Source organism: Zalophus californianus, chromosome 8, assembly GCF_009762305.2.
Source record: "Zalophus californianus isolate mZalCal1 chromosome 8, mZalCal1.pri.v2, whole genome shotgun sequence".
Taxonomy (NCBI): Eukaryota; Metazoa; Chordata; class Mammalia; order Carnivora; family Otariidae; genus Zalophus; species Zalophus californianus.
In genome coordinates, this window is record NC_045602.1 from 118,378,483 (window position 1) to 118,626,232 (window position 247,750).

At 45.9% G+C, this 247,750-nt stretch overlaps 2 protein-coding genes, 1 long non-coding RNA gene and 2 pseudogenes across 4 annotated transcripts; 2 read left to right on the forward strand and 3 right to left on the reverse strand.

Moving 5' to 3' along the window:
- Window positions 1-8,581: 8,581 nt before the first annotated feature.
- LOC113938219 lies at window positions 8,582-9,055 on the reverse strand (annotated as a pseudogene). The gene has a single exon (XR_003524853.2). The product of XR_003524853.2 is annotated as a 60S ribosomal protein L23-like (transcript).
- An 885-nt stretch (window positions 9,056-9,940) lies between these two features.
- CTNNBL1 (catenin beta like 1) lies at window positions 9,941-171,638 on the forward strand. Its single transcript, XM_027623383.1, has 16 exons — window positions 9,941-10,106; window positions 42,660-42,848; window positions 46,630-46,736; window positions 56,047-56,186; window positions 65,824-65,921; window positions 73,408-73,501; window positions 76,203-76,294; window positions 84,660-84,732; window positions 84,969-85,027; window positions 86,714-86,862; window positions 108,261-108,442; window positions 142,089-142,186; window positions 144,209-144,289; window positions 160,400-160,537; window positions 160,771-160,843; window positions 171,443-171,638. The coding sequence occupies exons 1-16, from the start codon at window positions 10,077-10,079 to the stop codon at window positions 171,529-171,531; spliced, it is 1,692 nt and encodes a 563-aa protein (XP_027479184.1). The 5' UTR covers window positions 9,941-10,076; the 3' UTR covers window positions 171,532-171,638.
- Window positions 39,051-39,203, reverse strand: LOC113938868 (annotated as a pseudogene).
- Window positions 171,639-188,405: 16,767 nt separating the features above from the next.
- Window positions 188,406-193,745, reverse strand: LOC113938698. Its single transcript, XR_003524945.1, has 3 exons — window positions 193,682-193,745; window positions 188,866-188,958; window positions 188,406-188,786 (listed from the first exon to the last, which is right to left on the reverse strand). It is a non-coding gene; the product is annotated as an uncharacterized LOC113938698 (long non-coding RNA).
- A 2,941-nt stretch (window positions 193,746-196,686) lies between these two features.
- Window positions 196,687-232,811, forward strand: VSTM2L (V-set and transmembrane domain containing 2 like). Its single transcript, XM_027622460.2, has 4 exons — window positions 196,687-197,037; window positions 221,092-221,261; window positions 222,750-222,800; window positions 231,416-232,811. Exons 1-4 carry the CDS (start codon window positions 196,917-196,919, stop codon window positions 231,686-231,688), a joined length of 615 nt encoding a protein of 204 aa, XP_027478261.1. The 5' UTR covers window positions 196,687-196,916; the 3' UTR covers window positions 231,689-232,811.
- The last annotated feature ends 14,939 nt before the right edge of the window (window positions 232,812-247,750 follow it).

A 247,750-nucleotide genomic window follows, 5' to 3' on the forward strand; every position in this document is an offset into this window, starting at 1 on the left:
AGATTTTAGTTAATTAATTAATTAAGAGGGAGTGGGAGTGGGGAAGGGGCAGAGGGAGAAGGAGAGAGAGAATCTGAAGCAGACTCCATGCTGAGCGCAGAGCCCAACATGGGGCTTGATCTCAAGACCTTGAGATCACGACCCGAGCCAAAATCAAGAGTCACACACTTAATCAACTAAGCTACCCAGGTGCCCCTTTATTGTACTCATTTTGAAATATTTCCCAGCCCCTGTCACAGTGCTTGGTACGTTGTGGGCGCTCAAACATGGCTGCTCAATTGTACTCGCACAAATAGCACAACCTGGGTATTCCCCCAACTTTTTCAGATGGTGGAGAAATACCTTGAAATCATGGTCCTTCTTGCAGAATACCATGAAATGGTGACAAACTAATTTTAAAATGAGTAAATGTATAATTTTGTGCAAAAATCATATACCATCTTGTACTCTACCATAAAAAGTGGAAGCAGGTACTAAAGTTTGGGGAAATGTACTGGAGAATAATTTCAAATAAAGGCAAGTCTTCCCATTAACCCTTCCCTCAATGAATTAGCCTACAACTACCAGTCCTCCACGACTGAATTTTAGAAGAGGTGGGTCCAGTTTGTGGAAGTGTTCTATGGGAGCATGATTTGGAAACCACTAGATGAGTTGGTTGGAATAGGAGGGGCCCATTTATTAATGGACAAAATTTCTGTTTTCATACTTGCTAGTTAGCTGTTTAATACCAACTAGTGGCCTCCCCAGAGCAAGACAACAGGACTGTGTGTGAGCATTTTTGTATTAGCTTCATTTCTACATCCGCTTTATGCTCTTCTCCTTGGTTTTCTTTTTCTTAGATCTTTTAATTTATGCTACCTTGCCGTGTTTTATGTGTCTTTGTACCACCTTAAATCCTTTCTGGAAGAAGGTGGTAGTATAAATAAAAACATATAACCTAAATATAAAATGTAACAAGCTCTATAAAAACCCATTCCTAAAATACCAACAGTGGTTTTAAGTTTATCATACAGAGAAATAAGATAATTAGAGGTATGTTGTGGCGGGGGGGAGAGGAGTTGTGTATCCAAAGGGGGCAGATCTATGAAGCCCAAGGTGTGGCATTACAAATGACTTTAATAAATAGTGTGAAGATTAAAAATTAGTTTTATTTTATTGCTTTTATAGATATTTCTATACTTTATACATTTATTATTTACTTCTGTAATAGTTCTTCAGGACAGAAATTGAGAAAATAGGGCACCTGGGTGGCTCAGATGGTTAAGCGTCTGCCTTCGGCTCAGGTCATGATCCCAGGTTCCTGGGATCGAGTCCCGCATCGGGCTCCCTGCTCCTTGGGAGCCTGCTTCTCCCTCTGCTTCTCTCTCTCTCTCTCTCATGAATAAATAAATAAAATCTTTTAAAAAAAAAAGAAATTGAGAAAATACAAATAAACAGCAAGAACATTAAAGCCACTGATAGCCCACTACCCAGAGATCATCACCACCTCGCATCTTCTTCAAGTAAGATTCAGAGACGAGGTCCCAGCAGATCTAATAGGGCTTAGAGCCTGATGGACTAATGCTCCCCAGCCAGGTGATGGGGGTGAGGAGGACAGGGGGGAGAAGGAGGGAAAAGAAGAGGAGGGAAAGAAGGGAAGAGCAATGGGAACAGAAAGAAACTTGTGTGTGGGCATCCAAGGGTAGATGTGGAATTGGGAGGACAGGGTAGTGTCTACTTTAGTCTGACTCAGGGATGAAGTCTGACCCTCGTTGGGAGAGATGCTGTGGACAGAAGTGAGATGTGGGGGTATAAGCTGAACGGCTTTGGGGCCCAGATAAGGGCCATCCAGTACCGAAGAGAGAGGCCTAGAACCCGTACCTCTGTAGGACGTTGTCTGATTCTGCTGCTTTGAGGACTCAGTCGGGACGTCATGGCACCTCCAGGGCCCTGCAGTTTCTAGAGTTCCAGAGAGCAATGCCCTGGGCAGGGCAGCAGTGGCAGCATGGAGGCTCTCCTTCCGGTGACGGGGAAGGGGGGGGACAGGTGCCAATGAAGAGGCTGGAGCAGAGGATCCCTTGAGAGGATCGTCCAGGAGGACACATGGGCATATGCATGCCCAGAAGGAACTCAAGTCATTTATGAGAGCTGGGCTGAGGGGCTAATACTGGTGGACATGGAAGCTCTGAGTCAGAGATGTTACTTAATGTCGATGGGACTTCATTTATATGCTCAGGATGTCAACCTTGGGGAAATTTAGGCCTTTTAAATATATACATGGATGTATACAGATTTTTTTCTAAACGAAAATTTGAAACTGATGAGATTGATCAATTTTTTCTTAATGTGTGTTTCTCATAACACTATTTCCATAGGACACTAATAGGCGTTACTATGAAAAATGGCTTCTGTGGTCACATGGGCTTGGAAAACATTGTGTGGAACAAGGTGAAACAGGTTTCTCCCTGCAAGACTGCTCAGAGCTTTCAATATATTAAGGTGCCTTGTGATCCTCTATGAGAAGGTGTAAACTCAGGAGCTGCCCTTCTAGCCGATCTGGGGTACATGGCCATTCTCTGCCTTCATTGATAACTGCCAGCAATGGTTTACAGAGTCTAATGGGTACTAATCGAATGCTCAGTTTATCAATAAGTCACGGCGGCTGCCAATGATGGGAATGTCACTCTTTGGTACCTAAGCTGCTTTGACTTTGTGGCAGTGAAGATGTCATCTGGGGTTGCAGGCATCAGAAAGCTTAACCAGAATCAGAGGCTCCACTTCCAGGATGGACCCAATGAATCTCACCTCCTGGCATTCATGCTCTGTGTGGTCCCTTCCCACGATGAAAGGCCTGGCGTGTGCCACCTATGGAATATTGCAGAAATGATGGACTGCGACCTCTGAGACTAGGTCATAAAAGACATTGTGGTTTCCACCTGGTCTTGGTCTTTCTTGGATGACTTGTTCTTGGGGAAACCAGCCACCATGTTATGAGAACAGTCAGGCAACCAGATAGAGAGATCTATGTGGCAAGGAATTGAGGTCTCTGGCCAAGAACCAGCGTCAACCTTTGTGTAAGCCATCTTGGAAGTGACTGGCATCTTGACCACAATCTCAGGAGAGACCTTTATCCAGAAATAGCCTGCTAAGCTGCTTCCAAATTCCTGATCCACAAAAACTGTGTGAAATAATAAATGCTCATTGTTCTTTTAAGCCATTATGTTTTGGGATAACTTGTTACCCAGCAAATGATAACTAATATACACCCTTACTGCTAAGGCTGGGTATTAAACAGCTGCTTCAGCTCACTGGTTAAGGAGACTGCTTACTTCCCAAGCCAGAAGTGGTCTTGACCAATGTCCTTTCACTGACCCCGAATAGCAATTGCATAAATAGTTCTCTCCATCTCTTATTAGGAAAGCATCTCTGGAAAGTCTGACTCATGAGGATCATTGGTGTGGGGCATTGATGAGGGGAGCCCCTCAGAATTAAGGGTTTATGAAACTCATTACACTTTTTTTTTTTTTAGAGAGAGTGGGCAAGGTGGAGGGGCAGAGGGAGAGAGAGAGAGAATCCTAGAGAAGGCTCCATGCTGTGCAGAGCCTGCCGAGGGGCTCTATCCCATGACCCCAAGATCATGACCTGAACGGAAATCAAGAGTTGGACACCTAACCAACTGAGTCACCCAGGCGCCCCGAAACTCATTACATTCTTATGAGCCATTGTGAGTACTGGTTTTCATAGCTTTTCCAGTCATACAAATTTGACTGCAGACTCCTTTCTTTGTGCAGTGGACATAGTTGGTCCCTACCCTCATCCTTGCTTCCCTCATCCCTTATTCCTAAGACAAAGGCTCAGAAAAAGATGATCTCTCTTATTCTTCTTGATGTTGTTGTGCCTGGGACTGCTGCTGCCATCCTGTTGGCAGGAGAATAATAAAATGAGCTCCAATGTATCCTTCATCCAGCTTCTACAGTTATCAACCCACCAATAACGCTTTCATCTCTACTTCCATCCACACCCACACCAGCCCCCACCTTGGATTATTTTGAAGCAAATTCTAGTTATCATATTATTTCATATATAGAGTTTAGTATGGATCTTTAACAGATTAGGACTCTTTCAACAACATGATCCAATTCTATCATCACATGTCAACAAAACCTGAAATAATTCCTTTTCTTTGCATATCCATGACATGACTATTGAGTTCTTACTTGGCTCACAGTATATCTAAGAATATAAATTCTTTTTTTTTTAAAGATCTTTTAAATTTACTTTTTAACAGAGGGAGAGACAGCGAGAGAGGGAACACAAGCAGGGAGAGTGGGAGAGGGAGAAGCAGGCCTCCTGCCGAGCAGGGAGCCCGATGTGGGACTCGATCCCAGGACCCTGGGATCACTACCCGAGCTGAAGGCAGACGCTTAACGACTGAGCCACCCAGGCACCCTAGGAATATAAATTCTTGTGTCTAATCGAGACCAAGATCTTCTGGGAGAGATTATTACTCTTTAACATTCAACAATTATCTGTGCCTGGATCATAAGTATCAGTACCATTTGAAAGGTTAACTGAGCCCAAATCCCTACTGTGAAATGCATAGTCAGACAGGCTTGGTTTGGGGTATTTCCAGTTACTAACTCTATGACTGTGGGCAAGTAACTAAACGTTCTACATTTCAGTTTTTACAACTATTTAAAAATTTTAGAGTGGAAAGGATCCAGGGATCTGGATTTGGGTGATGAGAGGCAGAGAGAATAGGGACTTCTCCTGAGCCCTAGCCATTGCATTCTGCTCCCCAGAAAACGTATCCCCCTTTCCACTGCACTCTTCCCCACTCCTTCAGTGCCTAAATAGAGGAGTCAGGCACTGTTACATGTTTTCAATCAGCCCACAATTGCAGGGTAGGAACTCAATATTGGTGATAAATATCCTTTATGAGTGTTTTTTGAGGATATTTTCTTAAAGGCTGTTCCAATAAATAATTTACTGAGGCAATGAAAGATGAAGGAAGCTACTCTGATTACATCTTGGAGTAGCTAAAGCTTGAAGTTTAAGGAAGCTAGGCAGCCCACAGCTATTTAAAAACTTTCCGGAAGGGATCATTCTTCCAAGTTACATTTTTTAAAAAGATTATAGCTCAGCAGTTGGTCTCTTGGGTGGTGCCCTTCTCCCATCTCTGTGGATGCCACTCTGAAATCATCAACATCACCACGTTTTTGGACGGCTTGGTGCATAGACCATAGCCCCCCCTTCCCCCTTGTTAGTTTTTTTGAGGTGTAATTGACATAACATTATATTAATTTCAGGTATACTATGTAATGGTTTGATATTTGTATATATTGGAAAATGACCACCACAATAAGTACAGTTGACATCCATCATTATACATAGTTACAAAAAACTTCTTTTCTTGTAATGAAAACTTTCAAGACCCACTCTCCTAGTTATTTGCAAATATTTAACTATTAACTACAGTCACCATGCTATTCATTACATCCCCATGACATTCATTTTATAACCAGAAATTTGTAACTTTGATCCCCTTCTCGCATTTCTCTGAACCTCCCGCCCCCACCTCAGGCAGCCACCAATCTGTTCTCTATATCCACAAATTTATTTTGTTTTTTAGATTCCACATATAAGTGAGATCATATGGTATTTATCTTTTTCTGTTTGACTTATTTCACTTAGCGTACACTGTAGCTCTTCTGAACTTCCATTTCACATCTTTAAAATTGGAATAGCACAGCATTAGGATTTGGGGTAGGGGTTTGAAGGTATTAGTATTATTGCCTGGAATGAGTCAATCAATCTGTGGGTTGATTGGCTCATCCACTAAACCAACCACTAGCTAATGAGTGCGAATTAAATGCTAGGTATTGTGTTAGATTCTGAGGTTATTGTGGTGAACAATCCAGCAATCTCTGGCTTTTTGGAGCTGAGAATATGGAGGGGAAAACAGACTTCAAATGAATGAAAAGCAAATAAATATAGAAACACCAATTACAAATGTTCTGAAGATAATGGTTAGGAATGCTGATAGAGAATCTTGTGGGAAGGAGAGGGACTGTCTTAGATTTTGTAAGTCAGAGGAGATCTCTCTGATACAGTGACATTAAGCTGAGACCTGAAGGACAAGCCTCTCAAGCCTTATTTCCTGGAGATACCCAAGAAAGTATTAATGGACCCTCTCATCAAGATAAAATCGAAGTGCCCTAATATGATATTCAAGATCCTCCATGATTAGGATTGCCATAAGATACAGGATGCCCAGTTAAATTTGAATTTCAGATGAGCAACAAAAAGGTTTTGGTATGTTATTAAATATTGCATGGAACATAGTCATACTAAAAAATTTCATTGTTTAACTCAAATTCAAATTCAACTGAATGTCTTATGTTTTTATGCACTAAATTTGGCAACCTTATTCAAGATCTTCCCCAGCCACCTCTCCTGCCTTACTTCCCATTTTTTCCTCTGTATATCCCATGCCTTGCCTATAAGAAGTGTTCCAACCTCTATGTCTTTGCTCATGCTGCTTCCTCTGCCTGGGTCACCAGTTTCCCACCATGTCTTCTTGGCAAACTCTTCTCATCCTTTAAACCCCAGTCCAAACAGCACCTTCTGTGGGAAACCTTCCTTGGCAGAGCACTTTATCCTCATTGCAGGGTGCTCACCAAATCTGGTTCTCATAGGGTTTTGCCTTATGATTCCATGTTTTACGCCTGGTCTCTAAAAACACACAGACAAGATTGAATGCAAAAGAAAGAGTATAGGATGATCTCATTTTTCCTGCTTCTCTGCCCCTTCAATTCCCACTTAACTCCACCTAACATTAACACCAAACAGTGTTGGAGTACTTTTCTGTGCCAGGCACCTGCTAAGTGCTTTGCATGCAGCATCTTATGTAAATTCCCCATAATCTTATGAGGTAAATGCAATTGAATCTCCACTTTGCAGGCAAGGGTCGATGAGGCACATAGAGATGAAGTCAGCTGATGACGTTTTCACATCTGTAAAATGAGGATCATAACGCTATATTCCTCATTAGGCTTTCTCTAACTAGAATGTGGGTTCCAAGAGGGCAGGAACTTGTTTTCATACAAAATTCTATATTGTCAGAGCCTACAATTGTGTCGGTCATTGAGGAAGCGCTCAGTAAATGCTTCTTGAATGAATGAATGAATGAGTCACCTTACAGATGAAGAGACCACAATTTAGAGAGAGAAGATAACTTGCCAGAGAGCATAGGGGTAGATGTGGAACTCTGAGAATTAGAATCAGTGGTGTATTGGTAAATGTGTAACAATCAGCTCTCTGAAACACCAAAACCCCTGGAGCATTTGTTTGATTTCCATGGTATAAATACTCCCACTGTGGCCAATTTCAAGCAACCAAACTGATATCAACTTGAAAATTTCCTGAAAATTTAACCATAGGCTCTTGCTAGCTTGTTTATACAAGCTGGCTCCAGCTCACCAAATACTGGGACATAATTCTAAAGGGTACACAGTTCCAAAGGGTACCTTCCCACCATTACTCATCCTGCCTCCTTGAATTAGGCACAGTCCATACAGCTAATGGGGGGGGGGGAAGGATACCCAAATAATTCAGTTCAAATCGAATTGCATAGGTGATTCTTTAAAAACATAAACCCAATCACAAAACTTTCCTGCTTAAAATTTTTCAATTTATTTCCAATGCTCTTAGCATAAACCCAGTCTCCTTACCATGGCTCATAAAGCCCATCATGAAACCTCCTCCTGTGCCAGGCATGGTACTAGGCTTTTTGTACCAGGATATAATGGTGAACATGACAGACACAGTTCCTGCTCTCATGGAGCCTGTGTCCAGTAAATAAGGCAATAAACAAGTGATCAACCATTAAGTAGAAAATTGCAGATGGAGAGATGTATGCCATAGAGGAGGTGCTGGGAAAGAGAATTATGAGGAATGAGAAGGGGCTGCTTACTTGGACAGAAGATGAGTTGAGGACAACTACTCTAAGAAAGTGACCTTTGAGATCTGAAGGATGAGAAGGAGTTGGATGAGGTATGGGACTGGTGGCCAGGGAAGAGGAGACGCTTTGGCCTTTGAGAAGTTCTATAAAAATAACTTCTGTATAATTGGAGACATGTGGAGATGGGATGGGGAGGATGGCTCAAAATACTGCTGTGGTCTGAATGTTTGTAAACCACCAAAATCCATAAACTGAAATCCTAACCTTTAAGGTGATGGTATTAGGAAGTGGGGCCTTCAGGAGGTGATTAGGTCATAAGGGCGGAACCCTCATGAATGGGATTAGTGCTTTTCTAAGAGGCTGGAGAAAAATCCCTCACCCCTTCCTACCTTGGAAGACATAGTGAGAAAATCTGTGAACCACAATACAGCCACACCAGACAACGAATCTGCTGGTGTCTTGGTCTTGGACTTCCCAGCCTCAGAACTGTGAGAAATAAATTTCTGTGGCTTGCAGGACACCCAGTGTATGATTATTTTTCTCATAGCAGCCTGACGGACTAAAACAAGTATGATGAATGTGAAGGTCAGGGGTCTAAATGGCTAAGAAGATTAAGGGAGAGGTTTGTTTTGTTTTGTTTTTCACTGAGAGCAAATAATTTTTAATTAACAAATACACCAAAGAATCATGCAATGCTGCCAGCATTGGATGCAATTCTGGGCCACAAGTCTGCACACTCTTTTGCGACTGGTCCTGTGATAGCAGAACCTTTCATTTCAACTTTGTTGTTTACTATGACCCCCGTATTATCTTCAAAATAGAGAAACACACCATCTTTTCTCTGGTATGACTTTCGTTGTCAAATTACCACTGCTGGATGGACCTTCTTTCTGAGTTCTGGTTTGCCTTTCTTCACTGTGGCCATCACCATGTCTCCCACACCAGCAGCAAGAAGTCTGTTCAATCGTCCCTTGATCCCCTTCACAGAGATGATATACAGGTTTTTGGCTCCTGTGTTGTCAGCACAGTTGATCACGGCACCTACCGGAAGACCCAGAGAAATCCGGAATTTCGCACCGATGGACCCACCACGTCCTCGCTTCGACATCTTGAGCGCCGGAAAGGTAAGGGAGAGGTTTAACACCCTTTGAAGATAGAGCCTTATTTAAATCTCAGGAGCTCAGATGCACCCTTTGAATGATTCTCTTCCAATCATGGCCAACTTCCTCCTACAGAAAACCTTTTTATATCTCTGACGTAGAAACAAGATCATCTGTTCCCATCGGGCCTTGCATAGATGAATAAGGGGAAGCCCAGAGAGGGAGATGTGATCACCAGCAGTTTCTCAGTCAGTAATAGTTGTAGGCCTTGCATAATATACCGAGTCAGCACTATCCAAAAAACCCAAAAAACCCCACAAAAAAGCAAAACCAACAAAACCCACAAAGGGAGGCACAAAGAGAGCCACATATGTAATTTACACTTTCTCCTGGCCACATTTAAACAGTAAAAAGAAACGGGAGAATTAATTTTATATTTTATTTGACCCAATATATTCAAAATGTAATTTCAACATGAAATCAGTAGAACTCTTAGAAATCCAGTGTGTATTTTATTTACATTTATGGCACATTTCAATTCAGACTAGCTGTATTTCAAGCCCTCAGTAGCCACATGTGGTTAGTGGGTATAGACCTGGACAGTGCAGTCCTATGCCTCAATTTCCTTATTTGTGAAATGAGGATAAAATTGGCTAGATCATGGAAGGATTAGGAGAGCGCAAGTAAAACACTAAGCATTCCGCCCTGCACGGAGGGGGCACCCAATAAATCTTAGCTTCTTTGGGTTTTTTTCTCTCCCCGTACCGCCCTCCTTCTTGTCTCCGTCCCTCTTTCCCCGCCCCCTCAGGCTCCGGGCGGAAGCAGTACCGTCGTAAATGCAGCGCGCTTTACGGTGGCGTTGCCTTTTACCGCAGTGTGGCCGGCTTACGTGTCACTCGCACTTTTACCTCATTGGCTCTGCGACCCGCTCACAGCGCTTTCCGGCAGTGTGGCTGGACCTGCAGCGGAGGGGGCCGCGGTTTGGGCGTAAGTGGAGGGAACTCGAGTAGCAGGTGTTGGCTGGGCCTGGAACCATGGATGTGGGCGAACTTCTGAGCTACCAGGTATGAGGGACGAGGAGGGCCGGGGTACCGTCCCCTCACCGGGGTAGGGGTCTCCGGTCGCGGGACCAGAGGCCCTTCATCTCACCTCCTCTCACCTCCGTCCCCGCGTCCCTCACTTCTCATGTTCGAGCTCCTCATTTCACTTCACTCTCCTGAGACTCTCCTGGGCCCTTTCAGCCCATGCCTTCTCAGAACCCAAGCCGCTTCCTTTCAACTCCAGTCTGGGCCTCTTCTTACCCTACCCTGGACTGGGGCCTGGTGCCCTTCAACTCTTCTGAAGGCCTCAGACCATCTTCACAACCATCTCGTCCCCCAGTCGTTGAGTTGGTGGTGGTGGTGGTGGTGGTGGGAGGGCACTGGTCTTTCCTGCATTTGAGCCCCGGCTTCTCCACTAACTGGCCATGTGGCTTTTGGACAAGTCATTTTCCCCTCTTTGAGCGTCAGTTTTTGTATGTATAAGACGGAGACAGTGATAACTACCTAGTAGGGTTGTTTGAGGACTCTATATAAACTATTGGATATGAAAGCTGATTTTAAAGTGTAAAAGCTGTTCCCATGTTAACTGCCATTGTTGGGAGATGTTTGGAATTCTAGCATGGGATGGGACCCTAGGAATCTTCTTGTCTTCCCTGTGCAGGCGACTTGGTGGGAATGGGTGGTGCAGAGGGCAGAAAGGACTTCTCCAAAGTCACTCAACAAGTAAGAGCTGGGATTAGAGCTGAGGTCTCCTGCCTTCCAGTTCAAAGGTTACCCCCTCTTTGACTTCCTAAAGAGGCTCCTTGTGAGAGGCAGTAGAACCCTGCTGTCAAATATGGTAGCTGTCCATGTGGCTGTTAGACAGTTGATATAGGGCTAGTAGGAGTTGAAAAGTACTCTAAGTGTAAAATCATGCTGAATTCTGAAGATTCAATATGAAAAATAGTTTTTATACTGATTTTATGATCATATTGATCAAATCAATTACCTTGATTTTTGATGATACTGATTAATCATATTATGGATAATGGGTGAAATAAAATTTAAAATAAATTTTACCTGTTTCTGTTGACTTTTTAATGTAGCTACTAGCTTTTTAGTGTGGCTATTAAAATTACATATATAAGTGGTCTTATATTTCTATTGGACAGCTCTGCAGTAGAGAATGGTGATTAAGAGTTATGGGTCAGGGGCGCCTGGGTGGCTCAGATGGTTGGGCGTCTGCCTTCGGCTCGGGTCATGATCCTGGAGTCCTGGGATTGAGTCCCGCGTCGGGCTCCCTGCTCCTTGGGGGCCTGTTTCTCCCTCTGCCTCTCTCTCTCTCTCTCTCTCTTTCATGAATAAATAAGTAAAATCTAAAAAAAAAAAAGAGTTATGGGTCAGGGGCCACATGTTCCTTGGAATCTCTATTTTGCTATTAACTGGCTGCTGTAACCTTGAACAAAATACTTAACCTCTCTATGCCTTGGTTTCCTCATATGTAAATAGGGGCAAAGATGGCACCTACCACATAAATCTTGTGAAATGTAAAGTGCTTGGACCAATGCTTGTCAAAGAGTAGAAGTTCAGTACATGTTAGCTATTATATTCATGCCACTCCCTCTGCCAATATACAAAGAACAGACCTTGGAGACTCTAGACATTGTAGAAAAGAACTTTTAAACAATGGTTGATATATAGCCAAGAGAGTTCTCTTTTTAAGACAGTTACTGAACATGAAAGAAGAAAGGAAATAGGATTGTTGAATGAGTGGTTGTATGTCTGTTTGGGAGTTGTAGAATGGCTAGTCCATTGACTCAATATTAAAGCTAAAAGAGCTTCATTCATTTGCTCGAAAAACATTTATTGAATGCCTACTGTGCAAGGCATCAAATCCTCTGAGTATACAACATTGAACAAAACAGACAAGGTTCTTGCTTTTGTGGAGCTTGTAGTCTGGTGGGAAAGTAACAAGATAAGTGTGTAAACAAACAAGAAACTCAGATTGTGATAGGTGCTTTGAAGGGTAAGCAGAGTTTGCTGTAGGACTGTGCTGTTTGGTGTGGTAGCCACTGGGTACCTGTGACTACTGAACACTTGAAATGTGGCTAGTTGGAATTGAGAGCGATATGTGTAAAATACACATTGGATTTCCAGGATTTAGTATGACAAAAATTAATGTAACATATGTTAATAATCTTTGTATTGATTCCATGTTGAAATGATGATACGTGGGATATATTGGCTTAAAGAAAATATATTATTAAAATTAATGTTCCTTTCTTTAAAACTTTTTAAATGTGGCTACTAGAAAATTTAAAGTTACATATGTGGCTCATTTGTAACTTTCAGTATATGTTTATTAGACAGTGCTGTGAAAGAAAATAACCCCTGGCAGTAGGAGACAGGACCTATTACTTCTGGTAATGTGGTCTGGGAAGGACTCTGAGGAATTGTTGTTAAAGGACTGAAGGTTGAGAGGGAGACAATCATGTAAAAGGGCAGAAGGATCAAGGCAGAGGGAAAAGCAAGTATGTAGGCTATGAGGTAGAAGCTGGCGTAGCCTGGTAGAAGATCAGGGAGAGGATTGATGGAGCTGGAACATGGTGAGTAAGCAGGAGAATGGTAGGTGATAAATAGGAGATGTAGGCCTTCCTATAGGCCATGATGAGTTTGAATTTTATTTGGAGAGATGTTATAGATAACCTCATGCAAACCACTTATTTACAGATGAAAAGTGAATCCCATTCTGGTAAAGCACTTCCCTGAGGTTGTGGGCTAAGGTAGTGGCACAGTTAAACCAGAATGCTGATCTCCTTATTTTCAGTCCTGTTCATTTCCCACATGCACTATTCGTGCAGTTTCCTTTCTGTAAGATTGATGTCCACTCCTCCTGTTCCTAAAAGATGGTACAGTCTGGAACCTAGTCCATAATCAATCAAATGCACCCATCCTTTTGTGGAAATGGGGAAGATCATTTGAATTAATGGATGCAAAAGCTCTTCAAAAATAGTAACATTTTATAGATATGAAAGATGCATTATTTACCTGCACCATCTCTCAAAATCTTTATAACAACCCTATGAAGAAGGTACTGTCTTTAATCCCTGTTGTACAGATGAGGGAACTGAGGTGCAGAAAAGCACCTACCTCATAGCTGAAGCTCCTAATAACCGTGCTGTACTGCCTGCCTGCTCTGTGCCAGATGCTGAACTAAAGTGCTTTTGAATGTGTTCTTACGGTTAATTCTCAACATGCCCTTTGAGGTGGGTGGCATGCCTATTTTATAGAGAAGGAAACTTGAGCTAGAGAGCTCGGTTACCTGCCCAAGGACAAATAGCCAGTAAGGAGCAGAGCCAGAGCTGGAACCAAATGAATACCCAAATCTGGTTTTCCATTTTGTTTTCATACTTTACTTAAACTTTCATAATACTTTTAAAAGCTTTAAAAAATGAAGAATGGTACATCTATAGAAGAATGCATAAATTTTAGTGCTGTTGATTATAGTTGTGATTTTCAAAGTAGACTCAACATGACCACTGAATTTCATTTCTCAGGGGCATGTTTGATTTGAACATACCCACCCCCATAGTTTGATTCGAACATCCCCACCCCCATAGTTTGATTCATTAAGTCTCCCGTGGGACCTTAGAATTTGCGTTTCTAACAAGATCCTAGGTGATGCTGAAGCTCTGGTCCAGGAATTACATTTTGAAAGTGCCCCTGGTCTAGAATGTACATTCCTTTTAAAATTTTACCCAGCTGAGATTCTCCTCCCTTCTCATAGCTGCTAGTTTTAGTTTTTTGAGCTTAAGTTATACTTTTTCCCTCCCATTCAAGATATTGAGAGCAAATCACTTAATCTTTCTGGGCCTCAGTTTCCTCATATGCCTAATGAGGGGATTAAGTAAGTCTCTCTGAGGTCTCTTCTAACTTTAAGTTCTGTGATACTAATTATTTAGGCCAAGAGCTCTAGAGATTTCAAGGGATAAAAAAGCTTGATGTAGGAGAATGAATCGGGGCTGAAAATCTGGGAGATTTGAGTTTTAATCCTCCCTTTATCATTACTTATCTGGGTGACTCAGGACAAGTCACTTCCCCTCTCTGTATATCTTTTTACCACCTGTAAAATGAGAGATTGAGCTATAAGAGTTGTGGTTGTTTCCTTTCCTGGAATTCAGAGATTAAGGTAAGCAAGGAAAATATGTAATGTCAAGAAATGTTTATTATAAGTATTTAATATTTTTTGGGTGCTTCTTAATTTCATTTTTGGGGCAGTGTGGTGGGAAGATAGATTCCAATTTCCCGCTGAGATTGGTTCTTCTGGTAATAGAGTTAGGCAGCAAGTGCCTCAGTATATGCCTTATAGCCTTGACATATGTTAACTATTCATTTGAGAAGACAGGAGAATTACAATGTGGACAGGAGGTGGTGGAAAAAGTCTTAAAGAGGAAGCCAGTTATGTTCCCAATATGGAAATGTACTTTTTTGATGCCTTCAGGCTTAGACATCTCATCAAGAAGTGTGCCCAGCAGTTCCTAGGCTGAGAAGTTTCTGCTGCATAGATGTGCATATGAACTTCAGGGCATTCTCATTAATACTAATTCCACAGATGTCTGGAAAAAGTTCTTACTTTCGAAGTTTTGCAATAAAGAATTCACATTTAGTGTGGCTTGGCTCAGTGGGAATGACTTGCTTTGTGACATGAGAAGTATTCTCTTTGAGGCAGATTGGGGTCAGGGACCCTTGGTTTTAGCAATACTGCAGACACCCACTCCTCTTGTGACCTATCAGTAATATCATAGCATTTCCTTGGATTGCAGGGGCTTGTAGGAATTTATAATCTTGCTCCTTTCCCCTTATTTCTTTCCTTTGAAATAAAAAAATTTTAATGACAATAAACTGACAGGAATGGTATTAAAAGGAAGTATTTGAGAAAAGGAAAAGGACCCTAGTCGAACAAGTAGTTTTATATTCCCACAGTTATTATATTATTATATATTGCAGGGCAGTAATCATTGTGTCTATACTGTTTTGTGTTCCACATTTTTAATTTAACACTGCCAGAAATATTTCATGGGTTTCTACATGGTCCTCATGTTCTTTTTAATGTGTTCATACTTTTTGCACAAGTGATAGACCAACCATTTTTCCCTAAAATGTTCCTCCATAATTATTTAGAGGAATTATTTATTATTATTTGGTCTTAGGTTTTGGTTCTTGGAGATACTATTGCAGCGAACCTCTTCATTTGTATGGCATTTTCCCCGTCCCACCTGCCGTTATATATTACCACATGCCATCTCCTGTGCTTAGTATTGCATGTACAAAAATTATTAAAGACATGGTCCTGGACCTTAAAGAATTCATAACTTGAGGAATGAGACAGACATTTCAACAACGAACTGTGTGAATAAAGTATTATGGGAGCACAGTATAAGGAATGATTGGATATGCCTGAAGAAGGGATGTATTAGTGGGGGTGGATTTGAATGCAGTCATTGAAGAAAAGGGAGATGATGTTGGAATCTCAGCTATGATGAATGAATAGGAATTCTGTGGGTAATGAAGGAGGCCGAGGAAAGTCATTCTTGACTAGGATTAGTGAGAGCAGAAGCATGGGAGTGAAATGTCAGAGCATTGAGTAAATGGAGGGGAGTGGTAGATGATGGGGTCATCTCAGCTGCAGATACATTAAGGAACACGTTGTGCTCATATGGAGTGAATCCTTCATCAGTTTACAGTGCTAACAGCAGTGGTTGTTCCAGTTTCACCACAGTCTTGATACTACTAGTTGTCACAATTTAATTTTGTCTCATTGATCTAGTAGGTATGTAAAGTGTTAGTTCAAGTTTGCTAATGGGCATTTTTCCCCTTGTGTGTGTTATCATTTGTATTTCTTATCATCTGCCTTTCTCCCTAAAGTAGTGTTGTAGTTTGTAATTGAGCCTTTTTTTTTTTTTTAAAGATTTTATTTATTTATTTGACAGAGAGAAACACAACGAGAGAGGGAACACAAGCAGGGGGAGCAGGAGAGGGAGAAGCAGGCTTCCTGCTGAGCAGGGAGCCCGAAGCAGGGCTCAATCCCAGGACCCTAGGATCATGATCTGAGCCGAAGGCAGACGCTTAACGACTGAGCCACCCAGGCGCCCCTGTAATTGAGCCTTTCTGTTGTGTTTTTTTTTGTTGATGGGGTGTATGTAAGAAACATTTTAGAAGCCTGAACACATGTGCTCATTCTGTAGTGGCCCCGTTTCACCTATAACCCTGAGAATATTAGCCTCATCACAATGTTGTTTTATAGCATCGTGCTATAGGCTCTTTTTGCATGACAGTTTAGACTAGTGCTTTTCAAAGTTACTGTTGTTAATGATGGGACTATAAACAACATAAAGAACTATTTTCATTGATATTCCCATTTCAGGGTGTTTTCTGTTTCATCTTCTGAGTGGTTTCTTTCTTAAGTTCATTTCCTCTCTTTGCAACTTTTTCATCCTCTTTCTTCCGGGCGCATTCTCTTCATACTCACAGAACACATAATTATGTGCCTTCTCATACACCGCACAGTTAACTTAGAGGCAGGGACCAGCTCCTAGCAAAGTGTCTCACCCATAACTGATATCTCATGAATGGTCGTTTGAGGATTGAGTGAGTGAACCAGTATATACCTTCAAATATGTTCTGGTTATTTCCCCTTTTGGAAAGCTTTTGTTCTGATAATCTTGTTTGCTTGCTGCCTTGTATGTCTTTGTTTCCATGTTAGACATCAAGAATGTTTCATGTTAGACATTCAAATATGTTACTTCCGTTTCTGAATTGTCTTCCTCTTCCATATCATCTCTTGCTACCCTTGCTGCAAAACCTACATTTTTTTAATCTTTTATTTTGAATTAATGTTAAATTTACAGAAATTTGCAAAAATAGTAGAGCATTTCTGAGTTTTCATATACTTCTCACCCCGCTTCCCCTAAAGTTAACATCTTCTATAACCATAGTATGATGATCAAAACCAGGAATTCATAATTCTAGTAACTAAACCACAGACTTAATTCGGATGTCACCAGTTTTTCCACTAACGTCCTTTTCCTGTTTTAGGATCCTATCCAGGGTCCCACATTGCAGTTACTTGTCATTGTCATTTTCATTGTCTTTTATGATCTCGACCTTTTTGAAGAGTACTGGTCAGTTGTTTTGTAGGATGTCCAAAACCTGCATTCTTGGAGGTGCCAATACCCTCTGCCAAAGATTTTCTTGAGCCTCATTCTCTCTCTCTTTTTTAAAGATTTTATTTATTTATTTGACAGAGAGAGACACAGCGAGAGCAGGAACACAAGCAGGGGGAGTGGGAGAGGGAGAAGCAGGCTTCCCTTGGAGTGGGGAGCCTGATGCGGGGCTCGATCCCAGGACCCTGGGATCATGACCTGAGCCGAAGGCAGACGCTTAACGACTGAGCCACCCAGGCGCCCCTTGCTGAGCCTCATTACTCTGGACTCTTCCTTAGAGTGATTCCATAATCTTGTCCTTCATCATAGATGAACTCATCCATTCTTCCATCTTTCAGCACCTCAATATAGACAACTGTTAGCTCTCTGGCCATGATCTAGATTTCATGTATCTAACTACTGAACATTCTGGCCAGATGTTCTGGGGTCACGTAATTCTCTATCTCTCCACCTGCTCCACCACCTACCCCCAATTCTGCATTTTAGTCAGGGGTGCCTCTGTTTTGCAGACTTTAAAGAAGCCTTGGAGCTATTTCTCAAAGATGAGAGACAAGGTTTTTTTCCTCATGGATCATAAGATCCTGTGAACAAAGAGGTCCAACTCCTTTCTCAGGGGTCAAGATGGTGTCAGGATCTGAAAATGTTTAAGCCACAGTTCTTGCTCTCATGGAGCTTGCAGTCTAAGGGTGGCATCACACAGATTTGAAAACTGATACTCCAGTACACAGCATCATTGCTGTTACAGAAGAATGAACAAAATTTAGTGGCACAGGCAGGAGCAGCTCTGTCATCAGGAAAGCTTTGCAGCGTTACTTCTTCAGGTTATTCCTTCCTATTTCAGCTGCCATCATCATAGTTTAGACTCTTGGAACTTTGTCAAATACGTAGCTTTCTGGTTGGTCTTTTTATTTTTGTGGATCACGTATTGGCATGGTGAACATGGGTTTATTTCTTCTATAGGCCAACAGAACAGTTTTCACCGGTCATAGACTTCAGTCCTACCTATTTCAGCTTCCTTGGAGGTAGGTTTTTATTGAGATGCCTAACTTTGGAGGTGAACTTGAGGAAGACAGCCATACCTTTCTGCAGTCCCTCACTAGGTGTCGTTTAAATTGGGGGATGGAGGGACTCCTGGCTGGCTCAGTCAGTGGACCATTCTCAACTCTTGATCTCAGGGTCGTGAGTTCAAGCTCCACGTTGGGCATAGAGCTTACTTAAAAAAAAAAAATAAATTGGGGGATTGAATTTATAAAATTTACACCAATAGAGAAATTTTCAGATGTAAAAATAACTACATTGGAGAATGTGGATGGCTCAGAAAAGCCTGTCAGCTCTATTGGAGAGAATAATTCAAGGCACGTGCCCTCTGAGTGTGTCCATTAGGTGTCTTTTAATGTTAGTGTAGTGAATGAACACTAACTTGGGGTCAGACTGCCTGTGTTTAAATCCCACCTCTGCTATTTGCTAGCCATGTGTCCTTGGGTCAATTAACCTCTATAAGCCTCAGGTCTTCATCTTTATTTTTTTATTATTTTTTTTAAATTTAATTTAATTTAATTTAATTTTAATTTTTTATTGTTATGTTAATCACCATATATTACATCATTAGTTTTTGATGCAGTGTTCCATGATTCATTGTTTGTTCATAACACCCAGTGCTCCACGCAGAACGTGCCCTCCTCAATACCCATCACCAGGCTAACCCATCCCCCCACCCCCCTCCCCTCTAGAACCCTCAGTTTGTTTGTCAGAGTCCATCATCTCTCATGGTTCGTCTCCCCCTCTGACATACTCCCCTTTTCTTCCTCTCCTGTTATCTTCTTCTTTTTCTTTTTTCTTAAAATATGTTGCGTTATTTGTTTCAGAGGTACAGGTCTGTGATTCAACAGTCTTGCACAATTCACAGCGCTCACCGTAACACATACCCTCCCCAATGTCTATCACCCAACCACCCCAGGTCTTCATCTTTAAAATGGAGATTTTATAACAGTGTATCTCTGCCCACCATTTAAAAAAAAATCTCCATTTTACCATCTGTTTTTAAATACAGGATTAAATAAGACAGGGTGGGTAGTGCTAAGTAGTATATAGTAAGCGCCCAGTAAATGTTAGCCGTTAATTTTTAAGTATTGATATAATTACAATCAACACACATGCTGTAGCAAAAGAAAAAAATGTTTTTTTTTTTTTAATTCTACAAAGCTGCCTCAGTATTCCCAAGGTCATTGGTCCCTTGGAGATTAAGGTTTAGAATGCTATAAAAGGAAATGAGAACAGTTTGTCACCCACACATGCCACAGTATAGGGCTGTTCTCAATAGATTAAAGCACAACCCCATTCCACCACAGTTAGCAGTCATTGATATCAAGAATTATATCATCAACACAGTAATTCTTTTCCCCAGGTCTCTTTGATATTGCTGAGATATCTCAGTGTTCCCCTTTTCTGGTGCCTGAAATCTCATTTACAAATTACTCTTTTCTTTTTCTTTCTTTCTTTTTTTTCCCCTAAGGTTCCCAAAGGAAGTGGTTAGTTTTGGTTTGAGTCTTGTATGGCTATAGAGACACTGGAGTTAGGAAAAGGTATAGCAGAGATCCTCTTATTATTCCAAAGTCAGCCATTTGATTCTAGTATTTCAGCTGAATAGTTCAAAGCCGTTTTCTTTTCTGTAGTGTTCTAGGACTGACTGATCTGAAAGTGTGTTGGCCTAAATTTTAAAACCCCATCTCCATTGTGGGTTGGTAAATAGAAACTAGATTATCTTTGTCCTGAGTTCAGTGAAACATCTAGTGAGACTACCACAGTATATTTTCATCTGTTAACTCATTATAGATTATCAGTTGCCTGTGAGCAGATTATCTGCTTGGGCTCCTTAGACTTCCCTTCAACTACCCAGCAATGTCCAAAGCCATTGACCGAATTGAGAAGGATTTGACATCAAGCACAGAGTATTATGATGCTTCCCTCTGAATGTGTCTAACTATATTCTAAAGGCAGGTATGCTTGTTTATTGAAAGATTGTTTGGCGTTCTTTTTTTTTTTTTTTAAAGGTTTTATTTATTTATTTATTTATTTAAAGATTTTATTTATTTTTTGACAGAGAGAGACACAGTGAGAGAGGGAACACAAGCAAGGGGAGTGGGAGAGGGAGAAGCAGGCTTCCCGTGGAGCAAGGAGCCCAACTCGGGGCTCGATCCCAGGACCCTGGGATCACGACCCAAGCCGAAGGCAGACGCTTAACGACTGAGCCACCCAGGCGCCCCAGATTTTATTTATTTATTTGACAGAGAGAGAGCAAGCGTACATATAGGCATAGTGGCCAGGAGAAGGAGAAGCAGGCTCTCTGCTGAGCAGGGAGCCCGATGCAGGGCTCGATCCCAGGACCCTGGGATCATGACCTGAACTGAAGGTAGCCGTTAACCGACTGAGCCACCCAGGCGCCCCTGTTTGGTGTTCTTTTTTTTTAAATTTAAATTCAATTAATTAACATATAATGTATTATTGGTTTCAGGGGTACAGGTCTGTGATTGATCAGTCTTATGTAATACCCAGTGCTCGTTACAACATATACCCTCTCCAGTGTCCATCACTCAGTTACTCTATCCCTCCAACCCCTCCCCTCCAGCAACCCTCAGTTTGTTTCCTATGATTAAGAGTCTCTTATGGTTTGTCTCCCTCTCTGGTTTTGTCTTGTTTCATTTTTCCCTCTATTCCCCTATGATCTTCTGCCTTGTTTCTTAAATTCCATATATCAGTGAGATCATATGATAATTGTCATTCTTTGATTGACTTACTTCGCTTAGCATGCTACCCTCTAGTTCCATCCACATTGTTGCAAATGGCAAGATTTCATTTTTTGATGGCTGCGTAATATTCCATTGTGTGTGTGTGTGTGTGTGTGTGTGTGTGTGTGTGTGTGTGTGGCGTTCTTTTTTTTTTTTTTAAAGATTTATTTATTTGAGAGAGAATGAGAGTTAGAGAGCACGAGAGGGAAGAGGGTCAGAGGGAGAAGCAGACTCCCTGCTGAGCAGGGAGCCCGACGTGGGACTCGATCCCGGGACTCCAGGATCATGACCTGAGCCGAAGGCAGTTGCTTAACCAACTGAGCCACCCAGGCACCCGCGTTCTTTTTTTTTTTTTAATATATGTATACACACACACACCTTCTTTATCCATTCATCTGTCAATGGACATCTGGGCTCTTTCCATAGTTCGGCTCTTGTGGACATTGCTGCTATAAACATCAGGGTGCAGGTGCCCCTTTGGATCACTACATTTGTATTTTTGGGGTAAATACCCAGTAGTGCAATGGCTGGCTTGTAGGGTAGCTCTATTTTCAGCTTTTTGAGGAAACTCCATACTGTTTTCCAGAGTGGCTGCACCAGCTTGCATTCCCACCAACAGTGTAGGAGGGTGCCCCTTTCTCCGCACCCTCGCCAACATCTGTCGTTTCCTGACTAGTTAATTTTAGTGTTTGGCATTATTTATGTGTTTGTTTTGTTAACACATAAAATTGAGGATTACATTTTTTATTTGACCCCCTCCCAAGTTAAGAGCAACTGAGTTTAAAATTACTTTTGGAATTTTTAATAAACGTAAGCATTAACAGTACATCAGTCTCCAGCTGGTGTATCATGTTGGAATTCTGTTTTCTTCACAGCTTTGGATAAAATAAAAGAATTGTGCTTAGAGTTTGTCTTGTTATTTTTTACTGGCCTCTTCAAACATTAATACTTCATGGGAACAGCTAATAGCTTATCATTAATGATAAGGGAAATTTGAGCATTTTAAGGGTACATAATTTTTGACAGAGAAGCTGAAATATGGAGTGGGGGCTCTGGCCAGGAGCAACTGTTGCACAGAGGAAGGTAAAGATGCCAAAGAATCAACAGAATGCTAAAATGCAGCAATAAAGAAATAAGAAAAAGACATTATCATTGATGAATTGGGGGTTGTCGTGGAAAGAAACCCCCATTGAGGTTCCTTATTTATTTATTTATTTATTTATTTATTATTTTCAAAGATTTTATTGATTTATTTATTTGACAGAGGGAGAGGGAGAAGCAGGCTCCCTGCTGAGCAGGGAGCCACGTGTGGCGCTTGATCCCAGGACTCCGGGATCATGACTTGAGCAAAGGCAGATCCTTAACCAACTGAACCACCCAAGTGCCCCTGAGGTTCCTTTCTAAAAAAGGTGATATGGGTTGTATTGAATTGCACTAATTCCTCTTTTATCTGGTGTCTTTGGAAAATGTGGCACTCCTCATGAACAGATTTTCCACATAGCAGAAACTTACAAGTGGAGCAAGAGTACCAGAACAAGAACTTCCTCTTTTTACAAATGGGGAAGGCATGGCACAGGGATGGAAAGTGACTTGCCTCCGGTGATAAAATGGGGTTCAGAACAGAACAGTGCTTTTTTCCATATTCAAAACTTGAATTTTTCATCATTTTGTTTGGAATTGGAGTTCTTTCTAAAACAAACATTCTTGCCTTTCTCAATAGGTCAGACTGTTGTCTTAGGGTCATTATTATGAATGCATGTTAATTGTGCCCAGATTCTCTCATGATCCTTTGAAGTGTGGGAAGTTTTTACTCCTGTATTAAAACATTGGGAATGTTACAGAGAAATTTTGAGTTCTTTGTTTACAGTTTTTTGTTTACAGTTTTTCTTGCTTTTCTTTGGTGTAGCTGTCACTTCTTAGTGGTGTTATTTGTTTAATAGGATAAAATAGGATAAAATCTAACCTCTGAAGCCCCTTTTGCTTTCTTTTCACAGTGTCCTGAAAAGTTGTGGATGATGAATGAAGCATTAGTATTCTTGGTCATCTTTGGATGAACTGTAAAATTTTAGGGCTCTTCTATTAGTTACTGAAGACTAAGATACTAGAGATCAAATTAGCGTAACCTGTCTTCATTTTTCATCGTGCATGTCTTCTAGATCTCTTTGCCCACCGCTACCATCTTCTTGGGGACTGAAGAATATCTGAGCAATTACTAGTGCTCACTAATCGTGAGTCTTTCAAGAAAAACTAGTACTCACAAACAGAAGCTTAACCTGGCCTTCTGTGGAGTGCCCCTTTCTTTCATGGCTGCTTATCTTTCTGGAGGGGAGCCATTTACCTGTCTGATGGCCTTGACACTATATCTTTAAGCTAGTCTTATATCCAAATTCACACACCCACTGGCCCACGAAATCTAAATCGTAGCAGTCACCTGACACCCCATGTGTTTGTTCCTGACCTTTTCATACCTCTGCCCCATTTCTGTCTTGTGTTTTGCTCTTGGCTCTCTCATTTTCTCTCTCTTTTTTCCTCCTCCCGAGTATGTATATCTGTTCTCTGGCTCCCAACTGCTGCCTCATCCAGAAGGACTCTGGCCAACCGGGCTGGGGCTGCCTCATATGGTAAAGCCTGCCTTTGCTGGACCTATAAGACCCAACCTTTGGGTCTTGGCCTCAGCCATTGGAAATCACTGTTGCTAACTCATCTGATCCTCCTGTGAAAGGACAATTTGGGCAACACTGTATCCAAGAGGCTTGCAAATTTTCAAATTCTGCAACTTTGAGAATCTACAAGTTCATCTTGGTCTTGTCTTTGCCATTGTTCCTCATCATTCACCAGGGGTTGGCAAAGAACTAACCAGTGTTTCTATGGCATTGTGAAACATGCTGACAGCCTGTGAGCCAGTCTTGATTTTGGAGGGTTAGTAAATTTCATTTAGATTAGTGATCCATATTGAACCCTCCCTTCTTTAATTATTCAACAGATACTTATTAAATGCCTACTAAATGCAAGTTGTTATACTAGACACTGAGACTAGATATGCACAAGACATTTGCAGTACCTTGTGTTTATGAAACTTATATCCAGGGAGGCAAGGCAGACAATAAACAAGAAAAACAAATACAAATAAGTAAGAACTCCCATGCAAGCAAACAAATACTACATACACAAAACCAAGATAATTTCAAATGGGGATATGAAGGGGAAAAAATGGGCTGATGTAATAGAGTGATGGTAGAGCATCAGAAGGTTCTAAAAGGCCTTTTTGGGGGGGTAGCATTTGAATTGAGCACTGAATGATGAGAAAGATCCAGCTCTATGAAGAGCTGTGGGAATAGCAGCATAGGCCTAGGAAATATGCGGTACAAAAGCCCTAAGGTGGGAACAAGCTTGTCATGTTTGAGGCAGATGGCTAGAGCATGGTGAGTGAGAAGGAGACAATTAAGGACAGAGGTTGGCTGTGGGGAGGGGAGGTAACCTTAAACTGTTTAGATTTTGTTGTCAGTACTGTGGGAAGCCATTAGGGGTTTGAAGCTGTGGAGTGCCACAGTTTGGTTTATGTTTGAAAAGAGCACTGCATCTGCAGAATGTAGAATAGATTATAGGGGAGCAGTCTGGCCAGCTTAGGTGTTCAAAGTGGGTAGAATTCACCTTTATGCTTCAGGGGGCTGCAGCTGAAGCTCTGCTCTCCCTAGGATAATTGCTTTCCCACCTAGGTTGTTTTCAGAATCTCCCAGTTCTAAACATTTAATCTATGTTTTGGCTTAATCAAGAAGCAACACTCTCCTTGTGCCAGGCTTGGCACAGAAAACATGGGCATGGTGCCTTTTGTTGAGCACCCTGGCCTGAAGAGAATGAAGAAAGCAGCCCCAGTGGACCCGAGGACAGTGCAGCTGACCTTCAGCACCTGGTAACTTGTAAGAAGCTTTGGAATCCATAAACTTTGTGTGCTTCTGCAAAACAGTTGCAGATGGTCTGGACTGATGATTAAATAAATATCACTGCAGTCTCGCCCAGATCTGCTGTGGCCGTCCTCTCTGCGTCTGGTTTTACATTACAGTGAGTAATTACAGGGGCATAGCTCTTTCTAGTTGGCTTAGGGGGAAATTAAAGTTTCTGCCAGTTGTGTCAGTGACTGCAGTGAGCAGTAGTTGTGAATGGCTACTTTTTGTTTTCAAAAAAAAAACCCAACCAAACTTAAGAAGAACTCTCTTTAATGAAAGGGAATGATTGCCTGCCTTTGCTGTCTCTGCTGATTCTCCAGTGGGAGTTCTGCCATCAGACTTGTCAGACTTGGTTGGCAGGGACTTCTCCTGAGTTAGCACAGAGATCTGAATGGGCAGAGATAACACAAATAGGTACTGGTACAAGCATATCTGCAGAGGAACAGATTTCCCTCTGACCAAAGGTGCCATTGGTGGGCACCACCCTAATTCTCAATGCATCTCTTAGCACTGATGACAGGACTTTCAGCAAATAAAAAGAATTGCTTAAGCACCACCTGAGCTGGGCAGTTTTTACAAGACTTTTGAGTTTCAAAGGCCCTCAGGCTGCTCAATCTGCCAGTGTAAAGTCACTGAATATTATCTCCCTGGCTTCTTACTGGGTATCCTTATACCTCATTCAGCATAATGAACGTGGGGAGACAAATTGTGATTCTTCTACTTTTTTTTTTTTGCCCAAGATTTCTTCTTTCATTCCCACAGAACTTACAAGGACACAGAAAACTCAGTGGGGGAAGAAGAGGTGGTGTCTGCCTTCTGGCCGACATGACTTATGCCAGTGGTTGCATGCGGGTTCCAGAATGAAGATTGCAAATCACTCTCCATCTTTTTGGAGCCTGTCCCATAATTAGAAGATTAAACATTTTGTTTAAATTAGGAATTTTCCCCCTACCTCCTCTGTGTGCTTAAAATCACCATTAGAGCAAGATGGAGACTTGTTGTTTGATATTGGGCTCCATGTGCTAGTTGTGATTGTCAGCAAGAGGTTCAGGAAGTCTTACTTTAATTAAAAAAGCAATTTTGGCCATGGTTCACCTTGTGTGAGGCAGAGGCACTTCTGATCATGTGAACTTCTCGATGTTTGAGTACAGTGAGTAGAGCTTTTTTCAGGAGCGTGACACCAAGCCTAAAAGGATAATATCAGGAGGCAGTGTGCAGCTGGCCTTGAAGTATTGCCTCTGCATTAATGGCAGATTTGCCTTCAATTGACAGATTGTGTTTGTGGGAAAAGAGGGTTACTTACAGGGATAGTATGGTCCTAATTTGAAGTGAATGAAAAGCAACTCATAGAGGAGCTTGTAGAAATTGTCATACGTTTAATGAAGTAAAACAGAATTTGTGTTTTCTACTTACTCCCTGTGCCACCCCACCAAAAGAACAAAACAAAAGGCTGGGAAGTACCAGCTCACTAAGAGCCAGGTATTGTGCTGTTTGATTTATAGGTGTTAGTGCATTTCATCCTAAAAGCAACCCTGGGAAAGTCAGTATTCTTATTCCCATTTTATAGATGAGGAAAGGAAGGTCACAGAGGTTTAGTAACTTGCCCAAAGACACGAGGAAGTAGATGGCAGAATCTTTTCCCTAATTGAGGGCTCTGGTGGATGAAGGGAGCTTAAAAACAGAAATGCTTTAGGAAATAGAATGCAGCAGAATGCTACCATCACCCAGTCTTGTACTTGCCTCGAGTCTACCATGTGTATCATTCTTGTCTAGCAGAACACTCTTGTCAGTTACCAGTCCCCGGGGGAGGACGCTTCTGCCCATTGCATCTCGGTATTGGAGTTGCCAGTGAAAACACCACGTGGTCAAATACTGGATGGAATGATGCTTTTTACTCACACAGAGAAGAGACAAAGCAAGACCAGCTCCTGGGATATATGTCAGTTCCTTGTGGCTAGTGGGGCCCTCGCCCTTCCTCTGAAGCTGGTGCAGGGCAGTGGCCTACATGCAGCCCTCTCTCTTGGCAGCAGAAGGACCCTGACCTAAAAGCTAGTGGTGTGCCTGAGGGGCACTGATGTACATGCTTAAGCAGAGCAAAGGAATACTCACTGAGCATGAAACAGAGACAGACATTGTCACACAAGGTGAGAAGCCTGGCACAAGCTGTATGGGCTCCTTACCTCTTGGTAAGGAAGTGTTCCGGGCCTGAGCCCCATTCCTATGCAGCCAAGTGGGGTTGGAAATACCGCATGCGTGGACTGCCTTTCCTAACAGTTCTGTATTGAAATTACTTGGTTATGTGGCTTTCTTCCCATTAGACTTTGAATTCCTCAAGGACGGTGACCAGATCAGTGCATGCTATGTAGTAAATGCTCAATAAATGTCTGTTGACTGAAGAAAGGAAAGAATAAGGGTAATAAGGAAGAAGGAATAAGGAAATGAATGAAGCAGTGAATCAATGATTAGTGGCTAAATTTGGTTCTCTTCCAGGTTTCTTTTTATGTTGAGACTTAGCGCCTCCACAGTTGCCTTCTCTTTCTTGCCTCTTCTTTCTCAATGGAGAGTAGATTAAGCTATGTTTGTGAGGGGCAGTGACCTGATCATTGCCTTAGATGATCTTCATAAAAGCTTGATTCTAATACTGTAGTAATCTGAGAGTTGATGGGCTTTTCTTTTTTTTTTTTTTAAACTGGAGTGTCTGACTCCAAAGCAACAGATTGATTGATCCATTTATTTGCCCAAGATTTGCTGCAAGTTTACTGTGGGCCATAATTTCTGTTTTCTCTTTACCCAGCCTTGGAAGCAAAATGTAAGAGATAATACAAACAACAAGATTAGTTTTTATTTCATGTTGTTGTATCCGGCATACCCATTTCCATTCGATTTTTTTTTTTCTTATTTAACATGTATTAAGTACTTTTTCTGGGTTAGGTGCTTCCTCGCTAGGAGGGGCTTTTTCCGGGGATGAGATGATGATTTACCCAGGGTCACACTCTAGTAACAGACTTGGATGTCTGATTACTGAAGTCCATTTTCTTCTCACTGCACCAATCTCCCACTCTCCCCTTTTTTAAAGATTTTATTTATTTATTTGACAGAGAGTTAGCGAGAGCAGGAACACAAGCAGGGGGAGTGGGAGAGAGAGAAGCAGGCTTCCCGCTGAGCAGGTAGCCCGATGTGGGCCTCGATCCCAGGACCCTGGGATCATGATCTGAGCCAAAGGCAGAGCTTAACGACTGAGCCACCCAGGCGCACACCAATCTCCCCTTTTAATGGGACTAGTTTAGCATCAATTTCCTATGTGCTTTATGTTTTGTACAGGCCTGGGACACACATTGGTTTCTAAAGCAGAAAGTAGTAGAGCTGCTAAAAGTTCACGTAAGTTTAAGTAGCCTTGGGAAACAGATCTGTAGTAAGCACAGAAACTGAGCGTTTCAATCCCAGCCCCTCTATTTTCTAGCTGTTTGACCTTAGGCAATTCGCTAAGCAAGCCACCGGAGCCTTGGTTTCTTCACTTGAAAAAACAGGGAATGGGTGTTCCCTACCTAGCAGAGCTGTGCGAGGAGTAAAAAGATAACATAATAAGCACACAGTTAATGGTAACTATTACATAGCTTGGATAATCACTTGGTGAGGAAGCGGTGGAGGAATTCTTTATGGTTTCTTTAAACCCTAAGATTCTCTGACCTCAGTGCCTCCTAAGAAGCCCTTTGTGAGATTTATATCTGACTTTGCCTGTGGAGGCCCATCCTGGCTTACTTACGCAGCTTTGTTTAAAAGAGGTGGCCAAATTCCCTTGTGTGCAGGGTTTTTCAGCCAGTGTCTGTGTTTTTTGGTACGTTTGCCAGGATTCTCAAGTTTCTGAGTAATTTGAATTTGAGATGAGTTGGATTGATGGCAGGCTGCTTTAATACAGGTGTTACAAATAAGATTAAGAGGTTGTTGGCGAAGGTACCAGTGGAGCTCTGGGACTGGTTTTCTGGAGTCCTTCTAAATTGACAGCTAATGGGTAGTTTGCCTTGATGGCTCTCTCTGAGCTTGTTTCAACTGACTAGAGATTCATCCACAGAGGTAACTTGCTTATAAAAATTCACTTTCCTTTCCTTTCTCAGAAAGTAAAGCTACCATAACGTGTAGTAATGTCTTTGCGTTGTGCAAAAAAAACCAGTTGCCTTTGCACTGTTTTCAGATACCTTTTTCTAAGGCAGCCAATTCTTTTTTTAAATTTAATTTTATTATGTTATGTTAGTCACCATACAATACATCATTAGTTTTTGATGTGGTGATCCATGATCCATTGTTTTCGTATAACACCCAGTGCGCCATGCAGTACGTGCCCTCCTCAATACCCATCACCGGGCTAACCCATCCTCCCTTCCCCTCCCCTCTAAAACCCTGTTTGTTTCTCAGAGTCCACAGTCTCTCATGGTTCATCTCTCCCTCCAATTCCCTCCCTTCATTTTTCCCTTCCTTCTCCTAATGTCCTCCACGCTATTCCTTATGTTCCACAAGTAAGTGAAACCATATGATAATTGACTTTCTGTGCTTGACTTATTTCACTTAGCATCATCTCCTCCAGTTCCATCCATGTTGATGTAGAAGCTGGGTATTCATCCTTTCTGATGGCTGAGTAATGTTCCATTGTATGTATGGGCCACATCTTCTTTATCCATTCATCTGTTGAAGGGCATCTCGGCTCTTTCCCCAGTTTGGCTATTGCGGACATTGCTGCTGTGAACAGTGGGGTGCATATGGCCCTTCTTTTCACTACATCTGTGTCTTTGGGGTAAATACCCAGTAGTGCAGTTGCTGGGTCATAGGGTAGCTCTATTTTTAATTTTTTGAGGCACTTCCACACTGTTTTCCAAAGTGGCTGCACCAACTTGCATTCCCACCAACAGTGTAAGAGGGTTCCCCTTTCTCCACAACCTCTCCAACATTTGTTGTTTCTTGCAAGGCAGCCAGTTCTTAAGGTTTTTTTGTTTTTTTTTTTATACCGTAAGCCTGCCAAGCTCCAAAGAAAACTTTAAAAAGGGGAGAGATGATTCACATTATTTTATTCTTTATTTATATTTCTGTATAAGACAGTTATTTGATTATCTTAATCCTTGGTAGAATCCCTTCCTGCCCACCAAAATATGCATTTTGCCTTAACTGGTCTACTAGATGCTACTGTTAGGAAATTGAGTGTCCTAAAATGTTCTTGAAGTGAACAGTTCTTAGTTTAAAATCACTTTAAAGTCAATTTTATAGCCTTCTTGCAAGAGAATTGTGGTGGGGATAGAGCTTGCAGGGGGAGTTTGTAGGGCAAGAGGCATTCACCCAGGCTCCTAGAGAATTCCTTTTGATCATATTCCATGTGGCCAGGTGGCAGTGTTCTTTCTTTGTTCTAGGTGGAGGAAATATTTCTTTGTGTGTGTGTGTGTGTGTGTGTGTGTGTGTGTGTGTGGACATATGCTTTTATTTCTCTTGGATAAACAGGCAGGCGTGAAAGGCCTGGGTCATATGGTGGGTGTACGTTTAAACTTTCTAAAAACTGCCCAACTTTCTTCCAAAATGGTTATGCCATTTTGTACTTGTACCATTTGTACTTGATTCCTCTCTCCCTGTAATTGAGATTTCAATTTTTAAAAAATTGAGGTGAAATTCATGTAACATATAATTGTCTTAAAGTGTACAACTTGGTGTTTAGTGTATTCACAATATTGTGCGACCACCACCTTTCTCTCTCTAGTTTCAAAACTTTTTCATCACCCCCATATATCCCATACCCATTAAAAAATCACTTCCAATTGGAGGAAATATTTCTGACTCTAAGAATAACTCATTCCCCATACTTGTCTTTATTGGGAATGGAGGTGTTTTGCTAACTTCAGTGGTTTGTAGAGCTTCTAGAAATAGTAAAACCTTCGAGTTGAGGAAAATAAAGTGCATCTTAGACAAAGGTAGACATGAAAGCATCTCTTTTCATTGTTTTTGATGGGCTCATCAACAGGCATGTAGTGAGGCCGTAACACCAGATACTTTGTTCAAGCTGAAAGAGGTAATTCGGCGCTAGAAAGAAAGTATATTATATAATCATGCTATGTTTTCAGACTTTAAAGTATTACCCATAATATTGAAAAATATTCTATTTAACAGGATACTCAAAGTAAAGTTTGATATGAGTTCTGTCTTCCCTGAAATAAATGTGTCAGCTATTGTGTAACAGACTTATGTGGATAAGTTTTAACTTTTAAAGTAATGGTAGTAGCTAATGTCCCAGGTTCCTGGGATCAAAACCGTGTCAGAACTGTTAAGGAATTAATGAGCAACTGTGAAAGACCTTGATTATGTAAATAAATAAAATTATTTATTTCTTACTTATGATTTCGTTCTCACTAATTCAGTCCCCAGTTATTCACCCCCTCTCCTTCGCATTTTCTCAACACATCTTCACTTTTTTCTTTCCTATCTGTCTTCCTGCAAGTATACATCCTTTCTCCCCAACCACTCTTTCTGTTTGAAAGAGGAATGAAGTTTTAATTCTTGGCAATGACCTCAGAGGCAACTTATAGAAAAGGTAATTAAAGATTACCTTGCCCCACTTTAGTCTTAATGAAATTGTCCATTGCTAGAGGCAGTATTCCACTGGCTGGAATCTTCTCTGTCAGCATAATTACATGTAACAGGTGTGCTATATTATGTGCAAAACCACTCTCTGGGGCTGCTGGTTGCTGAATGACTACTCCACCTCTCCCCAACCTCTGTGACAAGCGCTTATAGAGTATTTAACCTTTGTGTCACCCGAAATAATAAAGTGAACTTATTGTATCTGAGCTTTGGCTTAACACTATAAATAATTTAAAATAGCATTGCCATATTAATTTGTTACTTAATGTTTAAAGATTCAGAGTGGACTGGGTGGGTTCCCCAAATGGTCTGGGGGAGGAAGTTCTTACTGCAGTCTCCATATAGAGAGATGGCACTAAGCTTTTACCAATGGGCAAGGAGCAATGACAGAAAAGAGCTTTCCTGGTTAAAGCCATAGACAGAAAAGTAGCAGAAGAGACTTTAATGTTAATTGAAAGACAATGGCAACAGAGAGAGATGATGAAAATTATGCTTTTAAGATGATAGTTTCTGGGGTTGTGACTAAGAAAGGGATCCGAAGGTTGTGTGTACTGCTCCTGCAAAAGTGAGAGATTTCAGACCTAGTTCTGTCTATGACTTCAGGCTCAAGTGCTGTCACTTCCTTGAGTCTTGGTTTATTCGTCGGTAAGTTACGAGGTTGTACTGATACTCTTTGTCTGAATCTGAGTTTTACTATTCTTATCCTTTATATTGGTGCCACCATTAGAGAATTAACTAAGTGATACATAAAATATAACCCAGGATGGCATAAAATGATCAAATATGTAGGTGCAAATAAATCCTGCCTGGCTGTGGGCACACTAACGATGCAAGGACCTCTGAGAATATGTATACCTTATATACATTTGCTAATAATAATAGGTGATGATTCCTGGATTTAGCTGGTTCAGTGGTTTAGCTGTCCTCTTCCCCGTCTCTCGCTGATTTAGCAGTGTGGGTTGAGTGCCTGCACTGATGTTGGGCACTGCTGGGTGCTGAGGTGTTAGCAGCAAGGGTCAGATCCCACGGTTCCTGCTCTTGAGGACCCAGTTTGTGAATTAGTAGAGGAGATGGAGATTAATTAATGCATGCATTATGTGCCGATAGATGTATAATATGATGATACACTGCTGAGGAAGCTCAGAGGTCTTACTGGAGTTTTTGGAAGACTCTTAGAGAAGGTGACCTTAGAGCTGGAGCTTAAGGCTGAGTAGGATTTCTCTAGAATGAAGGAGGAAAGGAAAGTGATCTGCTATTCATGGTAGCACAGTATGTATTTACCCCATTCCAGGGCATTGTTTAAATAGCCCAAGGTGACTCCTGGGTCCTTCCCTGAATCTTCTCTAATTCCCGTATTGGTTTTTTCTGTAGCTGGTTTTCCAGACCCTGTACTATCCTTCTCATGCATTATCTAGATTTAATGCCTCCTTTTCAAGTGTGGTGGCTAATTCGGTGCTGCAAGACTGTAGCCAAATTGGATATTACACTTCTAATAGTGTGACCTTAATATGCATTAGCTTTAAAAATACTTAGAGTTGGTCATCCTGTTGATTCATTGAATTGGAGATCTACTGAAGCCATCAGCTCTTTTCTGACTGAATTGTTTTTAAGTCACATTTCCCCTGGTGGGGACTTTATATATTTGCTATTTTGAATTTAAACAAAGGACTCCACAGTGCTTATACTTGTTTGGTTCAACTAATTATGGTTCTACCTATCTGTGCTGCCATTTATCCACATTTCTCTTTCTGCCTGCTTGAGTAACTTTGTGAAGATCGTGTTGAGGTAAAGGTGTTGTAAACCCTTAACCTTAGTGAGCTGCAACAACATCAAGGAACTGCAACCAGTGGGGCGTCATTTGTTCTGCATGATTCCCTGCTAGCTTCTGGTGGTCCCCCTTTTCTCCAAGTGTGTGCATAACTGTACCATTTGGCAAATTTACTTCAGATCTTTAAGAAATAAAATTTTATAAATACAGTTGAAGTCTCTTGTATACCCTCCCCTAATCCCATTTTACTGTGTGCCCCTCCCTAATCCAGTTTATTACCCTTTTTAGAAGCAATCACTATCTTGAATTTGGTGATTATTATTCCCACCATTTTTTTATTATTATGTGTGCAACCAGTGATGATTGAAATTTTCTTTTCTTTTTTCTTATTACAAATATGTTCCAGTGAACATTCTTTAAGTATCTCTTTGTGCATATGTCTGAGAATTTCTGTAATGTATATATACCTGGGAGTAGAATTGCTGGGGCCTCAGAATATATGCATTTACATTGTTATTAGCTATCACCAATTAGTCCTATACTCATTTACACTCCTATCAGCAAGTTTTAACAGCTCCCCTTTCTCCACATCTTCACCAACACATTGCTAGATTTTAATTTTTCCATTTTTGTCCAGTCTGATATCTTATGGTTTTTGTGTGCATTTTTTGGATTTCTAGTAACATTGGGTCCCTTTTTGTATGCCTATGGGCTGCTCAGTGTTTTTTCTTTTGTGATCATAATTGTTGATAACATTCCTTGTCAAAAGCTGATTTTAAGTAATTATAAAAGTGTATATATAGGACTTGCATTAGCAATCATTAAGAGAAATTTAAGCTTTGGTTCTAGCACCTTTTCAAAGTGCTGTATCTTTATCTTATTTAATCTTACTCTCCCTTATTTTACTAAAGACAATCCTGTGAGATAGAGCAAGGGCAGAGCATTTTTATAAATGCTGCACTGATAAATCAAATGACTTATCTAAGGTCATGTGACTCTTAAGTGATTCATAAGAACCTAGATTTTTTTCAGATTATTGGTTTGCTGCTCTTTGCATTGTACTATGCTACTTCTTTTAGATCAGTGCAATTCTGTTGTTATTGTTGTTTGGATTGATGTCTAATATTCCCTCTAGCACCTAATGGAGTGATGTTCAGGTTCTATTAGCTTAGTAAACACTTCTTGAGTGAATGAATGAATGATGATGGTTCTGTAACTGACAAAACATTCATAATAAGTCTGCTAAAATGGAGGTAGTTTACCTTCCAGTGATTTTACAAGTATCTGCCTCTGTTAGCCTTGATAAATAAAGAAACTGAATCAACATCCAGCTTTCTGATGCAGCTGCAGAATTAATCAGAGAAGATGTCAAAGTAAATCATGGACGCTAAAGTATAGTTTGTACTTTTAAAAAAAGAAATCTACACACCCTTTGGAGGTGAGATGAATATATATTCAGGCTTTAACAAGAAGTAAGAATTTTTTTGGTGGGAAAAATTGATTAATTGATGACCAGTGATTTAAATCATAAATCACATCCACATTACTTGTCAGCCAATCAGATTGTAGATCTTAAGTGAGAGTCTTGGTGATTTTAATTTTTGATACATTGATTTTTTTTCCCCCCTCGTGGGCAGTTGAAACCCATGTTCTCCAATAATTATTGCGTTCTCAGTACCTGTTTTTTTTTTTTTTTAATTGGGAATTAAGTAAATGAGAGTTCTGTTTTATATTTGCGATAACTTTGCTTTGAGATTTTGCGTTTCTGGTACTTGGTTTTTCTTCCAGAAAAAAAAGGTAGTAAATTGCCATGATTCGTTGATTTTTTTTTTTTTAAGCTTTAAGTCTTGTAAAGACATAATATGTAATTGTATATGAATACCTGGGATATTTCTCAGATATTTCTTAAAATATGTGTGATAATCCCTTGTTGATATAGCACTTTATAGTTTACATAGGGCCTCTTTGTAAGGTGTTTTAGTCATCACAACAGTCTTTTGTGTTGAGGTAGGTAGCATTTTCTGTCTCTGATGGCTTTGATCCTGGATTATGAACTTTGGTTGATGGTAGTTGCAGCATTAGAGATTGTGAGCTTTTTCAGTTCTTGTGCCTTAAGCAAATTTGCAAGGGAGCCCTGATGTTAACTTTGGCAGGTTTCATGCCTGCAAATATTGATTGAGCCAGAAGTCCTAGTTGTAAAATGTCACCAGTGAATGTGCAGCCAGCAAAGGCAAGGGAAAACTCATTACTACAGCTCATCTGTAACTTCTGGGTCAGGCCACTCACTACCATCTGGTAAAAATGAATGTTTGAAAACTCCCTTTTATTCTGACAAAATGTAATCAGGCGAGGTTAACAGCAGATGATTTCTGACCATTTCACATTGGTTCTACCAATCCGTCCACAGCCTGGGTTTGTGACATTCCATATGTCTAATTACCTTTAGAGGTATCAGAAAGCTTTAAAATTATGAAACCTGATGGCAGGAAGGAATTTATTTATGTGTATATCTACCTTTCCCCCTGTGTTGTATGCAACCCCCATAGTGAAAGTATTTATTCTGAAAAAGAAAAGGTAATGATAGAGGAAGAAAGAAATAGGATTACTGTCTTGAAATAATCCAAAGATTTTTTTTTTTTAATGTGAGAGTGGGACTAATCATGTTTATACTGCCTTAAAGAGAAAGATTAAGGACCAAGGAAGAAAGTTGTAAGTTGTAAGGTTTCTCCTCAAATTAACAAACTCTCTGAGTGATCCAAAGATGGAAGGGGCACAATTTTGGGGGGGGGGTTAAGTTTCTGGTCACTGGAAGTGTTAGGAAAGCCCCAGCCTATACCCAGTGAAGATGTTTTAAAGGGGATTCAAACCTCAGATAGACGATTGGGTTAGACTCAAGGCTTCCTAAAGTCTGGATGTCTCTAGTGTTTCAGAATTACCGCAGGAGGTTGTGAATCCAGACAGATGTACAGAGGCATTTTCTGTAGAATGAATCTCTGTCTCTCAAAATTAGTCCTTCTCTCTCTCTCCCTCTCATAAGTGTAGGAGTTAAAAACACAAATGGAATGAAAAGTATTGCCAGATAGATAGTAATATATTTGTCACCGTGTTCTTTCTCAGTCATTGGCTATTAAAAGGTACAGTAGGGGGTAGGGTCTGTCATATTTTGACATTAAAAAAAGATTTTCCTTTTAAAATCTATTAGTGGTCAACACCCTTTCCAGCCTTGAGGTTCTTTGATTTTTGAACCAAATGTGTGCAAGAGAGGTGGGAAGCTACTTGTATTATCTTCTGTGAGCCAAACTCTGCTGGGCATTTTAGAAACACTGGCCTTACAATGAATCATAGAACACTACATCAAAAACTAATGATGTAATGTATGGTGATTAACATAACATAATAAAATTAAAAAAATTAAAAAAAAGAAACATTGGCCTTTGTGTGCTTAAAATATACATATATACATAAATATCTGAAAGTGGTTATTGTTTCTAGCTTATAGATTGAGAAAACTCAAGCTTAGAGGGGGTAAGTTATTTTCCAGGACTGCTAACTAAGTAGAGGGGCTAGCATTTGAATTTAAGAAAATTTGACTACTAAACTCATTCTCCATATAGGGTATCACCACTTGCAAATAGGTTAGCGAGTTAGTATTGCAAAGTAGGAAAAGCACTATATTGGGACTTAGAAGCTTTGTATTATTGCCCATCACAATCAAATTGCTTAAAGCCACTGGGCTCAGATTTCCTTATTTCTATAAAGAGAGGGATAAACTAGATTACCCTTTGAGCTCAAATTTCTGAGTCTTTCCCATTGTTTGATATTTAGGAAATAGTACTTCATGACCCTAGTTGAAAGGCCCTTTTCTGAAGTTCTGAAGCTTCCTGGTGCTAGGTGAAAAATTCCTGGCTTATTATGATGTTATAGAAGATTTTCTTTGACTTTTTCCATTTTTTAATAGAATAGAATGTATTTTTTCTTCCATTAACATGAAAGTACATTTTATGGAAATCACCCCCTCCTAACCCAGGTAACTTGGAATATTGAACTTACTTAGACACCGACTCCCCCCGCCCCCCCCCCCGGCAATACACATCTCCACTGTTAAAATCCTGGTAGAGATGTGCTCTTCACATTAATAATTACACTGGGTGTTTTCATAATTTATCATAATGACGCCATTATTGCTTATTACAGAAGGCCCCTTTCTCCCACCCCCACCCCCAAGTCTAATTGAGGTCGAGACAAGACCATAAACGCGATAATATAGATTGCATGCTCAGAGGAAATGGAGTTGGTTTCATAGTGGAGTTTTAATTTAGGATTCGTTCTGGTGATGTAGCCTCTTCCTATGGTACATTACTTTGAGCCCAATATAACTGCATTTTCCCACAGCTCCTCATTATAGCTACAGCTTCTCACTGCTTTTTAATTAAGAAAAAAAAAATAGGGAGAGAGGGAAAAATGAAACCTGCAGCTTAGGTTGGATATTGTCTGGGTACGCAGGGAGTATCGTAGGCAGATTACTTATTTGATTTTTTAACTCTTTCCAAGCTTTCATGGAGATGTCTTGATTTCTGTTTCCAGGGAGGATGGATATATATATCATCCATCACACATACACACACAGAGGCTTCAAGATCTTTGGAAAGTGAAAGCTTCTCATATATATAATCTTGAAGCTTACTATAAGCTTTGAACAAGTGGAAATCCTTTACGTAACCTAGAAAGGCAACCGGCTGTGTGGTTGCATGGTGGCAAATGCTTAGTGAGCATTTATACCGCTCACCACCTATCGGGAGAGCAAGGCAGGGAATGTAGAAGATTTTTTAAATCGTTAAAGGCTGATGATGTTCTGGTACATCAGAAGTTAAGAGTTAATCATTTTTTCTCTGATCTTGTGGGCAGCAGAAACAAAGAAATGACTTTATGAGGAACAGTTTTCTTTTGTCATACCTTCATCTTGAGGGATTCCAAACACCTTTCCGATACCAAAACAAATTAATCTCCAAAGGTGACTGGTAAGAATGGCTTAATCCTTTTGGGATTGGTTTTGTAAGACACAAGGGAGCTCATGCCTGAGCTGTTGACCTCTGACAGGCTGCGAGTGTTACATTCCCTTCTTGAATCCAGAGCCGTTTGGCTCTTCTATAGTGGAATCGGTTTGACAGCTCTGAGATTCTTCCCCACTTACGTATTTTTGCTTTGTTTTGTGTAACTGATCACTCTCTCAGTAGCGGATATTGGTAAATATAATGTAGAGGTTTATTTCCAGGTCAGGGTATTGTTAGCTTTATAACTTTTTGTGGGGACCTTTCACAAGTAGGACTTCAGCTTTCTATGAGTCCATATTTTATGTAGTGTTGCTGGAAAGATGGTTCCATTTTGGCTTTATCAGGGAACAGAAAGCTCTTGGATGAAAATCTTCTAGACCTGTGGAGACCTGTGGTAGCCAGTATGGTAGCCGTGAGCTGTGTATGGCAGTTGGGCACATGAAATGGGGCTGGGGCTGGGTTGAGACACACTCTGAATGTAAAGTAATATGCCAAACTCCAGAGACTTACTTAGTACGAAAAAAAAGTAAAATATCACATTAGTAATTTTTAAAATACTGATTACATGTTACAGTGATAATATTTTAAATATATGGGATTAAAAACATTAAAATTAATTTCACCTGCTTCTTTTTACTTTTTAAAATGTGGCCCCTAAAAAATTTAAGATTACATCTATGGTTTGCATTTCATTTTAATTAGCAATAATCGCGCCTTGGATAAACCTCATTGGCTACGATACTGCCACTGCGCCAAGCTTTGCATTTCATTTTAATTGGGCAGCTATGTCCTAGACTGTTAAGCCCCTTGATAGCAAAGCAGCATTTGTCTTACATTTATGTCCCCAGTTGTCAGCACAGGCCTTATACATAGTTGGCATTTAATAAATATTTGTTAAAGAAATGAATCCCAACCTTTATTCTTCAAAGTGGTCAAATTTCAGAAATGTGTAGAAACTTCTCTTTTTGGAGTGTTAGTATCTGAAAAAGAGACAACCCTTGTTGGGAAGAACAAAAGTTTTTAAAATTTTGCCTTGGGAGAAAAAAAATGGCAGAAATAAAATATCTCCGGGCCTTTGAACAGCTTACCTATCTGTTGGAGGTGGGAGCTGATAATGCTGGTGAAGGAATCATGGCCGAGCACCCTAATGGGTTCTGCTCTGCTCTCCTGGAGAGTTGTCAAGAGAGGAGCTCAAGCTGAATGTCTGGCGGAGAAGGGAGTTGTAGAAACAGTTAGTGAACCTGGAATTTGCCCTCTTAGGGATGTTCTGCTTAGACTCTTCCTTATGATTAACAGAGCTGTCCTTGTCTCAAGAATCCATCCTGGCCCTTTCTGTCTCCATTTCCCCATTTAGACATGACCCAAATGGAAGCCTGGAACTGCCGCTGGGCCACCTTATTACTTGAAGACCCTTTAAGCTCTGCAGTTCTTTAATACATTATTTGTTTAATGAATGGTTTACCAAATATTATTTTAATTTGGCCAGGGTCTTACATGACTTATATTTATGGCTATATGTTCTTGACTGAAAGTCCCTTGGACCTATCTCAGTTAGGGTCCTGGAATCATGGTAGATTAGCACACTTCCCAGAGATCAGGTTCAACTTTGAGACCAGGTTGTCTTTGCAAGAGTTTATTAAACGATCTCAGGTCTCCCCTCTCCCTGCTTAGAAAATAGAACTGTTAACCTACTTCTCTTGCCCAGAGATGTGGTGAAGATTAAGAGAAGTGCTTTAAGTTCTGCAGGAGGGAAGTGCTCTTTCAGGGGAAATTATTAGAGGTCAAAGTGAAACTCTTCCCCTACCTTTGAGATGTTTGTTTTAAAAAAGTAGAAAGGAAGATGTATTCCAAAGATGACACTGCCAGTATTCTTTCAGGTTTGCATTTCTTAACTGTGGCAGTATTTAGCTTTTTCCTTTTAATTGTGGTCCACTGCCTTTTCTCTCTGCCCTCAGAGATAAACAATCCAGAAATCTCCTTTCTGTGGAGAATTGTGGAGCCCGTGCTTTGGTTTGACTGCTGCAGCAGCCTCACGCTAATCAGAATCGCAGCAGGCCTCGTTTTATGAGCCTGAAAGAATTAGTGCTCCCAGGGGGCTGAAGTTCCTTACCTGCTGGGGAGCTACAGATTTCTGGTTTGAAGCCTGCCCTCCTTTAGGATCAAGCTACCTTTCCTTCCTTTCTCACATGAAAACCACCACGTCCTTTTGCTTGTGGTCCGTGGTACCTGGCATGTTGATTTTCTTCTTTTTCTCTTTTTCTAAGTGCCAGTAATGACAATAGATTTTTATAATTTTTGTGTTTATAAAAGTAGAGTGTTATCATTTGAAATGATAATCTATCTCATGGAGGCTAGGAACAGAGTGAAAAATAGCAGGTGGTAACCTACAAACCAAATATTCTAATGTGAGTTTTCTAAGCAGTGTCATATGCTTAGACTTACTGGCACACCTGGTATGTGGAACCAGCGGGGTATGTGAATATAGAGGGAAATGACTTTGCACACTGGGATAGTGGAGTTCAGTAGCAGTGTAGGTTATAAGTCACAAGGTGAGATGTGTACTGTGTATAGTAGAAATTTGTCTCTTATCACCACCAAACAACTTAGCAGGTTGGCAGCAAATGTGGCATTCTCTTCTGTTGCTCATAATAAACCATGTCTCACCTAGCACACTATTAGTGTGTGTAGTTATTATAACATAAAAAGAAAAGCTCGTTGAGCCTAACACAAATGTCTTCTGTTGAGGAAGACAGAATCATGTGGATTACCTTATAGTCATAATCTTTTATTTTTGTTTAGTACTGTTGTTTAGGGCTTTTTTTTTTTTAAGACTTTATTTATTTGAGAGACAGCATGCGTGAGCCCGGGGTGGGGGTGGGGGCTGAGGGAGAGAGAGAAGCAGACTCCTCGCTGAGCGGGGAGCCTGATGCGGGGCTCGATCCCAGGACCCTGGGATCATGACCTGAGCTGAAGGCAGACGCTTGACGGGCGGAGCCACTCAGGCGCCCCTCATTTAGCATTCTTTCACTAAAGTTTGCAAACTTTTGGTACAAACTTCCAGTTGTGAATAAGTTCTGGGAATCCAATGTATAGCAGAGTGACTTTAGTTAGCAATACTGTATTGTATACTTGAAAGTTGCTAAGAGAGTAGATCTTAAATGTTCTCACCACCAAAAAAAAATCGGTAATTTTGTGAGGTGATGGAGGTGTTAACTAACTTATGTGGTAATCATTTTGCAATATATATATGAATCAACTAATCACATTGTACACAATGTTATATGTCAATTATATCTCAGTGAAACTGGAGAAAAAATGGTAAACATATACACAGAAGCATCGTTTGAAGTTCACAGGGAAAAGGTTATAATTTCCGTTTGCCATTTGTAGATGAAGAAACGAAGGTTTACAGAGGTTAATGACGTGCCAGAGCTGCACCAGTAGTAACCTGAGCTGCTTGGAGACCTTGGGCTGTTTGATTCCTGGTGTAGTGCTGTTTCTCCTCAGCTCTGAAGCCCATTTCAGTAGTGCTTCATTTTATTCCAATTTAATGGAAGGCCACTGTTAAGAACTCCTCTGTGTACTGCAGCGTCAAAGGCAAAACGAAGACCTAACAGTGTGGTGGCCAGAGCCCTGGACCAGGAAGTGCCAATTGTGTTTTCAGTGCAGCTGCTGGCTTTGGGACTCTGGGTAATACTACCTCTGGGCCTTACTCTACCATACTCTTCCATAAAGTAGGACTTCGGAGTCCAGTAGACCCTTGGGTGTTACATAGGTAATCTTCTCTGCTTGAACTACTTGTGAGTGACTGTAGTCTTTCATAGACATGAATTAAAACCATGTGAAGGGATTGGTGTCGGGAATTGTATTGTAACTAGTAAATTGAGCCTAACCCAGCTCAACGTGGCTGTGTTCCCTGTGATTTCTATATACACAGCAACTTTTGTGAAGTGATAAAACTTTGCATATTAAAAAAGTTCTGTAAAAAAAAAAAAAGCCAACTACCTTGTAGGTGACTTTAGTCATGTATTTATAGAATCACTCCGGGTCCGAAAAAATGACCACTTGGAGCTTTACTTCATTTTGTGGGAGAAATCATATTGTATGGAGCCTTTCATTGGTGAATCCTTGAAAGCTTTTAGAATGTCTGCTACGTGTGCTCTTCTAGGTCTTTTCCAGCTCTGGAATCCTGTGTTTCTTTTTTTTCTTTCTCAGCCCAACAGGGGCACAAAACGTCCCCGGGATGATGAAGAGGAAGAGCTGAAAATGCGTCGGAGGCAGGCTGGTCCCCGAGACCGTGGCCGCTATCGGGAAGAGGAAATGGCAGTGGTAGAAGAAACAGACGATGACAAAAAGAGACTGCTGCAGATTATTGACAGAGAGGGCGAGGAGGAAGAGGAAGAGGTAAGGTGGCAGGCGAGGCTGGCCCTGATACGCGGTGTCTGTAGAGTGTCATTTTAGGTCAAATACTTCATTTTCTCTGAGCTTTTCAGCTTCATCTGTTAAACAGGGCGAAGAATACTTACTGCACAGTATTGACGTGAAGGTGAAGTGCGCTGATGGAGTTGGGAAGCATTTTCAAAGTGTAAAGATCATTATAGATAGAGTTTTTAAAGTCTTCTGGATTATGTGTCCTAATTGAGGCCCGAGCACTGGACTGTGGGGCTGTTGCTGTTGACTGAGGAGGGTCAGGGAGGCTTCCTAGACCGGGCACACTGAAGGCACTTCCATTTTTTAATGTAGTCAGTAGTCTTTGAAAGAGGAGTGGCATTTTATCAAACTCGTGGAAGGAGGCTTTTCAGTTGAGATGGCATTAGCAAAGCAGCAAAGGTGGAGAAGTTCAAGGTGGAGCTAAGAGGTTAGATATTTACGTGTAATTGAGAAAGTACAGTTTAGGAAAAGAGGTGCTATTTGCTGTTCCTCAAGATGCCTTAAGGCATACTCATTCCTACCTCTGGACCTTTTGACTTCTGTGCCCTTTGTGGAATGCTCTTCCCCTAAGGCTTTGCATGGCGGGTTTCTTTCTTCTCATGTGGGTCTCAGTTCAGAGAAGCCTTTCCTATCTCTCAGGTAGTCTGTAAGTCATTCTCTTATCACTTTGGTCAGTATATTGTCTTCATAGCCCTTACTGTGATCTGAAATTCTGGTTTGTTTATTTTACTCATTTGCTTTCCTCCCCCCCAACCTCTTCCGAAAACAGGGACTGGCTTTGTTTTGTTCACAGCTGTATCTCTAGCACTCAGTGCAGTGCCTAGCTCTTGGTAGGCCCTTGATAAATATTTATTGAATGAATAAATGAAGCTAAAAAGAGTAGAGGTAAAATACCAGTGATTAAAAATAAAATGACCTTACCTAAGTGTCTTTTTATATCCATAAGTGTTAACTTGCATGTTATTTCACCCTGGCATTTTGTTCAAAATGAATTATGGAAATGGATTCTTAAGAGCCAGCTGTTTTTTGGTTCCCTGAAAGACATGATGCTAAGTTTGGATTTAAAAAATGAAGCTGGAGTGTGAATCTGAGAAGGAAAAAAAAATGGATTCATATTCCAAAAAGGTCTTTACTGTGTTGTGACAATAACTCTCTCATTAGGATTTGTACAAGTGCTAATTTGGGGGTCTGCCCCTAAAAGATGGTGACACTTTGGAAATCTGTGGTGGGAGACGGTCCTGAATTTCCTCTCTGGGGGCAGCAGCCCTGCTAGGCTTAGACAAACCGTGTGTGTAGCACATCTTCTCTCCTTCCTTCCCTCTTGGCTCCCCCTCCCTCCCTTCTCCCTCCCTTCCTCCTCACTAGCTTCGGCTCAGTCTGTTAGCCCTGCAGCAGCAGTTAATTGGCAGGTATAATTCCCATGTAGGGCAAGGCTGGTACTGGAGGATTAGGGTAGTAGCTGTCATGGGTAAGTGGTTTCTAGCCTGGGAGACAGAAATGTAGTGTGGGACCAGGCCTTCTGTTAAGGGACAAGGGAAAAAGAGATCGCTTTGTAAAAATGACACATGGAAGACTACAAGTCCAGGACTTATTTTCTCTCACTGCCACCAAAGTCCCATTTGATGAAAAACAAGTGATGTTTGCCCCTGTAAAGTCACGTGGACTTGTAAAATATTATTGTCCTTTTTGTGCTATATCACCAGCATTCATCTTTCTGAAATCTCCCTCTGGTTTCTGACGTTGAGCTATTGGAGATACTGCTGTGGTCCATGACTAAGACTGATAATTCAGTTTTCCCCCAGTGTTGGAGGGAAATTAAAAGAGGGAAGGCCAAACTCTGGAGAGGCTAGGATTTGGGGGATCCTGTGAGAGCTGTATTAACACTATTACATTTTTTTTCCTGCAGGGTGGGCAAGATGTTAGCTAAGGGAAAGAAAAGAAGTGGAGATTGAGGTTGCTTGAAAGTGATTTAACCCTTCCTAAAAATTTAGATTACTTAGTGAAATCCTCGTGATACATTGGGTGCATCGTGCTTGTTGCTAGTAGTAACAATAAGGGTTTATGTTAATGTAGTGTCCTATAGTTTGTAAAACAGTTTTATGCACCTCATCTCTTTAGGTCATCTCCATGACCTTGAAAGAGAAAGGTAATATTTTTGCCCTCCCTCTCTCCCTGCCTGCCTGCCTGCCTTCCTTCAACACATCTTCCCTGGGTGCTTGCTGTGTGCCGGGCACTGTGATGGGCACTGGAGAGTCAGCAGTGAACAAGTAGACATGGGCCACCGAAAGGGGTGTTTACTCTGGTTTGGGGTTGGAGAGATTGTCTGGGCTAGATCCTGCCATACCTTCTTTATATGGGTCATGTGAAGGATTTAGAATTTTATTCTGAATGCCAAGTGGATGAATTCAAGAAAGACTTGTGAGGTAGAGTCTGTTGGACTTGGTGAGGGTTTGAGGATTATATTCAGCAAAGTGACATCGCCACGTGGCTAGTAAGTAGTGAAGCTTGACTCTGAGTCTTGACTGAGCCGGGGCACTGAGTTCGGTTTGTGAAGTTTCTCTTTAAGCTACAGATACTGGGCATGGGGTGGGAGTCCAACAGAGGTCCTCAGGAGCCAGGAGTCATTGATAGAATCTAAGAAATCTGTCATGCCACAAACGAATTTATAGATAACTCCTACTTAAAACCTAATATATGTTGGCTAACTGAATATAAAAAAACAAAACAAAACAACATATGAACATTGAAATTTAATAAAATAATAGCTAACACTTTTGAGTACTTACACAATTATGAGATGATTCAGTGCTTTCCAGAAGGATCAGTTTCTGGTTCTCTTAATAGCAGTCTTTGTATTGCTTTTAGGGGTGAGTTGTGGTCAGTGGCCACAAAAGCTGTGAAGCCAGGAGTTGGATGTCAAGAGAGGCAGAGTGCACTGTAGCGTGTGACTCTAACCTTGAAAAGAAACTGAGGAGAAAACATTCTTGAAATTTTAGTGTAGATTTTTTTGGGGAAAATGATTCCGTTTACAAAAATTCATTTTATTTACGTTTGTAGTTATTATCCCAGTGTTTGAAATAAGAAAACTGTATGGTCTACTAGTTTTTTATGTCTCCCCTGAGTGAGGTTACTAAATTCTTGATGCTATATTGGGCCTCTCTGATTTCCTTCCCAGCAGCTAGTAAGAACCTGAAACAGTAATGTGTAAGAAATGCAACGCAGTGACTGTTGCTGATGAACAAGCATTCTTATGGTATGGGCTGTACAGAAATAGGCTGTGAGTTGGATTTGGCCTGTGGACTGGAGTTTGTCCACCCCTGGCGTGGGGATTCCCAAAGATTGAGGTCCACTGTCATCGACTCAGGGTTTGACCTTGAACGAGTTCTTTTAAACCTGAGTGTTATCTTACCTGTAAAACAAGGAGAAGGATGGGTAAATATTAAATTAAACTATCTAATATTGTTGCTTATTCCATGCCATGCAGTATGCTCAAGAAATATTTGTTGAATGAGCTAGTCTTTAAAACCTTAAACCGAGCTTCCTGAACTAGTTGTGAGACAGAGTGATACGACATAGCATGTGATCTAGACCCTTAACCTTCTTTCCAGCGGGGGAGATAAAATATGTACTGTATATTTAACCCGGAAAGGTGAGTGGCAGAATGGCCTGAAAGAGCCATAGAAAAGAAGTAGTGATTAGTGAATAAGAAATCCCTTTGGACTGAAATTGTTGCTGTTTGTTTCCTTTACACCAGGAGGAACCACTAGATGAGAGCTCAGTGAAAAAAATGATCCTTACATTTGAAAAAAGATCATACAAAAACCAAGAGTTACGGATCAAGTTTCCAGACAATCCAGAGAAGTAAGGCTCTGTTTCGGTGAAACCCTCTTTCCTCCTACATGTTATGTTTGTTATTTTTGTTTTGTTTTTCATTTGTTTTGCCTGCTTTGGTTTTTGTGATTTGTGTCAGGAGTCCCAGGACAACCCACATGTTTGGGAAATCACTGGAAAGACTCACAGGGCTCAGAGTCAGTGGTACTCAAGGGCACACAACAGGATCAGCAAAAGGGAAAGACAGATAAGGCTGGACTCTGGAGAAATTCATGTATAGGCTCCTTGTCTTTTTTCTGCCTGGGTTACAGGCAGACATGTTCCTTTCTCCAACAGTGAAGTACATCAACACGTGTGTAGTGTTTCTGTCCAGGGAAGCGCATTTGAGTGAGACTTAAGAGTCCAAGATATTTATTGAAAACAAGTTATGTAGGCCTTCTCTGTCAGTAATGACTATCAAAATTCCACACTCCCAGAGGGAAAGCAGAAGTTAAGTGCTTCAGGTGGGCGGAACACCCTTATCACTTAGGGAACCTTTCAAAAGCCAAGTTCCCAGATACCAGCCTAGGACTAGATACTTGTAAAGATCAGGTCTACTCTGTTAACTCTTTTCTGCATTGTTCTTCTCAAGGCGCAAAGAAAACTGACCATGCCTGTCATTAGTGATAGCTTTACTGGTGAGAAAATTTCAAAGGCTTTGTGGTTAGACACATATGGGTGTGACTCTTAAATGACCTTGAATAAGTCACTTCTCCTTTCTTAGCCTCAGGTGTCTCATCTGTATAAACCTCCTTCACAGGGTTGTTGTGAAGATTGAGTGAGAATGATGGCAGGTGTTTAGCTCAGTGCCTGGCATACAGTTAAGTGCTCACGGGATGACAGTTCATGTGATTGTCACTGCACCAGCACCTCTGTGTACTGTGAGGTGCTATCATGAGGAATCTGGTGTCTTTCAGTCCATCTTGACAAGTACTAACATGGAAAGATCACCGGTTATGTGACCAAAAAAATCAAGGTGTGGAATATGTACAGTATGTTTAGGTAGGGAAAAAAAATGAATTCTAACTAAAGGAATTGCATATTTATACAGATTTTAATGGTCTAAATCTCTCTTCGCTCCCTGTCTTTCTGCCTCTCAAGACATACACTTTTAATAAATCTTAATAGGCCCAAGGCCCCTGGGCAATTAAGAGTTGAATAGTACAGTCTTTGTACTCCAGTTTATAGGTTACTAGGGAGACTGACTCTAAATGCAGGGTAGAAGGAAATATACTTTAAAAGAGATAGAAGCAGAGTGCTGTTAGAGCATGGGGAAAGAAGCCATGAATACCAAGTTGGGGGCTGTTGAGGGCTTCACAGAAGAGGTGGTATTTGAGCTGGGCCTTGAAGAATGATTTTTATTTTAATAGGCAGAAGAGAACATGGAAAGGCCTTCCAGGTAATGTGATTAGCGTGAACAAAGGCACAGAGGTATCAGAGGGCATAGAGTCCTCATGGCAACCTAGTGAGGCTAGTGTGATTCAGTACGTCCTCTCTGTCCTGTAGATGAGGAGGTACAGAGAGAGGAGAACCTCGTTACTGGACCCAGGCCGCAACCCTCTTTGATCAGAGCTCAGCCTTCCTAACACCAGAGTCCTGTCAGTTTTGTGCTGACCTCTACCATATCGTAGCACTTGTCATACTGCATTGTGTCTGTGTATGTATGTGTTTGATTATACAAGTGATACATGAACAGACAGTCATTATAAAAAACACCAACAGTGCATAAGTAAAGTAAAAAATGAAAGTTCTTCACTTCACAGACCCCCTTTCCATTCCGCTACCCGGAGATAGTCTCTGTGAGTATTCCTTTAGATTGTTTTCTGTACATATATTTACATATGTAATTTTTCCCCTTCCTAAATCATACTGTACATATTCTGAACCTTGATGGTTTTACTTACATAACAGGAGATCTTTCCATGCATGTTTACCTTTTGTTTTGTGACTGGTACGGCGTGTTTTGTGACCGGTGTGGCGTGTTTCATGGTGTGGAGATACCGTGATTTATTTACTATTTTTCTTTGGATGGATATTTGGTTATTTTAAATATTGACTTTTGTGAACAATGCTGCAGTGAATGTCTTAGTGTGCATTATTTCTGTGGGATAGATACCTAAGTGTTGAATTCTCCAATTGAAGGGAATGTATTTTAAACTTTGATAGCTCCTGCCAAATTCCATACCCTGGCCTTTTATTCTACCAGCAGGTCTCTTTCCCTAAATTTTTGCCCATGGTGAATGTGATCTTTGTCGTTTGTTCTATTGTTATTTCCTTCCTCAGTGGTTTTCCTGCATTAGACTCTGTGCCTCTCAGGAGGTAGACTGTGTCTTGTTCGTTTCTGTTTGTAGTACCTAGCACAGTTCTGGCCATACTGTAAGTGCTCAGTAAACAGGAGAGATCTTACATGGTTGAGGTTATCCATACTACATTCCCATTGCTTGGAACCTGAGGATACATTATGAGAAAGCTATGCTATAGGTTGATAACACTAGAAATTTAAGAACCACAGTACTTTTTGGAATGCCAATATTGCCTTTCTCCGCTTGTAAGTATACTTCTGTCGGTGTAGAGCAGTGAGTTTCTGCAGGTTATATTCACCATCTACATCTTAGGTACCACAGATGCTCCAGTGTTACAATTCATAAAGTGGTTTTAAGAAAATGTTATTGCATTAAAAAACAACAACAACAACGTTTTCCATCCAAATTTATACACTGTTTTAGTTTTTAAGTCACAACATTAGAAAATTGAAATTATGCATAAAGAACATTTTTTTTCATATCTAAAAGCAGGAAACTACATTGTGTTTTAACCTTGAGTTCTTGAATTCTTACGGGTGCAGTGTCTTTTATAATTCTCTAGACCAGCGAGGTGCAATTAAGATGAAAATTGCTAGAGCATATTTGAATGAAACTTTCCGGTTGAGATCAGAAATGTTCAAATTTATTTTCCCATATATGCAATTGTCATTTTGATTGCATACCCAAAAATGCCTCTCTTCATTTGGCTGCATTTCAGATTCAATTGACAATTCTTATGCAGCGTCTACTTGGCACTGTGTGATCATTCTCCCAAACATCACATGAGTAGAGTGTGCTCCTTTTCTCCTTCTCTTCATTTTTGTAGGGCTGGAATTACTTAGTTTATTGGTTCTCAAACTTTTTAGTCTCAAGACCCCTTTGCACTCTTAAATTATTGAGTACCCCAAAGTGCTTATCTTAGGAAATTTTAGAATATACAAGCACACATTTCATTAGCCCTCAGGGCAATGATAGCACCACGTGTTGTGTAGCCCTCTGGAAAATTCCACTATACACTCCTGAGAGAATGAGAGTGAAAAGGCAAATAATGTTTTGGATTTACCATAAAAATAGTTTTGATCATATAGGCTCCTGAAGGATCTCTGGCCAGCTCCTACCCCACCCTGGGGTCCTAGGACCACACTTTGAGAATTGCTGATTCATTTGGGTGGAAGAAACCTCATGCTTCCTATGTATTGATAGCTGGTTTTATGATTGCAGGAGAACTCATTGGTTTCTGTTGCTTTTCTGGTATTTTTGACTTCACTGATCATTTGCTAATATTCACTCTTGTGGTTGAAGGAGAACATCATGCTGGTCTGAAGCAAATGTACATGGGCAGATGAGGAGAATATTCTCTGTCATACCAGATGGAATTGATGACCCTGCCTCAGCCTGGGTTACTGTTTTAATATGTTGCTCTATTGCTTTCCCATTGACCTCTAACTTGATCCTTTCTTCCAGTTGTGCATCAGCTGTTGCTAAGGGTATGCCTAATCCCTAGATAGTCAGTCCTTTATAAATGTTGTAGTGTGTGCTTTAAATGAGTAGGCTTATTCTTGGTCAGCCAAAAGAGAAGAAAATTTTCCTTGTTATAGCAGAGCAGACTTGAGGGTACCTAGATGTATTGAGCACCTGCTATGTGCCACCTGTTGTTAGGCACATTATATTTATTATCTCTTTTAATCCTCACTATAATTCAGCTAGGAAGCTTAAGGAAGTTGAAGTTTAGAGGTAGGTTAGTTAATATTTTCCATCTCCCTTGTCCAGACTGGGGCCCTGTTCCAGTAACAGTTTTCTTGGGCAGCACTAGACATCCTTACAATTAATTGCATTGAATAGATTGTTTCGATTTGTGCCTTGCTAGAAGCTCCATGAGGACAGCAGCTGGGATTGTGTTGTTATTTGTTATTTCCTCAGTACCTAGCACAGTGACTGGCACCTAGTATGTGTCCCATGAATGCTTGTTAACACACTGCTCTTGGTGACACAGCCTATAAATGTTGTGGCTGGGGGTGTAACCCAAGTCAGTCTCATTCCCACGTCCAGGGGTTTCCTACTCTAGTTCATTATTAATGTAACATTGGACCCCAGTGGTATTTTTGTGATGTTTCCCTGCTCACAGTTGACTTTTTGCTTGTTTTGTTGGTTTTGTTTTGATAATTTTATGACTTTCTAAACTTAAAAACATTGGGTTAAAACTGCGTAGTTGGAAGAAGAATTTCCAGGTTGGAAGGGACTGAAAGGTGCAGTCCATTCTCCCTCTCCTTCTTGATTTTTTTTTTCCATGTCACCCTTTATTAATTACCCCCAGTGACAAGGATCTAACTTTACAAAGAAACCTGTTTCATCTTTGGCAGCTCTGACTCATAAGATTTCAACTCGGAATGAAAAAGAATTTTGACACATTCTTTTATGAGAGGATGTCTAGACTCCTTATAATCTCAGTTGCTTCCCCAAATTAGTTTCCATAGCCCTCCTAAATAAAGTATGGTTCCTGTAACAGATGTCGTATACCTTAAGGGTCATCTGATCTGCGTGATAACTTATATTTTCTTCTAAGCAGGCTAAAACCACAGCAGCTTTTGTGGCAGCTGCTTTCCTCTGCTCCTTCCTTTAACAGGTATCTGCTAAATTTCTTTGGTGGACTAGGGAGTGTGCCCAGTGCTGGGTGTCCGGAGATGAAGGAGTAGTAGTCTCCGTCCTGGCAGAACTATCTCATGGTCTGATTTGTATTGCAGTTACAATTGACTAACACCATCAAGTCCTTTCTACGCACGTGCTCTTACTCAACCGTATCTTTCTCACCCGTACATTTGTACCTGACTTTATGGTTCAGTGCAGTGCTCGGTGTGGATCCTAGGTAATTGTCTTCCTGTTAGATTTGGCCCATCATTATTGCTTGTCAGGAACTTTTTGAAATGATTTTGTCAGCTGCTGTGTTCACTGTCTCTACATAAACTTTGTGTTATATGACGTTTGTTAAGTTTGCTGTTTATATATCTTCACCCAAGTTGTTCATCAAAAACAAGCCTAAGGGGCACCTGGCCTGACTCAGTCAGAAGAGCATGCGACTCTTGATCTCGGGATCATGAGTTTGAGCCCCACATTGGGTATAGAGATTCCTTGGAGTCCCGGGATCAAGTCCTGCATCGGGCTCCCTGCTCAGCGGGGAGTCTGTTTCTCCCTCTGACCCTCCCCCTTTCATGTGCTTTCTCTCTCTCTCTCTCAAATAAATAAATAAAATCTTTAAAAAAAAAATAAAATCTTTAAAAAACAAAAAACAGGCCTAAGGATGGAGCCCTGTGGGATACTACCAGAGGCTTCTCTTCAGGCTGACATTCATTCATTGATTATACCCCAGGTCCCCACACCTTTTCCTTGTGCTCAACGTGACTTTGCTAAGTACTATTTAGTGCCCTTGTCAGTTCTTCCCAATGAACTGTAAAAGGCTTTTATCAAGTTACTCCCTAGTACTACTCATGTAAGGCAAATAAGCCTTAGGGATTTGCTGAGCCTTTTAGGTTCAAAGATTATACAGATTTACTGCCCCAATATCTGAATTCTATGCCAGCCCTTCCAAGTCATGATTCTGATTTGACTTCCATGCTTTAGGTGATAAGGAACTTACTGATCTAAAGGGTAATCTATTTGTAAGCATAGTGAAGGAGCCTTAAAAAAACTGTGGAATCTTGAGAAAAATAATTTTGAAATTAGAATAATAAGCAGGTGAGAATAGACAAGGAAGCATTGGAAAAGAAGAACAACAGAATGTTTTGTGGTAACGGGTAAAATATGCCACAATAATGTGGAAGCGTGGTCCTGGCTCAGGAATTTGCAGACAAATCTGTGAAATGGAGTGGAAAACCCATAAAAAGATTAGAGTACACATTAAAATTTAGTGTATGATAGAGGTGGTATTTCTTCAGATCTGTGGAAAAAGGATAGGTTATGGTATTGGGACAATTGGCCAAACATTTGCAGAAAATAAAGTTACATCTTTGCCCCATTATCATATGCTAAAATATACCTCAGATTTACTTACTCCTAAACATATAAATATGTATAAACATAGAGATAGTATATCATAAAATATATTTGGTCTTAGTGTAGGAAAAACCTTACTCAGGGTGCATGTAAGATAGAGTTCATAAAGGCAAAGATTTAACTCCTTAGGCTTTTAAAAACTTTTATGTTAAAAAGCACAATGTACAAATTAGAGGGCAAATATTTTTCGTTGCTTTATTTTTTTTGTAACATATGGCAGAGATTAATTTTCTTAATGTATAGAGTGCGTATAAATCAGTAAATAAGATGAGCACCCTGATATAAAAATGGTCAAAGGAGAAACAACTAGTAAACATTAACAGAATTTTAACTTAATATCAGAAGTGCAAAATAAAAAATAAGTTATATTTCTCATCTCAAATTAGAGGAGATTTTAAATAGATAATACTGGTTTTGAGGAGGCTGTGGGAGAAATAGGCACTTCATAGACTGCTGGTACCTTTCTGGCAGGCTAGAGCAAAATCTGTTAAGTTATGTGTACTTTCTGACTGGGCACCTTCCTGGGAATTTATCCTAACAATAATTATGAATACATACATTGTAATGTCATTTGTTATAAGGGAAAAGTTTGGAAACCATCTAAATGACAAAGGGGGATTGGTAAAATAAATGATAGATCCACACAAGGAAATATGATGTAGCTTTTTAAAATGTATTATTTAGAATAAACATTTCAGATAGGCTTAATCTCCTACACCCACTCTGGGATTGATTGGTGGTTTCTTCTTGGAACACTGTATTGAGAAGGATTCTGAAGTGATGTCTGGGCTCAGCAGGGAAGCGCACTGGGTTCAGTGAGGGATTTTGCCATGGAAGGAGAAGGAGTGACAAGTGTTCGATACTGGCTTTTCCTGTTGTAGAAGAATGCTTAATGATAAGGGAAGTTGTTCAGCCTATGTTAACAACAATGGCAAAAATTGAATATAGAACTGTATACTATGTAGGCTACTTTTGCGGGGGCGGGGGGGGGGTAGGCTATGAGTTGAGAAAAACTCCTTAAACCTACCAGAATATTATCAGTGGTTATTTCTGGTCACCGAGATAATGGATGGATGATTTCTGTTTATTTTTTGAAAGCTTGTCTTTTCCCAGTTTTCTATAGAAAGTAGTATTTTATAATTAGAAAAAATATATATAAATGTTATGATTAAAAATAGTAATGGGGAAAAACAGTGGTAAGGATATTGTCTGAAATACAGGCATGTTTTTAAAGAACTATAGTCTCCAGAGTTTTTTCCTTGCAGAATCCAGATTTCTGGAGAGGTGGTTTTTGCCCAGCCCCTCAGCATCTGAATGAGGCATATGTAACTTCAAGAGTCACTGCTTATGTTCCTTTTCTTTTTTTAAATTAAAGCATACTGATATAAAATTAAATTGAGGCCATTTGATTAAGCAGGCATCTGTGGATATATAGAGACAAAAGATATAATTTCTATCTTTAAGAAGCGTACATTCTAGAAGGGAAGATCGACATAATAGTAACAGCAGTGGCAGGAGAAGAAATGAGAGCAAACGTGTAGTGCTTTTTATAGGCCAGGCATTTTTCTTAAGTGCTTTATTTATTCATTTACTCTTTACAGTAGACCTGTGAGATAGGAACTTTATGATCTTATTTACAGATGAGAAATTGAGGCATGGAGAAGTGAAGTAAGTGACTAAATCAGGTTCAAACCCAGGCAGTCTGACTCCAGAGTCTGTTAAACCACTGCTGGGGTGCCTGGGTGGCTCAGCTGGTTGTGTCTGACTCTTGGTCTCAGCTCAGGTCTTTTTTTTTTTTAAGATTTTATTTATTTAAGAGAGGGAGAGGGAGAGAGAGAGCGCACGTGTGAGCAGGGGGAGGGACGGGGTAAGGGAGAGGGAAAGAATCTCAGGGAAACTCCACACTGAATGCAGAGCGTGACACAGGGCCTGATCTCACAACCCTGAGATCATAACCTGAGCCAAAACCGAGAGTCAGATGCTCAACTGGCTGAGCCACCCAGGTGCCCCTCAGCCCAGGTCTTGATCTCAGGGTCATGAGTTCGAGTTCAAGCATGGAGCCTACTTCAAAAAAGGCAACAACAACAACAACATGTGCAGTCTCTCCTTGGGTTACTTGGACATGATAATACAGATATCCTTTCAGATCTGTCCTCAGTTACTCTTCGGTCAGGTTTTGTTCAGTTGCTTTACATGGATTGGCTCACTTCCTCCTCAGAGCAAACCTTCCTGTCTTGTTCATCAAAGGCTTACTGGGCATCTCTGATATGTCAAACACCGGGGGAGGGCTGGGAGAGGTGAATGCAGAGCAGTTTTGTTCTTAGTGCGTGGGCATAGGTTTGTTGAAAGGTTTGGGTGTGGAAATGTGAGTGCAGTATCATGCTCTGTAAGGTGTGGTGGTGATTACAGGATGCTGGAGACCAGCGCTGCTTTACTTTGGGATCTGCCCCCTAATCAGCTTACTGAAGGGAGAGGGTTTGGAGGAAAGCAGGGTATTTTTGGATGGCAGGAAAATCTCAGTATCTTCCTTTGGGTGAGGGGAAAAATTGGCCCTCGATCTGAAGTGGCAGGTAAGAGAAACCCTTTTTGGGTTAGTAGGATAACTGTGTCAGGGCAACACAGTGGTCATGGTAGCTAATCCACAGGACTGGTGGGCAGATCATTTAATGCTAAAAATGTTTCAGGAGCCTCTAAAAGGCAACTTGTGACTGCAAGAGTAAGGGGAACTCTGTAATGAGATCTGAATCCAAGATTGATTTTTGTAATGAGGAAATCGATTTCTCAAGGAAATTGTGTGACAGTATGATGTTTGGATGAGTGTACTTCCTGGTTGGTCTGTTGCAGACACTTTGACAGATTGTTTCTCTGTCTGGATTATGTTGCTGTTTGCTCCTCAGTGCTGATAAGTACCCCTTTCCTTTCACTGATGCTGTCTTGTTTTCCCCTCCTAGGTTTATGGAATCCGAGCTGGACCTAAATGACATCATTCAGGAGATGCACGTGGTGGCCACCATGCCAGACCTGTACCACCTCCTGGTGGAGCTGAATGCTGTGCAGTCTCTCCTTGGGTTACTTGGACACGATAATACAGATATCCTTTCAGATCTGTCCTCAGTAGGAAGGCTGACAGGGTGAGGGAATACTGTTTACTCTCTTCTCCTGTCTTGTCTCTGCTGATGTCTGCTGTCACGTGTGGTGTTCTATTTTCATTCTAATTATCTCCCGTCTGGAAACACACGCTGCTCTTTACTCATTTGAAAATCTGTTTTTATCTATGACTAAATCTTGGGCAATCCTTAATTGTCCTATTTTCTCTTATTAGTGCTGGAATTCATTGTGATGTATCTGTTCATACCTTAATAGCATTAATTTCTCAGGATCTTGATTTTCCAGGTCCATTATAGCGGCAAGGCCAGATAGGATTTGAATCTGTTGATCTAGACATCATTCTGCTAACAGACGGCCCAGTGGAGTTGAGGAAAGAGGAGGCAGTGAACCATGGTAGAAAGCACACTGGAATGTCCAGGAAGAGAGGGATTTTAATTTTATTTTGTCCAGTACTACGTTCCCTATTCCTTAAAAAAGGCTTGGGCACAGAAACACGTAATATTTGTCGAATGAGCATTAGAACTAAACAGATGATCTAGCTTTGGCTCCCAGCTTCATTTCTTGTATGAAATTTGATGCCCCTCCAGCCCTCAGTATTGTCCTCTGCAGGAGTGGAGTTAATAACTTTTGCCTTTCATTGTTATGGAGGATTAAAGGAGACCATGTGAGGACTAAGCAGTTTCTGATACACAGTAGGCACTTAGTGGATGTTACTTTTACCTGAATCTGAACCGTGACTTCCAAAACCATTTAATACGTTGTCTTTGCTCTCAGATGTGCAGCAGCTTTCTGCAAACGGCTTTTGATGTGCCGTTGGTCGGGAATATGTTCATTAAAGCAAATTCTCTTCCAATACTTTTTCTGTTTGAATCCAGATTTCCGAAGGTAGGAGACAAATTTAGTTAGTCTGCCTGAGTGATATTCATGGGGAATCTGCTGCTGCTTCATGTTATTTTCATCTTCCTGGTAATCTCTCTCCTGAGAGCATGTCTGACTAGGTTCTTTCCTGCTTGATAATTCTCATAGAAATAAATCAGTGAATAATTTTAATGCAGGTTTCTTTAACGGTGCTCTTAAGCCATTTCTGAGACTTACAAGGTTAGATAGTACTAAGAATCACTCTTGTCAGTCCCCAGGTTGCTGAGTGTGTTCCTCAGGGTTTACTTCTGGGTTCTGGGTTGTACGAGAACCCTGGTTGATTACCTTGTTTCTGGATCAGCTTAGTATAGGGTCTCATGAATTCATGCAGTAGACATGCCTTGAGTGCTTATTATGTACCAGGCACTGTACTAGACCCTGAGGAACCATGGACTAGACTGGATGTCAAGCAGCATCAGTCAATAAGCATATATTTGGGTGTCTACCATATGATCAGCCCTATTCAAGGTACTAACCAGTCCTCACAGAGTTAGTAAGGTAGAAGGAGTTCTAGTTGTGACTTTACATTTTAATTCACCTACAGAATGGTAGATTTTCAGGATCTAAACAGACCTGAGAGATGACTTAGCCCGGTGCCTTATTTATTTATTTAGTGACAAATCAGAGGTCCAGATGTTGGACAGCTAACTGTTGAAGTTGAGGCTGGCCCTCTGGGCCCCCCCAGTTTCCAGCCCAGTGTTGTTTCAAGTGCATCTTGAGCCCTCCCCCTATAGGATTTATTACATCCCTGACAGAGTTGCATAGTGTCATCTGCTACCTTGTGTATTCACACAGGAATCACCAAGTTGTTTCTGGAAACACAGCTCTCGTTCTTTTTTCTGTTCCTGCTAACTCAAAGTAATAGTAGCAGCTTTCGGAAGATCCTGACATTTTGCTGATTCACCAGCCTGGTTCCTGCTGGGGAGAAGAATGACACAAGGAGTGCTGTTCGACATCGGCATACTTGGGAAAGGCAAGGGCACAGATGTTCCAAGTTGTTAAGTTCTGGTCTTTAAAAAGGAGAAGAACAAGTCCCCCTATAATAACTTTGACAGACTGCCATTTCCCTCCTGTTTTCTGAGAGCTAAACTGCGTTTTTGTTTTTGTTTTTTTTTCCCCTCTAGTGTGCCAACCTTCACCCTCCTGCCCTAATGATATTTTTTAAAGTCTGATTTTTAATTATGCCGTACATCAAATTTAAAGTGCATTTGAAATTTTTTTAATTACCTAATTTTAATTAGCTGCAGCAGTTAGGGTGAATGTCATCGTCCTCAAAGTACAGTTTTTCTTGAAAGTGGTTTCAGGAAAGGGTAGGCCCTCTTGACTTGTGTCTGACACATCCTCTACTATTTCGGGACATTGATCTCCCAGTAGCAATGCATTCTGCTTCCTGTCTTACCTGTGATCTATAATGGAGATTTTTCTTCAGAAGACGCTTGTTAACAATTTACTGTTGTACAGCTGTAACTGCCCGAAACACCTTACCATGAATAAACAATTTCATGGCAGTCATGACTTAAATTTTTCATCTTCTTTAGCTCTTCATTTATCAACCAAGACCATACGTGGCTGGTTGTGCTCCCAGCAAGCCCAGGTCATCTTTGCTTTGTCCTTCTCTGAGAAAAATAAACTATAGGGATTTTAATTGGATCAGAGGCTGGTTTGTTGTAACCTTAAGAAGCAGAGTTGCGAGAAAACAGCTTGTGCCTCATCCTTTCAACCGTGAGAAGCAGCTTCAGAGTTTATTCTGGCGCTCTGCATCACTGCTGCTCGTGAGGACCTGTCAGCGCTTCTGTGCCTCGTCTCCCCCCTTGAGAGGCTGGAGCCCACCGTCGGTTGCTGCAGAGTGGAATTCTGGTCTGTGAAGAGCATCTCTGGGGGTGAGGGACAGAGAGGGAGGGGCACACCCCTCACACAGTACTGAAGAGTCACTCTGAATGTGCTAGAAGGGAACACAAGGTAGGATCCAACAGCTGCTGCCTTTTAGAAATACTGCTTTTTAGAACCATTTTTCCTTTGAAGTAGGTCATTTAAATATGTTTAGAGCCCTTTTTTGTGAACCTTTTGGAGTGTTTCTACAGAAACATAAAATCAAAGGTACATTTAAAGATATTTTCTTAAGGTACTGCTAAACAAACAGTTTTGTTTGTTATTGTTTGTTTGTTACGCTTAAGCCGTATTTCCTCATTTTGCCTAAAGGAACAAGGAGGAATAAAACAAGGGGAAGATAAAACCCCAGATGGTGGCTCATCACCCCTTTTACCACCAACAAAAAAAATAAATCACAGCACCAAATCCATAAGCATCCTATTTTTGTATGTCATTAGCTGTATTCTCAATTTGAGTGACAAGTCAGTGGAATCCTTTCTAAAGTCTTTGTGGTAGATCATGGCATTTACGGGCTTCCTCCTTTTTGTGATAAGCCCCGTTGGGTCCTATTGGGAAAACAAGAAATAATAACTCCAGTTGAGCAAAAACACTTACTTACTTACAAGTTACTATGTGTGGTAAGTGCCCTTGGAGTATTAGGCTCATGAAATGCCATTGGAGTTTTGAGGTGTGAGTCATTTCTGGCTTGGGGGTGAATAGGGAATTGGGCATTGGAGATGGGTAAGCTTTTGACAGATGTGGAGATCAGAGTGTATTTCGAGTTTATTTTCATGGTCTGTACCTTGCCAATGCAAATTGCCATTCCTTACATGCTAGAAGCTGATGTGCTCATGTAATCACTACAAACCAACCAGGATATCAGGCTCATGACTTTACTTAAAAAACAAAAAACATCAAGACCACTGCTTCCCAGGTCAGTGCTCTATTCTTTAAAAAAAAAAAAAAAAAATATATATATATATATATATATTGAGTAAACCCAGTTTGTTCAAAGTCTGCTTTGTCTCCACCTGTTTGTGACTCAGAAAAACTAGGTCTCATTGTAATAATGTCAACCTAAGGCATTATTACAGTGGGTTGCATACTAATATGTGGGAAGGGAGAAATTTGTTAGTTACAGAGGAGATCATTGGTGCTGATAGGACAGCTTTTTTTGGGGGGAGGTCTGGGATAATTTTAGGAAGTAATTGTTAGCGCTATTCCTTTCTAAACAACTGCCTAATTTTCTTAGACTCTAGAAAGCCAGGAGGACCTGCAAAGTTGTCCTGTTGGATTTTGTGAAGGATTACTGTGGGAATTGGAAAATAAAGAGCAGACAGACTTTTTTTTAGACCAGCAGGGATCAATTGAATTTGAGCAGTTGGGTCTGAGAAAGCTAAAGTGGAACAAACTGACTGCAACACACCATATTGTCCCAGAGGGTGTGTACAATAGTCAGGGGTGCCATGTGTTAGAGCCCCAGTGTTAATGAGCAGGAATAGGGCTGGGAAGGGTTTGGGCCTCTTAAGGGCTTTCTTCTAATTGGACTGGGACAGAGTTGGCTATTGCTCTAGTGCTTTCCTGCAAACACTGTCTAACAAGACTAGTGTATCTTGAACCGTTGCTTTGCTGGGAGCTGTTCTCATCTCGATATTTCCAGAATCAAAACTACATTGAAGAGAAGATACTTTTTTTTCTCATCAGTAGTCTGACATGTCTGATAATCTGTGCAGATAAGTCACCCATTTTTCTGGAGCCTTTTAAGTATGCTCTGAAGAAAGGTCAGGTAAAAAGTGCCAAAGTGGCAATCTAGGAAAAGGACCTCTTAATATAACTTTTGATCTTGTTTATGAGTTTTAGGTGAATTCCATGCCCCTGGAAGATTAGGGTGGTTATAGCCCGCTTTGGACATCTCCCCTGTGGCAATATAGTGCCCCTTAGCCATTAGTAGGTACTTACTGAATCTTGAACGAGTGCATTTTCTCCTTCATATTAGTTTGATCTAGGTTTGGGAGAAAATTAAGAGTCCAGGTTTATTCTAGGTAGCTCTGTGCCAACTGTTTTAAAAGGAGAAAAAGACCATTGTGTCTGTGTTTTGAAATTCGTCTGCATTAGATGAGCCGTATCTAATCACTGTCCTAATCTAGAAGTAAAAGAAAGAAGTTTTTGGTTTTTTTTTTTTAAACCCAGATTTGTTCCAATAAATCAGTTATATTCCCTGAATCTAGACTGGTTCATTTTTCTTAAGGAATCCTTTTTGAAATGACTTTTTTTTTTTTTTAAAGCTTTTATTTATTTATTTGACAGAGAGACAGCGTGAGAGGGAACGCAAGCAGGGGGAGTGGGAGAGGGAGAAGCAGGCTTCCCGCCTAGCAGAGAGCCCGATGCAGGGCTTGATCCCAGGACCCTGGGATCATGACCTGAGCTGAAGGCAGACACTTAATGACTGAGCCACCCAGGTGCCCCTGAAATGACTTTTTTAAAAAAGCTATCTGCTTACTACATCTTGTTCTTATCTTTTTCTTGTTTTATTTTTTTTAATAACTTTGTTCTTTATGGACACATCTCATTGGAGATTAATGAGATTAACGTTCAGTTTCTGTACCAAAACTCTACACGGATCATACCCAAAAGCAAATATCTAAAGACAGAAAGTGGAAGTAAATACTCTTTTTCTAAGAGCCTTTGTATTATGGACCATTTTGTGCCCAGCTGGTCTTTTTTGCTTCACCTCTTATTATACTAGCTTATTGCCCCTGTAGTGGACAGGTACAGAGGGAGTGTGCAAGGTGGCCTTTCTACTCGACATGACAAAATAGGCTATCAAAAACTGTGTTTTAGTAATTCACAGAGAGACAGGCTCTCTGTTTTCCTATTATACTTGGACGGGAGAACCTTTTACCTTGTGAAATGAAATTGTAACTACAGTGGAAAAACCTATCACCCATGCCCAGAGTCTGCTTGTGAAGAAATGCTGGATGGGTGGCAGACCATGCTGAATTTTCTCATCAAGATTGAGAGTCTGCCAGTCTATCTTTAGTTTTGGTTCTCATTCCCTTTTCTGGTCTTCAAATGACCTCTATCTTCTGGGTCATATTACATTACCCAGGAGTTGGTGATTACAATTATGGACTCGTTACTGCCTTGCTGAAACGTTAATTTGGTGAAAGTTAGGAATTTATGTAAAATCACGTAGCGGTAGAATTGATGAAATATTTACCAGACCTAGTAACTGGTAACTGGTTCATATTTGACTTCTCACCTGAGGCAGGAGGGTAGGCAAGGAGATAACCACTGGAACATTTTTAGAAATGACTTTCCTTGGTAAAATTTAGACACTCATCCTGTCCTATATAAAACCACCACCATTGTCAAATTCTTTTCCATTTTAAAAGAAGTTCCCAGGTTTAAGGTGACACATCTGTGAGCATGGTATAAGACTGATCAAAGAAAAATATGTTACCTGGCCCATAGACCTGAGAGGACTTGATCAATCTGAATGTCTGTAGCATCGCCAAAATATAAAATTAGATCTTCCAACTCATTGTGACCCAGAAAGGAAGACCACGCTGTTGTTAGCTTACATTTTAGATTTTAGAGGCTTCAGGAAAAAGTGAAGGCAACAGTGAAGGCCTTGGCCATTCTGTGGGAAGACTTGACTAACAATCTTTTTAGAAGACACTTTCATACTGTCTTTTACTTTGATTTGCCTGGCCTTCGACATAGGTGACCTTATTTATTCCTTTTAGCTACTCAGCGAGATGGGCTGGGGAGAGACCATTGCCACCACTGTACAGGCGAGGAAACTGAGCTATAAGGAAATAAAGGGGCTTGGACAGGATTACACAGCTAGTGATAGTTTTGGGATAGTTCAGTTCACTGAACTACTGAAGATAGGAAGCAAAGATGAATACAACATGACTCCTGTCCAGCATGACTCCTATCCTCATGTTTGCTCTGACTCTTCATCTGGTGTTCTTTCATATATACCCCACTTGTCTCTTGAGGCTGTTGTTTAATGAATAGCCATCACGTATGAGTTAATAAGTACTTAGTTCTGCATGGCATTGTTCAAGGAAGGTAATGATAATACTAACTATATGCCTAATTCATATTCTTGTCCTATAGACATCTGACTCTACAGTGGTTGGATGGATGGATACATAGATGAATGTCATATATATTAAATAAGCATGTGAATCGATTACAGGATTTTTACAATGTATACTTAAGAACTTTTCAAGAGAATATATTTGAGAGTTTCTTAGATGAGGAGGAGGGGGAGTTTTTAGCATCTTGTTTCTTCTTGAAACTTTTAATAATTTTTGGTGGAAATATGTGACAGATCTTTGTAATTGCAGTAGGGTCATTAGCTAGGATTTACCTGAACCTAGCCCTGTTTAAAGCTGATACGTATTCCCCTGTCCATTAGTATGAAGTGTAGTGGCAAAAGTATTGTTTTTGGAATCAGATGGACCTAACATTCTCCCCTACTATTGCAATGACCTTAGCTAAGTTACTTAACCACTTTGAGCTTTTAGCTTTCTGATCTGTAAAATGGGGATCACATGTATCTTATAATGCCCTTGTGAGAATTTGGTAGCACAGCACTTGGCATACTGATGGCTTTTAGACATGGTGGTTATTACAGTGGCAACTGCTGCAGTCTTTACTACTAATTCCTACTAGTCAGGGGTAGCTCTGAGGTTTCTAGGGGTTAGTTTGGTAGCCAGTTTTTGTTTTTTAAAACTAATTCAAACAACTTCTGTGTTTTGCTTTACTGTGTGTCAAATAGGATACGTGGTCTTTTGTGTCAGCTGCTTTCTGGTTACTGGGTTAATGAAGAGTAGACTAGACACATAAAGGAGTTTTGTCCAAAGACCTTTAAGCTCTTTTACATATTAAGTTTTGTAGCACTCCGGTGTTTTGGGTAAATATCACTTTAAAGAGTGAAAGAAGACACAGATAGCTTTTTTTTTTTTTAAAGATTGTATTTATTTATTTGAGAGAGAGAGAATGAGAGAGAGCATGAGAGGGAAGAGGGTCAGAGGGAGAAGCGGGCTCCCTGCTCGGCTTCTCGATGTGGGACTTGATCCCGGGACTCCAGGATCATGACCTGAGCCGAAGGCAGTCGCTTAACCAACTGAGCCACCAAGGCGCCCTGAAGACACAGATAGCTTAATTACTTGTGCGTGTTGATCAGCTAGTCGGTTATAAATGAATAAAACAAACCTGCCAATAGTTTTTCTTTCAGCAAAAGATGTTCATAAAATACCTGGAACATCAGCTGGCAGTTGCTAGCAAATCCTGTCATTCCTGTTACTATGTCCTGTATCTTTCCTTTATTTTTTTCTTTCCAGTTCTAGTGAAACTGCCCTGATTCTGACCTTGTCTCACTCTGGACTGCTGTGTGTATCTTTTCCTCTAGACCTGGCTTCCCGCCCAGCCCTCACCCTCCAGCTATACCTGCTCCTCCTGCCTCCCATCTGCCCACTCCCGCCCCTGGCACTCAACGCTTGAGTGCAGCCTGTATACAGCTATTAGGTTATTCTTTCAAAATATTATTTTCTTCATAGAGTTCTAGTTGTAATTTTCTCTCTCTCCTCCTCTTTCTTCTGTCCTCCTCTCCCTTCCCAAATCCTCTGTGTTCTCCTCTTCACGTGCCTTTGTACATTCCAGTCTCTTTGCCCTTACTCCCGTGGCTTGGCTTTCTTGCCCCTCTGCCCTCATCCTTTTTAGTTGCCAGTTTTCGTATCAGTCTTCTCTAGCAAATCATTCCTGATTTCCGAGTTCAGTTTGATTGCTCCTTTTTCAGGACGTTTGTATTCCTCATTTGTTACATGTTGGCAATTGCCTGTGGTGTATAATTTTTAAATGTCTCTGATTATTGAACGCTCTCATTTTGCAGATGAGGAAACTGAGGCCCAGAATGAATAATGGATTTGCTTTTGTCACCATCACAGTGCCTTCTTCATCGTAGACATTCAGAAATGCAGGTCGGCAGTGCATGGTGTCCATGTGTGTCCGTGTGTGTGTGTGTGTGTGTGTGTGTGTGTGTGTGTGTGTGTGTGTGAGAGAGAGAGAGAGAGAGAGAGAGAGAGGGAGGGAGGGAGAGAAAGAGAGAGGGAGTTTCCAAGGTGAGGAAGAGAAGCAGTTTAGTTCTGCCTTCCAGTTTTCAAACATAACTCCTTTTTTCTCTCTTTCATGTTTTCTTTCTTTCATAGATATTTTCCTCTTTCTATTTTTGTCTAGTGTTTAATTCTCATTGTTCTTCCTTTTATGTCCATAGTAGCTCAGTATGTGAGAGGAGGGAGCTGGGTGGGGGGGAGGTCTAGCTCAGTCCAGTGTAAAGCCTTCCCTCTACATCTGAAACTGATTTTGTCCTGCCCCGCTCTCTACCGACCCCTAGCTGAACACCAGCCATCTCATCTCAGAAATCATTACTACCTTTGAAGGTGAACTTTACAGGGTAGTTCAGATTATACTGAGTTCCAAGAATTTAAATTGTGAGATAGGGTTAAGGGTGTTGGCCTGTTTCTCACTGGAAAAGCAGCCTCCTGAGCAATTTATTTGAAATTTTGAAATTTATGAAAATGCAGTGAACCTATGGAATAAGTGACCAGGAAGGCAGCATAAGGAAAAAGACTGAGTCAGTTAAAAACATTTACTGAACACCCACTGTGAGTAGAACCTTGTTGAAGAGATGTTAATAAAGCCACAATGTATTAAAGGTGAACAGTAATAAAATGACAAGGAAACAGAAGGGAAGCAAAGATTTTAATAAAATGTCAGTAAGGTTTCAGTATATACGTGATACCCTTAACACTTTTCACATGTGTCCATAGCTGTGGTTGATTTGCTTCAGGAATTAACAGATATAGACACCCTCCACGAGAGTGAAGAGGGAGCGGAAGTACTCATCGATGCTCTGGTAAGTTGCACATCCCGCTGGGGTTTTGCGGGTGTGTGTAAGGTGTTAACATCATCGCCATTGTCTCTGTGAGTGGCACCAGGTGGGTGTGAGCTCCGTGGCAAGGCTACACTGAATAAGGAGAGGAAGGTAGAAATGCAACTTGTGGGGTACTTGATACTCTGGAACTGTGTTAAGGAAGGGGTTATAGAGGCCTAGCATTTATTAAATATCTGCTGTAGGCAGGCCCTTTCTCATTTTTTTTACTTTATGTGATCTTCACCATATCCTCTCAGATGGGTAGTACTGCTGCTATTCTCATTTCCAGCTGTGACACTGAGGCTTAGGAGAGGCAAAACAGCTTGCCTGTGGTCACACAGCTGGGATTTGAACCTGTGTTCTCTTGGACTCCATGTTTCTGTTCTTCTACCCCCATGTGGTGCTGCTGACCCTTGCACAAATGTTTCTCCTCTCCTCTCGGAAGCACCAGTGAGGACAGATACCATTATCATTTTACAGATAGGGGATTGGAGAATGTTAAAAGCAAGAACAGACCTTCCAGCTCATCCGGCCAGAGTTGCAGCCCCTGCCTGTAGAGCCAGGGCTGGTGGATTTCTCTGCCTTTTTTGTGGAGCCTGGGTAAGGCTTCAGAGTCTTCCAGGCAGCAGCCAGTCATAAGGAGTTTATATGTGAGTTAAACCAGTCTGTGTTCTCATCACCTCCCTTTACACATGAGGAAACCCAGATACAGAGGGGCAGCTCTCCACCAGGTCACTCAGCCCGGCCCTGTGCTGCTGAGATGAGAGCCTACGTGTTCGGATCCCCAGCATACCAGCTTCCCTCTCAACAGTGAGTCCTCCAGGACTAGAAAGGCGCTCCAGCTGGCAAGTGGAGGAGGGAGTCCAGTCCAGCCTCTTACCCTGACACCTGCTGTAGGGCTCTGTCCACCGATCAAGCTGTCTCCCTCCTCTAGGCTCTGTTAATTTTCCTTCCTCTCTGTTGTCTTCTGTGGTCTGGTCTTTCTTTCTGCTAAGAATGTTAGTAAATACTGGTTTTGATGCCGTTTACAGTTTATCAAAAATGGCTGCAGTCCCTTGTATTAGAAGCACTGGGGTGTTTGTTAGGCTATATTCTGGCCCCATCCCAAACCCGCTGAATCAGAATGGTTGGGCCTGGGGCCCCAAAAGATTCTGACACCCCACTGCTACTCCACCCACCCTCTCCTCACTCTTTCTCTCAAGGTCCTTGACACTGGCAGTTTCCCATGTGCCATGCTTGTTGCTGGTGTTTGGTGTGAATAGAGAGGCTGTTGAACCCACTGGATATGAAGGCCTGTCTCCTACAGAGTCTGAGGCTGGAGTCCAGCAGGGCTGTTTGTGACTGAGTTTGATGAAAATTTCTATTGCCATTTTTCTTTCAAGCTCCTTCCTAGAGCAAACTGCCACTTTTGTAGAATTCAGGACCTTTATTTTTCCTTTGAACCAGTGTGCAGAAAGAAAAGGATGATGTTGGGTTGTCCTTTTGTTTTGAGGAGCATCTGAAGGAAGGCTGTGGCACTTGCCCCTGCTCTGTGTCCCCATGGTGTCATTTGTGCAGTCTTACCTTCCAGAGGTTAATTACAGTGGCCCTAAGTGAGCCTTCCTGCCTGGTCCCTGGGCTGATTTTAATTACCATCCGTTGCCTGTGTGAGTAGAGGAGATGAGAGACGAGCAGCTAGCCCGGCTGCTGCCTGTAAAACGTCCCCGGAAACAGCAGTTCCCACAAAAGCCCCCTTTGTGTTTTCTGTGTTGCTAAGCCCACCAACAAAAGCTGGACCGTGCAGATTTTATTGTTTGGAAAGAAACAGTTCATCTTCAGTCTGGGGAGCCGTTAGGTAGCTGCTATACAGGGTTTTCTGTTTGTTTAGGGTTTTTTTTTTTATTATTTTAAGATTTTGACTCTTACAGCTTTATACTGGTGGGGCTGGTGTGAATCACATTTGAACATCCCTAGACTTCTATATATCGTTTGCTTGTCTGCAGCCAGTCAGCAGCTATCAGTAAATAACAGAGAACAGAACTGGTGGGTGGTCTTTCATTTATTATTATTATTTTTTTTTACCCTTGTGCTGTATTCAGGAAGAAGTTTGATGAGTATTCTCATATTACAAGGGTTGAGTTGTCTTTGTAGTTTTAATTTGGGGCCAATACCAGAGGCCTGGAATTGCATGAGCAGAGGCTAGAGGGCACGGAGCAGAAATTATTGTGGTGTGCAGTTTGCAGTTATTGCCTTGGTCTTTTTCCCAATTGGAAGTCCTGAGCAATAGACCAGCACATTTGTGGGGAGAGAGTACTGTCCTGGTATTCTTGGGGATCTTTGGGGCTTAAAATTTGGTTCACATCCATTGCTGTTACTTACGCAAAAGGTGAATATTTGTGCTTTGTAACAAATTGATTTGGTAGCCTGGAAAATAGAGTCTTTTAGTAAATGCAAGAGTGTATTGCTTTAATGGCACTTCTCTGGCATATCTCTCTAAAGAAGTCTTAGGACTTCTTGAGAGTTGTGATTAGATGACAGCCATTTCCTACTTTCTAGTCCCCAAATTTGCCTTGTGCTTGGCAGCCCCATGCCTTTGCTCACATCTGCCTTCAGCTTGGCAGGCTTGCTTCTCCTGGGCTACCTGGAATACTCCCACTCATCCTTTAAAACCTAACTTAAAGCTTATCTCTTCTGAGTTTGTTTGTTTTTTTTTTTTTTAAGGCTCATTCCCCTCCCCTCCCACACACTCCCCAGGCAGAATTTGTGTTCTTTAGCACTTTATATATCCTGGCACTTGTCACATTGGCTTATAGACATCTCTTTATAAGTTTGTCTTTCCTGAGATGTGATTCCCATCAAGAGAGTGGCCATAGTGGTACCTCTTTCATTTACCAACTGTGTGTCCTTGGGAAAGTTACCTAATCTCTGTGTACTCAGTTTCTTCTTCTGTAGAATGGGGATAACAGTAGTGCCTATTGCACAACACTGAAGTGAGGAATAAATGAGATATTTAATAAATCTTTAGGATTGTGTCCAATACAGAGTAAACACCCAATGAATGTTGGCCATTATCTTCATAAAGGTATTATGCCTGGAACATATTAAGTACTAAGTAAATGTCAAGTTAAAATGACATATTTATTATCTGCCATCAGCGAGAGGTTGAGTTCAACAAACATTTTTTTTTTCATTTTGACAGATGTTCAAAAAACATTTTGAATGAATACTCAAAAAAAATTTTTGAAGGGAATGGACCTAAATAAGGCATGGGAGGATAGACGTTTAGCTTAAAAAAAAAAAAAGGGTGAAATGAGTAATGATGATAATGCAAGGCAGAATATTAAGAACAGTTCTGAGAGATGTAAGCTTCTGTGGAAGTGGGGAGGAGGAGCAATCACTTGTGAGGGGTAAGAATCAGGAAGGACTGCGGAGCTGCAGGTACTTCCTGTGGCCTCAAAGGGAAGCTGTAACAGGACGATGTATGCAGGTGTCCCAGCGGAGGAGGTGGGAATGTGGCCGGGCCATGACAGCGGCCATAGTGGTAATAGGATCCACCATTTGGTATGAAGTTTCACAAAGGTGGCTTTGATGTGGAGACTCAGGGGACTGCCCTCCATACCCATTCTTGCACTCAATTAACCCTACTTAAACGTTCAACTTCGAAGTTCTCTCGTGGTTTGGTTTGCGCTGTTTGGCAATACATTTGTGCTGCTCAGGTGAGGCTGGGGTTGGCAGGTTTTCTGTTGCTCTAAAGGTATTATGTAAATTTCTGGATCCTGTCACTTTTATCCCTTTCTCATTTCTTTTAATGTCTTCACCTTCATTTGTATTTGTTCCCAAGCAAAATTCATTTGTTCGTTCATTCACTGAGTGTTTATTGAGTGCTTTGTGTGTTCTAGACTCTAGGAATGGCTTATATAGCAGTGAGCAAGACTGACAGAGTCTGCTTTTGTGGAGCTCAAATTCTAGTGTGGGGGAAAAGCAGCAAACAAACCAGAAAGCAGATAGTGGTTCTCTTGTTACATAAAGAGTTAAAGTAGAGTGACGTGATGTACAGTGACTGGGAAGTCACGTTAGATTAGATAGAGAAGGCCTGAGTTTGGCGTGCAGGAAGAAACCAGCCATTCAGAAGGATAAGTGCAGAGGACCTGAGGCAGGAATGAGCTTGGCAGATTCAAGGAACAGAAGAACTGCTGGAGCACAGCGGTGGGGAGGGGAGAGAGCGCAGTCAGGGCCAGATTGCTCAGGGCTTTGTAGGCCGGGGTAGGAAGCTGGGGTGGAATTGCCGGTGTGAAGGGGAGTAACCGGAGTATCTTGGGCAAGGGAGTGTAACATAGTCTGACCGAACGTTTTAGGAAGACCATTCTTGGCAGCTGTGTGGATAATGAATTGGAGGAGCAAGAGGAGAAGCTAAAATATTACTAGATAGGTGGCAATAGGCATAAGTTTTGCATTTTGACCATATTACCATTTGTATCCTTAAAACTTACTGCTTGATCAAGATTCAGTGGATGTGGGAGGTTTTTTCTTAGTTTTTTAAATACGAAATTTTCAGAGCTCATAGCAGGTAGAAAATTTTACTCCACACTCTTAAGAAAGGTTATTGGCAGACTGTACAAGATAGAAAAAGAATCCTTCAAACCTTCTCATCTGTCCTTTTTTTTTTTTTTTTTTTTTAAATTTCCTCCTTTTCTCTTATATCCATCTTCCCTGGTCAAGTGGAAAATGATATCTGAACATGCCCTTGAACTTCATCTTAGTAGGACCTGCTGGAATATTGTTTAGGAAACCTGCTAACAAGGAGAAGTATCTGGTAACTTACCAGAAAACGTCAGGCTTAAGACAGTCATGATTTCTAATGCCAGGGTTGCTCTGGCTGACACTTTGGTCCCTGACCAGGATTTGGTTTTGGTTTCAGGTTTAGTCACAGGTCCAAAAAGATGGCATGAAGGTGGTAGACCCAAGGGGCTAGAGGGAGTAAGACAGAATGCTAATTTGTGCTTCTTACTAGGTGATATCCAGAGCTTTGCATAGTATAAATCTTTTTCCAAGGGTTTTCTGAGCTAAATGTATTTTGACTGCTTTGGCCCTCCTACAGCCAGATAAAATGGCATTTAACCTAGCTAAACATAAAGTTTTATACTTTGCAAGCTTGAAAAGGCTGTCTGTTAGAAGTTAGATTTCTGTGGCAAGAAAAAAGATTTTCCTCCAGCCAGATACCCATTCAGTTCTGGGATTTGAATGCGTTGGATACTGCCACTGTACCCCCACCATTTTCCAGACAGCAGAGATGGGAAACATAACTAAGAATCAAGGAAAGGGGGAAAAATAATGCAGATAAAGCAGCATATAAGCAACTGAAATGGGTGAAGCAGTTTGCAGAACCGACAAGCAGTGTGATACCCAGTGGATTTGCAGTGTCTGCTGCTTTAGGATTCAGGGAGATTATAAGTCAATCAGGGTGATTTAGGGAAAAACAAACTGTGACATGGTTCATATTTTCCCCCCAGATGTTTTTCTGTTTCCTCTCATATACTCAAATTGTCCAATTAATTAAGGAAAACATTGCAGTGGATTTCTTTGGTGAAGATTTTGCTGGCTGCGAGATTTGAGAGTGAGAGTGTATCTCTCCTTGGGATAAGAGGGGAAAACAGCTTATTCTCGTATTTACAGGCACCCTCAATTCCGGCATCAGTATCCCCTCAAATCTGCAGCTAGTGTCCTACATTGTTCTTCACACCATAAAGGGCAGAGCCTAGAAAATTCTACCTCATTTATGATACAGGTTTGCAAATTAGTCAATAATTTCAGCTTTTTCCCCTTGCCAGATACTTCCTTTAAGTGTCACTGAGAAAAAGTAAAGAGGCCTTATTTTAAGATCTGTCTCTCTTGCCATTGTTCCATCCTCCGACTCAGTTTGAATTGTATCGTTGGGTGTCTTACACACAAGTGTTCAGGTAGTGTCAGTCAAATGAGATGTTTCCTTCTCTCTCTTTTCCCCTCCCCAAAGTGACAGGGTATGATTGGAAAAAATAGATGCTTAGAGTCAGTCACTTCTGCCACAACCTTTGTGACTTTGGCCAGGCTAGTTAACCTCTCTGGACCTTTGTTTGCTCACTGTAAAAGCTATGAGGATTGCATGAGAGTAAACAGAACAGTTTATATAAAAGACCCGATTGCAGTACACAAAGTAAGTGTTTTGTTGGTTTATTTGAATTTAGCGCAGTGACTGTCATGTACCATAGCATTGCACTACCCTTGGAAGCATATGCCAGGATGAACAAGGGTTTGGTGACTGCCTTCAAAGGACTGGAGTTTTTCTTGGTCTGTGGGAGATATGAATAGTGAATGATCAGATGTCAGAAGGGGTCGAAAGCTAGACTCAAACTCTCTACTTAGTTTTTGATCTAGACCCAAGGTAAGGCATGCCACATAATTTTATTTAATCTTGATAACTTACTTCCATTTCCTAAGTGAGGCAGTCAGAGAGGATATACCACAGACACACAGCAGGTTTTATCTTCCTCTACAGGTTACTGAAGGGCTACTGATGAGAAAGTTATTACCAGATGGATAATCACTTCTTGATTATGCAGTGTTTCCTTAGTTACCTTCCTGGGTTTGCATCAGGGTTACCCAAAGGGCAGTCTCCCTAAGAGGACAGATTGTATGCAGAGAGAAGCATGAAGTAGTATAAGTGTTATTTCACCAAAGAAGGAAGCTTGGTTTTTGCCTTTCCTGCCACTGCCCAGTAGCCATTTGGTCTTGGCTAAGCTGTTAATCTCTGAATATCAGCTCTGTGACATGGCTACTGAGAGTTTCCTATAAGGTTGTATGAATCAAATTAGAGAAATTTAATTGCTATTCTGTGCGTTAAATGTAATACAAATGTCAGGCATTTTATTATGTTAATACTCTTCTCAAGAAGGAATTAGAAATTCATCAGAAGTAATAGTTTCATAAAAGCTTAGCATAGAACGTTAGGAATGTTTTGAGTATAAGCCTAAATTTTGAGGTCAGTGTCAAGTATGGCAAATAAACTTCCCAACTAAACATCTCTTGGTGCTGTGGTCTAGAAACACTCTTTTGACTTGAGCAAACTATTGACCTGATTTAAGATGGTGCTTTTGCAAGGTGTTTGTTTCAATTACATAGGGAAGTAGAAAGAGCACTGAACCTGATTTCAGCAGACCTAGGTTCAAGTGCTAGCGCTGGTGCTCACTAACTTTGTAACCTTGAATTTTACTTTGTCTCCTTAAGCTTAGATTTACTCATCTTAAGTTAGGGATAATGAAACCTGCCCTTTCTTTGCCTTGGGGTCACTTCAAGACTCAAAAGAGGTAATGGGATGGGAGAGCACACTGTAAACCATGGGTGGTCAATTAGTTCTTTTGTTCATGGAGGTGAGAAGAAAGAATGGGAATGGGATCATTTTGGGACTGTTTGGTGACATGTATCCCTCTCTCCTTTTGCTTCCCTGTTGCTGAAGGTGGATGGGCAGGTGGTGGCCCTGCTTGTGCAGAATCTGGAGCGCCTGGATGAGTCCGTGAAGGAAGAGGCAGATGGTGTCCACAACACTCTAGGTGAGGGGCAGGGCGACCAGTGATCAGAGACCTTCGTGTTTGTTTTGGGCTTGGTGGTCATTTCTTTCTTCCTTCATAATAGAGTCAACAGCAGCGGTGTTTTCTTTCCTTCTCTTCCCAGACTGCCTCTCCAGAAATGAAGACCCTTGTGTAAATTTCATATAACTGCAGCTTTGGTTTGGCTTGCAAGTAATAAGAGCAGAAATCCACTAAGTAGGGTAACTTCCTGGACAAAAACTGGCTCCTTTTAGCAGAACTTTGCCTTCAAATGTTAGGGTCATGTCTGTGCAGAGTGAATTTTTTTTTTTTTTTTTTTTTTAGCTTTAGAAAGTGTATAGTTTACAATTTTTAATCCCCCTATATTGGTTTTTCTTCCTACTTTCCTTCAGTGGGACTACAAACTTTGGAACAGTGGAGTACCTTTATGAGATAGTTTATTTGAAAAAGAGTTAAGTGTTTCTTTATCTTCTTATGTGTAGTTTGCCATGTAAACTTAGTTGAAATATTGCTGTTAACTTGGATGCACTTTCATCATATGTTAATTTCAGTGGGTGTCTTTGCAGTATTTCCCTTCCTCCTCCTTGAATCTCCCAGGTCTTTCTCCTGGCAAATTTGTCAAACCATTAGCCTATTTAAAATTGTGCTTTTGGGTAGTCCTCCTTTATCACTGGTCATTGTCTTGTAAAAAAACCAAAGGTGACATATCTTAAGCAGAGCTTGAGAAACGAATGAGGCCCAGCTGAAGCAGAAATTTTGATGAGATTAGATTTTTCTCTCAGCTCTTTTTGTCTCCCAGAGATTTCTCTTATAGTTTTATACTCTCTTCTGTGAGCATTTTCATAAAGAAGAGGGAAGGCATAGCACTGAGGGAGTAAGAGAAGAGAGAACACAACAATCTGTAACTTGGGGGTTGGCTTTAGTCTAGAGCTAGAATTTGGCATTACCATCTGTTAGCCTAATGCTGGATTTTGCTGAATAGAAAGCTTATCAGAAGTCTTAACTGACTGTTAATAAAAAGGGCTTGGTATAATGAAAAAAGCACCAGTCTGGCCATCTGTAGAGATCTGTCCAGTTTCAGCACGGTCACCTACCAGCAGGTCAGGAGGTTCATCCCTCTCTCATTTATTGAGCACCTGCTGTTTTGTGAGGCACTGTGCTAGGCACTGGGTAGATTAAAGATGAATTGGGCATGGTCTTAACTCCCTAAGAAGCAGACTGATGGGAAAGTCTTGAACAGAAAGGAAAGGTAATACAGGGAGACAAATGGTATAATAGGAGTCAGTGGAGAGCAGTGTGGAAGTGAGGAAGGGTCTCCAGAGATAGCTGATTGGGGCTGAATATGAAGACAGGTGCGTTTTGACAGAGAAATGTGAGAAGGACCCTTGGGTGGGAGAGAGTCACGGTTGTAAAGCTGTGAGTGGGCGTGGGCTTGGCGAAAGTGTAGAGATGTCCTGTCGCAGTGGGAGGTAGCAGTAGCAGGAGACGGTACCAGAGGCATGAGTTTGCCCAGATGGTGGAAGACCTTGTAAACCGAGGCCAGATGATTGGATTTGGCTCTAGTGAGCGACGGGAAGCCATCTAAAGTGTAAGCAGAGGAATAAGATAAGGGCATTGGAGATTAAAATGAATGAGTTGATTTTCCTAGGAAGTGTGAGAAAGTAACTTAGGGTATTGTGGTGATCCTCACCTCTCAGGGGTTTCGTTGCTACTCTGCTAACATGGCTTTGTATTCCACTCCCTGAGGGGGCTGCCCACTGAGTCTTTAACTTGCCACTGGCTGACACCGGCAGAGGAGTGAGGATGAGCGTAAGAGGCATGGTGATTTCTTTATCCCTTTCTCCTTCAAAACTCAGATCTGATGTGTTCTGGGCATTGGGCTTAGAGAACGTGGACCTATCTCTATCTCCTTTATAATAGTCACATATCCTGGGATATGGAGCCGAAGGGGCCCTGAAGGAAATGAAAGCATTGGGTGTGTTAGAATGGAACTATATAGGGGATTTTTAAAAAAATGTCCCCCTTTTTAGTATCATGGTTATGTAATAACTTTTTTTCCTTTGGCCTCCTCTAAGTTTTAATTTTTCTATTTAGCAGCAATTTGGCCCTTGTAGGAGATAGCAGGACCAATTATATTTGCTTCCGAGTACCTGACAGTTACCTCTGCCAGCATGGCCTTTCCCCTCTCTGCACATTATTTTGTTCAATTAAGAAGATCATGCTTTCTTCCCTTGCAATATCCAGAGAAAGAGAATTGAAAGTGAATGAATCAGGAAGGGAAGAGACTCTGAATTCACCATCCCTGATTTTTTTTTCCTAGGCTTCCTGCCTAGTCCCCTGTCTCTTCAGTTACAGGTCTCTGGGACTCCCATGCAGTGAGGACTAAGAAGGCCTTCCTGGGCAGATATCCACCTTTCTCTGTGTTCTGCTCTAGTGTTGTTCCCTATTAGCACAGAACATCTATCACATTCCTTTTGTGAATTTCATCATTTTCAGTTATGAGTTTTACTTGCAACATTACTTGAATTAAAAACAAACCATAGCATCTGCCTGGTTAATCTAATAATGACAACACAGCATCTGGCTAAGAGGAATACAGGAAGTGGGAAGAGGAATATGGTGTCTGTCATGGGAAGGGAAGCAAGCTTGTTGCAGATGGAAACAAAATTGCCCTCCCAAATGACTGCTGTCTGTCTCCCTTTAGCTATTGTGGAAAACATGGCAGAGTTCCGGCCTGAGATGTGTACCGAGGCTGCCCAGCAGGGTCTTCTGCAGTGGCTGTTGAAGAGGCTGAAGGTCAGTTTGGCTTTGTGGGACTGCAGCTCACACTGCTCTTTGCTCTGGGCCTGGCTGAAGCTGGCTCACAGGCACAGATGTTTGTCCCTTTTGCTATGGGATCTAGTTTGGGAATCTTTACTGAAAGACCTCTTGCATCTTTCTTTGCTTTTCCCTTGTTTGTTTTAAAAGAAGAGGCTTTGAAAGTAGCCTCTAATACCTCTGAAAATATTAAAAACATTTTGTAAATACAAATAAACTCATGTGGTACAGAAGGTATAAAACTGAAAGTAAAAGCTCCCCTCAGCAGATTCTTTCTAGTTCTGCTTGCCAGAGGCAGCCACTGTTAACAATATTTTACCTATCCTTCCAGAAGTTTTCTGTGTATCTAGGAGTGTGTGTGTTTTTCACAAACAGAATTATACAATATTTTATTTTGCAAGTTGGTTTTTTCACTGAACTAATAGCTGCCTAGTATTCTGTTTTATGTATATACCAAAATTAACCATTCCCTTTTTTATAACACTTATTCACTGCTGTGTAATAAGTTTCCACTGTTATAAGCAGTCCTGCAGTATATTCTCATATACACACTTTTTTTTTTTTTTTTTTAGGATTTTATTTATTTATTTGACAGAGAGAGAGAGGGAACACAAGCAGGGGGAGTGGGAGAAGGAGAAGCAGGCTTCCCACTGAGCAGGGAGCCCGATGCGGAGCTCGATCCCAGGACCCTGGGATCATGACCTGAGCCAAAGGCAGACGCTTAACGACTGAGCCACCCAGGCGCCCCTCTTGCACACTTCTCTTAGTTTATGTCTAGGATAAATTCCTAGAAGTAGAACTGATAGAGATCGAAGGATACACACATTAACAATTTTTGGTGGGTATTGCAAAGTTGTTCTGCATAAAGGCTGCCCCACTGATTTGAGAGTATCTGTTTCCCCTAGCAACACTGGGTACTATCAGACTTAAAGTTTTGTTAATCTGCTAAATGAAAACCGGTATTTTATTTTATTTTCGAATTTTAAAATCGGAAAGAATATTGGTTTCTACTTGTTTGTTAGCTATTTGTATTCATTTCTTTTAACTTACTATTTATATCCTTTGTTCATATTTATATTTCTGTTGGATTGTTTATTCTCTTTTCTTCTTAGTATAGCCCTTTTGACTATCTTTTTAACAATTAGTGCTGTTCTATAGAGTAAATGAGGAACAAGAGAGGCAAGAGCTTCTCTTAAGAGTAGTGTTAACCAAAGGTGTGATGGGAGGCAGTTTGGGACTGCTTATATGCTATTGAAATGGTCAGCAAGCAAGGATTCTCAGCTTTTCTGTGAGAAGGAGGCATTTGTTCATAGCAAGGATGATTCTCTAAGTATTCATGGCCTTGCTATGCTTCAGAGCGTCACAGAGATCCAGAAAGTCTGAGGTACGTCAGGTCAGATTTATCCCCCCACTGTCTTGGCAGGGCTCAGGAAGAATGTTCTGCCTAAGATAGCATATGCCCCATGATTACCCTTTTTTCTGATGATTTAAGTTTTCCCCAATCCTACTTATTTAACCATTTGTTCCCATGAAACCTATAACACAGACTTATATAGCATGACTTGAACATACTCATATTCAGCTAGTCCAGATACTACCATCGATGAGTATGGGCACATTTGCCTGGCAGAGTATAAACTCAATGCATAGTTTGGTAGATTGCAACTCCCTTCACACACACACACACACACACACACACACACACACACACACACACACACACACACACCTACCTTTTGGGGGGGAAATAAATCAGGTCTGGTTAATTCATGCATTGTCATCTTTGCAACTTCCTTTTGATCTCCTCTCCTGAGTCTTGATGTCCTTTGGTTTTAGGACTAGACTTGTTTCCCCATGTAATTCTCAATATCTTCTTTCCTCAACATTCAACACATTTTTATTCTCCAAAGCTTTAAAACATTTTGGTAGTGAGGAGCGGAGGGGAAGAAAGTAGGACACAGAGTTGAGGGGATGGGATAGATGACAGGGACCTGAGCTGTTCGTGGGGTGGCCATAGGTGAGAGCTCCAACCTTAAAATATACAAAACAATCCAATAGCTCTTGTCTCTGAAGTCAAGACCAATTTCTTTCAGTTCCTTGAGACTTGATACTGCTTCAGGGATCCTTCATTAAACCAGAATGTCAGGCCTCCTCTGCCTTTCTAAACGTGTTGAAACTTGCCAGTCTTTTCTTGAACTGGTAACAGGAAGGGAAATTGAGACCTTTGGGGGTTTGGCTTGGATTACATTACCCTAATGAGAGTAATAAAGAATCCCACTTGATAGTCTAGCAAGCTAGTGACTCTTGCCTTTTAGGCACAGCTTTATGTAATCCTCGGGGCATAAATAGCTATGTTGCTGTCTCTAAAACAGTTTTTCAAGGTTTCAGGGTATCTAAACATTAAAATGCTATTTGGTTATTTTACTAGTAAGCAAGTGCCCATAGAAAAATCCTGTGCTGCCCAGATCATTAATGAGAATCTTGCTTAAGGGTAAGGCCAGCAAGAGGCATGTTTTTAAAAACAATGCCTTGCTCTTTTTTCTCATCATCTGGGAAAGTGCTTGTTATAATTTTCACCATCATAAACATACTGAATCTGAGTGCTGGACCTAGATCCTGACTTTCACCAGTGGAACTCTAAAAAATACAGATTTCCATGGGGCACCTGGGTGACTCAGTCGGTTAAGCGTCTGCCTTCAGCTCAGGTCATGATCCCGGAGTCCCAGGATTGAGCCCTTTATCTGCAGGCTCCCCACTGAGCAGGGAGTCTGCTTCTCCCTCTGGCCCTCCCCCGTTTCATGCACACTCTCTCACACACACTCTCTCTCTCTCAAATAAATAAATAAAATCTAAAAAACAAAACAAAAGCAGTTTTCCAGACCCTTTGTCTCAGTTTCTGTCTTTGGTATATTTTAGAGAAGTTCCACCTGTGATTCTAATGGACAACCCTCACTAATATTCTCTGCTCTTTGGAGATGTGAACATTACTGTTAGCCATTTTTATTCTGCACTACTCCTGCACTAGATTTAACACTCCATTTTCAGTGTGCCATTCCCTGTTCAAGAACCTCCTTCTACACGATGCTGATGACCTCTCCATCAGATCCCACCTTTTCTGCTTACTTTTAAAGTCCCCTTATACCTGGCCCAGTCTGACTTTTTCATTTCTCACTTTTTAAATGTTGGTCTTATTACTTTTCAGACATTTTTACCTACCCCCTGCCCTGCAAAGGTCAGAATGATTTTGACCTCTGTATCTGTTGTTCATGCTCCTCCTTCCACCAGGAATGACTCCTGTCTTTCTTACATACTTCTCAGTTATACGCAGCCTTCATTAATCAGTTTAAATCCCTACTCTTTCATGTAACCACCATCATTTTTAGAACTGAAAGGAAATTTATAACTTCTATTGCAAATTAAAAAAATCGAGACCTATAGAGATTAAGTGCCTTGCCCAAATTCATACGGCTAGTTAGAGATAGAGCTGGGATTAAATCCAAGACTCCAGACTTTCTTCACACACCCTTTCCATGGCACTACTTTGCCCCCCAGCCCATTGCCACCTTCTTTCTTGTCTGAATATCAGACATTTTACTTTTTCCATACTGGTTCTCTTGTGGGAGGCAGCAGATCTGGGTTCTGACATTTACCTATAACTGTGTGACATTTATCCTCATGAAGCATTTTTTCTTCACCACCCGGCAGACCTTCTTGGTGTATGTGCTTATTGTCTTTCTTTAAGTATCCATCAACTCTTTAAAAGCAAGGACTGGGTCTCCATTATTTTTGCATCTCCCAGTTGTTCTCAAGATGTGTTCCCATGGCAACATGTTAAAAATGCAAATTCTTGAGCCTACCCCTTGACCCGCTGACTCCACCCATCTTGGGTGGGTCTGGCAGTTAATTTTAAGAAGCCCTCCAGGTGACTTGGCGGCTGGTTAACATCTGAGAACCACCATAAGTTTATGTTGCCTGTTAAGCCTTGCTGTTTGATCATCCCATATTTATTCAGTAGTCTTTGAGTATTTCTTCAGTGAGTGGCACCTTGATGAGTCCTCTTTTGGTGCTGGTAGCCTAGCAGTATATAGAAATACTCACGGATTTTTCATCCACTTAATGAAATGTCACTAATTTGTGCTAATGAGGATGAAACCTATTGCAGACAATTGCATTAAATGGGTTAGCAGGTGAGCAGGTAACAGGAGTGTGAGCGAGACCATCACAGTTCATTTTTATGGGGAATACCAGCTTATTAGGATGTTGTGTACTATTGAAAATAACACCAAAGCCCAAAGTTTTATTTTTCCTTTTCTAAAAGAAACAAAATTAAGATTCCCTTTGTTTCCCAGTTAAATCAGTGTTTCAGAAACAGTTGCAACATTCAGCATATGAGCTAATGAATTGAGAATAGGCTACATGATACTATGCGTACAACTGGTTGATGGGAAGTTCTTAGCCTCCTATGACCAGGAGCTGGGATTTTACAGGGCACAATCTGCTTCAGCAATTGTACAGAGCTGTGGATGTGTCTGAACCTGCCCCATGTGTTCCAGGTACCAGAGGTGAGCTGCAGAAATAACCTGCAGCTTCTGGCTGCGGGTGGGAGCATAATTGTTTTGTACTTTCCAAAAAAGCAGCAGTTCCCAAAGAGGTGAAGTTTAATTTTATTCGAGGCTAGTACATGCTGAGTACAAACCTATGCTTGACTCTATAATTACTCTGACAGCTGAAAGATTTAGGATCACCAGGCTCCTGGATAGGAGACAGCCCCCAGAAGCTTCAGGTCCCATTGGTTAACTTCACAAACTCCAAGAGACCATATCTCCTAAATGAGTTCTCCTTTCTCCTGATTTTAACTAAATATCCTTGTAATTTGGCAGTTTGATATTTTGTAAGCTTGGAGGCCATCGTCTCTGGCTGATATTTAAATAGAAATAAAACTTGCTTGGTGACTTTTTGTCTTTGGCTAGACGTGAAAGATTATAGACTCCTTCCTTCCCACCTGTCCCACAGTTTCCTTTATTTCTATTCCACAAGATTAAAATACTTGGTTGTCATTATCATCACCATTAAGTTTTCCCCATCTGATATGAGTGCCATGTGTTGGCTGTTGACTATGTGGGAAGCGTTATTCTGGATACCTCACATATATTATTTCTGATCCTTACAACCTTCCAAGTGGGTGCTGCTATCCTCAGTTTACAGATGTGGGAAGAATTCCACAGAAAAGTGATTGCCCCAACCCCACGGGAAGTATGGGGCAGAGCCTGTGGCAGTTGGGCCCGGGTATCTCCAAAGCCTCCCCTTCTTGCCAAGATACTTTACAGTGTACCCCTTTCAGGGGCTCTGAAGCATTTTAGGGCTCAGTGTTGGGGAGTTACGGGGTCTAATCATTTTGACTTTCTGATTAGATTCCTCCTTCATGCCAGTTTTTCAAAGAACCTATATTTTAATAGAAAAAGTGATGAAATTATAATTTTGATTTTTAAAAGTTTACTTTGGGCAAACTGGACACTCCTTGAAGTGTTATAGCAAAAGCTGGAGATTTCCTGGGGCAATCAGGAATTTTCAGTAGAGGGGAACTAGCTGTTGGGTGCCTGTGATGTATCTACTGTTTAATTTAATCCAGCTACCCCATGAGGAAATTATTACTTATTTTTACTTAACATAAGAGAAATTGGGCGAGAGAGGCAGAGTAATTTGGCCAAGATCACGTAGCTGAAAACCATAAGAGCTGAGATTCTAGCCTGGATGTTTCTGATTCTAGTCATGAGAAAAACTTCATGTGTTAGGTACTTCTGTATTACCGTATTTAATTCTCATAATAACTCTCCTGATATGTTATTCATTTATTTTATTATTATTAGGATGTTTTTTATTATTTGCTTTTTACAGATAAGGAAATTTAAGACCAAGGAATGTTCCTTGGGTCATAGATGCCCACTCTCAGTTCATGGTGCCCTGGATGTCTTAGGAATTTCGTTTTTACAGTGCCCCTATACCAGGAAGGACCTAACAATCATGTTTATTAAGTAGTTAGGGTCCAAGCAATTTAATATGTATTTATGCCCTAACAATTTAGTAGCCATTTGAAAAAGTAATACACATGAATTAAAAGAAAAAAAATATTTTTATTTTATACTTAAAGACCACAGTTACTTACTAATAGATGTGTGTGCCTTTTGAGTGCTGCACAACTTCTAAAACCTTGGAATCCAGTTGAACACCACCACCCTCATTCCTGCTCCATACTGATTTTCACACAGTTCTTTTATTGCAGCAACCACCAAAAACCAGCTTCACAAAGACAGGATGTCATCAAAAGAGTATACCTGGAGCTAGTAGTTAATGCAGTGTTCAACAGATGTCAAATGTCACTGTGCTTTCTTTGGAAATTTTAAAGTATCCTGCAGTGCCCCTGTGAACTGAGTTTGACACCCCAGGTACCTCGGCACATAGTTTGGGAACTGTAGACTTTGTGTCACATAGGTAGTACATGCTCATGAGTCAAACCTAGGTGCATCAATCCTAGATTCATATATATATTTTTTAAACATGACCGTATTACTTATTAAAATTATTTTTAATTCAGCGTAATATTTTTAAATGCCGTAACAATGGACAAGGTTCACGTCTAATTCACCTGTGTGCTTTCATGTTTAGTTCTTTCTCTTGCATATAGCAGATGCCCAATAAATACTCGTTGAAAAAAGAAAGAGAAAATCTCCCCCTTATCTTGGAGATAGGATTTATAAAATCAAATAAAGGACAAGAGGCATTGAAACCACAGAAAGGCTATGATGTCTTTTGGCTTCTTTTAGTTAAGTGCATCTTGTTTCAAACAAGAACCCTGGTCCTTGAAAAGCTGCATATAAGTGAAGTGGTGGTGGCTTAAATCATTTAAAAATACCAGTACTTGTAATTTAAATAATTTGAGTAAGTAATTTTATTAGCAGATCCTTGATTCTGATAGAGATGCTTACCCCTTGGCTTATCACTTGTGTTTTGACTTTTATAAAACTGCTTTCCTTAAAGTGAAACATACTACAGATTGCATTTAAACCCTGGCTGTTATATGCTGAATTTCTTGAAACAAGGCCTCAAGCTTGCCCAGGGAGCATACCTTGCAGAGTCAGTACACGTAAGACTTGGCATTAACAGATCTTTTAACCTAAGATGGTCAGCTTCCTGAAACCCTGTGGGGTGCACTTAGGCTTGATGAGAAAAACGTGCATAGAAAACTGAAAAGTTGCTGGGTGTTGCTTCATTAGGGGCCACTCTTCCTTCTTAAGTACAAAATCAGTGTCCAAACAGAACTGTGAATAGCACTAAGGTGATGGAGGTGTTAGCTCTAAGACGAACACTTCCCTGTCCTTTCCAGGTACAGAAATGATTTGTCATTTCAAAAACCTGGATAGGTAGCAAGGCTGCTGTTGATTAACAATTGTCCATGTGCCTGCATTTTAAGGACCAAGGGACGGTAAATAAAAACACATCGATGAGGTTTGCTCCTCTGTGCACCTTTATCCAAAGGGGCCTTATTAATGGTGAGATAGTTGTCTTGCTACCGAAGCAAAAATGTGGACAGCCATAAAAGATAGTCTCTGCAGTAGATATGTCCCCTCTGAAACACCAAGTAGCAGAGCATGCAGCAGGAAAAGAATTGTGGGTAGTAATTTGGGTGTTAAAATATTAACACATTTCTGCATTTTTAATGTGGTTTCCTTTTTAAATAGTAGGCAGATTATGGCACACGAACAGATAGGTTTATGATTTCAAATTAAATTTTAAGCATTAAAAAAATCCAAAAGGAACTACTTTATTATAAATACATTCAACTAATCTAAACAAGAACTTGCTTTCTTTTCACCTCCTCTCATCATCTGTCAGCTAATTTACAGCCTAATTTTATGATTGTAATATGTGAACAAAGCTTCATAATGGATTTTAGTCTTAAAATTTCAAAACTTTCAAAACTTTCAATCATTCTTCTAGTTCGCATTTGAGTATGTACTATAATGCTAGACAACAGTCCCTGGACTTAAAATGGGGAACCTGGGAAGGCTTCACTGAGGAGGTGACTTTCATACCTGGGCATTAGCAATGTGAGAGCCATTGTGTACGTCTGCCATTTATGGTTTTACTATGTAGTATTTGAGTCTGATCTCTTGAGAGTAGAGGCAGACTTTTTTTTTTTTTTTTTTTTTTTAACCATTAACCTGCCTTTTTGCTTTCTAACTTCTGCTTCTTTCTAACTCAGATCCTAGTTCTTGTGAAAAATTCATCCCGGGGAAGGAAGCATGGCCCCTTAACGTTTTTTCTCATTTCTCCTATTTCCCCACAGGCAAAGATGCCTTTTGATGCCAACAAACTGTATTGTAGTGAAGTGCTGGCCATATTGCTCCAGGACAATGATGGTGAGGCTCCCTCTCAGTATTGATATTCTGTTAGGATAGGAGCCAGGCTTGTTTCAAATCATGACAGCAAGCTCTCTTGCCTTTGGCATCCCCTTGCTCTCCCTCTCGCTCTCTGTGCAGCTTTTGTACTCTGTCAAGCTGTATTGATTTTGTTTGCTGATGTATCAGTGTTAGACGGCTGTAAAATCTGACAGTTAGCTTCATTTTTTTCTTCCTCTATTTTTTTCCCCTTTTAGAAAACAGGGAATTGCTTGGGGAGCTGGATGGAATCGATGTGCTTCTTCAGCAGTTATCCGTGAGTAATTCTTATGCTTCCTGTCTGCCATGAAGATACATGGCCTGCTTTAAATGGGAGGTGGAGCTAGAAAATGTGGGAAGAAATAGGCCATGTAATGCAAGCCATATGGAGTATGTTGGCAGGTTTGAGGTTACAGTGGAGCTACATAGTTTGCCTCCTTTTCTTAGTCATTTGCTCTTTATGACCAGGTATCACTGTGTATCTGCTATGGATTTTCTCCGTCTTCTGATATTTGTCAATTCAGAAGAGGTATGCTTCCTGCTTAAGTGTATATTCTTGGGCCGAGAATACCAAATTATTTCCAGTTGACCCAGTCCCAAGATTAATCACTTCCTTTCCTTTCAGTCTGCCAGTAAAATGGATTCTCTTCATTTAGAATCCAGATAAGCTCAAGGAATACAAGTTCCAATGCTGTGGGATAGAGGTCACGGAAGAGGATAGGGAAGGATGTGGTTCTAGAGGCTGGAATAAGAAATTAGAAAATGGGGCACCTGGGTGGCTCAGTTGTTAAGCGTCTGCCTTTGGCTCAGGTCATGATCCCAGGGTCCTGGGATTGAGCCCCACATCAGGCTCCCTGCTCCGCGGGAAGCCTGCTTTGCCCTCTCCCACTCCCCCTGCTTGTGTTCCCTCTCTCGCTGTCTCTCTCTCTCTGTCAAATAAATACATAAAATCTTTAAAAAAAAGAGAGAAATTAGAAAATGCCATTTTCTCATTGTAAGAAATGTAAGTCTAGTTGAAATGTTCTGCTGGCATTCTGAAAATACTGTTAAGATTTCTTCTAACAAATCTCTTCTGTGCTATTCTAAAACCAAGACTGAATATAGATCATTTGGATAAAATCTTGAGTGTTGGGAGTGTCTGAGATGTCAGTTTGCATACATCTGCCATCTTGGTGCCAGCAGCCTGAGTGGCTTGGCCTCCACCCCAAAAAATAGAGCTTTGAAATGTGAATCTGTTCCCAGTGTTCTGGGAAGGTGCTTCGTCCTGTTCCTGCAAGATTATTGATCATTTTTTAGTGGAGTCTCTGGGTATGCATATACTGATAAAAGGCTTTCCTCTTAACATGCCGTGTATCTCTGGCAGAGACGAAACTTCTGCTTTTAGCTATTTCCATGACTTTAGAGCCACAACTGCTGTGTAAGGCAGTTCAGTAGCCCCAACGGTTAGGAAACTTCCTTAGGTTGTGGCCCTTCCAGATTGTGGTTTCTGTTAGAAGGGGTGAACTGGGTCGTGGTTGGGCTGGGCAAGTAGAGGGCTTTGGAGGGAACTGGCAAAGTTGGTTTTTGACCTGGAGACGGTGGTTTCAGCTGTATATGCCTTTTATGGAATTTTCTATGTCTGTGCTCCATTTCACAGTAAAAGGGTTTTGTTGGTTTGGGTTTTCGGGTTTTTTTGTTTTGTTTTGTTTTTAAATCTGCCTCGTTGGAACTATCAATCACTTATGGACCCAGTGGTCAGTTGAGTGTTTTGGTTTTTTGTTTGAACTGATAGCTGTCTAATACCTGTGACTCAGAAAGTCCAGTTTCTCTAACATGGAAGCTGCAGAGAATTTTGTTTGGTGAGCTTCTGCTTCCTCAGTTGCTGGGCTTATCAGGACAGGCAGACTTCGGAAATTGTTGAGTGCTGACTGATGAAAAGATGTTCTCTTATGGCTCCATGCTTTCTGGTGTCTTTGCTCAACAGGTGTTTAAAAGACACAATCCTAGCACCGCTGAAGAGCAGGAGATGATGGAGAATCTGTTTGATTCACTCTGTTCCTGCCTGATGCTCAGTTCCAATCGTGAGCGCTTCCTGAAGGGTGAGGGTCTACAGCTGATGAATCTCATGCTCAGGTACGTTTCTTATCTCCTAGTGCTCCCGTTTTTTTTGTCCAGCTCCTCACCGTTAGCCCAAATTCCAGAACACATATCTATGGCCATTGAGTTTCTTAGATATGAAAAACAGTAGGTCCTTCAGGGGGTGGGTGGGTGTGGGTGTGTGTGTGGGTGTGTGTGTGTGTGTGTGTGTGTGTGTGTGTGTGTGTGTGTGTGTGTGGCGAGAGGGTCTTCTCTCAAGTTAAGAGTGGATGAATAGAAAGTACATTTTGGTCTGTTTGTAACCTGTTGTATCAGTTGGTGATATGACTGCTCTCGAAGGGAAATGTCTTTTTGCTCCTCTTACTGTGTTGGTTTTGGGAAATCTAGTCATGATCTTGTAAACATACCCTATGTTAATTTCTAACTTTATATCACATAGACCTATCTATTCCATATGTTTGTCTGTATTTTTCTTGTTGATAGCAGAGTATCATTTTTTATTTATACATATTTTTCATTATATATTTTCTGTGAATTGCACATGTGCTATGTGGCTTGCATAGGAGATATGAAAATGTGCAAGACAGTTCTCGAACTTTTCTTTATGGTAATTTCCTTATAGATCTTCCTATTATTTATGCTCTAATTCCTTAAGGTATTTAAAATGGATATCATGTTGGGGCGCCTGGGTGGCTCAGTCGTTAAGCGTCTGCCTTCGGCTCAGGACATGATCCCACGGTCCTGGGATCGAGCCCCACATTGGGCTCCCTGCTCAGCGGAAAGCCTGCTTCTCCCTCTCCCACTCCCCCTGCTTGTGTTCCCTCTCTCAGTGTGTCTCTCTCTGTCAAATAAATAAAAATAAAATCTTTAAAATGGATATCGTGTTTAGTATATTTCATGGAATCCTAATGTTGGAAGTAAATGGGAGGTAGCTTGTGTCAATAACCCTTGAGAAATCTGGGAGAAATGGGAGCAGGGGTATGGTGACCAGAGTGTGGTGGGGTTAAGTGGCCATTTTTTAAACTGAGAGCCACTAGACTATGTTTGTGTGGCTGGAAGACACTAATCATTATTACTCTTCATGAAATCGAGCTAGAGTCTGCACTCTTGAAACTTCTATTCATGTACATGCAAACTATGTTAAACTAGATCTTTGAAAAAATTTTTTATAAATTCAATAAATGTATCTATTAAATATAATTTAGAATATAGACATGCAAAACTGCTGTTAAAACACTGATAAGGTACTATGTTAAGTGCTGCGCTTATAAAAGAAATGAGTAAGACAGGATTCCTGCCTCTAAGAAGCTAAAAAAACAGCTCTTGTCATGTAAACACAAGCCAACTTTGAGTGTAGATTTCTTTCACTCTTTTTTTCTGTAATTATTTCCTTGTTTTTGCCAGCTTTTTAGTCCTGTCACAAATGTAATTTTCTGTACTGTTTCTTTTTAAACTTAACGTGGCATTTCTCATGCCGTGACATCTTTGTGGGAGTTTTCAGTAACTGTATAATGGACTCTAAGGAAAGATAGCTTACTTCGTATTCTGTTGGTGATATTGAGACTATTTCCATTGTTTTGATATTGTAGCAAATTCTTCAATGACCATGTTTTTGTTTAAAACTATTTTTGTATTTAAGATTTTCAAGGTTATGTTTCTAAAATATCTTCTCTTTAGGCATGTGTAGGGCTGGGGGCACAGTAGACCTCTTCGTTTGTCCAGTGCATACGAGACCTTGGATTGATTGAAAATCTTCCTTTGTGGAATTGCTTTAAAAAATCTATTTTAAAGTGCAGAGAGGGGCATTGGAATTATTCGGAGGCCTTTAGTGTTCAGCTGATTTTTGCTAGCTTTACTCTCTTGAGTCTTTTGTTTGTTTATCTCCTTTACCCTTCTAATTGCCTGTTCTTTTGTTGAAATGACCCGCCTTCTCCCAAGTAAATGGCATATAAAGAAGATGCATTTGGCTTCCTGGGCCTTCTAACCTTAAAACTGTACTCTACAGGGACTTTTTCCTAAGCTTCTTAAAGGTCTGAACTGCCAATGTCTTTGGATGGTTGAGTGCAAATATGAAGTGATGTATTCCTGTAGCATATGGCTTGGTAATGTGCAGCAGTGGGGAGCTGAATAAATAATCAGAAATATGGATTATTCAAACAGGAATGCTGAGATTCTGGGAGCCTAATTAAAAAGGTGCTCCAAAAGCTTTAGAAACTGTACCTCCGTAGGATCTCCTCTAACTTTTCATTTTTGAATGCTGAAGTTACTGTTAGATTAATTCTTTTCATTAACTAGCTATTTTAGCAGATTCAGCATTCCCTTTTTTCTCTTTCCCATGCTTCTTTGTTCTGTGTTATTTTTCTTCTTCAGACTCCCAAATGGAAAGTTTAATTAGGAGGGATTTTTTTTTTTTTCCTACTAGATTCATCCTGATCTAGCAAGAGTTGCCAAGTTGCTCTCTGTCTAGAGAGAAGCCCATTCAAGACTTGGAGGCTGTAGCACTAGAAGTTCAGGAAAATTCTGTGGTTCCATTGCTCCTAAGTACCACTCTTTACTGGGATTTAGGCATTGAGCAATCATGAAATGCCCTCCTGGAAAGGTGGCAGTGTGATATAGCATGGAAGAGTGGGTTTTGGGAGTTGAGGTAAATGTGGGTTTGGAACAAAGCTCTTTCACTTACTAGTGGCTATTTGGTGAGTTACTCCAACCTTTCTGACCTCTGATCCTCAGTTTTTCATCTGAAAAATGGGAGTAACGATGCCAAATTTGCAGGGATTTTGTGGAAATTAAACTATATGTAATGTGTCTGGGACAGTTCTGCAGCTATTAAAACACTGATAAATGTTAAATTACTATGTTAAGTGCTAGGCTTAATACAGAGATGAACAAGACAGGATTCTTGCTTTTGAGAAACTCAATCACTAGTGAGGGAGGCCAATGTTAAGTAACTGCAATATAATTTAATGTGTCACATGAACTATTCCTCTTAAGGGTTTGCATATCTGTGAATTTTTTTTTTTTTACATTTCTGATTATTGATAAGCAAAGGTCATTAGCAAGATAGTCATTTACACACACACATTATCACACATGCACATATACTACCCAATTTAATATTTATCAACTTTATTGAAGCATAATTTATTTATAATAAAACATGCCCATTTTAAGTGTATAGTTGTAAATTTGATGGATGTATCCATCTGTGTTTTCAACACAATGGAGATATAAAATGGCAATGTCCAATAGAAATGTAATGCAAGCAAGGTATATAGTTTTATATTTTGCAGTAGCATGGTAAAAAGGTTAAAAAAAACAAAATTAATTTTAATAATACATTTTATTTAACCCAGTATAATAAAAATCATCTCAACAGGTAATCAACAAAAAATATTATTGCGCCATTTTACTTTTTTCCTACTAAGTCTTTGAAATCCAGTGCATATTTACATCTCAATTCAGTGCTAAATTTTCATAAAGCACTTGCTTTGTATCTAGGTTTCATAAGATTTATAGTTGGAAAGTAGATTCCCATACCTAAGTTTCTCCAAACATACTTAGATGCTTCCTAATAACTGAATCAAATATCAGTTTTTAAATTTAAATTTATTTAGTCTGTGTTTTGTTTAGCCTGTGTCACTCAACAGATTGTTTTTGAGATTCATTCATTTTGCATGTATCAGTAATTTGGTTCTTGTTCGTTTTTAGCAGTATTCCATTATATTTCTGCATTCCATTGTATCCGTTTTTTAATTTATTCACCTCTTGATGAACATTTGGGTTGTTTCCAGTGTCTTGCTATTATTAATAAAGCTGCTTAAAAATCTTTAGATAAACATATATTTTCATCTCTCTAGGGTAAATACCTAGGAATGGAGCGACTTGGTCATATTGGAAGTGTAAGTTCACTATTAGAAACTACCAAGCTGTTTTCCAAAGTTGTTGTATCATTTTCTGTTCCTCACCTTCCCCACACCCCAGCAAGGCATGAGAATTCCAGCATATCCTCCTTAACAGTTGATGATTAGGCTAAATTTCTTTAAGAATCTTCTCCCCCTATGTCACTTCCTCAGCCCTCTCCTTACGCCCACCCACCTACCCACTCCCAAATGTTGAGGATTAGGTTCTAGCATCCTCTGCTTTCCACTATGGGAGCATTTACCATCCTGTGTGGTAGACATCTGTTTGTCTCTGACTGTATTATAAGACTCTTGAGAACAGAAACCAGGTCTTCTTCCTCTTTTATCCCTAGTACCTAGCAATAGATACACATTAGGTTCCCAGTAAATATTTTCTAAATGAATGAGAAAGGGATCTGAGAAACATTTTTGCTGTTTTAAATCATTGGGTTATAGAATTTCTAGCAAATCCCATTCATAGACCCAAAGAATGAGTGATTTATTAAAAGCCATATAGTTGAGAGCTCAATCTTCTGCCTAGATACATTTAGTTCTAGTTTTCCCTGTCAGATTTTTTTTTAAAGATTTATTTATTTATTTTAGAGAGAGAGCATATGCGCAGGGGGAAGGGCAGAGGGAGAGAGAGAGAATCCTCAGGCAGATTCCACACGGAGCGCAGAGCCGGATGCAGGGCTCAGTCCCCGGACCCTGAGATCATGACCTGAGCCGAAATCAGGAGCTGCTCAACCGACTGAGTCACCCAAGCACCCTTCCCTGTCGGATCAGTTTTTGACCTGATCTTCAAGGCTCTGGGGAATCCAGGCATCAGCTGCAGTGCTGGGCTTGCTGTCCTGTTTGGCCTGTGCTCGTGCTGTGCAGCAGAGCAGAAGCCAACACAAGTGTCCACACTTCAGTTTATCCTCCTTTGGGACATTTGAACCTCTCAATACTCTCTCTCCATAATCCTCCAAGGTATTTCAGGGTTATGGTTTAGGCATTCATTTCTTATAACCTTTCTACTCAAGATCCAGAGAATTCCTTCATGCAGATTTGCAGTTCCTCAGCATTTGTTTATAGGGACTTTGAGGAGGTCTACTACCTCTTTGCCTTTACCGGACAGGCCTTTCTCCTCTGCTTTATCCTCCCACCCAGGTGTTAGTTTAGTTGTCAGGCGACTTTTTTTCACTCCTGTGTTAAGAGTGTTTGGATTCTACAGTAGTCGACAGAATCAGTAAGAAAAAAAAAAGCTTTTCATTTTTTGTTTTTCCTCTGTCAAAGGACAGATGAAGACATTTTGGAAAAGAAGAAAAGATTGTTGAGGTGATATTTAAAAAATGGAACTCTTGCTGTGGAAAAAGCAGCAGATAGCCATCCTAGCATCTAGGAACTCCCCCCCCCCCCAAAGGAATATCTCATTTAGTCATAGTGTTTTGATAAGGAAAGAAAAATGATGGGGTGAGGGTAGAAGACGCAGAACCTCTTGGACAGTATATACTGTGTATATATGATATATCCTCCCCTGATGGAGAAAATACTTCTCCTTGTGTGTCCTCATTCTTTTGCTTTGAGTGTCAAGAATTATGGTACTGAGAGGATGTTTGCGTGGTCTTTGGCTAGCAGCAGAAGAGTTAAGATACGACTATGAGCCAAGTGGTATTTTTGTAGTCAGGGATATTTGAGAGAAAAAGAAAATTTAGGAAAGTCACAATTTATTGTGAAGTTTAACAGAATGATTAGATTCAGAGAGTCTAATTCTCAGAAATAAAACTAACTTATACTTATTGGGGGGGAGTGGCCATTATAGAATTTAGCCAGACATGAAGGTAGAGCTCTACAAATGCCCTCTTGCCCCCTGGATGGAGACTGGTTGGCCTTTTCTACACTCTTGGTTACAGATTTCTCTTTGGTAAGATGGTTGCTGCAAATAGAAGATTTCAATATATCAGGTTTAATTATAGACTGTACTCCAAATCGTTTGCTTCCTGCCACCACAGAGCACTTTTTTTTAACAATATGTCCTTGTTTCAAATGGTTCAGTGTTCTTTAAGAAACAACAAAGCCAGTGGGAGACAAGAATTACATTGTCCGTTTCCTTGAAAATGTTGACATGAAGCTTATTACTTCTGTTGTAAAACCCTGTTTCAGTTAGAAAGAGAAGAGACCATTGAGATCCCAAGGGATGTGTACAAATGCAGCTTGGGGTTGTGTAGCAGAAAGACAGTGAACCTATCTTGGTTATTAACTGTATAGACAAAAAAAAAAAAAGAGAGAGAGAAGGGTACATAGACACATCCCTTTAGGAACTACCGATTTTTTTTCCCCCTGAGGTTTCTCAGTAAGATTTTCCTTAATTTAAAGAAAAGTGTCTCTGACAAAGAAAACAAAAAAATGGGGATGGTATACCATCTACAAAGTAAGTTTTTGCAGGCCCAGTTCTGGACTTAGGCTTGAACCAAAGTGTAAGGGTAGGCAGGCCAGCCTGGGGAACTTTTAAACCTTGAAATTTTACTCCCTTTGTTTTTACCTTGTTCTATATTGGTTTTGTTCCTAATGAACATGGGAAGGTCCAAACTCAACCGCATTATTACTCTTGTGGTCCTTTTCAGGTTTTTGTTGTTTTTTAAGAGCTAGAGCTTTTTCTTCTTACTTTCAGTCTCTGGGATTTAACTGCAAAAGCAAAATAATAATGCAAACATTTTAGAAATCAGTTGAGCTTCCTGATAGGGTTTTATACAGTTTGTGCTTCAAACTGCACACACACATCTTGCTTGTTGTTTGTCCAACAAGCAAGCGTTCCCTTTCCCCATTCACTGAATATTATCATTCTTTCTAAGATGGATAATAGTAGTTTGCACCTGTTCTCTGGGAACCAGAAAAACGCTTCAAAGGACAAAGTAATCCTTCCAACAGCCCTCCAGGCTGACGTTACTTTTTCATAAATGGAAAGTGCTGGGACTGAGAAGGCAGATTAAACTGAAGCAAGATTACTTGGCAGGAAATGGTGGAGGACCTGTCGGAGCCCTTCCATCAGACTTCATAGCTATTCATCATTCCAGGGCTGCTAAATTGTACATATTTAAAGTACACAAGTTGATGAGTTTTGCAGTGTGTGTCGACCTATCATACCATCACTGCGAACATGACAAGAAACAAATTTATCGTGCCCAAATGTTTCCTTGGGCCCCGTGGTAATCCATAACTCCTCTCCCTCCACCTCAAGTCTCTAGGTAACCATCGATTTGCTTTCTGTCCATTATAGATTAGTTTGCATTTTCTAGAACTTTATGTAAATGGAGTCATACAGTATGTACTCTTTTTTTTTTTTTTTTTTTTTGCTCTGGCATATTTAACTACTATAATAATTATTTTAACTATGATTATTTTGAGATTCATTCCATGTGTATCAATAGTTTGTTCCTTTTTCTTTGCTGTGTAGCATTCCATTTTATGAATATATCTCTGTTTATTCACTTGTTGATGGGCATTTGGGTTTCTAGTGTTACTGCTCTAATGAACAAAGTTATGAATATTCAGGTACATATCTTCGGGTGGACATCTTTTTCATTTCTCTTGGATAAATGCCTGTGAGTTGAATGTTTGGGTCATATGATAGGAATATGGTTAACTTTTTAAGACACTGTCAATCTGTTTTTACAAAACTGTTATACCATACCATTTTTATATTCTCACCAGCAGTGTATGAAACTTCCATTTGCCCCATATCCTCACTAATTCTTGGTGTGGTCAGTGTTTTTTGTTTTAGTCATTCTAGTGGGTATCTTGTGCTTTTAATTTTCATTTCCCTTGTGGCTAATGATAATGGGCTTTTTCCATGTGCTTATTTGCCACTCATACATCTTCTTTGGTGGCGTCTGTTCAACCTCTTGCCCATTTTGGCAGGAGGAGGGGGAGTTGTTTGTCTTATTGTTGAATTATAACAGTTCTTTATATATCATAGATACAATCTGTTGTCAGATAAATGTTTTACGTATAGTTTCTCTGAGCCCATAACTGGCCTTTTCCTTTTCATAGTGTTTTGAAAGTTTTAAATTTTGCTGAGATAAAATTTTTAAACTTATTGCAATGATTTTACTCCATTTGAGTAAACTTAGGTAGTCAGTGTCTTTCAAGGAATTCATTTTATCTTAGTGGTGTAACCAATTGGCCAAAAGTTGTTCATGAGTACTCCCTTATTTTTTAATATCTGTAGAATCTGTAGTGATGTGCTCTACCTTATTCCCAATGTTGGCCTTTGATGTCTTCTTTTTTTCTTAATCAGGCTGGCTTGTTGATCTTGTCAGAGAATCAGGTTTTTCTTACTGATTTATCTCTACTACTTTTTGTTTTCTATGTCAGTGATTTCTTCTCTGATCATTTTTTTTTCCTTCTGATTACTTGGGGGTTCAATTTGCTATTCTTCTGGTTTCTCAAGGTGGGAATTGAAGATCATTTAATTGAGATCTTATTTTTTTTTTAAGATTTGTTTATTTTAGAGAGAGAGCACACAAGCAGAGGGTGGAACAGAGGGAGAGGGAGAGAATCTCAGGCAGACTCCCTGCTGAGTACAGAGTCTGATGTGGGGCTTGATCTCACCACCCTGAGATAATGACCTGAACCCACATCAAGGGTTGACCACTTAACCAACTGAGCCACTCAGGAGCCCCAAGATCTTATTTTTTAACATGTTTGATGCTATAAATTTCTCTCTAATTGCTACCTTAAGCCTGTCACACACATTTTGATATGTTGTATTTTCAATTCAGAATACTTTTTTTTTTAATTTTTTTATTGTTATGTTAATCACCATATATTACATCATTAGTTTTTGGTGCAGTGTTCCATGATTCATTGTTTGTTCATAACACCCAGTGCTCCATGCAGAACGTGCCCTCCTCAATACCCATCACCAGGCTAACCCATCCCCCTACCCCCCTCCCCTCTAGAACCCTCAGTTTGTTTTTTAGAGTTAATTCAGAATACTTTTATTCAGTTCAAAATACTTTCTGATTTATCTTTTCATTTCATCCTTGACCCATGAGTTATTTAGAAGTGTGTTATTTACTTTCCAAATATTTAGCGATTTCCCAAATACCCTTCTATTTTTTATTTCTTTAATACCTTTAATACCATTGTGGTCAGAGAACTTTAATACCATTGTGGTCAGAGAACATACTTTATGTTATTTGGATCCTTTTAAATTTATTAAGACTTGTTTTTGGCCCAGAACATAGTCTATGTTGCTGAATATTCCTTGTGCATCTGAAAAGAATGTTCTGTAAATATCAGCTAGGTTAAGTTAATGGTGATGTTTAAGTCTTCTATATCCTTACAGATTTTCTGTCTACTTATTCTATCAGTTATAAAAGGGGTGTGAAACCTCTGACTGTAATTGTGAATATGTCTGTTTCTCCTTTGAGTTCTGTCAGTTTTTGCTTTATGTATTTTGAAATTCTTTTAGGTGCTTAAATATTTAGGAGTATATGCTGTCTTGCTTAATTGACTCTTTTATCATTATGAAATGACTCTCTTTATCCCTGATAATGTTCCTTGATCTGAAATCTACTTTGTTTGATATTAATATAGCCACCACAACTTTCTCTTGATTAGTGTAAGCATACTACATGTTTTACCATCTATCATGGAATAAGTTTTGTCCCCTCCTCTATTCATATTTGAAGCCCTAATTCCAGGGTGGTTGTATTTAGAAATAGGGTCTTTAAGATGATAATTAAGGTTAAATGGGGTCATAACGGTAGGTCCCTAATCCAATAGAATTGGTGGTTTTATGAGAAGAGGAAGAGACATCATCAGGAGTATGGTACACAGAGAAAAGGCTGTGTGAGGACATGGTGAGAAGACAGCCATCTGCAATCCTATGCATCTTTGTATTTAAAATGTGGGGGTTTTTTTGTGGGTAGTACACATTGGAGTCTTCATAGCAATTTCTGCCTTTTAATTTAGATGTTTGTGCCATTTACATTTTTGCTTTGTCTGCACCATTTACAGTTTTGCTTTGTCTGCCTTCTTTTATTTTTTAATTTTATTTTTTTAAGATTTTGTTTTTTAAGTAATCTCTACACCCAACATGGGGCTCGAACTCACAACCCCAAGATCAAGAGTTGCTTGCTGTACCAACTGAGCCAGCCAGGTGCCCCACGTCTGCCTTCCTTTAGATTAACATTTTTTATTATTCCATGTTATTTTCTTAGGTGGCTTCTTAACTCTTTCTCTTTGCCTTTTTTAGTGGTTGTTTTCAAATTTGTAATATACATCTTTAACTTACTACAGTCTGTCTTCAGGTAGTTGTATACGATTTCATCTACAGTGTAAGAACTTTGCAACAATATACTTCCATTTCTCCCTCCTGGTTTTTGTGCTATTGTTGTCATATATTTTACTTATGTATATGTTATAAAGACCAACACATATTGTTTATCTTTTTGTTTAAACAGTTATCTTTTAAAGAGATTTTTTTTTAAGTTAGAAAAAAATCTTTTATTTTTATCAACCCATTTGCCATTGTCAGTGCTCTTCATTCTTCTGTGTAGATTCAGATTTTCATCTGGTATCAGTTTCTTTCTTCCCAAGTGATTTCCTTTGACATCTCTTATAGTGTTGGTCTATTCGTGATGACTTCCGTCAACTTGGGTATGTCTGAAAAAATATTTGCCTTCACCTTTGAGTGATATTTTCACCAGGTATAGCATTCTGTGTTATAATAGGGTTTTTTTTTTTTTCTTTCTTTCAGTCTCTTAACAGTGTTGCTTCACTGTCTTCTGGATTGCTTGGTTAGCCATGAGAAGTCTGCTGTCATTCTTATGTTAGCTCTGTATGTAATGTGTCCCCTTTTGTCTGGAAGTTTTTAGGATGCTCTCTCTTGCTGATTTTGAACAGTCTGGTTATGAGGTACCTTGATGTAGTTTCCTTCATGGCTCTTGTGTTTGGGCTTCATTGAGCTTCTTGGATCTGTGGGCTTGTAGTTTTCATCAAATGTGGAAATTTTTGAGATCATTATATATTTTTTCCCCATCAAGAACTCCAATTACATGTATATTAGGCTATTTGAAGTTGTCCAACCACAGTTCACTGGTAATCTGTTAATTTTTCTCAGGCTTTTTTTTTTCTTTCTGTTTTATTTTAATTTCTATCATTATGTATTTAAGCTCACTCTTTTCTTCTGCACTTAATCTCATCCAGTGTGTTATTCACCAGACATTGTATTTTTCTTCTCTAGATATCTTCCCTGTTTCTAGTTAGCATACTGAAGCTTTTTTTTAACCTTCTTGCATATATCACATATAGTTATAATAAAACTAGTTTAATGTCTCTTAATTTGTCATCTATGTTATTTTTATTATTTTTCTCCTCTTTATGGTTAATGTTTTCCTGCCTCTTTAAATGCCTGTTAATTTTTTTTTCTGAAATTTAAATATTGTGAATTTTACCTTTTGGATGCTGGATGTGTGTCTATGTGTGTGTGTCTATGTCTCCTTATAAATATTCTTGAACTTTGTTCTAGGATATAGTTAAATTACTGGGAGTAGTTTGCTTCTTTGGAGGCCTACTTTTACGCTCTGTTAGGTGGGACCAGACTAGCCTTTAGTCTCTGGCTAGTTTTGCCTCAGGACTGAAGTGGTACCCTCCTGAGTACTCCACCTGATGCACTGTGAATTCACAAAGTCTTTCCACTCCAGCTGGTGGGAACACAAACTATTTCTGGTCCTCGGTGAGTTCTAGACACTGCTTCCCCTTCTTTCAGGTGGCTCATTTCCCGCAGCCTTGGTTAGTTTGCTCACATGCACTGAAGACTCAGAGAGACCCTGTGCACATCTCAGTGCAGCGCTTGGTCTGGCAATCTGCCCTGTGAGCTCCAGCTGCATCGGTCTCCCCTCCTCTGCTCTGCATCTCCACCCTCTCTGCTCTGAGGCCTGGAGACTCTCCAAGCAGCTAGCTGGGCTCATTGCATGTGTTTCCCTTTCTCGGGGATCACTGTCTTGTGCTACCTGATGTCAAGTGTCTGGAAGCCATTGTTGGATATGTTTTGTCCTTTTGTTTGTTTGTTTTGGGTCGGGGGGGTGATATAAATTTAGTCCCTGTTACCTCATCTTGGCCCAAAGTGGAAGTCCAAGAGCATATTATCTATTTTTAAAAACACTTTCTAGTATACATTTTCTTACTATTCAATGCTAGTGGACAGTAATATAAATAACTTTTATGTATTGATCTTACATTAAGCAACTTTGCTATGTCACGTATCAGTCTGGTTTTGTTGCAATAGCAACTCTGCAACCTCAAGGACTTTCAGTGACAGATGTTTATTTTTCACTCCTGATACATCCATCACTGGCCATCTGAAGTTCTGCTCCACATCTTTATTTTGGGATTCATACTAAAGGAAGTGTTCAGTGGGATGTGACTTTCTCATAGCAGAGAGAAAAGGCTGATTAATGCAATAAATCTTTAAACTTCTTCTCTAAAGACACCTGTATTACTTATGCTCTCATTTTATTGGCCATAAAATGTCACATGGCCAAGCCTGATGTCCTTGGTGCAGGGAGGGAAGTATAAACAGTGATGTGTTTGAGATAGCTCGTACAGGCTCATGAAAGCTCACTGTGCGCCTCTCTTTCCCACACCATGTTTAGTGGGATCACATTGGTAACTTGAAATCTGGTAGAGTGGGAGTATTTACGCCTTGTAAATTGGAAAATAAAACAATCAGCACTTTTTTCCTGGAGAACTACTTGTTGAACTTTTAGTAGCAAACCCCTGGGTATATGCCCTTTTTAGGGAGTAGCAGTTAATAGGTAGGAACAAGATTATTTTCTGTCACATTTCATTTCAATAATTTGTTAGTTTGTGTGTGTGTTTACATTTTACTAGCTATGCCTTTTAATGCAAGATTAAATAGGAAGGAGTAGTGATCAAGGGCAAACTTTTCTTATTCCTGGGTTAAAGGGAATGTATTTTATTAAGTATAATGTTTGTTTTCAGAAAGGGAATGTATTTTATTGAGTATAATGTTTGTTTTGAGTTTTTTGGAGATAGCATTTGTCAGATTAAGGAAATTTCTTCTCTTATTGATGTCACAGATTTTACATAATTGATCAGTCAATTTTATCAAAAACTTTTTCTGCATTTACCGAGATGGTTTTTTAAAGTTAATATGGTGAAAATTGCATTAAAGGATTTTCTAATGTTGAACTAACCTTTCATTCCTGGGAGAAGCCCATCTTTTTTATGTTTTATAGGATTCTGTATTTTATTTAGGAATTTGATACCAATACCTGAGTGGGTTTGGCCAGTAAGTTTACTCTCAGAAAGCTTTTGTTTGTTTGTTTTAACTTTGTAAATGAGTTGAATGATGCTTTATTAAATGAGTTGAATAATGTAGGAGTTTAATATTAGAATTATTTTCTTCTTGAATATTTGGTAGAACTTGATAGTGATTGCTTCTAGACTTTAAATTTTCTTTGAGAGAAGATTTTTAACTACTGATTGAGTTTTCTGAATGGCTTTAGACCCATTCAGGTTTTCTTTTTTCTTTTTTTTTTGAGTCAGTTGGGAAATTTATATTTTCCTAGGAATTTGTCCATCTTACCTGCTTTCCAAGTTCTGGCTTAAAATTATTCCTTATGCTCTGTTGGCTTAATATCTGCTGTATCTGTAGTTCTCTCCCTTTCTTTTCATACCCATTACTGGTTTTTTTGTGTGTGCCTTTTCTCTCTTTCTTGATCCCTTTTGCCAAAGATTTGTCCATTTTATTGGTCTTTTTGAAGAACCAGATTTGAGCTTTGTTGATCCTCTTATTAGAGATTGGCAACGAAGGCCTGTGGAACAGATCTGGCTGAGGCCTGTTTTTCTATGACCAACAAGCTAAGAATGGTTTTTGTATCTTAGAAGTGTCACATATATTTTAAAACACACACAAAGAAAAAGATGCTACAGAAACAATATACGGCCCATGAAACCTACGGTATTTTCTGTCTGGCCCTTTGCATAAAGTTTGCCAACGTGTGCTCTTTAGAGCCCTGGTTTTTGGTCACTTGATTGTTCATCTTACTTTACCGTCAGGTCAGCCTATGGCATAAGTGGTTTCTCTGCATACCGGGCCCACCATAGTGCTATACACCAAAATCTTAACCTCTGTCTTCTACATATTTGTTTTGTTCTCTGGCAATTAGTCGAGCAGTGGTTGGTACCAGTAGTTTATGAAAGATGGATGGGAATAGAAATGGAAAATTAAAAAACTATGTCTAGCAACATAGAAGACCACCATTATTCTGTTTTAGCAGTGGAGTATCTCTTAGCATCTCCCAGAGCACCAGTGTTATTTGGCACAATAGTTTGAGATCAACTATGAATTTAGTTATTTTGATCTCACTGTCTCATTCATAGAAATCATGGATCCTGGAAGGTGATCTTCTGTTCTGGGACCTAAGAGGAAATGAACTTTATCGTGTACATTGTAAAGCAAACAAAAATTATTTCATATGGCATTATCCAAGTTTCTTGCCAGAATTAATTTGTGGTTCACAGTATCATTTAAAGACTGCCTGACTGTCACCTTTTTTTTTTTTTTTCTATTTGTCAGTCCCTTTTAATCTCATTCCTAGACTCCAGACCCATATGTTTAAGCTGGACATCACTGCTGTGTCTCATAGGCACCCCAGGTTCAATCTGAATTCAGTCCTTTTCACTCCTACTCTACTATTACTTTGCTTTTTTTTTTTTTTAACCATCTCTCTGCCTCTGATATATTTTCCCTCTGTCTTCTGCTCCCCCCCACCATCAAGTACTTTTCGATCCACTATGGCAGGTGTAATCTTTCTAATACACAGAATCAGCAGGCTTCATGTTTTGCTGCTGCCCCTCTTGCTCTTTGTATTCTAGCAGTACTGTGCACCGCTTCCCTGAATGTGCCCAGCTTACTCTGTCTTTGCATGCGCTCTTCTTTCCGTCTGCTTGAAACACCCTCCTCCTTTTCACCTGTCTGGGAAAGACATCCAGTAAAGCTTGGTTCAGGCATCATCTCTTTTGTGAGGCCTCTCTGACTCAGATACTCAGATACTCAGCCCTCCTTCCTGCGTTCATGTTCTACTTTGTAGAAGAAAACCTTCACCGTGGTGCTAGGCTTTTCTCAGTATACCCATTGTCTGCCTATCTGTCTCACCTGTGAACTGAGTTCCTGACACACAGGAGCCGTGCCTGCCTCTATGTCATCACCTTCCGTCAGGCACCTGTTAGGTACCTCATGTATTTGATGAAAGAACAAATGAACAAAAAAAGTTATACTCAGAATGCGTGTTTATTGCAAAAGTGTTTTTATATAATAAAGAACAAGCTAATTAAAACCACAGTGGAAAACTTCCCTCTCCCCATCTCTTCCTCCGCATCAAAAGGTTCATTTTGGCAGAATAAGGAGCAGTAGATGACTCTGTGTCATTTCCTACAACCACCCACTTTTATAGAGGCTAGCATTCATTTTGGTCCTGGCGTGATCGACAACCTGATGAACCCAGACAAGACTAAGATAAACTACTTGTCCTCCAGTAGAATAAATATTTCAAATAAAGTCAACCCAAGAAAGTCAGGCCAAACAGCTATTGATTGCTAAAAGCCTGAACTTAAGCCCAATGAATATTCCAAAGTTCACCTCCATGCAGCTTGCCTAAATGGTGATCAATATGCAATTACTGCCCCCTTTAAATGTGTCTTACACTGCCTACGTGAAGAAGAGTTTTACTTTTTAAAGTAAACCTGTACTTTTTAAATCTTTTGTTTGTTGAATTTGCTTAGGCAGGAAAAAGAGAGAGAGAGAGACTTGGCTAAGTCAGAGTCTTTTACCTTTAGTATTTCCAACAGTTCTGTGTTATTTGTGAAATGGTTTGAATGTATGCTGCATGGTAACTGAAGGTGCCCTGGTACATGATCGTCCTTCATCTCAGGAGGCCTTTTCCTAGTGACTAAACAATGAGGATATAGCTTGGTTTCCTAATTTCTGCTCACATCATTATGTGCCCTAGTCATAACCTTTGCAAATTCAGGTTTGTGAAGTAGGATGCTCAAGTCCAGCTGCAGTGAAAACAAATAGATTATTTGCCTAGTTTCCTGTTAGAATTCCAGCTTGGTGTCTTTTTTTTTTTTTTACCAGTATGGTGTGCAAACTCTTTGTCATCTTTCACTTACACCATTGTCATGGTCTCCTAACTGTCCTCCCTGCTCCCCAGCTCTGTCTTCGCTCTAGTGCCTTCATCACATGGCTGTCAGAGTAAGCTTTCTAGAATGTATCCATCTAGTGCCCTCCTTTTCTTCAACATCTCATGGCTTCTCAACATCTGTGGCATGGAGCCCAGGGGCCCTGGGCAGCACATCTAGGGCCTGTTGTGACCTCTGCCTGCCTCTCCTTAGTCATCTGCTAACCCCAGTCATTCACAGCTACCTCTGCTTTGCCTAGGTGGCATGCTCTTAACAGCCTCCTATACCTTTGCACATGCTGTGTACCCACACTGTCACCAGTGGCTTCACTCTCTCCTCTCTGCCTGGCAAATGCTCATTCTTCCGACTGTGTTCAGATGTTATCTACCGTCCATGTGACGCCTTCACTGACTTCTCCCAGATAAAATTAATTATCTCTACCTCTCACCTACTTGGACTTAATTTCCGCTGCTCTGGGCTTTTGAAATTATTTATATTTAACTGTCCTTAAATTGCTTAAAGACAGGGAGCTTAGAATTACCAGCAGCTTGTATAGTGCCGGCTGCATGAAGGCACGTGCTCAGTAGAAACCTTTTTTTTTCTTTTAAACTCAGTAGTTGTGTTGAATGTCATTTGTGAGTATTTGTGGGTTTTGATTAATTCTATGGCAAAGGGAGTAAAGGTAAGAATATTTATAATACATCCTTGGTCTTTTGAGGTTGGCATCAAGTAAGATGTCCAGCTTTGCTCAGTCCAGGTTTGCTAGGACGGAGAGGTTTCCCAGGATGTGGTACTTTCAGTGCCAAAAATGGAACAGTCTCAGGTAAACCAGGATGGCTAGCGCCAGCAGGCCCTGCCAACCAGTTTTTTATGTACGCCCCTTTTTTCCACTCACTGGGACTCAATTTTGGCTGGCTGGTCTGACATAGATAAGCATGCACTTTAATAGTGCCATGTCTTAATAGTGTTTCCTCTACAAAAGACTCTCCAAAGGGATGCTATTTCTGATTCCTTTTCTTTGGCTTTCAGGTGAGAAATTGGGTGAAGGGCTTTGGGTTATGTTATTACCACCTTTGTGGTAAGGCTTGCCTCCCCTTGCCTGATAGTCACCTTACGCCATCTTCCATTCTCCCCTTTTATATCTTTAGTATCCTTATCACTGCTGGCTTCTTGATGCTCTAAAAATATGACTGAATTGTCCATATTCTTAAAAATAATAATTAAAAAAAATCTTACCCCAGTTTTCCTCTTAAGCTGATGGACTTTCTTCTCCAGGCTTTACTAGGAGTAACTCACACTCACCCCTCTTACTCTCTGACCTGCTTTGAAATATTTACATATATATCTTTCTTTTCCTGTACTCCCCCACATATACATAATCTCTCTCTCCCTCTAAAGTAACTAACGCATAATGGTCTCAGAACAAGTATGTTGAATTATATCTTCTTAACTCCTAGAACCAGTTCTTTACTTGGAGGTCTTATTGTGTCATACAAGGCCTTTGGTATAGCCCATGTTTTCCCCTCAGATCTAAGCTAGGAATACTGTTCCTTTATGCTTCAAAAATGCCAGGCTTCTGTCTCTTCTTTGACCATGCCAGCCCATTTCCACCTTAGGGCCTTTGCATGTGCTCTTCCTTCTGCCTTTAATGTTGTTTTGCCCCTAAACTGTACAAGACCGATTCATCTCAACACTCAGATCTCAATACAGATGTTACCCTTAAAGAGTCCTTCCTTAATAACCTAACCTAAAATATCCTCTCCTTTCATTCTTTTACATTGCATTATTTCCATGACAACACTGTCAAGTATCTTGATTTTCCATTTGTCTCCTGTAGTTAAGAATGTAAGCTCCATGAGGACTGGGACATGATCTGTCATATTCACATGAGATATATCCAGTAAATATTTGTAGATTGAATAATACGTGGGGGGAAAAAGTTATTTGCCGACTTCTACTTTTGCCTGATGATTTCGTATTAATTTAGTCTCCCTAAATAGATTTACATGTTTTTGAAAGCAGAAGCCATGTTTTAATTTTTGTTTTTCTCTTGTGTCTACTACAGTACTGAGTAATTCCTCAGTAAATACTGAATATTGGCTTGGTTGGTTGATTTACCAGGTACACTAAGATATGAAATGATCGACTTGTTCCTATCTCATAGAGTGTTAAAGAAAACACTATAAGGTTATAGAAAATTATACTCCTTAGAGAACTGTTTGCAAGAACAGTAGCCAGTGACAAGGGAAAAATCACTTTTATTTTTTCTTGAAAACAGTTTAACTTTCCTAAGTCTAAAAAGTAATACATGTTCATTATGGAAAAATGAAAGATACTGAAAAATAGAGAAAGGAATAATAAGATGCAGAAAGCATTTGACAAAACCCAGCACCTTTCATGATAAAAATAATACCTAAACTAGGAATAGAAGGGAACTTCTCCAACCTTTCATATTAGAGCATCCACAAAAAATCCACAGCTAATATCATACTTAATGGTGAAAGACTGCGTGCTTTCCCCCTAAGATCAGCAACAAGACAAGGATGTCCGCCTTTACCACTTATATTCAGCATTGTACTGGAGGTTTTAGCCAGGGCAGTTAGGCAAGGAAATGAAATAAAAGGCATCCAGATTGGAAAGGAAGAAGTAAAACTGTTTCTGTTTGCAAATGATGTTATCTTGTCTGTAGACAATCCTAAAGAATCCACCAAAAAATTATTAGAACTAATAACTGAGTTCAGCAAGGTTGCAGGATAATATAAAGATTAATGTACAAAAATCAGTTGTATTTCTGTACACTTGAAATGAACAGTCCAAAAATGAAACTACAAAGACAGTTCCATTTACAATAGCATCAAGAATACAATACCTAGGAATAAATTTAACAAAAGAAGTGCAAAATTTATACTCTGAAAACTACAAAACATTGTTGAAAGAAATTAAAGGAGAGCTGATAAATGGAAAAATATTTCATATTCATGGATCAGAGGCTTAATATTGTGAAGATGGCAATACTCCCCCAAAATGATCTACAGATCCAGCACAATCCCTGTTGAAAAGCCAGCTGACTTCACTGTAGAAATTGACAAGCTGATCCTAAAATTCATATGGAATTGCAGGGGACCTAGAATAGCTAGACAGTCTTGGAAAAAAGAAGAACAATGTAGGATTCCCAGTTTTAAAACTTACTACAAAGCAGTGGTTGGTAATCAAGACAATGTGGTACTGGCATAAATTAATAGAATATATTTGAGAAGATAAAACTGTGTGTCTATGGTCAGCTGATTTGCAGCAGGAATACCAAGACCATGGAATGGAGAAAGAATAGTCTTCAAAAAATGGTACTGGGACCATTGGATATCCCCATGCAAATTAATGAAGTTGTACCATTATTTCACACTACATACAAAGATTAACTCAAAATGAATCAAAACCTAAATATCAGAACTTAAAGTATTAAACTCTTCTTTTTTTTTTTTTTAAAGATTTTATTTATTTATTTGAGAGAGACTGAGAGATAGAGAGCACGAGAGGGAAGAGGGTCAGAGGGAGAAGCAGACTCCCTGCTGAGCAGGGAGCCCGATGTGGGACTCGATCCCGGGACTCCAGGATCATGACCTGAGCCGAAGGCAGTCGCTTAACCAACTGAGCCACCCAGGCGCCCATAAAGTATTAAACTCTTAAAAGCAAACGTAGGTGTACATCTTCATGACATTGGATTTGGCAATGGTTTCTTGGCTCTGACACCAAAAACACAGGTAACAAAAGACAAAACAGATGAGTTGGACTTCATCAAAATTAAAAACTGGTGTGCTTCGAAGTATACCATCAGGAAAGTGAGAAGGTGGCCCCTAGAATAGAAGAAAATATTTACAAATCATATATCAGGGACTTGTATCCAGAATAAAGAGTTCTTGCAACTAAGTAATAAAAAGAATTAAGCTAATTAAAAAATGGGAAAAGGATCTGAATAGCCTTCACCTATGAGATAGGAACAAGTCGATCATTTCATATCTTAGTATACCTGGTAAATCAACCAACCAAGCCAATATTCAGTATTTACTGAGGAATTACTCAGTACTGTAGTAGACACAAGAGAAATAGGTATTTCTCTGAAGAAGATATACAAGTTTGTAATAAGCACATGAAAAGATGCTTGACAGCATTAGTTATCTGGGAAATGCAAATTAAAATCACAGTGAGATACCATTTCACACCCACTAGGATGGCTAGAACCAACAAATCAGCTGACAAGTGTTGGTAAAGAGGTGGAGAAGTCAGAACACTTATACACTGCTGGTGGGCATGTCAAATGGTGCAGCCAGTTTGGAAAAAAGTCTGATGGTTCCTCAGAAGGTTAAACATAGAATTACCATATGCCCCAGCAATTCCACTTCTAGGTGTACATACATCCAAGAGAAATGAAAACATATGTCCACTCAAAAAGTTGTACAAGAATGTTTTTAGCAGCATTATTCATAATAGCCAAAAGGAAGAAACACCCCAAATGTTCATCAGTGGATGAACAGATAGACAAATTGTGGCATATCCGTACAATGAACTATATAATTCAGCCACAGAAAAGAAGGAAGGTACTGACACATGCTACAGCATGGATGAATCTTGAAAACATGATGCTGAGGGGAGGAAGCCAGCACAAAAGACCACATATTGTATGATACCCCTTACTTGACATGTCTGGAATAGGCAAAGCCGTAGTGACAGAAAGTAGATCAGTGGTTGCTAGGGTGGGGTCGGATGGGAGGGGAGGGGGCGTGGCAGCTCAAGAGTAGGGGATTTCTTGTCAGGATAATAAAGATGTTCTATAATTGACTGTGGTGATAGTTGCACATATCTGTGAATATACTAAAATTCATTGAATTGTACATTTTAAATGGGTGAATCGTATGGTATGTGAATTATATTTTGATAAAGCTGTTAAAAGAAAGAAAAAGGAATAATAAGGCAATTCATAATCCCACCACCCTGAAATAACCTCTGTTAGCATTTTGAGCTATTTCTTCCCAGTCTTTTTTAATACATATTTATCACATAATTGAGGGAATGTTTCATATAGAATTTTGAATATTACCCTTTGTGCTTATCATTCTGGCCATAGGAATTCGTTCATTCTATTATAGACTTTCCTAATTATTAACAAGTATATAATATTCTGTGCAGATCTATCATTATGTAATAATATTCTCATTGGTGGACTTTTAAGTTGTTTTGTTCTTTCCTTCTTTGTCCCCCCATTTTAATGAGTACACCCCCCCTTTTTTCGGAGACCAGAACATCCCCATGAAGTGCCTTATATGAAACTTCTTTTGTTCCCAGAGAAAAGAAGATCTCCCGGAGCAGTGCCCTGAAAGTGCTGGACCATGCCATGATTGGACCCGAGGGCACAGACAATTGCCATAAGTTTGTTGATATTCTTGGCTTACGAACCATCTTTCCCCTCTTTATGAAATCTCCCAGGAAGATCAAGAAAGTAGGAACCACTGAGAAGGAACATGAAGGTAGGGTTCACTGGAGAAGTCAGCCTACTTTAGGTGCATTAAGAAGAATGGGGGGAATGAGAGCTACTTTGAAAAACTGTGATGTGTGGTTGAGGAGCGGACTCTGAGACCGGAAGAGTGCCACCTTTTTCTTTTCTTCCCATTTTCTATGCATGAAAATGCAGCCCGGAGACCCCAGATCACTGATGGTCTTTGTTGCATTGGTTCTCTGCTTCCTTAAATCCTAGTGGTTTCATTTCCTTCTGGCCTATTAATAAGTCTGTGCGTGAGGGTTTTGTTTTCTTCACTGTAATTTGTAGTGAGGTGTCTCTCTGATGGAAGACCCTTTTGAAAAGAGAAATGAGGTGGCAACACATGTCACCTCCAGAGTGGTGCTTTCATGTATTTCTGTATTAAAGTATGATTCAGCCAACATCAGGAATTGCCGAAATAAACTATTTACAGCCAAGGTTCCCCTTTTTATGTTTCTCCTCCCTGATGGTGCACACTCCCAGCAAAATGCTGCCATGAATTTTGATGTTGTAACCAGAGTAGTTATTGCTCGGCCGATCTCCTCCTGCTATTGTCTGGTGGCCTGCTGCATCCCTCCCCCCCATAAGTAGCTGCAGTGCAGTCTGGAAGGCCGGGAATTTATGAGCATTGACAGTTCTGCTGGAGACTAACAGACACTTGCACTGGGGAATTTACATGGTTGGATGGTTATTTTAAAGTGTGGGGAGGGGGCAGAGGAGCTGGTGTGTGTGAGAGAGGAGGAAAAACCTGAGCTGATTGGCCCATTTGGTTGTCTTGTCAGAAGTTAATGTTTGTTCCATGGTTTGGGTGATTTTTTTTTTTTTTTGTCAGTGATTGGTAGAATTGGTGTGGATATCTACAGGACTTTTTGGATTCCTCACCCTCCTGGGTAGAAGTTCGAGAGTTCCTGTCTATCCCTTCTCAAGTGTATTTGGCTTAGCCTTTTCCAACTCAGTGGCTAAAGGGAAAGTGACGTGACTGTCTTCAGTGGTCACTTCCAGCAGTGTCTTCTCTGATCACATCAGCTCTCCAGAGACAACAGTAAGTCACGCTGGGGGTGGAACTGGCAGGGCAAAAAACTGGACTTGAGATCTGAGAACAAGGAGAGAGTTTGGTTCACCCCCGATCAGTTATTGGCCACACACCAGCTGTGAACACGCTAACCCCACTGCCAGTCTGTTTTCTCTCCTCAATGGGAATTTAGCAAAAATGAGGCCCTGGGAAAGTGAATGGGTTGTTTTGGAGATCTAAGAGACAAAGTTTTGCAGACAGTCATCAGTGATTGGACAGCTGCCACATTTCTGGCACTACTGGGTTATGGGCTCTCTTATTTAGGCCTCACAACCTCCGAAGTAATCTGGTTTTTAGGTAAGGGAATCAGCTGAGAAAGGAACCAACCTGTGGTTCTACAGCTCACTGGCTGTGTGACGACAGACCTTTTACTTAACTTCTTTGGACTGCATTTTCCTTTCCGGTCTGTAAAATGAGGAAACTAGACTAGTGAACTAGAAGCTCTGATACCTATACCTTAAGATTCTGAGGCACAGGCCCTAGTTGTCAAGGCTTTGTCCTATCATCCAGGAAACTCACCAGAAACTGTGCCGTGGCTGACTCGGGATTCTGTTGAGAGACCTGATGCACCTTGAGCGTGCTTGAAGAACGGTACAGTAGGAAAACAGCCCTTAGCAGGCTCTTGCTCTGTGTGCATGGTACTGAGTAGAGGAAAAGTGACAGATTCAGTGAGCAGCTGTTTCCTTCTGAAAAATGTGCCCAGTGGCGTGGTAGTAACAGTACATTTGCTTTAGAGTACCCGCATTAGAAATTTGATAACATTGTATTAGTGAGGGCAGTGGCTTGGTAAGATAGCTCCTGGAAGGCATGTTTGGCCTGTAGTGGCTGGTGAGGAGGAGCTCCGCATTCTGAATACACCAACTCCCAGGCAGAAGAAATGAACCCCAAGGAGAAAATGCAGCCCTGGGCCCCCTCCTGCCCCTGCTGGCTGGCTGGTGCTGCTCTTGGCACACTGGCCCTCAGGCCTTGATGGGAGCGTGAGAATGGAGGCAGAGCAGAGTAGGGCAGGGGCACATGGTGCAAGGTTTCTTTGTCCTGTCCTGTCCTCTGGGTTATTCTCCCTGTGCTGGCCCTTCTGATGCAAGTGGACCAGGTTTGTGTAATGAGTTAGAGCACAGCAGCCTCAGGACCACCAGGAGTATCTGCAGACATGCCCAGCTCATTCTTGCCCCCAGGCTTCTGCCATGCTCTCCCCTCCATCTGCAGCAGTTTTCTCTGACCTGTCTGTCTGGATGCCTTTCGGTCATCCTTCAGGTCCTTAGTTTTTTGTTTTTTGTGTCTTTTTAAGACTTACCCATTTTAGAGAGAGAGACAGAGCATGAGAGGGAAAGAGAATCCCAAGCAGACTCTGGGCTGAGCACAGAGCCCAGCACGTGGCTCGATCTCACAACCATGTGATAACAATCTGAGCCGAAACCAAGAGTCAGATGTTCAACCGACTCCACCACCCAGGCACCCCTTCAGTTCCTTAGTTTTGATGTCACTTTCTCAGGGAAGTATATGATGAGCCCCTAGACTAGAATAGAGCCTCCTATTACATGGAGTCTTGGTCCTAGGACTTTGCACTGATAGCCCTAAGATTATGGAACCAATGGCCTTGTCACCTCTGGGTCCCAGGGCTTAGCCTGGTGATCCACATGTGGTAGACGCACAGTAAACATTAATTGACTGCATGAATGAACAACCACTTCTCTAAAGGACTGATGGTTAAGCACAAACATGGATTTGGGACTCTCCCTAGAACCCTGCATGGCTGAAGTCAGTGCAGTTGACTTTGGTAGATTGTTTGAAAGCAAAAACAAATGGATTGCTAGCCATAAGTTTTACTTTATTTCGTTGGCTTTGAAATTATGGCAGAAGCCCTCCCTCCTTTAGAGCCATGCCCTTAAGAACCACATCTGAAATTGAATAAAGGAAACCTCATTTAAAATGGAGTGAGGCCAGGAGGGGGAGCTGCCATCCCCTAACACTTGCTGTCAACTGCAGACCCCAACAGGAAGAGACATATCTTGCACTCCCCACAGGAAGAAGCTTATCCTTTACTACCCCAGAGGAGGAAGAAAGATTTTCCCCTTGCCCAGCAACAGCCTAGCCAATGAAGAGCCACTATACTCCAAACTCCTGGTTTATATGGGTGTACTTTTGTTTATAACATCCCCTCAGGATGCACCCCCCCCAATAAAAGAGCAGTCTTCTCCTTTGTTCTCTGGACTTGCTTACAGTTTTGCCATAGCTTGAATGGCCTGAATTGTAATTCTCTGCTAATCCTGAGTAAAACCATTTTTGCTGGTAAAATAACTAACAGTTTTATTTTTAAGATACCGTACAGTATGTACATTATGGATAGAACTTCCTTATATAAGTGAGACCACCCTGTGACAAACTTCTTTTGGTAATCCAACAACTCCTAATTAAGCACTATGGGCTGAGAATTAGCTTGCCAGTCCAGAACCTCTAGAGGGCTGCTCTGTGCTCCCTCCTATTACATGGAGTCTTGGCCCTAGGACTTTGCACTGACAGCCCTAAGATTATTTCTTGTCAAACCCCAGGGACTCGTCACATAAGAGAGTGAACTGTCTTTAAGTTCATTCTGGTCCAGTCTCAGCACTTGTCACCTCTCAGCACCTTCCCCCAAACTCTTAGGGTGGCGGTATAGCCTGATGTGGTACAGATAGATGTACTACTTATCAACCATGCGATCTTCCTAAACTCTCTGAGCCTTAGTTGCCCGTCTGTGAAATGCTAGATCTACCACATGAGGTGGTTGTGAGGGTCAGGCGAAATGACCTATGTAAACTTAGTGTGGACCTCAGAATAGAGTAGGTACATTGAGAAGTACAAGTTCTCACCTCTACCAATCCTGTCTCCACTTCTGCCCATCGTGGCCTTTGTCCCATGCACCCGTTCTCCTTAGGGGTCACCAGGAAACCAGGGGGCCGAGGAGGGGGTTGGTATGTGACTGGGAGAGTTGAGTGGATTTTACTGGCCTGCGGTGTAATTACTCCATGATAGCTGCGTGAGACTGGGCAGACTGCTTGTTGATGGGCATGTCAGGCGTCATGATATGCTAAATAGTGGGGTGGCGTAAAAACAGCTGTGTTCCCCAAGCTGACAGAAGGGGTTGGGAGAGGAGAATCTCTCGATTAAGGTGACTCCAGAGGGGAGGTAAGAAGCCAAAACCACCCTTATGGCCTAGAATTGCTGGTAATTTAGTTCCGCTTTTGTTGAGTTGGGCTGAGAAGGACAAGAATTACTGTAATTGAAATCCTTTCAGGTTTGCATAATAAAACCTTCAGAAATAGATCAGGGGAGGCACATAACTTCGGGGTTGGGCTGGAAAGAAAAAATTTGCCCTTGGGTATAATAGCATGATTGGCTGCCTCCTTGATTTTATAAGGATTAGTACAGTGTGCGTCGCCTCCTTGGTTTAACTGCTTGAGAATGGGAGGGAAGAAGAAAAGAGCTGGGATCCAGAAATGGCATTTGACCTTTACTTCTCGTCTCTTTTAAAATTCTTATTAAAATAGGTCTAATTTTCCTTGTATTGCTTCATTAGGTAGGTGAGTTATTGAGTTTGTAGCAGTTCTAGTTAATTGTGCTGTTTTAACATGGTTCCCCTGGAGGCTGTTCCGAGCTTTAAGGGAGTGAGCTACGAAGCAATGTGTAGGTGTGTGGTGGGCATGCTAGGCATGAGCCCACATTCTACCTCATCAGCAGTGACAGCAGTTGATAACAGGTCAGTGCTTTAAAGAATGCTTTTCTGTCATCTGCAAAGAATTGTAAGTGATTCCAGTGGACTCCATGCATCAGGAAGTGTGTAGTTGCCTGGTGCTTCTCGGACTCCCAGCAGCCAGGAAGCACAGACCAGAGCTCCTGCCACCCACCTGCGTTGGAAGAGGGAAGTGGCAAAACCTTTGGTACCATCAGCAGAGAACCGAGTTTGGTCAGCATCAGTGAAAAAGAAACATTTTTGATGCCTCCACAGTGGCTTGTGGCAATGACATGGCATCGTTTGGGGCTGCCTTTTATCAGGGATCCTGCTATGTTCAAAATTTAACGAAGACAGGAACGAAATTCTGGGGGACGTGTTCTTCCCCGGTATTCCATCTCCAGATCCTTTTCCTTGGCTTGTCCCTGTCCCTCAAGCGTTCGGTTTTGCATGATTTGGCAGTGTCTTCCCTCAGTTGTGTTTGTGTTTTACTGTTTATACTGTCCTTGATTTCATCTACTTCTTGCAGCTTTAACCCACATCTCTTTGCTGTTGATCCCCAAATCTTCCCAGGCTCTGGGCAGTTCAGCTAATTAACCAGCAGACAACTCCATCAGACAGGCCAACTCAGCTCATTCCTTCATTGCCCAAGGCTTATCTGCTTTTCCTGTCTGGGTAATGGTCACAGCACCACCCTCCACTCCACCACCCAAGGCAGAGATCCATGCGCCATGCTTCACTCTCATAGTCCCCACATGTAATTGATCATAAGTCCTGCAAATTCTGCCTGAGTCAGTCCTCTCCAGTACCACTGACTCTGCCCTTTATCACCTCTCCTGTCACTACAGCTTTAATAAGTCTCTCTGCCCTAGCCTCCCAGCTCTGCTGTCCCCTCAAAATCTGTCCTGCATGCCCTCACCCAAATGAGAGAGACACTCCCAGCCCACAGCTGTAAAATTACAGTCTATGGAAGGGGAGGCCTAAACATAGGGAATAAAGCAGTTTCACATGTATTTACCAGAAAACCATATTAGCAAATACAAAAACATACCAAACAAGAATTACTTCATTATTAAGGGGAACAAGAGAACAGGAATGCTTAGCGAGGAAGGCACTGCTGGTGGAAGGCAGAGGAGGGGAATAGACTAGAAATAGACAGTGCTGGGATTTCAGCCTACTGGCTTGTTACCTGTATTCAGCACCTGTAGGAGTGTCTTTACACATCTGATCATGTTTGAGTCTTACAGCCACCCCACAAGGGTAGTGGTATTTCTCATTCTGAAAATGAGGAAGTTGTCATGACTTCAAGTCATATAATAGGTAAGTGTCTAAACTAAGACTTACACCCTCAGCTTCTGACCACAAATCCCACACTCATTGCATGAAACAATGCCATCAGTATGTGCTCTTCTGGATCCAAGCCAGCTTGTTCTTCTCTGGGTTGCTGGTGAAATCAAAAGTTCTTGACCAGAAGACCTTGGTTCTAATCTTGGTGCTTTGACCCAGGGGCAGGTCATCATGATGGTGGAGGCTCTAATTACTTACTGTTTCGAATTGCACAAGGTAATAGGAGCAAATGGCAAAATGACTCAGATTGTGTCTAGGCAATGCTAGTGCCCTTCACAGGGCTCACTCATGGTAGGTGCTCAGTAAATATTGGTGGGATGTATAAATGAATTTATTTAACACCAACATAGCATTAACCATGACAGGATCAAGGCAAATGTCAGTAGTTAAGAGCATTGCACAATTCAAGGGATTCTTACCATGTTAACCAATGTATGGTTCTCCCACAAGGCCACTCAGCTTCTGTCCCACAGTAGTGTTTAAAACATATTTGTTTATTCATCTGTAAGAATAGGATTAATACCTCCCTCCTTGGGTTAATGTGAGAATTATTACTGTGAGATGACTGGCTTAATGCAGAACTAACATCATGTGGGTGTTTGATAAATGTTGGCTTATTATAGATTATTATTTTAATACTGACCCTAGACATCATACTATACTAATACTTGTTATACTAGAGGTTGTAAAAGCCTAGAGGAAGGAGTATTCTAGAGATTCTGGGAATGCTTAAGAAAAGAGATGGCATTTGAGTGTTCCTTGAAAGATACATAGCGTTCCTTCTTATACCAGTGAAGGAAATGCCAGAGGGACAGTGGGCGCTGAAGCATATATAGCTAGTTATTGTGATATGGATGATAAAGAATATGGGCTTTTGATTAAGACGAGACTTATGTTGGTGTCTTGGTCTTGTCGTTTACAAGCTGTGTGACTTTGGGAAAGTTGCTTAACCTCTCTGAGTCTGTATTTCCTCAGTTGTAAAATTGGGATGATATTGGAATCTAGCTCATAAGGGTGCTATGTGAGGATTAAGTGAAATAAGACAGATCAAGTGTTTATTATAAGCACAGTGTCTGCTTCCTTAATATTAGTGGCTGGGATGAAGATGGGTTTCCCATTTGTGTTCTTCTCTTTTCTACTCTGTTGGTGATTTTTAAAGTTACCTACCTAAAGAAATGCTTTCCCTCCCTGAATCTGCCATTCATAGCTGTCTGTGGACTATAAACACGTCGGTCCCACGTGGAAGGTAACAGAAAAACCTTCCCCAGAGAGGACATACCAGGGAGCCCCATGTCCCCACGTCTCCATATCGTCTGTAAACAGAAATGTCGAAGAGTTTTGTCCCCCTTTTTATATTCCCCAAGCTTGAAAATTACAAAGGGTTGGTTATAGTGGTCAGAACAGTGAGCAAGTGAGGAGCGAACAGTATTTAATTTTAAGAATAGCATTAAGTCATGTACTAACAGGCACTTGATGTTAAACAAGGATGGAAATGTCTTGCTGTTGTTTTTGTTGCTATTTGAAAACCTCATAATTGAACAGTTTCTGGATCAATTCCTTTTCTCTCCCTCCAGCTGCTTGTCTCATTCCTGACCTGAGATGACAAAATATAGGGATGCTGAAATAAGCAATGTGTTTGGGCTCCTTTCATCAGGCTTGAGGGGATGATTTTGAGTGTTGCACATCTGGCTTGCTAACTGGTTCCAGTCATATTAAGGATTTACCCACAGGCCTTTCCCAACTAGAGCACAACAGAGTTGTTTGCCAGTGAGGAAGACCGTGAAACAGGATTTATTTGCCGCCCCGGAAGAAACTGCTCTTTTCTTTTGTGCAGGGGAAGAGGGAAAATAAGCTCATGGCCAGCTCATATTTATTGGGCATCTACTAATAGGCTCAGGGCTTTACAGGTGTACATACTTTATGAATTAGGCAGTTTAATCTTCTTTTTAGAGATGAGTCTTAGAGAATTTGTTAATTATCAAATACCTTTTAGCAGGTAAGTGACAAAAGCAGAATTTGAGCCTAGGTCTGCTTCCAAAGCTCCTTCCCACACCAGGTTGGCTCCAGGGGTCTTCTGGTCAGCATCCAGAGGCAACACAGAGCAGGGGAAGGAGGATTATCTTTGGAGGCCGACAGACCTGGATTCAAATCCCAGCTCTACCCCAAACTAGCAGGTAGCCTTGGGCAAGTTATTCTCTCTGGATTTTGAATTCCTCTTCAATCAACAGGCCTGATAAAACCTTTCTCAAAGAGTTGTGTGAAGAATAACAATCAAAAGCATCCTACATAGCCTAGCATGTGACAGTTTAATAAATGATAATATAGCTACTGCATATCAGTCTCCTTTCAAAAATAGTCCTCTCAACCTCTTCCAGTTTTTACGTTTACATGTAGGAAGCCAATTCATTAACTTTTGTGGGTGTGAAGCCCAGTTGTGGACCAGGACTTCATGTATGGACAGGCCGGGTCCTAGCAAGGCTTCCAAAGAGACAGGACAGCCACTGTTTATCTTGATGGGCCCTCAGTTATAATCCTGATCATGCTAGCCCCGTCAAAATATATCATATCTTGAATGAGGTACCAGACCCTTCTATTTGAATTTGACTCACATGTAGAGGGTCTGTTTCTATGGATAAGAGCCCTGAAGGTAGGTTAATGAGGCTTCATTCATTCTTTTATTAACAGACCACTGGCCCCTGTTTTGTGCCAGGCTTAGTGCCGTAGATGGAAGGTGAACAAGCTCACAGCTAAATGAGGGAGACGTAGAAACCTGTATTTATATTGCAAGGTAAAAGGCAGAAGCAAGCGTGAAACACTGTGGGAGCAGGGACCAGGGGTTTCCCATCTGTCCTAGGTGGTGAGGAGAGCAAGTGGAGATTAGAAATCACTCCACCTCAGATACATGGCTCTTGAGCCAGTGGTCAGTGTGAGGTAGCCAGGTGAAAGAATGTCAAGTGAATAAAGCAGCATGTATAAATAAAAGTTGGAAAGGATAGACTGTAGTGAACCTTAAACCTAGCTGCCTGTAAGAATCATCTGGAATCTTGTTTCAAATGTATTCTTCTGGGACATGTTCTCACACTTTCCAGTTTCACCAGTCTGCATAATGTCGGCAGATCTATATTTTTATTAGGCTTCCCAGGAGTACCCTCTGAGACCAGTCTGGCACCAGCCATTGGTGTGAAGAGCATAGAGCCGGAGTTGAGGTAGTTGAGCAGAAGCCAGACCTTGAAGGATCCTGCAGAGCTGTTGTGAGGACTGACTTAGTTAATATGTGTATGATGCTTAGGACGGTACCTGGCACATAGTAAGCATTTATTGATGTTGGTGATTATTGCTGTTCTTATATTATTTCATTATGTTATACCAAGAAACGGACTCCCCCAAATTTTTACAGATCATGGTATAGTAATAATTTTAGTTGTTTTGACTATCTCAGCTAATTTGGCACAAATCTGAGTGGAAAGGATGAAGGAGAAACAATCACTCCTGTTTTTCTTTTGGGTTTTTCATTTTGCCAGGTAGAAACTTAGTTCTCTGGTGACAGCATTAGCTGAATTCTTATTTTGAATATAGAATTTTCCACTGGTACATTTATTATTTTGTCAATATAACTCTGTTAGTTTTCGTTTATAATCTTGATTAAATTTTATAGAACTAGTTTAGTATGCAGTGCATCTCCTTTATAGAAGTAAGACAAATATTAGGAATGTAGAAGTAACAGTAGAGAAGTAGCCAAACCTTTTTAGGCTATTTCTCCAGCATTTTAGGTGGTACCAAAATGAGGAAGTAACTTAGGGGCCAGGCAGCACCTGTGGGCTCTGGTTTATTAAAATTCAATACATAATCTTAATTCAGATGTGCTTCCTAATCTTCTCATTTGGGAGCGTTTCTTGTTCTGAGTATTCTGGAAAGTTTTTATATTCATTATCTCATTTTACCTAATCCCCACAATAATCCCATGAAACTTGTGTTATTACCCACATCTTACACTGAGGCACAGAGAAGTAGTTGTCTTGAAAAATCACACAACTACTACATGGCCTTTACTAGGATTTTTCTGTGGCTTCCAAAAATTGAGTCATAAGCAGTGTTCTTCTTCTTTTGATCATAAATCAGTGCTGCTCACGTGCAGCAGGCCTAATTTAAACTGCTCACTGTCTTTACCTATCCAGTTTCTTTAAGTCCTCAGTAGTCCTGCCCCCCACTATTGCATAAATAAGCTGTCTCTTAGTCCTGAACATTTTGCCCTGCCACACTTTGTTCACCTCTTCTTGGCTTCCAACTTTGAGTGTATCTACCTACTGATAGCCTCTTCTCTCCTCGTGGCCTCCCAGACCTGAAGCTCAGCACCGCTTCAGCCTTCGGTTTCTGTTCCTAAACAGTCCTGTCTGCTTCTGTTGCAATTGCCTGCCTTTCTTTTTTTTTTTTTTTTAAGATTTTATTTATTTAATAGAGAGAGACAGAGAGAGAGGGAACACAAGTGGGGGGAGTGGGAGAGGGATAAGCAGGCTTCCCGCCAAGCAGGGAGCCCGATGCGGGGCTCGATCCCAGGACCCTGGGATCATGACCTGAGCCGAAGGCAGTCGCTTAACCAACTGAGCCACCCAGGCGCCCCACAATTGCCTGCCTTTCAACACTTCAGTCAGCACTGGTCTGTTTTCTCCCTCTGTGGGGCCCCTTTTGAGAATGAGACATAAATCCATAGTTTTTGACCCCCCACTGATCAGTATCACTCAAAGAGCTTTGACAAAATATGCATGCCTGGGCCCCACTTCCAGAATTTCTGAGGACTGGGACTCTGAGCATCTATCTTTGTAAACAGCTTCAGAGCCTGTTGCTTGCCTAGTTCTAAGAACCACTGGCTAGAATGTTCAGAGTACAAGCATAGATAAGCATCCTTTTTGCTTCCTCTCTGTGCCGAGAAGATTCTGGACATGGTGGGTCTTGGGGGAGGCTTGCTAGAAATGGCTTTGTTGCTTTTTCTGAGTATGAATAAAATAACCTAATGTAGAAAATTCAAGCATTGTGGAAAGGATGGAGGGAAAGTAAAAATCACCCCCAGTCTCTAGAAAATATTTGCAAATGACATATCAGATAAAGGGCTAGTATCCAAAATCTATAAAGAACTTATCAAACTCAACACCCAAAGAACAAATAATCCAATCAAGAAATGGGCAGACGACATGAACAGACATTTTTCCAAAGAAGACATCCAAATGGCCAACAGACACATGAAAAAGTGTTTCACATCGCTCGGCATCAGGGAAATCCAAGTCAAAACCTCAATGAGATACCACCTCACACCAGTCAGAATGGCTCAAATTAACAAGTCAGGAAACGACAGATGTTGGCGGGGATGCGGAGAAAGGGGAACCCTCCTACACTGTTGGAGGGAATGAAAGCTGGTGCAACCCCTCTGGAAAACAGTATGGAGGTTCCTCAAACAGTTGAAAATAGAGCTACCCTACGATCCAGCAATTGCACTACTGGGTATTTACCCCAAAGAGACAAATGTAGGGATCCGAAGGGGTACGTGCACCCCAATGTTTATAGCAGCAATGTCCACAATAGCCAAACTGTGGAAGAGCCAAGATGTCCATCGACAGATGAATGGATAAAGAAGAAGTGGTATATATACACAATGGAATATTATGCAGCCATCAAAAGGAATGAGATCTTGCCATTTGCAACGATGTGGATGGAACTGGAGGGTGTTATGCTGAGTGAAATAAGTCAATCAGAGAAAGACACGTATCATATGACCTCACTGATATGAGGAATTCTTAATCTCAGGAAACAAACCGAGGGTTGCTGGAGTGGTGGGGGGTGGGAGGGATGGGGTGGCTGGGTGATAGACATTGGGGAGAGTATGTGCTATGGTGAGTGCTGTGAATTGTGCAAGAGTGTTGAATCACAGATCTGTACTTCTGAAACAAATAATGCAATATATGTTAAGAAAAAAAAAGAAGAAGATAGCAGAAGGGGAAGAATGAAGGGGAGTAAGTCGGAGGGGGAGACGAACCATGAGAGACGATGGACTCTGAAAAACAAACTGAGGGTTCTAGAGGGGAGGGGGTTGGGGGGATGGGTTAGCCTGGTGATGGGTATTAAAGAGGGCACGTTCTGCGTGGAACATCGGGTATTATGCACAAACAGTGAATCATGGAACACTACATCCAAAACTAATGATGTAATGTATGGTGATTAACATAACAATAAAAAAATTAAAAAAAATCACCCCCAGTCTCACCACCCAGAGTTAATTACTGGAAGTATCATGGACACCATCCATTCAGACATCTATGTTAGGAGTAGGGGTTGTGTATATGTGCATATAATTTTGTATAAATGGAATCATGGTGCTGTTTTGTAACCTGCTGTTTTTACTCCCGTGTGTCTTGGGCATATTTGTCCGGGTGAGTCTTTTAAAACAGTTAGGAAGCTAGACTATATTTGTAGAAGGCAGGCTAGATTTTAGGTTACATGATCAGCTTGTGGAAGTGATAGTTTGGAAAGGTAGCTGTGCTTGGATGGTGATATTGGCTTTTTCAAATATTGTGAATGTGCAGGGACTTCAGGATGGTAAGGAAATGAGGCGTTGACTGAAGGCTAACGCGTCTAAGGTCCCTTGGTTACAGGGAAGGGGAGCTGAAGAGGCCTTTCAAATGGTATTTTTTTTAATTGTGTGACTATTTGAATGTGTTAGACGTGTTGGCATCTAGCAGTAGATATAATGTGGAAGGGGATAAACTGAAAATAAACTTGGGTACATTTCACTGGTCATAAAGAATACAGTTACCTGTGTGAGATGTTTGTTAGCGTCCACCTTCCTGGACTCTTGTGATTTTGGATGTGATTTTTATACGCAGCAGCCTGCAGGTTGCTGGGGAAATGCTCTGTGTATTTAATCATGTTGCAGTCTTACTTGTTTGTTTTTTGTTGTTGTTGTTTTTTATGGTAAGAAAATGTCTTTGGCTTGCTTTTATAGTCAGATTGATTTTGCTTGTGGTGGGTGTCCAGATGCTGATGAGCTGTAATTAGCATAAGAAGGAGGTTGGAAAGATGTTGAACATTCTTTTCCGGTAGCCAAACAGCGATCCCCAAACAGAAGTTATTCTCAGGTATCAGGTCCAAGAGAAGCAGCTCTTTTCTCTTTTAGGTGTGGGTCTATTAAAGTATAGGAGTGTTGGCTGAGGAGATCAGCACTGAGAATGGGGCTGGAGAATCTTGCTATGATCCATCATGGGGCATGGGGGTGATTTTCTGCAGCTGAGTGCCTCTGTGAGCATAGTAACTTTAAATCCCTTAAGTAGCCTATTAGAAAGGCTCCCTGGGCTGGGTTCAGGGGATTTGTGTTTATGTTTCTACCATAACTCAGGCTCAGGCTCTGTGACTTGGGTTAAGTAGTTTGCCCCCTCCCAACCTGTTTCCCCACCTTGAAAAAGGAAACCATAACATTTCAGTGTGTCAGAACTGGATAAGATGATGTATGGGGGGAGTGCTTTGTATACCATAAAATTATGCAGTGTCTAGTGTGGTGGTGTGTGTTACATGGTTTTTCCCTGGTCTCTTCTACATTCTTTATATATGTTTGTCTTTTAACACTTTTCTTCCTTGTCCCTGGCTCCAAAATAGAAAGAAAATGATGGTTAATTTGTTCCCTATTTGCTGCAGGATTACCATAAAATAAATTAAGTGTATCATTTTGATAATCACTAAAAAATATGCCTACAACTTTCTTCAATGTATTGATTACTAATAAATCATGTCACTGTTAAGTACGCCTGCTGGCTGGCAAACTTGCTGAGTAAGTGTTTGCTAGCCTCGGTAACAGGCTGGCTTTCCTGATGATGTGTCAGCCAGTGTGAGGTTACTACTGCTGACGAAGGCGGCACTGGTGTCATGTCTATGGAGTATTTGCTGTGTTCCTGTGTAGACGTGATGTCAGTATCCCTACCATCAGCCCCGTGTGGGGGTGTCATTAGCTTGTTTCATTACTGAGCAAACAGCCTCAAAAAGTTAACTACTTTTTCAAATCATGCACACGGTTTAAATTAACATCTGCCAGAACCCAAAGCGCATGTTCTTGATCCTATGCTTCAGTTTCCCAAGGAGACATCTGAAAACCAAAAAGTTAAATGACTTTTAATCACCAAAGCGACAATCCAGTAACTTTAGTTATTTCTAGAAATAAAATAGGGTAATTTATAATACTGGCAGGGCAGCAAAGTTCTATTACCAAGTTTTTTGGCATTTGGTAATGTGGGTTGTGAATTCTTTTTCTTTTTTAGGGGCGGGTGTATTTTGTAGTGTGGGATGTGAAATTTTTTTTTACTTCAATCTAAATTTTTGAAATAATGAACCTTGTTATAATAAAGTTTTTTCTGTACATTTTATATTAAGTTGGATGTGTTTTTCTAAGCCAGAAGCTTGGCATGGTTCTTAATAGCAGAATAGCACAGCCTTATAGAAAGAACAAATGCAGACTTGAATTCAAATCCCTCACCAGTTGTGTTTTGAGACTCAGTTTCCAGTGTGATGCAGGGGGGTTCCCCATCGCAACAAGCAGTTCTTGGACACCAGCATGGTCTGCAAGAATTCAGCTCAGTTCTGACACTACCCAGAGATAGCTTCAGATTCCACAGATTGGGGGCTCAGTCCTACAAGACTACCCCCCCCTTCAGATGCCATTCGCAAGCCCAGGTTGTTACCTGTTCTTCTGACCAGGTGGCTATAAAATCAGAGGTTCTCAAAACCCCCTCCTCAGGTTCGATTAATTTGTTAGAGCAGTTCACAAAACTCAGAGCGACATTTTGCGTACTAGGTTACCAGTTAATTATGAAAGGATGAGTCAGGAACAGCAGATGGAAGAGCTGCACAGGGCAAGTTATGGGGAAGGGGCGTGGAGCTTTCATGCCCTCTCCAGCTGCCACTCTCCCAGCACCTCCATGTGTAGACCAGTCTAGAAGCTCTCCAAACCTGTCTTTGGGTGTTTAAGGAGGCTTCCCTATATAGGCATGGTAGATTGAACCTGCAACCTTTCTCCCCTCCCAGGAGGTCTGGGGGTGGGACTGAAAGTTAACAACCCTCTAATCACATGATTGGTTTTCCTGGCAATCAGCCCTTCATCCTTAGGGCATTCCGGAAGTCATCTAATTAACAAAACAAAAGACACCTTTATGGCTCTCTTAGGAAATTCCAAGGGTTTTAGGAATTTTATGCCAGAAAGGGGGGCAAAGACCAAATATATGTATCTTATTATAAATCACAGTATCACAGTAACCTTAGACACATTAATTACCTTCATTGATCCTGACGAAGGTTGAAAGTGAGTAGGAATGTCCCAAGTGGACAAGAAAGGGAAGAGCTTTGAGGTAGGGGGATAGCATATACAAAGGTACCAGAGCATGTGGTGTGGGGCTCTGGAAGAGGCAGGCGTTCAGTGTCGTGGTCTTAGGGTTAGAGTCTGATAAGCACAATGAACCAGACTGCTGACTGTATTTGTCAAGACTAGTTGAGGTGACCAGGAGGGCAGAGGACCTGGGCCACGACAGCCTTCTCCTAACCCAGCCGGGGCAGACACTCCTAGCCACAGTGTCATAGTTCTTATATGTGCCTAAAACCTTCAAAAACTGAGAAACGAGCCATAGCCTGCATATTGTTGTCTTCCTTGGCTATCATTGATAAATCTACTAAATTTGTTTTATTTTTCTAGACCTTTTGTAGATTCTTCTCTGTTAATCCCAATTTTGGTATCCTTAAGGCAGGCCGCTCTTTCTCTTTGGAGTTAATTTGATGGCATTAGTTATAATCATAAATACCTTCTGAAGTTAACCCCATTATAATTCCTGTATGTCCACACTAACTCCCATTCTCTTTTAGTTCCTTTCTCAGATGACTACAACATTTTTCTCTTCTTACGGGCTCATAATTGGAATTCTTGCCTCTCTGCAGTCTGTCTTTGCTTCTTCCAAAGCACAGGTGAACTGCCTCGGGCACCTCTAAAACACATACCTGATCACATGACTCTGCTGCTGCTTTCTTGAGGGCTTCTTCATGCTGGTCTAGGATGAAGTCAAGATTTTTTAGCATGACCTAGAAAACCTGCCTGTTTGGCCTTCTCTTGCTGTTCCCCATTCTCATCCCTGCCCTGTCTCCAGCCTGAACTATTGTAGTTCCTCCATCTCTTGACCACCATGTGACACTTGATGCTTTCCCTTGACTGAGACACTCCTTTACTCCCTTTTCTGTGAGACTGATTACTTACTCTTTGGAATTTCCCCCAAACCTGCTTCCTCCTTGAAGCATTCCCTGGTTTTCCACATTTATATTCAGACTGGTCCCTTTCTAACGCTCCCAATAGCATCCTCATGTGTGGTCGTCTTTGGCTGGCTTGTTTCCACTCACTTGTGAGCTCTGCCCGGGCATAGAGTATGTCTTAAGCTGAAGGGGGCGGGAGGGTAGAATCCCTTTGATCTTTTATATCCCTTTGAATAAAAACTCACTTGGAAGAAAAAATACTTTTATTATGAAAGATTTCAAGGACACTTGGCTGGTTCAGTCAGTAGAGCACGCAACCCTCGATCTCAGGGTTGAGTTCAAACCCCATGTTGGCCATTGAGCTTACTTTAAAAAAAAAGAAGAAGAAGAAGAAGAAGAAAAATTATATTATGAAAGATTTCAGAAACACAAGGTAGAGAAAATTATACCTTGAACTTTATGTACCCATCACCCAACTTCTGTGATTAACATTTGCCATCGTTGTTTCATTCCCCTCTTTTTTTATTCCCCTCTTTTTTCCCCTGGAATATTTTAAGGTAACCACTAGACATATAATTTTACCGTATGTGTGGAATTTGTAATTTACAAAATTAATAACTTATATGAATGAGAGCCTTGGATTTAGGCATTTTTTTTAGCTAGAATATATATGCTAACATTGGGATCTGTTGATAGTGTAGTGTCATACTATTAGATGTCAGAAGTAGCTTAGATTGGGGGATTCTCAGCCAGGGCACTACTGACACTTTGGATTAGATAACTCTTTGTGGTGGGAGGCAATCCTGTGCATTGTAGGGTGTTCAGCAGCGTGCCTGGCCTCCACCCTGTAGATGCCGGTAGCACTCCTCATTTGTCACAAGCACACACATAAAAATTGCAGACTGCCTCTGACAGTGGAATCTTCCTCTCACCCCACCCCTTCATTGAGAACTTTTGACATAGAAAAAGAGAAAAATTTTGAGAGCTGAGAGCCCTGTTCAAAAGACAGTTGGGGAAACTGAGGTCCCAGAGAGGAAGAGTGCTATTCTGATTATTATTGTGCTTATGAATATCATGCTGGAGAAGAAAATGTTTCCCTGTCCCTGTGCCAGTGTGTGTCCCACTCTACCACACAGAGTTCCAGGAGCTACCAGGGTGACGTCAGAGGCCTGCTGGTGGTGTCTCACCGAGCAGGGAAGATCACGTGGCTAGGCTGAGGGGAGTTCTGGAATACCACAACCAGCAAGGACACACTGCTGCTGATTTGCTGCTATGCCCAGTATCCACCGAGGCCGCTCATCATTCCCCTTTACCAAATATTTATGATGAAGCAGGCTAGGGAATTCTTCTCCTTGGGAATGCATCTTGGGTTCCACAGCGGTAAACAAGTAGGATTTGTTTCACCGAAATTACTTGGAAGTCAGTTTTTGCCACAAACCATCTGTTTTATATAAAGCAAAGGGACATTGGCAGTTTAGTTTGTAGCTTTGTTCAAAACGGACTCTCTTTAATTCTCACAACTCAGTTTGCTAAAAAGTACCCTGGAAATTTGGGTGCTAGTAAATTTAGTTCACCACTAGAAAGGCAGATTTGGGGTGACAGAAAGCTGGCTTTGGGGGGAATGCCTGAGTGGCTCAGTCGGTTAAGCATCTGCCGTCGGCTCAGGTCATGATCCTGGGATCCTAGGATCGCCCTGCTTCGGGTTCCTTGCTCAGCGGGGAGCCTGCTTCTCCCTCTGCCGGCCCCTCCCCCCGCTTGTGTGGGCGCTCACACTCTCTCTCTCTCTGACAAATAAATGAAATCTTTATAAAAAAAATAAAAGTTGGCCTTTGGGGGTCAGATCAGTCTCTAGCTCTCACTAGCTCTGAGAACTTGGGTAAGGTACGTAACTCCAGTGGGCCTTATTTTTTCTCATCTGTAAAATGAGAATATTCCACTCCAAGTTTGTCACGAATATTAAGTGAGGAAGAGTATGTAAAGCACCTAGCACAGGCACCTGGCACATAACACTAATAAATGTTTTTTTTCCTCTTGAGAAAGACCTCGGGAAAGGCACGTAGACCTCAGGCCCTTCATACTTTATTTGAACAACTGTAGAATGGCTGCACTGTGTGTGTGTGTGTGTGTGTGCGTGTGTGTGAGACACAGTGAGGGTGGCAGACTACTTCATCTGTTTGCCAGTTGTTGGTGATAGCCTCTTAGTAAACCGGAGCATGGAGTCGTTCCTTAGGATTAACCAGCTTCCCTTATCTCCTCCCTATTAAGAGCGTCATCCCTGTTAAAATATGATCAGGAAGCATCTTAACAGAGATCACCACATGTTTTTGCAGTGGTTTTGTGTGTGCAAGATTGGAGAACAGTTTCGTTCGTTAGCCTCAGACCGGAAATGAAAGTACTGTGTTAGTGCGGCACCGCGATGCGCCTGTCCTCTCGCTCTGCCGTGTTACTGGCTGATGGAAGAAGGTTAAGAAGTCAGACTTCAAGAAAATGAACGTAAGGCCGCCTTGGGCCTGCAAGCAGGGTTTTCTGGTTTCTGTGGAAATCAGCCGAAGCCCCGGAGTCTGGAGGAAGAGTGTGCGGAGCTCAGCAGTTGGGGAAGCCGCAGCGGCTAGAAGGAGGGCCCGGCCGCCTAACTGTGGGAAGAATGGGAGGAGGAGCCCGCGGCTGTTTGAAGAGCGCTAAGGCAGGCCTGGTGAAGCAGATGAAAGGAGTGAAGAGCTAGGTTTAGATCCTTCCCTGAAGGCCCTGGAAACAGGCTCTTCTTTTTCTTTTTCCTTTTCTAAACTGAATTTGTAATCTAAAGCAGGCATCCAGGGATGGCTTTCAGAGGGTGAGAACACCGCCCTTGCTTGGGGCTGTGATGATCAGCTCTGCTGAGCCTTGGCAAGTGGATACTTGGAAAGTGGGAATTGGAATGGTGGAGAGATCATGGCGAGGGGAGAATGTGGGGGAATTCTGGTGCCCAGGCTTAGCCCCAGGCATGTCCAAACCCAGGTAGTCAAAAAGCTGCCTGGGTTGTGCTGTGCCTTCCCTGACTTTCAGGACCATCTGAGAATACAGTAAGCTAACCATTGAAAAGGACTCTTTTAAAAAAAATTCAGGGGGATTGTCTCATTTTAGGGCCTAAAGGTTTTTTTGTTTTTGCTTGGGTGTGGGTAAGGGAGATGATGGTAACTGTATCATGTCCTTTTCAAACCCCAAGAGAGCTTCTAGGCCACAGAATCAGTTTAAATTCATTTAGGTGGAATACCCCTAAAAGTGATAGGCTATGGAAAAGTACGCTGTAACCAGCCACACCTGACTAGAGGTACCAGTCTAGGGAGTCAGAAACCCTGTATCTGGGCCATCTCAGGCCGTTCATACCAGTTCTTAAAAATACTGCCGGGTGTGGGTGCTGCTAACCTAAGTATTGGTGGGAATGCAGAGAGAAAACAGAGGTCCTAAAACAACAGGCATTTATTTCTGTCATTACAAGGATAAGGGCTAATAACTTAAAAAACAAAACCATGTTAGTGCTTCCAGCCTGGTTCTCCAGAGTATAATGGAAAAGCGTTTAGACCTTTCGAGACAATGAGTCAGAAAAAAAGGGACTGTACCTTTTTACTAGCAGTTACTCCTGGTTCTAGGACTTTCCCCACTGGAATGTGTGGCTAGTTCCAAAAACAAATGAGACTGTACACTCAGCTTTCTTGGAGTAAATACCTGACTTCTAGGCACACAGTGTCTCTTTGGACTTCCTAGAAAAGAACTTACCAGCTTAGTGTGATTATCAGTTAGGAAATGCAGTTAATGGCTAGTAACAGACTGGAAATAACAGTGGCTTAAATAAAATAGATCACATAGAGGTTTATTTTTCTTTCACATAAATCAAGTCCAGAGGTCAGGACTGCACTGGCAGCTTTAAGATGTCATCAGGAACCCAGGTTCCTTCTGTCATTCTGTTCTGCCATCCTTCTCACAGGACCAGGGATATTTGTTTGCTTATTAATGTGCCCCAAGTACATATAAATGTGCCTGGCTTCTATTTTCAAGATTGCCTCATGGTCTTGATCATTCCTGGAGTTCCAATTACTGCATCTATATTCCAAACAGCAGGAAAACAAAAGGGAGGGGGCAGGGCAGAAGGTGACATATCCCGTTCTGGAAGTTCCAAATTCCTGTTTGCCTTAAGTCTTGACCCAAAGTGAGTCAGTTGGGTCAAGCTAGGTCATACCTAGCTATAAGGGAAGCTGTAGTTTGTTTCTCTGCCTTTGTTTTTTAAGCTGGGTAAATTACCAAATATATATGGATTCTATTAGTAAGGAATCAGAGAAAATGGGTAGGTAACTGGCGGTCTTAACTAGTCAGGATGCTGCCAGTTGGCATAGAACATCTCTCTTGGGTAGAGATTGTCCAGGCCTTCTCAAAAAAGTTCCTGAAGTCACTGGTGGCCAGTTCATTCTTCATGATGCCCACCAGAACCAGCATCCTTTCCCAGTCCCCACTGCTGCCACTAGAGTGATGGGGTGGTTGTACTGACAAACCACATTGTAGGAGGCATCAAAAACTACAGGTCGGAGTCATTTTCCAACTGGAGATGGTTGGGTATGCACATAGCAGGCACTAAAGCTTCATGGACCTCTCCTTCAACCCATCTGAGATACGGGCCTTCCCTGATGCACAAACACTTGACCTAGGGAGCTTCTTGATTTGAGCTCAAACCCTGGGAAGGAATGTTAGCTACCACATCATTCTGTTCTTTTCACTCTGAGCCCTTGGAGAATAGTTGTGTAGCAGAAAGAAGTATTTTTTGAGCATATGTATCCCTTTCTTGCTGCAAGGCATATTTTCCCACAGATTCAAGGCTGTAAATTAGTTAAGCTAGCACTTAAACACTTTTTTAAATCCATAGTGGTGCTCAAACTCTGAAAGGAGGGGGAACATCCTGTGGGAAAGAGAAAATAAATCAACCAAAGGCAACACCTATCATATTGCTTTGCAGTCAGTAGGTGATTAGGCAATGTTTGTGGAATCTCATCGCAACTGAAAAATGAGAATACTGAATTAATTTTGGCTATATTTCAGGTTAAATGGGTTTCAGTGGGCCTATTTCAATGGAAAATGCATTCAAAATTTCAGACAACAGACATATTAAAAACTGCTTTTTGGAAAAGTAACCTTTAGGAATCTCATCATTTACATTCCAAGTGCTCATCTCTTTTTTTCTTGCCTTTTTCCTCCCGATATTTTCTTAGAAAAATTTTCAAACATACAGAAAAGTCGAAAGAATTGTACAGTAAATGCTCACATACCCACCACCTAGATTCCATAGTTAACATTTTACTGTATTTTTGTCACTTCTATCCATCTCTCTCATCTGTCCATTTTATTTTTTGATGCAGGAAGTAAGTTACAGACATCAGTACGCTTCACCTTAAACCCTTCAGCAGGAGTATTAGCCTAGGAGTAGGCTACTAGCCTAGAGTTCAATTAAAAAAAAAAAAAGCACAGAGTGAAATGCACACATCTCGACTACACTGTTTGGCAGATTTGGACAAATACATATTCTGTCGAGGTCCAGAACGTTACCACTACCCAGAAAGTTCCCTCATGCCCTTCCCTAGTCAAGTCCGTCCTCCCACAAAGGCATCCACTGTTCTGAGGTTTTCACCATGTCTTAGGTGAGCCTCATCTAGAGCTTCATTGTCCGCAGACTTAGGCAGCGAATACTCTTTGGGGATAAAGCTTTCACTGAGCATACTGTTTTTGAGATTCACCCATGTTGTCGAGTGCAACAATACTTTGTTCTTTTTTGATCCTGAGTAGTGTTCTGTTGTGTGGGCACATTTTTCCTATTGACAAACTATTTCAGGTTTTTGACCATTGTGAGTGGAGCTGCCCTGAACATTGTTTTTGTAGAACATTTTGTGTACAAGTCTTTTTGTGGTCATGTGTTTTCATTGTCTCTTGAGTAATATCTAGGAGTGGAATTGCTGGGTCACTTGGTAGTTGTTTGCATCTTGTTTGGTAAGTAGAATCTTGTAATTCAATTAAGGGAGGACTTTACTTATATATCATCCAGGCCACTTCTCTCCTTTACAGACAAGGATACTAAGGCCCAGAGAGTAGATGGACAAGAGACCTATTCAGAGCCAAGTAGAAGACTTTTTTCAAAGTTTGGACTAGAAATCCCTGTCTCTTAACTCTTTTCTGGTGTTCTTTATGTCATACGTTACTTTTTCCCTCCAGAAGGGGGCAAGGAAACCGGGCTTCTTTCTGGAAGCTCGTTAACTATTTCCGTTTTTGCTTAGGGAGAAGTAACTGTTAAATATACCCAAATGTAATATATTGTGGGTATTTGTTTCATGTTTCTGTAATGATCTGAATCTGGTCCTGCTTCTCCTCCAGTATATATTTTAGTAAATCTTCCAGAATGATCTTTCTGGAACACAAATCTGATCATACTACTTATTCTCCATCATGTGTTCTATAGGTCTTATGGGATAAAGTCCTGCCTCTAGTTGAGTGTGCAGGGTTCTTGCTTGCTTCTCTTGCTTCATCTTACACTCCATCACCCATCCCCTGCAGCCTGTCCTCTGTTGTGCTCCTTCATACCTCCATGCCTTTCAACCTCTTGTGTTTTGTCTAGAATAGTGTTCCTCCTTTGTCTCTCTGATAAATACCTCCTTGTTCTTCAGAGGAGACTCTGAAAATTCCCTGATTGATCCAGACCCTCTCAGGGATTCAGTTTTTCCTTTTTTATGCAAATGTATCTCTGACAGCTAACTCTTAAAACCATGGTGTTCTCTTCGGATATCACATTCAGTATTAGTTGAATTTTCCTGGCACAAGACTAGATGCTGAAGGTATAGAGATGAATAAGATGTGGGCTCCACTTTGGAGGAGCTTGCCATCTATTGAGGAGATTCATACAGCAGAGTGGTGGTTTCAGTACGGTATCCTTAGTACTCATGTGGCCAGCAGTGTAGGAGAGCTCTCCTCCCTACAGCCTTCCAGGCATCAACTATTTTGAAATTTTCATCAGATGAAACTACCTCATGTATCTGCAACACTAGTGAGGTTGAATGGTTTTTTAAATTTGCTTATTGGGTATTTTTAACTCATGAGGAAGATAATCAAGTTTTATTGTAGTGGAACTAATTAGGTCACTTCCTAGCTTTGAAACCCTGGGAGGCAAATGTTTTTTCCTGGCTGAGTCTCTAGTTTCTTATCTATAAAATGGGGAGAATAGGGGCGCCTGGGTGGCTCAGTTGGTTAAACGACTGCCTTCGGTCAGGTCGTGATCCCAGGGTCCTGGGATCGAGCCCTGCATCGGGCTCCCTGCTCAACGGAGAGACTGCTTCTCCCTCTCCCACTCCCCCTGCTTGTGTTCCTGTTCTCTCGCTGTGTCTCTCTCTGTCAGATAAATAAAATCTTTAAAAAAATAAAATAAAATAAAATGGGGAGAATAATAAACGTATTTCCTAGGATTGTTGTGAGAATTAAATGAAGTAATATATACAGAGTACACATAGGCACACAGTAGGTTTACAATAAATAGTGCCTCTTTAAGTCCCTAGTCTCTAGCCCAGTGCCTGCCACATATTGAGGATTCAGTAAATGTTTATGAAGAATAGGAATACATGCATTTTGTATATGTGTCTAAAGGGCTATATATAGATGCTAACACAGATCCATCTGTCTCGAGAAGAGTGTTTGATTTGACTTGCATCAATATTCAACTGGAGTGGCTGAGCACACATGCGAGTCTCTTCTTGGTTTACCACATCCCCTACTAAGCAGATGTCCATTATAATGGAATGTAGAAGAGGAAAAAAATAATAAAGGCAGGGGAGTGTAATGTTGTGGCTTGATTTGACAGGGCCTCCTGCTACTTCAGCTGCTAGTGCTGGGCATGAAGCAGATTAATCTGTATTCTAGCACACTGCTGCTGAAGTCAGGATCGGTTTAATTAGGGTATTTTAAACATCCTGTTTGCATCTAGAGTCTTACCAGGAAGCAGGATGTTTGTCCGTCTGGGGGAGTTCAGGGGCAGGTGGGCAGCAAGGATGGGCAATAAAACAGAGATGGTTTTAATTTTAGAAACGAGAGAAGAGCACTTCTGTATGATCGCCTTAAGACAGGAGAGCTAATGGCCTTAGACGTTCCATGGAAACAAAGGCAGCCCTGCTGCATGGCCTTGAATTTTAAAGTGGCCCCGCAAGATCTTGCCAAGACATGGGCCTTGTGGTTGAAGTACAGGGACCATTTCCATCCTAAGAATAGAGCTGTGGCTGACCCATATCTTTCTTAACTGTTTGGGCTGCTGGAAGGCAGGTGCAGGCTCTGAAGCTGGATGTGCCTCAGAGGGACCCTGAATTCATTGTCCAACCAGCCAGGCTGGGCCAGTATTTAGATGCCAGGCTATTAGGTCACTGGTCAGGGTCCAGTTCCCATAGTCCAGCGTTTGTGTTTATCTGTGATCGGCACTCCTCCCCCACCTTTCCAACCTCATTGCTTTTCATCCTCCCTTCCCTCTGCCACACAGATCCTTTCCCAGTTCTTTGTCCAGACCCCGTGCATTCCAGCTTCATGCCTTTGATGCATGCTTGTCCATCGGCTTGGAATGCCCTTGTTCCCACTGCCCCTCCTCCCTTCAAGGCTCTTTTCTTGCGTTCTTCTCTTCTCCCAGGCTCAGCTCACATGGCATCTTGCCCACCAGGCTCCCCAGACACCCTGGCTAGCAGAGTATTTGCCTCCTCAGTTTTTGCCTCTTTCTCATCACTACCACTTCCTGTCAAGTAATTTTAGACATGATAGACTACAAGCACCTGGAGGGCAGAGTCAGTGTCTGGATGTCTTTGTCCCTAAACACTGTATCTTATACATTGTACGGTTCTATTTTATGACTAAATGAATGAATCTGTGTCCGTTCCTGTGTCTAAGACACCTAGAGGCTGCCTCCTGTGGCCCACCTCAGCTTGTTAGTGCCTCTTCTTCCCTTTTTGGAGGGCTCCTGGAACCAAAACTTCAAGAGATGCAAGCAGGACACCTCTGACATCTGGGAGGCCTTTCTCTTGGCACAGAGGATAAGGAAGTCATTTAGGGATTGTCACTGTGCTCCCTGTCACCTTCTTCCCCCTGTTCCGCACCTCCAACCCCAGTCCCTACCTTGGGAGACCTGTAGGAGCTAAATGTGTCCATAGAACCCCAAATCCTGGCCTCTTGTCTCTCTACCAACTTTCCCACAGAGAACTTGGAGCTATGAGCTCATAGCCGTTCACTTGCCAGTATAACGCACCCAGCTCTGTGTCACTCCCAGGAGTCTGAGAAAAATGTGAAATGAGAAAAATAGCCAGCCCTACCCATTCCTTCCTCTTTCCTACCCTATCCCCAACTGAGTTAGGGACCCTTCACATGTGTGCTTTGCATATTCCACGTGTGCCACATAATTGTGTACTCGGTTGTAGCTGTTTCTTTCTTAGCCTTGCTCATAGGATGATGAGCTCCTTTAGGGTGGACTATCTTCTTTCATCTCTGTAGTCCCAGCACTTGCTACATTGCCTGGCACATAGTAGGTACCTAGAAGTTTGAGCTGGTGTATGCGCCACTTCATGCCCTGTAATTAATTGTCCTGTGGTCACAAAACTCATAAAAGAGAAGGTATTTTTCATTTCCTCTACAGATCATGTGCTGTGTTTTCAGTTCTACAGCAAGATCAAAAGGCAAATGATTACCATGGCCGAGTACATTTATTTTTATTAAAAGGTAGGACCATCACTGCTTTGATGTGCTGTGTCCTTCAGCTTACTACTAAATAGCCACTGCCCACTGCAGGGCTGTCTGCAGGCCTCCCAGAACTTGTATTATTTGGCTTTATAGGCAGTCACATATAAGCACTTTATTTCACTTTATTGTGGGACTTAAGAGTCTGAGTGAAGTTGGCCTTGCTCCATCTTAGGGTTAGAACAAATCTCGAGTTACAGAAGATAAGCCTACCAGCTGAGAAAGTCAGGCCACTTAAGTTCCTGTCCATCTCTGCACAAGCTAGTGAGGGTGGCGCAGGCAGACTGAAACACGTTCAGAGGCAGGCACGCGACCAGGAGGCACTATGGAAGGAGCTAGGTGGTGATCTACGACTGGTGCATGGGCGGAGACTCCTGCGATGTTCCTCTTCAGTACAGCAAATCTCAAATGAATGTCTGTTGGGTACCTGTTGTGCACCTGTCTCATTTGATACAGTGGATTTAATAGCTGGAAGGGACAGCCCCATTTTACAAACAGGAAAACTGAGACTTAGTGATTAAACAATATGCCCATGTTTTAGTGAGCACCAGAGGCAAGATTCAAATCCAAGTCTGTCTGATCCTAAAGCTCCACATAAGGTTAATTAATTGTTGGCCTTTCTGGAGCAGGTCCTGGGAGTTAGACTTCTTACTGTACCCATGTGTCTTTCTCAGCAATGGGCCACTAGTAGGCCTGGTTGTTAACAGGCCTACGTATGGATAAATAGCTCTCCTCACAGAGGTGTTGTTAACCTCCTGGGATTTGGACCATCCATTTTTAAGAATGGGGATGGGAAACGTTAGTCCATCTCATTCTTTACAAAAACAGCGCACACTGTACGAGGCTAGTTGGAGTGACTGTCACAGTCTGGTTTGTACCATTCTGGAAAGACCTCAGATCTGGGTATACTAGATCATGGGTTCTTAGCCAAAGAGCCATCCCCAAGAGATGGGAACACTCTGAAATTCCATGGAAATGTTACATTTGTATATAATGCATTTTGCAAGGGATAGCATGCATAAGGGTTCATCGGATTCTCAAAAGTTTCTGTCGTGATTTTTAAAAAAGATAAATTGCAGATCCAGATTCCAGTAGCCTACAAAGGTACTTTTGACCTGAAGCAAATCACATCACTTATCAGGGCTATTGTTTCTATACTCAAAATTCCAGAGGGGTTGAAGCAAAGATTTCTAATTGTTCTTCCAGCTCTGAAAATTACAAAACACTTAAGTGACCCCAGAGAATCAAGCTTTCAGTCCCCTTGCAGATACCCAGGGATCTAACCCATTGCCAGTCACCCTTGAGAGGCCCTTAAAGAGCTGTGAGCTGGGGAGGAGGGGACAAGGGACCAGAGCCACCCGTCTAGGCAGTTTCACTAATTAGTGTCTGAGGCTGGCAGTTGTCCGTTGAGCAGGTGCCCAGCAGGCAGGGCCTCACACTGGCCCAGTTTCAGTACTGGCTCTGTAATACTCCACCAAGACCTCCCTACCTAGTGACTTGAAGTTGCAGATTTGCTTGGCCTTACCCTCTCGGGAGCCTTGTGAATTCCTTTAGCGCGCGCGCGTGCGTGCGTGTGTGTGTGTGTGTGTGTGTGTGTGTGTTGCTCTCCCTGGGCCCTGCCTTAGAGGTTGTTTTCTGCAGTGGGAGTCATCCACCCCATTGCGTTGACAGCTCCATAGCCATCCTTCGACTCCATTTTATCCTGTCCAAGTGACAGAGCAGCTGAGCGGTGCTGGCCAGCAGATAAACCTGTTATCTTCCCTGCTCTCTGTGCCAGCAGCTCTCCCCATCTTCCTGGTGCATGAAAAATTGACACCACCTTGGGCTGAAATCTGTTCCTAGGGAGGCTACATTTATTAGTGGCTAATGAAACTGTGTGTGTGTGTGTGTGTGTGTGTGTGTGTGTGTGTGTGTGTTTAAGTATAAAACTTGGGGTAGCTGAAGTATTTTCCTATCTGTCAGGCACCAGTGACCTACAGCCAGCCACAGCACCCAGAGGGAGAGAGACGGAAGATACCTAAGCTACCTAAGCAGCTTCAGGTCTCCTGAAATTAACAACCTGTTCTTTGCTTAAAATCCCAAATAGGTAAATGCCATTTGTTCTTAGTATATACCTCTACAATAGATCAAGGTATCTCCTGCTCCAGGCTGGGATGAGCTGTAAAAATGCATGCTGATATGATCTAGTGCCAAAAAAGATGATAATTCTGTATATTACATTTTCCTCTTCGAAAATTACAGCTCCTGATATCCTCACTGTTCTGCCGGCACCCCACCCTCCCATCTTGTTCAGATATATAAAGAACATTCTCTTGCAACTCTTTCCCCTCCATCTTAATCAGCCAGATTAAAAGGGAAATTTGAGAAGTTCTGGTTCAGTATTTGCAGAACTGCCTAAAACCCCAAGTCTCTTCTTTATTTGGACTCTGGTACAAATCACCTCTGGAAGGAGTAATTCAGTAGAAGAGAGAAGAGGGGTTGTTATTCACGTCTTACTCCATATGGCCTTTTGCTTCATTTTCTCTCATTAAAATTGTTGAATTTTTTTTAAATCCACATTTACATAATGCCAATCTTTTGGACACAATGAGCCCCACATGAAGCACATTGTCAGGCTTTGCATGGTTTAGTTTCTGGTCTCTCTTATCTTTCTTAGTGAAAAGCTTTGATGGTTACCTTTTATATCTGGAAAGCATATAACAACATAGTAAGAAAGCTTACTGTTTAGAGTCAGGCATCTTGGGTTCAAACCTAAGCTCCCACCACTGACTGAAGAACATGACTTTAAGTAAGTTGATTAACCTCTCTGAGCCTTGGATTCTCCATTTATAAGAGAGGAATGAGAATGGTACCTTTCTCAGAGTTTAGTAGTGAGGATTCAATGAGAAAATTGTGTACAGACCTCAAGTCATAGATACACAATTGGTGACAGTTACTATTGTACCCTACTTACTTTCAACTAGGTATTTGAAGCTGCTTATAGCAAAACAATATGGTGATACTAAACCTTAGCTTTGAATAACAATTTGTCAGAACACAAATATCAAACCGGGGAAGATATTTGCAGCATATATGACAAAACGATAATATTCTTAATTTACAGAGAACTCATAGAAGTCAAATTGGCAATAAGGCCAAGACAGTTCACCCAGAAAGTAATACAAGTGGTGAGTAAACATCAGAAAAGCTGCTTAACCTTATTCATAACAAGAATAAAAACATGCTAATCAGAAGAAGATCCCACGTTTCACCCACTAGGTTGTCATAATTTTTAAGTTGGATGGTATCCAATCAGAGTTGAGGATATGGGAGAAGAGATACTCTTTATATATAAGAGTGTAAATATATATATATATATATATATACACACACACACATATACACACATACATGTATATACTCATATATCTATTATATATATCTATATAAAATTTTGCTTCCATTGTGTGTGTGTGTGTGTGTGTGTGTGTGTGTGTGTGTGTGTGTGAGACACTGAGAGTGGACACAGAACTGGTACAACCTTTGTGACAAATAATTTGTCCACATCTTTCAATATATTCTATGTGAATACCTTTTGACTCACCCAATTCCACTGCTAGGAATTTGCCATAAGAATACACATGCAAAAGTATATTCATGCCAGAAAAAAAGTACACGTGCCAGAATATCTGTACATGGATGTTTATTGCAGCATTGTTTCTAACAGCAGAAACAAAACAACCAACCAAAAACTGGAAACCACTCATTATTGAGCAGGGCACTAGTTAAATTATGATAAATGAGGTCAGTGGAATTCTAGATAGCCATTAGAAAAAAAAATGAAGTATGTACTGATATGGAAATATATATATGTATTTTTTCCCCTCTCCTCTAAGAATGTACACAAGATACCTTGTAGGTTTTTTTCCCTTAGGAGAGAAGAAAAAGATGATGAGAAGAGTATGGGAAAAGACAAATATTAGGTGTTCAATAAATATTTGCTGAATGTGTTTTATACCTTTATGTATAGTCTGGTTTTTACCATGTGTATCCATTACTTCTATTTTATTTTATTTTTTTAAGATTTTATTTATTAGAGAGAGAAAGAAAAACACAAGCAGGGGGAAGGGGCAGAGGGAGAAGCATACTCCCCACCAAACAGGGAACCCCACATGGGGCTCAATCCAGGACCCTGGGATCATGGCCTGAGCCAAAGGGAGATGCTTAATCGACTGAGTCACCCTGCTGCCCCTATTACTTTTATTTTAAAATCCATTGGTGGATCATGGAGGGAATCACCAATAAGGCAGTAAAAGAAATTGCTTCCTATAGTTGAGCATAAAGTCATCTTTGAGCTTCCCAATAGCCAAGACAAAGAGGGAACCCCGATAAGCATAAAAAATTCATGGGGAAAGAGAAACATTTTCCTGATCTTCATCTCTAAAAGGACTGTAGCGCCAAGGGTTGGCCTAAACTCAGATTTCGTCTTGTCTCTCCCCAGCTTAAAATTCATGGGTGGATTCTTGCCACTTTTTTTCATGATCCACCCTTTGCAACTTAACTGGCCTTCCCTCCTCCATGTGGATATGACACTTCATCCAAACTGGCCTTTGCATGTATTGTTCCATTGGCCTGCAGTGCTCTCTCCTCTTCTCTACCTAGTTGTCAGCCATAGGTGTTGTACTGGGGCTTTTTGAAGATGTTCAGTTGTTTGTCACCTCCAGTGGGAATCCTTTTAGGTCAGATAATCCCTTCTCTGTGCTCCCCAAGTCCCCTGTGCCTACCTCAGTGATGGGACTTGTCACACTACACTGTTATAATTGTTTTGTTTCTGCACTAAATAAGGAGCTCTTCAAGATTAGGGATAATGTGTTGTTTATTTGGGGACCTGAGCGCCATATGCTTGCCAGGCACAAAAATAAGCAAGTGGTCAGTGAATGAGTGAGTGAGTTGTCTGAGGTTTGAGTTCTGCCTCTTTCACTAGTTAGCTGTGCCGACCCGTCACTGCGCTCTTCGCTCCATCTATACGATGAGAGATTTGGCCCAGATAATCTATGAGAATCTGGCTGATCTCTTTTTCTTCCTCTGTGGTTGTCAGATTGTCATATATGCACATGGAGAGTGTTGCCAGTTGTTATGCTGAGTAATTTCAAAGTTTCAGAACTAACACTGCATTGATTATGGCCTGTCCCACATGTGCTCACCAGCTGAAGAGATCAGAGCCTAAGATTGGAGAACTGGTTATGTCCTCTACTCTGCCTTTCTCTCCTCTCCTTGGCATGCTTAGAGGTTAGAGGACTTTCCCTGACATGTGTCTCCAAAGACGGCCTTGTCTTACCCTACTTTCTCACCCTGAGCTGAGCTGTTTGGTTCACTGTCCTTACCCTGGGTTCCATGACAGTTTTTGCCTTTCTGTGAAGACAGGTCCTGTGCTATCCACTCTCCACTTCCTGTTCTCTAAACCCTTCATTTTGTTCAAGATGGAGATTATATTACCTCAACCTCAGCTTCACATGAAAGTTGAGAGAGATTGGGGTGCACCTGGGGCATTGTTTTGGGACCAGGGAGGGATATACCAATGAAAAAAGCAGACAAGGATTCCTGCCTTTGAGGAGCTGATATTCTAATTGAAGGGAAACAGTGAACAGAATCAATCAATCAATCAATCAATTAATTAAATAATACAGTGTTTTAGAAGATAATCATGCTGAGGAGGAAAATAAAGCAGCTAAGACTTGGAACTAGGTAGTGTCAGGGTGTTGTGTTTTTAAATGGAGTGGTCAAGGAAGAGCCTCATCGAGAAGATGACAGCTGAGTAAAACTGGGCGTGAAGATGGAGGCATGCAGATAATCTGGTGAAGAGCATTTCAGGTGGAAGACACAGCAAGTACAGAGGCCCCAGAACAGGAGCTTGCCTGACATTAGAAACAACATTTAGTCCAAGTGAGCTGGGGAGCCATCAGACGGCTTTAAATAGAGAAATGATGGGATCTGACTTTGGGTTTTAACCTAAAGGATTGTTCTGACTGCCCTATGGAGATTAGGCCAGAGGGAGCAAGGGTGGAAGCAGAGAATATTGAATTGAATATTCCAAGCAAGAGATGACGGTGGTGTGGAGCTGAGTAGCCACTGTGGGGGCAGAAGGAAGAAGAGGTGGGATTCTGGGTATAATTTGAAGGTAAAGCTGACAAGGTTTCCTGTGAGACATCGCCACTGTTTTCGGCCTGAGGAACTGGAGAACCTGGTTGCCATTACCTAGACGAAAAGACTGTGGGGAACATGTTTGAGGAGGCAGATCAGGAGCTGGATTTGGGATGTGTTCAGTTTAAAGGACCTGTTGACAACCATGTGGAGAGAGCAGGTAGAAAGGTGAACACATGAGTCTGCTTTCAGAGAACAGGAGTGGCCGGTAGACCCAATTTTGGGAGCCGTCAGCACGTAGGTGGTTTTACAGCTGTGGGACTAGCACGGGCCTCCCAGGGCGGTGAATGCAGACAGAAGACAGGATGCCCGACTACCTCCGGCAGTATGAGACTGGGGATGTGAAGAGGCAGGGAATGCGTCTGACATAAATGAGGGGAAAACATTCATATCCGTGCTATGGTGAATGCTTACCGGCGGCTTTAATTAATAGGTGACTTTTTGAGAACTCAAGGGAAGTTTGACATGTGAAGATGTTCTTCAGTCACTTTTCAAATAGAGTATTTGTTGCCCACGCTCCGGGCATTATCTCAAAATAAACTTCACTCTGTCATTTCTCCACGACTAGACTTATGCTGCCTCCTTTTCAAGGTCAATATTCTGGATTTTTAAAAATTCTTTTTAAAGAAAAGAATCTCTTCACAGCTAAAGCCTATAACATACCCTTCAATTACCCTCTTCTTCTCAAGGTAGAAAAATAGTAGCTCATAATAGAAGCCTGTGGGTAATGGGAGCTCAAAAAGCATTGTTACCGTTTTGAAGTACTTACTGGCCAGCTGCTTCCAAACCTGAAGAAGGGGTTTTAGCTGCACCAGGATGGAAGTGCTAACCCTGCCACCTGATCGTGTCTCTTACTTAATCCACGATCTTTACCTGGGGAAATTATGAGGTAATTTGAGAATATGATAGAACACGTCTTATTGTTCATTGTATACTCCTCTCCTAGCAGACATTCATACTCTGTTCAGAGGTTATTTCTGTAAATGGGGGGTTAGTTTAAGGGTCTGTTGTAGACAAAATCAATTAATTCCAGGCGGACTAGAATTCTAACTTAGTTTTGATTCACTTGCTCAAGTTGTCCTTGAGGATATCTTCCCTTTTGAATACGTTTCTCGTGCAGCGTGTGAAGATCAGTTCAGATTTCCAGTGACACAATTTAAGTTCTTGTCTTATTAATCAATAGCAGCAGTCAGGGAAGGCCTACTTATTCGTCCTCCAATAGAACCAGATCAGGCTTGAAGAGAGGTAATAATTACCACTCTGATCACAGCATGTTCCCTTTTCTCCTTCCCAACCCAGAGCATGTCTGTTCGATCCTGGCTTCCCTCCTGCGGAATCTGAGAGGGCAGCAGCGAACCCGGCTTCTGAATAAATTCACTGAAAATGACAGTGAGAAGGTGGGTGCGCCTGCTGCATGGTAAGGCCGGGCCCAGGGCTTGGGGGGGGGTGGGCGGCTAGAAGGGCTCTACCTCATGCCATCTGGGGGCTGCTGAGCTGAGCGTTCCTGCCCTAAAATATCTTCTCCAGCATGGCTTTGGATCTCAGGCTTTTCTGTGGCTCTGCCTCTCCTCTCCAGATACATCCTTCTGGGAGTAGTAGCACCTTGGGTGGCAGCAGCTAGTACCTCGGAGATTTTTAGACCCAGTGACAGTGGGTTGTAATAGGATTTGGATTGGGGGTTGCACAGCATGGCAAAGTCATCAAGAACCACAGGCTTTGGATTCAGATGTTTGGATTTGAACCTGGTTTTGCCAATTTCAACATGTGTGCCACTCTGAGCCTTGTTTTCCCTGTCTTTGAAATGGACACGTTAATTCCCATCTTGAAGAGTCAAGGAGAGGAAGACTAAGTGAGGCCTTCCTAGGTGGCAGTGATGGAAGGTTCTGGTATGAACATAGGGAAGGGAGAGCCTGTCCTCGATGGCCTGTGGGATAAGGGAATGATCACGTAAATGAGATTAGATGCATCATTTACATTGTGACTTAGCGTGCCAAACCATAAGAGTTTTAACAGTAGCAAGAGCCAGCATATATTTAATGATTTGGAGGGCTTATTAGCAGGTCCCTTTCGTTGTTGTGCGAATTCTCCCAGCAGCGTGAGGTTTACCCCCTGTGTGGCTTTCGTCCACATTTGCAGGGCAGGAAACAAGCTTGGAGGCATTATGTTACTTGCCCACGATCATGGTCTACCATGGTCACGCCGCTAGTTAAGAATTAGATCATGCTAGATGAATAAAATTAAAGACCAAAACCCCTTTTATAACTTAACATAATTTCTTTCCTTATTGTGTCCAAGGAAAGGCTGAAAGTTTGTCCTCCTCCGGAGAGATGTTTATGACCATCTCTCTGAGCTTGTGTCTGACCGTTTTTCCAGCCTCACTAGCTGCGTAGCATGGGGAAGAGCCCATCATGAGGTTAGGCACAGAACACCTTAGCAGTCACGTCACCTGGTGACATTTAACATCTGTGCTTCAGTTTCTTCGTCTTTAAAATCAGGGTCACTATCTTTCCTGCCTACATCTCAGGTTTTTTTAAGGTATAAAGAAAATACCTCATAAACTGAAATATATAAGATCTTGGGGTCGTCATTGTTATCCAGAGAGGATTTGGGCACAGTCCTCCTGGACTCTGATGCCGTGTTGAAGCACCATCTGCTGTTAACCACTACAAGCTCTTGAGTAAATATCAGGGTTGCCAAGAGCCGTGGTGGTGCCAACCTAGTAAAGAGATGGTTTAGAAATCTAGGCTGGTTTCATGGTATTTGTTCAGTCTTTTGGAAGTCTTAGGGAAAAATGAAACTTCAAACCCACTGAGTATTCCCTGGACCATGTTTGAAGCATGACTTTTGCTAAGTTGAAAACTGATTTTTAAGTTATTGCTGAGCAGAAGTCAGGGCCTTTTTTCAAGTTGCTGAAAGAGTTTTTTTCGTGTACTCTCTTCTGACTCGAAAGCAACTAAAGAGATTTTACTCAGACCTTTTTAAAAAAAGATCAGCTCTGGGGTAGAATCTGAACATGAAAGGTTTCAGTTGGAAGAAAGAAATTTCTGTAAAGTTCTAAGTGAATACCAAGTATGTAACTTCAAGCTCCTTCTCTTTGCAAGAAGGGACTTGAATTTTGATTTATTTACTTGTTTTTAACAACTCGAATTCATGGGAGCCCTCAAAGGGCTGGGAATGCAGCGTCCTTTGGGGAATGGACCTGTGTTCAGACTGTCCCCATTCCAGGTGTTGGCTTGTTCTGCCCCAGCTCTTTAATCCATTCCTGCCGTGTTCCTATGCAGAGTTCATCCTGATGTCAGAAGTGGGAGAGTGGGTCTCCTATTGTAAGGAGTGACAGTGAGATGAATGGGAGCCCCACTGTTCTCTTGCCTTGGTATTCTTTTTCCTTCTCACTCCTGTCTCAAATATCTCTCTTTCAGGTTGACAGACTGATGGAGTTGCATTTTAAGTATCTGGACGCAATGCAGGTGGCGGACAAGAAGATTGAAGGGGAAAAACATGTACGTATCCCTGCCTGTCTTTTACCGACTATTGACTCGCATTCCATTTGGATCCCTTTGTACCTTCTCTGTCCACACAGGACAGGCAAGGGCACAGGTACCATCTGCCCTCACGTGCCACCTCACCTGTTGTTAGAGCAGAGCAGATGACCGTCCGCCAGTGGTTATACCTGCTCTTCTAACAGGAGTGCACATCCTTTAAAAGGGAGGGCATGTCGGATTGCTCCCTGTCCCCCAGGCGGGGGGTCTGGGTGATAGCACGAGTACCCTTGACATGAGCTGCTCTTAAAAACTCTGGCCAAAGTGCAGTGCAGTGACTTGGTACCACATTGGCAGAGCTGGCAGAGCGCATCTTGTTTCACACTCCTGCTGGCTTCTGTAGTCAGAAGGGAAGGGAAGGAAGGACGCGTGGGAAGGGTGATCACAGGGGATAAGAACTGGAAGGAAATTTCGAGGTCACTCATTGACAGACGAAAAACTGGAGACCTGGAGAAAAGAGGCTCAGATGTATCACAGCAAAGCCTGCAAACCAGGCTCCAGAGGACCCACCCTCATTTCTTCTGCTCGTGGCTGCTCAGGGAAATGAAACCTGTCTGGTTTTTTTCTTGAAGAGCTGTGCTCGCTCTGCTAGTATCCTGCCTTCTGTACTTTCCACCTGCTTCCCTTTTGTTCTCTGCCATCTCTGGCCTCTCCTTTTCTCATCTGTCACCTTCATCGGGGCAGGCATTCATGTTGCTTAATGTCCAATCTGTATTCTCCCTGCAAGACATTCCTCAGTCTTTGGTCACATCGCCAAAGGACCCTTTCCTTGCTTTTTACAGTCTGTAATAGACTTCATTTTCTTTGTGATCTTGTTTTGCTATATCACTCCATTCTCTTTTTGTTCTTCTTGCCTTAAGGATGCACTGGAGGCTTTTGATCCTCACTGGTGGGAGAGCCAGTTCAGCCCCTGCTCACATCTGTGTTGGAGCAACGGAGCTGTGGGGCAGAGCCAAGTGCACAGGGGACTACTACGCTAGCACTTGCCCTCAAGCTAGGCCTCAGGCGAGGGTGAGAGCCCAGAGGGAGGAGACAGTGACCCTGTTGTCTGTGTCCTGTTTCTCTTCACCCCTTCGTATCCACCCCTCTCCTTTCACAAGATATACCTTCATTTGTGAATGCCAGTGGACAGGTAGCTGTGGTTATCATGCTCGGGATTTCCTTCAAACCTCCTAAGTCCTCAGATGTTTGTTGATTGATTGAATTGACTGACTGGGACATTCTTCATTTATACAGTGATACTCCTACAAGATAAAAGGCAGAGGCTCTGAATTTTGAGGCTGGACTCCAGATGGCTAGCATGTTGCACTCACAGCTCTTTTGTTCTGCCCTCCCACCCCCTTTATTTTGTTCTTTGAGGTTTCCTTTTCCATCTTTTCTTCCCTTTACAGTAACTTGTGCATGATGGACACTTAGTGACTGTTTAAGTGCCAGAGTAATGTCTTCTTTCTCTTCATCTGAGTGATAATTAGAAAGAATTGAAATTTCCCTAGACTTTTGTAGGGAAACAGCCACGAGACAATGAGAATTCCAGCTCTGACGGAAGACCTGTGTTACCTGCTGGAGGAGATTTTCAGGGGTAGAAAGAGCACCTGGGAGTCGAGGGACCTAGAATTTTAGGCAGGCACCACCTCTCCATCACTGTGTGGCCATGGCTTGTCACCATGCTTCATACACATAGCCGGATTCTTAGCAGTAACATGGTATCAGCAAAGGTGATCTCTCAGGTCCTCTTCAACTGAGTGTTGTCCCTCAGGTTCAAGTGCACATCCTTTGGTCACTCTGCTGGCTTTTAGCAGTGGGGTGGAGTTTGAGCACCGTGAGAGGGTGACCAGTGACCGCGCGGTCCTTCGTACAGAGGAGCAGCCTCCGAGAAAAGGTTGGGTGAGTGGCGAGTCACAGAACCCTGGATTTGGATTCCAGCTTTGCCACGTCCTAGCTCTGAGACCTTGGACAAATGAGTTGACCTCTCTAAACTTTGGTCATCCCATCTGTAAAATGGAAATAACACTTCCCTTTTGGAGTTATTACAAAGTCTATAAAGCACCTCAATACATTTCTAAGAGCCACTGCTGCTTGGTGCTCCTAGCTTCCTTTGTCATTCTTGTGCAGCTTTTAAGCTAGCCAGGCAGTCCTTCTCCTGAGGGCATCCTCCTTGCCATCTATCCCGGAGGGAGTCCCCTCACAGACCAGTGTTGGCCCCGTCATATACTTCATTTGAGGGGAAGCTGGAGTAGACGTTTTTCTGACGAAGACCAAGTAAGCTGTTGGGCGTGAGGGAGCAGCGTGCATGTAGCCCGTTAGGAAACTTGGCCCGCTTCCCACAAGATCATGATCAGCACTGGAGAGGGTGTGAAATTGATTAGCACCGACGGAGAGTAATCACCGCAGCGACTCTCCCCCAGCCTCCCACAGAGCTCCTGTGTGCTATGGGCACCGGGCTCCTGCCATTTCCTGACAAACATCTGTCTCCTTGATGCCAAGGCCGTTTTGCTGGGCACTGGCGAACATCCCAAGGCCATTAGTGCTCAGCAGCCTCAGTGTTGCTCGGAGAGACAGGGCAGGGTGGGGGGCGAGGGACGCATTTGTGAGCTGTGCTCTCTGCCAGCACTCGGGCTCCGTCCTGGCAGGTGCAGCCGCCTGGCAGGTGTAAAGTGACTTGGAACACAACGACCTCTTTTTCACCTCTCCTTCATGCACTCTTCTCTCTTAAGTCATAAACAGTTTGCTGCCTCACCCCACCCCATCTCCATTAAACTTGGATGTCCTACACCCATTGGGAACTCAGCAAATATTTGTTGACTCGAATTGAATGCTTATTTCTCAGGCATTTGATGACTTTGACTGTCAGATCAATAATGAATAAATATCTTGCGCATTTCCACACTTCACCAAGTCTGCAACAAAAAAGACCTTAGGGGGCACCTGGGTGGCTCAGTCGTTAAGCATCTGTCTTCAGCTCAGGTCATGATCCCGGGGTCCTGGGATTGAGCCCTGCATCGGGCTCCCTGCTCAGCGGGAAGCCTGCTTCTCCCTCTCCCACTCCCTCTACTTGTGTTCTCTCTCTCACTGTGTCTCTTTTTGTCAAATAAAATCTTAAAAAAAAAAAAAAGACCTTAGATAACAGGGTCAGGTATTGACAGTTTTAGTGTCTCAGAGCTCCCATCTTCCCTGGACACTTGAGACTTCCACGGGTACGGTGCAAATGGCCACCGTTTGCAATTGACCAGGATTCACTGGAGAGAATCCAGTCATTTGGCAAATATTTCTCAGGCACCTGCTCTGTGCAAGGCACCGGGCCAGCCATTGGCAGGGGGTGAGATTTAGAAGTGCCCGTGGGAAAAAGGGGCCCCAGGAGTGGTGCTGCTGGCAAGGGCTAGAGGTGCCCAGGGAGCAGGGAGCAGTTGGCTGCGCCTGGGGGCACCCTCAGCTGTTTCGTGCATGAGGCCAGGTTTGAGCTGCACATTAAGAAATAGACACACATCAGGAATTTCCAACTGAAGAAGAGCAGGAGCAAAGCAGGGGCAGGGGGAGCCAAGTTTGGGGAGCGAGTGGGAAGTTAAATCCCAGGAGCAGAGGGAGAGAAGGGAGAGCGTGGGTTCTAGAGCCCTGCTTCCTTCTGCTTCTGACTGCAGACAAGTAACTTAACTTTTCAGCCTTATTTTCTTCCTCAGTGGTGTTTTTTTTCTAAGGTGTGTGTCCCAACCTGTGTACTTTGGGGAATTACAGAAGGTGGGATTTAGTGACCTAACACCCGAAATCTGTTTCACAGGGCTTGGCACATAGCTGGTGGCCAGAGAAACTTTCATTGTCTCTTTAAGGACTGTCTTCACCCCATCACCCCTGCATACACATACACACAGTCTGCACCCCATCACCCCTGCCTACACACACACACACACACACACACACACACACACACACACACACACACACACACACACACACACACACACACACACACACACACACACACACACACACACACACACACACACACACACACACACACACACACTTTCTAACTCCCCTGGGACTGCAATATTTTGTGTGATCTGTGTGCCCCCTGTTTCATTAGCTTCCTCTCCCGCACCTGTGCTCGCCTTGCAGGTGCTTCTCTCCACCTTCAGGTCCCAGCCTAAATGTCACCTCCTCAGAGAGTTTTCAGTGATCACCATATGGAAAGTAGCATCACCGCATCTCCAGGGCCCCTTCATAACCTCTCATTGTTTACTTGTTTACTCTCTGTCTCTGGGGCTATCATCTCTCTTGTTTATCATATTCTAAGGACTTAGATGGTTACTGACATGCATTAAATGAAGGACCATTGCTCACGAGATGAAATTAACATTTGTCTCTGGGTATTAAGGAAAATTGAAGGTCCTGGGTTTTTTTCTACATTGTTCCTTAACTCTCATTTTTAACCCTCTTCTTTTGTTTGCTCTATGATTAGCCCCATCATCAAAAATATCTCAGGTTATCTATGTAGATTCTGTGGCCTACCTGTGGCAGTGTTCAGCAAGGTGAAACACTACTATTTAGAAGAGTCTACAGGACAAGCTGATAATTCTACACACATTCCGTTGGAATCACATTACTGCAGTAATCTGTAACTGGCAAAGACTTCCATGTCTGGGGCAGTGGCCCACTGCTTTCATGTTGTCTTCAGTGACTCCTCAATTCCAGGGCCACAGTGTATCTGGACATGCCCTTGGGGCTCCTGGTTAACAAGATTTGACCTGAACTTTTAAAGGGCATGTAATTCTTAGTCTTCTAGTGAGCAGCAGTTCTCCATGATCTGTAAATATCCAGGATGCTTGTCTCGGCAGATTTTACCTGACTCCCCAAACAACACCAAGCCCAGAAAATACCAAGGTCCCTGTTTTACTGGGAAGATGTCCTGACTTCTCATTGGTTCCTTCTGGCTTCTCTTGGTTAAATGTACAGAGATGCCTGGCTTCTGACTGTCAGAACTGAGACATAATTATATAGGTACTGGCAGGGATTTTTAAAGAGGGAGGAGAGCCTTGGAAAGAGGTTTCCCTTTTTTAGTTCCTGGGAAAATTATATTCAGCAGGTTTATTCAATAAAGTGTTCTCACCACATACTTTGCACTGTAATGACTTACAAATTGCATGCTAATTTTGCCACAGTTAAATCATTCTAGGCTTTATCCTGGAAAGAGAAAGATGGACTCCTTGTAATGAAACAGTATCCACAGGACTTGATGTCTGAAACAGACTTGGACTATTTCCTTAGCATTTGAAACTCATTTAAAGATCTGTACAGAAGGGGATGGAGCACAGGAATGGATGCGTGGGGTATGTGATCCTAAAGCACTGGGTAAGGATGTAGACAGGAGAAGTAGGAGACTGCCATTGATTCTTCTGCTAACTGTGCTGGAGGCTTCTGGGGCATGCTTGAAAAAGAGGGAATCTTGCTGAGAGTTCCTCTCAGCTGTTCTTTAAGCTAGTCGTTCCCAGGCTTTCTCTGTCCAAGAATTTGCCAGAACACAGCTGATAGCCAGTAGAAGCCAGTGATGGTGGGGGAGAGTGTGTCCTGGTGCTTTTTCCTCTCCTTTAGACACCACCGATGTAGCCATATGCACGTTCACCCTCCGTGGCCCCCCTGCCTGCCCACTTCCCAATCAGTCATCCTTTCTGCCAGTGGAGAAGTCAGAGGAGCTCAGTTCTGGTCCTGTGCCTCTGCCACTTACCTTGCAGTGTGGCCCTGCGTGCTCTGTTTGGCTTTTGTCATCTTCCCTGCCCTCCTGTTCCAGTGGGGTTTATAGGCTCTCCATTGCCGTTCTCACAGGCTTGCGCAGGCCTGGTTAGATCAGGGCTGTGTGCTGGGGACTCCCAAGTGTCTGCTGACTCCCTCCCATGGGACACCACCCAGAGGCTTTTGTGGCTCAGTGAGTTCAAAGCTTGGTCTGTGGCCCTGACCATGTATCATCCGCTCCCCTCCTTCACTGCACCAGGGCCAGTCACCAGTTTCACCAGGTCAGAAACCTGGGCTGCATCTTTTTCCTCCTTTCTCTCCTGCTCCCGCCGTGTGTCCATCTGGTAAGTTTTACCTCTGATCTCTGTGCAGCCTCTTCATGTTCCCCTGTCCTCACTACCGCTGTGGACACCCAGGCAGCCAGCATCTTTTCTTCTTGTAGGAGTGCAGCGCCCTCCTCACTAACTAGTTTCCCTGTCCCTAGGTTTGTCCTCTCCAATTCATTTCCCACACAGTAACCAGAGATTTTTCTAAACTGAAAATGCAGCTATGCCGCTCCCCTACCCAAACCCAGTGCACACTGGCTCTGTGCTGCAGGACGGGCTCTAAATTCCTTCCGGGTCTTGCCAGGCCTCTCCCGCTGGGGGCCCTGTTGCCCCCCTCCCCCGGGCTGCATCCCTCACCACTCCTCCCCCTGTGACGTGCAAACCTGTGCCTTCTGTGTACCACCTGTGCCTTCCTAAACTTTCTCTCCTTTGCCCAGAATACCTTTCTATGCCATCTTTCCCATAGCCCTCTCCTGCAGCTGGCTAATTCCTTTGTATCCTCAAGAGCTTTGGCAGAAAAGTCCGTCAGTAGATGCATGTTGAGTGTGTACCATGTGCCAAGCGTGCTGCTTAGTGTTGCCATGCCAGTGCCTGCAGAAAACCTCCTGGGCCCCCGTGGCTCCCCCGTGCTCCCTGTGCGCGGCAGCCTGCACGCCATAGACCCAAATCTTGCCTCTGCCTTCAGTTTCCTCATAAGGAAAAGGAGGAGAGTGGTAATACCTATCTTGAAGGGTTGCAGGGAAGATGAAATAGATCGGTGTATAGAAATCACTTAGAACAGTTTCCGGCACAAGGAAGTATGCCACGAGTGGTAGCTATTATTATAAGTGTTTTTGGCCTGTATACTTGTCTCTGTCTCCCTCTAAAGCTGAGTCTCCACAGCAGGGCCTGGTGTTCCTTCCTCAGCAGTCCCAACAGGACTGTTATTTTCTGGCCTTGTGTTCTTGTATCTGCTGTCGTGGAAGCTCTAGTTCTCTCAAGGCTGGCTTATATGTTGTCAAGATTCAAATGAGCAGTCATGGGTATTTTTTGTTTTGTTTTGTTTTTCCAGCAAATTTAGAAGTAGAAGACACACCCATCATGGAGGCATCATGGTAGCTAGAAGGAACATGAATCCTGAGGTCATACGGCCAAAGGTTGAATCTCAGCCTCACATGAACTCTGGCAGGGGATGACTTGCCCCGTGCATGTTTTAGTTTTCATGGTAACTTTACCAGAGGGTCATTTTGAAGATTAATGAGATTGTTTGTAGTAACCAGTCACATGCTTATGTGCTAGGGTGGGCTTAACACATAGTCAGTTCGGGGCGCCTGGGTGGCTCAGCTGGTTAAGCGACTGCCTTCGGCTCAGGTCATAATCCCAGGGTCCTGGGATCAAGCCCCGCATTGGGCTCCCTGCTCGGCGGGAAGCCTGCTTCTCCCTCTCCCACTCCCCCTGCTTGTGTTCCCTCTCTCGCTGTCTCTCTCTCTCTCTCTGTCAATTAAATAAATAAAATCTTTAAAAAAAAAAAAACACATAGTCAATTCTCCTGTGTGGGCAAAGGTCTGGCCTGAGATTCTTGACTTATCAGAGCTGCTGTCAGTTAGTTATACATTCTCCCTCCTTCCCCCCCCCAAGAAAAATCCCCCCCCCTTTTTTTTAAAGATTTTATTTATTTATTTGACAGAGAGAGACACAGCGAGAGAGGGACACAAGCAGGGGAAGTGGGAGAGGGAGAAGCAGGCCTCCCGTGGAGCAGGGAGCCCAATGCGGGGCTCGATCCCAGGACCCTAGGATCATGACCCAAGCCGAAGGCAGACGCTTAACAACTGAGCCACCCAGGCGCCTCCCAAAAATCCCTTTTATTATTTCTTCAGCCTCAGTTTCCCCAGCCAAAAAGGACTGGCCATCTCTAGGATCCTTCTCTAATAATCTGCCCTATTTTAGAAGTTCTTAGAAGGTTTTATTTGCTGGTGTTTGTGTGCACCCCCCCCCAACACATCTCCACTTACCTATCTCTCTCCTGACTTAAACTCTTCCCTTGCTTTTGAAGAAAAAGAGATGGGCCTTTTGTAAATGGTGTGGCAGTTCTTGCCCATGACTACAGACAGTAACTGTGACCCATCGGACGGGGCTCTGAGTCACGTCCCCTCTTATTAAGGCAAGAGGGATTCTTATTGGTTTCATAGCAGCTTCTTTTATGACTGTCTCCTTCCATCAGCAAGGGACAGCTCTCTGCCTGTCAGGGGCAGATTAGAAATGGCATCCACATGCTCATTTGGAGGCTTGCAACTTGCCTGCTGAGAGAGATAGAGGCGCGCATGGAAAGGTGGTGATTCGGTAGTGCTCCTGACGACAGATTAACATTTAAAGTGAGGCTATGGCTGGGGGAGGGGAAAACAACACACAACCCTGCAGAAATGGCACCTTGACACCACATGTACCACCTCCTTGTGTATCTTTGGAGATGAATCTGTTTATTTTAGCAGCCCCCAAACAGGCTTATGCTGCTGTGAATTGCAGTCTGTTCTACTTAATGTGCCATTCACTGAATTACCATCTAAGTTTTTATTCTAGCCCTCTCTCATGGAATGAACAACACAAAACCTTTCTAAGTGTCTTCTGTGTTTCTGACTTTCCCAAATTGCATGTGGAATTTGCTGGCCTAGCTATAGATTCACACACCCCCGCCCCCTTTTTTATTTTTTAAGATTTATTTATTTAGGGGCACCTGGGTGGCTCAGTCGTTAGGCATCTGCCTTCGGCTCAGGTCATGATCCCAGGGTCCTGGGATCGAGCCCCGCATCAGGCTCCCTGCTCCTCGGGAAGCCTGCTTCTCCCTCTCCTGCTCCCCCTGCTTGTGTTCCCCTCTCACTATATCTCTGTCTGTCAAATAAATAAATAAAATATTTTTTTAAAAAAGATTTATTTATTTATTTGAGAGAGCGCACGCACTTGTGAGCAAGAGAGCACAAGCAGCGGGGAGCAACAGAGGGAGAGGGAGAGCCAAGCTCCCAGCTGAGCAGGGAGCCTGATGCGGGACTTGATCCTAGGACCCTGAGATCACAACCTGTGCCAAAGGCAGACACTTAACCACCCCTTGCCCCTTTTTCCTTTTTTTTAAGTTTCTTCAATTTACAAGGAAAAGGCCCAGGAAACCACAAGATGACCTCACATTTAATACAGCTGGTTTGCATTAGACCATAGATAACGGCATCAAGAAAAAGATGCTATTTGTTCATATGCTAATACTGGAAAAGGTCTATAAAACAGACTTTTTCCTTCTTTGGACTATGAAAGGAATCGCAGGCTTGGAGCCAAACTTTGTCTGAAGGGTGGATGCAGTCAAAGTTCCCGGCTCCTCGTGAGGAAAAATGAGAAATCCGTGCTTAGCCCAGCGCCGGGCGCACAGTGAGGACTCGGGAAAGGTTGCTGTTGTCATTATCCGTGTGTTGCATCCCATCTCTTGCCAGAGTGAAAGGACAAATAGAACAAGGTCTTGGATGAGGAAATCACATTCCACCAGAGTCTTTAACCGAAACTCGGTGACAGTCATTTGACATCTGTCTCAATTTTTCCATCTGTGAAATCTGAAAATGATATTTGAAATGTGCATACCCAACACAGGGCATATCAGCAAGTGAGGTTAATGAAGATACTCTGCTTTCAAAAGTAGAAAGTGCTTCTGTGGCTGTTGAGTTGTCATTGCTTCACAAAGAAGACAGTCACCTTCACTCTCCTCAGAGGTGAAAGTTGAATGAATTAATTTGTGAAAGACTTCCTTTAAATCTTAACTCTCCTGTCTCATTTCAGATACAGTTTAATGTACATACAGATTTTCACTCTGAAATTTTTTAAAGTAAGATGTGTTTACAATACTTTAGGAAGTTACTGGATTTTTGGAATTTCTCTTTAATCTCTGTTAATCGTATTGCCATTTGAAGAGCACTCGATTTTCATGTCCAGATTGTTTCAAGATGGCCTAAAGTAGCAGCAGATCCAGGGCTCGTCTCTTTGTCACAAGGAAGTCTAATTTATTGCCAGAGGACGAGCCCATTGTCAGTGCTGACCATTGTGTCGTGTCAGGGTGACGCTTCCTGGCTCCTAGCTGAGGCCTTTGTCATGGTGGCTCTTCTGACTGTCTGGGCGCACAACTAAGTCAACTGCTTCAGTGTGTCCATATAGACACCCAGATACAGGCAGAAATCCATCCCATCTGGTGATGGAGGTGCCTCAGTCCTAGATTTGTCCTGGGTTATCAAAGCTAAAAGGAACCTTCTAGAGCACGAGATCAAGGAAGACAGGTGGGGGCCCCTGCCAATCCCCACCCTGCAGTCAGCACAGACAGAGCTTACTGGTCTCAGAGCTCCTCTAGAACAAGCTCCATTCGGCCCCACAACCCTTTTCCACGTAGAGCACTTGACAGCCACTGTGGTGAGTTAGAGCGGGCGCTCTAAGTGAAACCTTGTTTCCCTTCCCTGACCCAGTGTGGGCTTCTCGTTTCCAAGCAAAGAAGCTGAGGCCACGAAAAGTTAGATGACCTGCCAAAGGACACTAGTAAGTTAGTGTTAGTTTGTTTAGTACCCTGTCCTGTCTTGGCAGAGGAACCTGTTTGTAGAATTAATACATCATCATTCAGAAAACTCCCAATGTCTAATTAAATGCTTCTTGTGATGTCAGAGGGTCTCTTAAGAGGGAAAGAAGGCAAGGGAGGTTGAGTATCTTTAGAATGAGGTATTTGTGGCCTGTTGTACCCATGTACTAAGTTTAGTACCCACATACTAAGGGTGTGGAGCTGCAGGTTTAATCTCTGCATGGGCCAGCCAGCTTCACTCTTTTTTGTCTAGTCACTTTGAAGCATATCTTATTGGTCGCAGTTGGGCAGAAGTCATTCCCTCCCCACTGCTAGTGAAGCAAGTCCACTTGTGTGCACAGTGTTCTAAATCAGACTCCTTTGGTACTTCCAGAGCCATCTATGAGGGAAATAATAGGGTGGGGAGAAGCTCATGATGATCCTAGAATGTTTATGTTACTTTTATATTACTTCAAAGACTGAATCCTAGCCAGACGATCATGAGTTGAGTTGTACCAGCAGCTATCTTGGAGTCTCAGATACCCCGAGAAGTCTTTCTGGGGTTAGTTCTACTTCCTTATCTCCAGATCATTTTTTTTTTTAATCTCATGTCTTAGAATCCCAGAAATGGAGCCACAAATTCATTAATCCATTTATAATAAAGGTGATATATGATCCTACTTCCTCTTAAGACAGACCAAAACTTAAGATGTTCCTACAAGAACTGTCCCCAAACTTCCTTATTTTCCATCAGAATGATTCTTATAACCATCTTGCTTTTATTTCCCTTTAAACACAGAGTGCACGTTTGTGCTCAACTTTTCTGAATCCAGTCAGCAGTAAATATTCCCTGCCCACAGAGTTGTAACAGGCTAGATAAGGTGCTATCCTGACAGCAGTCACCTTCTCTGCTTGCTGGTTTCTATGATGCTTCTAAAACTGTCAGGACAGAGACTTCGTCTTAGAAGCCAATCTCTGTTTCATCTTTGCATGTTCAGCGCAGCGATGGTGATGCCTTTCTTGGAGATGAGTTAGTCGTATCTCAGATCTACATTTGAAATTTTCACTTTCAAATCATCTGGCCATATATCTAAAAGTAGAATGTTGAATTGAACGTTGTCAGAGTCTTGAAGTTCTAAGGAAAGAGGAAAAAATGGAGTTTGGCATTGCTCTCTTGGGTCCATCCTTTCTGGATGACAATATTTAGAGAAACGGGAAAGTACGGTATGTGCCTGTCTGGTTAAAAGATGATCAGATTGTGGGGGAGAGTATGAAAAAGGAGAAATCACCAGGGCTCTTCTGACCTATTTGAAGAAACTTAATTTTGCTACGCTCCATTCTTGAGCCTCTACCACTCTTACTTGGCATCTTCCTTTGTTCTCAAAGACAGCTCCGAAATCTGCCCCCACACAAACATGGAGGTTTGAAAAGAACACGGCCTTGGGTTTGAATCCCAGTTCTGCCACCCGCTGGCCTTGGGGAGGCTGCTCTGTTGAGTCCCGTTTCCTCATCTAACATGGGGGTAATAATCCCTGCCCTCCAATATTTGTGAGAAGCAAAGGAATTTAAAAGCGCTCAGACTCGGTCTGATACATCACAAGCCCTCAGTAAACACTGGCTGTTCCTCCCAGGGGGATAGATGGTGACAGCAGTGGGTTTTATTCACACTGCCTCACACAAGGCCTCATATGTAGCAATCAGTCAAAAAGAACATGATCTTCTGATAGCCAGGATCTTTATAAGCAAAAAACACACTCCCTTCCTCCTTTCTAACCTTGCTTTTAGTGATATTGGTGTTCCACTGTTGATCTCTCTCACCCTAGCCATGTTGACTTTTCTATGCCTTGATCCATGCTGTTACTCCTTCTACTTAGAATGTTCTTTCCAGCCTGTCCAACTCCTTCAGAGTCCACCTCAAATGTACATTTCCTTTGAAGTCTTTTGACACACACCCCCCAGACAGACGTAATGTGTCCTTCTGGGTGCCCACGGCATGCAGTACAATATGAGAGGCCCTTGATCATAGACATTACTACATTTTTAAAAAATTAACAACTTGGCAACATTATTAGGCTATAATCTTGATTATGTGGACTCTTTTGTTTATCTTTGCCGCCCCCAGCACATCATACAATATCTGGCCCACAGTCTGGTGTTCAGGAAATCTTTATCAGGTGGACGAATGGAATGTGTTCCACTCTCAGTTTCCATGTTTGCAAACCTCTAAGGTTTCGTCACCTCCTCTGTCCTCCATCTGATCTGCTCCTCGCAGAGGCTGGTACTCTGGCCTCCCAGCCATCCGCTCTGCATGCCTCTCAGTGCTGGGAGCCCGCGTGTCCGCCACACAGCAGTTGCATATTCTCATTCAGGACATCTCCCTGCTCACGCAGCCTGTGGCCCATCGTGTCTCACTTCTCTGGCCAGCGTTCAGGCCCCCACCAGCTGGCCATCCAAGGTCCTGTCCCGCACCACGTCTGATGCTCCCCCTTCTCCCCATCCTCAACAGTCTTAGCACACACAACTCATTAAACAGCGCTGAACTTCTACCTTCATTTTTCAATCCTATTTGACAAATGCTTTCCAAGAGCCCACTGTGCTCAAAGTACTATGCAAGGTGCTTTCTAGGGTACAAAGAAGAGTGAAGCACACCTCTTGCTTTCAAGGAGCCTACACAGGAAAGAGACACACATCGGAATAACTGCTGTAAGGCAGGTCATGGGAGGTGCTGTAAAAGAGGTATAAATCCAAGTCTTGAGGGTTTTCAGGACTGGAAAATCCTAGTATCTAGCTGGAAAAGTTTGCAAGTTGGAAAACTTTAAAAAGTTTTCAAAGCTCTCAGGAAAAGTTTTGAAAGGAATATTGCATTTTAGATTTTTAACTATATTATGATAGAGATTGGGGGCTGGGGAAGGTACCAACATGGCAAGCAAAGGTGAGGAGCCAGAGCGGAGGGCAGGCCCGTCTGTTCTGTGTGCAAGTCGGGCGGGGGGCAGGCTGCTGGTGAGCAGAGAGAAATGTGCAGCACGGGGCCTCAGACCCCTGGAAGTCCTCATCCTTAATGCCTTCATTCTGCTGTCTCTCAGGAGCCTGGAAGGGTTACCCAGGAGTCATTGCTTCCTCAGATGCCCTCCCATCTTAACCAACCATGAGCAGCACACCACCTGTCGTTATCTTTAATATCCGCTGACTCTCTGGTCATTTCCATGTGTCCTGTGGCCTCCCCAGACAGTCGGCCCCTCCATGACTAAGACCAGGGCATCCCCTTACCTCCATTTTCTTTCTTTTTCTGCCTTAAATCAATGCTTAGAATGGCACCCTTGCCTTGGGCACTTAGCTGGGCTGGGATCTGAGCACTTGGTATTATGTTAATCATTTCCACCTCAGAGGTGAATCAGACAGGATTCCTGTCCCCAGGGAGTCCATATTCTAGTAACTGGTAATCATGTAATTATGAGCAACTTTCTTAACCTCTGTGTGTCTTGGATTTTGATTTGTACAATGGGATTAATAATCTTCTCCCTGCTCTCTTTAAATGTGGTACTCAGGACCATATATATAAAGACACTTTAAACTCTACAGCATTATAGAAATGTAAAGTATTAGCAGCAAATGCTTTTTGCATGAGTGGAAGTCAGGAGTAATTTTGCTTCCTGTGCCCCCAGCTGCTGAACACTTAGGAGTTCTGGAGCAGGAAGTTACAATTATGAGTAAATGAGAAACTAAAGAGACCCTTCTATTTTTAAACTCCTCAGACATCAGTCCAGTGCTCCATGACTACCTCGTGAACATTAACACTATTACCAGGTTACCAAGGAATTTGCTACTAAATGAAGCTAGGAATTAGCGGTGGTGATTTGCCAGAAAGTGCAGCCCTCCTTTGCCTCAGAGAGAGGCCTTTAGGAGCAAGATGAAAAGTAGCCTTGTGTTGCTACAGGCTGGCCCCTTGGGCAAATAAAGAAGTGCATTATCTGAGTCTAAATAGTCTCTGAAGGATTCTTGTTGGGGATTGATGACCAAGTGGTAAGTCCTTCAGGTTTGGGAGAGTGGAAAGCAGGGTCCCAGGGGCTTCTATCAGTGACAAGAGCCCGAGTTGTCAGAGGGAACCATGGCCATAAAACTACTGACAGAATTAAGAAATGGTGTTGTCGTCAAAAGCATGTGTCAAGCACCTGTCTTCTCAAGCCGGTCTGCCAATCATGTGGAATGAGTTCCTCACCCAGATCTTACTCCTGAGAGCCGACAGCCCAAAACAGAGATGTCTTTTCCCTTTCATTCAGTGCGTGGATGTTTACTGAGTGGGGACATGAAGACAGAATTCAGTCCCTGCCTTACCAGAGTTCATAGTCCACCCTTATGAAATGAAGGGAGTTGTAGATGGGAGTTAGCAATGGGGGGAGGGCGGTGATGGTGGAAATCAGTGTGAGCGTGGTGTGCGAGAGGAGGTCATGCAGGGGAGAGGCGTGTTGAGGCACACTCAGGAATTTCGGAAAGGAGCAGTGTTAGCCTTCAATAATCAGCAAGGGTGTGGTAGAGGTAGCCTAAAAGTAGTGCTAGCTTCAGAGATACTCCAGGGTCCTAAGGAAGGAAGGCAGCGAAGGCCCGGAGATGGGGAGAGGAGCTCTGGCGGCAGAGGCAATAATAATTCACTAGTTGGGGAACTCGGGGGTGGTGGTGAAAATGTCCTAAGACAATTGCGCTGGTTGCATAGCTCTGAATATACTAAAAGCCATTACATTGTGCACTTTAAATGGGCAAATTGTATGGTATGTGAATTGTTATCTCAATAAAACTGTTTAAAAAAAAAGAATCCACTAGAGAGGAATAGATTTGAGGACAGCAAGTCTGATAGGTCTGGGGTTGCAACAGATGAGGAAAGAGACTCCTGTCGCTCGTTGGGGTGTTGGCCTAGGGGAGTGCCCGCTGGTGACGTGAAATGGAAAGGGTGGTGGCATTTGCTACTGACACAATGTGAGCCCAAAGGGGCACGTGTATGTACAGTGGGTTTCTGTGCCATCACCATCAGCCTCACCAGGGCATCAAGACAGAGTTGTGGAGACAGGACCGCTCTTCCCGAGTTTGACCTGACTGGGGAGGGAAAGAGAAATCTGTAGGTCTTTTAGAGAGGTGATGTACTGGGGCTAGAAGCAAAGACTAGAGAATGAGTGGAAGCAGATAAATAGCTGAGATTTGTGTCCATCAGCTTATTTTTTTAGACTGAATATGTGGATGAAATCATTTTGGCCTTGACTCATTGCATAGGTAAAAAAAAATGGACTTTAATTTGACTCCCTGGCCCTCTAGTCCATTAAAACATGAGAAAGATACTTTAGAAGATAATGGGAGGAGCAGGAGACACCCCGGTGGAATGGTCTTCTGGTAGTGGTGGTGGTGGTGGTGTTGTAGTTGCTGTTCTTTTGTGTATTGTGGCCTTACTGGCCAGTTCGTTTGTCCCAAATGCTCATTCGCTTGCAGGACATGGTCCGGCGTGGGGAGATCATAGACAATGACACGGAGGACGAGTTCTACCTCCGGCGCTTGGACGCGGGGCTCTTTGTCCTTCAGCACATCTGCTACATCATGGCGGAGATTTGCAATGCCAACGTGCCCCAGGTAGGAGGGGCTGCCCCTGATGGGCCCATCCATGCCTGCCTCCTTCCTGGCCCCCTGCCGGGGCAGAGACTCCAAGAAAGAAGCGGATCCACCCTCCTTAACTCCCTGCACTCCACGTGGGCCCACTCCATCAGGGGTGGGCGCGAGGTGCGCACTTTGCACAGGATGGATGCTGGTGTCTGCCAAGACAAACGGTGCTTTTCCTTTCTCTCCCTTCCCTTCCCCTTCCTCAGATTCGCCAGAGGGTTCACCAGATCCTGAACATGCGAGGGAGCTCCATCAAAATCGTCAGGCACATCATCAAGGGTGAGTTGTGTGCTGCTTGTGTCTGAGGCTCTGGGAGAACTAAGTGATGCTTACTCTCTGAGTCTCTGTCAATATCCCTGGCATTTGATGCACAGCATTCTCTGCACTGCAGGCTTAAGTGTGTTGTCACATGCAGTATGTATCCAGGTCATCTTTGTCCAGATACTGAGGACTGGCCTAGGTATTCATTCTATGCCTCTGACCCTTCAGTTCCAGCATTTAAAAAAAACATAACAAACAAGAGGCAGCAGGGCTTAGAAATATCTGTTAAAAATTAAAAAGAAAGAAAAAGACAAAACAAGAAACAAAACGCCCAGTTCCAAACTACATGTAGTGGAAGGAAATTGCTTTCTTAGGGGGAAAAAATCCAAGGAAGTAACAGGAAATACCCGGAATTATGCAAGACAGCAGGAAGTGAATCTGAGGCAGTATGGTGTAGCAGAAAGAGCATACCTGCCATCCAGCCTTGGCTCTGCTTTCCCCCAGCCGTGCGAGTGTGATCTAAAAGAACTTTTGCAAAGGTTCAGGAGACACTACAAAACAGCGTCCAGTTCGTGTCCAGCAGTGGATAGTGCCCGGCACACAGATAGTGCTCAGTCAGGTGAGCGTCCCTCCTGCCCTCAGCTATCCCAGGGAGTCCCTCCAATGCCATGACATCTTTGGGACCTTCCTCAGCTGGAGGCTCCCGAGGCCTGCATTGGTGTGCAGGCTCACAATCACAAGGGTACCTGAGCTGGACTCTGTGCCCGTGGGCCCCTTAGCACAGACTCACACACATGGCAGTAGAGGCCCATACTGGACACGGCTCCTGCCAGAGATCAGAGAGAGCCAGGGTAGACTGGTAGCTGTAGGCAGATTTTCATTTTCCCGCTGTGGCTCATGTTCTGCCCATTTCTAAGGTGAAGGAGTAGGCTAAATTTACTCAAAGGGTTTGCCTGTAAGTGGCTTATAACTCCCATGACAGGTGGGAGATGAAATGTGTAGATAAATGGTGCATACAATAAAGTGAAGAGAAGTTAAGAGCCATGGTCTCTGGGATCCGGCTGTTGGGACTGAATCCTGGCTTTGTTACTTACTGTGTTACCTGGGGCGAGATACCCAATTGCTCTGTGACCTCATAGGATGGGTGGGAAGATTAAATAAGATGATAGATTGAAATGTCTGACCCTTAATAAGTTGTCTGTAAATGTTAGCTATTATGAATATTTTGAAATATGATAATTGTCATCATCATTATCATAAGTGAGGCATGACTACAATCTTACGGGACGTCTCGTGAAAGTGGCATCAAGCTGGGTCTTAGAGACTGGGACCAGGACATCCCAGAACAAAGGAACAGTGTGCATGAAAGCATGGGAGCAGGAAACCCCGTGTTTAGCACAGCCACCCCAGGCAGGTGGCAGTGGGACCTCCACTGTGTCTGTTTTGCAGACAGTTTGAGGTACTGGAATCTCGTTTTCTCCCTCAGGGAAAGAGGAAAGGGAAACCGTTCACGAAGCGAGCCCAGCATGGCAGCATCCTGGGTGCTCCTTCCCTGCTCCGTGTCTCGCTCGCGTGAATTACTACACAGCATGTCAAGCTGCCTCCTCCCTGAGGTGAAGCTGTGGTGATTTGCAACTCCAGTTTGTAAATGGTGTTTACGTCGAACACCCACTTGTTCAATTAGAACTTTTCATCACTCGGCTCTCCTCTCTTGCATTTAGGCTTCTCCCTGCACTTCCATCCCTGCAATCAAAATAGTGATCTTCTGAGAAAGAAAGGGTGTTTTTAACAGATACTGACATGTAGTAGGTGGCCGTTTTCCTTTGTGAAATCCTCACACATATACCTTAGGTTACTCAGAGTTTTCTGTTGTTGTGAGCCAGCCTGTCTCCCTCGGGTCCTGGTCTAGCCCCGCAGGGCGTCGTGGGCTGTCGGGCACAGACCGGATGCGGAGTGGAGATTTGTTGATGGAGCGGCCTGCACAGATGCCGCGTTCGTTCCCACCACTCTTGGTCCTCTGCTCTGTTGCTTTCTTTCCCCGAGCTCTGCCAGAGCCTCAGGCCAGCCCTTCGGTTCTCCCTCCATCAACCTGCCCAGCCAGTGGAGTAGTAAGCCCGCCAGTTCCGCCTCTAGACTCCATCTTGAATCCACGCAGTTCTCTCCGTCTGTTACTTCCCATTGGAGCGCCTCGTTTATTCCCTTCATAGCTCTTATCACAATCTATAATTGTTTTTATTTATTCTTTGTTTACTCGTTTTGTGTGTCTCACATACTAAAATATAAGCTCCGTGACGGGGGGACGTTGTCTGGCTTGTTCGCCGTGTTTCCTCAGTACCCAGAGCAATGCTGGGCATGTAATGAGAACCCAGGGAATATTTTACATATTGTTGAATTCAGCCCCACCCTTGTGCAAATTGAATTTGGCAGATGTTTGCCGAGACTTTCCTCGGGAAAAGCACCGTGCTAGATACTGTACTCAGGGGCCACACGGCACCTGCCCTCGTGGAGTTTATAATCTTCTGGGGACATGGATGTGTAAGTGACCAGCCATAATTCAAACTAAATGACATACACGCTCCAGCAGCTACTGAGCTGGCATTTGCTGAGTCCCAGGCTCTGTGTTCAGGACTAGAGATGCAAAGAAGAAAAAGCAAGAGCCATATTTTTGAGACGTTCACAGTCGAGATACTCGAAACTAATTACAACGTGCTAAGTGCTGGTTGAAGTTGTGAACAGTGTGCTAACGGAGTGGTAAGAGCAGTTCTGGAGAGCCAGGCCATTCCGTGGACTCCCAGAGGAGGGAGAGGCTCCTCCCAGGACTGGGAAGAATGTTCCAGGGGGAAAGACACATCCCAGGCAGAGAGAGATGGCCCAGGGGTAGGACAGTATATCAAAGGGTTATCGACCCTACGTGCACTGGCAGGTGCCCACCCTGGCTCACTCCCACCTCGGGGAAGCCCTTCTGCCTGTGGTGTTGTGCGGGGGAGCCAAGCCCCTGGGGCCTGCCTGTCTGCAGCCAGCGAGCCCCTCGGGGCTGTGTTGGTGTTAAAAACGGGTCAGGCTGGCTGGCAGGGTGGATGGCTAGACTCTGCTCAGGCCCAACCCCTTAAAAGCCCTCACTCCCTCCCCCTTCTTCCTCCACCCTTCCTTCCATCAAAAAGCATGAGAAAACAAAGCCTCATAAAGAAAACCAGCTCATCAGTCTGTCTTCTTTGATTTTAATTTTGTTTTCCAGTTTGGGTTGCTTCCTTTTTTTTTAACATGCTAATTAGATGCCAGCTTTTTCTTTGATTTTATGGCCTATATATTTCCTAAGTTTTGCTGGCAGGATGACAGCTGATGTATCCCTTGAGGTCCCAGGAAAACGCTGATGAGGCAAGCCCAGCAGGGGCCTTTTCCCGTTGTATCTCAGTCCCCTTTCTCAACCATTTTCCTCCCTCCTCTTCTGTTGGGGGTGCCAAGAGAGCTGGGAATAATTGATGGCTCATTAAAGTCCCTCTTTCTGCAGACTGCTTACTCGGCACTCCCAAAGTCCAGCCTTCCCTGGAGCTGGCAGCTGTTCCAGGCCTGAGCACTGTGGCACCCATGTAGGAGAGGGTGGTCTCTTCACCAGAAAAGGGTGGGCCACACCATGTGCCCCACAAGGGTGGTGACAGTTTTCCTGCCTGTTGTCTTGTGCCTGGCCCATGACTGGTGCCAACAAGCTCAGTTAGTGCTTACTGTGGGGGGGGGGGGGGCGGGGGTGAGCTAGTGCTTCAGGCTTCTTTGTGCTCTTCCAGAAATCCAGGACCATGGTAGGTAGTGGGGTCACTCCTGAGCACGTCCTCTGGGCCAGGCTTCTGATGTATATTCTCTGGTTCTCACAACAGCCCTAGAAAACAGGATTACAATCTCCATTTTGCAGATAAGGAAACCAAGACTTACGGGGGTTAAGGGACATTGCCTGAGTCACTAATAATGTTGGAAACAGGATCAAAACTCAAAACTATACAGTCGTTCTTCCATCTGGCAGGAAGGAAACCTCTAACTTTGTTGGTTGGCTGATACAGTCTTCCCATCTTTTAAGAAAGAAAATTGAGGGCATCCACTTTTGTAGAGCACCCACCTGGCATCACAGGGCACTAGGTGGACTCCTAAGATGAATGAGACACTTAGGAGGCCCTGTCCCCGAGGGGCATACAGTCCCATCACAGGTGAAATGACTGATCACTACACAAAGCAGCATGAAGTCAGTGCTAAGACACAGAGCGGGAATCATGAAGGCAGAGTTCATTCTGCTGCAGATTAAAAGGAACGAAGATCCAGGGAGGCTACACAGAAGAGGTACCTCTTTTTTGGTGGTAAAATATGTCAGGATTTACCATTTTAACCATTGTGACCGTCACCACCACTTATCCACACATTTGATTTTCTTCTTGCAAAACTGAAACTCTGTACCCATTAAACACTCACCCCCCCATCCCTGCTCCCCCCATTTCCCCGGCCCCTGGCAGCCACCCTTGTCCTTTCTGTGAAGCTGATAAGTGACTAAGGAGGTGGCTTCTGGAAGCATGTGAGAGACCTCTAAGGGCAGACACAGATGTCCACCCTTGAGGGGCCACCTTCTTGGATGTGGTGTAGGAACTGTGACCTGGAAATACTGTTTAGTGTAAACACTTGTGCCAAGGGTTACCGTGGAAGCTGCTGGCAAGTCTCTTCAATGTCTTAGTCACTGGCGAAAGTTGTCGGAAGACCGTGTGGCTGCCGGGCTGTTGTGCAGGGGAAAGCTCAGAGGATTACTGACTCAAAACTCTTTGATTGGTGGCAAAAAGGCTGACCCAAAGACTTCAAAATGCTTTCAGAAATTGGCTCCTCGCCCTTTGATTTGCTTTTGGGCTTTATGGCTTGAAATCTCCTCTAGAAGCTCATAAACATGTATTTTCCATATTGATTTGGGGCTGTTGGTAACCTGAGCATTGCCTCTGTGATTTTGAAGCTGCAGAAGCTGACAGGATTTCTCTTTTGATGACGTGTTGATGTGTGCGTGACTTGCCCCAGGTCATGGCTACTGTGACCACTAGAGTGTTTGGAGGCAGGAGAGAATCCTGGAGAGGCGTGCATTTCACCTTGGGCAGCTTGTTACCCTCTCTAAGCCACAGTCCTTCATCTGTGAGGTGGAGATAAGCAGCCTCACCAGGTTCTGTGAGTCCGGGGAGGCACTGTGCACACGCACAGTGCTGACATGCGGCCGGTGCGTAGCACGTGCTTGCTACAGGTCGGACACGTGGCCAGACACATGGCCGGCGTGTAGCATGTGCTTGCCACAGGTCAGCTGCTCTGCTGCTGGGATCCGTGCGTGAGCTCCTCCAGCAAGAAACAGATCGGAGATGCTCAGACCTGCATGATTCTGGCTCTCTGTGTAACTTTGGCTAAGTTAGTAGATAATGTGTTTGAGCCTTGGTTTCCTCTCAGTAAAACACAGACCTGGTGTGTGTGAATATTGCTCAAGTCAAACTACAGTCAGGCGCCTGGGACAGAGTACGTGCTCAGCAAATGGAGGCTCCTTCCCTGGCTTCCTTAGCCTAATCCTTTGACCTGGAGGTGACAGCAGCCTGGACTCAGGTGGACCAGCACCTGGACCAGACTCCTTGGGGCCTGGTGGGGGAGGGGAGGGTGCTTTCCCACCAGCTCAGGTGTCCTCCGGACAATGGGAACATGACCCCTGTTAGCATGATCAGTATCCTTCTTTTTTTTTTTTCTTTTACTCTTTTATTTCTTTTTCTTTTTTTTTTTTCTTTTTTTTTTTTTTAGATTTTATTTTTTTGTCAGAGAGAGCACAGGCAGGGGGAGCGGCAGGCAGAGCAGGCAGAGGGAGAAGCAGGCTCTCCGCCAAGCAAGGAGCTTGATGCGGGACCCGATTCCAGGACCCTGGGATCATGACCTGAGCCGAAGACAGATGCATAACCGACTGAGCCACCCAGGCGTTCCTTTTATTTATGTTTCATGTGCTTGCTTTTTTTTGCTTTTTAAAAAATTTTATTAATTAATTAACACCATACAGTACATCATTAGTTTTTTTGATGTAGTGTCCCATGATTCACTGTTTGCATACAACACCCAGTATCCTTCTCCTTGAAATGGGTGTCATTTTAGTGGAATATACTTGTGTCCTGTAGCTACAGGTAAGTGTCCTCCTTCTAGGGAAGTGTGACACTAGACCTTCCAGGTTCATCATTATCATTAAGGAATCTGTTAGACATGGATTTTCCTTTCCCAGTTTCTAGTCTGTGGTTATGCCTGTGTCTTCCAGAGTTTTCAGTGTGAAAATAGGGGCATTCTTCTCCTCCCCCACCCCCTTCCTCCTGCATTTTTTAAAGGGTGAGCATTTGAGGCTTCAGTTTCAGGGGTCTGGACCAGGCTTGTGAGCTCAGCCCAAGTCTCTGTCCTGAAGACAGTTCTCCCCACCCACCAGCCCCAGGGCCCCTCCCTCTCCCTCTTAACATAAACAGAACAGCTTGTATTCCATGTCTGAATAGTAAACCTGCTGTCTAAAGTTTGCTTAATATTTATGCATTCAGCACTGCTGTCTGTTTTTGAGCTCCATCAAAGCCTTTATTATAAGAGCATTTGAAAATGCTGGGGCAGGAGAGAAGGGAGTTGATGTGCACACCATCTTTTTTGCTCTCTCCAGGCTGACTCACCCTCTTCTCTCCCGCTCTCCCCCAGCCCGCTCTCCCTCTTCCCCACTCCTAGCTCCCCCTTCATCTAGCATCTCTCTTTTTCCTGCATTCTCTCTTCCTTTCTTAGACACACACACACACACACACACACACACACACACACACACACACACACACACACACACACACACACACACACACACACACACACACACACACACACACACACACACACACACACACACACACAGCAAAGAGAACTCTTCCCAAGACCTCTGGGAGGAATCTGTTCAATATTTATAAACTGCTGCAGCAGCTATAATAACCAGAGGTAGCTGGCACCACCAAGATTTGCTCCAAATAGGATTCTACTATGGAAACAAAGAATGAGTAGGGGTAAGGGGAGAGAGTGAGGGCGCGGGGCACAGCTATGCTGGCTCCCAATGGCCGGGGAAGAGCACTGGGGCCTCATCTGACCTAGTTCTGGGCCCAGCTCCATGGCTGGCTTGCTGCGGGACCCTGGCCAGTCACCCGCCCTTCAGAGTTGCACTATTTCTGAGAACCCTGCCAGTTCTGACATTCTGACCCACTCCACATCTGTGGCCACTGGGGCCCCTTTACCACAGGACATGGCATCCAGAGCCTTAGCCTTTGAGAGGACTTTGTAGCCAGAAGCCCTGTGGGGCTGGGCTGCTTTGGAGCACTCACAGAGCAGTTTCTCCCCAGAGGGTGGGGAACAGGCAAGGTGGCATATTGCTTAGTAAAAAGATGCCACTTTGGGGACTGGCTCTCCCGCCCACTGGCTCTTTAGGTGCCTTTTTCCCAACTCTCACATGTTTTGGTTTGAATTTCAGCCTCTCTACCGTCCCAAACTCAGGCACATTGCTCCAGTTCTCTAATAAGCTTCAGTGTCCTCATCTGCAGACAGGGATGGCATTCTCTCCCTTGCACGATTGCTGCCAAGATCAGACGAGTCATCATACCTCCACACCGGGCACCCACTGTGGAGGAGACAGCCCCTCTTCCACATTGTTCCTGTTCTGTTCACAGCCTGTTTCCAGACACCAGCAAATCTGATGGTTTCCTCCTTCCCCACAGAAAGTAACAGGAGACGGGCCATGGGATGGGTACTTCGTGTGCTTGTATTTTTTTCTAAGACCTTGGCCTTTTCTAATCCCCTTGATACGGACTTTGGTTTCCTCTACCTGTGGGTCTCTGGAAAGAGATTAGGTCCCTACAGGGAAGCTGGCTTGAGTTGGAAAATCACTGCCCCAAAGGATCAGACTGTTCCTCCACTTCCTTCCCTCCTGGGTCTGAGAATATATAGGAGAGCAAAGTGTTAGTTCAATCCATTAAGACTCTTGCTTCCAGACCATGCCTCTGGGGGTATTAAATGCTATAATGGTCTTTTCTCTATCTCCTGGGGCAGCAACTACTAGATCATTCACACGTGAGTAAGAGATAGCACTTAGGTACAGCCCTGTAGCTGTCTCTGCAGCCCACATCCTGTTCACCCATCACTCCAGCCCTTTCTTTAAGGGGCCTTTAATAGAAGGCATCACAGCCATTTGCTGGTGGAGGTGATGAATGCATCTAACGGAAGATGACGATTTCCAGGGGGAGACACACAGCTGGCACATGTCTGAATCCCAAATCCCGTTTTCCGGCACATGCCCAAAGTAATAAAGAGGAAGGAGGGAAAATGAAGAAGTGGCAGGAGCAGAGTTATTCCCCAGCACGGTGAGGGTGGGAGGGAGCAAGGGAGGGGTTGCACATTTTCTTCTCTCTCCCCAGTCTTTGTCTGATTTGGATCAGCAGATGTTTTATTATGTAAAAGCCTCTTGCCCAGAGTTGTCTGTTCTACCTGAAGCTGCCCAGTGTGGGGAGCAGGGAGCGGGGCAGGGACACAAGCAGTCACCCTAATCCACTGCTCTGAGAGCTTGTGCACCACGCCGCACTGACAGTTGACCCTCAGCCAGACTCTGCTCGGGGTTCAGCCAAAAGTAAGGCACATGCCTCTGCCTTCCTGAACCTCCCCGTCTAGAGGGAGAGGAGAACAAGTTCAGGGTGGTCTGGAAGTCGGGCCTGTGATGGGGACCCTGGCCTGAGGACAGGAGCCAGAGGAAGAGAGGACCAGGTAGGCTTCACCAAGAAGAGGGCCCTTAAGAGGGGCCTGCAGGTACATGTGGGCTCTCCACACGTGGCACTGCTGGCCTGAGCAAAGGAGCCTCAGGGAGGGAGCTATGTGTCTTGAACATCTGTTATTTGCCAAGTACTTTCCATACATTTTCAGAGGAGACCCTCCCAAGGTCACTTAAGATTGTGAGTCGGAGACAGGGTTCAAACCCAGCCCACGATGTCACACCATCTCCCCTCTGTGAGTTTGTGGGCAGTGAGAACACTGTCCTCCCTTCCCCTTCCAGCACATTCTCTGTCCTTCCTCCTGGGACTCACTACAGGAAGCCCACCCCCACCCCCATGCCCTGCACTCCAGTCCCAAGTCCCACAGCGTTTCTGCACCATATGCCCCCACTTCCTAAAACCAGGGTGACTATATAATTTGAGGGGATACTTTTGAAAATGAAATGGAGAGCTGTAAGCATCGTGCTGGGGTAACTGGGTAAAGTCGATCACGTGGTGAACTACCGTGATGCTCTGATGGTGCTCTCTGGAGATCTGTCTTCACTGTCATCCTCTGTGCCCTCCTCCTTCTTAGAGCATTCCCCTTGCCTTTGTGCTCTCACTGAAACCCACCTCTCCCAGGGGGTGGGCCCTCTCCAGTGGTGGCTCTTTTCTCCCACATCCTGCTGCCACTGAAGACAGGGGAGGAGCATCTCGACACCATTGTTCCTCCCACCTCTCCATTTACCTAAAAACTTCCAGCCAGTGAATCTCACATCCAGGGACTGTACCTTAACCCCTCCTTGGTGGTGCAGCACCTGTTCCCCTCACGGGGAATTCAAGGCTTACTGTCACCTTCTCCACTACTCTGTCATGCTTCTTGGTGATGTCCATATCCACATGTCTCTCTAGCACCCCGCTTCCAGCTTATCTTCAGAATGCATGTAAAATCTGAAGACTTGTCACCCCCGCTGTGACCTTGGTCCCAGCCACCATCAAATCACATCTCCCGCTTTCTGCCCTTGTCCCCTTCAGGGTATCTCCCACACCGCCACCGGAGTGAGCCGTCACTCCTTTGCATAGAGCCCTCCCACAGCTCTGGGTGCAGGGGAAAGGCCAGAGTCCTTGCAGCGGCCCACAGGCCCCGTGGTCTGTGGTCGCTCCTTCCTGTCCCCAGTGCCGAGCTCCGGCCACACGGACCTCCACACTCACCGTCCACATTCAGAGCCTCTTCACTGGCCAGCCCTCTGCCACTCGCTCCCAGGCCTGCCCAGTGGAGTTTGCCTCAGGTCTTCATCATGTCCCTGTGAGGCCTTCTGACAGTCCCCCTCTCGGTGCTATTCATTTGCTTGTTCCCCCACTAGAAAGTAGGCTTCACAAGAGTGGAGATTTTTCATCTCTTTTGATCATTACTTTACCCCTATTGCTTCAAATAGTGGTTCTCAAACTTCCGTGCCTCGTCACTCCCTGGAAGGCTCGTTCACACAGACTGCTGGGTCTGTGTGTGGGTCTGAGTTGGGCCCCCAAATCTGCATTTCTAACAAGTTCCTGCGTGCTGCTGCTGCTGGTCAGAGTCGCACTCTGACGGACACTGGCCAGAGCAAGCGTGCTCATGGCAGGCACCCGCTTCTCGTGGGCCGAGTGACCGCGTGCGTGAGTGAGGGGTGTGGCCGGGGAGGACTCTGAGTGAGGACAGGTGAGCTGGGCCCTGTGCACTGAGCACCACCGGCCACAGCGGCCCTGGGGCGTGCTGTTGGAGGCATTAGCACAGTGTGCGCCTCGGCAGGAGCGGGGATTTAGGGAAGGCCATGCCTCACGCTGCCTTTGTCTCCCCCAGAGTATGCGGAGAACATCGGGGATGGCCGGAGCCCGGAGTTCCGGGAGAACGAGCAAAAGCGCATCCTGGGCTTGCTGGAGAACTTCTAGAAACCCCCTTGGCCTCAGACAGCATGGACTCTCTCTGGGCCTCCATCCAGAAAGTTTTTACATGGCGCCATGTGACTTTTGGGCAAATTAAAGCTAGTTTTGGTATTCCTGGCTGGCATTCTTTGTAGCAGAGCAGTACCCTCTGCTCTTCACCCGGCACTTTCCCAGCAGCTGTCCTGGGACGCCTCTGAGGAAGGTCAGTGGTGGGCCTCACTCGCTGTGAGGGAACGGAGGCTCAGAGAGCATCGCGGTGGCCCCCGCGGCTGCTCCGGAGTCCTGCGGGGAGGCTGCCCGGCTGGAGCGGGGAAGGGGAGCACGTGGACTGGTGACCTCTCTGGGCCTCCCAGCCCTGACCTGAAGAGTGACACAAGGCATGTGGCTCGGGCAGAAGCAGCCCCGGGGAGGCTTCCGGGGCACAGTGAGGCCAGCCACCCAGAGCACACAGACCTTGGAGCAGCATTCCGAACCCTGGCCGCCCGCCAGAACCACTGGTCGGGAGGGGAGCTCAAACAAACACATTATGGTCGTGCCCCCCTCCCCCCGAATGATGAAATCGGGATTTCGGGTACAGCCCGCATGCCAGGATGAGTTCTAGCTCCAGGCAGTTCCGTGCATCAGGGGGAGCACCACTGGGAGGGCGGAAACAGGCCTTGGGCCCAAATTCCAGCCGCCTACCTTCCTTGCTCTGCAGAGGAGGGGTGGGGCTTGGGGGCGAGCTAAGTCATCTAAGCGTGCAGCACCTGGTGGGAACCTGAGAAATGGGGTCTTCTTTGTTCTTCCCTCACACAGCTGGGGCTTCGCATTGGAACCCCACCCATTTTACACAGGGTGTGAGAAAATGGCTCAGCGGCCCATTAGCAGGTTTTTAGTGTCTCCTCATGAATGAGAAGGTGGAGGAACAACCGATCCAGAAAAGCAGGATTTCGTTAAATGGCGTGTTTAGCCCAGAGTCAGCACCCAGGCTACAAAGGGGATACCACACACCCTGCCTGTGCCCGTGGCCAATACTGCCAGGCCGCCCAGCTCTTCTCACTGAACCCCAAGTACAGGGCTGCGGGCGGTCCCCACCATCTGGCCGGAGCTGGCATGCCAGGGGAGACCCGGGCAGCCGCCAGGGAGGATGCCGAATAAGATGGCGCCCGCATCGTGCCCGGCGTTGGGCAAGTGGGAGGGCATCAGGTAAGACCACCCCCGCCCGCCCGGCAGGAAGGCGGACAGCGTGCCCGTCCTTGTCGTGAGGTGGCCGTTCCAGCAGGGCGGTGGCGGGCGGGTGCACCAGGACCTAGCCCAGGATCAGAATGGCCTTACAGTCTCATTTTGGATTTAGGCATTTGGTTTTTCTATTTCACTTTTTTGTAACTACAATAGTGACCGTGTATCGAACACCTGCTATGTGCTCCTTGCTGTACATCCATTCTTTTAACATGCATGACAGTCCTGCGGGCATCGTTATCCCCATTTACGGAAGCGGACACTGGGGTCCCGGAGAGGGTAAGGACCTTGTGCGAGGTCCTGGGGCCGAGAAGCAGCAGCACGTACGTTCAAAGCTGGGCCTGCCTGCCTGCGCCGGCTGCACTCTCCCCTCCACCCAGCTGCTCCGTCTGGGAGACCACCACGGATCACTGACTGACATGATGCTTCGATCGGTTCCACTGTCGATATGTGGTGTAATGAATTCACAAAGAATAAAGCATGTCCAGATGTAACCTGCAGAATCAGAGACTCTTTGAATTAAGGATGATACTTCAGAGAGCATTAGTCCTTCAGCGTTATCCTCTTTTTTTAAATTGTATTTGTTTTTAGCCAGGTAAGGCTTGTCCACAGTACGGAAGTTCAAAATTCAACAAAAAGGTAGGCAGCACCCTCCCATCTCCCGCCCCCTAGATCTCCCTTCCCTTGTCGCCTGTTCGTCCATCCAGAGTTCTGTCCAGCGGTTGTCCAGCTGCCTTCTCCCAAAGCTCCAGGTTTCCCAGAAGCGCATCAGAAGCCAGCATAAAAGGGAGGGTGGGTGGGGCTCGGGCCCGCTCACCCCGCTTCAACCACAGTCGTTCCACTCCGCCTTGCTTCACACGTGGGGGTGCCTCCTCAGGTTTGACAACTCCCTCTGCCAAAAGCAAGTTTCAACTCCTGTCTTCATTTTACAAATGAGGACGTGGTCCCCTTTTCCATCAGTTTTGTGACAGGAGGGTTTGGGGAGGAACATGAAGTATAATCCCTTAAGATTCGGAAGGGGTTATAGCTCAGAAGTGCTGCAGGGACCAAAAAGACGGGATGAGGAGAAATCTTGACCCTCTGCTCTCTGATTTTAACAATCCACCACACAAGGCTAAGAAAAGCTTTTGAGAACAAGGTAAAGACACTCATTACTAAACTTGCTAACCCGTTGGCTCATGGGGTGTGGTCGTCCTACTTTTTGTGGTTGCTCATGACTGAGACCCTGTCTGCCTTGCCAAGCAGCCCCTCCCCTCCAGAAGGACTTCTTGGGCATCCAGTAAAGGCCACCCTTGCCGTATGGTTCTGAACTTGACTTCTGCACCTGCCCACTGTTGGGGCTCCCAAACTCTTTCCTTCAAGCAAAGCCCCCATGGCCATCCTTGTGCCCATAGCTGAGTGGTACCAGCACCCCCCATCCCATGAGGGCAGTATGCCTTTTCCTGTCCAAACACGGCAATAAAGTAGCCTTTAAACAGTATTAGCCAGAATTACTTTGCGAGGGAAGGGAGGATGTCACATACCTCTTCCTTCACAGCTTGCTGCTCTGTGGTGGTCAGCACGCCCGAATTCAGTGGCCTCAAGATGGGCCATGTCTAATTTAAAGAGATTGGCATGCAGACTACATTTCCTCCTTCATCTGGGTGGAAGCGCTTTGTTAAGGAAGCTGGAAGCCACCCTTCTTTGGTCACCCCCCACAGGAGCACCCGTGCCCAGGTGTCGTCCTCTGCCATTACGAAGAGCATCAGTTTAGTGTCTGACAAGAGAGGTGAGACTCACTTTCTTAAAGGCAAAAACTTCTTGATTAGATTTTCTTACCCGACAATAGAGATAAAAAGTGGTTGGTGTCTCAGCGCTGGGCCTCCATTCTCGTGCTGCGGAAAAGACATGTGCTCCTCCAGCCAGCTTTTTCTTGATTAGGTGACACATGCCCTTGGTATAAACTTCAGAAGGTCGTAAGGGCATTCCGTGTGTGGATCTCCCTTCCAGCTGCATCTCCTGGCCCCCCAGCGCCCCTCCCCAGAAGCAAACTGCTGAATAGTTGGAGTGTCCTTTCAGGGGTGTGTTTTCAAGTGAATAAAAATATAACAAAATTGGGAGCATATCATGTTCTCCGTCTGCACCTTGCTTTTCGTTCTATACTCGCCAGACGCACACAGCGGCCCCGCTCCTTCCATAGCTGAGCTTATCTCTGGCAGGGCCACCCATAATTTAGCTAATCACATTCAGGGACATTTAGGTGTCTCCGATCTTTGGCTATCACAATGCTACAGTGAACATCCTTGGTCATTTCACACACGTGTGAGTTTAAACTCCCAAGCGGAATTGCTAAGTCAGAGAATGCGCATCTTTCACGTGATACATACCAGCACGTGGCCCGCCCTCCATCGACAGCCTGCACACGCGCCTCCCCGCACCCTCTCCAGCACGGCGTCCACCTTGGCGTCTCTGCCTCTCTGTTGGCCACAGTGCTTGTTGTCTTCATCTGCATTTCTCTTATGAGTGAAGTCATCAAGTGTTTTAGAAGAATGAATTGATTGCTTCTGTGCCGTTATTAGCTAATACTCATCAAGCTCATTCTGAGCTCAGTGCTTCTCTCCAATTAGCTCGTCTCACCCCCATTCCTAAGGGGTAGGTACTTTATCATCAGCCCCCTTTCACAGTTGAGACCAGATGATGGGGCCTGGGGCTTACAAAGTGACAGAGATGGGCCTGAACAGAAGCAAACTGGTTCCGAATTCCACAGTCCTGACCTCAGAGCCACCCTGTCTCCCAACCAAGTGGCAGGGAAGGGGCTCGAGTGAGGCTGGAGAGCGGCAGCAGGCCACTGGGGAGGCCCCCCACCCGACCCCATCCATACAGAACACATCGGAAGCAGAAAGCCTTTGGCACAGGTTTGCAGGAAGCCCCGGAGAAGCAGCCCGTCGGCGGCCTCACGACTGAAGCCCACAGTGGCTGTGCAGGCCCCGCTCCCTGAGCCCCTCACCCCCACATCTGAGCAGCTGGCTGCAATACTCACCTGTATGGGGACCCTGGCTGCTCTACCATGTGGAAAGGGAAGTCCAAGAAACATCTGGAAGGTTAGGCTTTCTCTCTGCAGCTATGGGGAGGAGGAGCTACCTTCCATCAGCTTGTAGTGAGGATCCTTGCCCCCCGCCTGTCCGCTGAGCCCAGACTCCTACTCTGCACCCCCCCAACCCATGTTACATGTCACTGTAACCTCCCAGGGCACGTCTTCCAGCTGCACCCCTGCTCTGGGCGGGGCCCTGTGCTGGGCACAGGGGGCGTGCACCCCAGGCTGAAAGGCAGTGTTAACTCTGCGCAGTTGCCCAACAGGGTGTCACAAGGAAGCGATAACGAGCTTTAACAGAGGCGAAGGACAGAGAAGGCCCCCAAACCTGACAGGAGGCATCAGGAAAGAGGCCAGTGGACCGTATCTGTATCTTGAGTGACGTTCACAGGGGTGTTAAGATGGCCACGAGTCTCAAAAAGTAAGAGGTAGAAAGGCCTTTGAGGCAGAGGGAATTGCACAGGCAAAGGGCTCGGGGCCGGATAAAACGGACCTTTGGGGATGCCAGGACTGCCCTGATCCATACCTGGGCAGGGCAAGGGTTGAATGAGCTCCTGGCTATGGCAAAACCCGATGGAATCACAGGCGTGTTGATTCCTCTGCTTTCTGGAAGCTTGGGGTCATGTCTAGTCACAGAGCTTGTTCTAGGACATGTTGCCTCCCCTTCTTGCAGGCTCCCACAGTCCTCGAATGATGGGGAAAGAGATTCTGACCCCTGAAGCAGGATCCAGCCTCGCACGTTTGTCTGGGGAGTAACCAGGCCCCAGATAACGCTGGTAATAGCTGAGCAACAAGCAAGGCCTCCACCCCTGAGGCAGCAGGAAGGCTGTGGGAGGCCTCTAGGAAGGAGGTGGGAGAAGCCACCGGAGGTGGGTCTGCAGAAGCCAGGACCCAGGTCTGGCCACAGCCGAGGAAGGTTTTAGTTAGCCCGGCCCCAGCTCCTGGGTGGGGCGTCAGTGAGCAGGACCATCCGGGAAATGCCCAGGAGCAGAAGGGCAGGACACTGGGGCCTCAAGTCCAGCCTCCGTCAGACAAGAGCATGGCCCTTACCCTCTTGGAGTCTCAGCTCTTCTTCATTCCAGGACTGCATGAGAGGGTCTCTGAGGGGTCAGCTTGTGGAAATCCACACCTGCGACCAGCTCAGGGTACCCACCCCATCATTTACTGAACACCCACCATAAGCTGTGTGGACAAGACAGACATTGTCGCTGGCCTCAAGGAGCTCCCATCCTCGTGGGACAGACCGAAAGACAATAAACAGGTAAACAAACAGAATGAGTACTGGGGTGTTCTAAAAGGAGCAAACAGGGTACAAAGTGATAGAGACTAGGCAACGGGGGGCTGAGCTGAGGTTAGGTGGGCCGGGAAGTCCTCTTTGGTGAGGTGATTTTGAGCTAAGCTCTGAATGACATCAAGGAGCCTGGGGGCCTAAGCTGGGGAAAGAGGGGTCTAAGCAGAGCCCGGAGGCAAAGGCTTTGAGGCAGAGGGAGAGCACCATCATTCTCCAGAAAATAGCCAGGAGCCGTGGTGGCTGGACCCATGTGGGAGGCAGGGGCTGCTGGGGGAGCAAACCAGAGAGGTGGGCAGGGGCCAGATCTTGCAGGGCCCTGAAGCCCACGGAGCAGTTTGGGCCAGGAAAGAATGCCATCTGATTTTTGAAAAGGTTCCTTCGCTTGGTGGAGGGCTCGTTGTGGAGAACAGAGTGGAAGCAGGAGCCCCAAGAAGAGGCTAGTGCACGCCCCCAGGGAGGAGATGCTGGTGCTGTGGGCCAGGAGGAGGTGGTCTGTGGGGACAGGCTGAGGCAGAGCAATGGGTCACCATGCAGGGAGGGGCCCTGCTCAGGGAGTTGTTCCCCAGCCCTGAGGGCTGGGAGCCACTTGATGGCCCAACCAGAGGCAGGTGGGGCCGGCAGACAGAGCTGCTCAGTATATAAATATCTTTAATGAATAAATAGAAGTGCTTTTAGGGCTGGCGGAGTCGTATCATTTCCACCTGCCGTAAAATTTCCTTAGAAGCGGGCGCTGCAGGGGGAGAGGAATGACTGCAATGAATCTGCCCACCCACCCCCGGGCCCTGCCTCCACTCTGGGCCTATTCAGCCCCAGTCCCTGGAGAATCCGGACCCAGGCCCTCCTCCCCAGGCCTTCCTGGGGACCCCGCGGAAGTCTGGTCCTTTCCTGCCCCAGCCCCCCCCCCCCCCAACCAGGACAGGCAAGAAGTAGCAGTGGGCAGGGACCTCACTCCCCTTGGGAATCAGACACAACAATTCCTCCCCCCACCCCTGCCCCCTGCCTTCAGCCCCTCCCCAGGACGGCAGGGACTTTACCCCCTCCCCACTAGTGCAGATTAGATGGGTTTCAGAGAAGGTAGGAACCAACGCTGCTGAATTCCAGGAACAGAGCTGGGGGAAAGCATGCCCGGGGTCAGACCGTTTGACAAACGAGCAAACAGGCCCAAGAAAGTAGGGGACTGTCCTAAGATCACTCATGATCAGCAGAGCCAGTCCTCCCAAACCACCATAGTGGGGGCTACATTATTTAGCACCAACTATATGTCTGGCTCTGTACTAAGCACTTGGTAAGCGCCGTTTTATTGCCTCCTCCCTACATTGCTGTGATGGGGAGATTAGCACCATACCATTTTGCAGATGAGAACACTAAGGCCCAGAGAGAAGTAGGATCCAGGTCACCGCCTCTGTTAGCGACAGCCAGATGAGAGTCTGTCTCCACCCGACCACAGCAGCCTTTTTCTCCTTTATGCAAGTGTTCTGGAGCTCAAATTGTTTTTCCTGAGACCTTCCAAAGACTGGAGTAGAAAATGTACTGATTGCCTACTACGTGCCAGGTAGTCTCTGAACTGAAGGCCACCGTCCCCAGCACCTGGCTGCGTCCCTGGAGCATCTTCCAACGTTGCCATGCTCACCTCCATTTTATAAATAAAAGGAAGCACAGAGAGGTCAAAAAATGTGCCCAAGGTCACACAGCTGTGTCACGGAGGCCAGCTATTCACTTGGGGGCCCTCAGGCCCCTCCCCAGGCCCCATGGCCACCCTCCCCCAGCCAGTGGTGTCCGGCCAGGAAGCCTGGCCAAATGGACGAGCATAGCTGGCAACCTGCCTGAGCCCATGGTTATCAGTTAAGCTCATTAAGTGGCCATGACAGGACATGGCCTGGGCCAGCTGCCTTCCCTCCTCACCTCACGCCAGCCCTCTTGGGATCAAGGCCTGAGGACAGGTTTCTGCTTTTATCAGCTACAAGCGAATGTCTCTCTGTAATTGAGAAAGATGAAAAGATATGCAAGCAAGCTTCACCCAGCTGGCCCCGCGGACCGGTGGGCACCGGGCATGGGTGCTGGAGACAGGCTTCCCGGGTTCGAATCCATCCCTTCTCCTCCCCAGCTGTGTGACCGGGGCGAGTGACTTCCCCACTCTGAGCCTTAGTCTCCTCGCTATAAAATGGGGATAGGGCTCTACAATACTACTCACCATCCGGATCTGAGGCAAGCTGATATGTAGAAAGTCCTTGACCAATGGTTAAGTGCTGATCAATGGTCACACCATCATTACCGACATCCCTATGTTACTGTATTTTCTTGTTCACTCTCCCCACTAGACTGTAAGCTGATTCATCTTAATTTATACCTTCCAGAATGAATGAGCGAACCTATGAGGGCATCAGTCCTTCCAGCAGCAAATACCCGCATCAAGGTCCTTTAGGAGCAAAGAGTGAGCAGTGCACCTGTATACAACAGCTGTTCTCTAAGGGGCTAGGGTGTTGAACCGGAGTGCGGTGGGTGGGCCTCCCCTGACCAACTGTCCAGACACTGCTTATAGCCTCCCTGGTGCTCCCTCACCCCCGGCCTTTGTCCATGTGTTCCTGCTCTGTGGCCTACCACCCCCCACTCTCCTGCTGATGATTCTACTGTTGCTCAAGACTCGCCTTGGGCCAGACACAGCCCTCCCTGGGGGCAGGAGCATGGGTCCCGTTCTCAAGGGGCTCTAGTCTCCTGGAAGAAACAGAGGCAGATACACCCCTCATCAACCAGAACACGACAAGCAGAGGTTCTGAGAACCCCATGCACTCTGCCCTCAGCCCCGAGGCCCCCAGTTCCTCTTTCACCCCCTCTCTGCTCTCCCCAGACCCCCAATGAGCCTTCCCTGAGTCTGCTTCTCCTGACCTGCCCCGTGAGCTGCCTGAGGGTGGGGGCTGCCTTCCTTCATTTCTGCACTGAGTGCCCAGCACGGGGCTGCCACCCAGCAGGAGCCCCTGCAACATTTCCTCGGCAGATCTTTTCTGCGCACCTACCATGTGCTAGGCCCCATGCACAGCTGTGGGGATAGAGAACAATCAAGGCTCCTTGTCCTGCAAACCAGCTCAAGGTGGCACTGGGAGTTACACACAAAATAAAAGAAAGTGATAGGAAGGAAGAGTAGCTCCTCTGGTCTGGATGGTCAGGGAAGGGCTTTCTGAGGAGGTAATGGCTGGAGCTGAGACAGGATTGACGAGCAGAGCAGCTGCCAAGGGAAGTTGGGAATAGGAGTCTACGCAGAGGGAATAGCAAGTGCAAAGGCCCTGGGCCGGGGCGTGATTTGCATATTTAAGGAACAGCCAGGTGCCTTGTGAATGAGGAGAGCTAGGTGAATTTGCAGAGATGGGCAGGGAGCAGGCTGTACAGGGCCTTGTTAGCCACAGTGAGGAATTTGGATTTTCTTCCACACAATGGGAAGCCATTGGAGGGTTTTAAGCAGTGGAGGGAAAAATGATCACAGGGAATGTGTGTGGAATATAATGACTGAGTCACAGAGAGAGAAAGGGAGGGGATGGGTGAAGGAAGAGAGGATAAAGAAATGAATGGCGGAGCAAAGGGCAGAGGACCCAGCTGGCTGCCTGCATGAAGGAGACGCCACCACGGATGCAGTAGGATCTGGGCCCCTCCGTCCTTAACCTCTACATCCCTTCTGGCCCAGTGTCTGGCGTGGCCCCACCTAGCCCAGGCTCGTGGTGGTCAGAGCGACAGACACGAAGGCAGCTTGAGTCGGTGGGAAGCGGTGGTTCTGGGAACATCTGACCTGAGTCTTGGGAGTCCCTGACACTTTGCTTCCGGGAGGAGGCAGCCATGGCCCAGGGATGAAAGGGCAAGTGGAGCTTCACCAGGTCAGGAGACAGGAGGGGCTCTCAGGAGAGGCTCGGAGAAGGGCAGAGGCAGGGAGGCAGGAAAGAGCCCAGCTCTGAGCTGGGGGCCTTACAGACCCAAATCCAATTATCACCACAGCTCTGTGAAGGGCAAGCTGCTGTCCCCATTTTATAGATGAGAAAACCAAAGCTTAGAAAAGGCAAGACGCTGGATGGTCATACAACTATTCTGGGCAAGAGCTGAATCTTAACCTCAAAGCTCAAGGGCGGTCAATAAAATGTATCCCAACACTGGGAGTCTGCATGGCAGGCAGGAGGGAGGATACTATCAAAGACACACACACACACACACACACACACACACACACACACACACACACACACACACACCCACACACCCACACACCCACACACCCACACACACACATACACACACTCTGCAGGCATCGCTGAGCAGCTCATTCTTCCTGGGGTATCATGGAGTGCATCGTGGAGGAGGTGGCATTTGAACTCAACCATGAAGGGTGGTAAGAATTGGGCAGGGGAGGAGGTTGCAAAGGGAGGAAGCACACTGCGGAAGCGCTAGGTGAGTAGGCAGGGAGGAAGGAGAGGAGGTAGTAGAAAAGGGGACTGGGAGGTGGGCAGGAGTCAGATTGGGAATGCTTGAATGTCAAGGCCAAGCGATAGTACTCTATTTGGAAGGCCCAGAGGAGCCCTGGAAGGGCTCTGAACCATTGAGAGGCAGGTCACATGGACGAGTCTGAAAGTCCCTCCCGTTTCATGCGTGACGGATGGAAGTGGGTAGGTCAGGAGGCTGGAAGATCAGGAGAGGGCTGGTGCTGTGGTCTAGGCAAGCCTTGGTGGTGACCTTGAGGACAGGGAGGAGAGGGCATATTTGAAAGCTATTATGGAGTTACAGCGGGCCGGACTTGGTTGGGGAGGAGGGGTGGGAGCACTGATTGCATCCCCGAGAGGGTCAGTTAGCTTGGTCACCTCCCCTGGCCAGAGACTAAAGCCATTCATTCATCCACCTCTCTGACCACCGGTCAACCCACCCACCGCTTCTTCCTTCCATCCAGCACGCGTTAGTCTCCTCCTTGGGCCAGTCCCTCTCTGTGTTGGGGGGTAGGGTATGGGAACACCTGTGTTGGTCCCTGGCCCTCTGGAGCACGGCACAGTCTAATGGGAAGACTACCCTGACAAGAGGCGATCCAACCCAGTGTGCCGAGCACAGGTGATCAGGCAGACAAAATGGGGCGGAAGGATTGGGGAGAGCAGAGGGGATTGAGGTTGAGGGGGCTCAGCACGGCCCAGCTCCACCTCTGGAAGGTGGGTTTGCAACGTCATCATCCCAAAGAAAGGACAGTACATTATTAGCGTTATTAATTATCATTAATCTAATTAAATGGCAATTACAATTAAGAACACAGCGATAAAAATGCCACCCTGGATTTAAATGCATCCATGAACGACTTTCCGTGAGCTCAGCCCACCCCCCACTGCAGCACCGCTCGTTCAGTGGGTGCACGGCCGACCCTCCTGTTTCAGAGATACCGCGGAAGGATCACGAAGTCCCACTCCCCTCGTTCTACCATTGAGCACACTGAGGCCCAGGAAGGGGACATGACGGGCCCCAGGGTCACCCCTAAGTCGGTGGCAAAGGGAAATTCAAGCCAAGGAGCCGAATACCGGCTCCCAACTCGCCCCATCCCTAACAGCCTTTTTTTCCCCTAGGAAAAACAGCTGTCAGAGGCAGCCATCCTGTTACTGATTAAACAAGGCAAATTCTATCGGAACAGAATCAGAGACACCCCTGGACACCTAATTACACAGTCTGGAACGAGAAACATGGGCAGGGAAATAGGAATATGAACAAACAGTGTAGCAGGCAGCTCAGTGCCCTCCCCATCGCCAGAAGCTGTCATTTCCCCGAGGCCTCCAGACAGGAGGACAGGGCGCATCTCCTGGTCCTTGAACAAGGTCCCCGCTCCCAGGAAGGGGCTCCTCAGCTGCAGGGAGCCCGGCAGAGCCCCCCACATCCCACTGCCGCCAGCCAGGGCCCCACAACAAAGGAGCGTGTGGACTGGAGCCCCTCTCACAGCCTCCTCCGGACCCCGTGGAGAACGAACAGGTGTCATTCCAGGCCTCCAGCAGTCGGGGCAGCGAGATGGGGCAGAGCTGGGCTGGAGCCACACTGGCCTGGCCCTGGAGCCAGGGCTCCGTCTCCCGGCTGGAGGGCTGTCCCGGCAGGCTCTGTCCTGGTGGCAGTGCTGGGTGCGGGGGCTGGGCTTGGCTGGCCCCCCACCAGGAGAACAGGACTGTGAGCTGGTGAGGGCAGGGTCCCAGTCCCATCCCGCTTCCATGTCCCCACATCAACAGGCACCAGAGCACACTGAGTTCAGTGTTCGTCTTGCCGTATTTATTGAGCATCCCCCCTGTGTTCGTGCTGCGCTTAGGGAGACAGGAATGAACCAAACAGAGGTCCCTGCTCTGGAGGAACCCATGAGTCAGGGAACATAGACACTGAGCAAGACAGACCAATTAGAAGAGAATTAAATGATGTAACTTCGGATAGAAATAAGTGAGATGAAGAAAACAAGGTGATGGGATAAAGAGTGAATTGAATCGGGGAGTGGGGGGCTCCTTGAGATACGATGGTTCTGGAAGGCCTTTCTCAGGAGATGTTTGAGCTGAGACCTGAATAGTGTGTAGGGGCAGCCAAGGGCAGAGCTGGGGGAACATTCTAGGTGAGTGCAAGTCGAATGAACCAATGGGTGGATATGTGGGCGAGTGAGTGGGAGCAGAAGGGGGTGCGCTGTAGAAGACAGGCCTGGAGCCCGCAGGTGTCCCCTCGCTCTCCACTCTAGGGGTCCACGACCAGATGGCTCACAGGCTCCTCTGAAGGCCCCCTGCATGGCAGACACTGTGTGCTCAGTATGGGGCGTCCGTCCTTCCCTCCTCCACCTGCCAGCCCCACCCCGCCGCAGCTCCCCCACGTGCCACCCCCAGGAGGGACCTCCTATAAGGTGACTCTGCTCATTATTGTTAGCATTGTTGGTTTGCCATTAATAACCATTACCCCTCACCTTCCTCCCTGCTTCTGTCTTTCCACTGCTGAGGTTTGCGCCCTCAGCGTAGGTCAAGAAGCCTAAAGACAAGTCATAGGGCTTTCGGAGCCCCCAGTGGTCCATCTGTGAGTGGAGAACGTGAGACCCACCCATGACTCGGGGCTCTGCCTCTTCAAGGCCATGGGATCTGACTGCAGCCATCATGCCGCGTGACCTAGAACAAGGACTGGCCTCCCTGGGCCTCCCTTTCCGCCTCCAGTGTGGACAATACCTCTCACCCCTGCCCCATTTTGCTTCCCGTGCACCGGCTGTTGACTTCACACAGCCCTGCACAGGAGACTTAGGGTTATTACCTCTCCCACCCGCTTCACAGACGCCAAAACTGGACTTCGGAGGGGTCATGTGGCTTGGCTGAGGGCACACAACCAGTAAGAGGTGCAGTGGGATTAAAACTCAGGCCCTGGCTGGGATTAGACAGCAGTGATGTTTCAACATGAATGTCCTGATTCCAGTGGCTGTACTGTGGTTATATAAGAATAGGTCTTCGTTCTAGAAAATGCACGCTAAAATATTTAGAGATGGTGGTATACCACATACTGTACTTGCAACTTTCCCGTAAGTTGAAGATGAATTCAAATTTTTAAAAATTTAAAACGTGCAAAATATGGAAACAAAACCCCACCAAACAAGGCCTGTGATCATTCTGTGCTGGGCTCAGTGTTCAGGGCCAGCTGGGCCGGGCTGGGGATGGGGACTCCTTTTCGACTCACCACCTGCCTGCTAGGAGGGCGATGTTATTTTAGCCCTGACTTTGCAAACAGGGAAACAGAAGTTCAGAGTTGTCAAGGCATTTTCTGAGGTCACACATCCAGGAAGTGGCCGTAAGCCTGCCCACGAGGAGCTTCCCATCTGGTGGGGTGGAAAGACCAGAGGGAAGGGAGCCTGCGGGAGCCTGAAGGGTGCGGGGTGGCCTCTGGGGGCAGGGGTGCTGGATGCCAGGGCACTGGGCCAAGTGGTACCCCCCGACACACCCCTGCCCTTTAGAGCCCTGGGCCCCCCTGGGAGTGGAGGGGAACTGGGGCTCCCACCCCTGGTCAAGGGCTGATTGATCTGCCACGGTCCCCGGAGCCAGTCCCCATGTCCGCACCTGAGCTGCTGCGTGTTTTCTTGTCTCTGATTGTAAACAGATTTGACTAAAGAGGTAAATTAGAAGTTAATTAAAGAGAACATGATTGATGAGGCAGTTTGCCGTGATTGGGAGGCGTGGAAAGGATGGGGCTCCCTGCACGGAGGTGAGGGAGGAGGGGTGCAAAAGGAGGCATTCACAGGCCCACGGATGTGGGGGGGCACCAGCAAGGTGAGGGGCCTGCTCAAGCCCGCCCTTTCTCCTGGGCATGTGAGTCCATCCAGGGGAGCACCCCACACACCCTGTGACTGGGGGCCAGGCGCTTGCTGGACTCCAGGGATGAAGCAGCCAACCTGTCCTGTGTGGGACCAGAACTTTCATCCTGGACATGCAGGCCGGGCCCGGGCAGGTGCTGATGCTTATCACACGCTTAGACCGCTCCAGGCCCTGTGCGTCTTCTCTAAACATTGTAAGGTCGAGGCTCCTCCTCCGTGTTCCGGAGATTCAGAGAGCTGAAGCAACTTGCCCAAGGTTACACAGCTAATAAGAACGGAGCTGAGACTGACTTCCAGAGCCTGTGCCTTTCTGAGATCTAGACTGGGTGCCCGGTCATGAGTCCGACTGCCCAGGCAGTACGGGGGTACTCCCTATGGCACACCTGCTTACACACCTCCAGCAGTGGTGAGCTCACTTTCTCCCAAGGCAGCCTGTCCAGCGGCAGGACAACCCTGGCTAGGGGAACGTTGGTCCTTGCATGGACCTAGTCTAACCCTCTCCAGCCCCACCTGCAGGGCTCTGCCTCCTTCACATCCCAGAACAGAGACCCCCAGGGGAGGGGAAGCCTTCGAGGTCTCACGCAACCCCCTCATTCTCCTGGGGAAACTGAGACCCAGAGGAGGACCGAAATGCCGGAGTGACACAGGGAGCTGGTGTCACAGTGGGGCCCGACTCCCCCATATCTGAAATGCAGCGATCAATCCCCACCGGGGCCCACAGCCTCTCCTCCCTGAACTGTTACAGCTCTTCATTTATCCACCATGACTTCCCTCCCCTATTCATTCAGTGGGATTTACCGGGGCCCAACCCTGTGCCAGTCTCAGAGAATGTGAGTGTGAGGAAGATCCGACCTGCCCTTGGAGGTGCTCATGGCCCCGTCAGGGTGGCAGGGCTGCAGAGGGGAGGATGAGGGGCTAGGAGAGCCTTGAGGTGGGAAGAGTTGGCCCCTCCGGGAACTGGCACAGGAGCCAAGTTCTAGAGGAAGTGCGAGCATGTTCCAGGCAGAGGAACTGTGGTGAGAGGGAGTTAGTACATTCCAGAAACTGCCAGAAGTCCAAATGGCTGGAAGCAAGAGTGAGGGGGAGCTAGTGGGAAGTGAGGTCACCTAAGGAAGCTGTTTGGATTTTGTTCTAAGCAGTAGAAACCATCCAGAGCTCTAAGTGGGGGAGGATGATGGGATTTGCATTTGTAAAAGCGCTCCCTCCAACTTCTGGTGGGATGTGGGGTGGGCACTGGGGACATGGAAGTTCCTGCAGCTGGCGAGATGCCCACTGACCCGCCAGCTCGGAGAGCGTGCATGACGAGAGATGTTCCGTGGAAGCGAGGCTTAGGGATCGATTGCATCTCTGGGTGCAGGCTAGCTGGGGGGTCTGGGAAGGGGGGCATGCCTGAGACAGGGAAGTCTAGGGCAGGGCAGGGCTTGAGGGGAAGAGCAGAACCTTGGATGGAGGCGTGTTGGGTGTGAGGGGCCATTCAAGAGGAGGTGTGCTGTAGACAGAGTGATGCCTGGGTCAGGGCTGATGGGAGCCAGAGCCAGACGGGTCAGTCCTCCCAGAGGCTGAAAACGTGTGGTCCAGAGGCCTAGCCCATCCTCATGCCCTCTTCCCTGAAAGGGGCAGAAGAGTCTGGGGCAGGGACAGGGGAGACCAGAGCTGGACAGAGACAAATAGGACAAACCATCTCCTCCCTTGTTCTAGGCTGTATGCTCCTGTAAATGCTACCAGTGGCCACATGGCAAGGTCAAGGGCCTCATCCCTGTTGTTGCCAGTGGGGCTGGAAGCCTCCCGAGGACCTTGAGGCCCAGCCTGACTCTCAGCTTCCCTCACTCCTCAGACTTCTCCAGCCCCAAATAGGAGCCCACCTGGGGAACATCCACTGAATCAGACCAGTGAGTGACCCAAGAAGTTGGGCCATGGCAAGGGTTTGGGGCAGGTGGTATTTGGGGAAGGGCATGGACAGGAGCATGGGGAGAAAAGTGCAGTGGGTGTGAGTGGAAGTGAGCGAGAACAAGCAAACATGCATCTCTGGCCAAGTTCCTTGACCTCTCCAGTCTCCGATTCTCCATCATAAAACAGGGAGAATCATGGGCCCCCAGCCCAGGGCTGTTTCAATGAGCTGGTATGCCCAGAGCTGGCCCAGTGCCTGCTTATTAAATTGGTTCCCCGAATTCTATGTCCTCTGCTCTTGCAACAGCCCCAGGGTGAGGGGAGAGGAAGCTCACATCTCTGACGGGAAACGGAGGCTCAGAGGGGTGAGGAGACTTGCCTGGGGTCCCATGGGTTAGGATTTGGATCCTATGGGCAAGTGCTCATCATTGCACCAGCAAGGAGTAGATGCTGGATGGATGACCACTGTAGGATGGACAGAAAAATGAAAATGTGCACGCAGCCCTGGGAGCTCTCTTCCCTCCGAAGCTGCCTTGCTGTTCTGAATCTGCTTTCTCATGAGGGGTAAGAGGGTTTCAGCCCCAGGATCATGGGCTTTGCTCCTGGAAGGCTGCTTTTCCCTTCCCTGGGGGTGGGGAGGGTCTGGAAGCCCCCAGATGCTGTGCTGCCTTCTGGATCATAGCTGGAGATGTTCCCAGATTAGAGAGGAATTTATCCCCTCCTTGAGCTGCTGTGGCATGATATACTGGCCTGGGCAAATGCCATGAAGGACTGGAGCAGTTTCCAGCCATTGAAATAGAATTAGCCAGCACATCCATCCAGATTCTGCCAATAGATCATTAATACAAGAGACCCAGGACACCCACTGGTGCTTCTACTCCAGCAGGGACCCCTGGGAAGACCCCTCTGCTCTGACGCAGGCCCAGGAGTCTGGGTCAAGTTGGTCATGCCTTGTGTCCACCTCCATCCTTGCCTAAAATTTCACCTTTGGTGTAATGCTGTAGTTCTGGTTTAAAAAAAAAAAATGTGCCTCAGTGAGGAGAACATTAGTGGGTCTCTGAAGATCAGTGTTGGAAACCTTGTGCATTTTGGTCAAGTCACTACCCTTCATTTCCTTCTAGAGCACTGAGCTGGAAAGGCTCTGCCGAAATGATCAAGCTGTACCCTCCCACAGTAGAGATGGGAAAGCGGCGGTGCAGAGGGTGGTGCGGGGGGTGAGCTGAAACTCTGAGCAAGAGAGCCTGCCTCCCCGGGTCCATCTGACGGCGGCACCACATCCCAACATCAGGAGCTGGCCGAGCTAATCTCCACCCAGCTGAGATCTGGGCCCCAAACAACACCGTGGGAGCTAAAGAGACTTCCTTCTTGGGGTGAAATGCTCAGGCCTCTCGGCTGCCACCAGCTGTCATCTTCAGCACAGGCTCTGCATCCCTGGCCCGGGCTCTTCATCAGCAAAAAGATGTCAGTGGTGCAACCTCATAGGGGCGCTGTGGGAGGAAAGGATAATGGGAGCAGTGTGCTCAGCTCAGCGACCAGCAACCCAGGTTGCCAGTAAGTGTTGCTTACCGTTTGGAGTCAGGAAGATCTAAACTGGACCCTGGATCTGCCACTTGCCAGCTGTAAGATCTTGGACACCCCTCTGGGCCTCAGTTTCCTCATCTGTAAAATGGGGATGAAAATGCTTACCTTTCCCTGTTGTGGGGGTTTAATTTTAAAAAACATGGCAAACACTTGGCGTGTGACCTGACACATCCTAGATGTGTCAGTTAGGGCCTGGTCCCTAACTCAAGGGCCTCCCGAGCTGTGGGGGAGGCAGGCACAAACACATTTCCAAAATCACACTTGTCTGTTCACTCAGTAATCATTTATTGAGCACACGCTGTGCCCCAGGGTCTAGGCTGGAGCACAAGACAGGCACAGCCCTTGTTCTCCTGGGGTTCATACTGCAGGGAGGGAGACAAAAAGTCAAGAAATCAACAGGTACAGTGGCAGATAATGGTAAGCGCTGAGACAGAGAAAGGTGAGTGGCTTTGGCGGGATGGGGACGGTATTTTAGGTAAGATGGTCAGGGCGACATTTGATCAGAGACCAGAAGATCTGAAAAAACCGTGTTCCAGGGAACACGAGGGGCAAATGCAAAGGCCCTGAGACAGGAGCGTCTCTGGGGCATTTGAAGAGCCACCAGGAGGCCAGTGTGGCCAGAGCAGGGGTGGGGGCGGGGGGCAACAGGGGAGCCGAGGGCAGACTGGTGAGGGGTGTCCAGCCCAGGTCACGGTGGGTCTTGTGCAGTGTGGTGAGCGCCCTGGTCAAAGTGCTATGAAGAGTCACCTGGATGGCGCCAGCCCTGGGCCCCAGGGTCTCACTCCAGTGCCGAGGACACCCTGCATGGAATCCGTGGACATACTTGTCCCAGGCCTGCCCTTGGAGTGGTCCAGCTCGGTGCCGTCTGCTGGGGAAGCCCTGCCTCATGGGGCTGTTGAGTACCGGAAGTGTGGCCAGCCCAAAGTGTGAGAGGCGCCGTGTATAAAATACACCCCAGATTCTGATGACGTGGTACATACAAGGAATGTAAAATATCTCATGAACACCCTTTTTTATTGATTATGTGTTGAAATAACAATATTTAGAGGTATGTATATATTATTAAACTGATTTCACCTGTTTCTGTTTACCTTTTTTTTGTGTGTGTCTACTAGAAAACTTAAAATTACACCTGCAGCCTGCATTTGCTTTCTATTGGACGGCGTCGGTCTAGCTAATTAGTCACAGCCATGGAATATTTAGACTGGCGTGAAGCGTGCCATTAAAGTCATTTCAGCATTTTTAAAAAACACTCCTACAAGCAGAGCCTTGAATTGGCAGAGCCTCTGCTGTCCCGTTGTGTTTAACAAGCACCCGGTTTGCAGGGTGAAGGGCCCAGGAACCCCGTCTCTCTGATGCAATTAATTGCCTTTGATGGAGATTATCACTAGGCTCCTCGCTGGGATAACACAGATGCACACCACATGCACATCCTACCGGCCTTGGTAGAGCACAACTTCTGGGCTTGGGTTACAATTGAAGGGCCAGGGCCTATAAGGGTTCTCTGGACCTCGGAGAGGTGCCCCCTTTGGGAAGCCACAGGGTGGGAGGTCTTTGGACCCTCTCTACCCTCCTCAGGCAATGACATGTGGAGGAAAGACCCCTCCTGGAGTCAGGGGACCTGGGTCCTTGGCCTGGCTCTGCCATTTCCTCCCTGTGAGATCACAGGCATATCATTGTCCCTCTCTGGGCCTCAGTTCCCCTGTCTCTACAATGGGAGAAATAGGGGTTGATCCTTGATGACCCTTCTCCGTTAAAAAATGGTGACATTTTAAATTCTAGGTTTTAGATGATGCCTTCACTCTGTGTGGTGCACCCAGGCTGGAATCCAGAAGCAAAACCTCCAAGCGGCCCCACGGGTCTTCAGGAGGTTACGCAGCTTGGCAGGGGCAGGGACTGGCTGGACGACCTCCCCCTATCCCTGGCCTCTGGCCCAAGCCTGGCCCTTGCTCGGCCCTTCCTACTTGGAACTTGTGTTCCGAGAGAGGCAGAGTGCAGATGAAGGCTCCGAATCCACGCAGACAGCAACATGGGGCTGCATCAAGGGTGGGGCACGTGGACCGAGGCAGAGAACCTAGAGGCTCCTAGGACAGGGACATGGCCCAGCTGTGGAGGCCACTCCTGGATCCTGCCTCACTTGTGGGGGAATGGATAAAACCATCAGCAGAAAAGAGGAGCCCCCCAGACCTGGGTGGGAGTCACCATTCGGCCCCCCGTGCCGCCCTCCAGATGAGCGCAGGGGCAGGTGTCTTCCTCAACCCAAGAGGCTGGCTGGGCCCAATTCAAGGAACAGGAGAGGAAGAGCCTATGTCCTTTCACCCTTGTTGCAGTCCTCACTGTGGCCCACTGGACCCCTGCATGAGATACACCTTGGTGCCCGGTGAGACACCTGTTCCAGCCAGACTGAAAGAGAAGCCCACCCCACCCCACTCCCCGCCCCACCAGGGCCTGGGCCTCTGCAGGCACAACTAGACTCCTCAAAGGTCCACCAACATCTCCTAACTCTGTGTGGAGGCCAGTGGTGCTCAACCCCAGCTGGGCACTGGTATCAATCACCTGGGGAATGTTTTAAAAGCCTGATAGCCAGGCCTCAGCCTCACCCAGATCAATTGTGTCAGTGTTTCTGGGGGTGACCTCAGCATTAATATTTTTAAAGCTTCCCCAAATCATCCCAGTGTGCATTCAAGGGCTACCCCAGCCCCAAATCAGTTCTAAGAGATGAACGTTTAGGGAAAGGGGGGAATTGTGAGGCTCAGAGAGGGGAAGTAACTTGCCCAAGGTCACACAGCGAGGTGATGGAAAAGCCAGTCCTGGAACCCAGGCCTCTTTCCTGAGCCTGGGCCGGTTTCTCTCCTGAGGCTCCATCTCATTTTACAAACCAGAGCCCGGGCAGGTAGTGCTCACGGTATGTCACTTTAATAATATTGGAACCTGGTACAGCCAGGGCCACCACAGTGAGGGGTGGTGAGAGCTTGCAAGGGCCATTAGCAGAGCCGTAAGTCTTTTGCTTTATCCAAATCTTGGGCAATAATTTAGGAAATTTAATTAAAGGGGGAGAAATGGGGACACCTGAAGCTCCTTGCCTCCTGTTATAATGAGTGAAATACACCAGGCTGTAAAAGGAAATGCTGTCTGAGACGCAGCTCCAATGTTTTATTGCCAAGTTTTATTCGCTGATGTAAACGTAATCGCTGGAAACCGAAGCTCTATTAACGCACATATTTTCACACATCCGGGGCCCCGCCTGCACCCCCTCCCTTCCTCCGGGTTTGTTCGCCCACCTCCTAGGGTCAGCCCCCGTGCTTTCCGGGCATGTCCACGCCAAGTCTGGATTTCTCTGCCGGTTTCACACCCTCCCATGGCAGATAAGAGTTTAATAGAATTCCAGCGCTCCTCTGGGCTCAGTAATGCATTCTGGAAATTAGGCGACTACATACTGAAGCCATTGTTCCCCCTTATAAATGGGCTCCCTCGAAGCCAGTGACCGTGGGGTCTCTGATAAGCTCTCATGAAGCCGCGCTCCACATGTTATTGGTGTGTTAAAAGGCGCAACTCCGGGCTCACATTGCTCATTGTTAGGGGCTGATACATTTAAGTAGTTTCTCCATGAATCAGGCAGCTTAGGTATTTCCTCCCCCTTGGCATTGATAGATGAGCGAAAGGAAGCCATTTAGATGGCACTATATAGGGCCCTGGCCCACACGGTGAATGATTTCCAATGCCTGGTTTAATTTATTTTTAAATGAAATTTGTTATTGATTCTGGATTAAAAGGACAAATCTTACGGCTGTTACCACTGACAGAGCCATGGTGCTCAAGTGACACCTCTCAAGGAGGGGAGGGAGAGGGTGGCCTCCCGGAGTCAAGGGGAGGGTGGTGGCTCTCCAGGGAGCTTGGGTCAGAGGCAGGGGAGAGTGCAAGATGCTCTGCTTGGGGTGAACTTGAAAAAGATCATCTTGGGGCGCCTGGGTGGCTCGGTCAGTGAGGCGTCTGCCTTCGGCTCAGGTCATGATCTCCAGAGTTCTGGGATCAAGTCCCGCATCGGGCTCCCTGCTCAGCAGGGGAGTCTGCTTCTCCCTCTCCTTCTCCCATCTCCCCCCCCCCCCCCGCTCTTGGGTGTGCGCGTGCTCTCTCTCTCAAATAAAATATAAAGATATATGTTATATATCTTTAATATTATATATTAAAATAAAAGGATTGTCTTTCCCATCTGCAATACCTGACATGATGTTCACCTTTGGAGTCTCATTTGGGTAATGGGAATAGCAGTAATATTTGCCTCATGGCATCCATGTGGCCACTGGATGCTTGTTTAATTGCCTCCAGGGATGGGACGTTTACTCTCTCCTGGAGCATTCCCAGAGTGACAAGAGTCACCCATCCTAGCGATTTTCTGGGATAGTCTTCCGTTCCCTCCTGCCTCCACCAGGCAATTAGCTCCCACAGTGCCTGCACTTGAATCCGTGAGCAGAAAAGTCAGAATTACGCAGGGGGGGGGGTACGGACTGAGGATTCTTCTTTCACCTCCAGCTTCTGCCCTGCCTCCCTGTGCCACCTTGTGTGTGTTATTTCATCTCTCTGAGCTTCTGTTTCCTTATCTGTAAAAGAAGGTAGGTAATAATGTTGGCATGAATTATATGAGATCATGGACGTGAATGTGATTTATAAACTGCAATCCAGGTGCTGAGGGAAATACAAATGGGACAGTGTGGTATAGTGGGAGAGCCCTGAGCTAGAAGGCAGGGGAGCTGGATCTAGTTCTGTCCTGGTTAACTGTGTAACTCTGAGGGAGGTCACTTACCCTCTCTGGGCTTAGTTTCCTAAGGTGCAAAGAGGGTGGTTGAGTTAGATGTGCTTAGGTATTATGCCGAAGAGCATGGGCTCTAGAATCAAACATATCATATGGTTCTAGAACCGCCTTGCTGTGTGACATTGTGACATTGGACAAGATACCTAATCTCTCTGAGCATCTGGTTTTTTGTCTGTAAATAATAAGAGCAATAGTGATAATAATAATAGCCAACACGTGTCATGTATTTACTATGTGCCAGGCACTGTTCTAAGGGCTTTCCATGTAGTGCTTTTCATTTAGCCCTCACAATAATCTTGTGATGAAGGTATTATAATCTTTATTTTATAGATGAGCAAGTTCAGGCACAGAAAGGCTAAGTAACTTGTCTAAGTCACACAGCTAAGTGGCAGGATTCAAAACTAGTATCCATACTTACAACCACACTATTCTACTCCATTTCGCCTGGTCGTTCTGAAGATTAAGTGGGATAATTAAAGTTCTCAGCACAGTGCTGGGTACAAGTGATGGGCCAACAGAGTCCTGGGGGCTGGGAAAAGTCATTTCTTCCTGTGGGGGACTCAGACTGGACGTTGGTCAATGGGGGACTCAGCTAGACAGAGGGGAAGGCATGCAAGAGGAGGGGGAAGCACTGGGAAGGGTAAGGACATAATGAAGTTCAGGCATGTTCAGGGAGGGAATGTGGCAGAAACGGTACTTGAACCAAGGGCATGTGCACGGGGTGAGGCTGGGATCTTGAATGCAAGCTAGAGAAGTTGGGATTTCTGTAATAAACAAGGCCATTGGAAAGTTTTGGGCAGAGTCTTCACAGCATAAGCCTTTTCAAAGTCAGACAATCCCTGGACGTCTGTCCTTGAAGGAAATTTAGAGGTCACTGTGTTTAAACCTGTTCCAGGCTATGAGGAGAAACGATCCTTGAAGATCAAGCAATGGGTCAGTGCCAGAGCAGCAGTGTGCTGCGGTCCCACCCTGACCTTCTTCCTCGGCAGCCCCCAAGTGGAGTCTCTTGTTTTCTCTCTTCTAATCTCCTCCCTCCTTGTCCCCTTGGCGGTGCCCCCCTGCCTGCAATCTGTGGGTTAAGAGGAGAAAGCCCTGGGTTTGGGCCCAGGTTCTACCACCACATTGTCCTGGAGAGGCCTCAGGCTGGAATTGAGAGTCTGGATTTCAGTCTTTGTGCTGCTACGTGATTTCAAAGATTCTGTTTCTTCATCTTTATATTGGGGGCATTGGAGCCCATTTCTATTGGGAGTGAAGCTCAAGTTAATGAATGAGAAAACACTTTTGTAGAGTCCAAGACACCTGACCGTCCCTGGATAACCTAAGTACTATCTCTGTGTGGGAAGGAAGTGACAAGAAGTGGGTCAGTCAGGCAAAACCAGCCCCTTCCTCTAGTGAATGTGGGCGAGAAGGGGTTGGGGCCACGGCGGGGATTTGTCCGCGGTGCTGAAAGTAACGTCCTGCTGGGGCTCAGTTGTGCTGAAACATAGCATTTGTAATTGGGGGCTTCAAGGGGCTGTCCACAGTTCTGAATGAACCTGATTGCTGCTGGCGACCACAGGCCCCATCCAGTGTGCTGCCCGCCATAATATTGGAAAGGGGACATGCAAGGACAGAGTGAAGATGGGGTGGGGAGCTGTGCCTCGGGCTCTAACCTCATTCTCAAACTTGGGGCTCTGTGCACAATGCTGGATCCACCTGTAGTCTGTGAAGAGGGGAGTGGGCTGTCTGCAGTGCTCACTCCCATTCGGCGGGGCGCGAGAGGAAAGCGGAAGGTCTGTCCATGGTGCTGAATCCTCGAATCTAAGAGCCCGCCCAGGCGAGGTCCTTGAGGCCAAAAAGGATGTGTCGGAGTTGACGCTGTCCTCCTCCGTGTTGCTGAAACCACGGAGGACAGAACCGCGTCGGAAACGAGGCCTGAGGAAAGATAAGGGATGAGAGCAGGAAGGGACCCTTCCCTGGCATCAGCGACCTCGCCTTAGACTCGCTGTGGGACCTCGGAGAAGCTATGTCTCCGATTTAATGCGCTTCCTCGTCTTTAAAAGGAGGCCACTGGTCTACCTTCGTGTCCGTACTGAAGGTCTGTCCCAACAGCCCAGTAAAACCGTCAGGGAAGGAATCAGAATCGGAGGATCTCGTTGGATTCCTGGTCTTGGGAATGGGAGTGGCTTTGTTACCTGCCCGCCTCTCCAACATTTCATCGAGGCCCATCGGTCCGAGGAACGGAGACTGACAGCCCAGAAGGGGGCGATCCAATCCACCGCGTAGGGCCCAGCATCTTTAAGCTAGAAGGAGCCCCAGCAACTGGCCTGCCTCACTCCCATTATGCAGACTGGAAAACTGAGACACGGAGAGGATAACAACAGTAATATCTATTCAGCTCCTACCATGAGGATGGCACTATGCTAAGCGCTTTAACATACACGATTTCATAAATCCTCACCAGGACCCCTGCAAGTAGCTGCTATTCCCATTTCTCAGATGAAAACTTGAGGCTCAGACTGGCATAGACATCCGGACACGATCACACAGGAAAGTAAAGGCTGCGGTGGGGCTATCACCAGGTCCCCTGTGCCTCAGCCCAGGTTCCTGCCCTACCTCACCCCGACCTCCCCCGACCCCCTGACCCCGGCACCGCCCTGCTAGCAAAGTTGGGAGCCCCTCTGAGCGCGCTGAGTCTGGTGGCAGGTGGATTGGTTTTTCTCCTTCTCCCGCTTGATAGTATATCTGCTTCTGAAGCCAGTTGTGTTATGCTTTGCGGGAACTGGGTCCCTAGTGGGGGGCTTCCTCCACCCCATCTCTCTCCCCCATTTGCACTCTCGGGCAGGGGAAGTTGCGGGTACCGCTTTAAAAATCCCAGCCGGGGCAAAACTTTGATGATAAATCAAGCGGCAGATCCCTCCGCCGCCACCTCCTCTGGGCGGGCGGGAGGGAGTGGGAGGAGGGGGTGCGGCGGCAGTGACGCCGAGCGGAGTGGCCTTCCGCGGAAGGGAAGAGTCCCGCAGTCGGAGGCGGCCGGCTGGGCGTGCGCTCGCTACCCGCAGCCGGGGCTGGGCCGGAGCCGGGCGAGGGCTGGGGCCGGGGCCGGGGCCGGGTCAGGTTCGGGGGGCGAGGGGCAGCGGCCAGAGCTGGGCAGCCAGGCCGCATCGGGCAGGGAACGGCGGGCGCGGAGTCTGCGGTCTCCTGAGCCCCGATGTGAGGCGGCGGCGCCCCGGCCGGAGCGCGCACCATGGGGGCCCCGCTCGCCGTGGCGCTGGGCGCCCTACACTACCTGGCACTTTTCCTGCAACTCGGAGGCGCCACGCGGCCCGCCGGCCACGCGCCCTGGGACAACCACGTCTCCGGCCACGGTGAGTTCGGTCGCCGCCCCCGCGGACTTCCCCACCAAACCCCACCCCGGGCTGCCTCGCTTCAACTTGGCGGTCCCCGGGGCTGGAACCCGCGCCGGCCCTGGCGGGAGTCCCGTGGCGCCCCCTGCCGGGTCCATGGACCCGCCCTAGCACCCCAGCCACCCGTGCAGAGGAGGGGGCACCCCGTGTGCAACCCCGATCCCGCTTTCGCGGAGAGAGACCCCTACTCCCAAGCACACTCGCGCCGATACACACACCTCCAGGACTACACAGATATTCGCAGCCAGGGGCACACTCAGTGTACTCACACTCACAACTCCTGCCCTCACACATCTCCAGACACCTTCTCGGATCCCCGTCCTCACTCACAAACACTCGCACTTATGCCCGCTGCACACACACAGGCATTACGGTTGGTGGGCTCACACCCCGCCAGCTGGCGCCCAGGCGCGCGCACTCTGCACAACTCTTGCCCGCCCTTCTGCCTGCGCACACACACACACACACACACACACTTGTGAACACACTTGGCTCGCCCACTCCTCCCTGCCCATCTGCCTTTCCCTTTTGTGGGCTTACCCCTGCAGCTGCCCTCATCCTCTCCCATTCCTCTCCTGCCCCTTACACCTGTCCTGGGGGACAGCAGACCCTGCCTCTGGAGAACTGGTGGTCTCGGGCTGCCACTACCCCTGCAGGGTGGGGGACGAAGGCTTGGGGGAGCCCATCGAAGACATTGGAATAGTTGAGATTGCTGCTTCCAGCCACGGGCATGGGAGGGGAGGAAGGGTGCCGGGGCTTTTGTCTGTCTCTGGGGGTGGAAAGCCCCTGCCATCCTTCTGTAGGGGACCCGGCCCTCCTCATCCTCGGCCCCCAGGACTGAAAGGTGGGAAATCAACTCAGCCACCATGGGAGCCAGGGACCAAGCAAGCAGCCCCACATTGGTTGCCTGAGTGTCAGAAGCTCCTTTCAGCCCCAAGGAGCCCAAGTTGGCCGCAGAGTTGTAGCATCTGAGGCTGGTAGCTGTGGGGGCCTCCCCCTTCCCTGGTGAGCCAGGCTCCAGCATGGGCACCAGAGCATAAATGAAAATGGAGACCCTTCTTCCATCCATCCCTCCCCATCTGGTGGGGGAGGCTGCAGCACCAGTGCTGGGCACTGTGGGCCCAGGGTTGGGGGGAGGTTTGCACAAAGAGCAGAGAACTGTGTGATTTATTCTGATGGGAAAAGGCGGGGGGGAGTAGGTGATTAGAGGAGGCTTTGCTGGGGCCTGACGCACCAGTGGGATTGTTGCAGGGGGTGTGGGGGCTTCCAAAGCCCTTCTCAGGGTCTCTGCTTTTTGGGAACCATGACTCCCTGTACCCTTCTGTCTCACCACGTTTGGCGTAAGTGCTCTGTGTCTCATCTCTACACCATTCATATCGCTCATTGAATTTCTACTGACCTGGCTGGAGCACTGGTACATAGAGGCAGGGCTATTTTGACTCTCAGCTTACAGATGGAGAAACCAAGGCTCAGAGAGGTGAAGGGGCTTGCCCAAGGTCACACAGTGCGTGAGTGGTTGAGCTGGGACTGGCCACAGGGTCTGTTGGGCAAAGACAGAGCTTTTTCCAGGATATTCATCGCCCTGTCAGATTCCCTCCCGTTTAAAGGAAACTGGGGATTCCTCCTTCCGTTCTCCTCCTCGCTCTGCTCAGTTCCTTGGCACAGTTAGAACTTAGACGAGGAGGGTTTTCCAAGGAAGGGTTTCCCTAAGTTTGCAGTCCCAAGAGATACGAGGACTAGGGCTCTGAGGTTTATGGTCATCCTTTCCCTAGAGCATCAAGCCCCAAGGATTTGGGTGCTACCCTGTCACTCCGGAGGCTCCGAGGTGGCCCCCCCATAGGAAATCAGGCTTTGCCCTTTGTGTGGTAGTCTCTGCCTGTCCCCCGGTGCCAGGCATGCTTAGGGGCACAGCTCTGCCCCACCAGCTGTAAGGTCGCCTCTGAACCCTGGCCAGGTCCCGCTAAGGCCCAGAGGGGGGCTAGACAGAGAGGACACAGCACTGACTGCGGGAGAACCTGACTTCTCTCAGTGACCCCCTATGCAGTTCTGGGCAAGTGGGTCAACCCTCTGGGGCTCCTTCTGTCCCTCCTGAAACGAGGAGGCCAGGCTGCTCTGCAGGGGCCAGGCTACCTTCTCCCAACATTGCCAGGTTCAAAGTCGCCAAGTAGTGGATGCTGAGGAGCCCCCACGGCTGCCCCTCTGCTGGGCCAAGCGCCCGACCACAGGAAGGTTTTGGAGCCACTCACTTAATCACAAAAAGAAACTGTTATTAATGATAGTGAGACACGGCGAATAAGTGGGTCATGTCTAATAAGCCATTTGTGTTCAGGAGGAGAATACCAATTTGATAAAAGCTGTGTGTGCTGAAAAAGCCCAGAAATTGCTGTTTAGCAGATTGGAGCCTGATCGTTTCATTATTCCTGGGCTCCGCGTGTCCTCAGCTGATTCAGGAAATGTGGCCCAGTTTGGGAGGTGTCTGTGTCTGGGGGTGGGGATGGGAGGCTGGAAGTGGGGGCTCCTCCGGAGGAGCCCATGGACCCCAACCACTTGGTGGCTCCTCATCTCTCCAGCTCAATCTGAGCCCAGCCCAGCCGCCAGGCTAACACCTTGCCCCTGCCCACCCGGGACTTGTCACAGGGAAAGCCTGTGGTCAGGTGGGTCAGCAAGGACATCAGTCTCGCTTCCCATCTCCCTGCTACCTTCACTCAGCCCACTTCACAGAGGGCCTTTTAAAGGCATGAGGAATGAATGGGGGTGAACGGTGTATGCCTCTTCAAGAGGCATAAGGAATTGGGAGGCTGGGGTCGTGGTGGTCCGTGTTTGTGCCTCCTAGGTACTCAATTAATGGTAGCTGTTTTGATTATTCCTTATGAGAAAGGGTCAGCTCATCGCCATCAGCACAGCAGAGCTGGGGGGCAGGGGGCGGAGCTAGCATTTATGAACTGCCTACTATGTGCTAGGTGCTGCCAAACCCCTCGCCATTGTTAACTCACTAAGGCTGACGTTATTCACGCAAGGCTGGTGTTGGGCATATGAGGATACTGAGGTTCAGAGAGGGCCAGTGACTTGCCCAAGGTCACTGAGTCTGTACAGAGAGCCACAGAGCTGTACCTGCCTCCTCCGGGACGACCCCGAGGCAGGCTGGACGAGTCACGTGACAGGACTTCTTCCTTCTGCATAGCCCTGTCTCGGCGCTCCCTTCCAGCTCCCCAGAGAACTGGTAAAGCCGTGGGGGCCGCCAAGAGGAACCGGCAGCTTAGAAAGGCAACACACGGGATCTCGCTGAGGCCATGTGCAAGTTAGAAAAAGACAGCTGGGCTGGACTCCTTCTCCAGTTCTTTTTCCAGATCTTGGCCAGGGTGGGGGGGTGGGGAGCGGAAGGCAGGATCTTTGTGAGGATCTTTGTAGACCTCCTGCCTTGGAATCACCAGGGAGTTTGTTAAAATGCAGATCCCAGGGACGCCTGGGTGGCTCAGTTGGTTGAGTGTCTGCCTTCGGCTCAGGTCGTGATCTCAGGGTTCTGCTCCGCGGGGAGTCTGCTTCTTCCTCTGCCTCTTCCCCTACCACCCCCATCCCCACCAGCTTGCTCACTCTCTCTCTCAAATAAATAAATGGATTCTTAAAAAAAAATGCAGATCCCAGGGTCCCCCCACCCAGACCCATTGGCCAAAATGATTGTTGATGAGACCCTGGAATCTGCATTTTAATAAGCTCCCCCAGATGATTCCCATGCAGGCTGGAGTTTGGGAACTACTGCCTTAAGCACTCAGCCAGGCCTGACGACACGTGTAGGGATGGGACATCGTCTGGCGCCAGGGGCTGCTGGGTTGGTTTGGGTTTGCAAGAGAGGGAGGGGGCCATGCTGGAGCAGGCATGTGGACCCTGAGAGGAGCCCCAGGAAGCCTTGTACTGCAGCAAACATCCATCCTCCCACGCCCGCCCGGCCACACACACACACACACACACACACACACACACACACACACACACACCCCTAAGCCAGCACCTTCAATTATTAATACACCCCAATGCAGACACAGATCCTAGCTTGGCCTGGTGCTTTGTCCATTGAGTGATTCACTGTCCTGAGGTTCTCTCCATTGCCTGGAGGGACCAGCGGGGTGCTGAGGCAGTGGCGGGGGCCACCGGGCCATTTGGCAAACAGCCCGTTCCCTGAAAACCCACCCTGGCATTCTCTCATTCCTTACCGAACTGTGGATATCTCACCATCAATAAGCTGGCTAGTTTGGTGGCTGGGAGATGGAGAAAATTGAGCGCTGTCTTCCGAAGGTTATGATGTTAAAAATGTGTTCGCATTGTCTCGGGTGTTAGTGATTATTCTATCAATTACACCCGTAAACAGTCGGCCTTGGGCTGAGGGTTCCCGGCCTCCTGTGGGGAATTGGCCCTCACAAGCGGTTTTCCCTGAGTCCTTCACACCAATTGGTTTTGACACCTTGCCTATCAGCGGCTCCGGCGGCCTTTTCCTGAAGCAACGGGAGCCGGGAGCCGTGGGCAGCCAGCAGGACAGGAATTCGGCTCATCTCCACGGTGACACGGTGACAGTAGGGGTGTTGGGGGAAGTCTCCTGTGACAAACAAGTGGGCCAGGTCAGGGGTGAGGGAGAGTGGTCAGCCACTGGGACAGGAGATGGAGACCATGGGCCAGGGTGCATTTGCCCAAATTGCTGGGGGAGGTCAGTGCTTGGCTTTTGGGGTCACCTTATCTAACTCTGTGCAAATTAGGTGAGAGATACACGGAAGCAAATGTTGACTGAGTGTCATGCCAGGGCCTTAGACAGTGTTGTCTCATTTGACTCCCACAAGAACCCTCCGAGGAGGGGACTTCCCCTGGTCCAGGGTATTTTTGAGGGAACTGAGTCTTGGTGAGGTTAAAAGGCTTGCCGAAGGTCACTCACCTAGCAAGTGTTGGAGCCTGGATTTGATCCCAAGAATGTGACTCCAGAGCCCAGGCTCACAATGCCGTTGAGTCCCAGAGAAGAGGAGGAAGAAGTGAGGTCTGAATGCTAAAACTTCTGTGTATTCCAAGTTAAGGCAGTTTTAAACATTCACATAATTTTAATTTCATAAAGAATCCACATTTTTAGTAGAACGATCACAAAACGGAGCCCCTCCCTCATCCTTACTGAGCGGTACAAGGACATCCTGGGGTGGGCAAGCCTGACTTCACCTTGCCGTGGGCGGACCCAGGCCCGGCCCCTTGAAGTGCATATGAGATGCTATGACCCGGAGGGTAATGGGGTGCCAGGGTGTGTCCTCTTGCCAGCCCTGGTGAGGCAAGTCTCTTCCATCAGAAGAAGGGGCCGTGACCTCACTGGGGGAAGAAATTTACCCCTCTACCAGCTGGCGACCCTGGGGTTCGTTGGGCACATGCTGCTGTGGGGAAGGGAGGTGGGGCTGGGGAGGCAGAGGGGCTGCCACTCCTCCAGGACACCCTCCCCACGACCGGGCCCTCTCCCCTTCCTGAAAGTCGGCAGAGGAGTCTCTGGGCCTCAGCCCCATCACGCCCGGTGGAAACCCCTCTTCAAGGACCCCCAGGACCCTCAGCAGGATTGGGTCCTACCTGAGAGATGGTTTGAGGCAGAACCCAGACAAACCTCTCACATTTTAATAGTTATGCATTTATTTTAATGTGGAGTGGAAAAATAAACCCAGCACATCAAAACTGTGATTTCACAGATATGATTGCTTAGATGAGACTAACGGGGATATTAAACAAATAGTGGGTTAGTTTATAGGAAAACATTAAGGACAGAACAGTGAGGGTGCACGGGCAGCTCTCTGTGTAGGAATGACTGGACGTGGGGGCTGTTGGCCCACGGGCTGCCCCCCCGCCTCATACTCTGTACTGTCAGCGGGAGCTGCTGGCCCAGCAGAGGCTGCTGTCGGCTACTGGAAGGGACCGCTCATTTATTCCTTCATTCATTCAACAAATAGCGCTTGAGCACCTGCCATGTACCAGGCTCTCTTAGCCACTGGGGACATATCAGTGAAGAAGACAGATAAGGTTCTTGCTCAGACAAACCTATAAAAAATATATAAGTATAAATTGTGATAAGAGTGAAGAAACAGAGATAATGTTCAGCCCGGAGAAGGCACTCCCGGCGCAGCGAGGGCAACTGGTAGTGAGCTCCCTGTCACACGAGTGTTGTAGGCTGGAGCCAACCATTTATTAGCTGGGGGTGTTGTGGAGGGAATCCCTGCTTTATTTCCCCAAGGAGCACAGACTGGTGAAGTGGACAGAGAAGTCTGAACACAGTGGGTGGTTCATAACAATCTGTCACACAGCGATTTAGTGACGGGGCCCCCCAGTGGGCGGAGCTCCCAACTCCGAGGATGCCTGGCCCCCCACCCGGGGGGACATGGCAGGGGTGAGGGCCTTTGCTGTCTCTTGTGTGGAGAGGTGGGGGCAGCGGCTCCTTTGTGACTTCACTTCAGCTTGAGTTCAAGTGCCCGAGTTCGAGCGGGAAAAGTAGACCCGAGCCTTGATCCACCCTCCCGCGGCCTCTGCCTTGCTGGGTAGCTTGGCAGGTCCCTGCCCTTCTCTGGGCCTCAGCAACCTCCAACAACGGCTAGTGCACCTAGCTCTTAGCTTCCAGAATCCTTCCACCTGTGGCCCTTTCCTCTGTCCTCCAGGCGGCAGGTGCGGAGGGAGCCCATGGCCGCGTGGGATTCCATCTGGCACATGGCACTTAGTCTCAGTGGCCTTCGGGGGTCTGGGAACCAAGACGCCAGACAGCAGTCATCAAACATTTTCTCTGTGCCTGTCATCCCCCTCACCTCCTCCTTCCAGCCTCACACACCCCACGTGGAGGATGTTCCCATTTTACAGACCAGGACATGGAGGCTGCGGGGGTATTGGGACCCTTCCGAGGCCACACAGCTGTTGAGTGGTGGAGCCGGGCTTGAGCCCAGCTTGTGGGGCTGCAGGGCTGGAGTTCTTCCCCGCTCATCTGTCCTGCTCCTGGCTGCCAAGCCCGGTGGGCGTGTGGACAGTTGCTTTGTTCTGGAGTGGCACCCTGGCTTCACTGGATTCTCTCGGGGTCCAGGATGCCAAAATGCTGGGAAGGCCTGGGTCTGGCTGCACGAGCGCAGTCTGAGAGCCTAGGCTCCTTGGACCCAAGCCCAGCCCTGTCAGTGGGGGTGGTGGGACCTTGGGGGTATGCGTGGGACCTTGGGTGCACCTGCCTGGGTGTTCTGCTGGGGGCTGGTGGTTTTGCCTGAGCATGTGGCTGGCGTGCGTGTGTTTGGGTGTTTGATCGTGTGTGGTGGAGGAGCCGTGGGTGGGAAGGAGCCCGGGCGGTCGTGTAGTGTCCCAGCCGAGGGGCCAGGCTGTGCCCTCTGTGCCGTAGCCTTGGTGTGCAGACCCGCCTCCCCGGCCCCTCCAAGTGGGTGCCCTTGGGACTCGAGGCATCGAGGCTCTGGGAGCATCTGGAAGGTTAGAGCTAGAGCTGGGAGTGGGGCTTGCTCAGAGCTATCAATTAGGGGGCTGGCAGTGCCCATCTGTGGCAAGTGCTCTGCCTGCCCCTCTCTCTGGCTCGTTCTCTCCCCGGGTTGGACGCTCGCTCTCTCTCTTTCAAACTCTCTCCATCTTTCTTTGTCCCTTTCCCTGTGTCTGCTGCATCCATCTCCCTCCCTCCTCTCATCTCTCCACCTCCGCTCTCTGTCTTCACACGCACACATGCACGCACGCGAGCACACACACACACTCCTCTCTCCAGGTGACACCTTGGGATTACACATGCGTCTCTTCTTTGTATCGTTGTGACACCCACGCAGAGCAGGCACTTGAGAGATATCAGGTGAATGAATGAAGTGGACGAATGGATGACCAAGTGGTGGAGTTACAAGGGGCGCTGGAGCTTGTCTAGACTTGTGGTTCCTAATTTTCTTGGAGGTCACCGTCCTCTGGAGCATCTGATGAAAACTGGATCATTGCCTCAGGAAAATGCCACATCGTTTGGGTTAGTTCCAGCTGGTTTGGGAGGCCCCCAGAGCTCACCCGTGGTGCCTGGGATGCAGCCTTCATTTTACGGGGGAGGAAACCAAGGCCCAGAGAGGAGCCAGGCCTGGCCCCGGGATGCAGGGCCAACGCTCAGCAGAGCACCCCCCCCAACTCTGCTGTAGCCCTCGCATAACAAGCTTCCCTCTAGTGTCTTCAGCGGGTGGGCATGGGGGAGAGGTCAGGGAGGACAGCAAACCGGAGATGTGAGCCCTGGAAGTGGCTCAGGCAGATGAACTCTCCCGAGGGGTCTCTCCCCTCTCCCACCAGAGTGGTGGCTGTGTCCTGGTGCAGTCAGGAAGACTTCCTGGAGGAAGTGGGCTCCTGGTATCCAGGGCCTGCTGGGACTGAGAGGGGATTCCAGAGGCCGCAGGAGCGGGTCTGTCAGGGGCTTCATCCGGAGAGTTGTGCGTGTGCATCGGGCAAAGCAGGCGGTGGAGCTCGGCGTTGACCCCGCCACCCGGAGGTTTCCGGTGGGGAAGGTGCGAGGTGTGGCTGGCAATCAGGAGGGACCGGCCATGTGCCTGAAGTGGGTGTCAAACAGGACTTGGAGGCTGAGGGGGTACTGGTGGAGCAGGAGAAGCTCCTTCCAGGACTAGGGCCGAGTTTGCGGGCTCGCAGGAAGCCGGGGCTGGCCGCAACGTCCGGGGGCTGACGGAAACCTGGGCTGGGCAGGAGATGGGAGCTGGGCATGCTTGCGTGCCTGTGTGCGTGTGTGTGCGCGTGTGTGCACGTGTGTGTACCTGCACTGCTTCCTTTCTAATGCTTGCACACACCAGGCTCCCTCCTCTGGGACCTTTTGCCCAGCGATTTCGATTTCGTCTGCCTGGCAGGCTCTCCCCCTACCTTTCCCACCCTCTGGCTCTTTCCTTCATGCTCCGCGGACCTCCTCCCGGGGCCCCAGCACCTGTCAGAGCCTGGCCGTGGTCACTCCAGCGGATATCCCAGGCACCCATCAACATGCCCATCTTGCAGAGGAGGAGACCGGGGCTGGGGGGAGACTGGGGGCCCACACCTCGTTCAAAGCAAGGGAGAGAACCCAAACTTTGTTCCCTCAGCCATGCGTGCTAAGACTGTAGGGGATGGTGCCTGCCTGGGCTTTGGGATCAGACACTCTTGGGCTCAAATCCCGGCCCCCACTCAGGCTCTCCGAGCCTCACTAGCCAACTTGGGGTTGGGGGTCTTGACTGAAGCCCCCTTTCTCACAGCCCTCGGGCGTGGTTGCTGGCCCAGGGCAGGGAAGGTGAGAGAGGACTACAGGGTGTCTGTTCTGCTTTGTGAGGTTTAAAAAAAATTATTTCTGGCCTTAGAGGTGGCAGCAATTAGGGCTGGCTCACTGGGGAGCTGTTTGCTGCCTGTCATTGGCCCCAGGAAAGGGTCCCTAATGGAGGCCCGGCGGCCAGAGTGCATGGTAGTGGAAACTGCACTCAAAACAACCCGGCACTAATGGTTTCCTGGCAAGCAGAGGAGAGGGAGGGTGAGGGCAGGCTGGCAGACAGCTGATGGAAGTCCTCTGGGGCAGGGGCCCTGAGACTCACCAGCTGGTCTCCTTATGTCCCCAGAGACCCCAGCAGTGGTCCCTAACTCCAGTCAGGTGCTAGGAGTCTCGAGCCCCATCCAGGCTCTGCTGCTTTCCGTTAAATCCCCTCCCAGGCAGAGGGAACAGTAAATGCAAAGGCCCTGGGGTGGGGCAGAACCCCTTCAGCTAAGGATTCTCTGGTTCTAGAATAGTCCTTGTGTTTCAAAAGGCCAGGCCAGTCTAGTCTTCTAGGTGAGGAAAAGGGAGGTGGGAACCTTGGGGAAATTGAAGTTGGAGCAGGGCCATCCTGTGAGAGGCAGTATGAATAGCAACCAGATCATCACCAGCCTAATAATGCTCCACGGAGCCCTCTAGGTGCCGGACATTTACAGGCATGTGCGATCCTGTCAAGTCCCCACCATACCCATTTTACAGATGAGGACACTGAAGCTTAGCGATTTGCCCACCACAAGGAGGTATAGTTGGGGTTCCCATCGTGGTCAGCCTGACTCCAGAGCCCATGCATTTACTGCTGCGCTGCTGGATTTCCCAAACACGGTTGGGCAGGCGTGGGAGGGCCAGGGCAGGGCTGCCACTGGGTCCCAAGTGGGGCTGTGTTTGCCCCACACCAGGTCCCGAGGAGACAGCATGGCTGTCGGAGTCTGCCTCAGTTTCTCCCTTCCTATTGGTCTCTGCACCTGGTTTTCATGTGCCCTCTCCTCTTCTGCTCTGGTCCTCATGGCTGTGGAGCTTGCTGGCCCCACCCTTGGTGCCTCCCACCTCTCTCCCTTGTCTTTCTCCTTTTCAGTGCACCTGGGGATGCTCCTTCCTGGACTCCAAGGCATCTACTCACCCCTGTGGCTGATGCAACCTCCCTCTGCTTCCCCCATTCACCCCCTCTCTGCCTCTGGCAGGCAGCAAGGATGGTGCGTGCCTGGGCTTTCGGGTAGACTCTTAGGCTCAAATCCTGACCTCCCTTGAGCTCTCTGAGCCTGACTACCCCTCTGTGCAATGGGCTCACCCCACAGGTTTTGCAGGCTGTACAGGTGAGGAGGAAAAGAACTGCCATCTGCACAAACATCAGGATGTCTGTCTGCCTTCTCCTGTGCCCGGCTCCCCCATTCTGGTTCCTGCCCTGTCCCGGGCTCCCCGTGCATTCCCACCCTTGCCTCCCTCCCTCCCAACCCTTTCCCTCCCTGTGGCCCAGATGTGGGGGAAGAGAAGGTGGGAATTCCACAGGGGAAACCTGCTCAACTCCCACAATCCCGCAAGTGCCAGAATATTTTCACTCTCCTTAAATCTCCCTAGATTTGTAATTCCACTGCTGTCTCCCTCAATATGTGCCCGTGGCCTTGAGAGGCACCCTGCACCCAGCTGCAGGCACCAGCTCTGCCCACCCAGTGGTGTCAGGACTGCCGGGCGGGGGACTGGGCATGTCCCCACCACTCTCCGTGCCTCAGTTTCTTCATCCGCAAGAAGAGGAGAGTGAGAGTGGCTACTTCCCAGGTTGTTTGGGGATCCGGTGAGAGATTTTACCTGATGAAAGAAGCGTCTCTTATAAAAAGGAATGCAATCTGATACATGCAACAGTGTGGACGAACCTCCAAAACATGATGCTAAGTGAAAAAAGCCAGTCCCCAAGGACCACGTATTATATTGTTATATTTGTGGGAAATATCCAGAATAGCAAATCCATCCAGAGACTCAGCATAGATTCGTGGTTGCCAGGGGATGGGAGAATGGAACATAACTGCTTAATGGGCGCAGGGTTTCCCTTTGGGGGGAAGAAAATGTGTGGGGACTAGATGGAGGTGGGGGACACAGCATTGTGAATGCACTCAGGTCCAGCAGCTTGGTCACGTTAGAACGGTTAATTTTGTGACGCGAATTTTACTTCATTACAAAGTAAGTACAAAGGACACATCTCTATAGCACAGTCCTCTGTGCCGGATCGTCCACTTTATAAATGTCGACACACTTGGTACTTACAGCGACCTCATGAGGTAGCTCTTACCCTCACGCCCATTTTACAGATGAGCAAACCAAAGCACAGCATCACCAGGCACCTAGCACACAGTAAGTGTTCAAAATGTTAGCTATTTGAATTTTTTAAAAAGATTTTATTTATTTATTTGACAGAGACAGCGAGGGAAGGAACACAAGCAGGGGGAGAGGGAGAGGGAGAAGCAGGCTTCCCGCCGAGCAGGGAGCCCGACGCAGGGCTCGATCCCAGGACCCTGGGATCATGAGCTATTTGAATTTTTCTTAAAGATTTTATTTATTTGAGAGAGGGAGAGAGAGCATGAGAGGGGGAGGGTCAGAGGGAGAAGCAGACTCCCTGCTGAGCAGGGAGCCCGATGCGGGGCTCGATCCCGGGACTCCAGGATCATGACCTGAGCCGAAGGCAGTCGCTTAACTGACTGACCCACCCAGGCACCCAGCTAATTTGACTTTTTATTGGTTGGGGGCCGCCCTCCTTCCCAGTTAGCAGGGACCCCCGCCCCCACCTGGGCGTGTGTGTGTGTGTGTGTGTGTGTGTATGTGTGTGTGTGTGTAACTCAACAGTGAGCGACTGCCACCAGGGAATGGCGGCAGCGAAGAGGCTCTCCTGCGTCCCACACGGGGAAACAGACTCTTCACCCGCATTCGTTCATTTCATCCTCACAATGAGCCATGTGGAAACTGACGCTCAGAGAAGTGAGGCAACTTACACAAAGCCACACAGCAAGTCAGGGCAGGGCTGCAGCTTGTGTGCCCACGTGTGAATCCTGGGGTTCACTGCCCCCCCCAAGTCCCCCTGCTTCCTGCTGGTCTGCTGCCCCCGTTAGCCAACACATCAATACTCCTGCGCACAGAGCCAGGGCTGCTGGAGACAAAGGAGGCCTCTGACTGGATCAAGCAGAGAAGGCCCTGGACTGGGGGGTCGGCCCCACGCGGCAGAGGGGGAACGGCCCCCCACCAGGGGCAACGTTTCTTTGATGTTCTCCTATGTCATTCAAAATTCATGAATTCCGTATCCTATTCCATAACGTACTCATGTTTGTTTTAATACAAAAATAACGTTCTTTCCCCACTTTGGGAGAGGGAAATCCATGCCTCCGGAGGTCGCTTCCCTGGTGTGAGCAGCAGAGACCATGAGGGCATCCGCCCTTCCTTTCTTTGTTCACTCCGTCTGCAAGCGGGCCTTCTGTGGGCCTCCTTGGACCTGAAATATAGGTGTCAGTCCTCCTCACGTGCCAGACACAGGGAGCCTGCGGGTGAATCAGACAGGAAGCCGAACTGGCAGGGTCCGTAGGGTTGTTACAGGTGAGTGGCAGGGAGGCTCCTGTCCCTGGGCCTCTGCAAGCCAGGGCTGGGAAGTGGGGACGAGGGATGAAGGTGGGAGGGGGTCAGTGGCCGAGGAAGCCAGAGCCGGTGGTGACCGGTGACCGTGGTAGAGGTGGCTGCCCGCGGGCCCGCCCCTCAGCAGCCCTGCCTCTCAAGCCCTTCTGACCGAGAAGAGTCTCTGCCTGGCCCTGCTCTGCATTTAATGCGTAACTCTCGCCAACCTCCCCTGTTCCTGCAAGAAAATGGGCACTGAGGCCCGTAGCCTTCAACAGGCCACCTTCCCTGGCTAGAATTGACAGACGCTGGGTGATGCTCCTAGTGTTTATTTTTACAGTTCCCCTCTATTTATGGCAAGTGATGCTGATTTTCCGTTTATGGCGGCAATAAAAGTCTCCTTTTAAGCTGAATTTATTTAAGTAAAAAGGGAAAGGTGCTTTGAAAATAAATATTAAGTAAATAATAGTGCAGGTGCTTCAGGGATCCTGCGGAAATGGTGAGGATGGTCCCCAAAAGGTTGGACTTGTGAGACTGTCTCTCTCTGGGGCATGCCTTTTCCTGTTCAGAGCTCCTCCTAACTGTGCCGACTCCAACCAGGCTTCGAGTCCAAGCGTGGCCCACCTCCCAGAAGCCATCCCCGAGTCCAGGCAGATGTGGGCCTGCCTCCGTCTTCCCTAACACTTGCACCTCCATTCCGAGCTTCTGCGTATCTCTGGGGAGCGGGAGGGGGGAGTACAACTCACGGCTATGTGAATGCTGCACACTGTGAACAACTGTACATGGCGATGCGGGCTCAGGCCCAGCCGTTGTCCGTACGGTAGTCACTGGTCTGTGTGTCTGCCCTTCCTGTGGACTCTGGGCCCCTTGAAGGCCAGGGTCTGGCCAGAGTGTCCTGGGAAGCCCAGCACAGGGAGAGGTCCATGAAGGTTGATCTTCATTCCTTTTGCGGGGAGGACTTGAGCTCCTACTGCATGCCCAGGCTGCCATCTTCCCACTAAGGAGTGCTGCAATTCCCTGAGCTTTTGTACCAACGGCCTTCTTGCACTTCTTGAGAAGAGGAAACCTTGTCCGCTCCAAGACCAAACAACCTTCGTCGACTCACACCTCGATCCCTCTTGCTGCACACAGCCAGCCAGCAGCCAGGGGCCGCCCAGTGGGAGACAAAGAACCCTCCCCTGAGCCCGGCCCGTCCCAGAGCAGACACTGCACCCATTCCCAGGGAGGAGAGGGCTCTGGCTGGTGCCTGCCAGGCTCCTTCTACGAAGCCGGGCTTCTCAGTCCCTGGGGGCTTTTTCATTCAGTTTATCTGGGTTTTCCTCTTAGGGACATTTTACGTCTCCTGATTTCAGAAGCAAGGTGAGATTCACGGATGAGCTGGGGCTTCCTCAAGCACTCCCTCTGCAGCCTTTCCCTTTTTCTGCCTCCCAGCCAAGAGTTAAGGTGGCCACGGGCCTTCCTGACTCTGTTCCGTACACCCTTGCAGCCCTGGCCCCCAGGTGAGCTTGCTGGAAATGACCCCCGTGGAGTCACACTGTACAGAGCTGGAGGGGGGAGGGCTGAGGGAGGACTCGGGTTCTGCTTGGGAGACTCTCCAGTCACCCTCGGGGCTGGCATCTTGCTTTGTCCCTTCATACTGTATGACCTCAGGCACGGACACTCCCTCTCTGAACCGTGCACCCTCCCTCAGTGAGGTGGGGCTGGCCATAAAGACTACCACCTCCTCAAGTCCTTGGGTCCTGTGCACGGTGCCTGCAGGGGTTTGCTTCCTGCAGTCCCGGGGTAGCCCCCATGTTCTCTGAGCTTTGTTTCTCAAGTCGCTGGGAAAGGCTCAGGTCTGGATGGAGGGGGTGGGCGGGGGGAGCTGCAGGGGCCCTTACGTGGACCCACTTGACTTCTTGCCTTCATCACAGCAGCACCTGCAGAGAACAGGGTGGGGTGGGGGGAGACTTGGCATTCTGGGGTCCCAGAGCCTGAGCCTGAATCCTAGCTCCCCAAGGCCCGGGTCCCAGTCCCAGCTCCTGTCGCCTACCTGCGGTGAGCCTCGGTGAGCCTCGGTTTCCCCACCTGTAGTAAAGAGTCAAAGACCCCTGACCTGCAGGGTCGCTCTGAGGATTATGTGGGATCAGACACATCCACTGTCTGGCACCTTGCGGGCCTCGGGGGAGAAAGGTGAGCCCGCGGGTGGGTGGTGCTGGCCTGTGGGCCTCAAGGGTGCAGAGCTGCCCGCGAGGCCGACACAGCCCTTCCTGGCACTGCTGGCCTCCGTTTATTGCTCCATTTCATTCCCGGTCACATTTCATATGACCACTTTCTGGGCCCTCTCAGGGAGCCTCCGGCTTGCTCGTCAGCTTGGCGGGGCTCCTGTGCGCCAGGCTGGGCTTGGGCGGCCAGAGGTCAGGAGGGCCAGAAGGATGGAGGTTGGGGAGGGGTCCGGCCTGCTGGAGCCCCACTCAGAGCCTCCCAGGACGCCTGTGTCCACATTGTCCATTCGTCCCTATCACTGCTCTTGTGGGCACAGTTGCCCCCGAAACTCCCTTCTGGCACATAGTAGGTGCCCCGTAAATGAATGATGTCTGTCTCCTTGGTTTTTTTCTTACAGTTTCGAGAAGTCCTCTGGGTTTTTGTCTGACCTTTTCCCCTTCATGCCTTCATTCACTCATTCAGCACATGCCTTAACAGCGCCTCCCGTGGGCCTGCCCCATGCTGGGGGAGCAACCAGGCCGGGGGGGGGACTCACAGACACCTTAGTGTCCGTCATAGAACCCGCTCCAGTGGGGCAATCCGGGGCCCCAAGGAGGGCTTCCACCCCAACCTGGGCAGGGAAGGCATGTCTGGGCACAGGGCCCGCTGTGAGCAGGGACTCTGGGAACCGTGCCCCGGGCGGGGGGCGGGGGGACACACAAAGAAGTGTCGCGAGAGGCAGGAGGGGCACACAGCTGGGGTCCCGCAGAGCCAGAGCTGCAGACTTTGGATGCCCAGCCTGAGAGCCTGACTCTGGCTCTGAGAGCTGGCAGGTTCCCCTTGGGCTCCCCGCGTGTGAGGTTTTCCTGGAGCTCCCAGGTGGCCCGGAGCCGAGAAGACAGGATCCCATCCCTGCTTTCTGCCAGAGCCGCCGTGTTCGTCTGGTGTCACAGCAGCCAGCGTCCATCGAACACCCACTGTGCGCTCGGTGTGCCTGGTGTCCTTCTAGCTGCCGGGACACAGCGGTCAACCAAGCAGACTCTGGTCTCCCGTCTCTGGGGGGCTTGCACTCGGGGTAGGAGAGGGACAGCAAGTGAGAGCCGTCAGAGAGCATGTTAGCGGTAAGGGAAAAGCAGGAAGCAGAGAAGAGGGGCACAGACGGGATAGGGCAGACTCAGGCGATCACCCTGGAGCAAAGACTTGCGTGTGTGTTCCCCCCCACACCCCCTCACCCCCACCCCGTGCACGTTGGGGAGCACTCCCGGCACAAGTCCAGGGGGGGTCTTGTGGTGTGAAAGCCACCGCTGCGGGCCGGGGAAGCCACAGGAGGCTTTTTAAAAAAATTGTGAATAAAACATATACAACATCAAATTTACCATTTTAACCATTTTTAGGTGCACAGTTCCGTGGCGTCAAATACGTTCAGATTGCTGTGCGCCCATCCCCACCATCCGGCTCCGGAACTTTGGCATCTTCCCCAGCTGAGGCTCTGCTCCTATCCATTCAGTGCTGCCCCCCACATTCCTCCTCTCCCCCTGCCCCAGGCAGCCATCCTTCCGCCTTCTGTCTCTGAGTTTGGCTGCTCCAGGGGCCTCGTGGAATCACATGGTATCACATCCTTTTGCTCCTGGCGTATTTCACTCAGCATCACGTCCTCCAGGTTCATCCATGTTGGAGCCTGGGTCGGAATGTGCCTCCTTTTAAGGCTGAATAGTATTCCCTTGTGTGGAGAGACCACACTTGGTGTATCCATTCATCAAGGGAGCAGGCCACGACACAGGAGGACCTGGCAAGAGATGGGCTGAGTGGAGACCAAGGGGCCGGCGGGGCCACATTGGTTCTCTCTGCTCTGCCTCCCTCTAGCTCCAGTTCTACCGTGGCTCCCCTGACAAGGAGCTGATCCTTCCACTGGTCCTCCAGGGGAGCCTGCTCTCACTCTGGCAGAGACTGATGGGTGGCCTGGGGTCCAGTCCCTGCAGGCTTCCTGGAGGAGGCAGCCTCAAACCAGAGATTTGAAGATCAGAAGGGCAAGGAAGGCTGTGCAGAGGGAGAGAGAAGATTTGGGGCTGGATCAGAGGGTCTGGGCTGGGGGGGGTCTGGCCTCAGAGGTGGAGGGAGCTGGGGCCTGGGCTGAGGCTGCCTCTGATGGACAAGTCCCCTGAGGCTTGCCTGTGTGTCACTGGCTGCTGGGGGGACAGGGTGCTGTCGGGAGCCAATGAAGAAGGAGCCGAGGAGGTACAGAGTAGATAAGAGGTTACACGTGGCCCAGGCGTGAATGAAGTAGAGACGCTGCACCCACTGCATGATCTGATGCAGCTACAAGGAAGCATCTTGAAAATCTTTCTGGAGATGACAGAATTTTGAGCTAGAATGTGAGTGAAGGGAGTGGTACTTGCTGAGCACCTGCTATGTGCCAGGCACGAGGCATGTGTTGCCTTGTGTCATTCTCCCCTCTGCCCTCTCTCTCCTCTTTTCATATAAAGAACTGGGGGTCAGAGAGGCAAAAGGGCTTTCCAGGTCACACAGCTGGGGAGTAGAAGAGACAGGATTCGAACCCAGGCCTGAAGGCAAAGCCCTAGATGTGGTATAGAATCAGGGCCTAGAAGGTTAGGACGGAGGTCAGGCCCCGGTCGTGAAGGGCAGACAAGATCTTCCAGGTTCCCCTCTGCCTTAACCAGAAGCCAAACCCACTGACTCGGGCCAGGGTCCCGGAGCTGTTTCCCGCCGACCTAGGCCCAATACCCGGGCTTGGGGTTAATGACTACATTGCTTCCCCAATTAAAGGCAGAAAGGAAGAAGAGGTTGCATTCACTCAATCCCCTTTCTCCTTCTCCTGCAGAATCCTAATTTGTGGACACCGGTTTTAATTGTCTTCCCAGCAAGCCCAGCCCTGCTCAGGCCCTGGGGCAGGAGAACGCAATTGCATCCTTCTCAAAAATCTATAATTATACCAGCCTCCCCAGAGACGGGCTGTGAGGAGTTACCTGAGCAGGGAGGGAGGGAGGGCTTAGAACAGGAGGAAGTCAAAGAGAAGAGATGGATTTTATGTCCCAAACTCAGCAGGGATGCTAACTGGAGATGGGGGGCCTGGGGGACTGGAGGGAAGGACATGGCGGAGGGGGTAGGGAGAGGGGCTGCAGGAGCAAGGTCCAGAAGTTGTGGGCTCGACTCTCAAGTGCTCTGGAACTGGGTTCAAATGTAACCGTTTTCTCTGTGGCCTTGGGCAAGTCCTTAACCTCTCTGGGCCTCAGCTTCCCCACCTGAACAATGGGGATCATAATGATCCCCCCTCCCCCACAGCATCATGGTGGGAGCAAATGTCCGGGAAGAGCTTGGCACGGTGCCTGACACAAGTACTCTGTATTTCTTAGACGTTATTACTGCGCCATCATCATCACCAGACTTAGCGCGGACTGCCTTCCGGTTTCTGGTGTTGATGCGGTACCCTTCCTCACAGAGCTGGGACAGGGAGCAAGAACCTCTTGCTGGTTAGAGCTGCCTGCTTGTAGCGGGGGTGTGAGGAATTGAGCTCCCGTCTCTGGAAGTGTGCAAGTGGGGTGCAGAGGTGTGGAGCCCGGTGGCAGAACTTCTCCTGATAATTCACACCAAATCCTGATGGGGGCTGATGGAGCCCTGGGTCTTGGTCACGACTGCTGGGGAGGCCCAGGTTCAAAAGCCAGCTCTGTGTGAACTTGGGCAAGTCCTGTCTCCTTTTTGAGCCTCATTTTCCTTATCTGTCAAATGGGGGTGAGCGGATTAGAGAGTTTTAGAGACAGTGCCTGCATAGTGCTAGGCGTGTAGTAGATGGCTTCATAAACGGTATGGATTCTTTTTAAAAAAACAATGACAAAGCTCTCTGGGTCTCCCTCCTCCTTGTCTTGACTCACACCATTCCTTTTGTCCTTGCCTCTGCCTGTCGGGATGCACCCGTCTCGGGGCACAGCTGACATGCTCCTCCTCCCCCAAGTAGCGGTGACCCCTCCCCTTTCCAGTGCCCAGGACACCGCTTTTAGGACCTACATCACTTTCTCCCTCAGACTGTCTGAGCTGATGGGATTCTCAGACCATCAGCACTGACCTCCATTGTACAGAGGAGCAAACCGAGGCTCAGAGACGGGGAGAGATGCTCCCCAGGCCATAAAGCAGGTCTGTTGGCAGAAACAGGCTCAGTCAGTCCTCCATCGCTGGTTCCAGCCCCGTGCCCTGGGTACTCACCTGCATACGCTGCCTCTCCATCAGGGGCTCCTTGGGACAGGGCCGGGGACAGGGAGACTCAGGTTATGCCCTCAAATGCCCAGAACCTCATTTTGCCACTTGTCTTGCAGACACATCGCCCCCATCACCACTGAGGTTGGAGACAATGGGAGATCCTGGCAGATCCTGGCAGGGTCTGAGAGGATCAGAGAGACCCTGGGACCAGAGTCCACTGTGGGGAGCAGGGGAGCTGGTGGCTGTCCCCACAGATGACTCACCTGGTTCCATGAGTACTTGCAGCCAGATTTCTATCCCTCCTCCTCCTCGAAGCCCTTCCCCACTCTTGGCTCCAGACCATCTCCCCACCTGGGGCAGGAGGGCATGGGCAGGGAGCACAACACCTCCTTTGAGAAGTCTGCCCTGATTGCCTCAGGCTGGGTGAAATGCCTCCTCTGTGCCTCCCAAGGCTTTGCCCTCCCCAGCCTGCCCCACAGGACCCTGCAAAAATTGGCCATCTTACACTGTTACTTTGTAAGAGAGACCTCTACAGCCAGAAGGAGTTTAAATATTCTGGGAAGAACATGGCCTTGGGAGTCAGACAGGCCTGGGTTCAAATCCAGGCTCTGCCGTGTGGCCTTAGAAGGGTCACTGCCCTGCACTGGGCCTTGGCTGCCTCCTTTGAGCAATGAGGACATGTGATGGGGAGGGGAGAGTCACCTGCTAGGATGCCCCCCCACCAGTGACAGCTGAACACCAGGAATGTGGCTTGTTGAAACCGAGATGTACTGTAATCGTGTCAAATTCATTCTGGATTTCCAAGACTTAGCACAAAAGCCAATGTTTAAGATGTCTCATTAATCATTTTTATTACATGTTGAAACAATTTTTTTGATATCTTGGGTTAAATAAAATACATGATTAAAATTAGTTTCATCTGTTTAAAAAAAATTTTTTTTTAACTTTTTAAATGTGGCCACTAGAAAATGGCAATGTCCACGTGTGCCTCCCAACCCTGGCTTGCCTCCTGGTTCTCTTGGACAGCGCCCTCTAGAGGACCGTTACTGGGATGGGGGGAGGGGTCGTCCCTCGAGTGGGTTTGGGAGTTAGAGGGCCTGGTCAAGGACTCAGGACCTGGGGCTTGACCTTGCTGTCCCCTGGCTGCTGTGTAACCCCAGGCCAGACATCGCCCCCTCTGAGCCTTGCTTGCATCAGTAAAAAGAACCGGTGGGCCAGAATTGGGTTTTCAGTTTGGGGGTGCCCGTGGGCAGGGGAGATGGAGGCTTGGCCCCTCTCCAGGTCCCCCGATGGAGTCCCCATCCAAGGAGAGCCCATCTCTGCCCTTCGTGCCACCCATGAGACCCCCACATACCTGTTGGCACACATGCTTCCTCTACGCACGCACACATCTCTAGGTGGGGGAGAAGCGGGGGCAGCTTCGAGGGCCGGCTCCACCCTTCCTAGTCTGTGACCCAAGCAGCCGTGGACCTCCTTTCCCCAGGTGCAGGAGGGAAAATGGTGAGCACTTCCTGATTCCTGTGGCTCAGCAATGGCACCTGGAGAAGGTCACAACTGTGTCCCTTTCATTGTCCCTTAGCCAGCCAGGTTCCACTGCTGGCCGCTTTGGCTCCAACTCTCCTCCTCCCCTCTTTGCAAAGGCCACTGGGTCTGGATCAAGGCAAAATCCAGCCGTCCCAGGACAGGGGGCCAAGCGCTCATTGTGATCCCCTCTGAGCCCCTCCTGGTGGCTCAGGGCCTCCATGGCCCCCGCAGTCCTGTTTGAGCTGGCAGGTTGGCATCAGGGAAGGTGAGGGGGCTGCGGCCTGGCCCAGGACACTCAGGGTGGGAACCTCTTGGCTCTGGACGATGCTCCACCACTGCCCAGTCATATCTGTTCATTCGTTCACTCAACGAGTTTTTATTGAGTACCTACTAGGTGCCAGGTACTGTTCTGGGAGCTGGGGATATATCAACAGATAAAACAGGCACAGTCCCTCCTCCTGGGAGAGCAGACAATAAACATAAAACAAGTGTATTCGCAGTGCTGTCCAGGACAGTAACCATTACCCACAAGTGGCTATTTGTTTAAATGAGTTGAAATGAAAAATTTAAAATTCAGTTCCTCATTCACACTAGCCACATTTCAAGTGCTCAGTAGACATACATGGCTGGTAGTTTCTGGATTAGCTCAGATATAGATTTTTCCTCATCACAGAAAGTCTGTCAGACGGCACCAATAATGTATTGGGAGGGAAGAGTGATTTGAAGCACTGGTTTTGGGTGAGAGATGCAATTTAAATGAGGTAGTTAGGGTACGCCTCCTTGAGGAGGTGATATCTGAGCGGAGTCCTGAAGCAGAGGAGGTTGGGAGCTATGTGGGAATCTGGGGGCAGGAGGAGAGTGTTCCAGGCCGAGGTAATACCAAGCAAGTGCAAAGGTCCTGAGGTAGGATCTCAACTGGAATGTTCAGAGGACAGCAAGGAGGCCATTGTGGTGGGAACAGAATAAGCAGGGGGAAAGCTGAAGCTAGCGCCGGAGGGGACAGGCCCAAACACGGAAGGCCTTCCCTTTCATGGTAAAGGCTTTGGCTTTTGCCCTCAGTAAGAAGACACGGCAGGACAGTTTTGAGGAAAGAAGGAGTCAGGATTGGTTTGTGTTCTGCCAAGATAACTCTGGCCAACCGTCTGCAAATATATTGTCGGGGAGGACAGGTGGCCACAGGGAGGCCAGTGAGGAGGCCGCTGTGCCATTACGGGCTGGAGGCTGGCCCAGCGCGGGGGCAGTGGAGGCAGGGGTGCGGTTCTGGAGACGCTCAGGAGGCAGCATCCACGGGGCTCCCTGCAGACTGAATGTGGGCTATAAGAGAGGGTGAGGGGGGGTCAAGGACGGCTCTACAGGTTGGGGCCTGAGCACCCGGCAGGCAAAGGCGGGCATGGGAATAAGGACAGCCCCGACTTTCAGATCAACCGCACGTGAACGCCCCTCACACCTCACTGGGCACATGTTCAGTATCTCAAACAGCCATTCATATTAAACAGGCTTCGTTTACGGGACAGCGGCCGCTCCTTCCCGACCTCACCAAATGTGGGAAGCCTCCAGGAAGCGTCTCACGAACCTTTAACCTCAGGGATTAGGGACCTTGCTAACTTTCTCTTAGCCCAGAAACCAGTTCCTGGAGTCAAGCTCCACATGGAAACCTGTGTGTAGAGCAGGAAAAGCAGAAGCTTCCAGATGGAGGTGCTTGTCAATCCTGGTGCTTGTCAATCCTGATGCTCCCAAAGCCCTTGGAATCCTGGGGAGGGGCGAGAGGCAAGTGGCCCCAGAGCAGGACCCCTACCTCCCAGCCCAGGGCTCCCCGTTCCTCTTGCCCTACGCTGCGCATGCAAGCAGACATACAGGAGGGACCCCTGGGGCTGGGTGGTGGCTCGTCTGCTGCTGCGCACGGGGGCGGGGGGGGGGCACCCTGCAGGCTGCAGCATCCAGGAGGGCAGGGGATGGGAGGATTGACGGACACACATTCCCTGGGTGACCTGCACATTGCCAGGCGTCTTTCCAGGGCGAGATAATCTCTCCCGAGAAGAGGAAAGAATTCTAATTACTTCTCAGGACAATATTTGTTTGGAGAGAGGAGAGACAGAACATAGGGTGGGGAGGGGCACGGGCCACATTAAATGGGGATTTGTTTTCTCATTTACCTGGCGACGTGGGGGTGGGGGGGTGGCGGGGGGCGGGGCTCCTGCTGGGTCCTGGTGGGGCAAACCACCTGCCCTGGGATTTTCCTGGGGAGCTGGGCCTTGTGGGGGACGGGAAGAAGATGTGGCTCCCACCGCACCCTGGGGGCCCTCCAAGGATGGAGAATGTTCAACCGGTTCAGCGCGCACAGAGCGCCTGCTAGGTGCTGGGAGCCGCGCGGCCAGCCAGAGCTCCAGGTCCCTGTTCTCAGGGAGCTCGGGGGGCAGTGTGTGCAGTGAACGGATATGTGGTCTGACTGGGCGGGGGGGCAGGAGGTTGGGGTGAGGGGGGTCCTGCCCTGGGTGGTCAAGGATGGCCTCTTGGAAGGGGCCAAGTTAGAGCTCTGAGTGACTTGAAGGGGCCAGCTGGGTGAAGAGAGACCAAGGATAGAACGTTCCAGCCACTGGGCACAGGGCAAAAGTGAGGGGAAGGCGAGGCATGCGCACAGGACAGAGAGGAGATCAGGGGGCAGTGGGCGGGCCCCGAACCCTAACCTGGTGGGCTTTATCCCAGGTGCAGTGTGGGGAGCCAGGGCAGGTTCTGAGCAGGGGGTTGGCCTGGCCCGACTTGGTTTTACAAGGACTGTGGCGCTGGGTGCTGTGTTCTGGGCTTGGGAATAACCTGGGAGGGAGACCGGTGGGGGTGACTAGAAAAATCTGGAAGACTTGATGAAAACCACAGCTTCCTCCCTGGCCTCCAGGGCCTCCGTGCTCACGCCTTCCAACCCAGCCCTCCTCTGATCCCTCACTGCCCTCGGTGGGTCTCCCGTGGCGCCCACGGACTCCGGGATAGAAACCCAGCTTGTGTGGGGCCCTCAGGGCCCTGGACCTGCCCCGTCGCCCCATGTCTTACCCTCTGCTGTCGCACACCTCTTGCCTGGCCTCACTGAGCCCCTCCGGAGGCCCCACCTGAAGCCAGGCCATCCCCCTGCCCCCCCCCCCCAGCTGCTCCCACTCTCCCCACCCCTCCCGGACCCGCCAGCCCTGCGCCCATGGGCCCTGCAGGTTCCTGAGCCCCGGCCACTCCTCCCCCCTTTCTCCACACAGCCCTGTTCACAGAGACGCCCCACGACATGACAGCACGGACGGGCGAGGACGTGGAGATGGCCTGCTCCTTTCGTGGTAGCGGCTCCCCCTCCTACTCGCTGGAGATCCAGTGGTGGTACGTGCGGAGCCACAGGGACTGGACCGACAAGCAGGCGTGGGCCTCGAACCAGGTACCGCCCCTGGGGAGACCCCCGAGCTGGGCTGGGACCACCCTGGTCCCCGGGAGTACGGACGTTTCTCCGCCCTCCGAGCAGGAGGCAGAGCTAGGCTGAACCCTTGGGATGGCCACGTCCCTCTCGTCAGTGTACAGATGGGGAAACTGAGGCCAGGGGTTCCAGGCAAGGCGGACAACCCAGTCACTGCACACACACTCACTGGAGCGGCTACCGTTGGTGTCCTGCGCACACCTGCCACCAGCCCCACGGCCAACTGCCAACTCCGCCTCAGAGTTTTCTCTGGGTGACAGCCTGCTGGCTGGCAAGGCAGCCCAGCAGTGACGGACAGAGCTGGAGGACACGTCCCCCAGCGGCCTCGCCCGCAGCTGGGGTGATGGGAGAGCTCCGCATTCTCTCCCTCAGGGGCCCCACCGCCCGCAGTGGTAGCCGGCTGGATAACAGGCACACTACTGACTTCCTCCCGCCCACTCCCCTCCTGACGTCCCCTGGGATCCCCTCCCAGGGAGACTAATTGCACTTGAACCTTTGTCTCAAGGTCGGCTTGTAGGGAACCCAAACGAGGTCACTTCCGTTCTTACACTGGGGTAAATGCAAGTAATATACGAACACATGCCTATCTGCCCGCCCATTCACGTATGAATACGTACATTCACACACCTGCACGTGCACACACGGGCGTGCTCGCACATCCTTGTGTGTTCATGAAATAGCCTCTAACATGTTCACAGATACATAGTAAAGATTTTATTTATGCATTTATTAGAGAGAGAGAATGCACACAAGCAGGGGGAGTGGCAGGCAGAGGGAGAGGCCGGCTCCCCGCTGAGCAGGGAGCCCGATGTGGGGCTCAGTCCCAGGACCCTGAGATCATGACCCGAGCCGAAGGCAGAGGCTTAACCCACTGAACCACCCAGGCACCCCTCACAAATGCATATTAAATTCTGTCTTGCTCCTGGGGGTGTCAACTCTCCAACACTTGCAGCCTGCCTCACAGGGCTCAGAGGACTCTGGGGGCTCAGAGGAAGCCCCGAGGCAGAGACCTGCAGATTTTTTGCAGTTGGCAGCATCAGGGGTCAGCCTTCAGGGAATAGTACATGGGCAGGACTCTGACAGGATTTGCCACAAACACACGATCATGGGTGTGATACACCTAAAAACGCAAACACGTTCGCAGACGGAGACCCAAGTGTAGAGACAGACATTCTAACAGGCACAGCAGGCAGACCCCCCACCCCCACAAATCCCCAAATACCCACATATCTAAATGCACAGCACGTGCCGCTTTACAGGAATCCTCTTCATTGTCCTTGGCTCTGACTCACCACCCCCACCCCCACCCCGAGGGGACACAGAGGGATGCCCAACTCCGGACCCGAAGCCTCACTTGTCACAGCTACTATCTTAGTTATTGTCCATACTCGCACCCCATGATGCTAACGCCTTGTCTCTGCTCTCTCTGCCCCTCCCGCTCCCTCCCAACAGCTAAAAGCATCTCAGCAGGAAGACACAGGGAAGGACGCCACCAAAATAAGTGTGAGTTTTGGTAATGACTTCTTGCAAGGGCTCTAATGGAGGACACAGCCGTAATTTAAAAAAAAGGGGGGGGTCCAGTTCAGCTGGGAGCTTGGGCATGAAGATGGAGAAGAAGAAACAAGAAATGGGGAAAAAAATCGGCCTCGTTCTGTTTTTTAAAAGATGCAGATTTTTCAATTTCATTGAATGACAGGCATCAAAAATGACAGGGAGGAGAGAAGACGCATTCAGTCCTGTCAGGGCCAAGGCTGTGTGTGGCCCGGGTGCTTTGTGGCTGTCTCAGCAGCATTTTTAATTTGGGGAACCAATAGGGTCTAATGGGACTAAGCTGGCTTTTTTCGGCCCATCATGACTGATGGTGGTGGCATGTCAGGGTCAGTTGGGTCATGTGGATCCCGGGGCTGAGGTGGGGCGGGGAAACTACAGCTGAAGGATTTCAGGACTGGCCCTGTCTTCTCTGCAAGGACTCATTTTATCCATTGGTACAAGTCTGTAGGGAATGGCCAAGCATTCACCCATTTTACATGTAGGGCAACTGAGGCTTAGAGGGGTCAAAGATTTGCTGGAGGCCATGATGTGGCTGAGCTCCCTGTCTTCAGGGCTTGAGCTCCTTGTCTCCAGACTCTTCTGGGGCCTCTGTGGGGACCCAGGGGACTCAGGGAGTGCCAGGTTTTGCGGAGGAGGGCTGGATCGGTGCGGGAGGCATCGGGTCAGCCCGGCAGGGGACTAGTCAGTCCACTAGCAACATCAGAAATGCAGGTGCCCCCAGGAGTATGAGTGTGTATGTGGGGGGAGTGACTTCCAGATTCACTCTTTTCTGCTGATTCTTCCACAACTTTGCAAGGGTTTGTGAGGGAGCTCCGGACCCCAAGGCCAATGAGACACAGATGCTCAGAAGAGCCTGGCCCCAGAGCAGAAGTCACAGTGCAAAGAGTGGGCACCAGCAGGCGTGGGGGGGGGTGCCATGCTGGGCAGTGAAGATGGGGAGAGAGGAGGCAGAGAGGCCAGGGAGGAGGCTCCCTCAACTACCCTAACAGGAGGTGAGCAGATTAGAGAACGAGGGCCTTTAAAGCAACATTTGTGCAGTCTGCCCAAGGCCCTTCCCAGCCGGGGTCTGGAAATTCAAGCCATTTCCAGATTAGGGCAGCTGCAGCTCCCCCTACACCCCTGCCCCTCACCTTTACCCTCTGCCAAGGGCACATCCATGGGCAATGCCCCCATTCCTTGTCCAAACACCCACCACTTAAACCTGGGTAGGTAGAGATCTGTGAATATATTTATATACCTGCAACTCTCCCATGATTTGGGGGTTTAAGGAGTGTCTCAGGCAAAGGGAAGAATAATCTAATTGACTTAGAGGATTAGAATTCGAGGCTGCTAGGCCCCACGTGAGGGGAATGTGAAGATGCTAATTAGTTAAATAAAATAAATGTGCTCAGCGTGATTGTGCTATCACTCCCCACCCCCAGCCCCTGAAATTCCTACACCAGCTGGGGTTCCGGGGGTCTGGTGAGGAAACTCTCACGCAGGCAGCAACTACCTCCTTGTCCAGACGGCGTCACACACACAACAGTTCTTAAATATACAGACACGGAGTTAGCTGACACCTGGAAACAAATGCACAGCCCAGTTTCCCGCAGGCTAGAAGGCTCAAACTTTTCTCCATGGCCTTCAAGGCTCCGCTCAACTCATTCTGCTCACCCTCTGGGCTGTCTAATCTTGCTTGGCCTGGCTCCCTCTCCCCTCCCAACTCTGGCTGCTTCTCCACCTTCCCATTCCTGCCCGCCTCCTGGCCTTTGCATGGGCCAGTTCCTCTGCCCAGAAAACTGTTCCTCTCTCTAACTTCAGAGCTCAGTTTAGGACGCCTCCCTTGACCCCGTGGCTCAGCCAGCACTCATTTCTATGCTGGCTGCATTTCCACGTGCAATAATCCCTGTGTGTATTTGTTTCATATCTGTCCCCCCACACCCCCAGACTCAGTGGGGCTGGCACTGTGCCTGCCCGATGAGCTGTTGCATTTCCAGAGCCTAGTACAGTGCCTGGCACCTAGTAGGTGCCCAATAAATAATTGAATGACTGTCACACACCCAGGCCAACAGTGGTATAAACCCAGACATAGATTTTGGTACACGGACATGCCAACATGCTGTGCATCCGTGCCTGTATGTGTATGTATGCAGGTGAATGAAGGCACAGGGTGGCTCGTGGGGGGCCACAGAGCCTAGAACCCAGGCTCTGTATCTGTAGGAGCCAACTGAGCCAGGCAGGAATTCGGCCCAGTAGCTCCATGTCTTCTAAAAGTCCTGCTGGCGATGGGCAGCTCCTGATTTTTAACTGTCGGGACCTACTTTGAAAAACTCCATGGGAGCTGAGCACGTGTCGTGTACTGGTGGGGTGGTATGGGGGCTGTAGGATCCCAGAGCCTGGGGGCTTCCTGGAGCCTGGGGCAGGAGGGCTCCGTGTGACCTGTTGGGGCTGCCAAGGTAACCCTGGGAAGGATCCGAGTAGGCAGTGCTGAGGACACAGTGGGGCCCAGAACCTCGAATCCCTGAGCCAAAACACCTTGTGAGCTGGGAAGTCCTAGAGATCGGCCATGTGAATGACAGCGGTTACTAAAGTGAAAACTTTTCATGAATTTGTGAATCACAAGACTCCTATTCCCTGCAGGCAGGGGGCAACTGGAGCATGAAACGGGGCCCAGCTTCTCTGCAGGGAACAGATGAGGGAATGAAAGAGCTCAGCATCTTGTAGGGAGATCGGTTATGTAGTAGGACAGGTATCTGTGATAAAATAATAATAGTAATAATGCAAGTAACATTTATTGAGTGCCTGCCATATGCCAGGAACCATGATGAGCAAACTTTACATGAATTATCTCATTTCACTTGGGACCTGGGGAAGGATCCCTGGCCTAAAAACATCTCCCTTTGTAGCTTGCAGGTGCTGAGGATTTCACCTTCGGGACCTCATTTCTGTGGCTCGAGCAGAGCTGTTTTCAAGTTCTGGATGTTTTTCTTTGGATCTAACTGAAGTTCTTTGTTTTCAAGTTTAGGTGAATTTCCCCTTAACCAATTTTGCAAGCAGCGTTGACTCTCACCTTCTTAATTTTAAAGCAAGCTGAAATCCACCCCACCCCCACCCCCAGACCTTCTTTACCGGCCTTCATCATGTTAACTGCTTTAGTGGGAAAGAGTCCTGGGCCACCCGAGTCCCCAGATGCATGTGGCCCAGTGCTCTGGGCCCGCTCATCCTAAAGCCTGTATGCCTTCCAGCCAAGCCCCCCAAAGCCACGTACAGCCCTGAAGAGGCCTCAGGAAGCATTAGCAGCCCTGCTCTGGGATCTCTGTGAAACCCCCATGACTGGTTATAAGACTGTCCCATTTGTTAGATCAGTCAAGCCCTTGCCAACCCTGCCCAAATGCTCCGTGTGTGTGGTGCACATGTGGACACTTGGTGTTTTTGGTGGAAGGCTGGGACGGCTGGAGCGGTGCATGAGGTCTGCATCCTTCACAAGGAAGTAACAGGCCAAGTGGTAGCTCACGGTTCACTATGATTTTTATTTTCTGCTCTGGATGTTTTTCTCTTAAAATTCCTGCAGTGGTCCACAATATACACAAGGCATGAAGTTCTGAGCTCCTCCAGGGAGGTGAGAGTCCCATGGAGCCAAAAATCACTCCATCTATGTCAGGAATGCCCAAAACATCCTAGAGTGGTCAGGGACTCTCGGAGGCCATGGTCACACATGCGCAGTCCCCGTCTTCAGGTGCTCCCAGGCCAGCGTGGGAGATGGATGTTGACCATGATCATCACCCAATCATCACCCATGATAAAAAGTAAAATGACAACTGTGACCATCAAAATGAGGATTGCTGCCTGAGGGTCTGAGCCAGTAAGAGAGGACCTGGGTCTGGAGGGCTTCCTGGAGGAGGTGCTATTTAAAGCACTGCAGTATAGAGCGTTGACTAGGAGTGGGGGATCTTGGCTGGTATGTGTTGGAGGAACTGTAGGAGGCTGGTGTGGCCAGGGGGCAGGTGTGGGGATGAGACCCCGAAGGGCTCGGTCAGCCCCTGCTGGGAGTCATCAAAGGAAGGGCCCTAAGTTGGGGGCATTGTGTAAAGATCTGTCTGGCTGTCATGGAGAACAGATTGGAAGGGGCCACAGTGGCTTTGGGGAGACTCGGAGGAGCCTGGGACGATGACCAGATGGGAGAAGCTGGGACCCTAGTCAGTGCAAGGTGGCTGGACTCTGGAGGAAAGGGGAGGGGTCCAGTGATGTGCAGAGGGAAGATCATGGAATTCTGGAATTGACTGTGCTGGAATGCACGAGGAGCAAGGGCAGTGATGACTTGGAGGGGTCTGGTTGGAGTGGGTGAGGCCTTCTGGGGTCCAGATTCAGAGTTGGATTCTGAACACACGGGGGGTTGATGGTGAAAGTGTCTGGGTGCTGCTGATGGAGGCCTAGGAGTGGCAGAGCTCAGAGCAGGCCCTGGCCTGGGGCAGGGACCACCTGACCCCTACTCCCCATCCCAGGCCACCTGGGACAGGCCACCCTGTCCCTCGTGGGCTCAGCCATGAGTCAGCATGTAGGAGAGAGGTCTGGCACCGCGGACATACATCAGCATCACTCATTCTTCCCGGCCTGGCTCTGGAGACAGACCCCAGCCTTGAGGGCCCTGGGTGCCCCTGCCATGTCCAGAAAGGCCCGGGCCATGGGCGAGCAGGGAGGAGGCTGAGCTTGGTCATGGCATGGACTCTCCATGTCTCTTTCAGCGTAATTAGGTGCTTAATTGCACTGCTAAGGCCTGTCGATGCCTGTGCCGAGGTGATTATGATTTACAGCCAGGCTGCGGCGTGGGGTCTCCTCTCCTTCTGGCCTCTCCGGTCTCACTGGACGGTTGGGCCATACCATTTTCTGCCCAGTTTGTGAATGAGGAAATCCAAGAGGCTGCTGCCTCCAGCCCCAAGAAGCTGGGACAGGATGTTGGGCCCCCTCCCATAGGTATGGCTCTGAGGATGGGCTGGGCTCCCCCCAGACAAGGAAGGCTGGGGACTTAGGGAAGGGGGTAGGAGCAGGTGAAAAGGTAGCCCTGTGGTTTACTGGTCATGGGAGGCTCACCAGATGTGTCTGTCCCCAGCTGGGCGGCCATGGGCCCATCACTTTACCTCTCCGAGCCTCAGTTTCCTGACCCATACAAAGGGTATCCTGGCAGGGCCTATATCAAGGGGTTATTGCAGGGCTTAAACAAGATGTATGAGGCTTTTAGCACATCACCTCGCAGTGATCGAGTGCTCTGTAAACACTGGCCGGTCTTACTGCTGTTGGGGGTTTATTTGCCTTCTCTGGATGGTGCTTCAAGGGATAGACACCAGGGCGAGAGAGAGCAGTGTCTCATGCGTGAGTCTCCCCAAGGTGCCGGGTTTGGTGTGGGGTCTGGTTGTCTGTGAGTCCATGCAGGATTGCTGGGGTCTGGCCGGTTCACAGCTGTGACCCCAGCACCCAGCTCAGAGCGGGCGCCTGCTGAATGTCCGCCAGATGCATGAGGAGTCCGTCCCAAGAGCCTGGGTGCTGGTGACTGGTCCGGGTCAGACCCAGCCTCCCAGCACCCACCCCGACTCCCTCCTCTCCTCTCCAAGGGGAAGGGCTCTTCTTCTGAAGGCCACCGTGTCTGCTGGCAGAGGGGGCGACAGGGTCAGGGGGCTGGGGGTGGGGGGCGCAGACTGCTTGGGGAGGGCCGGTCCAGGCCTCGCCTCGGGTCTGGGGGCGGAAGGGGTGGGCTGCGTCTGGTGCTCCCTCCCTAGGAGCGGCTGCTCCCAGCGCTTCGCATTATTACTCCATTAGCGCCTTGTAGGGTTGACAAATGAAGGATAATTAATATCCGTGAGGGAAACAGATGTTGAGGTAATTCGCTCCCCGCTGTGCATTTGCAACAGCATCTCCTAAGTCGCCCGAGAGCATGGCAGGGCCACAGGGCCTCCCTGTGCCCTTGGTCAGAGGTGATGGAATCAGCGGGGCCTGTGGCCTCCAGCTGGGCCCAGCCCAGAGCTGGGCAGGGAAGGCTGGCTCTAAGCCCCACACCAAGAGGGGTGGCTCGGAGAGCTTCCCGCTGCTTCCTACTGGGAGCTCTGCCTGTGTCCCCCCTTGTGCCTCCTGCTCTATCAGAAGCCCACATTTTCCTGCTTCGTGGGGGTGATGGCCAGCTGGAAGGCTCATACGGGCCAGGCTCCTTGCTGTTGCCCACCCACCTCTCCTCTTCCCTTCTGGAGGCTGGGACGCGGCCCCTCTGGCCCTGCCAGCACTGGGTGACCATGGATGGACCGGTCGCGCCATTTGGAGAGGTAGCGTGCATGCAGTCAGGCCTGGGTTTTGTTTCTAGCTCTGCCCTTTGCTGACTCACTGCCCACGGGAAGCCCCTTCTCTTTCCTGAGACTTCATTTCCCCATCTGTAAAGTGGGTATAGAGGTGTGTATGTGCCTCAAATTAGAAAGAACGATATCTCCACTTCATTTGAAGAAAGGACCTAGAGTGAGTCCACTCATTCAACGAATGTTGTCATTGTCATTTACAGGGCACAAGGCCCTGGATGGTCACTGAGATGAACAAAATGGGTATCATCCTTGCCCTCATGGTGTTTACAGTTTGGCCAGGGAGAGAAACAAAAATCAAGTCAACAGACAAATAAATGGTTCTCAAACTGTAATGACTGCTATGAAGAAGATAAACAGGGGGTTGTGATGGAGGGCTTCTCGGAGGAGGTGATGTTGAAAATGAATGGGAGTCAAGCAGGCAAAGAGAGGTGGGGAACAGCACCGGAGCAGAGAGACCAGCATGTGCAAAGGCCATGAGGTCAGAAAGTGCTTGGCACTTGGAGGAGATGAAAGGGGCCCAGGGGCCCGAGCAGGTCAGTGAGATATTGTAAGTCATGTGTGCACGTGCCCAGCATAGGCTCAGGCATGTATGCAGTGAATGCACCCCCATGGTCCTCTTTCGCGTGCCGGCCTCCTCACGGCAAGGGTGACCAGCAGGGGCCACCCCTCCGAGTGCTGGGGCTTGTGGCAAGAATACGACAGCTGGTTTTCTATGCCCCGCCCCCCACTCCGGGGGCGGGGGGAAAAGGGGCCAGGAGGGCTCAGGGCTGGGGCTGCAGGTCTGACACCCACTTGGCTCCAGCCTGGGCCTGGCGAGCCTGCAGTAATGCCAAGTGGTGAGGCAGGTGGTGAGGTCAGTGACACGGGGCTGGGGACTGAGCTCCCCATTCTGTCTGGGCAGGGTGAGGGCTGCAGGAGGCAGGGCGGGGCTCCTTTGAGCTGCAAGTAAGAAGGGGCCAGGGAAGGACGGAAGCCCCTTCCCACCTCTCCTCTCCAGGCCCGCTCCCCCCTTCCCACTTTCTAATTTCCTACGTTGAAATGTGGACTCACAGAAAGTTACGATAGATCATAGGGTCCCCTGTGCCCTTCCCCGGGCTTCCCCAGTGAAATGCCTTACAAAACTGGTCAACTGCCTTTTCTCTTCTCATTGGAAAAAAAAAAAATTAGTAGCATTATAGTCACCACAGGTTTACTCATAAGAGCTCTGATCTGGAAACTACCCACATGCCCATCAACAGGTGGCTAGAGGAACAGATTTCGGGGTGTTTCTCTGGATGGAATACTGCTCAGCAGTGAACAACCACAGAACTTAGAGCAAACAACACAGAGCAGCCTCACTGATACTCCCTTGCGGGAAAGCGGCCACACACACGAGTCCAAGAACAGACCAAACTAATCTAGGGTGACAAAAGTCAGGGTAGGTAGGGATGTTGATGAGGAAGGGCCACAAGGGTGGGCTCTAGAGGGTTCTAAGTGTCCCATGCTTTGCTCTGGGCGGTGGTGACACAGGTGTACACAAATAAAATTTCGTCAAACTGTATGCACTTTACTGCCTACAAGGTTTATTTCAGTTTTAAAATAAAAATTTAAAAACCGAATCAAATAAAGAAGCAAAGAGCCAAAGTACAAAGACAACTAGTACAGACACTCTTGCTCCCTGCAACAGGTGTGAAGTTATTAGTATCCTGATATATTTGTGGTCAGCCTTGTTTTTTGTTGGTTTGTGTGTTCAAGGAAATAGGACCTTTCACACGAAGCTGAGACTTGACTTTGCCGTATCTCCCGGGTCCCCGGCCCTCCCCTGGGCTCCAGCCCAGACAGAACCACTGCTCTGGGGCCCCCGCATTCCCTCCAGTCTGTTTTCACACTTGCACACACCTGTCTCCAAAGCCAGGACCGAGTGTTTTTATGCGTTTGTTTACAGAAACGGCCTGGCCCCGAGGGGCTCTGCAGTGAGATCTTCTCCCTCCCCGCGTGTCTGGGAGCCCAGCTCTAGCTCAGGCTTTTTAACTGCTGGGCAGTATCCCATCCAATCAACTGACTACCGCCTACTTATTCGTGTTGTCGATGGACACTGAAGTAGTTTCTGCTTTTTTGCTATTTGACTCACATTCCCGCAAGCCTCCCAATGCCCTTGTGGGAGTGGTCTCTGGGGCCCCCGTCTCCGAGTGGGCTCCCAGAACCAGCGCTCTCCATCTTCCCACCTGCTGTCTGATGGCCAGGTCATGGTCTCTCTGTCCCCCTCCCCAGGTGGTCAAGGTGGTGGGCAGCAACATCTCCCACAAACTGCGTCTGTCAAGGGTGAAGCCCACGGACGAAGGCACCTACGAGTGCCGTGTCATCGACTTCAGCGACGGCAAGGCCCGGCACCACAAGGTCAAGGCCTACCTTCGGGTGCAGCCCGGAGAGAACTCGGTCCTGCACCTGCCCGAAGCCCCGCCCGCTGCGCCCGCCCCGCCCCCCCCAAAGCCGGGCAAGGAGCTGCGGAAGCGTTCAGTGGACGAGGAGGCTTGCAGCCTCTAGACTGATGCCTACCCGGCCACCCACCCGCCCCGCGCCCCTACAGCTGTACAGAGTGCATGAGGAGCCGCTGGACCGCTGGGGACGGGACTGCCTGGGTCCAGCCGCCTCCCCATCCCCAAGACTGCCTGTGGCCACCACGTCGGCTCTCTGCCCACCACTCCCTTGCTCAGCATGTAAGCCCTGCCAAACCCTTCCTTTTCAGACCCCTGCGGTGACCTGGCTCGGAGAAGGTGGCCCCGGGCACCAAGGGGACGACCACCCCAAATGCTGGGGCGGGCACCATGCCGAGGCCAGGCTGCCTCTCTGTCACCAGCTTCAGTGGAGTCCAGTGTTTTGCTTTGCTTGCTTGTCCCCCATCCTGTCCCGAGCCGGGGCTTCCCAGCCTTACTCTCCCTCCTTCCCCATCATCCCCCACTTGAACCTGGGGGTGTGGACTGTGACCCCTCCCTGAATTTGGACTGGAATCTTCTGAGTCCTGGCGAAGAACTGGGGCACAGAGCCCCCAGGACAGCCTTGCTCTGGGCCCGTGGCCCGTGAGCAGGGTCACTCACAGGGGTCCTGGGAGGAGAGGGAGACACCCCATTGCCTCCTGGGGGGTTGTTCTTCATGTTCAGCTTCCTTATACATAAGAAACAGCTCCCTGTCCCACCCTCCGCAGAGGTCAGGGGACCAGGAATCTGCTCTTTCACATGGCAAGTCCGAAGGAGGGCCTTTCCCCTCTGACCCAGTGGCCCTATGCAGAGTTTTGCACCAGCAGGACCCCTTCCAGGGTCTTCGAGGCTCTCCCAGGAGCCCCCCTCTGCCAGCTCCCAATGTCCCAGCCCCCTCCTGGGGCCCATGCCATGCCCACCCAAGGGCCTGGGGCTGTTGGGAGCCAAAGGCCCCCCCAGTACCAATCTCCTCACAATTCCCGACTGGGGGACACCCACCCCCTGGTAATTTGTAAATATTTCTATTGGGCCCAACACCCCCTGGCAACTGGCTCAAACCTCTGGCCGCCCCTCACTGATGGAATTGGGATGTGGGAGAGGCCGAGGGCTCTGCCCAGGGCTGTGTGGGTAACCCTGTACACATGATCCAATCCGTGACTACCAGCCAACCTGAATAAAGTGGTTTAAAGAAACCTCTGGGCGATGTCTTTCTGGGGCATTTGGGTCTGGTGGGGGAGGGGTCAGCCCACACCCAGCCTCCCTCAGCCCCCTCTCCCTCCTGCTCCCTGCCCACCCCCTGCCCCCAGCACAGAACAAGAGCTGGCTGGGGCACAAAGAGAGGGTGAGGGGAAACCGGCCTTTGTCCAGTTACCCAGTGCTTGAATTGGTCTGAGGTTTTGAGATAGTCACACATACAGAGGAGTGCATAAGACATGTTTACACTGCTTTGTCAATAAATACATTAGAAAGCAAATAAAGGTGGCCCATCACCTACCAAACGCGGCACTCCAGCACATTTTTCATGTCCTTGTTACAGCTTTACTATACCTGTATGTATGTCATCTTAAGCAATATAGTTGAGTTTTGTCTATCATCTAGAACTCTCTATGCACGGAATCATATCACATCCATCCTTGCATGCACCACTCTGTGAGATTCATCCATGTTGTTGCATGTCTGTAATTTGTCCATTTTTATTACTGCATGAATATCCCACAACTTATTCATTCATTCTATGGTCGACAAGAATTTGTGTTCCCATCTGGGGGCTCAGCAACAGTGCCGAGGGCATTCTCGCCTGTGTCTCCTGGTGTGTGCAAGCATGAGATTCCTGGGGTGTGTCTACTGGGCCGGAGGTTGAGGCACAGCACGTTAGGGATCTCGTTTGCCCGCATCAGGTATCACCAGCACCTTCTTACAGTTGAGGAAACAGCATCAGAGAGGTTAAGTAGCTTGCTCAAGGTCACCCAGTTGTGGAACTCTGCTCTGCAGGATCTGGACCACCCCCCAACCTCCCACCCCACCCATTGAACATCACCACCTCTCCCATCATGCCCTGGGCTTGGATTTCCCTTGGCTCATCCCAGACAAGAGTCCCACCCACCACAGTCCTGCTGAGAATCTGTCTGAGGGTGTGTCCTTCTGGGGCGCTCAGGTGAAACCCTCACAGCCAGCACACCCAGCTGGTCCCTCCTCGGCACCTACGGGAACCACAGCCACCACCTACACTGTCCCTGTATCCATAGGGACATCCTCAGGATCTCCAGCAAGCCTCCTCACGTCTCTGAGCCTCAGTTTCTTCTTCTGTAAAATGGGGAGGCTCCCAGGGAGATACGAATCAAAATCATGAAATACCCCTTTGCACACACTAGGATGGCATGAATCAAAAAGACAGATAATAACAAGTGTTGACAAAGATGTGGCCAAACTGGAATCCTCATGCTCTGCTGGTGGGATTATAAAGTGATGCAGCCATTTGGGAAAACAGTTTGGCAGTTTCTCAGAATGTTAAACATAGAGTTGCTGTATGACCCAGCAATTCCGCTCCTGTGTATACACTCAAGAGAGCTGAAAACCTATGTTCACACAAAAACGGGTGCCTGAATACTCTTAGCAGCATTATGCATAAGAGCCAAAAAGTGGAAACAACCCAAGCACCCATCAACTGACGAATGGGTGGATAGAATGTGGCATATCTAGACGCTGGAATATTATTTGGCAATAAAGAAGAATGCAGTACTGACAATATGCTACATCACAGATGAACCTTGGAAACATTATTCTAAGAGAAAGCAGCCAGACACAAAAGGTCCCATGTTGTATGATGGCATTTATATGAAAAGTCCAGAATAGGAATATCCATAGGGACAGAAAGCAGACTGGTGGTTGCCAGGGCCAGGGGAGAGGAGAGTGGGTGGTGACTGCTAATGGCTATGGGGTTCTTTTGGGGGTGATTGAAATATTCTAAAATTGATTGTGGTGATGGACACACAACTCTGTGGATATCCTAAAAACCGTTGAATTGTACACTTTACATGGGTGAACTGTATAGTGTGTGAATTATATCTCAATAAATCTGTTGAGAGAAAGGAGGTGCTCCTGACTACAGCACGGTGCCCCTGGGCCCACAACAGGCACACGGGAGGCCCCCAGGAAATTCTGACACCTATTAATATTGCTGTGATTTTTATATGGAAGTCAGAGCCAAGTTGTGCCCCTCCCCAGGGCAGCCTGGGGGGCGGGTGTGAAGGGCAGGAGAGAAACATGAGTCCCGGGCGAGGGCAGTTCCTAACAATCATACCTAGTCCCGTCCTAAAGTCTCAGATAAACCTCTGCACACCCCCAGGTTAGTGGCAGGACACGGTCCCCTTTATGCCCCACCCTAAGAATAATAGGGCGGCGGTGGGCTTATTATAAATTTAGATGTCCCAGCCCTCCCTTGGCCTTCAGATTCCTGCCCACATCAATAGCTTGTGCCCCCAGGTGGTTCTATGATGGGGAAAGAGAGCAGACCCCTGGCCAGGGACATCTTCCCATACTCTTGCTCAGCTCTCATACTCGTACATCTCCAGTCCCCAGCTCCCTTGGTCTCCAGGGCCCTGAATTCTGGCCCCAACCCCTCCCACACCCTGGCTGCCTGCCCCCCTCTCAGTGCCCCTCCCAGGGCTCCCCTGCTGACCCTGTCCCAGAGCTTCCCTTTCTCCCTGTGCAGCATGGGGATGGGGTAACTGACAGTAAGGACAAGGCTTCTGTTCCCCCTTCTTGGTCCTAATTTACCCCAGGATTCAGAGTGTGAGGCAGGAATGCCCCCATTTTAGGAGGTGAGAGTGTGTCCACTAAGTTTCAACCCAAGGGCTGGCCCTCCTGGTTCAGGGCAGGACTGACTATACTCCTAGTCCTGACAAGCGCTGGCTATGTGATTAGCTACCGAAGAGGGCCAGGGCCAGTTCCAAAATCATCCCGGCACCTGAATAAGGAATGAGGTTGGGGGCAGGGGATGATAGGGGCCTGGTCCAGGGGGAGAGGGGCAGGGACTCAAGAGCCCCACCAGGGAAACCGGAAATGAGTGCGGGCTGCTGCCCGCCCAGGCCCACACTTCGCCTAAACCCAGGCATCTGAGTCTGGGGAGCTTGTGAGCAACCCAGGTTTTGGGGCTATACCCCTGGAGATTCTGACTCAGCAGTTCCAGAGTGGAGCCCAGAAATCTGTATGTCCGGCAGGATTCTGATGGAGGTGGCCAATGGATGGTAGTTTGAGAAAAACTCTACCATATGATCCTTTAAAGAAATAGACACACATAACTAAAAAATAATACTTTTTATATAAAAAGTGGGTGTTTCACTCAACCACAAGCAACAGGCCTTGCTTCTTACCAGTGCTCCTTTGGGCCGCTAACTGAAGAGCATTCCAGCACATGGGTGCACCACAGTCACCCTAAGGACTCACCTCCTGATGGACAGCTAAGTTATTTCTAGTGATTTGCCATTACAGGCGATGATTCTCCAAATATGGTTCTATGAACTGCTTGGCACACGTGAGGTATTTCAGGTGTGTGGGAAATCCTTCAGCATGGAATCATTAGCACCAGATAGATGAATCTACACTTTCAGTCTGAAGCAGTCTAACAAACTGCTCTCCCCAAACAACCTTGACAATCTTAAAAAATTGGGGGGAGAATTAAGGGGACACCGTGAAATTAGCTTTCGGCACACTGAAGCTGCTTTCATTCACCCACACAGGTGAGGGCAGGGCCCAGGAATCTGCATTGCTCGCAAGCTTCCCGGCATGCCCACTTGTGAGCTGTTGGGATACCATGCGTGCAAAGTAAGTTGTCTGAAAAGACACCCATCGAGCTGAGAACTGTGGTCACTCCTAAGGAGCAGAATAGAAGGGACACACCCCAGGAGGCTAAATATTTGTAAAGGGCAAGTATTACACCTGTAACTTGATATGCATAGAGATATTTTTCAAAAACCAACCAGGAGACAAAAGTAAATAAAATGGAGGGAATCCTGGAATGTGCACCGTGTGGGGTCTGAGTGGCCTTAACCAGGTCTCACCTTCCAGGAGTGAGGAGGGTTCTCCACTCTTCCTCCATGCTTCTCTGCCATCCCCTCCCCACTACCACTTCTTGTTTTGCTTGATTTGGCCCTGATTTAGCTTAGGAATCCACGCCTGTTCGAGGCCACTTGTCTCAGTGAAGGCTTGCCCACTCCTAGCCTTAGCGTGTGAACCTTGATTAACCTAAGCTAGGGGCTCTTCACGTGGAGTCCACAGATCACCCCAATCAGGGATCCGTGGATCGTATGCATGGGATTCACAAACTTGAGTGGGAAAAAAAAACCCTCCATCTCTATTTTCACTAATCTGCAACTGAAACTTGGCATTTCCTTCTACTATGAATGTAAGCAAGAAACCACAGTAGTGTTAGCAGTAACTTTGTGACTTTGTCCCCAATAGAAATCACAAATATTTTCATAACACAAAAGTTATTACTGTATCTCAGAACATTGTTCACACTCATCACTACTTCAGAATTATGGTTGTTATTAGATCTGCTGCTAGAATTTGTTATTTAATGCACTAATAAAGAAGCGTGTTTATTCCTATATCACACATTTTCAAAAATATATTTTGGAAACCGTATTTCAATATAATTGGTTTCCTTTGTAATCCTATCATTTTATTTTATGCAGTTAAAAACGGTCTTCTAAGAAGGGGTCCATAGGTTTCTCCAGACTGCCAAAGGGGTCCACGGCCCAGAAGAGTAGATAAACCCTGGTCCAAGACAATGCTGGCAATTGCATTATCCTAGCTGGGGGCTAGCTTAGGAAGTGTCATGTGACCTGGGGTGTTACGTTCACAATGAAATTTGAGGGGACATCTGCTGGAGGGAGAGTGGAGCCCCTCTTAGGAAAGGTTTCTTAAGAGGAGGCACAAGGAAGTCATACTTTCTTCTTCTGCTTCTTAGTGTCTGAGCATGTGTGCTGGGAATTTCTTCTACCAATGGGCAACCATGCAGAGAGTGGCTGATCCATTTGAGATGTAGAAGTAACTGAGGATGTGGCTGATCTGGTGAATTAGTCGGATAAGAACTTCCCTACCCCTGGATTCCTGTCATCAGTGAATAAATCTCTTACGACTTAGGCCAGTTGTCAATTACTTGCAGACAAAAACACTTTCTTTAACCTACCATGTTATTTCTGTTACCCCACATTTTCCATGCTTGATGTGAACCATCACTGGAGTGACATGGAGAAACAAGTCAGCTCCTTCTTCCTTTCTGAGCCTTATTTAGATTGGTCACATCTCCTTTCCTTGAGGCTGAACATCTTCAGGTCCTTCAACCGGGCTCAAGAGACATGGTTTTGAGATCTGTATCTACCCCTAACATGTAGTCTATCTAGGTCAGTGGTTCTCAAACTTCAGAATGCATCAGAATCATGCTAATGTTTGTTAACATTAGCTTGTTACACGTACATTTCTAGGTCCCACTCTGAGAGTTTCAGATTCAATAAGGCCGGAGTGGGTCCCCATAATTTGCATTTCTAACAAATTCCCTCAACATGCTGATGCTGCTGGTCTTGGGGACCACCGTTTGAGAACCACTGGTCTAGGTCCCTATAAAAACATGGCTTCCCCAGATGAAACCACTACTCAAGCTGGGGTCTGACTAGTGTTAAGCAGAACTATCACCTCTCTCAATATCAACAGCATGCTCCTATTATTGTGGCCCAAATTACAAACTGCTATTTTATACTGTTGAACTTCAAGTCACCAAAACTCTGAAACTTGTATCATATAGGTGGCTCCTAAACTCTCTCCGTATTCTAGAGAACAGGAAGTATCACTTGTTGAGTGCTTATTATGTGCTGAGTACTTTAATGAGTTGTTCCATTTAATTCTTACAACATCCTTGAAATGGGCAGCTATCTCTCTCTGGGGAGACTGACACCCAGAGAAATAAAAAAAATTCCCAAGGTCACATAGCTGGTAAATAAATGAGGGACCCAGGATTTGAGCCTGGCTTATAGAACTCTACAATTAAGAACTCTCCTCCTGCTTAACAGCATCTATTAATCAGCTGCCCTTTGGGGCCCAAGGCAAATTTACCTAATTGTGCCTCATCCAGCTCATTCATCTTTCTTGTCTACAAGGTTGTCAAATGTGATTTTTGTCAAATGCCCTAGCTTTCTTGAGCCTCCCATATCTCCTTCAACCACAACTCAGCCCTTTTTACTCCTGCCCCAAAGAGTAGGTTAGGCTTTCTGAGTTGCATTTGGAGCCACATGAGTTTGGTTTCTGAAAGTGTTAACTGTGGGCACATTTCAATAAAGACCATTTTCTAGGCTACAGTTACATAAATGTTCTCATTCAATATGCAAATGTACCACAAGTGATTTAGGGTGTGCTAGGCCTTTATTGTTCTAGTTGCAATTATGTTGATTTAGCCCATAGCTTTATGGTTAATAATTTAGTAAGCAACCTTATTTTTTAATCTCCCTTTGTCCTCATGCCTCATCTTTTTCCACATTAAAGGACCTAAGCCTGCACAAAGATTCAGGTTTAATGAACCATCAATCCTTGAATAAGTGTAGCTGCAAAAGGATTCCATTCAAATTCTAGGGAAGGAGTTAAGTTCATGAGTTTTCACCTTCTTGATAGGATTCTTGGTTTCATCATGAATATAATGATTCACTTTATCCTTAGTAGTGCTTTTGGCATTATATTCTAATTTGCCTGATATTAACCATTGTCACACCAGTTTTCTTTGGTTAGTATTTGCCTGGGATATCTTTTTTGTCTATTTTGAATTATTTGTGCGTCATTGTCTTAGGTATAGTATCTCTTATACAGAGCTTATAGCTGGATTTTTTTTTTTAAATTCATCCAGTAGTCTCTGTCTTTGATAGATAAGTTTAGTCCACTTACATTTATTGTGATTACTGATTTATTTGGATTTCTTTTCTGCCATCTTATTTTGTGTGTGTGTGTTATGTGTGTTTTTCCCATTACCATGAGATTTGGTGGGGGGCAGGGTGAAAAGCATGTGTGGTTAGTTTAATTTTTTTTCTTCTTTCTTGACTTTTGATGAATAGGGTTCTTTAGAACCCCATCCCTTTTCCTCCCCACTTATTTGAAGGCTGTAAGTCACACTTCTTTTAGTGTTTTTTTTTAAATTTTTAACGTATTTACTTAGCTATGTATTTTCTTAACAGTCTAAAGTTATTCAGTATCTCTCTTTTCCTCTTGACAAGAAACCCCTTTAACACAATGTAACTACCAGTTGAACTGCGCCCCACCCCATCTTCCTTGTTATTACCTAGAATTTTAATTACAGTTTTTCACAAAAGTTGATATTTATATGATCAGAAATTAATTAGATTTACCAATATAGTTGACCAATTTCTGACTCAGTGATTTTCTTCTTTCACTTTCTGTTTTGCTGAAGTACATGCTTTATTAATCTTTTCAATGAGGATATGGGTGGTAAACTCTCTTAATCTATGAAAGTCTGAAAATGCCTGTAATTTGCTCTTTTCAATGTTCCTCTAGCTGTGTATTGAGGGAGGTTGATTATGCTTTTCTTTTTCTTTTTTTTTTAAGATTTTTATTCATTTGAGAGAGAGAGAGAGAGAGAGAGCAAGAGCATGAGCAAGGGGAGGGGCAGAGGGAGAGAGAGAAGCAGATTCCCCACTGAGCAGGGAGACCGACGTGGGGCTTGGTCCCAGGACCCTGGGATCATGACCTAAGCCGAACGCAGACACTTAACCGACTGAGCCACCCAGGCACGCCTGATTATGCTTTTCCCTCTGCATGTTTAGGATATTACTCTCTCGTCTCTGTCATCCATTGCTGCTGATGAGAAATCTGCTGTCAGCTCAATTGGCATTCTTTCATAGGCAATTTGTCTTTATTCTTTTGAAGCTCTTAAGATTTTTCTTTTTATCTTTGACATTCTGCTCTATCATTACAATTTTTCTGGTTGATATTTATTTTTTACCATCCTGTTTTAACCATTGGTATGTGTTTTTCATCTGAGGACTTTCTTTTTGGTTCTGAAATATTCTCAGCCACCATATCTTAAATATTTTAACTCCATTACATCCTTTATTCTATCCTTCTAGAATTTCTATTACACATATGTTGGAATCTTTCAATCTATTTACCATGTCTTAACTGCGCTTTCATATTTTCCATTTCTTTATCTCTCTCTTTGGGTGAATTACTCTGGAATGTCTATTAATTGGATAGGCTGACTAGGGGCTGGGGTTCGGGGAAGAGGGGGAGTCTCTTCAAATGTGTCTTAGAGTTTATTCCATTTGAATTCACTTCAATAATGATACTTTTTATTTTTAATATTTCTCATTGTTTCTTTTTCACATCAATAGTTAATTCTGTTTTGGGGTGCCTGGGTGGCTCAGTCAGTTAAGCGTCTGACTGTTGGTTTTGGCTCAGGTCATGATCTTGGGGTCATGGGATTGAGCCCTGTGTGGGCTCCATGCTCAGTGTGGAGGCTGCTGGAGATTCTCTCCCTCCGCTCTCCCCCACCCCCTCATGCACACGGCACGCATTTTCTCTCTAAAATAAATAAATAAAATCTTCAAAAATATAGTTAATTCTGTTTTACTTCATAACTTTTTCCTTTTTTTATAGGAAAGAAAGTCATTCTTTTACCTTTGTTAAAGTCTTAAACTTATTTTAGAGTCATTTCCACATTGCTCTTTTTACTTGCACTTACCACAAATGAATCCATTTGTTAAGAGTTGAGTTTACTGACTGTCTCAATGTCAGTTTTCTTCACAGGCTTATTTTTAAGAGGAATCTTTCTGTCCATTTTCTTTCTTTGCACTTGTTTAAACCCAGACCCTGGGGACTCTAGTCCCAAGCCAGGCTTCCTAAATGTAGCTCAAGATCTCCAGTTTTGGGTGATATCAGAGATATCACAGAGGAGGTTAATGAGTCAGGGTGGCTTAGCTCCAATCCCACTTTCCAGATCCGCATCTGTTCCCCCTGTTACCTAAGATACAGTTTTAAGCAGTGAGTCTGATGCTAGGCCTCTAGTTCTCAAAGAATCCTTTTGGTCCCATTTACTCTGCAGGACCTGAATTCCTAGTCACTTCTGGGTCTGGAGCCTGGCAGGTCTGAGGCTTCAGCCTCCATTGACTTTGTATTTTTCATCTCTTTCCATTCCGAAGAGAAGTTTGCCATATTTCTGTGTGGCTATGTAATTTCATTTTAAAAACATAATTTATATATTATTGCAGTGTATAAACAGAGATTATTTTTCCCACTAATTCATGGACAGTGTGGTTCATTTTTCCTATATTGGTTTTATTAAAGTATGATTTATATCCAACAAAAGCACCAATTTAAAGTGTAAAATTCAATGAGTTTTGATAAATCTATAGTCATGTAATCACCATTACAATCAAGAAAAGAATACTTCCATCACCCCCAGCCAAACTTCCCTTGTGCCCCTTTACTATCAATCCTCTTCCCCAAACCCCAGCCCCAGGTAATCACTGATCTGCTTTCTATCTGTGGATTAGTTTTGCCTTTTCTACAATTTCAAATAAATTGAATCAGACAGTAGATACTCTTTTGTGTTTGGCTTCTCTCACTAAGCATAGTGATTTTGAGATTTATCCATGTGGTTGTACACCGATACTTCATTCCTTTGTACTGATGAGTAGTATTTTGTTTGTGGATTTATCACAATTTGTTTATCCATTCTTCTAGTGATGGACATTTGGGTTGTTTCTAGTCTGAGGCTATTATATACAAATCTGCCATGTACATTCATACACAAGTCTTTGTGTGGACATGTTTTCATTTCTCTTGGGTAAATATGTAAGACTGGGATTACTGGGCAGTAAGCTAAGTGTATGTATGACTTTACAAGAAACTTCCAAACTTTTTCTAAGTGGCCGCACCATTTTGCATTTCCATCTGCAATGTGTGAGGGTTCTGGTTGAGGAGCAGGTTATTTTTTAAAGCATGAACTCAATGCCATCCTGACTGTAGGTGACCATACACTTTAGAATGTATACTGAGCTACAAAATGCCAGGAATGGTAATGAAGGCTCTGTGAGGGAAGAGATTCTTAAGTGTCCTGTTTACTGTTGTGTCCCCAACGCCTAGCACCACTCTGGGCTTGTGGCACACACTCTGTAAATCAATCAGTGAATAAAGACTTGCCTCTGACAAACATTAATAGCTCATAAGAGTTGGGTCCAAGTTTGGACCTACTGCATCTTATTTAACCAAAGGAAGTTTTGGGGAGCCCTGTTTTCTCCTTCCCTAAATGCCACAAAAACCCTTGTTTTGAACTAGTTGGCATTTCTACCCTGAGCTCTACCATCACTTCAGCCAGGCTTCTCTTCACAGCTCAGGAGCCCCCCCGCCCCCCGCACTTGGTATGCATTTCAGCCAGCAGGAAGGAGAAAAACGGTGAGAAGAGCACATCTCTCTTTAAAGACACTTGTCTGACAATGAAGATCATTTCTGCTTATCTGTCATGGGACAGAACTTAGTCACGTGGCCACATCTAGCTGCAAGGGAGACCAGGCAACGTGGCCCTTATTCTGACAGCTGTGTGCCTAGATAGACAGCAGGGTTCTTTTAGTCAGAGGAAAGGGAAGATAGACATCGGATCACTTCCAGCAGGCCCCACTGCAAGCCTGACTTTGTCCTGAACTCTAGGCACTGTAGGCTCAACACACCGTATTATTTGAAAAACATGTTTATTCCTCAACTCCAGGGAGAAACTTTCAATTCACTATCCAAAACAACAGGCTGGTGGATATAGGAGGTGTCTCATTCAGCACCTCTAGGCCCAACCTCATGCCCAGACTAGCTACCCTGGCTCCTCCCTCAAGGATGTCTGCTCCTTGGGGTAGGGTACAAGGGGTAGGGAGCAGTTGAAGGATGGTGCATTTACAGAAGGGGGAAGTTAATGATGGGATCTGTAGGCGGCTCACAGAGCTGAGCTCCCTGGTGCCCTGGGTGACCTACCTGAGGAAGCTCTGGTGGATCCTATCACTGAGCTGGGTGCAGAGAGCTGGGTCCACTTGGTTGCCCTTCTCACAGTTCATCAGGCTTGAGTTCTGGGAAACTTAGCAGCCTACAGGGGGTAAGGCATGTCCCAGAGCTGAGTGTCCAATACAGTAGCCACCAACTGCATAACTCTATTGAAAATAAATAAATAAATAAATAAAATATTCAGTTCCTCAGTTATACCAGACACATTTCAAATGTTCAATAGACACATGTGACTGATGGATATTGTATTGGATAGCACAGATACAGAACATTCCCATCACTGAAGAAGGTTCTATTGGATAGCACTGTTCTGGATGAAAGACATCTCAGGTCATATTAACAAGAGGCAGAGTACCAAGAAAGAGGGCAGCTGATGGGGCTGGTCTACACTATGCCAGGCAGGCCCCAATTGGGCCACTATCGTCTACGGGCCCCAGAGTCTGTGAGGGAAGCAAATGAGAGAGAGGAAGACATCCAGGCAAGGGTGACCAGAGTACAGAGGTGTAGGAAGTATATATGTGTCTTGTTTAAAGTTGTTTTAGCATGGGTTCCTCCAGAAGCAGATGATGGGCCAGAATATTCAGGGTAAGGAATTTACTTGGGAGGTGATCCCAGGTAGTACCAGTGAGGGGATGGGGAAGTGAGACAGGGAAAGTGTGCAGGGTCAGGCAAGTGATCATTGTGAGGAAGTGGGGCTCCATCCTACTGGGGAACTCTGGGAGTCAGTGCAGAGCACACACCTCAAAGTCATCCTTCCCAAGGGCTGGGGGCCTGTTGTTTTTCTACCTCAACTTCCTCAGTCATTGGCTGAGGGCTGCTTCCGGGTGTTAATTCACCAGGACTTCTGGCCTGCAAAGTATAAAGACAGAGGCCTTCCTTTCCTGTAGAAAGTCCTCAGGCAAAGAGATGCCAACCTGGGGCAGCTGGAAGTTGGCTGGAGCACACTGGAGTGGTAAGACTAGTGGGATATGGGCTGGACATTCAGCACTATCTGCTACAAAGGGGGAAGACCAACATCCTTCACCCTAACCTCATCTCACACACACACACACACACACACACACACACACACACACACACACACACACACACACACGCCCTTGTACATGTCTCACACTGGCTTCTTCCTTTTCCTCAGACTTACCCTGCTTCCTTCCCACCATTGGACTTCTGCAAATACCTATTCTGGATGTCTGAGACACTCTTCTACTCTTTCTCGTCCCCTTTCATTTAGTTAAGTCCTACTTATTCTTCAGATCTTGGCTCAAATGACCTTTCCCCTAAGGAACCTTTCCTGAGGGATACCCCATCCCCACCCCAAAGCAAGAATAAGTCCTCCAGGGAGTGCCTGGGTGGCTCAGTTAGTTAAGCGTCTGCCTTCGGCTCAGGACATGATCGAGGGTTCCCTGCTTCTTCCTCTCCCTCTGTTGGCTGCTGCCCCTGCTTGTGCGCTCTCTCTCTCTCTGTCAAATAAAATGAATAAATTCTTAAAAAAAGAAAAAAAGAATCAGTCCTCCTGTTGCACTTTGTCCCAGCTCCCTGTCCTATAAGTGTGTCATTCATTATATGTAGGGTTAGTTAATTCTGCCTTCCACACTGGACTGTAAGGAAGGGATCTTGCTTGTCTTGTTCACAGCAACACATAGTAGGTCTTCAAGAAATGTATGATGAGTGAAGAAACGAATGAATAAAAAAATGAAAAAATGAATGAACGAATTCCAGTCAAACTGACAAAGACTCCCAGTAGCCAGAGAAGGAATTTACCAGCTAAAGACCCCTGGAAGAGGAGGAGGCTAATTAGCAATTCATTAGGATCCATTTTCACTTCTGTAGTCAATGCTAATCACTTGTTTGTTTAAAACGGGAAGTTCTGCACTCATTAAATCCATTAGTAAATGAAAATATTTCTCAGGGAAGTCTGGCCTCCCACATTGGAGTGTAAATTCAAGGGCTGCACCCCCTCTTTTGCACAGACCTCCCAGATGTCAGCAAAGCAGGTGCTCACAAGCTGGAACTACCCCAGTTGAGGACCCTAGTCCTTTCTCATGGGAGGGGCCTGTTTCTCCAGCTCTCTGAGCTCGGGTTCTGCCCCTGTACAATGGGCACAGCATTCAATTTCATGGCTAGGAGTGAAGATTAGAGGGAGTTGTGTACTCAGGAATGTCAGCTCACACCCTGATATTATCCTCCTTGAAAGACTGTGAGGGGAGGGAGTCTATTTTGAGGATGTAGCCACCCTGCAGGCCCACTGGTCTGAACTCTTCAGGTCTTGATAGCCAACAGCCTCCTCTTTTCTTATAAGCAGTCCCATGCCTAGAGGGTGCTCACAGGCCATGTCATGCCCACCCTTGTTTTGCACTAGCTCATTTAATCCTCACAGCCAAACCAACCAGGTAGCCATTATATGCGTTTGCAGTTGCGGAAACTGAGGTTTGGAGGGGAGAGGCTCTTGCCCTGGGTCTTTTCTCTTTGCCACGCTGAGCCGTCCCCTCAGGAAGCCATCTCTGACCCTTGAGGAAGAAATGGCTGTTCTGCCCAGTCTTGTGCTTCATTAGGTGGGTCTGCCTTTCCTGGGTCTTACTCATCCTAATGTTCTCAGGGGCCTGGTAGGTCTGCAGAAAAGAAACAGCTCTGTTTGTCTGAGTGCTAACTAGCTTCAGGGCTCAGTGCATGCCGTGCATTAAATCACGGAGTCCTCAAACAATGCTACAGGGGTGAGCTACTGTTATCATCTCTGTCTTACAGATGAAGAAACCGACTTGTCAAAGATCACATGGTTAGGCAGAATTTCTTCACGTGGAGAAGAAAGAATTTCCTCTGCCCTTCAAGGTCCTTCTAGCTGGACTAAGAATCAGATTGACAGGAGACAGATTAACAGGAGAAAATAAAATTTAATAGTGTGCACACGGAATCCACACAGACATGGACACTCTGAAGACAGTGAAGCAGCATGACGCTTATATGAGCTAAGGAGAGTAGAAGGGGTCTGAGGATACAAAGGAGAGAAAGGCCATTAGCACGAAGGTGAGAGGAGATGTTTGGAAAACAAAGGTTGTCCAGTTATGCTGATAAGTTCCTTAGGTAAAGAAGAATCTCTGTGAATAACTCTCTTCCCAGTATAAGCAGGCAGTTGAGGAGCAGGTAAAAAGCTTTTCCTGAATGGGATCTGATTACTTTTTTTTTTTTTAGTTTTTTATTTTTTATTGTTATGTTAATCACCATACATTACATCATTAGTTCTTGATGTAGTGTTCCATGATGCATTGTTTGTGCATAACACCCCGTGCTCCACACAGAACGTGCCCTTTTTAATACCCATCACCAGGCTAACCATCCCCCACCCCCTCCCCTCTAGAACCCTCAGTTTGTTTTTCAGAGTCCATCATCTCTCATGGATTGTCTCCCCCTCTGATTTACTCCCCTTCATTCTTCCCCTCCTGCTATCTTTTTTTTTCTTAACATATATTGCATTATTTGTTTCAGAAGTACAGATCTGTGATTCAAGTCTTGCACAATTCACAGTGCTCACCATAGCACATACCCTCCCCAATGTCTATCACCCAGCCACCCCCTCCCTCCCACCCCTCCACCACGATTTGATTACTTTTAACTCAAAATAATGTTCATGCCAAAGTGGCCCATCTTGGGGTGGCCTGTCCTTGACCCCCACACTGGAAAGTATGTAAACGGCAAAAGCAGTCTGCCTTCAGAGCCCCATGCATTTCACTTCTGGAAGGACTGTTTTGCCCACACCACAGGTCTCAAAAACTGTGGACAGGGAGGGGGGTGCTTGGGGGTGACATGGCAAGGGTGAGCTCTGCCCTCCACCCAACCAGAGCCCTGCAGAAAAGCCCCAGAGAACAACTTCCCAGGGGAATGTTACCAAGCCACTCCTCAGGCACCTTTTGGGTGTTCACTGGCAGGGGAGCCCAAGCCCACCTTTGGAGTGTTAACCTTAAAAGTAAAATTACCAGTTATTTTACCAGCAAAAGATGGGTCTATTTGGGAATAAAAGAGAATTGCAGTCTGGGACAAACAAGCCATGGCAAAACCATAGGCAAGTTGGGAACGAAGGAGAGGCACACTT

Coding starts and splice junctions, on each gene's coding strand:
- CTNNBL1 (XM_027623383.1), top strand. CDS start 10,077: ATGGATGTGGGCGAACTTCTGAGCTACCAG. Junction 142,187..144,208: donor CTGAAAATGACAGTGAGAAG/GTGGGTGCGCCT, acceptor TCTCTCTTTCAG/GTTGACAGACTGATGGAGTT. Junction 160,538..160,770: donor GCAATGCCAACGTGCCCCAG/GTAGGAGGGGCT, acceptor CCCCTTCCTCAG/ATTCGCCAGAGGGTTCACCA.
- VSTM2L (XM_027622460.2), top strand. CDS start 196,917: ATGGGGGCCCCGCTCGCCGTGGCGCTGGGCGCCCTACACTACCTGGCA. Junction 197,038..221,091: donor CAACCACGTCTCCGGCCACG/GTGAGTTCGGTC, acceptor TTCTCCACACAG/CCCTGTTCACAGAGACGCCC. Junction 222,801..231,415: donor AGGACGCCACCAAAATAAGT/GTGAGTTTTGGT, acceptor CCCCCTCCCCAG/GTGGTCAAGGTGGTGGGCAG.